This window comes from Eubalaena glacialis, chromosome 6, assembly GCF_028564815.1.
Source record: "Eubalaena glacialis isolate mEubGla1 chromosome 6, mEubGla1.1.hap2.+ XY, whole genome shotgun sequence".
Taxonomy (NCBI): Eukaryota; Metazoa; Chordata; class Mammalia; order Artiodactyla; family Balaenidae; genus Eubalaena; species Eubalaena glacialis.
Genome location: NC_083721.1, coordinates 84,244,096 through 84,522,640, shown reverse-complemented (window position 1 = coordinate 84,522,640; position 278,545 = coordinate 84,244,096). Strand labels below are relative to the sequence as shown.

Genomic DNA, 278,545 nt, shown 5'->3' with positions numbered 1-278,545 from the left:
CTATAGACAATGGGAGCCAGTGAAAGATTTCAAGTATAAGAAGGACATGGTCAGCTCTGCATTTCAAATTACACAGCCTACACACTGGAGGATAAGTTAGAAAAAGCCAGACTAGAAGTGAGACCATTAAGGAGGTGACCAGACGTGAAGCCCGGGGGCTTTGATGGTACTATACAGTCTCCAGAGAGATTCTTTACCATCTAGTGTCTGCATAGGGCTTAAGAATCAGGATGAAGGTGACACCTGCCCTCATCTCGGAGGAGAGGAGGCTCTCAAGGCTACTCACACAGACCCTGCTGACTGGCCTGGGTGCTGGAGCCTCTGAGCCTCGGACACTGTTTCTCACCTGGGCTCCTAAATCCAGTGTCTGTGCCTCTGGCCTTGATATCCAAAGCCATAGGGAATCTAGTGCCCAACCTGCCTATTCCTGATTCCCCAGAGTACAGCCATGGAGACACCAGACACCAATACTAAGAAGCCTGAAAAGGATGTGCAAGTGTCGGCTCACTGTACATGCTGGGAGTTCCATGAAGATAGGCCAGAAATTGCCCAGCCAGTCAGGACAAGGAATGAGACGAGAGGACACAGTGACCATCCTATAATCATTTGGGATTCTTTTTAAAAAAATTGTTGGGAATTCCCTTGCAGTCCAGTGTTTAGGACTCGGTGCTTTCACTGCCAGAGCCCAGGTTTGATCCCTGGTCAGGGAACTAAAAAAAAAGAAAAAGAAAAGTTAAATCTCTAGGAATCCAAGTTGCCAGTGCTCAGGCTGTGGGATATTTTACCCCCAAATGGATCTTTGGCAATGTATGCAGACATTATTAAGGTTACGACTGGGGTGGGGAATGGAACTGGCATCTAGTGGGCCAGAGATGCTGCTAAATATCTTACAGGGCACAGGACAGTCCTCCAAACAAAGGACTATCCAGCGCCAAATGCCAACAGTACTGAGGTTGAGAAACTCTGCTCTAGGCAATCCCAGGTTCACAGGAGTCCTAACTGGCCCCATATTTGCCTAAGGAGGCAGCTAAAGCCCAAATTCAGAGCTGCTGTTTTTTAGGTGTCATGACTGAGTGCCCAAGAATCCTCAAGATATATGAACCCAAGATGGAGGCTCCAAAGATGCCCAGAGAAAGCTGAGAGTGGAGGAAGTCCCTGACCCTCCCACAACGACCCCTGAATCAGCTAAGAGTTTCTGAACCATCTCCTAGTTCTGAGTCACCATGAAAGCCCACAGCTTGGCTTAGGAGAGACATGCATCTGGAGCTAAAATGGGAGTCTTAGAGACTCCCCAGGATATTCCAGAGAATGTTGGGGACAACTATTCCTAATGGGCTCAGAAAATGATAATCCAGCTACTGCAGTTCTGTCTAAATATAGCTAACTTCCCCTATCTGAGAGCCTAGTGGAGAAGAGAAGGAGGAGGCAGGCATACCCAGGAGGGATGTCCAAACCACATTTGTAACAAGGAACTGTATCCTGGCATTAACTCTAAGCGAGAGCTAGCCTAAGCTAGTATGCCCCCTAAACAAGCATTCCAGGTGCTTACTAATTTGTCTGAGATGGAGGACTGGCCAGTGTGAAAACTACCCTGTACACGTAAAGAATTCTGAAGGTAGAAAGAGACACAATGTCCATGCTGAAAAACTATGTGATTCTTATATGGCTTGTTAAGAAGCCATAAGCATTGGAAAACCTGCAACCCTGGTTACTTTAAGTACTATCATTTTTATTGTTTTACTTGAAAATGGTCCCTAATTCATCATTTTAGGTATTTTTATATAAGATGATCAATAGGGGGGACCTTCAAGATGGCGGAGGAGTAAGACGTGGAAATCACCTTCCTCCCCACAGGTACATCAGAAACACATCTACATGTGGAACAACTCCTACAGAACACCTACTGAACGCTGGCAGAAGACCTCAGACTTCCCAGAAGGCAAGAAACTCCCCACGTACCTGGGTAAGGCAAAAGAAAAAACAGACAAAAGAATAGGGACGGCACCTCACCTCTGGGAGGGAGCTGTGAAGGAGGAAAAGTTTCCACCTACTAGGAAGCCCCTTCACTGGCAGACGGGGGGTGGGTGGGGGGGAAGCTTCAGAGCCAAGGAGGAGAGTGCAGGAACAGGGGTGCAGAGGGCAAAGCGAAGAGATTTCCACACAGAGGATCGGTGCCGACCAGCACTCACCAGTCTGAAAGGCTTGTCTGCTCACCCACCGGGGCGGGTGAAGGCTGGGAGCTGAGGCTTGGGCTTTGGAGGTCAGACCCCAGGGAGAGGACTGGGGTTGGCCGTGTGAACACAGCTTGAGGGGGCTAGTGCACCACAGCTAGCCGGGAGGGAGTCCAGGAAAAAGTCTGGACCTGCCTAAGAGGCAAGAGACCATTGTTTGGGGGTATGCGAGGAGAGGGGATTACTTCCCCGTGTGCCCACAGAAGGCAGAGCACCACCTAAGCGAGCTCCAGAGACAGGCGCGAGCCGTGGCCACCAGCTTGCACCCCAGAGACAGGCAAGAAATGCTAAGGCTGCTGCTGCTGCCACCAAGAAGCCTGTGTGCAAGCACAGGTCACTACCTACACCCCACCCCCGGGAGCCTGTGCAGCCCACCACTGCCAGGGTCCCAAGATCCAGGGACAACTTCCCTGGGAGAACACATGGTGCGCCGCAGGCTGTTGCAACTTCATGCCGGCCTCTGCCGCTGCAGGCTCACCCCACATTCCAATTATGACTACTGTACCCCTCCCTCTCCCCGGCCTGAGAGAGCAAGAGAGACCTAATCATCCGCTGCTTTAACCCCCCTCCCCCCGTCTGGGCGGGAAACAGATGCCTGAGGGCGACCTACATGCAGAGGCAGGGCAAAAACCAAAGCTGAACCCCAGGAGCTGTTCGAACAAAGAAGAGAAAGGGAAATTTCTCCCAGCAGCCTCAGGAGCAACGGATTAAATCCCGACAATCAACCTGATGAACCCTGCATCTGTGGAACACCTGAATAGACAACGAATGTTCCCAAAATTGAGGCAGTGGACTTTGGGAGCAACTGTAGACTTGGGGTTTGCTGTCTGCGACCGATTTGTTTCTGATTTGTATGTTTATCTTAGTTTAGTTTTTAGTGCTTGTTATCATTGGAGGATTTGTTTATTGATTTGGTTGCTCTCTTTTTTAAAAATTTTATTATTATTATTATTTTTTAAAATAAATTTATTTATTTATTTTTGGCTCCTTTGGGTCTTCGTTGCTGTGCGTGGGCTCTCTCTAGTTGTGGCGAGCGGGGGCTACTCTTCGTTGCAGTGCGCGGGCTTCTCATTGTGGTGGCTTCTCTTGTTGTGGAGCACAGGCTCTAGGCGCGCGGGCTTCAGTAGTTGTGGCTCGCAGGCTCCAGCGTGCAGGCTCAGGAGTTGTGGCGCCCGGGCTTAGTTGCTCCGTGGCATGTGGGATCTTCCCGGACCAGGGCTCGAACCCACGTCCCCTGCATTGGCAGGCGGATTCTTAACCACTGCGCCACCAGGGAAGCCCTATTATTACTTTTTTAATTTGATTTTTTTTTCCTTTTTTTTCTTCCTTTTCTTCTGAGCTGTGTGGCTGACAGGGTCTTGGTGCTCCGGCCTGGTGTCAAGCCTGAGCCTCCAAGGTGGGAGAGCCGAGTCCAGGACATTGTACCACCAGATACCTCCCGGCCCCACATAATATCAATCAGCGAGAGCTCTCCCAGAGAACTCCGTCTCAACACTAAGACCCAGCTCCACCCAACAGCCAGCAAGCTCCAGTGCTGGACACCCCATGCCAAACAACTAGCAAGACAGGAACACAACCCCACCCATTAGCAGAGAGGCTGCCTAAAATCATACTAAGTTCACAGACACTCCAAAACACACCACCAGACGTGGCCCTGCCCACCAGAAAGACAAGATCCAGTCCCAACCACCAGAACACAGGCACCAGTCCCCTCCACCAGGAAGCCTACACAAGCCACTGAACCAACCTCACCCACTGGGGGCAGACACCAAAAACAACGGGAACTACAAACCTGCAGCCTGCAAAAAGGAGACCCCAAACACAGTAGTTAAACAAAATGAGAAGACAGAGAAATATGCAGCAGATGAAGGAGCAAGGTAAAAACCCACCAGACCAAACAAATGAAGAGGAAATAGACCATTTACCTGAAAAAGCATTCAGAATAATGATAGTAAAGATTATCCAAAATCTTGGAAATAGAATGCAGAAAGTACAAGAAATGTTTAACAAGGACCTAGAAGAACTAAAGAGCAAACAAACAATGATGAGCAACACAATAAATGAAATTAAAAATTCTCTAGAAGGAATCAATAGCAGAATAACTGAGGCAGAAGAATGGATAAGTGACCTGGAAGATAAAATACTGGAAATAACCATCACAGAGCAGAATAAAGAAAAAAAAATGAAAAGAATTGAGGACAGTCTCAGAGACCTCTGGGACAACATTAAACACACCAACATTCGAATTATAGGGGTCCCAGAAGAAGAAGAGAAAAACAAAGGGACTGAGAAAATATTTGAAGAGATTATAGTTGAAAACTTCCCCAATATGGGAAAGGAAATAGTTAATCAAGTCCAGGAAACACAGAGAATCCCATACAGGATAAATCCAAGGAGAAACACGCCAAGACACATATTAATCAAACTATCAAAAATTAAATACAAAGAAAAAATATTAAAAGCAGCAAGGGAAAAGCAACAAATAACATACAAGGGAATCCCTGTAAGGTTAACAGCTGATCTTTCAGCAGAAACTCTGCAAGCCAGAAGGGAATGGCAGGACATATTTAAAGTGTTGAAAGGGAAAAAGCTACAACCAAGATTACTCTACCCAGCAAGGATCTCATTCAGATTTGACAGAGAAATTAAAACCTTTACAGACAAGCAAAAGCTAAGAGAATTCAGCACCACCAAACCAGCTTTACAACAAATGCTAAAGGAACTTCTCTAGGCAGGAAACACAAGAGAAGGAAAGACCTACAAAAACAAACCCAAAATAATTTAAAAAAATGGTAATAGGAACATACATATCAATAATTACCTTAAATGTAAATGGATTAAATGCTCCAACCAAAACACACAGATTGGTTGAATGGATACAAAAACAAGACCCATATATATGCTGTCTACAAGAGACCCATTTCAGATCTAGGGACACATACAGACTGAAAGTGAGGGGATGGAAAAAGATATTCCATGCAAATGGAAATCAAAAGAAAGCTGGAGTAGCAATTCTCATATCAGACAAAATAGGGAATCTAAAAAAAAAAAAAAAAATGGTCATGAAGAACCTAGGGGCAGGACGGGAATAAAGACGCAGACCTACTAGAGAATGGATTTGAGAACACGGGGAGGGGGAAGGGTAAGCTGGGACAAAGTGAGAGAATGGCATGTACATATATACACTACCAAATGTAAAACCGATAGCTAGTGGGAAGCAGCTGCATAGCACAGGGAGATCAGCTCAGTGATTTGTGATCACCTAGAGGGGTGGGATAGGGAGGGTGGGAGGGAGGGAGATGGAAGAGGGAAGAGATATGGGGATATATGTATATGTATAGCTGATTCACTTTGCTATAAAGCAGAAACTAACACACACACACAAATAAATAAATAAAATAAAAAAGTGAAGTATAATAATAAGAACATTCTTATTATTAAAAAGAAAACATTTTTCCTAAAAAAAAAAAAGACTTTAAAATAAAGACTATTACAAGAGACAAAGAAGGACACTACATAATGATCAAGGGATCAATCCAAGAAGAAGATACAACAATTGTAAATATTTATGCACCCAACGTAGGAGCACCTCAAAACATAAGGCAAACACTAACAGCCATAAAAGGGGAAATCGATGGTAACACAATCATAGTAGGGGACTTTAACACCCCACTTTCACCAATGGACAGATCATCCAAAATGAAAATAAATAAGGAAACACAAGTGTTAAATGACACATTAAACAAGACGGACTTAATTGATATTCATAGGACTTTCCATCCAAAAACAACAGAATACACTTTCTTCTCAAGTGCTCATGGAACATTCTCCAGGATAGATCATATCTTGGGTCACAAATCAAGCCTCAGAAAATTTAAGAAAATTAAAATCGTATCAAGTATCTTTTCCAACCACAACGCTATGAGACTAGATATCAATTACAGGGAAAAAAACGGTAAAAACTGCAAACACATGGAGGCTAAACAATACACTACTAAATAACCAAGCGATCACTGAAGAAATCAAAGAGGAAATCACAAAATACCTAGAAACAACTGACAATGAAAACATGACGACCCAAAATGTATGGGATGCAGCAAAAGCAGTTCTAAGAGGGAAGTTTATAGCAATACAATCCTACCTCAAGAAACAAGAAAAATCTCAAATAAACAACCTAAACTTACACCTAAAGCAATTAGAGAAAGAAGAAGAAGAACAACAAAAAAAACCAAACCCAAAGTTAGCAGAAGGAAAAAAGTCATAAAGATCAGATCAGAAATAAATGAAAAAGAAATGAAGGAAACAATAGCAAAGATCAATAAAACTAAAAGCTGGTTCCTTGAGAAGATAAACAAAATTGATAAACCATTAGCCAGACTCGTCAAGAAAAAAAGGGAGAAGACTCAAATCAACAGAATTAGAAATGAAAGAGGAGAAGTAACAACTGACACTGCAGAAATACAGAGGATCATGAGAGACTACTACAAGCAACTATATGTCAATAACATGGACAACCTGGAAGAAAGGGACGAATTCTTAGAATAGCACACCCTTCCAAGACTGAACAAGGAAGAAACAGAAAATATGAACAGACCAATCACAAGCACTGAAACTGAAACTGTGATTAAAAATCTTCCAACAGGGACTTCCCTGGTGGTGCAGTGGTTAGGTCTCTGCCCTCCCAATGCAGGGGGCCCGGGTTCATTCCCTGGTCAGGGAGCTGGATCCCACATGCATGCCACAACTAGGAGTTTGCATGCCACAACTAAGAAGCCTGGAAGCCGCAACTAAGGAGACTACCTGACTCAACTAAGACCCAGCACAACCAAATAAATATTTTAAAAATAAATAACTATTTTTTTAAAAAAAGATAAAATAAAATCTTCCAGCAAACAAAAGCCCAACACCAGATGGCTTCACAGGTGAATTCCATCAAACATTTAGAGAAGAGCTAACACCTATCCTTCTCAAACTCCTCCAAAATATAGCAGAGGGAGGAACACTCCCAAACTCATTCTATGAGGCCACCATCACCCTGATACCAAAACCAGACAAAGATATGACAAAAAAAGAAAACTACAGGCCAATATCACTGATGAACATAGATGCAAAAATCCTCAACAAAATACTAGCAAACAGAATCCAACAGCACATTAAAAGGATCATACACCATGATCAAGTGGGGTTTATCCCAGGAATGCAAGGATTCTTCAATATACGCAAATCAGTCAATGTGATACACCATATTAACCAACTGAAGGATAAAAACCATATGATAATCTCAATAGATGCAGAAAAAGCTTTTGACAAAATTCAACACCCATTTATGATAAAAAACTCTCCAGAAAGTAGGCATAGAGGGAACCTACCTCAACATAATAAAGGCCATGTATGACAAACCCACAGCCAACATTTTTCTCAATGGTGAAAAACTGAAACCATTTCCTCTAAGATCAGGAACAAGACAAGGTTGCCCACTCTCACCACTATTATTCAACATACTTTTGGAAGTTTTAGCCACCGCAATCAGAGAAGAAAAAGAAATAAAAGGAATCCAAATCGGAAAAGAAGTAAAACTGTCACTGTTTGCAGATGACATGATACTATATATAGAGAATCCTAAAGATGCTACCAGAAAACTACTAGAGCTAATCAATGAATGGTAAAATAGCAGGATACAAAATTAATGCACAGAAATCTTTTGCATTCCTATACACTAATGATGAAAAATCTGAAAGAGAAATTAAGGAAACGCTCCCATTTACCATTACAACAAAAAGAATAAAATACCTAGGAATAAACCTACCTAAGGAGACAAAAGACCTGTATGCAGAAAACTATAAGACACTGATGAAAGAAATTAAAGATGATACAAACAGATGGAGAGATATACCATGTTCTCGGATTGGAAGAATCAACGTTGTGAAAATGACTATACTACCCAAAGCAATCTACAGATGCAATGCAATCCCTATCAAACTACCAATGGCATTTTTCACAGAACTAGAACAAAAAATTTCACAATTTGTGTGAAAACACAAAAGACCCTGAATAGCCAAAGCAATCTTGAGGAAGAAAAACAGAGCTGGAGGAATCAGACTCCCTGACTTCAGACTATACTACAAAGCTACAGTAATCAAGACAGTATGGTACTGGCACAAAAACAGAAATATAGATCAATGGAACAGGATAGAAAGCCCAGAGATAAACCCACACACATATGGTCACCTTATCTTTGATAAAGGAGGTAAGAATATACAATGGAGAAAAGACAGCCTCTTCAATAAATGGTGCTGGTAAAACTGGACAGCTAAATGTAAAAGGATGAAACTAGAACACTTCCTAACTCCATACACAAAAATAAACTCAAGATGGATTAAAGACCTAAATGTAAGGCCAGACACTATAAAACTCTTAGAGGAAAACATAGGCAGAACACTCTATGACATAAATCACAGCAAGATCCTTTCTGACCCACCTCTAGAGAAATGGAAATAAAAACAAAAATAAACAAATGGGACCTAATGAAACTTAAAAGCTTTTTCACAGCAAAGGAAACCATAAACAAGACGAAAAGACAACCCTCAGAATGGGAGAAAATATTTGCAAATGAAGCAACTGACAAAGGATTAATCTCCAAAATTTACAAGCAGCTCATGCAGCTCAATATCAAAAAAACAAACAACCCAATCCAAGAATGGGCAGAAGACCTAAATAGACATTTCTCCAAAGAAGATATACAGGTTGCTAACAAACACATGAAAGGATGCTCAACATCACTAATCATTAGAGAAATGCAAATCAAAACCACAATGAGGTATCACCTCACACTGGCCAGAATGGCCATCATCAAAAAATCTACAAAAAATAAATGCTGGAGAGGGTGTGGAGAAAAGGGAACCCTCTTGCACTGTTGGTGGGAATGTAAATTAATACAGCCACTATGGAGAACAGTATGATGGTTCCTTAAAAAACTAAAAATAGAACTACCATATGACCCAGCAATCCCACTGCTGGCCATATGCCCTGAGAAAACCATAATTCAAAAAGAGACATGTACCCCAATGTTCATTGCAGTACTATTTACAATAGCCAGGACATGGAAACAACTTAAGTGTTCATCGACAGATGAATGGATAAAGAAGATGTGGCACATATATACAATGGAATGTTACTCAGCTGTTAAAAGAAACGAAATTGAGTTATTTGTAGTGAGGTGGTTGGACCTAGAGACTGTCATACAGAGTGAAGTAAGTCAGAAAGAGAAAAACAAATACCGTATGCTAACACATATATATGGGATCTAAAAAAAAAAAAAGGTTCTGATGAACCTAGGGGCAGGACAGGAATAAGACGCACATGTAGAGAATGGACTTGAGAACACAGGGAGGGGGAAGGGTAAGCTGGGACGAAATGAGAGATTAGCACTGACATATATACGCTACCAGATGTAAAATAGACAGCTAGTGGGAAGCAGCTGTATAGCACAGGGAGATCAGCTTGATGCTTTGTGACCACCTAGAGGGGTGGGATAGGGTGGATGGGAGGGAGGTGCAAGAGGGAGGGGATATGGGGATATATGTATACATATAGCTGATTCACAGCAGAAACTAATACAACAGAAACTAATACAACTAATACAACATTGTAAAGCAATTATACTCCAATAAAGATGTTTTTTAAAAAAAAATGATCAATAGATTGTGGGTGTTTGATTCTTGCGGTTAATGACAAAATTTATTTTGCCTTAAATTTATTATTTTCTAAATTATGATCAGAAAATACAAGGTCCAGTTGCCATCTCTCTATTTACTTGGCTCCATTTCTTTTTTCTGCATACTCCTATCCAATATCTGCATTGTAGGATTGTTGGGGAACTACATAAAATGAGGTATACAATGCCTGGCATACAGTAAAGTACTCAATATGTTAGTTACCACCTGCAGCAGCAGCAGCAGGAAAAATAGCTCCTGAGATTTCCAGATCCCAGAGTTGAAACTCTGACTCCCCTGGTCGGAAGCAAACCTGTGCCTTACTGCTTTATTTCTCCTGCCTCTATCACCTCCACTTCCTGGCAGCTATATCTACTTCTAAGTCCAATTGGGACTCAGGTCCCGTTTTTCAGCCAACTTTGATAAAAACAAGATACATGTCAACTATCTTCAGCCACTTTCAGCAGGGCTTGAAGTTAACCCTCTTTTCCTAGATCCAAGGTCTGGGAACCTAGCCTACCTGTGTAACTCAAGTGTCCCTTGAAAGCCCTTCACTCTTGGCCAGTCCAAGAGTCCGGTGCCCTACGGGTGTGTCCATGTGGACACGGTAGTACTTTGGTCCTACATGACATGATGGCCCAATCCTTTGGGAAGTTTCCAAAGAAGGGAAGAAATGACTTACAGAGCTGGTGGGGCTGAAGGGCTGCAGACATTTCAAACTTTAAACAAAAGATATTTCAGCCTTCTGTCCTGTACTTTCCCACTTTGGGCCCCTAAGTCATTTCTGCCTGCCTTAGTTTCTATTTTGGGCTGTCATGATCTTCCATTCTAAACAAAGTTTCTTTTGTACTCTAGGTCTTACTCTTCACCCTTTCTGCAAGGAGAAATTTCCAACTTTCTGGAAATGTAGCTAAGATACTTAACATAACAACGCCCCAATTCACTCATTTGGTCCGATTGTGTTTTTCTACAGAGATGTCACATAAGACATAACATTGCCACAGGCCATTAATATTTATGCTAGCTGAGATGAGTAGTTTATGATAATGTATAACACTATTGACAACATAAAGATGTTAAAAACAGATCTGCTACCTGTTTTGTGACGTCTAATTATCATGTAATCAATGCATAGAGTAAAAAATTGTATGGAGAACATTAGTCTGGGGGAGAATGAATTAGGGAGGCAGAAAGACTGGAGAGAGGAAATCTAGCTGGGGAATGTTGGAAAAATATAAGCAGTAGATAATGAAGCTATGAATCAAGATTTATAATTTGGCATTTGCAATTACTCTGAATGAATACATAACCAAATCACTACATATTGTTACCTTTCCAAATCTGCAGATTCCTTGGCCTTAGAAAAATAATAATTCATATTTCCCCAGCCCACGCTCTCTCATTAAAGTGAGTTATTTTGTTATTGATCTCAGCACAGAGCTTCCAAACAGGATGCTTCTCCCTTAATCTTGGCCCAACTTTCTCCCTTCCTGGAGCCCGGAAAGCATACCTGGACAGGGCTAAAGCAGGACACTCTGCTGTGACCTCTCTGGCCACAGCCTCTCACCAGGGTGTGGTCACCTGTCATGAGCAGTATTCAAAACCAGGAACCAAGGTGTGGTCCAAGCTCCTTTAAGCCCCAGGGTTTAGGGGCTCCTGGTGAGTCCCCAGAGAAGAGTCCAGAAGAGGAGGATGGAAGGGCGGTGGCCTGCTAGGAGGGGAATCCTCTTGTGCTTCACTATCAGCCTCCTGCTTCAAGGTAAGATGGGGCAAGAACAGGGAAGACCAGAGTGTGGTTCTGAAGGATATCTAGGAACTTCCTTCTGGTACTTGAAGGACATTAGAATTAACATGTTAAATAGTTCTTCCATAATGTCAGTGTTTTGATTTCCTTTTGGTGACAAATAGAAAGACATTCCACTGCTCAGGACACACAGCCCTCCTCTCTCCCTGACTGCACAGGGATCTACCAAACTGTCCCATTTCACCACCTCTCCAATTCTACGTTTTCATTGTCCTCCAGTGCCTCTTCCACCACACCCTCATCCTACCCTCTTTGTCTCTTTTTCCTTTGATACGGTGTCTATGAAAAGAGTAGCCCTGAAGGAGTAAGTAAAATACTAAGAGAGGGTGGGAATCAATCTGAGGTAGAAGAAAGTGGATACTTTGCCTCCATGAGGGAGTATTTGTTCCCGGTCTGGGTACATACCTTAAATGTTATGGAAAGAGATGGAGATAGACAGGAGCAGGCAGAGAAAAAGATAACACAAAAATGGGAATGGGGCAAAGATTCTGCTCAGGTACTGAGATGGCTCCCTGGCCATGGCCAGGAGAGAACACCCACATAGGGCTCACTATATGACTGGCATATGGTTTATGCTCAGTGATATCGCCTCATGATCCCAGTGCTGGAAATAAATCCTAAGATATCTGAGGTCACTAAATCTGAGAAGGGCAAAATAAGCATAAAGCACCAAGGTAAGCTTTCAGAATACCTACTATATGTTTCCCATATCTACCTAGTAAGTGCAGTTGTTTATCTCTCTTATCTTCTTGATAAATCAGCTCTTGTCTTACATAAACAGAAGTCCCTGAAAATGAAGATGAGAAATCATTAGAGCAGATTTCTAAGTGATCTTGACTACAAGTTCTAGGGCACTGCTGAGTGGTACTACTAGGTGGACCCAAGAGTATTATGATGGGTAAACCATAGGCTTTATTGAAGTGGCTGCCAATACATCAAGGATGAGTTTGTAAACAGATTTGGGCAGGTTTTGCATGAAGATGAACGAGAATGAGAATAGGTACTGACTCAGCTCTCCACATCAATTTCCGCCATTTGCCTACCAGACCAGCCCATCCGCTCCAGCCCTGGCAGGAAGGGCTATGACCTTGGGAAGTCTTGGCCCAGGAAGGAGGGCTCACCTGCTTCTCCCAGTGTGTCCCCTGTTTTCTCTCTCTGCAGAGAGGCTCCAGCCTGGCAACAGAGGCCTTCTCTCACAGGGTCTCTGCTCTCTACAGGAAGAGGTGACACTATCACCATCAATTGCTCAGGACTCAGCCAGCATGGGGTGGATCCTGCTGCCTTTCAAGCAGTGTTTGACAGAAAGGCCTTCCGTCCAGTCACCAGTTTCAGCATCCCCACTCATGTCAACATCTCCTTCATCCTGTCTGCCATCCTTGAAGTGGTGAGACCTGGTCCTCACTTTCCATCGCTTCTAGTGGGGAATAAGGATCCCCTGCCCTGTCAATCCAACATTGTACTGGTCTAGTGGTGAACAATAGGTACTCTGAATGGATTTTGTACCAATTAGAGGGTTTTCCTATGGGATGGGGAGACACAGAGAAGAATGCTGCAGTGACATTTTTTCAGGAAGGATTTATCCTTGAGTCCTGACCTTTCTGGAAGGCTCCAGAAAGAAGTGGTCTATATGGCAATTAAAACCTGAATTGTTCCTAGATACAAGGGGAGACAATAAGGAAAAGACACTTCAGCATCTAGAACTATGCTTGGTCCAATAAATTAGAAAATATTTATAAGAACAAGTGGTGGGCGTGGGCCAAATCTTTTTGCACTAATAATCCTGGATGGGAATTTCTTTACCAAGATGCATAGCTCCAGCTTCTGACATCATTCCTGTGGATTACTATGGTAAGGCAGATCAACTCTCCCCTTCCCACTTCCAATTATAAGTTTAAATTTGAGGAGTGACTTAAGGTTTTCCAGACCTCTACCCAATGTATAAATCTTCCTGGGACCAAATAACTCCATCTAGAACTGGACTGGTCCTGGGGACACAAATCTCCCCGGGGAGCTTAGGAAGATAGAAGTGGTGACCCAAGAAAATGGCCAAGTGGTTGTAGACCAATGTAGTGGTATGTCTCTGGGTCCAAATGGTTTTAGGCTATATTTAAGGTCTGCCTTAAAAACAGGTCATTAAGAGGTACTTTGCCAATAACACTTGGCTAATAAAGTAAGGGAGATAGGCTGCGGTCATTAGGGACCCCAGTGGGAGTAAGAGGATCAGAGTTTAAAGAAGAAAGGAAAGGGCAGGAGGGGCTGACTGGACAAGCTCCACCATCACTCACCTCTGCTTCCACCACCCTGGCTGCAGATGTGGGACAATCCTTTCATCAGCTGGAACCCAGAAGAGTAAGTCAGCAACAATAAACTCACTGCATCAACTGAGAAGCTGTGGCTCCCAGACATCATCATCATGGAATTGTGCATATCTGGGTGGGGGAAAGCTAGCATGAAGCCCATCTGCAAAGAACAGCTGAGGGTCAGTGCAGGGCACGGGGACACCAATAGATTCAGACTGGGGCACAGCCTCAGTTAGGTGACTCCCACAAAACACTATGAGCAGAAGAGCTGAGAGAGTGACCTTAGAGAAAGAGCCCAAAAGGAGCACAGTAGGGGAAGACCTGGGATGGAAGGGAGTCAAAAGCTGATGAAGGCACCCACAGCACCCACCTCTCCCTGACTCTCACAAGCAGCGTGGATGTGGATCGGGGACCTCCAGGTCTCACTGCCTGTGTCAGCAGCGAAGGTCGAATACAGTACAACAGGCCAATGAAGGTGACCAGCACCTGCAATCTGGACATCTTCTACTTTCCTCTTGACCAAAAGAACTGCACGTTCACCTTCAGTTCCCTCCTCTACACAGGTGAGCGAGACACATTTTGGTAACCATTTAAGGTTCAAGGGGAAGATATTTCAATGATGTAGGTACTACTTAGGAAGGTTTTAGATTAGTGTTTCTCGACTCTGGCTACCCACTGAAGCTTTTTAAAAATACCAATAACTATGCATTACCTCAGAAATTCCAACTTAGTTGTTCCAGGTGGGGCTCAGTTACTGTGATTTTTTTATATCTCCCCAGGTGATGCTAATGTGCAGAGAGGGTTAAGAACTACTGTTTTAATTCCTCAATAAAGTAAATAAATTAAATAAATAAATACCACTACTTTAGATCTTAGATGGCCCTTGCACCAAAGAGGCCCACCTGACCCTGAGCTGCTGCACATCTATAAATTTTAGCTCAAACCTTTTAACATTAATAGCTAACACACTTAAACTGGTAATTAACGTAACTGAATGCCACCAGGTATCCTGTGGCAGAACTGGATAAATTAATCATTATAATAGGCATGCGTGTTAATTATAAAAATATTGAGCTGCTCAAGACTGAGTCCACTAAAACAACATCATAGAACTGGGGAATTGAGAAGAAAAACAGGAAAGTTCTTGACTCATGTTTGAGTCATATCTAATCTTCCCATAACTTTGACTTCAACAACAACAAAGAAACTCCCAATGCTGCAGCCCACACATATATGAATTGCTGGTCCTGTGACCCATCTGAGACAACCTGGATGCCCTGCTTTAAAGGACAGAGAAGAGAATTTGTTGAAGAAGCTCAGTGTAGGAGGAATTGAATCTTGTGTACAGGAGACTTGAGGACACTTCTGGACTGAGCGGCCCCGGCCTCTCTTGCACTGGACAGCATGCTCCTGGGCATGGGTAAGGAATTGTGGGTGATAACAGACACGTCTCGTAACGTCATTCTGACCCAGGTGGGAGTGGTAGCTCCTGAACATCGACAAGGCCACCCCACGTTGGTGCACAGCAACCTATATGACCAGATCACGTTCTCTGTAAGTCCAGGGGCCCCTGTTTGACTTCCGAGCCCAGTTGCTCTGTGATTTTCCTCTTGATCTAAGGCCCTTTGGGATGTAAAAATAGTTCCAGGGGGTTAAACACCTGCTCCTCACTCTACCCTCTACCCTAACTGCCCTCAAGAAGGATCCCCAAGGCCTCTGCCCTGCAGAGAGGAAGAGCAGCTGGGCTGTTGTAAGAATGGGCGGTCCTGTCCGATGGTCCAAAGTGCCCCACTTGCCCCTAAAAGTCTACAATTGTTGTGTTCCCAGCAGGTGGAATATAAGGGAAAATTAGACAACAAAATTGGGGGCACTTCGGAAGAGGTCACAATTAAATGCATCTGTTACCCAAAGAGGTCATCCCACGGCCAGCCTAACTGGACATCAGCAAGGATTGGATAATCAAATATAGAGTTGAGGGACTTCTCTGGTGGCCCAGGGGTTAAGAATCCACCTGCCAATGCAGGGGACACGGGTTCGAGCCCTAGTCCGGGAAGATCCCACATGCTGAGGAGCAACTAAGCCCGTGTGCCACTACTACTGAGCCTGTGCTCTAGAGCCCGCGAGCCACAACTACTGAGCCTGCGTGCCACAACTACTGAAGCCTAGAGACCGTGCTCTGCAACAAGAGAAGCCACTGCAATGAGAAGCTCGTGCACCACAACGAAGACCCAACACAGCCAAAAATAAATAAATAAAATAAATTTAAAAATATATATATAGAGAGAGAGAGAGAGAGAGACAGTTGAGCCCTCTGGCATCGGTTATTTGCCACATTCTCCACACTCCTCCCCACCAGGTGACCATCAGGCGCAGGCCCAGCCTCTACGTCATAAACCTCCTGGTGCCCAGTAGCTTTCTGATAGCCATCGACGCCCTCAGCTTCTACCTGCCGGCAGAAAGCGAGAACCGCGCCCCATTCAAGATGACACTCCTGCTGGGCTACAACGTCTTCCTGCTCGTGACGTTGAATGACATACTCCCTGCCAGTGGCACCCCCCCTCATCAGTATGGTCCCTCCCACTTTCCGGGGAAGCAAAGGCAGCAGGGGACATGTTGGGAGGCAGGTAGCAGGAGAACCGCTGCCTCTCCACTTAAGGAGGGAATAGATTCTGAGGAAAGATTGGATTTGGGGAAAAAAAATTGTAGAGAGGAATCTGCCCAGATTTATTTATAGTTTGCTTTGCCTTCAGGTGTCTACTTTGCCCTGTGTCTGTCACTGATGGTGGTCAGCCTGCTGGAGACCATCTTCATCACCAACCTGCTGCACCTGGCCACCACCCAGCCTCCACCCAGGCCTCGCTGGCTCCGTTCCCTGCTTCTACACTGCACCAGCCCAAGGAAATGTCGCCCCGCTGCGCCCCAGAAGGGAAACACGGGCCTGGGCCTCAGCCCTGCCCACCTGCCTGGTGAGGGAAATCAGCACTGCCCTCGCGTCCTCTCCCATCACCTCCCCTTCTCTGCTCCCGCCTCCTTCCTGCCCCCACAACCCCCCAGCTGACCTTGGCAGCCCACAGCTGAGTCTCTGTCTCTCCGTAGGCGTGAAGGAGCCCGTGGAGTTGGTGGGAAGGTGCCAGGTCCCAGAGAGGCAGAGCTAAATGGGTGCCCTGGGTCAGCGAGGGCCCAGCAGGAAGACGAGGCTCAGAAGCAGCACTCGGTCAGCCTGTGGCTGCAGTTCAGCCACATGATGGACACCCTGCTCTTCCGCCTCTACCTGCTCTTCCTGGCCACCTCCATCGTCACGGTCATCATCCTCTGGAACACCTAGGCAGACATCCACACCCACCTCTCCCTGCAAACCACAGCTTGAAGTTTCTCGTGGTCTTAGGGCCAGCCAGACACAGGCCCTTTCCTAATCTTAAACACCTCCAGTGACTACCATGTCCCCTCTATATTCCCAAAACTCCAACAGAGCCCTACCGAGCAGGTTTAGAACAGCCCTAGACAATCTCCTGACTTCTCATATGCACAGTCCTCAATCCTGCACACTTTCAGTGTTCCTTAGCCACACCTAACCTCTGACTCCCTTACCGCTGAAGATCGGGGTCAGTGGAGTCTCGCCCTGACTGATTGTCCCAATAAACGACTTTCCAGGGCTTCCCTGGTGGCGCCGTGGTTAAGAATCTGCCTGCCAACGCAGGGGACACGGGTTCAAGCCCTGGTCCGGGAAGATCCCACATGCCGCGGAGCAAATAAGCCCGTGCACCACAACTATGAGCCTGCACTCTAGAGCCCACGAGCCACAACTACTGAGCCTGCATTCCACAACTACTGAAGCCCGCATGCCTAGAGCCTGTGCTCCACAGCAAGAGAAGCCACCACAATGAGAAGCCCGCACACAGCAACAATGAGTAGCCCCCGCTTGCCCCAAGTAGAGAAAGCCCACGCACAGCAACAAAGACCAAACACAGCCAAAAATAAATAAATTAATTAAATAAATTTTTAAAAACAAAAACAAAAATGACTTTCCAGGAGGCACTGGCTCCTCAGTACATTTATTATAGCTCCACAAACAATGGGGTAAAGAGTTCTCTTGCAGAAGCTTTGATACTTCACCCTAAACAGGTGTAATCTGATTTGATTTTAAGTCTCACTTTCAGAGATTCAAAGGAATGAAAAGGTCAATCTCATTTGCAAGAAATTACTATAAAATATTTACAATTGCAAAATGTCCCTTTCATCAACCATTTCCATTTCATTTTCTTTTGTGTCTTATTTTTACTCTGACAGGTTCTTCTGATTTCACAAAATCAAATAGAGAGGGCCTTCTGAATATACATGCCTGGAGGAGGGCCAGGAAGACTAGTTAAGGGCCTCAATAAAAGGGTTCAGGTTACATAGTTGTACAGCCACACAATGGAATGCCTTGTAGCCATTTAAAGTGAGAATACAGATCTCTGTTAAAACCATGGAAACAGGTTCATGATATATAAAGTGGAGAAAACAAGTAACAAAACACTATGTATACATAATTTCTCTTTTAAAAAATAGAGTGCTAGATAGAAATGCAGAGGAAAAGGTATGGATGGCTAGACACCAAAAAAAAACAAGAGCAAATTTTGTCCTGCATAATGGGATTATGAGTGATTGCTATCTTCTTTTATATCCTTGTCTGTGTTTTCAATGAGCATGTATTATTTTTATAAAAAAAAACCAACAACAACCTATTTTTTAAAAAAGAGTTCCTTATTAACAGTACTACACACCGCCACCAGCAGATATCATCCTGTGGAGGACTCAGCTAGCTGGGAGCAAGGACCTGAGGAGAGAGAGAAATTGAAAGGGGAAGTGAAAGAATATGAAGGATGAATATCTGGATTATGTTTTAGTTATATTCAACTAGATGAATAGATTTCGGGGATTTATTTATATTTCTGCCTCCACTTGGAGAGTGTGCCTTCCTAAAGGTCAGGTACAATGTCTCATCCATTTTTACAGCTCAGTATATGGTACCATGATCATTATGCCTGACACATCATAGGTGCTTAATAGACTTGTTGAACTATTAAATGCATGAATGAACGCCAGCCAACCAAGAATCAGTGTCTATTAGCTCTAGATGTAATCCCTTTATCCCATCTTGGCATATTTTATTTTATTTTTCCATAACTTATGTAGAAAATTAGCAGCCCATTTTTACATGTCGACTATCTTTGCATTCTTAGAGACGTTCCTTATACAATGGCAAAGGCATTTCTGCTTGCAGATTCTCTTATGTTTCCCTCTTTCCATTAGTTGGAACATGTTTCTCACTCAGAAACTCGTTCTTGACTTTTGCCAATAACTTAAAATGAAGAGTGTTTATGACATCATTGAGGAATTTCAAATTCCTTAAGATCACCTTTGCATCATTTCTTTTTCCTTTCCCATCCCCATATTTGTACTTCTCTAGATGTCATCTTGTAATTTTTTTTCCACCTCATGCATATGTGATGTTAGGTTTTCTGTGCCAGGATCATTACAATTGACAATATCCTTTGCAAAACAACATCCTGTTCATACGTTAAGACTGAGGTGAGCCTTGCAATTTAAAACATGACCTGACAATGAAGCAAAATATTTTAAGCTAGTTCTAGCCTAGGTATGTCAGCAGGAATGTTAGGGGTATTTCACAATTTCAGAGGTGGTACATCTGATTCCCAGTGGCCTTCTCCCATTCTCTCTCTCTCTCTCTCTCTCTCTCTCTCTCTCTCTCTCTATATATATATATATATATATATATCCCTTATGATAACTTTATTTCCTTTTCCTCCATTTTCTATTGTAAAGCTCTGTTAAGAGTACACACTAGAAATTTATGAACTCTTTGGTCCTGGATATACTACTCTCTTCAAAAGCTTGATTATGTTTCTAACTTCTTAGGTTGCGATTTCTAAGCTCCCACGCTCTCCTTTTGTTTATTTATTTATTTATTTATTTATTTTGGCTGCACCATGAGGCATGTGGGATCTTAGTTCCCTGACCAGGAAGGAATCGAACCTGTGCCCCCTACAGTGGAAGTACGGAGTCTTAACCACTGGACCACCAGGGAAATCCCTCTCTCCTTTCATTAGCAGCATCCAGGAGTATCCTCACAACCTTCTCACCTCTCAGTGTTTCTTTTCTCAGTCTTTAAACAATTCTGAGAAAAATTTTTCCCTACTTATTCTTTGGGCACCCCATATATATGCCCATTCTTATTGTACATTTTGTCTCAACACTGCCTTTGATTCCTTCCACCTTCTGGAAATCCAGAATATCTACAGACAGTACCATATTTCATACTTATCCCCTCTCTTCTTTCATCTCTCTGCTTCTCTCTCTGAAAACCAAGCTTGTCTGTTTGCTCTTTCAACATCATTTTCTCTCACCTTTCTCTGTTACTACTCTTGTATTTTCTCTTATACCGATACCTTCCTTATACCAACATCTTTCACTATTATTTCTCCTTTATCTTTACTACTTCTTCTGAAAACCTCCCATTCGTATCTGATATTTAGGACAATTAATTTATATCGTCATCCTTAATAATTCAGAGGTGATACCCCTGATATTGATTATTCCACATATATAGCATAGTAGTAGGAATCTACACTAAATAAGTAGCACTTTATAATACACCATGAGGATTTTCTGTAACGTGTGGCTACCTGTCTCAAGGAACCACCAAAAAGCTTTGGAGCTTCTTACTCAGCAAGCACAAGGATTTATAAAGACACAATTTAGCAGACAGAGGATAAAATGCAATTAGGAAATAAGTCATTATTCAAGATTCTTCCCTTCAAGGTAAATTCAGTAATTCTGCCAAGTTACCCAAAGCCAACATTTCCAATGCCCAGGTCTCTCTTACTCTCTTACTGCCTGCTCCAGACTGTTCTAACATGATCTTCATTAGACACCAAAGGAGCAGCAGTTCTGTCTGCTTGCCCAGTTCCTACTTCTGACAAAAGTTAAGATCACAACTCTTGCCTATTTTCTCATACTTTCTGAGGAAAGATCTGCTTAGATTCCTAGTCTCAGGGATCTTGAGCTCACAAACTATTTTCTTTTCACTCTTCTCTGCCTTACACTTGGATTCCATCTTTCACATATTATTTAAGCCAGTCTGAGACATTTAGTCACCCAAAGTAGTTTCTTATTTCAGTATTCAATAATTCTTAAGCAATATCTTGAATCATTAACTCAGCCTTTCAACATATTAAGTGCAACACACAGCTGGCATGCCAAAACCTTACATAATAAAGAAGGTTTTTCTTCCTTCACATAACTTTTTAAATTAAACTTTGTATTGCAATGCAACATACATACAGAAAAGTGTACGAATCTATGTGTACCACTCAATGAATTTTTAAAATTGATCACACCTGCATAACCACCACCCAGGTGAAGAAATAGAACAACTTTAGGAAAAACACTCCTTAGGGCCCCTCCCAATCATTACTCCCATTTATTCTCTCTGAAGATAATCACTAACCTGACTTCTAGACTCATTTAGCGTGTTTTAGGATTTTAGATAAATGGAATTACAGTATGTATTCTTTTATGTCTGGCTTTTTTTCCTCAATATTATGTTTGTGAGATTTAGCCATGTTGTGTGAATAGCGATAGTTTGTTCATATTCATTGTTGTATAGGTTTTCATTTAACTATTTTTAGGTTAGTAATTGTAGTCTTATTTAGGAGTTAAAAGACTCAAACTTACATTAGTTAAAATCACTGCTCACTTATTGATATTAAAAGAACATCGGGGACCTCGCTGGCAGTCCAGTGGTTAAGACTCCGTGCTTCCAGCGCAGGGGTGTGGGTTTGATCTCTTGTCAGGGAACTAAGATCTCACATGCTGCAGGGTATGGCCAAAAAACAAAGTTAAAAAAATAATAAAATAAAAATAAAAGAACATCAGCAGATTGCCTTCAATCATGCATTAAACTAGATAATTTAACAGTACTTGCTTATCTCCCTTTATACCCTCAGTTAAAGGGTATGATATCTTAAATCCTTTTTGTAACAAGGAAGGGGATGAATAAAAGTTGGGATGCTAGATGCATGGTCCAAAGCCTTCACTCTTCAGGAGAGGGTTCACTCAAGAGTTGAGGGTTCCCTCTTGACTATATGATATTGTGCTGGGAGGAGGAACTGGTTTACAGTGAGAGTATGTCTCCATCTTTCCTACCCATTTCCATGTGGGTATTTTCTCATTTGCCTGATATGTAAGAGTCACTCAGCTAGCATAAATATAAAATTATAACTATAAAACTTCTGGAAGAAACTAGAGCAAAACATACTGCAACATCGTGATAAGCAAAGATTTTGTACACTGAACAAGGGACTATAAAAATAACCAGGTGTATTAGAAGAAGCAAATATAATTTCTAAAAACAAAAAATATAATTACTGAAAAAAAAACTTCAGTGGATAAATTAAAGCAAATTAGAGACAGATAAAAAGGAATTGGTGACTTAGAAGACAAGGCTGAAAATATTTCTCTGCCAGAAAGTGGCAGAGAGAGACAAAGGAATGGAGAAGGAAAAATGAAATGAGGAAAGAAAATCCTAAATGAAACCAAAAGTCAAAAAGGAGGAAAAAAGAAACAAAGTGTGAAATAAGATGGCAGAAATAAATCCAAATATTTTAGTAATAAAAATAAATCTAAATGTACTAAACTCAACAATTTAGTTAGTATTTGTTTAGTTGGATTTTTAAAAGACACACCTAAAACCGAAGGACACAGAAAAGCTAAAGGTAAAAGATAGGAAAAGTTATGTAAGGCAAATACTAATTAAAAGCAAGCTGGGAGGCGGAGTCAAGATGGTGGTGTGGGAAGACACAGACTTATCATCTCCCCACAACTAGGACGACTGCCGGCCGCTGGTGGGGGACTCTGTCGCCCAAGGAGATGGGAGGAACCCCAAAGTGAACTGGTAAGAAGTAGAGGGACTGAGGGGGGAGGAGAAGTGGAGGCCAGACAGGATCAGCGCCCCTGAGGCCGGGGAGATCAGGAGAGGCAGGTGGGAGGGACTCTCTGGGAGGAGCGGGAGAGGAGCGGAGGGCGATCACCTGGCCCACTGGGGCTGGGGAGCCTGCTGAGCTCCCAAGCTGGTACCCCCCCCTCCAAAGCCCCCTCCAGGCCACATGGGTCCCTGGGGGCATAGGAGGGAGGCCTGGGGAGATCAGGAGAGGCAGGAGGGAGGAGCCATCTGGGAGGAGCGGGAGAGGAGCAGAGGGCGATTGCCCTGCCCACTCGAGCCCAGGAAGCCTGCTGGGCTCCCAGGTGAGGTCCCCTGCCCTCTGAGACCAGGGGTGGGGGGCACACCTGGGCCCCTTCTGTTCCTTGAGCCTAAGCCTCACCCCCCATAGCCCCCAGGGCCTTTTCCAGCCCTGTGGGTCCTAAGCACAGGCCCCACCCACCACCCAAACCTCACCCTTGCTTAGGCCCTGCCCTCCACAGCCAAGGCCTTCCCCCCCCTTTTTTTTTCCTTTACCTTCCTCTTTTTTACTATTGTGGTACTGATGTACCTTCTGGTTGTTGATTCATCTATATTTTTATACCCTTTCTAACATATATGTTAGTTTCCTAGTCTAATTTTATTTTTTACTTTGTTATTGTTTTGTTTTGTTTTGTTTTGCCACCACACGTGGCTTGCGGGATCTTGGCTCATGAGCCAGGGGTCAGGCCGAAGCTCCTGCAGTGGGAGCTCTGAGTCAGAACCACTGGACTAACACAGAACCTCAGACCCCAGGAATATTCATCAGAGTGAGGTCTCACGGAGTTCGTCATATCAGCACCAAGATCCAGCTCTACCCAATAGCCTACAAACTCCAGTGTTGGAAGCCTCAGGCCAAACAACAAGTATGACAGGAACACAATCCCACTCATAAAAAAAAAAATGAGACGGCAAAAAAATATGTCACAGATGAAGGAGCAAGGTAAAAACCTACAAGACCAAATAAATGAAGAGGAAATAGGCAATCTACCTGAAAAAGAATTCAGAGTAATGATAGTAAAGATGATCCAGAATCTCAGAAATAGAATGGAGGCAGACTGAGAAAATACAAGAACTGTTCAACAGAGATCTAGAAGAACTAAAGAACAAACAGACAGAGATGAACAACACAATATTGAAATGAAAAATACACTAGAAGGAATCAATAACAGAATAACTGAGGCAGAAGAACGAATAAGTGAGCTGGAAGACAAAATGGTGGAAATACCTGCCGAGGAGCAGAATAAAGAAAAAAGAATGACAAGAATTTAAGACAATATCAGAGACCGCTGGGACAACACTAAATGCACCAACATTCAAATTATAGGGGTCCCAGAAGAAGAAGAGAAAAAGAAAGGGTCTGAGAAAATATTTGAAGAGATTATAGTTGAAAACTTCCAAAACATGGGAAAGGAAATAGTCAATAGTCAATCTACCCAGCAAGGATCACATTCAGATTCAATAGAGAAGTCAAAAGCTTTTCAGACAAGCAAAAGCTAAGAGAATTCAGCACCACCAAACCAGCGTTACAACAAATGCTAAAGAAACTTCTCTAGGCGGGAAACACAAGAGAAGAAAAAGACCCACAAAAACAAACCCAAAACAATTAAGAAAATGGTAATAGGAACATACATATCAATAATAACCTTGAATGTAAATGGATTAAATGCCTCAACCAAAAGACACAGACTGGCTGAATGGATACAAAAACAAGACCCATATATATGCTATCTACAAGAGACACACTTCAGGCCTAGGGACACATACAGACGGAAAGTGAAGGGATGGAAACAGGTATTCCATGCAAATGGAAATCAAAAGAAAGCTGGAGTAGCCATACTTGTATCAGATAAAATAGACTTTAAAATAAAGACTGTTACAAGAGATAAGGAGGGACACTACATAATGATCAAAGAATCAATCCAAGAAGAAGATATAACAATTATAAATGTTTATACACCCAACATAAGAGCACCTCAATACATAAGGCAAATGCTAACAACCATGAAAGAAGAAATTGACAGTAACACAATAATAGTAGGGAACTTTAACAACCCACTTACACCAATGGACAGATCATCCAAACAGAAAATAAATAAGGAAACACAAGCTTTAAATGACATAAGAGACCAGATAGATCTAACTGATATTTATAGAACATTCCACCCCAAAGTGGCAGAATACACTTTCTTCTCAAGTGCACATGGAACAGTCTACAGGATAGATCACATCTTGGGTCACAAATCAAGCCTTGGAAAATTTAAGAAAATTGAAATCATATCCAGCATCTTTTCTGACCACAACACTCTGAGATAGCAAGTCAATTACAGGAAAAAAACTGTAAAAAACACAAATACATGGAGGCTAAACAGTGTGCTACTAAATAACCAAGAGATCACCAAAGAAATCAAAGAAGAAATAAAAAAATACATAGAAACAAATGACAACGAAAACATGAGAACCCAACCTATGGGATGCAGCAAAAGCAGTTCTAAGAGGGAAGTTTATAGCAATTCAATCTCACCTCAAGAAACAAGAAAAATCTCAAATAAACAATCTAACCCTAAACTTAAAACAGCTAGAGAAAGAAGAACAAAGAAAACCCAAAGTCAGTAGAAGGAAAGAAATCATAAAGATCAGAGCAGAAATAAATGAAATAGAAACGAAGAAAACAATAGCAAAGATCAATAAAACTAAAAGCTGGTTCTTTGGGAAGATAAAATTGGTAAACCCTTAGCCAGACTCATCAAGAAAAAAAGGGAGAGGACTCAAATCAATTAAAATTAGAAATGGAAAAGGAGAAATCACAACTGACACTGCAGAAATACAAAGGATTATAAGAGACTACTACAAATAACTATATGCCAATAAAATGGACAACCATGAAGAAATGGACAAATTCTTGGAAAGGTACAATTTTCCAAGACTGAACCAGAAGAATTAGAAAATATAAACAGACCTATCACAAGTAATGAAATTGAAACCATAATTTAAAATCTTCCAACAAACAAAAGTCAAGGACCAGATGGCTTCACAGGCAAAATTCTACCAAACATTTAGAGAAGAGCTAACACCTATCCAGCTCAAACTCTTCCAAAATATTGCAGAGGGAGAAACACTCCCAAATTCATTCTACGAAGCCACCATCACCCTGATACCAAAACCAGAAAAAGATATCACAAAAAAAGAAAATTATAGACCAACATCACTGACGAACATAGATGCAAAAATCCTGAGCAAAATATTAGCAAACAGAATCTAACAGCACATTAAAAGGATCATACACCATGAACAAGTGGGGATTTATCCCAGGGATGCAAGGATTCTTCAATATACGCAAATCAATCAATGTGATACACCACATTAACAAATTAAGAAATAAAAACCATATGATCATCTCAGTAGATGCAGAAAAAGCTTTTGATAAAATTCAACACCCATTTATTATAAAAACTCTCCAGAAAAATTGGCATAGAGGGAACCTACCTCAACATAATAAAGGCCATATATGACAAACCCACAGCAAGCATCATACTCAATGGTGAAAAACTGAAAGTTTTTCCACTAAGATCAGGAACAAGACAAGGATGTCTACTCTCACCACTCTTATTCAACATAGTTTTGAAGTCCTAGCCACAGCAATTAGAGAAGAAAAAAATAAAAAAGGAATACAAATTGGAAAAGAAGAAGTAAAACTGTCACTGTTTGCTGATGACATGATACTATATAGAAAATCCTAAACATGCCACCAGAAAACTACTAGATCTAATCAATGAATTTGGTAAGGTTGCAGGATACAAAATTAATGCAAAGAAATCTCTGGCATTTGTATACACCAACAATGAAAAATCAGAAAGAGAAATTAAGGAAACACTCCCATTTATGATTTCAACAAAAAGAATAAAATACCTAGGAATAAACCTGCCTAAGGAGGAGAAAGACTTGTACTCAGAAAACTATAAAACACTGATGAAAGAAATCAAAGATAACATAAACAGATAGAGAAATATACCATGTTCTTGGATTGGAAGAATCAATACTGTGAAAATGACTATACTACCCAAAGCAATCTACAGATTCAATGCAATCCCTATCAAACTACCAATGGCATTCTTCACAGAATTAGAACAAAAAATCTTAAAATTAGTATGGAGACACAAAAGACCCTGAAGAGCTAAAGCAATCTTGAGAAAGAAAAACGGAGTTGGAGGAATCAGGCTCCCCGATTTCAAACTATACCACAAAGCTACAGTAATCAAGACAGTATGGTACTGGCACAAAAACAGAAATATAGATCAATGGTACAGGATAGAATGCCCAGAGATAAACCCACGCATATATGGGCACCTAATTTATGACAAAGGAGGCAAGAATATACAATGGAGAAAAGACAGCCTCTTCAATAAGTGGTGCTGGGAAAACTGGACAGCTACATGTAAAAGAATGAAATTAGAACACTACTTAACACCATACACAAAAATAAACTCCAAATTGATTAAAGACTTAAATGTAAGACCAGACACCATAAAACTCTTAGAGGAAAACATAGTAAAAACACTCTTTGACATAAACCACAGCAAGATCTTTTTTGACCCACTTCCTAGAGTAATGGAAATAAAAACAAAAATAAACAAATGGGACTTAATTAAACTTGAAAGCTTTTGCACAGCAAAGGAAACCATAAACAAGACAAAAAGGCAACTCTCAGAATGGGAGAAAATATTTGCAAATGAAACAACAAAGGATTAATCTCCAAAATATACAAACAGCTCATGGAGCTCAATATCAAAAAAACAAACAATCCAGTTAAAAAAATGTGTGGAAGACCTAAATAGACATTTCACCAAGGAAGACATACAGATGGCCAAGAGGCACATGAAAAGATGCTCAACATCACTAATCATTAGAGAAATGCAAATCAAAACTACAATGAGGTATCACCTCATGCTGGTCAGAATGGCCATTATCAAAAAATCTAGAAACCATAAATGCTGGAAAGGGAACCCTCTTGCACTGTTGGTGGGAATGTAAATTGATACAACCACTGTGGAGAATAGTATGGAGGTTCCTTAAAAAACTAAAAATAGAACTACCATATGACCCAGCAATCCCACTACTGGGCATATACCCTGAGAAAACCATAATTCAAAAAGAGACATGTACCACAATGTTCATTGCAGCACTATTTACAATATCCAAGACATGGAACCAACCTAAATGTCCATCAACAGATGAATGGATAAAGAAGATGTGGCACATATATACAGTGGAATATTACTCAGCCATAAAAGGAAACGAAATTGAGCTATTTGTTGTGAGGTGGATGGACCTAGGGTCTGTCATACAGAGTGAAGTAAGTCAGAAAGAGAAAAACAAATACCGTATGCTAATGCATACATATGGAATCTAAAAAAAAAGGTACTGATGAACCTAGTTGCAGGGCAGGAATAAAGAAGTAGACATAGAGAATGGACTTGAGTACTTGGGGTGGGAGGGGGAAGCTGGGGCGAAGTGAGAGTAGCATCAACGTATATACACTACCGAATGTAAAATAGTTGGCTGGTGGGAAGAAGCGGCATAGCACAGGGAGATCGGGCTTGGTGCTTTGCGATGACCTAGAGGGGTGGGATAGGGAGAATGGGAGGGAGGCTCAAGAGGGAGGGGATATGGGGACATGTGTATGCATATGGCTGATTCGCTTTGTTGTGCAACAGAAACTAACACAGTATTTTGACGCAATTATACTCCAATAAAGATCTATTAAAAAAAAAAAAGCAAGCTGGAATGGTTCTATCAACATCAGACAAAATTGTCATTAAGACAAAAACAATTATTCAGAATAAAGAGAATCTCAACATAACGATAAAATGTTTAATCACCTGGAGGATATAAACATTATAAAGTTGAATGCATCTAATAAAATAGCCTCAAATATATATAAAGCAAAAATAGAAAGAATTAAAAAGATAAAGTGACAGTTCTGTAATTATAATAGATTTCAACACATCTCAAGGTGACAACACATTATTGAAAAAATAATATACTTTAACCACACAGTTAAATTAGATTTAATGAGAATATATAGAACTCTACAGTTAACAATTGGAGAATATATTCTTTGCAAGCACATTTGGAATATTTACAAAAATTAACTATATATAGACTATAAAGCATGTCTCAAAATTTAGTAGCAGTCAGACTGTATTCTCTGAAATTATTATTATTATTAACATTTAAATAGTGCTAATTATGTACCAGCACTGTTTTAAGCATTTTATAATTATGACCTTATTTAATCCTTATAACAACACGATGAGATAAGAGCTATTACTATCATCCATTTTATAGATGAAGAAACTGAGGCAAAGAGGTGAAGTAACTTAAGTAACTTACACCCAAGATCACACAGCTTGTAAATGGTGGACCTGGGATTCACACTGAGGGAGTCCAGCTTTAAAGTTCATGCTCTTAACCACTTTTCTATGCTGCCTCTTTAGTCACAAACTAGAAACAAAAAACAAAACAAACAAAAAACTTTTCCACATTTGTAGACTAAAACGTATGTTTCTAAATAACTCATAGATCAAAAAAATAAATAACTGATTTTTTTTAATCACCTAGAATTGAAACTAGTACATAACAAAACTTGAGGGAGATAAATATTTCAAAGGAAATGTATAACTTTAAATAAATATATAGGGACTTCCCTGGTGGCGAAGTGGTTAAGAATCCGCCTGCCAATGCAGGGGACACAGGTTCGAGCCCTGGTCCGGGAAGATCCCACATGCCGCGGAGCAACTAAGCCCGTGCACCACAACTACTGAGCCTGTGCTCTAGAGCCCGTGAGCCAGAACTACTGAGCCCGTGCACCACAACTACTGAAGCCCGTGTGCCTAGAGCCCGTGCTCCACAGCAAGAGAAGCCACCGAAATGAGAAGTCTGCACACCGCAACGAGGAGTAGCCCCTGCTCGCCGCAACTAGAGAAAGCCTGCACGCAGCAATGAAGACCCAACACAGCCAAAAATAAATAAATAAATTTATAAATAAATATATATGAAAAGAGGAAAGGATGCCACAATTCTCGGAAATGTGAAAGTAATGTGTAGTAACAGATCAGTGGTTCCCTGGGGTCAGAATGGGGTGGGGAAGGGCAGGAGGGAGTGGTTACAAAGGTTATAACCACTCCTTGGTTGTGATGATGGTTCCACAGGTGCATATATATATGTCAAAACTCGTCAAAGTGGAGTCTTTAAACAGTTTATTTTATGCCAATTATACCTCAATAAAACAATTTTATAAATGTGCCCATAGGGAAAAAGACTTAAACGTTATATGAGGGTGTAAAGTGAAAAGTCCTTCTGCATTCCCCACCTGCCACTACTAATGTCTTTGAAGTCTTCCATGAGAACTTTCCCAAGCATATCCATCTCCCTTTCCTCCAAGGAGGTAATAACTCTTCTAAATTTTGTATTTATTATTCTCTTACTTTTAGTTTTACTGCATAAGCATATTTCGAACAATCTGTTGCTTAAATATGTATATTTTGGAATACACATATGTTAGATAATATCATACTGTATATATTTTGCAACTTGTTTTTTTTTTTAATTAATTTATTTATTTATTTATTTATTTATTTTTGGCTGTGTTGGGTCTTCGTTTCTGTGAGGGCTTTCTCTCGTTGCGGCAAGCGGGGGCCACTCTTCATCGCGGTGCACGGGCCTCTCACTATCGTGGCCTCTCTTGTTGCGGAGCACAGGCTCCAGACGCGCAGGCTCAGTAGTTGTGGCTCACGGGCCCAGTTGCTCCGCGGCATGTGGGATCTTCCCAGACCAGGGCTCAAACCCGTGTCCCCTGCATTAGCAGGCAGACTCTCAACCACTGCGCCACCAGGGAAGCCCTGCAACTTGTTTTTTATTATTCAACATTGTACTTTTTTTTTCCAACATTATACTTTTGAGATTTAACCATGTTGATAGATAAAGTGAAGTTAATTCAGCTCTTTGCTGCATAGTATTCCATTACATAATTATCTGCACTAATATTATAGCCGCTAACCACATGTGGCTACTGAGCACTTAAAATGCAGCTGTTATGACTGTGAGACTGAATTTTTAATTTTAGTTAATTTAAATTTTAATAGCCACATGTGACTAGTAGCTACATACTAAACAGTGCGCTGCTAGAGTATGCACTTAGAAGTAGAACTGCTGGTTCTTACAATACACATATCTTCTATTTTAGGAAGTCACAGCATATTGTTTTCCAAAGTGCTTTTACTCGCATCCACAGTGCATAGGAGTTTCTGTGGCTCTACAGCCTCACCAACACTTCTATTATCAGACTCTTAAAATTTTGCCATCTATTGAGTGTGAAATTATATTTTCTTGTGATTTTAAGTTAATTTGCTTTCCATAATTGCAAATGAGATTGAGTATCTTTTTATTGTTTAGTGACTGTGTTTCCCCTTCTGTAAAATGCCAACTCAGTACATGTCTTCAGTACATTTTTATAATACATGGGGGAGGTAGTTGTTGTTATTCATTTATAGGCATGTCATATTTTTCTATTATTATTTTGTCAGTTATATATGTGTTGCAAACATATTTTCCCAGTTTGTGACCTGACTTTTCATATTTAGTGTCCTTTAATGAACAAAAGTTTTAAATTTTCAACTCTGCTGAATTTATGTTTATCACTTTAGGGTCCCATGTTAATAAATCCTCGCTTATCCAAAATCTGAAATTTCTAAAAATGCAGAAAAACTGGATCACTCACCCATCATTGGTGATAATGTAGAATGGTACTGCCACTCTGGGAAAGAGTATCCCAGTTTCTTTAAAAACTGTATATGCAGGGAGTTCCCTGGTGGCCTAGTGGTTAGGATTCCAGGCTTTCACTACCATGGACCACGCGGGGCAGCCAAAAACAAACAAACAAAAAAAAACTGTACATGAAAATACCATACAACCCAGCAATTACACTTCTGGGTATTTATTCCAGAAGACTTATGTGCACACAAAAACCAGAACACAAATGTCTCTAGCAGCTTTATGCATAATAGACAAAAACTATAAACAACTCTGTGAAGAAAAATGTATTTGACCCCTGCTCCCAGTTCCTGGCACAGAGTTCCTAAAACCCTGTAATTTCCTGAGTGATAGGGGTGTTAGGAACATCTTTTGTTCCGATATTTGGTCTCTGATCCTGGTTCCTGACACAGACCTCCTAAATCCCTTGAATTTCCTGGATGATAGGAGCACTTTTTGCTCTCCTGAGGTGACTTTTGGTGGACTCCTGGATAGCTTCAGGATGGAGACTGGTCACTAGAAAGACCAAGCCATGATTAGAAGCTCCAGTCCCCATCCTCTGAAGAGAGGAGAGGAGCTGGAGATTAAGTTAATAATCAATCATGCCCGTGTAATGAAGCTTCCATAAGAAATCCTGAACTATGGAGTTTGGAGAGCTTCTGGATTGACGAATACATCCACGTGCTGGGAGGGTGGCACACCCCAACGCCACAGGGACAGAAGTTCCTGTGCTCAGGACCCTTCCAGACCTTGCCCTGTATGTCTTTTCATCTGGCTATTTATCTGTATCCTTTATTATATACTTTATAATAAACCGGTAAACACAAGTGTTTCCATGAGTTCTATGAGCCACTATAGTAAACTATCAAACCTGAGGATGGGGTTGTGGGAAGCCCCAATTTATAGTCAGTTGTTCAGAAGTATGGGAGGCCTGGGTTTGGGATTGGCATCTGAAGTAGGGGGCAGTCTTGTGGGAATGAGACTTTTACCTGTGGGATCTGCACTAACTCTGGGTAGTTAATGTCAGAATTGCTTGGTATGAGGGGGGAAAAAAACCACACATTTGGTGTCCAAAGTGTTGTGAGTAAAACAGAGGAAAGAAGTGTTTTCCCTTAAAACTCAGAAGTCCTTCACCAGGTGAAAAAACAAACTGTGGTACATCCATACCATGGACTACTACTCAGCAATGTAAAAGGGGTGAGTACTTACACAGGCAGCAATCTGGATGGATCTCCAGAGAATTTTGTTGAATGAAAAAAGCCAATCCCAAAAGGTTACATCTGCATGATTTGATCTATATAACATTCTTGAAGTGACAAAATTATAGACATGGAGAACAAATGAATGGTTGCCAGGTGGTGGAAGAATGGGAAGGGAGGTGGTTGTAGCTATAAAAGGGTGACATGAAAGAATCCTGGTGTTAATGTCCTGTATCGTGAGTGTATCAATAGCAATAGCAATATCCTGATTGTGGTATCTCAATATAGCCCATCCCAAAGGTTTTCAATAATGTGAGTGTGAACCAGAAACATCCGGGGAGCTTTCAGACATACACACACAAACCTCCAAATGGTTTTTCTACTCACACACATTACCTGACGGCGCCAGGGCTGTAGGCCTTTACAGACATTAGATAAGGAAGGGTAAGTGGGAGAGTTCTGTTTTAGGAGAATGGCAAAATAAAGGATTAGGTTGGGGGAAACTAGATAAAGGAAACCTTATGAAGAAGCTATTCCAACAGTACATACAAGGGATGACGCAGTTCTGTACTGTGGTGCTAGCTGCGGGGACAGAGTTCTGATAGGTTTATGTCCCAAAAAAGGAGCTTAGGGCTTCCCTGGTGGCGCAGTGGTTAAGAATCCGCCTGCCAATGCAGGGGACATGGGTTCGAGCCCTGGTCCGGGAAGATCCCACATGCTGCAGAGCAACTAAGCCCGTGTGCCACAGCTACTGAGCCTGCGCTCTACAGCCTGCGAGCCACAACTACTGAGCCTGCGTGCCACAACTACTGAAGCCCACGCACCTAGAGCCTGTGCCCCACAACAAGAGAAGCCACCACAATGAGAGGCCCGCACACCGCAACAAAGAGTAGCCCCCGCTCGCCGCAACTAGAGAAAACCCACAGCAATGAAGACCCAATGCAGCCAAAAATAAATAAAATAAAATAAATTAATTTTAAAAGGAGGAGCTTAACCTCTCAAGCAAGCTTCTTAACTAAGTATTGACAGTAATCCCTAATGTCCACAGTTGGATAGAGGATATACTTCTAGGTCTGCAACAAAATAATTACATGTTCTTGCCTTGTGAAATCAGCAAGTGTCCCCGCCACAAGAGAGTGTACCCATCCCTTCCTGGTGGTCCATGCACTTTCTCTGAGGCACAGTTAGTTCCAGAAGGACCTGAGGAGACCTTTATCAATGGCCTCACCTGCCCCATCTCCCAAGTCCCCCAGTTTTCCTGAAAGGTCCTTGTTACTCAAATTTAAACCACTTATCTAGACAAGGCGGCTAAACAGGTACTTCTCCCCTAGTCTTGGCCTAACTTCCTCCCTGCCTGAAGCCCAGAAGGCATACCTGGACAGGGGCAAAGCAGGACACTCTGCTGTGACTTCTCTGGCCACAGCCTCTCACCAGGGAGTGGCTACCTGTCATGAGCAGTATTCAAAACCAGGAACCAAGGTGTGGTCTGGGCTCCTTTAAGCTCCAGAGTTTGGGGATTCCTGGTGAGTCCCCAGAGGAGAGTCCAGAAGAGGAGGATGGAAGGGGGGTGGCCCACCACAGGGGGATTCCTCCTCTGCCTCCCTGTCAGCCTTCTGCTTCAAGGTAAGACGGGGCAAGAACAGGGAAAGAGGGGAATACTGTTCTGGGAAAATTCCAGAAACCTCCTCATTCCCCAGAACTAGAAAGCATCTAAAATAACTGGGTTATACATTTCTTTTCTCTGTAGTATCTATATTTTGGTTTCCTTTGGGAAACAGATGAAACACCCATTTCACTGATCAGTACGCACAGCGCCCATCTCATTTGCCTGCATAGACATCTACCAAATTGTCTGTCTTTCCATTTTACTACCTCTCTGATTCCACCCCTTTATAATGTTCAACCCTTCCTTTATACCAAGATTAGTAACTATGAACAGGGCCGTTTGGGTCCTGTTAATAATAATATAACTCCTTTCCCACCTCACTTGGGAAGATCTTGTAGAGGAGGTAATGTGGAGGGAAAAGGACAATGTTTGCTTCCCCTCAGATATGTTTCTCCTTAGTCTGGAGATGTACCTTATGAGTTAACTGGTATGGGGAGACAGTAGAAGAGGCATGGGAAAGAACTTGCTGGGCTCAGCTACAGGAATAACCAGAGTCACCTGCCCTTGGGGTGTGGGTGAGGTGGGCAGAAGGGCTTTTACGTTTCGTCACATAGCTCCACCAGTCACATGGTAGATGATCAATGAGATCTTTTCAAGATGGTGATGATGAAAATGGCTCCCACAGACCTTAGAGGAAGTCAATGGGTTTGAGAAGGGCACAGAGCCCAGAACAGTGTAGGTAGTGAGTAAATTTACACTGAATACAACGTTCCTTAAGTTCCCACATGTTTTACATCACACTCCTGTTTACTTCTCTCCAAACTTTTCCTTTCAGGAAATGAGAAAACATGAAAGTGGGAAGGGAACACTGAGAAACAAAATTTTAGGGGAATTTTGTTCAGTGTCTATGAGGAAGAATCACAATAGAGCTAGAGAGAAAAAAGTATGGTCAGACAAAGGCCAAAACTTTAGGGTTATGACTATGGAAGGAATAGGCCTCCCCAGAGAGGCAGTCTGCGTACAGATTTGGGTAGGCTTTATATGGGAGCAAAACCACAGGAAGAAAGGGCTGAGCCCTGACTCAGCTCACCACATCAACTTCCACCATTTGCCTACCAGACCAGACCAGCCCCCCCCCCAGCCCTGGCAGGAAGAACTTGGCATTCGGGAATCTTGGCCCAAGAAGGAGGGGTTCACATGCCCACCCCATGTCCACATTTTCTTTCTCTGCAGAGAGGCTCTACGGTCCCAGCCCTGGCACTCCTCTCACTTAGGAAACACAAAAGCCCTATTCCCATCTCACAGGGTCTCTATTCTCTACAGGAAGGGCAAACACTTTCAGCATCAATTGTTCAGTCTTTGACCAGCGTGGGGTAGACACTGCTGTCTTCCAGGCTATATTTAACCAGAAGGACTTCCGTCCAGTCATCAACTACAGCATCCCCACTCATATCAACATCTCCTTCACCCTGTCTGCCAGCCTCAAAGTGGTGAGTTCTGACTGATAACATTCTTTCCATAGCCTGCTAATAGGAAACAAGAACTCTTTACCCTGTCAATCCAACACTGCACCTGTCCAGTAGTGAGCAAAGAGTCCCCTGAATGAATTCTGTACAACTTAAATGTTCATCCTATGGGGTGGAGAGACATGAAGGGGAACGCTGCTGTGACATTTCTGCAGGTAACGTTTGTCCTTGAGTCCTGCCCTTATAGGAATATTATACTAAGAAAACATTAGCTTTCCAATGGGCCCCCATGCTGTTTTTTCCCCTATATTTTCCATGCAACCGGCATTTTTCTGAACTACTTTCTTTTGAGACTGGTAATTGAAAAGCTGAACTGTCACATGGGACCACTTAGGAAACAAAGGAAGGAGGTAGACTAGGACCTGATTTCATGGCATTAATGATCCTGGATGGGAATTTTTTGGTCAGGATGCACAACTTCAGCTGCTGATGTCATTTCTGTGGTTAAAGTTGGTATGTAAGCTCAGCTTTCTTCTTCTCTCTTTCTCCTTGCCTGATTTTCTGGCTTTGTTTGGAAAAATCACATTTGTTGAAACTGACAGTGCCCAAGGGAATACACAAAGCCAACCAGAATGGGGCCAGTGCTGGTGACAAATAGCTTTTTGGGCTGCCAATCAACTTTGAAATTCAGATGGAAAAAACAGAAAGAAGGAGGGCAGCACAGTTGGAAGCCCCTAAGTAAGCTTCAAGGTCCAAATGTATCCAGAACCCAGCTTACGATTTCCCTTGAGCAGGAAGTGAAAGGCCAGTAAGACTTTGTTAGCTAGAGAAGAGGGACATTATCACCAGAAAGAGAAGAGGAAAAAGAGTTTAAAAAGAAATGTGGTTAAAAAAAAAAAAAAAAAAAAAAAAACCCGCAGGGAATTCCCTGGTGGTCCAGTGGTTAGGACTCCGCACTGCCACTGCAGGGGGCACAGGTTCCATCCCTGGTCGGGGAACTAAGATCCCTCATGCTGCGCGGTGTGGCCAAAAACAAAAGACCAAAACAAAACAAAAAAGCAACATGCATAATAATGTGCACAGTATCATTCTATCTGTGTAAATAAAAATGAATGCTGGAATATATATTTTTTCTAGAATGCTATATAAAAAACTGTTAATAATGGGCCTGAGTTGGGGATATGGAACTGAGTTGGAGTGAATTAAGGAGGGAAAAAATTATTCTTCATATTATACCTTTCTGGAATTGTTGAAGTTTTATCATATGCCCATAGTACATACATTTAGAAAAAAAATACATACATACGTATATATTTTTAAGGGACTGGAAGGGCAGGAGATGCTGACATAAACTAGCTCCAGGTTTCAGCCATAACCATCCCTCTGGGCCCTATGCCCTAGATCTGGAGTCACCCATTCAGCAGCTGGGACCCAGAAGAATGTGGTGATATCAATAAACTCACCCTGACAGCTGAGAATCTGTGGCTCCGAGACATCTTCATCGTGGAATCGTGGGTATCAGGGCTGGGAAAAGCCGGGGGAAGACCCTTCTGCAAGGAGCAGGCTAGGGCACTGCAGGGCACACCCATGCAGCGGGGCCACTGCAAACTTATTTCAGAGAGGAGCACAGTCACAGCGCATCAACTTCTCCGCTAGAAATGAGAAAGCGGTAGGGAGAAAAGATGGCGGAGTGGCAGCATTGGGAAGCCCTGCCTTAAGAGCAGAACGTAAACTGATGTGAAACCCAGAGCATTTGCCCCGCCTCCCCTTCCACCACTTAGCAACGATGTGGATCACACTCTGGATGGCCTCTCCGCCTGTGTGACTAATGAAGGTCGCGTTGTGTACAACAAACCGATGCAGGTGACCAGCATCTGTAGCCTGGACATCTACTTCTCTTTTGACCAGAAGAACTGCACCCTCACTTTTAGCTCTTTCCTCTACACAGGTGAGTTGCAGTGGAGGTTCTGGCACAGGGTAAACTGAGATCAACCATGGGGCAACAAAAAAGCACTCAGAGGCAAAGTCATTTTTTTAAATGCATAAAAAGGGACAGTGGAGTATTTGCTAATTGGGGGTGTGTGGATGGTAGGGTAGGGGAAGTTGAACTTAAGAGAGAACAAGACATCCTGAGAAAGCCCAGAATTGAAAGAAGGCAATTGGGCAGCAAGGAAGTCACATTACAGGACTCTCTGAAAGAGGTAGCTAAAGCAGTTGTTGAATCATCTCTCTGAGCCCCACACAGAGTAGGTGCTGAGCAGATGTGTGCTGAGTGAGTGTCTGTCTCCCCTGCAGTGGAAAACATGTTGCTGGGCATGGACAGGAAGTGTGGGAGATAACAGACACCTCGCGTGACACTGGCCACACACAAGGGGAGTGGGAGCTCCTGGGCATCAACAAGGCCACCCCGAAGATATCTGTGGGCTCCAGCCTTTTTGACCAGATCATGTTCTATGTAAGGCCAGAGATTCTGGCATGGCTGTCCATCTCCCATATCTTTCTCATCGTACACTTCTAAATCTCAGAGCCTCTCACCTCTTGCCCTAAGACCAGAAAGTCCCTGGGCACCATAACCCTCATAGCGTTCCTCTCTCCCAAGTCCCCCACAGAAGTCCCCCTCTCTGAACCTGCCAGCTCTGGCCTAGGTTTTCTTTGGTGGGTATGGGGGAGTCTTATTAGTCATATGAAAGCTGCTCCTCATCCAGCCCCAGAAAGAGCCCCTGCTGGAGTGAGGACATCAAGAAAGGAAGAGTGTGGAATCATCTCTTGGCTTCCCTTCAGTTCTAGCTTCACCTGGTTCTCTGCTCTCTCCTCCCCACCAGGTGGCCATCAGGCGGCCATCAGGCGCAGGCCCAGCCTCTACGTCATAAACCTCCTGGTGCCCAGTAGCTTTCTGATAGCCATCGACGCCCTCAGCTTCTACCTGCCGTAGAAAGTGAGAGCCGCGCGCCATTCAAGATGACACTCCTGCTGGGCTACAACGTCTTCCTGCTCATGATGAATGACTTACTCCCTGCCAGTGGCACCTCCCTCATCAGTATGGCCCCCACCCCACTGTTGAAAAATGAAAAAAGAAAAAAAGAGGAGGCAGGGTAAGCGGGTGAACTGGCTAGATCTGCTGAGGCAGCAGAGGGAGACAGTGGTCATCTTAGAAAGGGCTCGGTGTGTGAGACAGAAAAAAGGGGGGCTTGGTGGTTCCTCTGGACCTGACTCACTCAGGTGTGCTCCTTCCCGCCACCCAGGTGTCTACTTTGCCCTGTGTCTGTCACTGATGGTGGTCAGCCTGCTGGAGACCATCTTCATCACCTACCTGCTGCACCTGGCCACCACCCAGCCCCCACCCACGCCTCGCTGCCTCCATCCCCTGCTTCTATACTGCACCAGCCCAAGGAAATGCTGCCCTGCTGCTCTCCGGAAGGAGGAGGTGGGCCTGGGCCTCACACCCACCCACCTGTCTGGTAAGAGAAGTCTGCACTGCCCACACTCTCTGCACTGGGCCCAACTTCCCATTTCTCTAATCCTGTCTCCTTCCCACTTCACAGCTGAGTCTCTGCCCTCTCCACAGGACAGAAGGAGCCAGGGGAATTGGGAGGGAAGGAGCTGGGACCCAGAGGGGCAGAACTGAATGGTGGCTCAGGATGGACAAGGGCCCGGCTAGCTGACCTGTGGGTGCAGTTCAGCCACATGATGGACACCCTGCTCTTCCGCATCTACCTGCTTTTCTTGGCCACCTCCATCACTACGGTCATCATCCTCTGGAACACCTAGGAGTAGTGTTCTAATGGTGCAAGAACACCTGGTGTTCAGGTTTCCTTGGCTTCAACTAACCATCCCAGGCCCTGTTCCCCTGCTCCAGTCCACATACAACAGTCCCAGAAATGTGCCCGCGATCCCTGCTCCAGCCCTCCCAGGGCTTAAACAGAACCACTGCCAACTCTCTCAGAACTGACATTATATTTCCAAAACACAATGAATTCAGAATATACATGTTTATGTTAGAAATACCATTTTTACTGGAAAAGGAAGGCTTTATAATAAAGACTACAAATATTTACCAAAAAGTAATTCATGTTGCTGGAATAGAGGACAGGGATTAAACCTCTTGAAAAATAGGCTGAAATATTTATTTATTGTTTTAATAAATATTTATTGAGCATCTACTACCTGCTAGGCACTGTTCTGAATTGTGAAGATACAGCAGTGAACCAAACTGGCAAAAATCTCTATCCACACGGAGCTTACATTGGGGGTGGGTGGAGAGTGACAGTAAAGAAGATAAGTGAGAGAAACATAGAGTGTGTGCTAAGTGCCAAGGAGAAAAAGCAAATCAGGGAAGGCAGAATGGGAAATGTGCGGAGGGGCTGCAAGTTTAGGAGGGTGGCCAAGGAAGACCTCATGATAACTTCCTGCCGGGCTGGGTCCTGTGCATTGTTCCACAATAATGCCAGCTGGAGACTGCTGTAACCCAGTCTTTTACCAGAGGCTCAGAGGTTATGTAACTTACCCAAAGTCATGCAGTTCTTGCTATTTTTAGTTCTTTTTTTCAGGGATAGATTTCGGGTGTGTGCTTAATGAATGTTTATTGAGCCCAGGTGAGGGGATAAACAAATGTCCTTGGGTAACCCTGTGGGAGACTTGAGGAATCAAACACAATGTCTGTCCTCAAAGAGCTTGTGGCACAGCTGGAGAACTAAAATACATATGTAAATAATTTCAATGAAATGTAGAACATCTTTTTAAAGCTTTGTTGAGCACCATTAAAGAGAAACTGCAGGAATTCCCTGGTGGTCCAGTGGTTAGGACTTGGTGCTCTCACTGCCGGGGGCCCTAGGTTCGATCCCTGGTCGGGGAACTAAGATCCTGCAAGAGCGTCACATGGCCAAAAAAAAGAGAGAGAGAGAAACTGCTACAGAGTTCAAAGGAGAAAGGATTCCTCTAGTTGGAGCAATGGTTCTCAATCCTGGCTGCACGTTAGAATCATCTGAGGAGATTTTCAAATAATCCTAATACCCAGGCTTTACCCCAGACCAATTAAATCAGAACCTATGGCATGGGCCACGGCTTTGGTGCGTTTGAAAGCTCCCCATGAGATTCTAATGTGCAGCCAGAGTTGAAACTACTGGGCTAGAGGTTAGGAGAGCTTCATGTGGAGAAGGCAGTGAACAGAATGTATGAACAGATGGAGGGACATGAGGCCTGAGAGGACTCACTGGTCACAATACACCTCTGGGGTTACATATAGGTAGAATCATAGCAAATGGGCCTCATGGCATCCAGGAGTTTGTGCAGCAATAGTTAAATAGTGGGATCCAAGCAGAATCCCAACACACTCATTCTCGTGGTACTCAGGGGACTCGAGTATCCAGAACAAACTCATAAAACCATCTGCCAGAAATAGTCCCCAGTAGAATGCAAATGGTGCAGACTTTAGCAAACAGCTTGGCAGTTCCTCAAAGTGTTGAACACAAAATTACTATATGATCTAGCAATTCCATTCCTAGATATATACCCAGGAGAAATGAAAACATATGTTCACACAAAAACTTGTATTCAAATGTTCATAGTGACATTGTTCATAATAGCCAAAAAGTGGAAACAACCCAAATGTCTATCAGCTGATGAATGAATACATAAGATATTATATATCCATACAATGGGATATTATTTGGCCATAAAAAGAAATGAAGCACATGATATAGGCTACAACATAGATGAACCTTAAAAACATGCTATGTAAAAGAAAAACCAGTCACAAAAGACCACATATTATATAATCCCATTTATGTGAAATGTCCAGAATATGCTAATTCATAGAAGCAGAAAGTAAATTAGTGGTTGCCTAGGACTTAGTGGGGAACGGGGTAGGTGAAAGAGGAATGGCTGCTAATGAGTACAGGATTTCTTTGGGGGATGATTTAACAAAATGTTCTAAAATTAGACTGTGGTGATGATTGCATAACTCTGCAAATGTACTAAAAACCATTGAATTGTGTGCTTCAAATGGGTGAATTTTATGGTACGTAAATTATATCTCAATAAAGGAATTAAACAACAACAAAAAATAAATAACCCCCCACAAAATTCTCTCTTTTCACCACTTCCGGGTTATTCTCTCATTCCACTGCTCCCCACTGTCACCTCCCAGACTCTCTCATTCCCGGATCCATATATTCAACTTTCATCAGTGTCTGCCCTGGCCCTCCTCTACCTTCGGATGAATCACCAGGGCTCAAGGACCTCAGCTCCCCACCCACCTATCAGCTCTACATGCTTCCTTGATGTTGACATCACTCACAGCTTCAGCTCGCACACAGCTTCCACCATTTCTAATTATATGAAACCCTCACAGCCAGACCAGCTCATGGCTCCTTGATAGGAGATGGGGATTCAGACAATACACCTAAGATGAGTTTCCAGAGCTTTGGACTATTTCTCATGGGGATGGAGGAGGTTGGGGGATGCAATGAAGAACAGCAGCCCTGCTTCTATTTCTGCAATTGAGGAAGAAAATACAGGGCTGGGGTAGCTGACAACCCCCACTGGTCAGCAGGCAGGTGGACCTCCTGTACATGCAACATGCCATCAGGCTTAAATGAGAGCTTCTGCCTCCATGGACCTTCCAGTCATCTGGTCCCCAGAACAGCAACATGGAATGAATGAATGAGTAAAGCACTCATTCATTGTTTAGCCAATCTTCACTTAGTGCTTACTTATGTTCTAGACATTTTTTTAAGTGCTGGGGATATGGCAATGAATAAGACAGACAGGAGGAGACTGAGGAGGAGACAGGAGGAGAGTGATGATTTCATACAATGATAACTGTTCTAAAAAAAATAAACAGGGTAATAGGACAGAGAATGACACACAGGTTAACAGTATGTTCCAGGATGGCCTCCCTGAGAAAATGATATTTGTGCCAGCTGAGAAATGAATGATAAGATAATGATGAGATGTGTCCTGGGATATCATCCTGATGTATTTATTCATCAGAAGAGGTCAGGATGAAGCATAATAGACAGGCTCTACATTTATGGAAGCAGGTCAAGGTAGCCAGGATCTCTGGATGAACAAGGTGAGAAATTGGAGAGAGACTCCTATGTTGGTTATTTTGTTGCTATTGTGTAATGTTTAAGGATTGTGAGGGTAAGCATCTATAATCCCATCAAAGAATTTAGAAAAGTATCTTTCAAATGGTTTTGATCATGGAATCTATTTTACTCACCCATGCATAATGCCTCACTCAAAAAAGAACCAGTGATAATATAGAATTGAAAAGGAACAAAATTAAAAGTTGCAGCAAACTTGTTGCTATAATTACATGTGAATTTGTTTACTATGTACTATATAAGAGAATGAGTTTACCTGAGTCTTTTTAATCAGAAAACAATGCCCTATAAACTTTAAAATAGGCAATATTTTTATTATACTTGTCTTGATATTATATTACAAGTTATTTAACTAGCTTACATTCTCTGAAAGTACATCACCAATGTAGTGTCACTACACAAGTAGATTTAAAATTTGTATATGTCTACTTTAACAATAAGGTATAGATACCTGAACCAGAAAGCAAAACTACTTTTTTCTTAAAAGCAAAGCTACTTTTGATGCAAATATGCATTGCAACACCCTGAAGGGGGAAATCAAACAATTTACACGACACTGAACAGATGATGATGAAACAAAGCTACCAGTTCATTATCAAAAAGCAGTAATAGCAGCTCAACCACCTCAGGTCAATGCTGCTAATGCACTGATAAAAAAAGCCCTGGACTTGTGCTCCGCAACAAGAGAGGCCGCGATAGTGAGAGGCCCGCGCACCGCGATGAAGAGTGGCCCCCGCTTGCCGCAACTGGAGAAAGCCCTCGCACAAAAACGAAGACCCAACACAGCCATAAATAAATTAATTAATTAAATTAAAAAAAAAAAAAAAAGCCCTGGAAACAGAGAATTCCAACATGGGGGTGTCTGCTTGCAGGCAGGAGACTTTTAACTTTCCCAGAGAATACAGGATCTTAGTAGAATGAATCAGTAGTTGAATCCTGATGACACTTGAGTAGTGTGCAAATTTTAGTTTACAAATGCCTCATTTTAGCAATCCTGAATTAGCAGATCCTTAGTGATATGTAAAGCTGAAAGAAAGACCTGAAGAAAGGACTTGGATTTGTCAGCCCTTCAGGAGTCCCTCACCACCCTCTAGTGGGGACACTACTCAGACCCCTCTGAGATCATTAGTGAACCTAGGATATGTCAGAAGAGCATATTATGCACAGATGCCTACATTACCCATATTTTCCTGACTAGAATTTGGACACATTGTCAGATTTTTTTTCTGATTTGTAAAATCATTTATATGAACAGCCTTATAAATCCTTTCTTACATGAAAAGAAATATAAAAGTTGCAAAGAAAACAAAGAACAGGTATCAACTAACGTGCACCTGTGCTTTTCATCATTGACCTATTGTTGAGGTTGATGATTTGATGAACTATTATTCCATTTGTCCTTGTTGAGAAAGAACTCTGCTTGTTTGAGTATTAATGGGTCTAGAGTAAAATAAAGACATGGTGGCTTCTGCAGTTTTCTATGTCTAAACCAAGGCCTTTCCTTGGTTTAAGCATAGAAAGTTGTTTTAATAATAATAGCTATCATGTACTGAGTACAGTTGACCCTTGAACAACATGGGTTCGAACTGAGCAGGTCCACTTTTACACAGATTCTTTTCAATAGTAAATTCTGCAGTACTACACAATACGAGGTTGGTTGAATCTGGGGTTGGTTGAATCTGCAGATGCAGAATCACAGATATGGAGGAACCATGGATATGGAGGGTCCACTATAAGTTACAAGTAGATTTTCAAGTACGCGGAGGGTGGGCGCCCCTAATTCCTGTGTTGTTCAAAGGTCAACTGTACTTTCTATATGTCAAGCCCATTACAGTCTTTATTTCATTTGATCCTCACAACAATTCTATGAGGCAGATATTAGCATTAGACATCTAGGTAGAGAGAGAATAAGATCCTTCCCCAGGATCATATAGCAAGTAAGTGGTAGAACCATTTTTAATCCAATTTTGTCTAACTCTTAATCCTATTTTTTAACATATCCAGGTCATGGCCAAGGAATGCAGAAATAATAATTCTTGAAAATGAAAAACTAAGTATTAGACTCTGTATCCAGAATGATCCCCACCAAAAGATTTATCCCATTTCGCTCTGATAACTTTTTTTTTTTTAAGGAATTCCTTTATTTTTATTTTTTATTTACTTATTTATTTATTTTTGGCTGTGTTGTGTCTTCGTTTCTGTGCAAGGGCTTTCTCTAGTTGCGGCAAGCGGGGGCCACTCTTCATCACGGTGCGTGGGTCTCTCACTATCGCGGCCTCTCTTGTTGCAGAGCACAAGCTCCAGGCGCGCAGGCTCAGTAGTTGCGGCTCACGGGCCCAGTTGCTCCGCGGCATGTGGGGTCTTCCCAGACCAGGGCTCGAACCCGTGTCCCCTGCATTGGCAGGTAGATTCTCAACCACTGCGCCACCAGGGTAGCCCCTCGCTCTGATAACTCTTAACCTCAGGGTGTCAGTCTTCACTGTGGCCAACATCAGCCTTTGGACTTTCCAAAGTTCTCATGATTTCCTTGCCTCTCACTGGAACCCTCCGAAACTGGCTTGTTCACACACACAAATGAATGTGTGTATAACTGGTGAAATCTGAATAAACTCTAGGGATTATACTGTTTAAAGACAATTTTCAGAAAAAAGGCAAAATCATGACTCTCATACAAATATAAAAAGGAATACGTATTAAAGAATTGACTGGGTGACGTCAGCAACATGGCAGAGTCAAAGCTCCCTTTGCCTCTCCCCTTCAATCTACAACCAGTAAAACATCCAAAATTCAACAAAGGTGCCTCTGCCCAACACACCAGGACACCAGAGAATTCCAAACATCTGTACATCTAAAGGTGGTGGACTGGAACACATACAGGAGGCAGAACTGAGGGAACAGCAGAGTCAGTGGCTGCAGTCCTGACCCTCCGGCCATGGCAGTTGAGTCCACAGCCCCAGAGAACTTGGTAGCAGCAGGGGAGGCAACACACGACTCCAGCAGCCCCAGCAGCCACAGGTAACTGGGCAGCAGCAGCAGTGGGGTCTGGGACCCTGTCCCTCCAGCTGCTGAGGCACCCATGTTCCTGGTCCTTGGCCCCAGACTCACAGTGGCAGAGCCCGTGAACCTTAAAACACCAGCCAGGACAGAGGTGCCTGAGTGATCTGGGCTCCCCCCTCTCCTTGACCTCCCCCGACAGGGCAGATCCTGTGACTCAGGGGAAACTAGTGGCAAGGGAAGAGCCCATCATCCCAGTGCACCAGGAAGCAACGACAGCAGTACTGGCAGAAGCAAAGCAGCAACGAACCCAGAGGCATAAGAAGCTATAATGAAGGCACAGAGCCACACCTATTACAGAGATGGTGGAAAGCACTGACTCCTAAATAAAACCGAAGGCAGCCCAGGTAAGAGAAACCAAAAACTTGTACTATAGCACCACCTACTAGAAAAAGAGAAGGGCCTCTAACTTCTAACCTGTCACTACTTCAAAGGTACAGGCAGAGGAATAGTTCATCAAGTGCTATGAAAAGCCACAGTTCACATTATACCACCAAAAGAAAATGACAATTCTCCAGAAATTAAACTTAAAATCACAGAATACTAATCTAACTGATAGAGAATTCAAAATAGCTGTCATGAAGAAACTCAATGAGCTACAAGAAAACTCAGAAAGGTAGTTTAATGAGCTCCGGAATAAAATTAACAAACAGAAGGAATACTTTACCAAAGAGACTGAATCTCTAAAAAAGAACCAAACAGAAATGCTGGAGGTAAAGAACTCAATAAACAAGATGAGGATGCATAAGAAAGCAATGGAAATAGAGCAGACCATATGAAAGAGATAATTATTGAGCTCAAAGATAGAAACCTAGAAATGAAAAAAGTGGAAGAGGAAAGAGAAATAAGATATGTTTAAAATGAGGGAAATTCTACAAGAGCAATCTGACTCTTTTAGGAAGGGCAACATTAGGGTAATGAGTATCCCAGAAGGAGAAGAGAGGGAAAAGGAAGCAAAGAGTTTATTTAAAGAAATAATAGCTGAGAACTTGCCAAACCTAGGGAAAGAACTGGATATACAAGTCCATGAAGCTAAGAGAACACCTCAATGCCAAGAGACCTTCTCCAAGACACATTGTATTTAAATTGTCAGATGTCAATGACAAAGGATGTTTTTTAAAGACAGACAGGGAAAAAAGAATGGTAACCTACAAAGGAACCCCCATTAGTCTATCAGCATATTTCTCAGCAAAAACTCCACAGGCCAAGAGGGAGTGGAAAGACATTTTTTAAATTCTGAAGGATAAAAACTGTCACCCAAGAATACTCTGTCCAGCAAAGTTATCATTCAGATATGAAGGAGAAATAAATACTTTCCCAGAAAAACAAAAGCTGAGGGAATTCATAAACACTAGACCTGCCTTACAAAAAATTTTGAAAGGAGCTCTTCTACCAGAAACAAAAAGGCAAAAGAACACAAAAGAACACAGAACAGAATTTTGAGCAAGGTGATAAACAGAATTAGAAAATTGCAAATCTTTATCAGAATAGGTTTGTAAACACTTTTTATAGGATAAAGGTTAAAGGGGGGAAAGCATAAAAATAACTCTAGCTATTTCAATTTGGTAACAAACTCACAACATGAAAAGAGATAATTTGAGAAAAAAAAAAAAAAACATAGATGTGGGAGAGGAAAAGGATGGAACCTGTATAGGCAAGTGAAGATAAGATGCTATCTGAAGAAAAAGGACCATTTTATCTATGAGACATTTTATACAAACCTCAAGGTAACCACGAAACATAATATAGAGCAGAGACACAAAACATAAAAAAGAGGAAACTGAGAAAACCACCAAACCAAAATGGCAGACAGAAATACAAGGAAAAAAGAAACAATGGAGATACAGAGCAACCAGAAAACAAAAGAGAAAATGGCATTACTAAGGCCTCATCTATCAATAACCCCCCTAGACGTAAATGGATTGAATTCACCAATCAAAAGACACAGAGTGGGACTTCCCTGGTGGTGCAGTGGTTAAGAATCCGCCTGCCAATCCATGGGACATGGGTTTGAGCTCTGGTCTGGGAAGATCTCACATGTCGCGGAGCAACTAAGCCCGTGCACCACAACTACTGAGCCTGCACTCTAGGACCCGTGAGCCACAACTACTGAGCCCGCGTGCCACACCTACTGAAGCCCCCGCACCTAGAGCCTGTGCTCTGCAACAAGAGAAGCCACCGCAATGAGAAGCCTGTGCACCGCAATGAAGAGTAGCCCCCGCTCGCCACAACTAGAGAAAGCCTGTGCGCAGCAACGAAGACCCAACACAGCCAAAAATAAATAAATAAATTAATTAATTAATTAATTAATTAAAAAAAAAAAAGACACAGAGTGGCTAGATGGATTAAAAAACAAGACCCAACTATATGCTGCATCCAGGAGACTCACCTCAGCACTAAAGACAAACATAGGCTAAAAGGGAAGGGATGGAAGATGATACTCCAAGCAAATGGCAGCCAAAAGAAAATGAGTGTAGCCATACTCATATCAGACAAAATAGATTTCAAGCCAAAAAAGGTAACAAAAGACAAAAATGGACAATATATAATGATAAAGGGGACAATTCATCAAGAAGACATAACAGTGATTAATATATATGCACCTAACATGGGAACATAAAAGTATATAAAACAACTATTAACAGACCTAAAGGAAGAAACTGACAACAACACAATAACAGTAGAGGACTTTAACACCCCACTGACATCAATGGATAGGTCATCCAGACAGAAAGTCAACAAGGAAATAATGACCTTAAGTGAAACATTAGACCAAATGGATTTAATAAGATTTGTATAGAATTCCATCCAAATACAACAGAATACACATTCTTCTCAAGTACACATGGAACCTTCTCAAGGACAGACCATATATTGAGACACAAAACAAGTCTCAATAAATTTAAGAAGGCTGAAATCATATCAAGCATATTTTCCAATCACAAGGGTATGAAACTAGAAATTAACCACAGGATTTTTAAATTTATTTATTTTCTATTTTATTTATTTATTTATTTATTTATTTATTTATTTATTTATGGCTGTGTTGGGTCTTCGTTGCTGCGTGTGGGCTTTCTCTAGTTGCGGAGAGTGGGGGCTACTCTTCGTTGTGGTGCATGGGCTTCTTATCGCGGTGGCTTCTCTTGTTGCGGAGCACAAGCTCTAGGCATGTGGGCTTCAGTAGTTGTGGCATGTGGGCTCAGTAGTTGTGGCTCTCGGGCTCTAGAGCGCAGGCTCAGTAGTTGTGGCGCACGGGCTGAGTTGCTCCGCAGCATATGGGATCTTCCTGGACCAGGGCTCAAACCCATGTTCCCTGCATTGGCAGGCGGATTCTTAACTACTGCACTACCAGGGATTTTTGGGAAAAAATCCCAAATATGTGGAGACTGAACAACATGATACTGAGCAACTATGTCAATGAAGAAATCAAAGGAGAAATAAAAAATTACCAGAAGACCAATAAAAATGAAAATTTGACACACCAAAATCTATGGGATACAGGGGACTTCCCTGGTGGCACAGTGGTTAAGAATCTGCCTGCCAATGCAGGGGACACAGGTTCGAGCCCTGGTCCAGGAAGATCCCACATGCTGCGGAGCAACTAAGCCCGTGCACCACAACTACTGAGCCTGCGCTCTAGAGCCCACGAGACACAACTACTGAGCCCACAGGCTGCAACTACTGAAGCCCATGCACCTAGAGCACATGCTCCGCAACAAGAGTAGCCACCGCAACGAGAAGCCCACGCACAGCAACACAGAGTAGCCCCGCTTGCCACAACTAGAGAAAGCCTGCAAGCAGCAATGAAGACCCAACACAGCCAAAAATAAATAAATTAATTAATTAATTAATTTTTTAAAAATCTATGGGATACAGCAAAAGCAGTACTAAGAGGGAAGTTTATAGCAATACAAGCCTATCTCAAGAAACAAGAAAACTCTCAAATAAGCAATCTAATCTTACACCTAAAGGAACAAGAAAAAGAAGAACAAATGAAGCCCAAAGTCAGTGGAATGAAGAAAATAATAAAGATCAGAGCAGAAATAAATGAAATAGAGATTTAAAACACAACAGAAAAGACCAATAAAACTAAGAGCTGCTGGGGCTTCCCTGGTGGCGCAGTGGTTGAGAATCTGCCTGCCAATGCAGGGGATACGGGTTCAAGCCCTGGTCTGGGAAGATCCCACATGCCACGGAGCAACTGGGCCCGTGAGCCACAACTACTGAGCCTGCGCATCTGGAGCCTGTGCTCCGCAACAAGAGAGGCCGCGGTAGTGAGAGGCCCGCGCAATGCGATGAAGAGTGGCCCCCGCTCGCCGCCACTAGAGAAAGCCCTCGCGCAGAAATGAAGACCCAACCCAGCCAAAAATAAATAAATAAATTTATTAAAAAAAAAACAAAAAACTAAGAGCTGGTTCTTTGAAAAGATAAACACAATTGACAAACCTTTTGCTAGACTCACTAAGATAAAAAGAGACGGTTCTGATAAATAAAACCATAAATGAAAGAGGAGAAATAACAACAGATACCACAGAAATACAAAGGATTATAAGATAATATTATGAATAGCTATATGCCAACAAATTGGACAATCTAGAAGAAACAGACAAATTCTTAGAATTGTACAACCTTCCAAGAATGAATCGTGAAGAAATGGAAAATCTGAAGAGACTGATCACAAGTACAGAGATTGAAACAGTAGTCAAAAAGCTCTCAAAAAACAAAAGACCAGGACCAGACAGCTTCACAGGTGAATTCTACCAAACATTAAAAGATTTAATACCTATCCTTCTCAAACTCTTCCAAAAAAATTTAAGAGGAGGGAATGCTTCCTAAGTCCTTTTACAAGGCCAACATCACCCTGATACCAAAACCAGACAAAGACAACACAAAATGAGAAAATTATAGGCCAATGTATCTTATGAACATAGGTGCAAAAATCTTCAACAAAATATTTGCAAACCAAATACAACAATATATTAAAAGGATCACACACCATGATCAAGTTGGATTTATTCCAGGGACGTAAGGATGGTTTAACATCCACAAAGTGATCAATGTGATACACCACATTAACAAAAGGAAGGATAAAAACCATATGATCATCTCAATAAATGCAGGAAAAGCATTTGACAAGATTGAACACCCATTTATGATTAAAAACTCTCAATAAAATGCATATAGAAGGAATGTACCTCAACATAATAAAGCCCATATATTACAAACTCACAGCTGATATCATACTCAATGGCGAAAAATTGAAAGCTATCCCTCTAACATCAGGAACAAGGCAAGGTTGCCCACTCTTGCCACTCATTCAACATAGTATTGGAAGTCTTAGCCAGAGCAATTAGGCAAGAAAAAGAAATAAAAGGTATCATAATTGGAAAGGAAGAAGTAAAACTGTCACTATTTTCAGATGACATGATTTTATATATAGAAAACCCTAAAGACTCCATCGAAAAAACTATTAGAAATAATAAACAAATACAGTAAAGTTTCAGGATACAAAACCAATATACAAAAATCTATTGCATTTCTGTACACTAACAATGAGCTAGTAGAAAGAGAAGTTAAGAAAACAATCTGATTTACAATTGCAACAAAAAGAATAAAATACCTAGGAATAAGTTTAACCAGAGATGAAAGACCTAAACACTGAACTATAAGACATCGTGTTGAAAGAAATTAAAGGAGACACAAAGAAATGGAAAGATATTCCATGCTCATGGATTGGAAAAACTAACATTGTCAAAATGTTCATATTACCTAAAGCAATCTACAGATTCAATGCAATCTCTATCAAAATCCCAAGGACATTTTTCACAGAAATAAAAGAAAAATTTCTAAAATGTATATGGAGCTACAAAAGACCCTGAATAGGCAAACTAATCCTGAAAAAAAAAGAACAATGCTGGAGATATCACACTCCTTGATTTCAAACTATATTACAAACTATCGTAATGGTATTGGCAACATGGTATTGGCAAAACAGCATGGTATTGGCAAAAAAAAAAGATACGTAGATCAATGGAACAGAATTGAGATCCCAGAAATAAACCCACGCATATGTGGACAATTAATTTGCAACAAAGGAACAAAGAACATACAATTGATAAAGGATAGTCTCTTCAATAACTGGTGCTGGGAAAATTAGACAGTCACATGCAAAAAAAAAGTGAAACTAGACCACTATCACACACTATACCCAAAAAATAACTCAAAATACATTAAAGACTTGAATGAAAGACCTGAAACCATAAAACTCCTAGAAGAAAACCTAGCCACTAAGCTCTTTGACATCAGTGTTAGCAATATCTTTCTATCTAGAAAGATATGTCTCCCTAGGCAAGGGAAACAAAAGCAAAACATAAACAAATGGGACTACATCAAATTAGAAAGCTTCTGCACAGCAAAGGAAACCATCAATAAAACGAAAGACAACCTACTGAATGGAAGAAGATATTTGCAAATGATATATCAAATAAGGACTCATATAACTCAACACAAAAAACCAAACAGCCCAATTTAAAAATGGGCAGAGGAGCTAAATAGACACTTTTTCAAAGAAGACATATGGATGGCCAACAGGCATATGAAAAGATGTTCAACATCACTAATTATTAGGGAACTGCAAATCAAAAACACAATGAGATATCACCTCATGCCTGCTCGATTGGCTCTTATCCAAAAGACAAGAAACAACACGTGTTGGAGAGGATGTGGAGAAGAGGAAAATCTTACACACTGTTGGTGGGAATGTAAATTGGTGCAGCTACTATGGAAGACATTATGGAGATTTCTCAAAAAATTAAGAATAGAACTACAATATGATCCAGCTATCCCACTTCTGGGTATGTGTCCAAGGAATACAAAAATAACAATTTGAAAAGATATATGCTCCTCTATGTTTATCACAGCATTATTTACAATAGCCAAGATATGGAAGCAACCTAAGTGTTCATCAATAGATGAGTGGATAAAGAAGATGTGGTACCTACATATGTCATATACATATAATATGTATACATATATATATATATAATGGAGTATCACTCAGCCATAAAAAAAGATGAAATCTTGCCATTTGTGACAATATGGAGAGACTTTGAGGGTACTATGTTAAGTGAAATAAGTCAGACAGAGAAAGACAAATACGGGATGATTTCACTCATATTTGGAATATAAAAAACTAGTAACCAAAATAAATGAAGAAAGCAAACCAAACAAAAACAAACATGTAGATATAGAGAACGGAGTAGTGGTTACCAGGGGGAAAGGGGTGGGGGGGAAAGGGAGGGCAAAATGGGTAAAGGGGATCAACTTTACAGTGACAGATGGAAGCTAAACTTTTGGTGGTGAGCACATTGTAGAGTATACAGAAGTAGAAATATAATGTTGTATACATGAAACATGTTATAAATCAATGTTACCTCAATAAAAATAAATAAGTAAAAATAAATTTTAAAAAAAGAATTGATTGAACTCATAAGATATGAGAGAACCAGGCAGATGTTATAACTGGTTCAAAAGTCAAGAAGCACAAATCTATATGGAGAAAAGATACTGAATTGCAAATAAGGGCAATTTTTCAACAAGAGGGAGAAAGAAGTCCACTGGAACTCTGTAGGCAGAGACTGAGTTTGCATTTTGACAATATTGAACTTTACCTGAGCCCTGTGCTCCCAGAAAACAACAATGGTTAAGTAGCCCACCTCCCACTCTTTTGCTTTCTGAAATCCCCGCACCCTTTTGTGTTCCGGGAAATGACTGACTGCAAAGAACCACTCTTCCCCCAGGACTTAGATATCTAAGATGCACTGTCCACTCTTTCTCATCTCTCCTTTGTTTACCTGTAACAAGGCCAATCACGAACTTTTCCCCTTTGGCCCAGACCCCAACAACAAGGCCAGGCACACAGTCTCCAACTACCAGCTCTTTGTCACATAAATGATTAACTGAGATTAGCACTGTTTATCCCCTGAAACTAGCTAGACACAAGAGGTAAACATTTCCTGCTCAACTGACTGAGACTTTCCCTGATTACAAAACAATCTCAACTGTAAATCATTCCACCTATAATTTGTCTGCTTCTCTCTATAAAAAAGTCTAAGTAAAACCACCCTGCCGAGGTACTCAGATCCACGGATCTGGGTGATCTCCCTATTGCAATAGCCTGAATAAAGTCAACCTTCTTAATTGTTTGATTTTGTCCTTGACAATATTCCTCAGTTACCTGCAATTTTAAAAGAGCTGCAAAATAATTCAAAGGCCATGAACAGGGCTAGAATCAGACAGCTGGGAACACTTACTCAAGACAATGCATAGTTTCGCATTGAAGTACAATTTTTTTTTTCTATAATCTCCTCCCTTTTAATCAAAAATAATCTCAGCGGAAGATTATTCTTGATCACAAAATAAGGCTGGTCTCGTAACATTTGGCTTCACTGTTTACATTGGTGCAAAAAGAGTGATAATCTGCCATTCAGGCGTTCTTAAGTTTGCTTAAGTTTGCTTTGCTGTAGGTTTTCAAAAAATCTCAAATTTGACTTTTAAAAGCCTCTTGAGGCTAGGTAGCTGCACCAAGAACTCACCATCAGTTTTCACCTGTACTACCCATTGGGTGAATTCCTCTGTTCTTGAAGACCTAAGATTCCTGGGTCTGGCAGAAGGTGGCCTTACCTACCTAGAAGCTGGTAACCCTGTAAGCCAGGTAGCAGCCAGTTTTCCTAGAAGGGTTTCTAAGCATTGGCTCCATAAAGTCAACCTTAGTTCCTTAGAAGTGTCTGACCACATTTGATTGAATGAGCATCATTCTCAAACATAACATTCCAGGCATAGCCTTGGTTGTATAATCAATATTTCCAATTATGTCTTGGTAAAAAGGAAACAGATTCTTACTAAATCTATGCCAGTAACCATATTGTTATGAAAATATGATCATTATATGTCATGAAATTAAGAATATTCAACAAGAGTTTCCAAATTCTGAAGGGGTCAGGCAAGGAGAAAGGTATCATTTACAAATATTTCATTTCAGTTTACAAAAGCAGAGTCAAAAAAAAAAAAAAACAGAGTTATAATTACTAAATTATGAGATATAGCTAGCTTAACAGGAGAGAAAAAGGTCTTCCTCAAATATCCAGAAAATAGAACATTACAAAAAATATCAACAATAGTTCAAACAAAAACTGTAATCATCCTTCATGAGTTCATTCAGTCTTATGTAATTAATTCTTGTTTCACTATATCTCAGGCTAGCAGTCTCATGAACCCATGGGCCTCTGGACTACAGTTCTAGAAATCCTGCTCAGTCCACTAGCATGGCCTCAAAGTAGTTTAAGTGGTGCCATCAGAAGCCTGTACCCCAAAGTATATGGCATAGTCCTTTTCCACAGGACACTGAGACATTCCTTTGTTGAAGACGAAGTACTCTGGCCTGCAGTAGATCATCAAGCTTTCAGGGAAGCATCAAATAAAACACTGTCTGCAGATGACTTTAAATGGCTGTAGTTAGCTTACTAGCTTATTACTAATAATTTTCAAAAGTGAAAGGTCTGATAAGAGTGCATTACTGGGCTTCCCTGGTGGCGCAGTGGTTAAGAATCCGCCTGCCAAGGCAGGGGACACAGGTTCGAGCCCTGGTCTGGGACGATCCCACATGCCGCGGAGCAACTAAGCCCACATGCCACAACTACTGAGCCTGCGCTCTAGAGCCCGGGAGCCACAGCTACTGAGCCCACGTGCTGCAACTACTGAAGCCCGAGCACCTAGAGTCCGTGCTCTGCAACAAGAGAAGCCACCGCAATGAGAAGCCTGTGCACCGTAACGAAGAGTAGCCCCTGCTTGCCCCAACTAGAGAAAGCCCGCGTGCAGCAACGAAGACCCAACGCAGCCAAAAATAAAAATAAAATAAATTTATTAAAAAAAAAAGAATGCATTACTGTACAATTACACAGATGACAAGGAAATTTGGTTGTTTTTGTGGCATGCAAAACAAGATAATAAAGTCAATCCAAAAAGAAGTTTTAGACAAAATAATTGTAAGCATAATGATTAATTCTATTTTCAAAGACAGTGTACATTACACCTAATTTATAAAAATAGACGAATATAATCTTTACAAATAAAAAATATTAAGACACAACATATAATAATCCTTACTTTATATATCATGAATATACAAGCTTACTGTAAGAAAATACCAAGAACATATCAAGAATATCAAGTAAAAATTCACTAAGTCTTGGACTTCCCTGGTGGTGCAGTGGTTAAGAATCCGCCTGCCAATGCAGGGGACACGGGTTCAAGCCCTGATCCAGGAAGATCCCACATGCTGCGGAGCAACTAAGACCGTGCGCCACAACTACTGAGCCCACGTGCCACAACTACTGAAGCCTGTGCGCCTAGAGCCCGTGCTCTGCAACAAAGAGAAGCCACCTCAATGAGAAGTACGTGCACCGCAACAAAGAGTAGCCCCTGCGTGCCGCAACTAGAGGAAACCCGTGCGCAGCAACGAAGATCTAACACAGCCAAAAATAAATTTATTTAAAAAACAAAAAGGTTCACTAAGTCTTAACTCCTAGACATCCGTATATTAATTAAATTATATAGATCAGTGATATGAATCCCCAGCTGAAGCCAAGAAGATGCTAGATTCAAATTAAAGAAGTAAAAATGTGACCATGTTAACATTAAAAAAGAAATAATAACTGAGATTATGACCAAAGGCTACAACCACACCACCACGAGATCTGCTACCCTCTCCTGGAGGCTGATACCCCATGATTCAACTCTGGCTCCAAGGAAAGAGAGGATGCATGCAGAACCTCCAGACTTACTTAGCTTTTTCTTCCTTCCTTCCTATGTTTCTTTTTTCCTATAAAAAATATGATTTAGAATTCACATCTAGTTGCAAAAATAGTACAAAGAGCTCTTGTGTACACTTCACGCAGATTCCCCAACTGTAAATATTTCTAAATCATTGAGAATAAGTTGAAGAATTGATGACCCATTAACCCTGAATACTTCAGGGTGTATTTCATAAAAACAAGGGCACTCTCTGGGAATTCCCTGGCGGTCCAGTGGTTAGGACTCGGCGCTTTCACTGCCGGGGCCCGGGTTCAATCTTTGGTCGGCGAACTACTAAGATCCCACAAGCCACGCAGCGCAGGCAAAAAAAAAAGAAAAAAACCTAGGACACTCTCCTATATAACCACAGTACAACCATCAAAATGAGACAATTAACATCAGTCCAATATTACCATCTAATATATAAGCTCTATTCAAATTTTGCCTCTTGTCCCAATAATGTCTCTTACCAGTACAGGATCCAATCCTGCATTTAGCTGTTACATCTCTTCAGTCTCCTTCAGTTAGGAATAGTTCCTCGGGCTCCTTGTCTTTCTTGAAGAGTACAGGCTACTTATTTGTAAAGTGCCCCTCAATTTGGATTTATCTAATACTTACTCATAGTTTATGCATTTTTTGCAGGAATACCCCAGAAGTGATGCTGGGTTCTTCTCAGCGTATCATAGGAAGTGCACAGTGTCAATTTGTCCCTTTACTGGTGATATTAACTGTTATCACTTGTTAAAATGATGTCTGTCAGGTTTCTCCACTGTAAAGATAATTGGTAAGTATGCCATACTTATTACTTAATAAGTAACTTATAAGTGTTTTGTGGAGAGATACTTTAGACTATGTAATTATACCATTTCTCATCATGAATTATTTCTCAATATGATTTACTTATTATGAATTACTTATTCTATGATCTTTTCAAAATTGTAATTTTCTAATTCCATCATTTCTTCTACACTCATTCACTGGCATTCTAATGTAAAGCAGAGCTTTCCCTCTTTTTTTTTCCCATTAATATTTTCATATTTATTACATGTTGAAATGATATTTTTGGCATCTTGTTCAAATTAATTTCACTTGTTTCTTTTTACTTTAAAATATTATGGCTGCTAGAAAATTTAAGATTATATGTGTGGCTGGCTTATAAAAAATTTACTTTTAATAATTTTCTCCAAAATAACCTCTTAAAAATTAGCATATTTCACAATTAAAGACAATTTTAAAGTTTACATTTTATTTCTATCGGACAGCGCCAGTACAGCTAATGTAGATGCTTCTCTCCCCTGCATCTGTCTTCCCCCATACCTGGCTTTGTCACCTTTGATTTGCTCTCTGCCTTTATCCAATCCCACTTCCATCTCTCAGCCTGAAAACCACCTCCTCCCTCCAAGAAACAGCATTTCTTTCTTCAAGGGGAATTTTTTCCCTCTTGGTTTCTTCCCATGTTCTAGACTACCTAGGAGTCTACCCAAATAAGCACAGATGTTCTTCTCTGTTCAGTATCACAGGTTGGAAGGATGGGCTCTAGTCATGCAAATTGGAGTTTTAGGGTCTTTGGGGTCTTGTTCATGTTCCTCATCAGAAAGGGCCTCAGGCTGGCACCGAGTCCAAGCTCGCTCTGCTCGCCGCACAACAGGCCAATGAACCGGAGACGAGGTGCTGAGGCAAGGAATACAACTTTATTCGGAAGGCCGGCAGACCGAGAAGATGGCAGACTAGTGTCTCCGATAAACCATCTTATCTGGGTCTGCTTTCCCTCTTCTTTTACTCATTGATTCATTTATATCAGTATGGATTCATGAATCCCTGCTGTATTCAAAGAGTTACAATCTATTACTATGAATATTTATTTTGATGCTCAAGTTGCTTGGACTTAGTATAGACCAACAAAGAAGAAAGCAGTAGTTGGTGATACGGCAGTGAGAGGAACTGGGGGAAAGTGACCATTTCATCTGTCAATGCCCTCTGCCAAAGAACACCAGGACTACACATAGAGTTAAACAAGTTGGCTTTACTATTCATTGCAACAAGGGAGGACACACACCATAGGTAACCGTGGGTGTCTCAGTAAGAGTGTATTAGAGAGAACCTGTTATAGGTTTGGGCTTCCGTTGAGTGATTTGGGGAGAGCATAAAGAAGCAGGGATTTGTTCAAGATTGAATACTATCAGAAATCAGGGGTATGAGTGGATAAAGAAGTATAAGTCATTCATTTAGCAAGTGGAGGGCATGTTTGGTATTTCGTGGGTTTGCACAGTTGTCTTGTTTTTGTGTGTGCTTAGACAGACGTATGAAATGGCCCTGTTTTGTCTCCTTCTATCATGTTCCTGGGGTAATCATGTCTGAGGTTGGTATTCCTCAGACTGTTTGAGATTGTTTACCTCCAACAGGAGAACAAAATGACCAGTTCTGGACATCAGGGCATTATTTTTTTCTCACAATGTAGCTTTCAGAACTTCAAAATCGAGATAAAACTGGGCAGAATCAAACATGGACAACGTACATTAGGAGAGAAGATTTCAAAACATTTGGAAAAAAGACAGGCCTCCGATCAGCATGTGCAGGCCCTGTGGGTCCTCTAAATTCTCTTGTCTCCATGGTGATGCCCCTTATCTCTTGGTCACCAGGCACTCTGCTGGCCCCTGCTGTTTAAAGTCTGCCACTGCTGAATCCTTGGTCTGACTCTTGGCTCTGACAGAGCTTTCACTCACTGGCTTGTCCCACCCCAGCAATTGTACCTGCTGCAGACCCCTCTGAGCCTCACCCAGGGCCTCTCTCTGGCCTTGGCAGTCAACCCCACAGGCTCCACTGCAGGGCTGCTTTGTCCATCCCTGACTCCACGTCAGCTCTGTGGGCTCTCGTGCAGCCTTCATCTACCTTCCACGCAGGGCACAGAGGAATTTCTGGTGCCCTTCCACATCTCCTGGGCACAGAGGGTGATGCAGGAGCGCTACCTCAGGCCCTCTCTCTGCCTAAGCATTCTGTACTCCAACAGTTTCCACATGTCCTTTTGGGCCACAAGGAATGGCAGTCCTTTTCCAGGATCCCAGAGGAGTGGTGGGACATAAGCCCCCTCTGCTTCTGTCTTGTCTCTCAACCTACCTAGCACCCTCCCAATACACACACACACACACTCAGATTTCAGCACAGTCAGGGAGAGAGAGAGAGAGAGTGTGTGTGTGTGTGTGTTTGTGTGTGTGTATTGGGAGAGGGCTTCTCTCCCTCTTTCTCTTCTCTCCTTTGTCCTGTATTCAATCAGGCCAGACAGACAGGATTTAGTACCCATCTACTGCAGCAGACATTTTCCGTAAGTCACATTCTTCTGGGAGTAGCATTTGCCCTCCCCTATATCTATAATAGCAGAAGGGCTACAGAGGGAACTGATTTATGGGGCTGCAGGGAGACAGATATATGTGTGTTGGGAGCGAACAGTGAGGACTGAAAATTTCATAAGGACTGTTAATGTTTTTGGACATTTCTCCATTACACATGATAATTGTCTTGAAATATTTGAAAGGCATGATGCTGAAGACAGAAATAACTTATTCTTTATTCTCTATTAGGCAAAAATTACACCAGTGGTGTAAGTTACAAGAATGCAAATTTGGATTTAAAAAAAAAAAACTTTTAAGTAACCAGATATTTTGTTCAAAGATAAAACAGGATAATCTAAGAAGTAATGGGCAGTGTCACTGGAAGCATTAATATTAAACCACATGAGGTTAGATGACCAATGATCAAAGATTCATAGGGAAAAACTACAGTGGCTGAAAGATTGTAACAGATGACCTCAAAATTACTGAAATATATTGTCATTTTTTTTTCAGAATGAGATTTTTATCATACATTTTCTGACATCATTAGCACCCAGACTGCAGACTGATATGTCTCTGAGCTGGCCATCTGTGATGAGAAAACAGTCATTTTGAGTTGCTGCCTAGGCATTTTACAGTATGACAACCCTGCTTACACCCAGAGTCTGGACATTTAGGTAAGGACCCAAGTTTAGGATTCCCACCATGCTTTTCCCCAGGCACCTTTAAAAATGACCACTCGGGGACTTCCCTGGTGGTCCAGTGGTTAAGAATCCGCCTTCCAATGCAGGGGACGCAGGTTCGATCCCTGGTTGGGGAACTAAGATCCCACATGCTGTGGGGCAACTAAGCCGGCACGCCGCAGCTACTGAGCCCCGGTGCCACAACTAGAGAGAAGCCCGCGTGCCACAACGAAGAACCCCCGTGCCGCAAGGAAAGATCCTGCATGCTGTAACTAAGACCCAACATAGCCAAAATTAAATAAATATTTTTTAAAAAAGACCACTCTGAGTTGAACCTGTGGACCTGCTTTCAAAATTAGTGACTTCCGCCCCAACCATCTCATGAGTAATAGGTGCTTGCTACCCTGCTCTTATCTCCTGCTCACTTGTGACCTCGGAGGAAGGACTGCCCTTCCCCAGCTCACTGCACCCTTGTTCTGGGACTTGTAAGTAATAAACCTTGCAGCTTTACTTCCTTTATGTGACTGCATTGAAACCAAGCCTTCAATCAAAATGGCCCCAGGGGTTTTCACTTCCCTAAAGTGGGAGCTCAGATGCAAAGGGAGCAGCTATCTGCTGACCAGTGTGGGTGGTTTGTGCCTCCTTATTCAGCAGGTCATAATCTACATATTCTTAACATACCAGCTCTGGGTTTTCCAACACGCCATCCACTACTCACCCAATCTCAGAATCTAAAATGCAACCAAAGACTTGGGGCCAGAGGTGGCGAGGAAAAGTCATATGCAAAGAATTGAGACACCAAAGCTGTTTCACATATTGGTATGGAGTCTGAATTTACATTAATCATATGATGCAGAATTCTTAAAAATTCACACACACACACACACACACACACACACACACACACACACACATGGCTTAGACCTGGTAAAACCTTCAAGGCCATGACAGAGGCAAATGAAAATTTTCTCTGTAGGGAAGCTTCACAACCCAAGGCACATGAACCACCCACTGAAATAATCCAATGAAGATGAGTTTACAATCAAGAATTACAAATCGCATGAGGAAACAAACCACAATGAGACAAAGTTAGCAAAACTCTTAGCATACCAAGAACTAGTTCTAATAAAACAATCTGAAATTGTAAAATAAATATGTTCTGTCAAAAGAAAATTCAGAGAACTTTACTTGATGTGAATATTTCATTGAGCAAGAAACTAACTGAGAACACGGACACTTCCAACCAAAAGTGGTTAGGAAGCCTGGCCCTCAGCAGTTACAGCTCAGTTTATAAAGCATGAATAGTACATTGTTTTCTATTGTGATTGGTTACTAGAAACTTACATTCTTTGTCACTGCATAAGCTTGCAGTGTTTATAGCTGATTAGCTAGGAAACTGTAAGGTCACATTGACATGAAGAAAGCTTACGTTTCATTTAACATCAAAGTAGGCATCTCAGAGAAATCATAACAGTTTTAAATTTTGATTACGTGACTATGAGTGTTTGGTCTAGGGGTATACTCAAACTGTGGCCTCTGCTTTGGTTTTTCTTTAACAGTTCCAAATAATAAAAGATTAAAAAGGATTGAAAACCAAAATGAAAGAACAGAGCAGTAGAAAGACACAAAAGAAAGGAAGAAAGAAGAAAGAAAGAAGAAATTGATTTTTTAAAGAACCAAATAGAACTTTCAGAAACGAAAACCATAATCATCGAAATTGAAAACTCAGTAGACAAATTAGATGGTAGTTTAACACAGCTGAGAAGAGAATTTGTTACCCAGAAGCTAGCTCTGAGGAAATCAGGAGGGACACAGATATAGAGGTGGAAAATAGGAAAGAGGTGTGGTAGGCAGAATAATGGTCCCCCCAAGATGCCCACATCCTAATCTCTAAAACTTATAAATATGTTAGGTTACATGGAAAGGGGGGAATTAAGTTTGCAGATAGAATTAGGTTGTTAATCAACTGGCCTTGAGATGAGATTAGCCTGGATTATCCAGGTGGACCCAATATAATAACAAGGGTTCTTATGAGTGGAAGAGCATTAGAATGAGAGAAGTGGCCCAATGTTGGTGGCTCTAAAGACAGAGAAATGGGACACTGAACTAAGAATGCAGGTAGGGGGAGGATTAACCAAGATGGCGGAGTAGAAGGACGTGCTCTCACTCCCTCTTGCGAGAGCACCAGAATCACAACTGGCTGCTGGACAATCATCGACAGGAAGACACTGGACTTCACCAAAAAGGATACCCCACGTCCAAGGACAGAGGAGAAGCCACAGTGAGACGGTAGGAGGGGCACAATCAGAGTAAAATCAAATCCCATAACTGCTGGGTGGGTGACTCTCAGACTGGCGAACACTTATACCACAGAAGTCCACTCACTGGAATGAAGGTTCTGAGCCCCACATCAGGCTTCCCAACCTGGGGGTCCGGCAACGGGAGGAGGAATTCATAGAGAATCAGACTTTGAAGCCTAGTGGAAATTGATTGCAGGACTTCGACAGGACTGGGGGAAACAGAGACCCCACTCTTGGAGGGCACACACAAAGTAGTGTGCACATCGGGACCCAGGGGAAGGAGCAGTGACCCTGGGGGAGACTGAACCAGACCTACCTGCTAGTGTTGGAGGGTCTCCTGCAGAGGCGGGAGCTGGCTCTGTTTCACCGTGGGGACAAGGACACTGGCAGCAGAGGTTCTGGGAAGTACTCCTTGGCGTGAGCCCTCCCAGAGTCTGCCATTAGCCCCACCAAAGAGCCCAGGTAGGCTCCAGTGTTGGGTTGCCTCAGGCAAAACAACCAACAGGGAGGGAACCCAGCCCCACCCAGCAACAGTCAAGTGGATTAAAGTTTTACGGAGCTCTGACCACCACAGCAACAGTCAGCTCTACCCACCACCAGAGCCTCCCATCAAGCCTCTTAGATAGCCTCAACCACCAGAGGGCAGACAGCAGAAGCAAGAAAAACTACAATCCTGCAGCCTGTGGAACAAAAAGCACATTTACAGAAAGATAGACAAGATGAAAAGGCAGAGGGCTATATACCAGATGAAGGAACAAGACAAAACCCCAGAAAAACAACTAAATGAAGTGGAGATAGGCAACCTTCCAGAAAAAGAATTCAGAATAATGATAGTGAAGATGATACAGGACATTGGAATAAGAATGGAGGCAAAGATCGAGAAGATGCAAGAAGTGATTAACAAAGACCTAGAAGAATTAAAGAACAAACAAACAGAGATGACCAATACAATAACTGAAATGAAAACTACACTAGAAGGAATCAATAGCAGAATAACTGAGGCAGAAGAACGGATAAGTGACCTAGAAGACAGAATGGTGGAATTCACTGCTGCGGAACAGACTAAAGAGAAAAGAATGAAAAGAAATGAAGACAGCCTAAGAGACCTCTGGGACAACATTAAACGCAACAACATTCGCATTATAGGGGTCCCAGAAGGAGAAGAGAGAGAGAAAGGACCAGAGAAAATATTTGAAGAGATTATAGTCGAAAACTTCCCTAACATGGGAAAGGAAATAGCCACCCAGGTCCAGGAAGCGCAGAGAGTCCCATACAGGATAAACCCAAGGAGAAACATGCCGAGACACATAGTAATCAAAGTGGCAAAAATTAAAGACAAAGAAAAATTATTGAAAGCAGCAAGGGAAAAACGACAAATAACATACAAGGGAACTCCCATAAGGTTAACAGCTGATTTCTCAGTAGAAACTCTACAAGCCAGAAGGGATGGCATGATACACTTAAAGTGATGAAAGGGAAGAACCTACAACCAAGATTACTCTATCCAGCAAGGATCTCATTTAGATTTGATGGAGAAATCAAAAGCTTTACAGACAAGCAAAAGCTAAGAGAATTCAGCACCACCAAACCAGCTCTACAACAAATGCTAAAGGAACTTCTCTAAGTGGGAAACACAAGAGAAGAAAAGGACCTACAAAAACAAACCCAAAACAATTAAGAAAATGGTCATAGGAACATACATATCGATAATTTCCTTAAACGTGAATGGATTAAATGCTCCAACCAAAAGACATAGACTGGCTGAATGGATACAAAAACAAGACCCATATATATGCTGTCTACAAGAGACCCACTTTAGACCTAGGGACACATACAGACTGAAAGTGAGGGGATGGAAAAAGATATTCCATGCAAATGGAAATCAAAAGAAAGCTGGAGTAGCTATACTCATATCAGATAAAATAGACTTTAAAATAAAGAATGTTACAAGAGACAAGGAAGGACACTACATAATGATCAAGGGATCAATCCAAGAAGAAGATATAACAATTATAAATATATATGCACCCAACATAGGAGCACCTCAATACACAAGGCAACTGCTAACAGCTATAAAAGAGGAAATTGACAGTAACACGATAATAGTGGGGAACTTTAACACCTCACTTACACCAATGGACAGATCATCCAAAATGAAAATAAATAAGGAAACAGAAGCTTTAAATGACACAATAGACCAGATAGATTTAATTGATATTTATAGGACATTCCATCCAAAAACAGCAGATTACACGTTCTTCTCAAGTGCGCACGGAACATTTTCCAGGATAGATCACATCTTGGGTCACAAATCAAGCTTCAGTAAATTTAAGAAAATTGAAATCATATCAAGCATCTTTTCTGACCACAACGCTATGAGATTAGAAATGAATTACAGGGAAAAAAATGTAAAAAACACAAACACATGGAGGCTAAACAATACGTTACTAGATAACCAAGAGATCACTGAAGAAATCAAAGAGGAAATCAAAAAATACCTAGAGACAAATGACAATGAAAACACGACGACCCAAAACCTATGGGACGCAGCAAAAGCAGTTCTAAGAGGGAAGTTTATAGCTATACAAGCCTATCTAAAGAAACAAGAAAAATCTCAAGTAAACAATCTAACCTTACACTTAAAGGAACTAGAGAAAGAAGAACAAACAAAACCCAAAGTTAGCAGAAGGAAAGAAATCATAAAGATCAGAGCAGAAATAAATGAAATAGAAACAAAGAAAACAATAGCAAAGATCAATAAAACTAAAAGCTGGTTCTTTGAGAAGATAAACAAAATTGATAAGCCATTAGCCAGACTCATCAAGAAAAAGAGGGAGAGGACTCAAATCAATAAAATCAGAAATGAAAAAGGAGAAGTTACAACGGACACCGCAGAAATACAAAGCATCCTAAGAGACTACTACAAGCAACTTTATGCCAATAAAATGGACAACCTGGAAGAAATGGACAAATTCTTAGAAAGGTATAACCTTCCAAGACTGAACCAGGAAGAAACAGAAAATATGAACAGACCAATCACAAGTAATGAAATTGAAACTGTGATTAAAAATCTTCCAACAAACAAAAGTCCAGGACCAGATGGCTTCACAGGAGAATTCTATCAAACATTTAGAGAAGAGCTAACACCTATCCTTCTCAAACTCTTCCAAAAAATTGCAGAGGAAGGAACACTCCCAAACTCATTCTATGAGGCCACCATCACCCTGATACCAAAACCAGACAAAGACACTACAAAAAAAGAAAATTACAGACCAATATCACTGATGAATATAGATGCAAAAATCCTCAAGAAAATACTAGCAAACAGAATCCAACAACACATTAAAAGGATCGTACACCACGATCAAGTGGGATTTATCCCAGGGATGCAAGGATTCTTCAATATACGCAAATCAATCAATGTGATACACCATATTAACAAATTGAAGAATAAAAACCATATGATCATCTCAATAGATGCAGAAAAAGCTTTTGACAAAATTCAACACCGATTTATGATAAAAACACTCCAGAAAGTGGGCATAGAGGGAACCTACCTCAACATAATAAAGGCCATATATGACAAACCCACAGCAAACATCATTCTCAACGGTGAAAAACTGAAAGCATTTCCTCTAAGATCAGGAACGAGACAAGGATGTCCACTCTCACCACTATTATTCAACATAGTTCTGGAAGTCCTAGCCACGGCAATCAGAGAAGAAAAAGAAATAAAAGGAATACAAATTGGAAAAGAAGAAGTAAAACTGTCACTGTTTGCAGATGACATGATACTATACATAGAGAATCCTAAAACTGCCACCAGAAAACTGCTAGAGCTAATTAATAAATATGGTAAAGTTGCAGGATACAAAATTAATGCACAGAAATCTCTTGCATTCCTATACACTAATGATGAAAAATCTGAAAGAGAAATTAATGAAACACTCCCATTTACCATTGCAACAAAAGGAATAAAATTCCTAGGAATAAACCTACCTAGGGAGACAAAAGACCTGTATGCAGAAAACTATAAGACACTGATGAAAGAGATTAAAGATGGTACCAGCAAATGGAGAGATATACCACGTTCTTGGATTGGAAGAATTAATATTGTGAAAATGACTATACTACCCAAAGCAATCTACAGATTCAATGCAATCCCTATCAAATTACCAATGGCATTCTCTACGGAGCTAGAACAAATCATCTTAAAATTTGTATGGAGACACAAAAGACTCCGAATAGCCAAAGCAGTCTTGAGGGAAAAAAACGGAGCTGGAGGAATCAGACTCCCTGACTTCAGACTATACTACAAAGCTACAGTAATCAAGACAATATGGTACTGGCACAAAAACAGAAACATAGATCAATGGAAAAAGATAGAAAGCCCAGAGATAAACCCACGCACCTATGGTCAACTAATCTATGACAAAGGAGGCAAAGATATACAATGGAGAAAAGACAGTCTCTTCAATAAGTGGTGCTGGGAAAACTGGACAGCTACATGTAAAAGAATGAAATTAGAATACTCCCTAACACTATACACAAAAGTAAACTCAAAATGGATTAGAGACCTAAATGTAAGACTGGACACTATAAAACTCTTAGAGGAAAACATAGGAAGAACACTCTTTGACATAAATCACAGCAAGATCTTTTTTGATCCACCTCCTAGAGTAATGGAAATAAAAACAAAAATAAACAAATGGGACCTAATGAAACTTCAAAGCTTTTGCACAGCAAAGGAAACCATAAACAAGACGAAAAGACAACCCTCAGAATGGGAGAAAATATTTGCAAACGAATCAACGGACAAAGGATTAATCTCCAAAATATATAAACAGCTCATTCAGCTCAATATTAAAGAAACAAACACCTGAATCCAAAAATGGGCAGAAGACCTAAATAGACATTTCTCCAAAGAAGACATACAGACGGCCACGAAGCACATGAAAAGCTGCTCAACATCGCTAATTATTAGAGAAATGCAAATCAAAACTACAATGAGGTATCTATCACCTCACACCAGTTAGAATGGGCATCATCAGAAAATCTACAAACAACAAATGCTGGAGAGGGTGTGGAGAAAAGGGAACCCTCTTGCACTGTTGGTGGGAATGTAAATTGATACAGCCACTATGGAGAACAATATGGAGGTTCCTTAAAAAACTAAAAATAGAATTACCATATGACCCAGCAATCCCACTACTGGGCATATACCCAGAGAAAACCGTAATTCAAAAAGACACATGCACCCCAATGTTCATTGCAGCACTATTTACAAAAGCCAGGTCATGGAAGCAACCTAAATGCCCATCAACAGATGAATGGATAAAGAAGTTGTGGTACATATATACAATGGAATATTACTCAGCCATAAAAAGGAAAGAAATTGAGTCATTTGTTGAGACGTGGATGGATCTAGAGACTGTCATACAGAGTGAAGTAAGTCAGAAAGAGAAAAACAAATATCGTATATTAACGCATGTATGTGGAACCTAGAAAAATGGTACAGATGAGCCGGTTTGCAGGGCAGAAGTTGAGACACAGATGTAGAGAACAGACATATGGACACGAAGGGGGGAAAACTGCGGTGGGGTGGGGATGGTGGTGTGCTGAATTGGGCAATTGGGATTGACATGTATACACTGATGTGTATAAAATTGATGACTAGTAAGAACCTGCAGTATAAATAAACAAACAAACAAAACAACTAATACTAAACTTTCATTGGGTTATTTGTATGGAAATATGTTAATATAAATGTTTCAGACATTACATGAAATTTCTAAAAATCTTATATGTTCTGGTATAATGTTATAAGTCATAATTCTAGTTATTACTTTAAAATGTACATCTCAGAAATAACTAATTTTCTTGTCAACTGCATTATTATGAACTTTCATCAAATCTTTAACCGTGGTCATTTTTAAGTCTTTTGTCATTTACAGACAGTTCTGGGTGTACTCTGATGCTTTTGCAAATATGTTCCTATAAAAGGGTTTCATCTTCAAGAAATTCATGGAAAAGACTGACACGTACAGGTTTCTAGTAACTGACTGTACTGCTGAACTGAATGAATAAGCATTTTCAGAACTCTAATGAAAAACTGATGAACTCATAAAGGTGCTAACAAAAGATCAAGATGAAAAAAAATATTAATTACATGGGACTGAGTGAACTGATGAGGATGAGTATAATTTTTGTGACTTTCTGTTTGAATTTAAAAAAAAAAAAATCCCACAAGGACTCAGAGGCAAAGAATATACAAATCAATTTTCGCTGCAAAGTAAAGGAGCTGTTACAGTGGAGGATTACTGGACTGAATGTCAATATTATGACGTAGTATGAGTGTGTTTCATGTTTGGTAATTGCAATCATTGTTGCTTTTGTTGTGGTCATCCATGTACAATGCTTGGGGTCAGTCTATTTATCTCTTGTAAAAATAAAATACAGTGTGTGTGTGTGTGGAAAAAAAAAAAAAAAAGAATGCAGGTAGCCTCTAAAACCTGGAAAAGACAAGGAAATGGATTTGCTCCTGGAGCCTCCAGAAAGAATACAGCCACACCAAAACACTGATTTTAGCCCCGAGAGACTAATTTCAGACTTCTGGCCTAAAGAACTGTAAAATAATAAATATAGGGTTTTTTCAGCCAGTAAGTTTGTGATTTGTTACAAAAGCAATAGGAAACTAATACGAGAGGTTAAGAGGCATGTTGAGATAGAAGGAATGATCCAATATATGTCTAATTAGAGAAATAATAGAAGAAATACAATGTTTTTTAATAACTGAGAAATTCCCAGAATTAAGGAGATAAATCTTCACACTGAGAGATCACACCAAGATCTGAATATAGTAAATATCAGCTAATCCACAACCATACACATTGTAGTGAAACAGCTGAGAGAGAAAGTCTTAAAAGCAAACTGAACCTCAAGCTCACAGAATGATTCAAGGATTTGCCTGGAGAGCACTGTCACTTTGGGAAAGGATAAGGCTTGATGTCCTTGGCACAGAGATTCATCAACCATCTTTCTCATTCCAGGCTGTTACTCCTGTAATGAATTTCCACCAGTAGAAAATTAGAATCTCTATTAGTCAGAACAAAGGGGAAGGCAACACCTCAAAAGCTCAAACTAGAAAGCTGATATAAGGTTGAGTGGCAAAATAGGGAGAAGGAAGGTTGGGGCAATTAAGGTGAAATTGATGTGTTCTCTTTGGGGCTCCAGGAATGTAATCCTATCTGATGGCTATCGCTGCCCCAGGGCTCAGTTTGCATATAGATTTGGGCATGCTTTGCATGGAGACAGAAACATTAGCAAGGAGGCTGGAGCCCTAACTCAGCTTTCCACGTTAGCTTCCATCATTTGCCTTACCCCCAACCCATTCTCCCTGGCCTTGGTGGGAAATGCCCAGCATCTGGATCACGGTGATCCTCTTCCCCTATTCTCCATCTCATCCCTGGGGGTGTAGGGTACAGCTGCATCAGACAAACCCAAGCTCAAATCAAGTCCAGTTTCTGCCTCTTATTATCTATTTGACCTCAGAAATTTACTTCCTCTTATTGCACCTCAGTTAACTCATTTATTATATGAGGATAAAAATAGTTTCTACCTGATAGAGGCTTGGGGGGATTAAATGAGGTAATCCATTTTAGGGGCTTAGATTATACCTGGCACATTGTCAATGTTCAATAAATATTAGGTATCATTAATATCACAGGCTACCCTCAAGCTCCTGCCCTGGGACCCCTCTCATATAGAGAACACGAGAGTTCTCTCCCAATTCTCATACATTCTGTGTTGACTACAGGAAGGAGCCGTACTTTCATAATCGGTTGCTCAGGGTTTGGCCAGCACGGGGTGTATACCACTGCCCTGGATTCAGTGTTTGACAGGAAGGCCTTCCGTCCAGTCACCAACTTCAGCATCCCCACCCTAGTTAACATCTCCTTCACTATGTCCGCCATCCTAGATGTGGTGAGTACTGACCCCTCTAGCCCTCCTTAGTATCCTTAATCTTTTCCCAGCCCCTGGCAAGGCAGCCCCCAAAGCCCTTAACCACATTGCAGCCTCCTCCATCGTTCCTCTATGGCATTTGCCTCATGGGGATCTCAAAGAAGCTCTGTCCAGTTCAGCAGGATGAGGTATTACAGCACAAGGAAGATAATTTCTTTTCTTCTCACCCAGTGATTCTCTCCCCTGACTGGACACCAGTGTCCAGGCTCCAGTTCCAGAGGTTCTGACTGGATAGAACCCAAGCTCAGGATTTTTTAAGCTCCTCAAGTGATTCTAAGATAGAGCCAGGGTTGAGAAGCACTACTCTAATCCAGTCCTGCCGTGAACTCTCCCGCCCATGGCCTAACACTTCTGTTTTGATCAAGATTTTGTCCTTGACCTATAATGTTGGACTTGATCACAGCACAACTTTTATATACCTTGGGGGCTGATAAACAAAAATGGGTAGTGGGTGGGATGGACAGTCTTTGTACCAGCAACATGCTGGAAACAGGAAATTCTTTTGGCAGGATGAACAGCTACAGCTCTTGTCATTTCTGTGGCTGGAAACACTGTGTATTCTCTGCCTTCATTTACAGTCAGAATGGATTTTAAACAAAGATATAATGATTATGACCCTTTATGTACCCAAGAACATTAACTTTGAAATGCATGAGGGAAAAATTTAAAAATCCACAATCATGGTGAAAGGCATCAATAAACTGCTTTCAGAAATCAAGTAAAAAAGAATAAACATATAGTGATTTTTAAGAAATTTGATTTAATAAACATATCAAACTTTGTACCAGTGAACATGCATTGGTATTTTCTGACACAAATGGAATATTCCCCCAAACTGACCATACTTTTGGCCACAAAGAAGGAAAGGAAGGAAAGCAAAAATTATCTAGATCACAATCTCTTACTATAATACAAGAAAATAGAAACTACAAAAGATAGCCCCCACCCCCCAAAACCTTATTTCTTAGAAATTTAAAATTAAACTTCTAAATATGTTGGACTAAAGAGAAAATAAAACAACTAAGTAGAAATAAGAATGAAGAGCACTACATACAAAGGTCTATGAAATGTAGCCAAAGTATCAATATAACTCAGTGGAAATTTTCTATCTTAGGTTCTTTAATTAGAAAATGAAGGGGGAAATGAAAGTAAATGAATTCAGTTTCCAACTTGAAAAGCCTGGTTGAAAGGAAGGAGAGTGGAGAGGAAGAATAGTCATGATCATCTAACCTTGCTCTCAAAGTGTGGTTCCCAGATGGGCAGCACTGGCTGATTGCACCACCTGGAAGCTTAGAAATGCACTTGATCTTGGGCCCCTCCTAGCGTGACTAACAATCCCAGCGTGCCCAAGACTGCGGAATTCTCAGAACATGGAACTTCGCTAAATCCAAGAAAGTCTTGGGCAAAGCAGGATGAGTTAGTCACCCTACCTAGTGAATCAGAATCTGCATTTCAACACAATGCCCAGGTGTTTTGTATGCACAGTGAGATTTGAGAAGTGCTGATCTAGTACAAATTTTTATTTCATGTGCATAGAGCCCTCTGTTCTGGCTGTGGTTCCACAAACTGCAGCTGCTGACGTTGTAAATGCCCTGAGACTAGACAAGCCCCCCAGCCCACGGAATTGGATAATCCTTGAAAACAGTTTCCAGAGAAGGTTGCCAGCTTTAGAAAGGAGAGCTTGGAAAGGTCATCCCAGAGACAAGAAAGGATGGTGCATGGCACCTGCCAAGGAGAGGACGACCGCTAAGTCTCTTGGCTTCACCCAAGGGCTTGTTCAAGGTGTCCTTTCAGTAGAGACTGGTGAAAGGGGCCTGGTAGACAGTTGACACCACGCTAGAGACTAATACGTAACACCTATAAACAGCATTACAGTCCACAGAATCCTTTCACATGCCTTATTTTATGAAATCCCACTATTACCCTTATTTCACACTAAGGAAATTCTAGCTCAGAGTTGATCTTTCAACTCTGAATCACATTCCTTCTGCATGAATTAGAGGATTTCTCTGATCACCGGTAATTTCCCACAGAAGTGGGAAAGCAGAGGGATCAAAGTTTATGAAGAAATGGACACAAGGAACTTCAAGTCTATCTCTTACAGCATGGATGTCGATAAGACCCCAAAAGGCCTCCAGGCATATATAAATAATGAAGGTCGCATCAGGTATAAGAAACCCACGAAGGTGGTGAGCATCTGTAGCCTGGACATCTTCTACTTCCCCTTTGACCAGCAGAACTGCACCCTCACCTTCAGCTCATTTCTCTGCACAGGTGAGTTGCAGTAGAGTCTCAGGGGTGGGGGTGAATGAGAGCAACCAATAAAGCAACAGAAAATAAAATATAAAGAAATTATGAGGGGCTTCCCTGGTGGCGCAGTGGTTGAGAATCCTCCTGCCAATGCAGGGGACACAGGTTCAAGCCCTGGTCCGGGAAGATCCCACATGCCACGGAGCAACTAAGCCCATGCGCCACAACCACTGAGCCTGTGCTCTAGAGCCTGCGAGCCACAACTACTGAAGCCCGCACGCCTAGAGCCCATGCTCTGCAACAAGAGAAGCCACCGCAATGAGAAGCCCGCGCACTGCAAGGAAGAGTAGCCCCGGCTCGCCGCAACTAGAGAAAGCCCACACACAGCAGTGAAGACCCAACACAGCCAAAAATAAATAAATAAATAAATTTATTTATTTTTTTAAAAAAATTATTAGTATATGGTGACCAACAGCAGCAAAATTTAAGGCTCTTTGGATGCTTAAATATTTTCCGTAAAGGCAGAACCCAAGTCTACCTTGTGCATTTCCATCCCCAGATCCTAGAAAATTTCCTGACATATGGTAGGCACTCAAAAATATTTGTTGAATGAAAGGACGGAAGAAGAGAGTGCAGTTGAGTCAACAGGAGATTTTATCCTTGGAAAATTATTTGGATCTTCCTTTCAGTGGAGAACATGTTGCTGGGCATGGAAAAAGAAGTATGGGAAATAGCAGACACATCCCAGGACATGGTTCAGACCCATGGAGAATGGGAGCTCCTGGGCATCAACAAGGCCACCCCAAAGATGTCTGTGGGCACCAACCTATATGATCAGATCATCTTCTATGTGAGCTCAGAGGCCCTTGTTTTTTCCTTCCTTCCTTGCTTGTAGAGTTGCCTACAATCTCCACCAAATGGTATCTCCCAAGTTTCAGGGTTTCTCAGTCTTACCACTTCTGCCAGAGGCCAGAACCCTCTCTTCTTGCTTGTCACATTGGATTGTCATCAAAGCTTTATCACAGGCAGAGGGATGCACAGATGATATTTTGAAACTATCAGTACTGGATAGTTAACTTTTTACCCTGAAACATGACAAAGAGCCAGAGTTCTCTGCAAAATGATTTATTGGGACAAGTTAAGCAGGCAGAGGAGGTAGGACTGCTATGCAGAAGACATAAAGGGGAGCCTAGAACCACGTGGGAGGGCTGAGGGAAGCAACAGAATGCAGGAACAAGAGGAATTCCTGTCTGAGAAGTTTTAATTCTCTTAGGCATTTTTAAAGATGTACTTCTTACTTGTAGATCCTTTTATTCATCTTTTTCATTATCTTGTACTAATTTCATCTTAATACTCTCCTAATTTATTTTGTTTCATTTTATTCTTTTATTTTCATTTTTTTAAATTTTTTTAGATTAATTTGTTTATTTATTTATTTATTTTTGGCTGCGTTGGGTCTTCACTGCTGTGTGTGGGCTTTCTCTAGTTGCGGGGAGCAGGGGCTACTCTTTGTTGCAGTGCGCGGGCTTCTCATTGCGGTGGCTTCTCTTGTTGCAGAGCATGGGCTCTAGATGTGCGGGCTTCGCAGGCTCTAGAGCGCAGGCTCAGTAGTCGTGGCGCAGGGGCTTAGCTGCTCCGCGGCATGTGGGATCTTCCCAGACTAGGGATCGAACCCATGTCCCCTGCGCTGGCAGGCGGATTCTTAACCACTGCGCCACCAGGGAAGCCCTATTCTTTTATTTTCTAAGTTGAATTCTCAATTAAAATATTCTTAGTCTTTCTATGAATTTTACTCTGACACAGTTTGAGCTGCATTCTATAGGTTTTAGAATGAAGCGTTCTCCTCTTTATTACTTCTTAGACAGTTCATAATTTCAGTTTTTATTTCCTCCTTGATCTAAAAATTATTTAGGAGAGTGTTTCTTTCTTTCTTTTTTTTTAATATTTATTTATTTTGGCTGCGCCGGATCTTTGCCGTGGAACGCGGGATCTTCGTTGTGGAACGTGGGATCTTTAGTTGTGGCATAAGGACTTCCTAGTTGTGGCATGCATTTGGGATCTGGTTCCCCGACCAGGGCTCGAACCCGTGCCCCCTGCATTGGGAGCATGGAATCTAACCCACTGGACCACCAGGGAAGTCCCAGGAGAATGTTTCTTATATCCATGGATAAGTGGGTTTTGTTATTGTTACCTTTTCATTGTTAATTTCCAGTTTCTTGGATTATCATCAGAGAGCATGGTCTTTAAATCAGAAACTTTTTGAATTTATAGTTTCTTTCTGGCCGGATTCATGATTGATTCTGCAACTGTTTCAGGACCGGACACAGCCAAATAAATAATTCTTTTCTTTAAAGAAAGTATATATTCCCTATTTATATGTACATCTATAAATAGAGCTTACTGATTGGATTATTCAAATCCTCTGTGTGTGTGCTAGAAGTATTTTATTCAAGTTCTCTGAGTACTTGTAGTTTTTCTTTTATATACTTGACTGCTACCTCATATGATGCATCAAAGTGTATGGTTATTCCATCTTCTTCATGAATTGTACCTGATTTTATCCTTAAATAACATCTGTTCAATGTGTTCTGTTCAATGTGTTCCAAACTTCATTTCCATTTGTATGACAATAATCTTGCCACTCTTGCTTTGGCCTGGTATCTTTGCATATTTATTTTACTAATTCTTGGTTAATTTTGGAAAGGTATTACACATACAAAGTACAAATATTAAAAGGTACAATAGAGTAAAACATGTCTCCCTTCTATCTTTGTTTCCAGCCACCTAGTTCCCCATTTTCCTGTGCATCTTTCAGGGTACTTATTTCCCATCTTTCCTTGTCACTTTGTTTTCGGTGCATTTTATGTAAACAACATAAAGCTGCATTTTATTTAATTCAATATTGTCTTTTGATAGATGAATTCAGCCTTATTTACATTTAGAAAAAATACAGTTGGTTTTATTCCTTCCATACATTTTATGTTTATGATTTATATTCCTTGGTGTTGTTTTCTCTATTTTCCATTCCCTTACTTTGGCTGGCTTGGTCTAATTTCTATTAATTTTTTTTCCTCCTATAAATTTGAAGTCCTGTAATGCTTTTTAATTATGTTCATGCTGATCTTCCTAACAGTTATAATTAGACCAATATATTTCCATTAATTTCCGAAACTAAATTATTATGCTGATTCCCCCACCAAGATGGGGTTTTTTTAATTCTTTTTTTTTTGTATTTTATTTATCTAGTTTTTGGCTGCGTTGGCTCTTAGTTGTGGCACGCGGGGTCTTCGCTGAGGCTTGCGGGATCTTTCATCGCGGCGCGGGCTCTTCGTTGTGGCACGCCGCCTTCTCTCTCGTTGTGGCGCGTGGGCTTAGGCGCCCCACAGCATGTGGGATCCTAGTTCCCCGACTAGCGATTGAACCCGCGTCCCCTGCATTGGAAAGCAGATTCTTTACCACTGGACCACCAGGGAAGTCCCCACCAAGATGTTTTATTTTAAGCAACACTCCTCTCCATCTAATCTTTTTCTGTTCTGGAGTTTCTCCTATTCACAGGTTAGCACACCTGTCCTCCAAACTCTTTTTCTTCATTCCCTTGTTTCTCTGTAGTTTGGCTTTGTGTTATAACCAATCTTCTAGACAACTAATTCAGTTCTCAGCAGTGACCATTTCTACTCTTAGTTCATCTTTTGAATGTTTTAATTAAAAACACTTTTCTTGGGGCTTCCTCGGTGGCGCAGTGGTTAAGAACCCGCCTGCCAATGCAGGCGACGTGGGTTTGAGCCCTGGCCCAGGAAGATCCAACATGCCGCAGAGCAACTAAGCCCATGTGCCACAACTACTGAGCCTGCGCTCTAGAGCCCACGAGCCACAACTACTGAACCTGCGTGCCACCACTCCTGAAGCCCACGCACCTAGACCCCGTGCTCTGCAACAAGAGAATCCACAGCAATGAGAAGCCCGTGCACCACAACGAAGAGTAGCCCCCGCTAGCCGCAACTAGAGAAAGCCCTCGCACAGCAATGAAGACCCAACACAGCCGAAAATAAATAAATAATTTAAAAAAAACCAACACTTTTCTTACTTTCATAAAGTCTTCCAAATGTTCTGATCGCATACCCTAAACATTACCTTCTCTTTTTTAATCTTTTCTACCTCAGTAGGAGCCTCTGTCCTGAATATCCATCTTGGTCATTGAGATGGTTAATTTTATGTGTCAACTTGCCTAGGCTATGGAACCCAGTTGTCTGGTCAAATAATAGTCTGGATGCTGTTGTGAAGGTATTTTTATATGTGATTAACATTTATAATCAATAGATTTTAAATAAAGCAAATTACCCTCCATAATGTGGGTGGGCCTCATCCAATCAATTGAAGATCTTAAGAGCAAAGACTGACATTTCTGATGAAGGAATTCTGCCTCAAGAGTGCAACATATTTGTCAATTATACCTCAATAAAGCAGAATTTTTTTTTTAAGACTACAACATAGAATCCCTGATTGAGTTTCCAGTCTCCTGGCCTGCCCTGCAGATTTCAAACTCAAGACTTCGACATCAACTCCTTCCCGAATTTTCAACTTCTCAGGCTGTCCTACAGATTTAGCCCCTAGAATCACAAGAGCCAATTTCTTGGGAATTCCCTGGTGGTCCAGTGGTTAGGACTCCACACTTCCACAGCAGGGCGCACGGGTTCGATCCCTGGTCGGGGAACTAAGATCCCGCATACCACGCAGCGTGGCCAAAAAAGAAAGAAAGAAAGAGCCAATTTCTTAAAATTTTAAAATCTCTCTCTGTATATATTTTTTCCTCAGAATATAAATATTCTGTTTCTCTATAATCCCTGACTAATAGAGTCATTCTTCCTGAGACTGAATCCCCTCAAGTAAACTGTCAATTTTCTTTGCCTGTTTATGATTTTGTGTTCCCTCAGCATCTATATAGGTCACATTGTAAGAGTCTTTTGAGCAAGAGCAAACCACCTTAACTGTGGAAGGCCTGGAGTAGACTGCTCTTATGAACCAGTGATGAAACAGTGTTATTCTGCTGAAGCACATGGAGGGTGCTTCTTAATTCCCAGGTCAATCTAGGACCAAGTAGCAATCCCTTTCCATCTGCAGGGACTGGAAATAATTAAACACAGTAGTGTAGCTACCTGTCTCTCTCTCTCTGTCTCTCTCTCTTTGTCTCTCTCTCTCTCTCACACACACACACACACACACACACACACACACACACACACACACATGAATCAGGCAGGTCTGCCAACGACCACAGCAGCAAGCAGTTAGAGGCAGCTCTTCCCCAAGCTTCTACTTCTGGGATCCCCTCAGAGAACGGTGAAGTTCTGATCTTCACAGTCAACCAAAGAGAGGCAAGCTTTCTCCTTGCTACTGGTCCATAGCACTCAACTGGGACCCAGAGAGGGGAAACAAAGGCACACATCTGACCATCTCCCTTCTTGCCACTGTCTCACCTATTTTGACCCTCTTATTTTCCCTACAATCCCCTAGGATCTCAGGGGTTAGGTTTTTCCCTATGTCATATCATCATTCTTTCTAACTCTAGTTTCTTGACTAAATGGCAGCGTTATCTTCTCTAGACGATGAGAAAAACTCCTAAGCTGACCAACTAGGCCTAGTCCTTGATATGCTAAAGAGGGATATAAAAATATATAGAAATTCCTTTCACTCTCAAACTGCCTATTATCTTGCTATAAAATCACTTTCGAATGTGAGCCATTAAATGTTGCTTCATTCAAAACTTTTTTTGCACAAACTGCAAACATATATAAAAAGGGAGAAAAGGAATCTACAAAGTAAAAGAGATTTAAGATGCATAACTTTAATCGTGATAAAATACCAAACAAACCAAACTGATTTTAATAATTTGAAAAAACTTCCCATAGACCCAGATAGCTTCACTGGTGAATTTCGTCAAATATATAAAGAATAATTAATATCAATTCTACACAATCTCTTCTGGAAATTAAAAGCAGAGGGAATATTTCATAACTATTCTATGAGGCCAGTGTTATTACCCAGATACTAAAATCAGACAAAGACAGGGAATTCCCTAGTCATCCAGTGGTTAGGACTCCATGCTTCCACTGCTGGGGGTCCGGTTTCAATCCCTGGTGGGGGAACTAAGATCCCACAAGCTGCACGGCGCAGCCAGAAAAAAAAAAAAAGAAATGAAATGAAATAAAATAAAATAAAATCAGACAAAGATATTATAAAAAAGAAAACTACAGACCAATATCCCTTATGAATCTAAAAGCAAAAATTCTCACACTACTAAAGTACTAACAAATTGAATCCAGCAACATATCAAGAGGATTATACACCATAAACAAGTGGGATTTATCCGAAGAATACAAGGTTGATTTAACATTGAAAGTACATTAATGTAGGGCTTCCCTGGTAGTGCAGTGGTTAAGAATCCGCCTGCCAATGCAGGGGACACGGGTTCCAGCCTTGGTCCGGAAAGATCCCACATGCTGCGGAGCAACAAAGCCCATGCACCACAACTACTGAATCTGTGCTCTAGAGCTCGTGAGCCACATCTACCGCAGCCTGCGTGCCTAGAGCCCGTGCTCCGCAACAAGAGAAGACACCGCAATGAGAAGCCCATGCACCGCAATGAAGAGTAGCGCCTGCTCACTGCAACTAGAGAAAGCCCACGCACAGCAACAGAGACCCAGTGCAGCCAAAAATAAACAAATAAAAATAAATAAATAAATTTATTAAAATAAAAAAGAATAAACGGCAAAACCCACATGATCATTTCAACAGATGCAGACAAAGCATTTGACAAAAATCCAACACCTTTCATTATAAAAAAATCAACAAACTAAAAATAGAAAGGAAATTCCTCAATCAATAGATAAAGGGCATCTATGAAAAACCTGCAGCTTTCATCACACTAAATAGCAAAACACTGAATCTTTCCCCCTTAAAATTGGGAACAAGGTAAGGATGCCCATTCTTTCCACTTCTAGTCAACATTGTACTGAATGTTAGCCAGGACAATTGGCAAGAAAAATAAATAAAAGGCATCCAGATTGGAAAGGAAGAAGTAAAACTGTATTTGCAGATGACAGGATCTTATAAATAGAAAATCTGAAGGAATCCACTAAAACATCTATTAGAGGGGCTTCCCTGGTGGCGCAGTGGTTGGGAGTCTGCCTGCTAATGCAGGGGACACGGGTTCGAGCCCTGGTCTGGGAGGACCCCACATGCCGCGGAGCGACTAGGCCCGTGAGCCACAGCTGCTGAGCCTGCGCGTCTGGAGCCTGTGCTCCGCAACGGGAGGGGCCACAATAGTGGGAGGCCCGCGCACCGCGATGAGGAGTGGCCCACGCTTGCCGCAGCTACGGAGAGCCCTCGCACAGAAACGAAGACCCAACACAGCCAAAAATAAAGAAAGAAAGAAAGAAAGCTCTCCTTAAAAAAAAAAAAAAAATCTATTAGAACTAATAAATAAGTTCAACAGGATTATAAGATGCAAGATCAGTATACAAAAAGCATTCTATTTATATACATTAGCAATAAACCTGAAAATAAAATTAAGAATTATAAAAAATAAGACATTTAGGTAAACTTAACAAAAGAAGTACAAGATTTGTATCTTGAAAACTATAAAACATTGCTAAAAAAAATTAAAGAGGATCTAAATAAATGAAAAGATATACCATGTTCAAGATTTGGAAAAACTTAATACTGTGAAGATGGCAATACTTCCCAGATTGACCTACAGATTCAACATAATCCCTATCAAAATCCTGCATTTTTTGCAGAAATTGAGAAGCTTATTCTAAAATTCATATGGAAATGCAAGAGACTCAAAATAGCCAAAATAATCATAGAAGAGAAGAACCCAGTTGGTAGACTTACACTTTCTGATTTCAAAACTTACTACAGACTACAATAATCAAGATAGTGTCGTACTAACACAAGGATAAACATATAGATCAATGAAACAGAATTGGGAGTTCATAAATAAACCCTAACATTTATGATCAATTAATTTTTACAAATGGACCAAGGCAATTCAACAGGGAAAAGAATCTTTTTTTTTTTTTCAGCAAATGGTGATGGGATAACTAGATATCAACATGCAAAAGAATGAGTTTGGATCCCTATCTCACACCATACACAAAAATTAACTCAAATCAGATCTCTAGACCTAGATGCAAGAGCTAAAACTCTTAGAAGAAAACATAGGAGTAAATCTTCATGATCTTAAGTTGGCAGTGATTTCTTATACACAACACCAAAAGCACAAATGATAAAAAGATAGATAAATTGATTTCATCAAAATTTAAAACTTTTGTACTTTAAAAGAATCATCAAGAAGCAGGGGAAAAAGAGCCCACAGACTGGAAGAAAATATTTGAGGGTCGTACATCTGATAAGGGACTTGTATCCAGAAAACATAAAGAACTCTTATAACCCAACAATAAATAGACAAATAACCAATTTAAAAAGGAGCAAATAATGAATAGCAGAGGGAACTCTGCTCAATACTCTATAATAACCTAAATGGGAAAAGAATTTGAAGAACAGTAGATACATGTATATGTATAACTGAATCACTTTGCTGTACACCTGAAATTAACACATTGTTAATCAACTCTACTCCAGTATAAAATAAAATTTTTTAGAATAAAAAATAGGACTTCCCTGGTGGTGCAGTGGTTGAGAGTCCGCCTGCCAATGCAGGGGACACGGGTTCGATCCCTGGTCTGGGAGGATCCCACTTGCCGTGGAGCAGCTGGGCCCAGGCGCCACAACTACTGAGCCTGCGCTCTAGAGCCCATGTGCCGCAACTACTGAGCCCACGTGCTGCAACTACTGAAGCCTGCGTGCCTAGAGCCTGTGCTCTGCAACAAGAGAACCCACCTCAGTGAGAAGCCCGTGCACCGCAACGAAGAGTAGGCCCTGCTTGCCACAACTAGAGAAAGCCCACGCGCAGCAACGAAGACCCAACACAGCCAAAAAAATAAAATAAAATAAAATATAAAAAGGAGCAAAGAATTTGAATGGATGTTTCACCAAAGAAGACATACAAGTGACCAATAAGCACATGAAAAGATGTTCAACATCTTAGTCATTAGGAGAATGCAAATCAAAACCACAATGCAACGCCACTTCACACTCATGAGAATGGCTCTGATCAAAAAGACAGATAATAACAAGTGTTGGTGAGGACATGAAGAAATTGGAGCCCTCATGTGTTGCTGATTGGAAAGCAAAATGGTGTAGCCTTTTTGGAAAATAGTTTGACAGTTCCTAAATGTGTTAACATAGAGTCACCATATGACCCAACAATTCTACTCCAAGGTAGGTATATGCCCAAGATAAATGAAAACACATACCCCCACAAAACTTTTACACAAATGTTGATAGCAGCATTATTCATAACAGCCAAGAAATGGAAAAAAAACAAATGTCCATCCACTGATAATGGATAAACAAAATGTGGTATATCCATATGATGGACAATTGTTCAGCCGTAAAAAAGGATGAAGTACTGATACACGCCACAACATAGATGAACCTTGAAAATTTTCTGTAAGTGAAAGACATAAAAGGCCACATTGTGTCATATAATTTATATGAAATGTCCAGAATAGGCACATCCATAGAGATAAAAAGTAGATTAGTATCTGCCGAGAGTTGGTGGGGGAGGAGAGAGCGGTGGGTTGGGAGGAATGGGAAGTGACTGCTAATGGATACAAGCTTTCTTTATGGGATGATGAAAATGTATTAAGATTAGATTATGATGATAGAAGCACATCTCTGTAAATATACTAAAAACACTGAATTGCACACTTTAAACGAGTGAACTCTATGGTATGTAAATTATACCTCAATAAAGCTGCTAAATAAAACTAAATTGAGTGACATTCTACAAAATAACTGACCAGTACTTATCAAAAGTGTCAAAGTCATGAAAAGCAAGGAAAGACTGAGGAATCACCACAGATGTGAGGAGACTAAGGAGAAGTGAAAACTAAATGCAATGGGGGATCTTGATCTAATCCTGGAGCAGAAAATGATATTGAAAGGAGAAACTGTTGAAATTCTAGTAAGTCTATAGCTTACTTAGTAATATTGTACCAGTATTAATTTTCTGGATTTCATGTACTATTATCTTATGGTTATATAAATTGTTAACATTAGGGGAAGAATATTAGGAAACTCCCTGTACTATTTTTCAACTTTTCTGTAAATCTAAAATTATTTCAAAATGATTATTTTTTAAAAGAGAGAAACTTAAGAGATATTTCAACCAATTGCAATGTATGAGTTTATTTTGATCTTGAATTAAACAATAAACTGTTGAAAGAAAAAACACTTATTAGCTAAGTGGGAAAATTTGAACAGAGTGGATATTTAATGATATCAAAAAATCACTGTTAATTTTCAGCAGGATAATGACATTGTAGTTATTTTTATTAAATAATTCTTTTCTTCTAGAGATAAATGCTGGAATATTTACAGATGAAATGATAAGATTTTTGGGTTTTGTTTTTGTTTTTACTGGGAAAATAACTTTATTTTGTTTGGGGGAGTGGTAGATGTCCAGTCTCAGAAATTCTGGAATTGCTTCTTGGTGCTGGTGGCCTTGGTGACTTTGAGCACGCTGAAGGGTACGGATGAAATAAGACTATCTATAAGTTGATCACTGTTTCATATGGTGATGGGTATCTAGGATTCATTATACTATTTTCTCTACTTTTGTGTATGTTTAACTTTTTCATTGTAAAAAATTTTTTTCACTGCTTGTTTCTTTCTCTTTGCCTCCTTCCTGTTACAAATCCTAATCTCTTCTCAGGCAGATGCAGGCCTCAAACCAACCAAAATGATGTCATGTATTCAGAAAGATAAAGAAAAAAAGCACATTACTGGCTCTCAAAATATTGTCTACAATTAAACTAGTATTATTGTCACAAAGTTTAAGGCAGTGATTCGCAATTTGGGGGTTGTGGACCCAGGGAACCAACCTGTGGGGTTGACAAATGCACAAGTATACCAAGTAATGCCTGTAGATGGAAAAAACAACATAATATATATAAACAGGCATTTATATATACATATATGTACACATATATAACTATCTTTAGAGGTATGTTCTTAATTTCCAAACACATGGGGTTTTCTAAATTATCTTTGTATTACTGATTTCTAACTTAATTATACTGTGGTCGGAAAATGTGCTTTGTGTCAACGCACGTCAAACTTGAATGTGCACATGAATCCCCTGGGGGTGTTGTCAAAATGCAGATTCTGACGCAGGAGGTCTGAAGTGGGGCCTGAGCTTCCACATTTCTAACAGGCTTTATTGTGCTGCAGCTGCTCTACGGACCATACTTTTCAAAGGGTCTATCTGACACCAATTTCTTGCAGTCTGTTGAGATTTGCTTTATGCATAGTTAATGTTCACAAACATTCCACCTGCATTTGGAAATAATGCATATTATCTTATTACTGAGTGCAGTATTCTACATAAATTCATTAGATCAACATGGTTAATTGTGATATTCAAGACTTCTGTATCCTATTCATTTATCTGCTTGACCTACCAAATACTGAGAGAAATACATTTTAAATCTCTTACTCTGAGAGTGGATTTGTCAAATGTTTCTTATAGTTTTGTAAATTTTTACTTCATATGTTTTAAAGCTGCATTTGTAGGCGCACAGAATTTGAAATATTTTATATTCCTGTGAATTAAAGTTCTATCATTATAACATGACCATTTCAATTTCTAGTACAGCTTACCAACAGATTAGTTTTGGACAACATTTGCCATCTTTTTACTTTCAGCTTTTCTGAGTCCTTATGTCTTAAGTGTGTCGCTTGTAAACAGTATATTGCTGCATTTTATTTCTTGGTCCAGTCTTTACGTGAATAACAAAAAAGATCTTAGAATTTTTTTAACTCTGATCACCTCCTTCCTGACTTATACATATAAGTAATTTAGTACTTTCTTTTTTTGATGCTCCCCAATTTAGACATTAATATTTTTGGTATCAATATTTGTTTCGCTTTACTCACATATTTACAATATCCTTTACTAGATCTTCCACCTTGCAGCTAAGACCTTTGTTCTGGAATTTTCTCCTTCTGCTTGAGGAAGTGCTGTTCAATACACTGTTCAAAATGGTGGAAATTTTCTATATCTGCACTTTACAGTATACTAGCTGCTAGCCACATGTGACTACTAAGTACTTGAAATGTGGCAAATGTGATTACATTACTGGATTTTTTATTTTATATAATTTTAATTTTAATAGCTATATATGGCTAGTGGCTACTGCATTAGACAGTGTAACTTTAGAAGGTCAAAAGTCCTTTAGTCAAGGTCTTTTGATGATCAATTGTCTCAGTTTTTGTTTATCTGAAAATGTCTTTATTTCTTGTTCTTGAAAGATCATTTCTCTGAGAAGACAATTCTAGGTTCACACACTGTTCCTACAATCCTTGCTCATCTGGATTCAAGACCTTGATGTTCAGGCTGGTCTGCTTGGCCACACTTTTTTCTCCTCTTGGCAATGCTGCCTCAGGAACCCTACTGGCTCTCCCATCCAGCCTGAAAGGTCTAACAATTGGTGAGTAGGTTGGTGCACAGCAATTACCTCTAGGGGGTGGTATTGCCAAACTCCACAGGCCACCCTCCAGCATCTCAGGGTCTAGCCAAAGTACTGTATTATGTGTGTCAATCGCTTTCTTTTTTTCCCACACCCTTCTCCTCCCTTAAGCCTTTAAGTGCAGGTTCTTTTGAATAACCTCAACCTGTTTCAACTGAGCTTTTGAGAAAGTTTAAAGAATATTTTTCCTCAACTCTCATCCTGGACAAAGAGGATTGTCATACCTCTGGAGACTAGTTACACCTCTGGAGTTGATAGTGAAGATTCCAGGGGGGAAAAAAAGAGAGCGAGAGAGAGACCAGCAAGCTAGGACATGAAGAGTAAAAACCTCAGCTATCCGATAGGATATTAACAACTCTCAACTTTCAGAACAAATACTCCAGACCTAAAAGTTATTAGAAAAATAAACACTCATGCAGTGAATAATTGGCTCTGATCACTAAGCAGCAAGTAAGCCCAGCTGAGAAGCATGAAAGGCCCTAAGATTTACCCTGAAAGTGCTCTAATACTTCGGTTCGATGCATACAAAAAACAGAGCACTGACTGTTTAGCAATGTCTAGAAAAGTCCAGCTCTTGTACATGTATCAAGGGTGCCCTGAAGGGGACATATCATACCATTATTTTGACATCTTTACATGTAGAACCTGAAAAAAGTGCCATTTAAAAGTTAGAAGAGGGCTTCCCTGGTGGCGCAGTGGTGAAGAATCCGCCTGCCAATGCAGGGGACACGGGTTCAAGCGCTGGTCCGGGAAGATCCCACATGCTGCAGAGCAACTAAGCTTGTGCGCCACAACTACTGAGCCTGTGCTCTAGAGCCCGCGAGCCACAACTACTGAGCCTGCGTGCCACAACTACTGAAGCCCGCGCACCTAGAGCCTGCGCTCCACAACAAGAGAAGCCACCGCAATGAGAAGCCCGTGCACCACAATGAAGAGTAGCCCCCGCTCGCCGCAACTAGAGAAAGCCCATGCGCAGCAATGAAGACCCAACGCAGCCAAAAATAAATAAAATAAAAATAAATAAATCTATAAAAAAAAAAAAAAGTTAGAAGAGGGGCTTCCCTGGTGGCGCAGTGGTTAAGAATCCGCCTGCCAATGCAGGGGACACGGGTTCGAGCCCTGGTCCGGGAAGATCCCACATGCCTCGGAGCAACTAAGTCCGTGTGCCACAACTACTGAGCCTGCGCTCTAGAGCCCACGAGCCACAACTACTGAGTACACGTGCCACAACTACTGAAGCCCTCGCGCCTAGAGCCCCGTGCTCCGCAACAAGAGAAGCCACTGCAATGAGAAGCCTGTGCACCGCAACGAAGAGTAGCCTCCACTCGCCACAACTAGAGAAAGCCTGCGCATAGCAACGAAGACCTAACGCAGCCAAAAATAAATAAATAAAATAAATAAATTTATAAAAGAAGAAAAACAGGGTTGCCAGTGATTTCTTGGATATGGCACCAACAGTACAGGCAACAAAAGAAAAAAATAGATAAGTTGGACTTAATCAAAATTTAAAACATTGGGCTTTCCTGGTGGTGCAGTGGTTAAGAATCTGCCTGCCAATGCAGGGGACACGGGTTCAAGCCCTGGTCCAGGAAGATCTCACATGCTCCAGAGCAACTAAGCCCGTGTGCCACAACTACTGAGTCCGCGTGCCACACCTACTGAAGCCCGCGCACCTAGAGCCTGTGCTCTACAACAAGAGAAGCCACCACAATAAGAAGCCCGTGCACCACAACGAAGAGTAGCCCCCACTCACCGCAACTAGAGAAAGCCCGCGTGCAGCAACGAAGACCCAACGCAGCCAAAAAATAAATAAATAAATAAATAAATCTATTTTTTAAAAAATTTAAAACATTTGTGCATCAAGGGACACCACCAACAGAGTAAAAAGGCAACCTACAGAATTGGAGAAAATATTTGCAAACCATATATCTGATAAGGGATTGATATCCAGAATATATAAAGAACTCCTACAACTCGATGACAACAAAACTGATGTTTTTTTAATATTTATTTATTTATTTGTCTGCGTCGGGTCTTAGTTGCAGCACATGGGATCTTTGTTGCCGCGTGCAGGATCTTTAGTTGCAGCATGCAAACTCTTAGTTGCAGCATGTAGGATCTAGTTCCCTGACCAGAGATCAAACCCAGGCCCCCTGCATTGGGAGCACGGAGTCTTAGCCACTGGACCACCAGCGAAGTTCCAACAAAATTGATTTTAAAAAGGGCAAAGGACTTGAATAGACATTTCTCAAAAGAAGATAGACAAATGGTCAATAAGTACATGCAAAGATGATCAACATCACTAGTCATTAGAGAAATGCAAATCAAAACCGCAGGGAGATACCACTTCACACCTATTAGAATGGACATTATAAAATAAAAGTTTTTTCAAAGAAAATAACAAGCATTGGTGAGGATATGGAGAAATTTGAACCCTTGTGCACTATAGGCCAGAATGTAAAATGGTACAGGTGCTGGAAAACAGTATGGTGGTTTAAGATTAAACTATGCAATCCAGCAATTCTACTTCTGGATATATGACCCAAAAAAGTGAAAGCAGGGACTCAAACAGATATTTATACACTCATGTTCAGAGCAGAATTATTCACAATAGCTAAAACATGGAAGCAACCCAAGTGTCCATTAACAGATGAATGGATAAGTAAAATGTGGTGTATACATACAGTGGAATATGACTCAGCCTTTAAAAGGAAGGAAATTCTGATGTATGCTACGACATGGATGAAACTTGAGGACATTTCATGCTAAGCATTATTTCATTTAGCATTCTTTCATGCTAAGTGAAGTAAACTAGTCACAAAAGAACAAATATTGTTTGATTCTACTTATATGAGGTACTTAGAGTAGTCAAAATCATGTAGACAGTTAGTAGGATGGTGGTTGCCAGGGTTGAGGGGAGAAGAGAATGGGAAATTATTGTTTGATGGATACAGAGCTTCAGTTTTGCAACATGAAAAGAGTTCTGTGGATGGATGGTGGTGATGGTAGCACAACAATGTGAATGTACTTGATAGCACTGAACTGTACACCTAAAAATGGTTAAGATGGTAAATTTTATGTTATGTGTACTTTACCACAATTTAAAAAACAAAACAAAAAACATAAGCCTCAGCTTGGAGGAGCCTGAAATTACTTCCACTTATTTGTCTAAAGTTGATGAGATTCTCACTTACTGACTGGCAACAACCAGTCATTCATTCAGCAAATATTTATTGAGCATGTGCCATGTGCCAGGTATTCTTCTAGACCTGGGATACAGTAGTGACTAAAACAGACAGAAAGCCCCAATTTTCACAGAGCTTACATTCTAGACTGGTTGATATTCAAGACTCATTTTGAAACCTTAATGGCAATATATTAATTTACAAAAAGAACCAGAACTGATGGTTGACCAAATGGTCTTTTAACATATGAAAATATGTTCAACCTCACTCAAACTAAGAGAAATACAGGGCTTCCCTGGTGGCACAGTGGTTAAGAATCCACCTGCCAATGTAGGAGACACGGGTTTGAGCCCTGGTCCGGGAAGATCCCACATGCCGTGGAGCAACTAAGCCCACGCGCCACAACTACTGAGCCTATGCTCTAGAGCCCGCGAACCACAACTACTGAAGCCCACACGCCTAGAGCCCGTGCTCCGCAACAAGAGAAGCCACCGCAATGAGAAGCCTGCGCACCACAACAAAGAGTAGCCCCTGCTCTCTGCAACTAGAGAAAGCCTGCGCGCAACAACAAAGTCCCAGTGCAGCCAAAAATAAATAAATTAATTAATTTTTTTAAAAAAGAGAGAAAAGAATCAAAATAAAATAAAGTAAAAATTTTTTTTAAAAAAGGGAAATACAAATTAAAACTACACTTCGTTCCCCTATAGATTGACAGAAAGTCCACACTGTTTGTGAAGCTGTAGGGGAACAGGCACTCTCATACATTGCCAGTGTCAGGGCAAAATGGCACATTTTCCATGGATAGCCATTAAGCAATATAACACCATAAGCAATTAAGTCTCAGCAGGTTTCCCAGTGAGTTCAACAGCATATCCCCTGCCATGGGAATTGAATTCAATTTGAACCAGTCACTCTCCTTTAAGAACAAATTCTAAGAAATAAATGCAAATGTATAAAGATATCAATAGGAAGATGCTATTTGCAGCATTATTTGTAATAGCAAAAACCGCAAAAAAAATCTGAATGCTTATCAGTTGAGAAACGGTTAGATAAATAATGGTATATGCATACTACAGAATGTTATGGAATCATTGAAAATAGCTAGGTTTGTCTACATTCCACCATATATTAAACAAAAATTAAGTTGCAGACAAAAATGCATCATCATAATATTAGCTAATACTTAAATTGTACTGACAATGTGTCAACAGTGTTCTAAGGGCTTTTCAACCTTATGAGGTAAGTACTGTTATTATCCCATTTCAAACACGAGGAAGTCCAGGCATAGAGTGATTGAGTAACCTGCCCAAGAATAAACAGCTAGTAAATGACTAGAGGCTGGAATGGAACCCAGCTCTGGGGATTATATGCTAGGGTACCACATTTTGCTTACTTATTCATACACTTGGGTTGCTTCCATGTTTTAACTATCATGAATAATGTTGCTATGAGCATGGATGTATACATATCTGAGTCCCCGCTTTCACTTTTTGGGGGTATATATCCAGATGTAGAATTGCTGGATCACATAGTAATTCTGTTTCATTTTTTGAAGAACCACCATACCGTTTCCCACAGTGCCTGTACCATTTTACATTCCCACCAGCAGTGCACAAGGATTCCAGTTTCTCCACATCCTCACTAATGCCTCTTACTTTCTGGATTTGGGTTTTGGTTTTGGTTTGTTTGTTTTGATAACAGTCATCCTAACGAGCATGAGGTGATATTTCACTGTAGTCTTGATTTGCACTTACCTAATGATTAGTCATGTTAAGCACCTTTCACGTGCTTGTTGGCCATTTGTATATCTTCTTTCAAGAAATGTCCATTCAAGTCCTTTGCCCATTTTTGTTTCGTTGTTGTTGTTAAGTTTTGAAGCAAAAAAAAAAAAAAAAAAAAAATTGACAATAGGTCGAGAAAGAGTCTCCTTAAGACCCATCCATTAAAACCTTATCCATCCAGCTACCTGTCTACAGAATTACAAGGCCTGGATTTACCACTCACATTTTCAGAGGTGTCAGGAGTCATTTAAAATTTTCTACAATTGGACCTATTTCCCATACCCTCAACACACCCCCACGCAACCCCCTCGTGTGTATGCTCGCACAAATTACTAGTCCTGTTTGTTTACTCACCTATCTTTTCTCTTTCTTCCTGTGGATTTGTAGGACAGTGGAACACCTTCTTCTACAATGTACACTCATTTTAATTGAAAACTTTTACTGAGTTGCCTTCTGCCTTTCCTTCTCCAGGCTAAATTTTCCAAAATCCTGGAGAAACAGTTTTCGCTCAGCGCTCTCATTAACTGGTAGAGGGAAGAAACGACAGACTCCTCGGACCCACGGTGCCTGAGTAACGCGGGCCAAGCCACAGCCACCAGGCGGAAACAAACCTCAGCCCTTGGAGCTCCGAATCCAGACATGCAACGCGGCCATGGGTGGTAACGACGCTTGCAGAAACTTTGAGGAATCGACGGTGGAACTCCGACAGTTCTCGTGCTAAAAGAGCATGGTGCCTTGCTGGCAAGTTCCTTGTCCACCAAAGGACACCCAAGCTGCCTCACCTCGCTTCCACCACGTCCCCAAGGTCCCGCACTTCCGCAGGCCTGGCTTACCCGCTGCAGCCACTGCCTCTTTCCCCATCTGGTGCCGCGCCTCTCAAGACTCGGGCCTTGCGGCTTTCATCCTCCAGGCCTACTCAACTTTAGAGTGTTCGTGGTTCCACCTTTATTTCCAATCTGATTAAGGCACAGAGTAGAGTTTCAGTAAATGCTGATAGGCTGAATGAATGAATAAATGAAGACATCATAAAATAATAATTTTTTATCCACACATGGCAGAAAGATTGTGGAGCTATGCCATCATACGGATCGGGTTCCAACACCAGTTCTTCCACTTAGTAGCTGGGTGAACTTCACCCCACTGAGACTTGAAGAAACGTTTTTTGGGGCTTCCCTGGTGGCGCAGAATCCGCCTGCCAATGCGGGGGACACAGGTTCGAGCCCTGGCCCGGGAAGATCTCACATGTCGCAGATCAGCTGGGCCTGTGCACCACAACTACTGAGCCTGCGCTCTAGAGCCCGCCAGCCACAACTACTGAGCCCACGTGCCACAACTACTGGAGCCCGTGTGCCTAGAGTCCGTGCTCCGCAACAAAAGAAGCCCCCACTCTCCACAACTACAGAAAGCCGGCGCGCAGTAACGAAGGCCCACAGCAGCCAAAAATACATAAATAAAATAAATTTTTTAAAAAAAAGAAATGTTTGTTGAACGAATGAATAAAATGTTCTCTCAGATATGTGTGACGAACTAAGTGCGATAATGCTTGTACCATTCCCCGCCAGGATCAGCGCTTAATACAATTACTACTCTCCCTTCTATTCCACGTTCTGTATTTATGTAGACTGTAAGTGCCCTGAGGGAAAGGAATGTCTGACTCGGTTCTGAGCTCCCCAGGGTGCCGGGTCACATTAGGTGATGAGAATGAAAACGGAGGACCACAATTTTTAACGTGCTAGGGGCGGAGAAGATTACACATCCAGAAAGGATCTGGCCGCTTCGCAAAGACCACGAGTCTCATTATCCCCCAAGAATCTCAGCCTGCTCACGAACAAATGACGGCCGATGATACTTGCAGATGGAGTCTGCAGTCCACAGGACCCCAACCCCGGGCGCCTCAACATGCGGCCACCAGCGCCGCGGGGCCCCACGCCGTGCTCCTCGCTGCTCAGCCTTCAGGCAGGGCTAGGGGAGACGCATGCGCATTCCTCTCTCCTCAGCTCGTCCCGCCCTCCCTTCGCTAGTGCTTCGCATTTCGAGTGCTGGACCTTTTTGTCCCCTACTGCGTGCCGTGTCAGTTTCCGAGCGGAAGTGGTGACTGTGAGAGAAGAAGATGGCGGCCACTGTGGTGGCGCCGCCTGGTGTGGTGGCCGGTCGGGCCAACAAGCGCAGCGGCGGCGGGCCGGCAGGCGGTGGCAGCGGCGGCGGCGGCGGTGGGGCAGCCAGAGGGGCGGAGGAGGAACCGCCGCCGCCCCTACAAGCAGTTCTGGTGGCCGACAGCTTCAACCGCCGCTTCTTCCCCATCTCCAAGGACCAGCCTCGGGTGAGCGCCGCGCGCGAGAGCTGCCAGAGGGCCCGGAGGTGGCGGAGCTAGAGCAAGTTATCTTTTCGGCTGCCTAGTGAGGCGCGGAAGGACTTGTGTCCACTGTCTTTCCCAGAAATCGGGTTTCTCTGGTTAGGAGGAAGGCGGAGAGACCGTCTAAAGCCCTGACGACTGCCTGACCAAGTGAGTGGCTGGCAGATTTGGGCACTCGTAATGCTGTCCACCTCATTTGGGAGGCCTGCAGGGGCTAATGTAGAAGCAGTGCTTGTGAGAAGCCTTCACACGGGGATTCAGTGCCTCAAGAGGAGGCTGCGCCGCCCTTATGTAGAGGAAAGAGAAATTCTTAGGTGAAAGGGACTGTCACCTCCTTTTGCCTCCAAAAGGAAGGTCATGTGCCTAAAAAAAGAGCAGGCTGGTCTGAGCCCATAGTAACAGCTGTTTTGGATCTCTTACAGTGTGCCTTTTTTCTTTTCAGGTTTTGGTGACAGCTAGTGCTGTCAAAAGGAGAACAAAACGGGTTCAGTGGCTGGTTGCCCGCATCCCCAGTATTGTCTAGACACTGGGGAACTGGACTGAGCTAGTCCTAGGGATTGCTGGGTCACTCAGCAGTCCCCAGTTCAAAGAAAAGGACTTGCATTCGGTTCAGGAAAAACCCTCTTTGACTCCCCACTCCCTCTAAATAGTCTAATGGCTGTTTATTTTGTACAGTTGATTGGGGTGGCTAGCCCCTGACTCTTAGAAAGGGATCAAGGAAGGAAATTTTGTAGGAAAAAAAGCATTAGTGGTGCTTAAGCTTCTGGAGATGTAATTGATTTCTATATTATCCTTTGTCAGGGGTAGTCTGCTGTTCTATACCAGCTCTGTGTCTGATGCTAAGCAAGTAGATTCCATGCTTACATCCAAATTGCAACCCATTAGACTCTGATGTTTAGAGTATGCCATGAACATCAAAGGCAGCAGCCTGATTAGTTTGAAATAGGAAAGATAAAGTAAAACTAGTGTTTGAAAATACTGATAGAGGAGTGAAAATTGTGGTTGAAATGGGGGAAAGAATGATACTCAGAGGACCCTCATGACTTTTTTTCGTCTCCTACCCTCAGGTCCTCTTGCCCCTGGCCAATGTGGCGCTAATTGACTACACTCTGGAATTTCTGACTGCCACAGGTGTACAGGAAACCTTTGTCTTTTGTTGCTGGAAGGCTGCTCAAATCAAGGAACATTTATTGTAAGGCTCTGCAACTTTTCTTTCCATGTTTCACCATTTTTTCCCAGTTTCCTTAGGATGTATATAACTAAATAAGAGGACATTATGAGGGAGAAAAATGTGTCTGTTTGGATCCCATCATAAGGTCTAAGGGCATTCTCTTCACTTAGGAGGTGAGCAGCTGAAGCTGTGACAAAGATTAAAGAATAGCATTTGAATTTTTTCTGAATCTCACTTACAAAGTTTGGACCCAATGGGTTTTGCTTTTTATTTAGTGGCTCCAATATGCAAGTTACAAGAGTAATATCTTTGTTTTTCCACTGAGCTTCTAAATATTGAGCTCTTCCTCATCTTTGTATTCCTGGTGCCTAGCTTAGTACCACACACATAGTAAACACTTAACAAATGTTTAGCGAAGTGTTTTTGAAAAAGAGTGAATCTCAGGATTTATGGAAGCTTAGGAAATAAAGACTAGGATATTAGCATGGTCTCCATCAAACAGCTCCTAAATTTGATATGAGCTTTAGAAGGAGAAAAGTGGCATGAAATGTGTGTTCCCAGGATACTTTGTATAACCTAAGTCTCAGCGGGATTTTTAGTTCAAATCCATGTTTAGGGACAGGGGTCAGGGTATGGAGAGGAAATAGCCATGTTTCTCTAACCCATAAAACAAGACTAGTGACAGACTATGCTGAAACCATTAATTATAGTTCATAAACCTCTTTGGAGTCGAGGACGCTGGCAGGAACCCCAAAAAAGCCATAACAAAGGAGTGTGAATGTTGAATGGGGGGAAAAAATAGGGAAGCTCTGCATGATCTTTATGCTTGGCTTACTCATCCCCCTCACCTCCCTTCCTTTAGGAAATCCAAGTGGTGCCGGCCTACATCCCTCAATGTGGTTCGAATAATTACATCAGAGCTATATAGATCACTGGGGGATATTCTCCGTGATGTTGATGCTAAGGCCTTGGTGCGCTCTGACTTCCTTCTGGTGTATGGGGATGTCATCTCAAACATCAATATTACCAGAGCCCTGGAAGAACACAGGTCAGGATGGGAAAACGGTAGAGATGAGGTTTGGGACCAGCAGAGCCCTAAGACTGCTTTTTTGCAACTCTCTCCCTCCTATCCTTTACAGGTTAAGGCGGAAGCTGGAAAAAAATGTATCTGTGATGACGATGATCTTCAAGGAGTCATCCCCCAGCCACCCAACTCGTTGCCATGATGACAATGTGGTAGTGGCTGTGGATAGTGCCACAAACCAGGTGCTCCATTTCCAGAAGACCCAAGGCCTCCGACGTTTTTCTTTTCCTCTGGTGTGTGGGTATCTGGGGTCCTTGAGGTGGGAAAGTGACAGGCTTCAGCAGGAGAGATGAGTTAAAGTCCTTGTAGGGGCTTCCCTGGTGGCACAGTGGTTAAGAATCCACCTGCCAATGCAGGGGACACGGGTTTGATCCCTGGTCCAGGAAGATCCCACATGTCACGGAGCAACTAAGCCCGTGTGCCACAACTACTGAGCCTGCGCTCTAGAGCCCGTGAGCCACAACTACTGAGCCCACGTGCTGCAACTACGGAAGCCCGCACGCCTAGAGCCCGTGCTCCACAACAAGAGAAGCCACCACAGTGAGAAACCCGCGCACCTCAGCAAAGAGTAGCCCCTGCTCGCCACAACTAGAGAAAGCCCGCACGCAGCAATGAAGACCCAGCGCAGCCAAAAATAAAATAAATTAATTTATTTAAAAAAATAATAAAGTCCTTGTAACTTCTCCCCACAGAGCTTGTTCCAGGGCAGTGGAGATGGAGTGGAGATTCGCTATGATTTACTTGATTGTCATATCAGCATCTGCTCTCCTCAGGTGGGCTCCTCAGGGCCAAGGCTGCACATCCAAAGAGTAGAACTTTGAGGGTGTATTATCACCCCCTTAAAAGGCCAGGGTATATTTCTTCTCCTTCTTTCTCTTATCTACAGCAAATAGGTGCTATCATCTTGACCCCAGTATCTCATTGGCAGACTTTTTTGGGATTCTGGCCCATATCCTGCTGTCATGGTGTTTGATAGGTCTCTGGGGGGCTTGTGTTTGCTTCCAGAGAATAGTGCTTAACCTTGGCCCCCTCTGACTTCCCCACACAGGTGGCTCAACTCTTTACAGACAACTTCGACTACCAAACTCGAGATGACTTTGTGCGAGGCCTGTTAGTAAATGAGGAGGTAAGAAAAGGCTCCCAATGCCTCTTTAGAAGAAGGCTGTGATTTTATCTCAACGCTGATAAATTTGGTCCCCCTTTTTTTCTCTCTACATTTGCTTTTTTATTCTACCCATTTTTAGGGCACAATAGACCCTACTGACACACAAAAGCAAAAGATTCATCTGTGGTTTTTGGCAGATCCCCAATACCATCTGACCACCAGTGACATGCTAAAAACATCTCAAGATCAACAGATTAATTACTAAAAACATGAGCATCCACCATTACACATAACGTGAAAGTTTGTTTTCCCTTGGGCAGGGTTGGGGGAGTTTTGGTCCCCTTTTATGTTTTATTAAACCTTAGGAGGACGGAAAAGAGCTGGAGAGGAGAGGGAAGCAGTATATAGAGAAAAGTCTCAGGCCACTTGGCTGTGACATTGAGAGGCAGTAGGAAACTTAAGAAAGTTAGAATATAATTATACCTGGGATGTTCTTTCTCGCTTGCTTGCTTGGGTGACCTCTCTTTTTTTCTCCTCATTCAGATCTTAGGAAACCAGATCCACATGCATGTGACAACTAAGGAATATGGTGCCCGGGTCTCCAACCTACACATGTATGCTGCTGTCTGCGCTGATGTCATCCGCCGATGGGTCTACCCTCTCACCCCAGAGGCGAACTTCACTGATAGCACAACCCAAAGCTGCACTCACTCCCGACACAACATCTACCGAGGGCCTGAGGTCAGCCTGGGTCATGGCAGCATACTGGAGGAAAATGTGCTCCTGGGCTCTGGCACTGTCATTGGCAGCAATTGCTCCATCACCAACAGTGTCATTGGCCCTGGCTGTCACATTGGTGAGTACAGGTGGGGAGGTCAAGCTGGCCATCCTAGGAGCAGGAAGCTGGGGGAACCTCCTGTCTCCAGAAAAGGATACAGAGGGATAGCCTCAGAGAATAAGGAACTAGAGTGGCTGCCTTAATAAAGGAAGAAATAGGGATGTAAAAACAGTGATACTTTAATTTGTGGCCTGTGAGCCTGTTATTGGGTGACTCTTCACATTCCAGGGTACCCTATATTCACATTCAGGACCAACTGAAAAATTAACATGCAATAATAACATCTGTTTAGTGCATTGCAGTTTACAAAGGGCTTCTGCATACATTATTAAAAACCTTGTGAGGTAGGTATTATTTATAGATAAGTTTATAGATAAACGAAAAAGCTGTAAGGTTGTCTCACCCAAGGTCATAGCTAATAAGAGGCAGTGCTAGGACTGGAATCTGAGTGTTCTGATTTTAAGTCCAGTGTTCTTTCTACTCTTAGTAACTCACTTTGGTTATAAGAAAGTGATGCTTCTAATGGAACCACCCCTTTAAAAGAACAACAATAAGATTCTAATTCTAAAATGTACAAGAAGAGGTGGAATAATTTGGTTCTACTTTTAGGCATGGATTTAATTCTAGTAAGGTTCTTGAGCTCAAGGGGTCCCCAGAAATCTTAAGGGTTCTCAGGTTCTTAAGTCCAGTATATAGTCTGTAATTGTTGTGAACCTGGTGGAGGGTAGTCAGGCGTCTCTGGCCCAAGCTTAGAGAGGGAGAGGGTATTCCTGGTGAATTGGGGATGGAGTAGTAGAGCTGGGTGGGAGCTGTGCTGATGTCAGTCAGCCCCATTCTCCACAAACGGCCCTGGTCTGGAATTGGAGCCCTGGGTGACCAGGAATCCTTCCTGTCCTGAGCCAGGTGATAATGTGGTGCTGGACGAGGCCTTCCTATGGCAGGGCGTCCGAGTGGCTGCTGGAGCACAGATCCGTCAGTCTGTGCTCTGTGACAATGCTGAGGTCAAGGAAAAAGTTATCCTGAAGCCACGCTGTGTCCTCACTTCCCAGGTAAGACCTGTTCCACACTGCACATAGCCCCCAAGTTGAGTGGTGGTTATGCTGAGCCAGAAAGGGGCCTTATGTCCACCCAGTCCAGCCTGAATTGAGAGTCCCAATCCAGTGGTTTCATTTGCCTTCTACTTGGCTTGGTAAAAAAAAGTCACTCTGACTTTCAGGATGTACTTTTCCCCAACACACTAATCAGTCTGTACCACCCACTCCTTTTTTCTCCTCCAGGTGGTGGTAGGCCCAGATATCACGCTGCCTGAGGGCTCGGTGATCTCTTTGCACCCTCCAGATGCAGAGGATGATGAGGATGATGGTCAGTTCAGTGATGATTCTGGGGCTGACCAAGAAAAGGAGAAAGTGAAGCTGAAAGGTGTGAGGCTCAGCAGGTGTGGGGCATCTATTTGTGTGTCTCTCTGCCCCATAGAAAAACCAATGTTTCCCCCTAAGGGGTTGGTGCTTCTACTGGGCCTTTGCTAAAGATCCGTGCCTTTTCCAGGTTACAATCGAGCAGAAGTTGGAGTTGCAGGCCAGGGCTACCTCTGGAAAACAGCAGACATGAACATGGAGGAAGAGGAGGAACTACGGCAGAATCTGTGGGGTGAGCTAAGCCTTATTCCTGCCACCCACCTTCTAAATCAGATTATTTTGGGGGAGATTGAACACTTCAGAATCAGACTACTTGTTCATTACTTTATTTATGCAGACAGAGCAGATATATTGCTCTTTGTCAATGGCTCTTTCAATATTTTTCTCTTTTCTCACCCTTTATGGATTCTCAGGACTCAAAATCAACATGGAAGAAGAGAGTGAAACTGAAAGTGAGCGAAGTATGGATTCTGAAGAGCTAGATAGCCGGGCAGGCTCCCCACAGATGGATGACATCAAAGGTAAGTGGCCAGGGGAGCAGTGTCTGGGACAGAAGAGGAAAACCTCCAGTTTGGTTGGTCATAAAGTCAGAACTGGATGACTTAAAGCATCCTGGAGTGATATCAACCCATGAACTTACTCTTGCTTTGATTTTAGTGTTCCAGAATGAAGTCCTGGGAACTCTACAGCGGGGCAAGGAGGAGAACATTTCTTGTGACAATCTAGTCCTAGAGATCAACTCTCTCAAGTAAGAGCAGCTCCTCCTTATTCTCGTCTCCTCGGGGTGATCCCAGGCAGGTGTAGGTTCTCTCCTACTTCTTCCCCAAATAGGAACCTGTTCCCTCGACATCCCAACTGGACAAGGCCGGTAGCATTTGGAGCAAGGAGAACATTATGTTTTTGCCTCAGCATAGACTTCCTCCTTCCAAAGCCCTCTCTTTCCATGATGTTCCATCTTACTTTCTCTCCCCCAGTGTCCTGCCAAAGTCATAGTCCTACAGTATGCTGAAAGGGCCAATGAAGGCCCTGGTGTCACCCCAGTCTCCCCACAGGTACGCCTACAACATAAGCCTGAAGGAGGTGATGCAGGTGCTGAGCCATGTGGTCCTGGAGTTCCCCCTGCAACACACGGATTCCCCACTCGACCCAAACCACTACTGTGCCCTGCTGATTCCCGTAAGCAAAGACTGGGGCTGGGTACAAGGGGTTGGGTGGAGACAGGTATACATCCTTACTGGGCTTGACTTTAAAGGAAATCAGGAGTAGAAGGTCTTGTGAGATAATATGTTACTTGTGGTTCCTTTCTCCTTGCCTCTGGACACAGATTAGGTTCTAGAGCAGGTTTGGCTGGTCCAGGGGAGTCAAGTTAGGTTCAATACTGAGTGGCCTTTGAGATTCCAGTATTCAGACGGTACTAGACCCCAAAGGTATACCCAGAATAGACCTGGACTGTCATATTGTCTGACTGAAAATGATTTGACCCAGAATGAGGTGAACCTTTAGGCTGGAAACAGGTATTCTGAGGGAGCCTGCAGCATCTGACCCCCTTCACCTTCCCTAGGAAATTTCTTTTTCCCCAGTCCTGACTGCCAGCACTCCCAAGTCCCTCTGACATAATTCCACAGGGCCTGTATCATCTCCCTCTTGTCTTTTTTTTTTTTTTTTTAATTTTTTAATTTTTGACCTTGCCATGTGACTTGCAGGATCTCAGTTCCCCAGCCAGGGATTGAACCTGGGCCATGGCAGCGGAAGTGCCGAAATCTAACCACTAGACTACCAGGGAACTCCCCGTCTTGTCTTGAAAGACCCATGTTATCAATATTGATTTTCTTTGCTGTCCAGGTGTAGGTGCATGCTCAGGAATATATTGCAGCTTCTCCTTTCTTCCACAGTTGCTCAAGACCTGGAGCCCTGTTTTTAGGAACTACATAAAGCGTGCAGCTGATCATTTGGAAGCATTGGCAGCCATTGAGGACTTCTTCCTGGAGCATGAAGCTCTTAGTACTTCCATGGCCAAGGTGAATACCACCTCAAGCCCCACAGTCCTGCATTTACTTTGAAACAGGCCTTGGTGACCTCCATGGAGACACAAAATAGACTGACATGAATCCGTATGGAGTTTGGTTAACAGCTTCATCCACCCCTAGTGTTGTGCTTATTGCTGGGATAGTACAGCTTGGAGCGAAACTAGTAAGGCAACCATTTGGAGGTTGCCCTGGGAATGTTCAAAGCACTACCCAGCAATAGTTCCAGAAGTCAGACCTGTCCCAGTATCACAGTGAACAGCTCATTCTTACCTGTTTTGGAGGAGGCTGCTCCTTGTGTAGAAGGAGGCTGAGGGCCTGGTAGAGAGGCACTAGATCTTGCCTCCTCTTCCTCCGTTATCGGTTATGTCTCGCTGAACCCTGCAAGGCCCCTGAGATCTCATCTCCTCTGCTGGCCTTCTGCAGGTACTGATGGCTTTCTACCAGCTGGAGATCCTGGCCGAGGAAACAATCCTGAGCTGGTTCAGCCAAAGGGATACAACTGACAAGGGCCGGCAGTTGCGCAAGAACCAGCAGGTAAGTCAGGCTGCCTTCCTGTCACTGCAGTGGTTGCCTGGTTCCCTGGCTCCTGGCCTTAGACTCCAGGTGGTTAGTCCCTGGGACTCTGGTTGTTAGAGCTGTTTATCTGCTAAGGAGAAAAGGAGGGTTATGTGCCCCTCCCTCAGTAGCTCTCCGCTCTGCTTCCTTACAGCTGCAGAGGTTCATCCAGTGGCTAAAAGAGGCAGAAGAGGAGTCATCTGAAGATGACTGAAGTCGCACTACCTGCTCCTGTGGGTGTGGTTGATTGCCCTCCTGGTTTCTGGGCCAGGGCAAGTGAGAGGCTAGTTGCAGAAGGATGAGTGACCACCATCTGAGCTGAGACTTAAAGGAGCAGAGGCTGGAGCTACAGTATTCTTCCCACCGCCAGCAGCCATGTGCCTCCCATCCTGATTGGGGAGTTGAGATGAGGGAAGTTGGGCTGGATAACAACTCTGCCTAAGGAGGAGCTAGGCAGGCCCTGCAGTTAGAGGAAGGCCAGAGGAACAGCTTTGTGCTCTGGTTTCCCCTCAGGGAACAGCAGAGAGCAGTTGGCCCTCTGTTGCTTGTATTTGTTAATATTAAAAAACAGAGAGGGGTATATTTGGTTTCTGTCCAACTCTGATGATCAGCAGTTGAAGTAGGTCAACAAAGAGTTCTCAACCTCTGATGTGGTAGCCTTTCTTAACACCTGGTGGAGAGGGAGAAGAGGGGTGTTAATGGCCACTAGGTGGGACTGTGGTGCCTCGCTAGTTGACCATTGCCATGGCCACGGAGGTAGAGGGCCTAGATTCTTTTCCAGACTTTGTGGGCCAATTTGTGGTCCTGGATTGGTGTGCCTGAACCTAGTTCTGTAGAGAGTCCTAGTCCGAACACTTTTCTGTCAGAGGGTGATGATGCCAAGCATATGTAAAGTCCATTAACCACTGCCAGTCTGTCACATGCTTTGTCCATTTGATCCAGTACTACTGTCAGGGAAGCTGGGCTACTTTTCATCTTATAGATAAGGGAATTTGCTCAAGGTCTCATGACTCTTGAGGGGTAAAGCTAAGGACTTGAGCCTCATAATCCAGAATTCTTTTTCCTTCAGCGTATTCAGTGTCTCAGTGAAGGGAAATTGCCCCCAGAGGCAAACACAACCCCAAGCCAGCAATGGTATCTTAAGAACAGAGGAAGAACCTGTGAAATGGGCTGTCCCCTAATATTGAGAGAGTATCTACTGCATGACAGACATTTTTTTAATATACATTTATTTATTTATTTTTGGCTGCATCGGGTCTTAGTTGCAGCATGCAGGATCTTTCGTTGCAGCGTGCGGGCTTCTCTCTAGTTGTGGCATGCGGGTTTCTTCTCTCTCTAGTTGTGGTGCGGGCTCCAGAGCACGTGGGCTCTCTAGTTGAGGAGCACGGGCTCAGTAGTTGTGGCACACGGGCTTAGTTGCCCCGAGGCATGTGGGATCTTAGTTCCCCCACCAGGGATCGAACCTGCGTCCCCTGCATCGGAAGGCAGATTCTTTACCACTGGACCACCAGGGAAAGTCCCCAGGCATTTTGCTAAATACTTTTCATGTGTTATTTTAGTTAACCTTCACATCAGCCCTATGAAGTAGGTCTTATCCCCATTTTCAGATGAAGAGCCTGAAGTTCATAGAGGTCCCGTAACTGGTAATTGATAGAGCAAGGATTTGTTATTGGACTCTAGAGCTGGAATTTGTCACCTATATTGTCTCCTTTAACCTCAAACATGAGACAGGCCCTTCTGTCTCATCTTTTTGAGCTCTTTGTTGCTTTCCTATAAACCTTACTCTGTTAACACTTAAACTGTGGCAGATGTCTTTGGTAACAAGTGGCCCTCCTGGACATCACAGGTAAAATGGTTGCCTTTCTTCATTTCAGTTGGGTGGAGAGGAGTAAGATGAGGAAGGGGATACTGAACTGTACTCAGGGGTATGAAGGGGCATTACTCAGTATTTCTAAAGAGGGAAAAACAGGCTGGCCAGGGTTTGGCTTAATTTACTTTTCTTATTCAGTAAATTTCAGTTTCTCCTTTGTCAAATACAGGACCTAGTGACTAGAGAGCATATGAAGGTTATGGCATGGACCTAATAGGGGCAGTTAAATACAAGCAACTGTAGGGTACCTCTGATTTATACCTGATGGGTGGCAGAGATCAGAAGTGGCCTATAGAACTTTTTAGGAGGAAAATATTCCTTCTGGTTGCAGTGATTAGGGAAGGCTTACAGGATTGTGACACTTGAGTGGCCTAAAAAATAGAAAGGGTAGAGGGAACATTATGAGCAAAGCAAAGGGTTTCCATTTAAATATGGCAGATTAAACACATGGGCTTTGGGGACTTCTCTGGCGGTCCAGTGGTTAAGACACCGTGCTTCCACTGCAGGGGGCACAAGTTCGATCCCTGGTCCTGGTTGGGGAACTAAGATCCCTTGTGCTGCGGAGCAGCCAAAAAAAAAAGAAAAAGGAAAAAACTCATGAGCTTTTTACTCCAAAACCACTTTCAAATGGTAACAAAGGAATTCTTCAAAAAAGGCACGTGACTCAATGATAAGGAAAACAGAAGGTGACAACAATGAATGAGAGACATCAACATTTTGGGGAAAAAAATAAATGGAAGGGTAAAAGTTGACCTAGCAGAGCAGAATGAGATGGGCTCTACCTGCTGAGGTGGTTATTAACAAGAAGCAAACCAGTGTGCCCTTCTGAACCCAGAAAAGGCTCAGCAGAGGGGGTAAGGATTGGGGCTGAGAACTGGGGGTGGAATGGAGGCGAATCAGACAAAGATCTGTATGAGAAAAAGCTCCCCCAGGTCCCCACTTTATCTGATCCAACCAAGTGATTACCCCTACTTCTCCTCTGCAAGAAATGGGAGATTTAGTCTGGAGAAATGGTGGGGAGGAAATTTTCAGAGAAATATTTATGAAGCTTTCCTAAACCCAAAGGTCATGAGTTTCTACACTGACAAGAGCCCATGAGTGCCCAGCATAATGAACAAAGTAACACCACGAAATTTCAGAACCTCAGGGAAAATAAATCTTTAGAACCTCTGGATTCGATAGGAGATGTGGGGATGGGATTGAGGGGCTAGATTGAAAATGAGGGATTAAATGAAAGTATATGAGTGGTAGGGCTCTGCATGTCAGCACACACTGGCTTATACCCCCAGGCCAAAACTAAACAATTGCAGACAAAAGGCCTACAAATACTTACAATTTTGTTTCAAAAAAAAAAAAAAAAGCCATCTTTCTTCCACTCACCATACACTGAAGCCTGTTAGTTAATAAGCCTGTGTACATGGACAGAACTTCCAATCAGATTTTTAGTATCTCACTCTTACATGTGAATAGACTGTTAAAGGCCACCAAACATTTGAAGAAACTTCCAACATATGAAAGGCAGAGACCAAAACAGAAAATTGAAACCAAGGAAACTGACAAAGTAGGGAGCTTTTTGAAAACTTTAGGGGGGGAAAAGGCTATAATTCTCAAAACTCAGGGAAAATATTGTGTCTATGAATCAAGTGCTATGAAAAGGAAGAATTGGAGAACAAAAGAGCTCTTAGAAATTAAAAAACTATGTGAAGTTTCTTTTCCTACTGAGAACTGGAGGCCTACAGAACCAAATAGAGAAATTATATGTCTATCCTTATATACTTACTGAATTTTTAATTGTGAATATTTTACCTATACAGTTGGATAGGGGAAAGTTTGGAAATAATGTTATGAAAATCTTACAAAAAGGTGAAATCATTTGAAAATAAAATGAAATGGATGGTAAAGGAGAAAAAGATAAAAGGATCAATCCAGAAGATCCAACATCTAACAGGAGTTGCAGAAAGGAAGGAAGAATGGTAGTGATGTTATTAAATACTTAAAGAAAATATTGTTGAATTTCTAGATGGGTAGGGCTCGCCCAATGCCTAGCACAGTGAATGAGCACCAAGGCACATCACCAAGAAATTTGAGAACCCCAGGGATAAAGAGAACTTCCTAAAGACTTACAAAGAGTTAAAAACAAGTGCCTAGGAAAGAGATCAAACTGATCACTAAATAGCAACACTGGAAGCTAGAAGACAATGGAGTGATGCTTTCAGGATTCTGAAGGAAAATTACTTTCAACTCAGAATCATACTTTTCATCTTTTCAAGTTTCTCCCCAAATTTAAATTTTTTTTCAAAACAAACAACTTTTTATTGAAGTATAGTTGATTTACAATGCTGTGTTAGTTTCAGGTGTACAGCAAAGTGATTGTTTTATATCAATATATACTTTTTTCAGATTCTTTTCCATTATAGTTCCCCCCGCCACAAGTTTTTATTTCCCATGCTTTGAAGGGGAACTACCGAAGGATGTGCTTTACTAAACAAGGAGTAAAGTATCCCAGAAACTGGGATCCAACACAGAGGAGAGGTAAAGGGATTTCTGAGAATGATGCAGAGAAGTCCCAGGATGACAGCTGTTCACAGGCTGAGACAGCCAGCAGTGCAGACCAGAGCAATGGAATGGAAGCCCCCAGGAAAGAAAACGGATTATCTAATACATTTGACCAAATGAGTAAAATATGAATTGAGAACTATTAAATTATGTGGAAAGATTTAGTGATAGGTACACTATAGAAAAAAAAATGAAAAAGCAAGGCAACGATTAATGCCCGGACTTCCTGGTGGCGCAGCGGTTAAGAATCCACCTGCCAGTGCAGGGACACGGGTTTCAGCCCTGGTCCAGGAAGATCCCACATGCTGCGGAGCAACTAAGCCCGTGCACCACAACTACTGAGCCTACGCTCTAGAGCCCATGAGCCACAACTACTGAGCCCACGTGCCACAGCTACTGAAGCCCACGCGCCTAGAGCCCGTGCTCTGCAACAAGACAAGCCACCGCGATGAGAAGCCTGCACACTGCAACGAAGAGTAGCCCCAGCTCGCAGCAACTAGAGAAAGCCCGCGCACAGCAATGAAGACCCAGCGGAGCCAAAAATTAATTTTTTTTAAAAATGATTATGCCAGGAGGAAAAGTTGTAAAGGAAGCATTTATTCATAGTCAAAATGTCAATACTATATTATAAGTAATATAAGTACTATATTATCTTAACCAAAAAATGTGATCTTATAATTTTAAGAGGTTAGGAGGAGGTGGAAGAAAGGTAAATCCATCAATCAAAATTGGAAATCAATAATGTCTAGAATGCATATATCAAGAAATAATATGAGCTAAAAAAAAAGTACACTGGGGTGGGGGGTGGGGAGGGAAATGAGACAGAGGACTGCTGTAAGTTTTCTTAATATTTGTCTATGCACACATTACTTTGATGAAATTTTAAAGTAGAGGGAAAGGTATGAAATAAAAATATACAAGGTGTGTGCAGGGGCTGGCAAGTAGGTTGAATTGCTTAAGTCAAAACTTTAGTCAGGATATAATGAAAAAAAGGCTGTAAAGGTAGGTAGAGGTTAGATTATGGAGAGCTTTGAATATCATGCTAAGGATATTTGGAAGGCATTGCGGAATGTGGAGAGGTTTCTGAGTTGAAGAGGTGTCTGAAAGAGGTCCTTCATCTTGAAATGCTAATTTGGCAACAGTATACAAAATGGAGTGGGAGAAGCCCATATTTGTTACTGTGGCCTAAAAGGACCTATGTGGTCTGGTCCCAGTCTACCTTTACAGCCTCATCTACCACTATCATTGTAGTCACAATGGCCTTCTTTTTGTTCCTCAAATTTGGCAAGTTTATTCTTGCCTTGGGCCTTTATACTTCGCTGTGCCCTCTGCCTAGAATGCTCTTCCCCCAGACCAGACCTTATAGCTGCTTCCTCATTAGTTCTAGGTCTTAACTGAAATGGAAGAGGCCTTCTCTGACGACCCATATTACTCTTTCCCCTGTTATAGTTCTGGCTTGAGACTTCATGTCCCAGTCTCACACGCATCTTCATTCCTGTACTCATTCTGCATTCAACCCATTTATTAAACCACTGCTTTACACCTAGGTACTGAAGTTATAAGAAGGAATCAACTCGATCTTGTTCTGTCCTTAAGGAGTTGTTTGGTAGACTCAGTGATAGCAGCTAAGCTTCTCAACAGACCCTAAAAGGCCATGTCGAGGTCCCTTTTCTCCAGCGATACATAGTGAAAACCGTGCCCCCCCCGTCCCTTCTCAGAAAGCAAAGCGACCCCTACATTACATCCCTCCCCAGCTGCAGAGAAGCAGCCGATCCCCCTTGGGTCCAGAGCCAGGGCCTTGAAGACTCCGGGAACGCGGGCTGGAGAGATCTGCCCTTCCATCCTTGGGGGCGTAGGCGACCGCCGTCACGCTCCCCTTTGGGCCTGGGACCACAGCGCAGGAGCTGAGCACCGCCCGGTGGCTGGGCGGGGTGTCTGCGGGGTACGGCCGAGGGCCAGGCCATCTGCCGCGAGGCCAGCGCGGCTCGGCGGCAGCCGGGGGTGGGGCCGCGCCTGGGTCGGGGGCGGGGAGTGGACCGGGCTGCAGCCAAGAGCCGGGAGGGCCGCGGCCACCGGAAGAGTCGCCGTCGCCAGCAGAGCCGGGAGAGTAGGGAGCGGAAGCGGCGGCCGCGACGGCGGCAGGCGGCGCTGGGACCCGGGAGCGGCCGGAGAACAAGGGAGCTGGCGCCGCGGCCGGCCGCGGAGCTGGGCTGAGCCGCTGGGCCGCGCCGACCGCCGCCGCTGCCGCCGGAGAGGCCCGGCCCCGCCGCCCGAGCAGGCAGCGCGCGGGCCGCCGGGCCCGAGGCCGGAGCCATGGGCGAGACCAAGATCATCTACCACCTGGACGGGCAGGAGACGCCGTACCTGGTGAAGCTGCCCCTGCCCGCCGAGCGCGTCACCTTGGCGGACTTTAAGGGCGTTCTGCAGCGACCCAGCTATAAGTTCTTCTTCAAGTCTATGGACGACGATTTCGGGTGAGGATGGCCCCGCCTCGCCTCCGGGGGACCCCGGCCCCTCCGGCTTCCAGGGGCCCACTCGGCCAGTTCGGACTCCCCTTGCTACACTGGCTTCTACCCCTACTCTGGATTCTAGGGGCGACTCGGCCACTTGGTCCCCATTGGCTTTTTCAGAGGCTGGAGTTCCAGCCCCTCTAGGGACTCTCCTTTCCCCTCTTGTGGGGGACCTTGGTCCTCTCGTTTAAGGGGACCTCCAACTCCCTAAGAGCAGTCAGTTCCAGCGCAGTCAAGCCCCCTCACCTCCTCAGAGACCAGCGGCCCACACAGACACACCTTCCCCCCCCCTCCACCCGTTCCAGAGCACAGCTCCCAACCCTCCTCCTGCCAACAGAGCCACCTTTCTAGCAGAGACTTGGGGTGTTTGGCACTCGGCCTTCGCCTTCTCCATCTTTTCAGCTCCACAACTCAGAGCCATATTTGGAATATGGAGCATCTAAGGGCTATGCTGTGGGACTTTGCACTGGCTGGGGGGTGCTCAGGCTGTAAGCTAAGGCCTCCATCTCTGATGTTTACTTAGCTGTCTCCCCTGTCCCTTGTGGGCTGTTCGGGATGTTGTCAGGGAGCAGAGCGCCTCACCCCTGAGGAGGATTCCCCACTAGCCCAGGTGCAGATTCCCTCACAGAACTGGGGCCTCTTAATGGGAGGGCCAGAAAGGGTCTCTTGGTGTTCATCCTCCCCTCCCTGGAGGGGTCTTCTCCACCCAGCTGCAGGGCTTTGGACGGGCGGAGTTTGGAAGCAGTGACTTCCCCTTTAAGAGGGGATGGAATGTTGGAGCCGGAAGGTTCTGTAGCAGCTGGCCTGGGAGGGGGAGCCTGGTGGATCCCCTCACCGCCCCCCCCCCAACTCCCAGGGGACTGGGGGAGGGGGAGGCCCCCCACACTAGCCTGCCCCTCACTAACTGGGCACTGGGCCTGGAGGCCTGCAGGGAAGGCCTTCCCGGGCCCTCCCGGCTTAAAGGCCGCCTCTCCAGCCGTAGCCTGAGGCCTACACTGCTCTTCAGAAGTGAGGCCCAGAGCTGAGTGAGGGGAGAAATTCTTCTCCCCCGTGTTCATCAGCCTGGCTTCTCTCCAAGGACCCCGGCCCTCCTGGCTCTGGGACGCTAGCACCTTTTCTGTCTTCTGCATGTTTTGCTGTCACCTTTCCCCTTGGACCTCAGGGTTTGTTGAGCCCAAGAGCTCATATGTGTGAAAGTGCTTTGTACAGTGGGAAGTGCTATGCAGCTTCTATTCTTGTTTCTGTTGTTGTTCCTGCCTTGGGGTTGGGTACTCCTAGTGTAGTAATGATTGTCTGGCTTCAGTCCAGAGACAGAGACCCCTGATTGGAAGATGCTGAAGAGGGATCCATCTGCAAGGGGTGGGAGTGAGGTGGGCAGATGCCTTGGTCTGATAAAGGAAGAATGGAGTTAGAAGAGACCAAGATACTGCCTCAGCGTATGGGATAGGGGAAAATCAGCTGCATTTCAGTACGCTGGGGCCACCCTGGGGTCAGGTGCCTTGAGGGACTGGGTTAGACCTGTGTCTCCACCCCCCACTCATCCCAGAGTCCACTGGGCCTAGCCCCCACCTCCTAAACCTAGACCTCTGTGGGCTCCCTCCCACTCTCCCCAGGCTGCTGTCAAGCCAGGCCTAACCCCCATTATATCCGCTCACTGTTGACTTAATATTGTTCTTTAAATCCACTGTCAGCCCACTCACGCTTTCTTAGTTTGACCTAATCAATAATATGAAACCACAGGTCTGATATTCTATTTATATTTCTTTCTGAAATATGTTAAAAATAAATATTTAACTCTCGAATTAAACATTCATTCAGATACACCTGAAGCCATCTTGCATTCATCAGTGGTACTTGAACTTGAAGCATCTTTTGCAAAATATTAGAGTGGGCCATTTTAGCAGGGTTGCGAACAATGGTAAAAATGAAGTGGAGGAGATTGATTTTGTTTTTATTCCTAGAAGGATTAATGATCAGGAGACCTGGTAGGGCTGTCTTGTCACAGAGGACTAACAGCTGAGGAATATATATTTATATACGTATTTCATTTATTTATCAAACTCTTTTTATGGTGCTTACAGTGTGCAGACACTGATCTAAATGACTTTCAAATCTTTACTCATTCAATGCTCTTAACAGTCCTGTGGAATAGGTAGTAATATCTCCAGTTTATAGATGAGGAAACTAGAGCACAGAAAACTTAAGTAACTTACTTACCCAAGGTCACACAGCTAATAAGTGGCAGAGCTTATTAGGAACCTGGTTCCAAAGTGTAAGGCATTAATCACACAATTGTAGGTATTATCATCATCATTTAACAGGTACATCCTCTCTGAGGGAGATGCTGAGCCTTGGCAAACTGTATAGGTGATAGGGCTGCCACTTATCCCAGCCCCATGAGAGGGAGGTCGGGCAGGGGCCAGCAACCTCTGCTGACAGATGGGAAAGTGGGTCAGAGGAGGAAGACTGCCATCTCCTCCAGCTCTCCAGGCTCTCCCTCTGGGGTTCTGGTGTGTAAGACTTGGGGATTCCCAACTCCCATCTGGTCTCCAGAAGTATTTGTCAAGCTCAGGGCAGGTCCAACCCTCTTAAATTATTTGGGATATGGAAGAAGAATTAAACATTTTCAGCACTGAGGAGATGGTGGATGGAAGAACAAGGTACCACCACTTGAGGGGCCTTGAGCCATGGGAGGAATAACATGGGAAGTCAGGCCTCTAACTGTTTTGCTCCCCGCTCCATGTCACACACTAGCCTGTCTCTGGGCCTTCTACCTGGAGTACTTCTCTTCCCTTGTCTTCTCCAGGTCCAAATTCTCCTTTCCTCTGGGTTGCACTTCTAAAGTTATGGCACTTATTCCTATTTATCCTTATACCTACCCAGCTCCTAGCCAGGACCTGACACTAAATAATACTCAGCAGATGTCTGTCCAGTGAACACATCTGCTGCTCTTACAGCTCTGATCACTTCCCACTTGCAATATACTCACGTGAACTATGCATTGGACAGTAACCTCCAAGGACAAGGCAGGCTCCAGGTCTGATGCTTCTTGAGGTCCATGCAATGGCAAGCACAAAACTTAAAGCCCACTGGGCTCTCGGCAAAGGCTTTTTAATTGAATGAACAATGAGTGATAAGCAGATTTATTTGGTCCCTGCCCTTCGAAACTTACACCTAGTTAGAGAGAGAGTATGGATCCCGCAAAAAATTGACAAAGTTAGTAACTAGTTTTTAGTGTATGCCTTGGACCATGCCAGGCACTTACAAATCTCACTTACCAGGATGAGACAAAGGCTTGGAAAAGTCAAGAAACTTCTCTAAGATAGGAGGGCTAATAAGTGGCAGAATTGGAATTTGAACCCAGATTTGTCCAACTCCACTTGGGATGTGTGTGTGTATGTGAGTGCATAAACGCTGCAGAACCCTGAGCCATTCAGCTCCACAGCGGGAGGGGGAGGCCTGTCTGAGGTCCCCCAAGGCTCCCGAAGATCAGCTGATCATTGTGAGTCAGCAGAGCCTTGGTGACCTGTCGGTGACCCCCAGAAAGAGAGGAAACATCTGTAGTGCTGAGCTGTGTGGTGGGGCCTCAGCAGCAGTTTCCCACCACAGGGCTGCTGAGACCCTCTCCAAAGCAGAGCACAGTCCCTGCCACGTGACCCACATACCTCCTTTTAATTTGAGCCCCAGTTCCCATGGGGGCTGCAAGCTTGGGGTGCCCTGTGGTCAGACTGGCTAGTGGGTCTGAGCTATCTCTGTGTCCCTGTTTTCTAGCTTGTTCTGTCTCCAGGCTTTCTGCCATGGTGGGCCTGAGCAGGATGATTTGAGCTGCTTTCTTGGGGTTGCTGTGGGGCTGGAAACAGTGGAGAAGCCAAAGCTGAACGGGAGGGAGGAGGGCAGGCTCAGCCTTCGAACTTGGCTGTGAGTCCAAGAATGTGAGCATCACAAGAAGCCAAGCACGTCCCAAGCTCTGGGCAGGAGCTGCTTTAAGAAAAAGGGAGGACTGGGCTTCCCAGCCTCCATCCTTGCTGTCTTCCCTCTCTGCTCATAACTCCAGGCATGTGTCTTCCTCTTGCCCCTGATCACAGCTTTCTAGCTCTGTGCTCCTGGGGTATTTGATCAGTCTGGGGGTGCGGGCCTCAAGCTTTTCTATTGCCTTTCCTGGCCCCATACTGTAGTTGTGGTCTGACTTCTTGCCTCACTGCATGCCCCAGGCCAAACTACATGCCTGAGACTACATCCTACCCTCCCCCCATCCACCCCCCCGCCATGTCCCACATCACTGTCTCCCACACCGTCACCCTCCACACAGACCCACATCACCTCTCTCACTGTACGGGAAAGAATGTGAAATACCATGGAAAGAATATGGGGTTTGGAGTCAGATGAGCTTGGGGTGGAATTCCAGCTCTGACATCTAGCTCTGTGACCTTGAACAAGTTACTGATTGTTTCTCAGTTTCCTTATTCATAAAATCAGGATCATATGGTCTATACAATGAGGCTGATGTGAAGATTATACATTCTAACTATAGGGAGATAAGATGGTATAATAGGTAAGAATAAAGGCTTTGGAATCAGGCTGACCAGGATTCAAATTCCAGCTCTTCACTTATTAATCGTGTGACTGTAGGTGAATTTCTGAACCTACTGAGCCTTGGTTTCCCCATCTGTATCTATTTTATAACATTGCTATGAATGTTAAACGAAGTGATACAGGTAAAGTACTTAGCTTTGTGCTTGGCCCGTAATATTGGGTTGGCCAAAAAGTTCCTTGGGGTTTTTCCATAAGATGTTACGGAAAAATCCGACCGCACTTTTTGGCCAACCCAATACGTGCTCAATATATGAGAGCAGTTGTTACTAATGTCATAGTGGCAGTAGAGGATATTTGGTAAATGCCTTCTGCCCTTCTTTTTCCTAATTTCCTTAAATTCCTCATCCACATCTCCCAGAAGAATATTAGGATTCCCAAATGAGAAGGGAAGAACAGTGATATGGGTGTGCTTTTTCCTAGTTTAGGGTCAGAGGGAAAGATAAAGTCCAGCCCAGAGAGCCATTGTTGGGGATGGGTACAGCTCTCGAGATTCTAGGGGGTGACTGCACTCACTGGGGACAGTGATTTGTCAGGTGTAATTTGCAGTCACCTGATGACCAAGAGGATGCCCCAGGAAGGCAGCTGTCCTGGGCATGGCTGGTGTCTTCCTGGTGGTGACAAAGAGCTGTCCCTGGTCACCCCATCCCTGCTCCCATTTGAACAGGCTTATGCTGGTGGTTTGATTCCCAGTTTAGGGTAGAGGAGCCCCTGAGAGTTGGGGTTGTGAGGATGCCTCCATTTCCACCCCAGAAAGCTCACTCTGACACCCACCTTTCCCTGCAGAGTGGTGAAGGAGGAGATCTCGGACGACAATGCCAAGTTGCCCTGCTTCAATGGCCGGGTGGTGTCCTGGGTAAGGAGCCCCCCTCAGCCCTCTCTCCACCTGCATTCCTGCAGTGGGCTGGATGGAGGAAAGGCATTGCTGAGACTGTGGTTTTATGCTTCAGTATCTGAATCTTCCTTGAGTTTTCTAACTGAACTGTCTCTCACCCCAGATTCTATAGCTTTGGTGAAAAGTGAGGGAGTGGTGAGAAGGGGGAAAAGAGAGAGACAGAAATACACGTTGGAGACAAAAACGTCTCCTATGTCCTCTGAGGTACTTTGCCTCAGGTTCCCTTCTGTCACTTGCCGACCTCTACCTTGGACCTCTGACTCTTGTTCTCTGCCCCCATCCCACTTCACCAACCCATGCCTCCCAGCTTCCTCATCAACCCAGCAGTGGGTCCATTCCTCATCTCAGCTGACCTAACACAGTCCTGTCTCTTCTCCCTGCATGTCCCCTGCTTCATTCTCCCCAAGTCTCATGCCCTGCCAGAAGCCAACTATCCCCTTTTCCCTGGGTCCCCTGCGCCCTACTACCCATGCATTTTCTCCCCATCAGCTGGTGTCAGCTGAGGGCTCACACCCAGAGCCAGCTCCCTTCTGTGCGGACAACCCATCGGAACTGCCACCACCCATGGAGCGCACAGGAGGCATTGGGGACTCCCGGCCCCCATCCTTCCAGTGAGTGTGACCTGAGGGTGGGGAGGGCCCATGGGGGAGGGCTGTGTCAGCTCAGCTCAGGGCTGGGGGAGGGAGCCCCCAGCCTGCCCCCTCCCCCACGAAGTCCTCTCTTCCCTGCAGCCCTCATGCTGGTGGGGGCAGCCAGGAGAACCTGGACAATGACACAGAGACTGACTCCTTGGTGTCTGCCCAGCGAGAGCGGCCACGACGGAGGGATGGCCCAGAGCACAGTGCGTCTTCCCTGAACAGACACCTTACCCCCCCACCCCCCCACCCCCGCAGCTTCCACTCAGCTACCCACCTCTCTGCCCTGCTTCCTGAGTTCTGGATACGCCTGGCCCCAGTGCAGCCCCTGCTCCTTCCTCTCTCCTCCTTCTCTCCTGCATCTGTGAACCCAGCTGCCTCCATCCCCTGCAGCAACCCGGCTGAATGGAACTGCAAAGGGGGAGCGGCGGCGAGAGCCAGGGGGGTATGACAGCTCATCCACACTTATGAGCAGCGAGTTGGAGACCACCAGCTTCTTTGATTCAGATGAGGATGACTCCACCAGCAGGTGGGGCTTTGGTTTCATGGGTACTGTGGGACAGGTGACCCCGGAGGAGCCCTGAACCCTGAGGATGCTGGGCCCCTGGGTGGGACCTGGGCTTGGTGGGGGGTACCTGGGCCCTGCGGTGCCTCTCATGGGGCAGGGCTGGGCCGGCTCGGTGGGGAATGACTGTGGGCCCCACAGGTTCAGCAGCTCCACAGAGCAGAGCAGCGCCTCACGCCTGATGAGAAGACACAAGCGGCGGCGGCGGAAGCAGAAGGTTTCGCGGATTGAGAGGGTATGGAGCTGAGACGTTAGGGTGGGTGGGAGCAGACCGAGCCCTCCTGCCCAGGCAGGGCCAGAGTTTGTGCTTCCTTAGACCCCTCCCCTTGGGTCAGGGTTTAGAACCTGAGAGGGGAGGTGGTGCTGAGGACTCACCTTGAGGCGGAGCTAGGTGGGAGCAGTGAGTTCCTGCCAGCACTGCCTGCTGCTCAGGGCCTCTGTCTGTTCCAGTCCTCGTCCTTCAGCAGCATCACGGACTCCACCATGTCACTCAACATCATCACGGTCACTCTCAACATGGGTGAGTCTGGTGAAACAACACTCGTGAGCACCTGCTACGTGCCAGACGCTGGGCAGACTCGAGGAGTTCAGAGAGGCACAGGCTACGTTCCCTGCCCTCAAGAAGTTCTCTTTCATAAGCATAAATTGGTACATACACTGATCACTTCAGTATCTCATGATCAGGGCTATGACAGAGATAAGCACAGAGAACTATGGACGCAGAGAATGGCATCCGGGAAGACTTCCTAGAGGAAGTGATTTCTGATTCCTCCCCCCCTTCCCATTTTTCAGGCACTGCATTCTTGCTCTCTGATTTCTACCCTAGGTGCTCTTCTTTAGGAGATAGCTGGATGTAGTGAAAAGAGCCCCAACTTTGGAATTTAAATCTGAGTTTGAATCCTGACTCTGCCACTTCATGGCTTAGAAAAGTCACTTAAATTCTCTGAACCTCAGTTGTCTGCTCTGTAAAACAGGATTGAGTCCCTACCTCATAGCCAACAAGGATCAAGTGAAAGCATGTTTGAGCATGTGGAATACAGTGCCTGACTCAGGTCCAATAAGTGTTAGTTCTTGTCCCTTTCTACCCTCTTCTAATATGGGGCTTGGAATTTGGGTAGGAACTTTGTTCCTCTCTCAAGGTCTTGTTACTCCCTGTAGAAAAGTATAACTTCTTGGGTATCTCCATTGTGGGCCAAAGCAACGAGCGTGGTGACGGAGGCATCTACATTGGCTCTATCATGAAGGGGGGGGCCGTGGCTGCTGATGGACGCATCGAGCCAGGAGATATGCTGTTACAGGTACCATTGCCCACCGTGGGTGGTGGTATGGATAGGGATGGGGAGATGTCCATGCCATCTGTACCCTGCTGCTTGGTAAGGGGAAGACCCCCTAGCCCACCAAACTCAGCTTCCCTACCCACCTCCCCAGCACAGCTGCTTATCCCACTCCTGGTCCTCTTTCCCAGGTAAACGAGATCAACTTTGAGAACATGAGTAATGACGACGCGGTCCGGGTACTGCGGGAGATTGTGCACAAACCAGGGTATGGATGGCATTGGGGAGGAGGGGGCAGTTATTTCTGGCTATCAGGCAAGGGACTTGGTTTGGCCTCCACACATCCTGCCCTTACTAGGGACACCCTTGCTTTCAGGCCCATCACCTTGACTGTAGCCAAGTGCTGGGACCCAAGTCCACGTGGGTGCTTCACACTGCCCAGGAGTAAGTGGATGGGGCAGTTGGCCCTAAAGCTGGTGCTTGACCTATGTGAGCCCTATCTCTCCTTCCTTCCGTGTTACCCTGAACCCTCATACCTACCCTGTTGGGCCAGGCAGTAGGCAGGGCAGGCAGCCCCTGACTCCTCATCCTCCCCACAGGCGAACCCATCCGGCCCATTGACCCCGCGGCCTGGGTCTCCCACACTGCAGCCATGACCGGCACCTTCCCTGCCTACGGCATGAGCCCCTCCCTGAGCACCATCACCTCCACCAGCTCCTCCATCACCAGCTCCATCCCTGACACAGAGCGTGAGTGTCCAACCCTGACCCCTGAGCCCAGCAGACAGGGCCAGCTGGGAGGGACTGCTGAAGGCCCACCTGGAGCCTCTTGCTTAAGCGTCAGAGGGGGCTGGAGAGGAGGAGACTCAGTTCATTCCAGCTACCTTACTCTGCAGTTTTCCTCAGTGGATGCTGAGCCTCACCAAACAGAGTTTGCTTCTGAACCTCTACTGAGCACTCAGTAAGCCTCAGTTTCCTCTTGTAAAATGGGACTAATGATATGCACTTTACCAGGTTCCTGGGGGTTTAATGAGAGGATACAAGTAAAGCATCAATCACAGTGTGTGGCATAAAGTAAGCACTCAATAAAAATGACTGCCTTTTTATTATCATAGCACGCATTATACACTGGGCTAAGCCCCTTCATTTACACTATTTAATTCTCTCTTTAAATATCCTATGAAATAGATACTAAAGTCCCTATTTTTATGGAAGAGGAAACTGAGTGTCCAACAAGTCGGTAATTTGCTTGACATTGGTCCATGCTATTAGGTGGTAGAGCTGGAATGCAAACTTCTGTGTACTTAACTCCATAGCCCCTTTCTGCCTCACCATTCTGCCTCCTACCCCCAGGCCTAGACGACTTCCACCTGTCCATCCACAGTGACATGGCCGCCATCGTAAAAGCCATGGCCTCCCCTGAATCCGGGCTGGAGGTCCGTGACAGGATGTGGCTCAAGATTACCATCCCCAATGCTTTCATCGGTGAGAGGGCCCCATGGTGGGATGAAGGACAGGGTGGAGAGCGGTGGGGCAGGGCAGGCCGGGGGGGTGGGCCAAGAACTCCCTCGGGCCACTCCTTTGAGCTGGAATCAGCACCAGCCTCATGGCTCCTGTGAGGCCAGAAGAGCCCAGGTCAGGTGGGCCTCCCAGTCAAGTGGCAGCCTTGCCCTCAGGCTCGGATGTGGTGGACTGGCTGTACCACAACGTGGAAGGCTTCACTGACCGGCGAGAGGCCCGCAAATATGCCAGCAACCTGCTGAAGGCCGGCTTCATCCGCCACACTGTCAACAAGATCACCTTCTCTGAGCAGTGCTACTACATCTTCGGCGACCTCTGTGGCAGTACGTGCCTCCCCCACCTCCTTGCCCTATCTCCTGCTTGGAAGTGGGGAGTTGCCCGGGGATGCAGCAGCAGACTCTAGGGAACCCAGATGAGGGGGTAGCAGAGCTGGGGGAACCTCGAGACCTGACAGTTCTGTGGTAGAGGCAGAGCCCAGTCCAGCCTCTTCACCTGCCCTACATCCCCCTCTGGGGGCTGGCATTTTCTAAGTGCCTGCTCTGTGCCTGGCACCGTGCTGATTGTTTCTAAAGCATCATCTCACTCTCTTTCAAGCCTCACAACCTCCCCACAACCCTTGGGGAGATGGATTACTATCCCTGTTTTCAGATGAGGAAACTGAGACTTATAGAAGTTAAGCAGTCCACCCCACGTTTCACAGCTAGAAGCAGAGGAGCTAGGCCTTGGATCTAGGTCCTTCTGGCTCCAGAACCTTTGTTCTTCCCACCATCAGGGTTGTCCTAGGTGTGTGGTGCTGCAGAAACATTGTCCCAGCAAGGCCAAACAGTTCCTAGCCTTGGCCCCTGCTCACCCTCACAGCACCAAGCAGCTTCCACTAAGGCAGGACCTCCTGGAGCTGGCCTGAGGCCTCAAGTCCACAGCCTCCTCAGACCCCTCAGGGTGGGGCTGTGCCTCTCAGTGAAGCTGGAAAAGCTGTCAGGGCCAGGCTGCAGAGGACTCTGTAAGCTGTACCAAGGAATTTGGACTTGATCCTGAGAGAGTACAAAGCCAATGAGGGTTATTAAGCAGGAGAAGTCTGCAGGGAACCCCCATTCTCCGGAGCCTGTGGACAGCTCTTGGGAAGGGGAGTCCTCAAAACAGGACAGCAGTGCTCAGGATTGGGAGCTGAAGCACGGCCCCAGCAGCCACCCCTGCCTGAGGGAGCCTTCTCTCAGCCCAATGGTGCTGGCTGGAGTCCAAAAGCCAGCCCTTAAAATGCTTCAGATTAGGTTCTAGGGGCTAGAAAGGTTGTTCTTGTGGAGCACAAGTCCCTGGTGGAGGCTGGGTGGGGTCCCTGTCCCTCAGCAGCTCTGGCATGGCCCCATGGAGTAGTAATAGATGCATAAGGTTTTGGAGTTAGTTCTGAGTTCAGATTTTAGCTCCACCCTTACTGTGTGAACGTGAGTAAGTGACACAGCATCTCAGTGCCTCGATTTCTTGATCTGTAAGATGGAGATTACAGTAAAACTTATAGGTCTGTTTTGAGAATGATATAAGATAATATATGTAATGCTTTTAGCACCATGTTTGGCCCACAGTAATTGCTCTAAAAAAGTTGTCCATTTATCATACATTTAATTCTAAGATGAACATTTTTTTCACATTTCAGTATCTCTGAAATTGGGGTGCATCTTATAATCAATGGCTTCTTAGACTCATTCAAATACGGCTATTATTATCATCATTAGTAGAAGTGAGCCCTGGCCCTAAACCTTCATGGGTACATAAAGCTTCTCAGGATAGCTGTGGCTTTTGCTCAGAGAGACATTGTTCCATCCCAGGGGCATTCTGGGTCTCCTACCCATGGACCAAGTCCAGCAGAAGCCAAGCTCAGGGAGATGCTGACAGGACAGGTCTTTTCCTTCTCACTGGTGAGGTCTCCTCAGCTGGGAGTACGGCAGGCTCAAAGGGAATAGCTGGGGACCTGGGTAACCCCTGGAGCACACAGTCACTCCCCATGGGATGACAACCTGGCGGCTGAAGTGGTCACCGAGGCATGCCCCTGCTTCCCACCGCCACCACCTCTCATGCTAGCTGCCAGCCTTGACTGGTTGATGGTTTGGCTGGTAGACTCTGTAGGCTGCCTCAGCCCCCTCTCCTGACCTCTTCTCCCCTGTAAGGTTGGCTCAGCTCCCTTAAGGGCTTGCAACAAAGGGCTCAGTCTGTATCCAGCAGCTGGCTCCTGGGCAATTGCAGCTCTCTCAGAGCTCTGGGACCTGGTACGGGTGGGTCCCAGAGAACCAGGGACCTGTTCACCCTGAACAAGTTCACCCCAGGGACCTGTGAACAAGGGGTGTCCCAGGCAGGCAGGTCTAGTGGCCCCTTATACTCCCTTCCAGATAGTTCCAGCATTGGTGGGAGCAGCCTTGCCTGTGTACAGTTTACTGGGGAGTCAGAGTCATGAAAGAAGGAATGTTAGTGCAGTGGCTCAAGTGCTGTGAAGAACTAGGTCTGGCTGGGAATGGGGTGGAGAGCACAGAGGAGGCATCTAAGTTGTTCTGTTTCTGGACCCTTCCACCCCACTCCCACCCTCCCCAGAAGCACCAGAAGATTGATCTGGGCCAAGGGCCTTCTGTGTGGGGAGGCTCTGAAAGGCCCTGTGTTCATTCTGGCTTTTAATGGGTGTTTTTTTAGTCCTAAGTGAGTGAGGAGGGCAAAATTTCACCTAAATTTCCCCAAACTGCTCCCTCCTCCTTACTAATGCCCTCATCTGGAAAGGTAAAGAGAAAGTAAGCAACTCTTAGCTTCTTCTCTGGCTGCAGTGTGGGTTGTCCTCAGGCTGGTCGTTTAACCTCTCTGGACTTCACTTTCCTCATCTGGAAAAAGTGTGACTAATACCTTCCTCATGGGGTGGTAACGTTTGCGTGAGATGAAGTGCTTGCACTGTACCTGAGGAAGTGCAGGTATGCAGTAGCTGGCGGCTCTCTGGTATTTCGGCCTCCCATGTTCCCCACCCTACCTTTCCCGTAAGGGAACAGAGGGGACAATTGCCAAACAAGAGTTTTACCCCTTCTTCCAGCCCACGGAGGAAGGAGGAGAAACTGGGATTTGGCACTGAGCATCTGAAGTGGTGACTCCGGGCCTTCCTGGGGACGGTTTTCTCGGGGGCTGGCTCTGCAGGGTCTCCCTCCCCACCACCTCTGGAGGGTGACAGAGGGGCTCTGAACGAGTGAGAGATCTCTGGCCTGTCCCTCGTCCCGTTCTGGTGGGACACTGCCACTGCTGTCGCTGTCTTCCCAAACGCACCCACCGGGCCGAGGCTGGGCATCTCTCTGCTGACTGCGGGTGCGGAGGCATGGGATAGACCCAGCTCAGATGCCCTCCCCTCCCCTCCACAGACATGGCCAACCTCTCCCTCCACGATCATGATGGCTCCAGCGGCGCCTCCGACCAGGACACGCTGGCCCCTCTGCCGCACCCAGGGGCTGCCCCTTGGCCCATGGCTTTCCCTTACCAGTACCCGCCGCCCCCACACCCCTACAACCCGCACCCAGGCTTCCCCGAGCTGGGGTACAGCTATGGTGGGGGCAGCGCCAGCAGTCAGCACAGTGAAGGTAAGGCGGCGGGGGTCGTGGAGGGAGCCCCAGGCGAGCCCCAGGCTTCCTCTGCAAGCTCTGAGTGTCCCCCACCCCGTCCCTGCCTGTCCCCTGCAGGCAGCCGGAGCAGTGGCTCCAACCGTAGCGGCAGCGACCGGCGGAAGGAGAAGGACCCGAAGACCGGGGACTCGAAGTCGGGCGGCAGCGGCAGCGAGTCGGACCACACGACCCGCAGCAGCCTGCGGGGGGCGCGGGAGCGGGCGCCGAGCGAGCGCTCGGGTCCTGCCGCCAGCGAGCACAGCCACCGCAGCCACCACTCGCTGGCCAGCAGCCTGCGGAGCCATCACACGCACCCGAGCTACGGCCCCCCCGGGGTGCCCCCTCTCTACGGCCCCCCCATGCTGATGATGCCCCCACCGCCTGCGGCCATGGGGCCCCCGGGAGCCCCTCCGGGCCGCGACCTGGCCTCCGTGCCCCCTGAACTGACCGCCAGCAGACAGTCCTTCCGCATGGCCATGGGAAACCCCAGTGAGTTCTTTGTGGATGTGATGTGAGCAGGGCCCCTTCCCCACTTGCATCCCACCCCGCCCGGGGCAGGCCGCGTCCCTCTCTCCGTCCGTCTTTTTTACTTTGGTACCTGAAAGGGAAATAAATGGAACTAAATCCAGGCCCGCTAACCGCTCGCTGGGTGCAGCGAGGGCAGGGTGCACCTGATCGCCACTGCAGCCCCTAACCTGCCACCAGCCCCGGCTTGTTCCTCTGCCCACTAACCGCTGCACAGGACTTCCCGGGATCCTTCGTGTCCCTGGGACCCAAACTGCTGGTGCTGCTCCTTACCACCCCGCCATCACCGCCACCACACACACTTCAGGAGCTGACCCAGCGGTGCCCTTGAGGGCCTGCATACCCCTCATCCCCACTTTCCCTCCCTCAGTTCTTTTTCACCATTCATTAAGCTGCATCATCCCTCTATTAACCCATCCCCTCAAGCATGCGTGCCGATTTCTTGGTTTTTCCCCTTAATACTGATACCAAAAAAAAGAAAGACTTGCTTCCTCTGCCCCTCCTCCTAGCTGCCCTTGCTACTGCCTCAGCCCTGCACCCTAGAGCTGTAGTCACCTCCAGTAACCATCCACACTAACTCCACCTGAGCTCAACCTTAGCAGAAGCCCAGAGGGCCCCCTCAGTTGCCTGAGCTGCTAGTGGATTCCAGGGAGCGTCTGTGCTCTATACCCAGCCCCACCGCTGCCCCATGCCTGGCTGGTGTGCTGGTTCCTTCCGACCCTAACCCTACTAACCAGCAGGCTCATCTCACCTCGGGGCCTGAAACATTTCTTTTCTTTCTTTTTTTCCTCCCCCAATTTTTCCTGGGCCTGGAGCAGCCAAGAATTTCGGGCTGTTTGACTTTCTGTGAGCCCCCAGCGAGGGGAGGCCCAGCCTCCGAGGAGACCAGGAACCCTGCTTCAGCAGCCCCTCAGGGCTTCCCAAGGATATTTCAGCCCCCATACCCACACTTTACCCCGTTGAGTCACTAGGCTTCTGAGGAGCACCCAGCCTCTTGCCCATGTGTGACAGACTCTCTCTTTCCCTCTCTCCCTCTTTCTCACACACACCTCCCCCACCCCCTGCCCCAACACACACGTGCCTATGCAAGTTCACTTAAGCCTCAGGGCTGGTCCCTGACCAGAGGGCTGGACCCTCTCTCCCAGTCCGCTCCTAGGTCTTGGGGCTGGTCCCCTAATTTCTCTCTCCCTTTCTTCATAGCCCTCAAACCTCCCACACATGTCCCCATAATATTTCTATCTGGTTAAAGCCCATAATCTGGGTCTCAGGTTGGGCTCAGCGCAGGACCCCCCGGGCAACTGACAGGCTGTTCTCACCCTGCCCCGTGCCCCACACACCCTCCTGTGTTTTCACCATCACCATGATAACCCAGAGCAAGGTTGGGCAGGGGGACTTCTGGGACTTCCAGACAGAGTGCCAAGTTTTAGTTTTTATCTTATTCTTCCATTTAAGCAAATCACGACTTTCTCTGTGAGCCTCTTCTATAAATTCTGGCTCACCTAGGCTTCCATATTTTTAGGTCTGGGATGTCAAGCGTAAGATGAAGTCCTAAGCTCCAGGTCTTGGAGCAATCCAGGGTAGGGGTATTTTGGCATTCATTCATTTAACAAAGATTCCCTGGGATTTGGGGTGCATGAGGGCTGTGTTAGAAGTGTAACTCAGTCTTGCCTTCCTTCTGGGAGCTCTAGGTTTGCTCCCAACCCAGACCATGGTTTCCTCTAGCCACCACTATAGGGCTGCCTCCTGTACTTCTCTTCCTCCTCTGATTCTTCTGTCTCTTGACTCTCTTGAGGATTCCTCCACTTATGGCTTCAGGGTCCCTGTATTTTATCTCTGGTCCACTTCTCTTTCCTCTGTATTTACTCCCGAAACGGTATCATCCATCCTGACGTCCTCAACTGCCACTAATATGCTGGTGATTCCCAAATATATATCTCCAGCCCTAACTTCCCTCTATCTTTAGATCTGTATTTTTATCACCCACTGGACCTCTCCATGGACATGTCCACATGGACTCAACTCATTTCCTTCCCCCCCCCCGCCCCCGCCGAAGTGTGTTCCTTCTGAATTCCAATCCTGGTTACCTTCATCACACTCTTCATAGGCTCACCAGCTAGAAACATTTATGGGCTTAAATTCCTTCCCATATTTTACTAGTCAGAATATCATATCCATTCCACTCCAACAATCTTTCTTGAATTTGGCCCTTCCTCTCCCCTCTGCCTCTACTCTAGTTCACAGGAGCATGGGATTTGGAGTCAGGTTATTCTGGGTTTGAATCCCAGCTCTACTACTTTTTGGTTGCGTGATAAGAGAGTTATTCAGTCTCTCTGAGCCTCAGTTTCCTCATATGTAAAATGACGATAATAATACCTACCTCACAGGGTTGTTGTGAGGATTTAAGTTAGATATTGTACGAAAAGTGCCTAGCACAGTGCCTGGCACACAGTAGAATAGGTGCTCAATAAATGGTAGCTATTGTTATTATTACTATTATTATTATTATTTATTCTAAATTGGTAGGGGTTTAAGATATGTACTGAGGATGAAGCTTTTGGAAAGGTAGGAGTAAACCTTGAGTGCTGGTTCAAGAATTAGAAGTGCCTGTATTCAGTCATTTAATGGCTTCAGGCTGTGACCCCTATTTGCAGGAAGTCAGATCATCCTGCCATATTCTGGCTTCTAGCAGGAGGATGCTAGGAACAGTAAGGTTTGCGACTAGGTTTACCGTTTGGTGCCCTTCGTTCCTCTCATGATGGGCTCAGCCCTGCCTAGGGAAGGCAGCAGGGTATCTTTTCCTACAGAAAGAGAAGAGCCAACAGATGTTCTTCAGGTCCTGCAAGAGCCAGGAAGGCCTTTCATGTGCCAGGATTGGCTCTGTCTCTTCTTCTCAGCTTGGATGTGAAGATTAACTGTCCATCAGAGAAGGGATTTCAAATCCCATGTCCAATTAAATTCAACTTGTCAACGGTTTTTTAAGCAACATATATGCCTGTCACTAGAAGGCGCACAGGTCCTCCTGGCCTTGAGGAGCTCACAGTCACATAGGTATAGCTGAGGTAGAACACAGACATATTTTTGAAAAGCTTTAGCTAGTTTCTTCCAAATATTTGCCGCCTCACTCCCTGCCCCCTACCTTGGGTCTTGATCCCTGGGAAAAGGCTCATGTCTAGAACAAATATATCATGCAAAAAAGCTTGGGAAAATCAGAGGTGGTGTCATAAAGCAGTAAACTCAGCACAAACGCTTCTACTGCCAAGTCGTGTGTGTGTGTAAAGTGAGGACAACCAGTCCTCGGACTCTGGAGACTGAAAAGGCCTACAGCAATCCAAGGCTTAACAGCCGGGCTTCAACAAATAGCACTAATCCTCTGAAGTTCTCGGAAACACTGAAATAGGAACAGGAGGGATTGCAGAGACTACAATTCCCAGAATGCTCAATGGGGAAAATGAAGTGAGTGTAGCAGTGTATTCTGGATTGTGTATTTCGGGTAGGGCTGAATAAGGCCACTCCTACCCCTCCCCCAAGGCACGCCTACCCCCTCCTTCTAAGGTTCTCAAAGGCCGTCGGTAGTTGTAGTTTTGCCAAACTGAGGGGGCTTATAATTGTAAGCGAGAAGGCCGAGAGGCCTGACGGGATTTGTAGTCTGCGGCCTCGGCGGACGCGCACGCGCAGCAGAGGCCGGGGCGGGGCCGCGGCACTGCAGTGAAAGCCGAGGCAGCGGGCTGGCGAGCAGGGGGAGGGCGGACATCTTGGGATCCGGAGAGTGGCCAGGCTGGCTGAGCAGGGGCCTGCGGACACCAGGTGAGTTCGGGATCTAGGTGTACGGGGTGAAGGAGGACGCCTGCCTGGCTGCCCAGCTTTGCTCTTCCCTGCACTGCGCTACGCGGAAAGCAGTCCTCACCCGGGAGTGGCCTCAGCCTTCAGATCCGAGAGGGAGCTGACGGCGGGGCGGGGGCGCCCGGGGCGCGGTTGCAGGACGGGCGCTGAGCGGTGCCCTCCACCTGACCCGCCCGGAGCTTCCCGTGAGAAGGGGACCCTACTGGAATCCTCCCAGAGCAGGGATGCCCCGCGGCGGCCCCCTCCCTAGGATCGTGACAACCCCCTACCCCGCGGCGCCTCCTCTGGGCGCAAGGACAAGCTTCCCACCCTGCGGCACCCCCTCCTCGCAGTTGAGTGACAGCCCCCGCACTCCCTGGAACCATCTTTACCCGCGACGTCCTCTTCCCCAGGGCGAAAAGCCCACCACCCTCGCCTGCTTCTACACCTGCACGCCACAGCAAGCTACGTCTCCCCAGCTTTCTCTTATTCACCAATACTAGTCTCTCCCTGCCTTTTTTTCCTCTTTAAAGCCTTGACTTTTGACATACTGGAAACTCTCTCCGGGTGCCCCCACCATACCTGTTGCCGCTGTGGGCTCACCTGAGTATACTGCCTGGCTGTTGCTGCCAGTCTGTCCCTTAACTAAATATGCCATTCCTGTCCTGGGCCCCACCTCTGCTTCTCTGATGCCCTGAGCTCCCTACCACTTGATACCTGTGAACTTGGTTCTTTGCCCAGGGCTCTACCTCCATTTTGCGCTTCCTCTCCCAGTCTCTTTGGGACTGAGGAATGGGATGTGTCCACCACCTTGAGAGACTTCTCACGCAGTCTGGGAGACCATAGTAATAGGCTTTATTTTCCAGTTTAGCAAAGTGTGCTAAACTGCCCCCTGTGAAATTAACACCAGGGCTAATCCAGGAAATCTAGAACTAAACTAACCCTTTTTCTCGTTGCAAACAGTCTAATTTAGTTTGACCCAAATAATTTGGATAATTCAGGGATTCTGCCCCTCGTTTATAGGCACTCGGGTCAGAAGTGAATTATGCTGTGGGTCTGGAATCACAGAATTTCAGCTGGAAGGATCTCTTGATTTTTATGAACCTGCACCCACCCCGTTCCCCCACACCCCTGTATTTTCATTGCACTTGGAGCTGAGAGGGAGCCTCTCTTTTTAAAAGAGAGGTGGTCAAAAATAATTAATAAGCAGCTTGTGTCATTGAAGTGTAGTCTGTCAGGACTGGGGCCTTTCTACTCTGCTCTTTTGCCTGTTTATCTGACTGCTTGGGAGAGGCTGGAGCCACACTCCTGGGTCCGTGTCAGGGCCTAAGGCCTCCCTTCTCTTCCTCCCCACACCCTACACACCCTTTCCTGGAATGTTTAGACTTCTGTGAATTAGAGAGCTGGAGGTTCGGGTCCTGCTGCTTTCTCTGAAGGGTAGTGGAGCCTGAGGAACTGGGCGCTCCTGAAGCTTTGCCTGGGGGCTCCAGGCCTGAACCAGCTGGAGTAATTCCTACCACCATTCCTGCAACCACAGGCAGGCCTTCACAGTGACTCACCCGCTAGAGCGAGTGTGAGTCTGCACAGGAAGGGGCCTTGCTGAGCTCAGCACTGTGAAAGGGGGGAGGGGGCTACTCTGGGCTCAGCCCCAGAAAAGGGGCGGGGGGGGGGTCAAAATGGCCTTAGAATCCTGGGCCTAAGTCCCTCTCCCTTTTCTCCCTTCCAGTATGGGATAAACAGGAACGGGAGCCTGGCTAAGGGGAGGGGCATGCCTGGGAGGGCTGCAGGGTCACTTGCTGGAGGATCAAGTCAGAAAAAAAGCCCAGCCAGTGACCTGCACAGCCCCACAGGGGACATTGGCAGGGGTTCTGAGACCTTCCCTTACCCTGCCCCCCCCCATCCTAGGTCTGTTCTCAGAGCGATGGGCCGCGGAGACTGAGCTGCCGCCATGATTGGAGGCTTATTCATCTATAATCACAAGGGGGAGGTGCTCATCTCCCGAGTCTACCGAGATGACATCGGGTGAGTCCCCTGGCTGAGCCAGCTGCGCCCCCACCCCCACCCTCCTCCCCAGCATGCAGGACCAGGTCTCTTTCTCCCAGAGGCTTGATTGGGACCGCCCCCACCCCTTGCTCCATCCTGGAAGCTCAGCTAATACAGCCTGGTTCCCATTAGGTCTGGTGGTATTGGCCAGGCAGCCAGTTGCTGGCTGCTTGGTGGGACCTGTGAAAAGGCAGGCCCCCCAGAGTCTTAGGAACTCCTGCCCTTCCTGCCTCCTGTTTGCTGTAGTGACAGACCTGGTTGCTGGAGCTGAGTGCTTTTGGCCGGGCAGATTGATCCCTCCTTTGAGGAGAAGGGAGATCTGTCTCTAGCTGGTGGAGTCAGTGGTCAGGCTGGTGGTACTAATCCACCTAAGTCTTGCTCTCACAAGCCCTTCTCATGGTGAGAGTCTTCACTGGACTCTTGAAAGCCTCTCCCTTTCTGAGGAGTCAGGCTGCTGACTCAGCTGTTTTCAGTTCCTCTGGGCCACTACTGGAGGAGAGGTGGTGAGCAAGCCTGAGGCACTCTCCAGGTCACTGAGGGATGAGCAGGGAGGCTGTTCTGCCTTTCTGGCCTATCAGAGTAGCCTGGGAACAGCCCCTTGTCCTGTGTGCCTCAGACCTCTGTAAGGAGGCACAGCCTCACTTCTCATTCTGCCCCACCCTGCATGCCACTGCTGTTCCCTGACAGAGGGGACTTATCCCAGCCTCAGCGGCTCTAACGAGATTAGGCTCCTTTGGTTCATGCTTTCCTGTTTTTCATCCTGGAATTGCTTAGAATAGACAGTCAGAGATGGGCCTGCTACAGCAGCTCCCAGTTTCTTGGCTAATGGGCTGGCCTGGCCTTTGTGGCTGTTTGTCCGTTGGCTGGTGGTGGGGCATGGGCTAGAGTTGTGGCAGTGCCTGGCTTGCATATACCCACCCACACCCCACTCCCACCCTGATGGGCCTGGTTAAGCCAAGGCCAGGGCATACACCATCTTGCATGCCTTGCTGTGCTCTCCACCCCTTGCCTGTTGCCCGTCTGCTTCCACCTCATGGTGGGTGCTGCCTACCCCAGTGTGTTGTGTGTCTAATCCTCTCTCTCGTTGCTGTCACTCTCCTCTTCTTGCTGGCGTCATTTCTCTCATCCCATCTCATTGGCTGCCATAGCAATAGGTAAGCGGCGTGTTAAGCTGCTGCCCAGGCACAGGTGGGTGGGGGATCCTGCCCCCCCCCCCCGGCCCCCGCATCGTTGTTCTGTTCATCCTTTTTCATCCCTGAACTTGTCCTGGAATTGGATCCTGGACAAGAATGGGGTGGCCCAGCTCCATGGCCCCTCGGCTTTTCCCTCAGTAGATTAGAGCCTTCTCTGAAGTCATGCTGGCTTTGTCTAACTTCTGGAGGAGCCAGCCTTCCCCACTGGTGGGATCACTAGTGGAAAGACTGGAGAAGCAGCAGCGTCTCTTTCTCATCTGGGCCTGGAGCTTACTGAGAAGCTATAGAGGTGGGAGCAGGAAAACTGGAGCCAGGCCTGGAAGTCAGGAACATACTTCTCTAAACCTGATGGACCTCACTTTATTGTGGTTATGTCTGCCGTCCTGTCATTGCCACCTGACTTCCCTGTCTCTCGTGGCCTTCAGATATCAGCCTAGCTCTGGCCCTCCCCCACCCCGTGCCCCCACTGGGAGGAGTCCTAGGGAACCGCCCCAACGGTTTAGGCATTGGCTTTAGAGTGCGTGTCAGACTTCAGCAGAGAGGGGGGTGGCTGTTTGTTAGCTGTGGTTGATCCCTGCGGAGTGAGGTTTGCCCATGTACTGAGCAGCCTCTGTGCACCCTTTTCTCTCAGGAGGAACGCAGTGGACGCTTTTCGGGTCAATGTTATCCATGCCCGGCAGCAGGTGCGCAGCCCCGTCACCAACATTGCTCGCACCAGTTTCTTCCATGTTAAGCGGTCCAACATCTGGCTGGCAGCTGTCACCAAGCAGAATGTCAATGCTGCCATGGTCTTCGAATTCCTTTATAAGATGTGTGACGTGATGGCTGCCTACTTTGGCAAGATCAGCGAAGAGAACATCAAGAACAATTTTGTGCTCATATATGAGCTGCTGGATGGTGAGGCTGGCGGGACAGTGGGTCTAGGGTGGGGATGCACCTGCTGGGGCCTGGCCTGGAGGTGGGAGCAGGTCTGAGGCTCCAGTGCCCTCTGAACTTCCTTTCCTGACTACCTGGTATTTTGAGCTCTGAGGAAGACAGTCCAAATCCAGAACTAAAGGCTGATCTGAAGTGAATACAAAAATAGGCTAGCGAGTGGAGGTAGGGGAAGACCAAAAGGTCTTTTGGTGGCTGGTCTTCCTGCAGTTCGGTTAAGCACGTTTCATCCTCTTATCTTTGTGGTTTGGGCCTTACTACACTGACTCTCCTCCCAGCTTTCCATCTCAACAGCTGCCTCAGAGCCTGGACAAGGGTGAGATATTATAGGCCCCTCCGGGTGCATTGTTACTTCTCTTCCTCTGTAGCGTATGATTTAAGTGAACAGAGTCCTTTCATCTTCCCAACATCTCTGTCTTTTAAGGGCTAAGGGCTTCTTGACCTCTCACTCACTGGCCGTGCAACTCCTCTGCTGCTTTTTCTATTTGAAAAAAACGTGATATTTTCATTGTTTTCTTATAAAGCACAAATCCTAGAGTAAATGCTAAAACTTTGCTGCAGATGATGCCTAAATGTCTTTTGGAGCTATGCTGGCCAGATATATCCAGGCCAGGGGAGGGATTGGCGCAAAGGAGCCTTCTGCTTTTTCTAGGAGCTGACGGCTCCCTTCCTTTTGCAGAGATCCTAGACTTTGGCTACCCACAGAACTCAGAGACAGGCGCACTGAAAACCTTCATCACCCAGCAGGGCATCAAGAGCCAGGTACTCAAATTGTACAGGCTGTAGTCAGGGTGGAGCCCAACCTCCCTTCATCCCCGCTGGCCCCCAAGCCTTGTCTGAGCTGACTCATGAGCCTGCCCCTGACAGGAAGTGCTGGCCTGAGCCTTCTGCCATGACCGCAGGCCTCTTTTGCTCTGTGTGGCCCTCTCCCACCCCTGGAGCTTGCCAACTCAGCATCTCTGTTACTGGGGATACAGCTCAAGCAGTTTCCTTCTACACTGGGGGAAGGGGGGGTGTGGACTGCTCTGGAGGCTTGGTATTCCTCAGGAGGAGAGAGCTTGGGCCCTCTTCTAGGATCCAGGCCTCATAGCCTTCTCCTTCTTTTCTGCCTGCCTCTTCCCATCTGCGCCCCTCTGCTGCTTCCTGTGGGCACCATGTTGGCCCTGTGTTCTCCAGCATCAGGTAAGCTGTTCCCTCAGCTTCCACCCTTGCAGCTTTGCTCAGTTTTCTCCAGGCCCTGCCCCATGGGGGAAAATGGGTCACAGGGTGGGGACTAGAAGGGAGAGGGGATGAGGGTGGAGTGGGGATGGAGACAAGTGGATTGAAGGGGGAGAGGAGTGAGGCCTTGCTGTTTGTCTCTATCCCCCATGTAGACAAAAGAAGAGCAGTCTCAGATCACCAGCCAGGTGACCGGGCAGATTGGCTGGCGGCGGGAGGGCATCAAGTATCGCCGGAACGAGCTCTTCCTGGATGTGCTGGAGAGTGTGAACCTCCTCATGTCCCCACAGGGTGAGGGCCCTCTCGTGATGAAGCAGGATGGGGGCCAGGGCAGGATATTGGTCCTGACTCAGCTGCTCCTGTTTATCTGTCCATCACCAGGACAGGTGCTGAGCGCCCATGTGTCAGGCCGGGTGGTGATGAAGAGCTACCTGAGTGGCATGCCCGAGTGCAAGTTTGGGATGAATGACAAGATTGTCATTGAGAAGCAGGGCAAAGGCACAGCTGATGAAACAAGCAAGAGGTGCCTGAGGCAGGGGAGCTGGTGGGAGAGGGTGGACCTTGGAGGGCTGAGCAGAGCCTGGTGAATCACAAGTTCCTTCTGGATTTCATTTTTGCAGTAATGCAAACTCCCTCTTCCTAAGGGTGTGCTTGGCTTGGTTGCTCTTGGTATCTGTGTTAAGAGAGATGAGGGGATTGTCCTCATCCTACTCAGAGTAAGCCCCTTTGTTTGATCCCAAGGACCAAGATTCTTCTGTACATACTGATGGCCCCTGCCCAGTGTGCCTGAAACTTTTGGGTTCCAAGCAGCACAGCTCTCAAAAGATGAGTTTGCAAAGCTCCCACTCATCCATAACTCTGGGACAGGGACCCGCAAGTCAGAAAGCTGCATTCTGACAGCTTTCCATAGATTACAGTGCACGCCTGTCCAGGCTCTGGCAGCCTTTGGGGGTGGGCTAATCTCCCAGCCCGACTCTCTCATGTCAGTCTCTTGTACCAATGAGGAGACCTTCTGTCCCTGCTTGCAGCGGGAAGCAATCAATTGCCATTGATGACTGTACCTTCCACCAGTGTGTGCGACTCAGCAAGTTTGACTCGGAGCGCAGCATCAGCTTCATCCCACCAGACGGAGAATTTGAGCTCATGAGGTGCCATTGGGGTGTGAGGAGCAGGGGTTGCTGTCGGCAGAGATGGGGGGAGAGGGAGGAGAACAGGCTCTGCTGTGCCAACCTGAAGGTCTCACACCCCTAAAGGTATCGCACCACCAAGGACATCATCCTTCCTTTCCGAGTGATCCCGCTAGTTCGGGAAGTGGGACGCACCAAGCTGGAGGTCAAGGTGGTCATTAAGTCCAACTTCAAGCCCTCGCTACTGGCTCAGAAGATTGAGGTGAGGATAAGGGACTTGGGGAGGAGGAAGCACTTGTCTCCAGGAATAAAGGGAGCTGATGTCAGGGTTTGACAGAGCTCCCTGACAGGTGTGTCACTTCTAGGTGAGGATCCCAACCCCACTGAACACCAGTGGGGTGCAGGTGATCTGCATGAAGGGGAAGGCCAAGTACAAGGCCAGCGAGAACGCCATCGTGTGGAAGTGAGTCTTTCCTTCATGAGGCCACAGCAGGGCTCAAGATGCCTTGGTGTACCCTCTTGTTAAGTTTCACCTTTCGTCCTGTGAGAGTGTGTGTGTGTGTGTATGTGTGTATGTATGGAACGGGGGTGACTGCTTCTCCAGGAGCCTTTGCTTGTGTTCTCACCCCTTATACCTCTGTGTAAGTGTGCAGATGTCTGCACTGGGGTGCATGCATGCATGCATTTATCAAGATTCTTTAACATTTCCCTATTTGCCCTTGTAATACCTCTGTGAAGTAGAGAGCAAGGGATAGCATGGCCATGTATCTAAGCAGAAACTGTGTGCAGCCCACAGTGCTAAAGGAATAACAGACCCAAGGTTTCATAGCAAGAGGTTATCAGAGTCCTCACCACATTTCCCTGCCCTAGCACCTCCCACAAGCTCCTGGGTTCTCTTCCCTGCCACCCCCCAACCTCCCCAAAGGGGCAACCCCCCTTGAAGCTCCTCCAGGCTACCAGGGCCCCTGTGTTCCCAGGATCAAGCGCATGGCAGGCATGAAGGAATCGCAGATCAGCGCTGAGATTGAGCTTCTGCCCACCAACGACAAGAAGAAATGGGCTCGACCCCCCATTTCAATGAACTTTGAGGTATGGCAGAGAAGGGGCCTACAGCCATGGCAGGGTGTGCTAGGAAAGACTTTAGCGATCATTCAGATCAACCTCTGCACCTACCACCTTGCAGACGAGGAAACTGAGGCCCAGAGAGAAGTGATTTCAATTCACAGACCCATTCCTTCCCGCCTTAGGCCTCCTACTAGAAATTGCTATTCACACCGACAAAAATCTTTGACTTCCTTTGGCTTCTCATAAAACAATTCTTAGGGAAAACTGAAATAGCTTGCATGCCAGGTAAGACACAGTTTACAGACAGGAAAATGAGCTGACTTTGCTTTGTGCATGTTAGACATGTAATTTTTTCCACCGTATTGTTTAAGTCCATAATATTGAGCAGGATAAGTATGTTCTAAGGCAGGTCTTTGGTTGCTGCCACCTGCTGATTAAAGGAATTGATTCAAGTCCTCACAGGCAGGGCCTGACTTCAAACCCAAATGATTGCTAGTTACTCCTGGATATGCTTTCTTCCTTAGTAACCTCTTAGAGGACCCCTCACCACCCCAGCTTCCTTCAGCTTCTTTCAGGGTCCCAATCATTCAGACACCTGTAGTAGAGAGATGAGGTAGGGCAAGGCTATGGAACTTCCCGGAGGAGAGCGGCAGTGAAAGGAAGACCACATTCCTAACTGGAGCTGTCCCTTGCCCAGGTGCCATTCGCGCCTTCTGGCCTCAAGGTGCGCTACTTGAAGGTGTTTGAACCGAAGCTGAACTACAGCGACCACGACGTCATCAAATGGGTGCGCTACATCGGCCGCAGCGGCATTTATGAGACCCGCTGCTAGCTGCCTAGTGGCAGGTAGCCCGCCTCCCCACCCACCCTCTTCCACGGGTCTGGGTGCGCTTGGCCACCACACGTCAGTGTCTCCTCCCTCCTGCTTTGCTGCCTTCCCTTTGCACCAGCCCCTGCGTCTAGGTCTGGACCAACCACGTTGTGAGCGGGACTGTTGGAGCAGTCCCTGGGCTCCCTGGGCAGGGTGGTTTCTGAGGCTCCTGCTCCTCCGTCCATCTGCCTGCCCCAGCCCCATGCCAGGCTCTGAGTTCTGCGACCAAAGCCAGGTGGGCCCCATCCCCTCCCCTCCCCTGTGGCCACATCTCTCTGGAGTGGGAGGGTCGGCTGCCCCTCACCTCGGAGCTCCCCCAAAGGCCAGTAACGGATCCCCAGCCCTCAATTCCTACTCTGCTTTGGGATAGTGTGAGCTTCATTTTGTACACGTGTGACTTCGTCCAGTTATAAACCTAATAAACTCCGTAGAATGGAGTTGCTGGCTAAATGTTGAAGTGGAAGGTACATGGGGAGGGGGTCTGGTGGGACTGCTGCTCCCCTGTCTTACTTGGCCTGCCAGGAGTAGAATTTTCTATTCCAAACTCTCTTTTGTCTCAATTGTTACGTCCCTCAGGGCCATCTAAGCCCCTGACAGGTGTTAGCCCCAGGTCTCCCATCTCCTCGGAGAAAATAGCCTCAAGGACAAGAAGCCCCACCTGGCCCCGGTTCCCTGAGGGTAGAGATGCTTTCCTTAAAATCATTCTCAGCTTTAGGCAGGTATTTTTCTAATTAGCAGAGATTAAGCAAGGTTTACATTTGGTCTTTCCAGCCTTCCTTAGAAACTGACCTCTTAATTCCATCCTCTTCGCAGTTACTCAGGCTTCACAGACCTCGGGTGGGTTGCAACAAAGGAAAAATGACTCTTCCCAGGCCTCTTAGAGAATTCCGCCCTCCGTGCCTCTCCCTCTCCATAGAATTGTATGGTGAGCGAGTCCCTGAGGGGAGTGCTTCATATTCTGCTGATGTGTTGGAGCAGATAAAGATTTGCCGTCACTGGTTTTCCCTTGCTTGGTCTCAACCTTTTTTTTTTTTTTTTTAAAGAGGGCTTGAGTTTTAGCTCAGTTTTGTTTTTTAAATTTATTTATTTATTTCTGGCTGTGCTGGGTCTTCGTTTCTGTGCGAGGACCTTCTCTAGTTGCAGGGAGCGGAGGCCACTCTTCATCGCGGTGCGCGGGCCTCTCACTATCGCGGCCTCTCTTGTTGCGGAGCACAGGCTCCAGACGGGCAGGCTCAGTAGTTGTGGCTCACGGGCCCAGCTGCTCCGTGGCATGTGGGATCTTCCCAGATCAGGGCTCGAACCCGTGTCCCCTGCACTAGCAGGCAGATTCTCAACCACTGCGCCACCAGGGAAGCCTGGTCTCAACCTTTTTAAACCAAAAACATCTATTAAGAGAAAATATATAATGAACTCCCATGTCGCATCCTGGTGGTTCAACTTGTCATCTCCTTAATATCACATCCAGTCTGTGTTCGTGCTTAATCCAAGTGTCCTACAAAAATTTTCACAATTTACATCTGGATCCAAACAAGGTCCATTGTGATTGGTGAATGCTTCTTAAATCTTAAAAATCACAGGTTCTCTCTTAGCTCTTGCAGTGTTGAAGAAACCAAATAGTTCTGTAGTTTCCCCATCAGAATTACTTTCCCTGTGTTTCATATGAAATGGAAATAACAGGATTGACTCCTCACCATGTCAAAAGGATGGATAACGTTGTGACTTTAGGTGACAATTTTAGAGCCCAGGTGGAAGAATATTCACATTAAATGTGAAGCAGTAGCATCATCAGGGTACGAAGAAGTCTGCTTTGGGTGTAGGTAGGGAATAAATAGTAGTGAATTTACACAGACCTTGTCGATCTGGTTTTCTTGCCCTGTGGCGGTCAGTGAGGCAGTGCCCGGGGGTGGTGGGAGGACGTAATTCGCTGAAGTCAGCTGAGCTGTCAAGTGTGACAGGACTGAGTGCAGGTCGCGGGCGGGCTGGCTACCTGACCAAGACAAGCAGCCCGTAGGGCCAGAGAACCGGAACAAAACCCGCGGCTGCACAGAACAGCGCCAGGGGCTTCTAAGAGCTCAGGGACCAGCGTGAGTCAGCAAAGCTCCCGGCGGGCTCCAAAATGGACCCGGACAGGCGCGCAGCGGCTGACGCGCCCCAAGGGAGCGTACAGAATCTAGCAAGGCCGAAGTGCTTTATCAACCGCCCTTCTCGGGAGGTTCCCAGATAAACCGCGAGCTTCCCTGCACCCAGCCCCCGCCGCCGGCAGGATCTCCACCTCCCAGAAGGCAGCGAGAACCGCACGTGTGGCTAATTTTTTAGTGGAAAGGGTTGCGCAAGCGCAGAGAGTGTGGCTCAGCGTAGACTCTGAGCGGCGCTTGCGCACCGTTCCTCCAGCTCCGTTCACCCTGCCCACCGGGCTCTGCGAACTCCGCGCCTTTCTTACGTCACCGTTTCGCATGCGCTTTGGAAGGAAGGGCGCGATTTCGGGGACGGGCAGGGGGCGGGCCTTGGCCGAGGTCTCACGGCGACTGCGCGGACGGGAGCCCGACTGGAACATGGCGACTTGCGCTGAAATCCTGCGGAGCGAGTTCCCAGAAATTGACGGACAGGTCTTCGACTACGTGACGGGTGAGCCGAACCGAATCAACGCGCTGGGGATGCCGAAGTGGTAGTCAGGGGGTGCGTACTAAGGGAGGGCAGTGCCGGGGACCGCTGCTAGGCCTCTCCTCTGCGTGACCTCTTGTCCCGAGGGCCAGTTGGGTCTGGAGCCCGGACTGGGGCCGCGGTACGGGAATTAAAACTGCTTGTATGTCCACCCTACCTGGTATTTTCCTCGTCTTGCCACGCCCGCCCTAGGCGTCTTGCACAGTGGCAGTGCGGACTTCGAGTCTGTGGATGACCTGGTGGAAGCTGTGGGGGAACTGTTGCAAGAGGTGTCCGGGGACAGCAAGGATGACGCGGGCATCAGGGCCGTGTGCCAGCGCATGTACAACACTCTGCGCCTGTACGTGCCAGGGCAGGGGGATTCGTGGGGGAGGTGGGAGGGCGGACGGTCAGGAGACGAGACGTGAGGGAGGAAGGTCTGATGGCCACAGAGCTTTCTCCTCCACTTCTGACTCTTTGCTTTCTATCCCTACCCTCAAGGACTGAGCCACAGACCCAGGGAAACAGCCAGGTGCTACTAGACGCCCCCATCCAGTTGTCAAAGATAACAGAGAACTACGGTGAGAGTGAGGGAAGATTGAACTAGCTGCCCTGTGTCCTTTTCTTGGCCTCCACCCCCTAGCCACCTGCCCCCTGGAGCTCAGAACTCTTGGTACCTCTGTTCCACAGAACAAGGTTTTAGGAGCTAGTCGATGTCTTTACTGAGGGCAGATGAGCCCATTAATAAAGGGATTAGAACTGGAGAGTTCTCTAAGCTCTTGGGTGTGGTAGGAAGCATATGGGCCTTGCAGCTGGATAGTCTTGGGTTCACTCCCCAATTTTGCGACTTACTAACCAACTACATGATCTTGTAAGAGTTGCCTGTCTGCTCCCAGTCTCTGTATCTTTAATCTGTGAATTGAGTTTTTGTTTTGTTTTTAAGTGTTGGGAGGATGATATTTATCTCCAGGATTTGTAAGGCTTTCCTTTAAATGTATGTGTCTGTGTTTAGTTTGTGTTAGTTACTCAAAATGTTAGTTTCCCTTCCCTTAGGGAGAAGGTGACAGCTTTTCTTATCGCTTACAGACTGTGGCACCAAACTTCCAGGCCTGCTAAAGAGGGAACAGTCCTCGGTGAGGAGGGGGAGGAGGAAGAAAAGGAGAGGGCTATATCTATGGTGGGAGTGGGAGTTGATTGTCTCTAAATATTGGAGTATCTTTCTGGGGGATTTCTGATTGTCTTTTCCTGAGTCTCCGTGCCTACACCCTAGGATGAAATGGTTGTGTTTGGACCCTTAGACAGTGAATGCAAAGAAGCTAGAGAAAGCTGAGGCTCGACTGAAGGCAAAGCAGGAGAAGCGCTCAGAGAAGGACACACTCAAGACCAGCAGCCCTCTGTGAGTTTAGTGAGAAAGGCTGAGAAGAGAGCAGAGCAGTCTCTATTGGGATGGAAGGGGGCTTGGGAGTGCTAAAAGCCATCCATTTCTCCCTTTAAAAGAGTTTTGGAAGAGGCATCAGCCAGCCAGGCAGGCAGCAGAAAGGAGAGTCGGTTGGAATCATCTGGCAAGAACAAATCCTACGATGTGCGAATTGAGAACTTTGATGTATCTTTTGGCGATAGGTGAGGGAGTGGCAGTGGGGGAGTGGGGGTGACATTTTTCTTTTTCCAGTTAAAGGAGAATTAGGAGAGGTGAAATGGGGCTAAAAATAGTTAGGTTTCTGTTGTTAAACTTGCTGTGCAACTACCTCTAGAGTACCCTTTGTCTCCTTCCTACTACCTCTGCAGGGTACTGCTGGCTGGAGCAGATGTGAACCTGGCATGGGGCCGCCGCTATGGGCTGGTGGGTCGGAATGGACTAGGGAAAACGACGCTGCTGAAGATGCTGGCCACCCGGAGCCTGCGGGTTCCAGCCCACATTTCCCTGCTGCACGTGGAGCAGGAGGTTGCTGGAGATGACACCCCTGCCCTGCAGAGTGTGCTGGAGAGTGATACTGTGCGAGAAGATCTCCTGCGTCGGGAGCGGGAGCTCAGTGCCCAGATTGCTGCTGGCAGGTGAGGGCTCCTGGCGAGGGATTGACCAGCAGCAGCTGTGCTTCACAGAGTGCCTGCCGTGCTGGCACAGTCCACAATTCGTGTGCCCATCCTAGTAGGCAGCAGAGCTTAGAACTTGGCACTGTGGGGCTGTAAATCCCTTGTTCCTGGCACAGTGCCCATTGCCCTCACCGCCGTGAGCAAGTCCTTCCTGTGCTCTGTTCCTGTCCCAGCAACAAGGCAGCCAGTGGCCTGCTTTGCAACTGTCCTGGGGTGCAGGATATACTAGTAGACTGCGCCCACTCAGGCTGATTGCTCTTCCCCCATTCCTAGGGCCGAGGGCTCAGAAGCTGCACAGCTGGCAGAAATCTATGCCAAGTTGGAGGAGATTGAGGCTGACAAAGCACCTGCCAGGTATTTAAAATTCCCTTCCTTTCTTCAGATTTCATCTTTCCCTTCTGTTACCTATTCCAACCAAGTTCTTTAATTTCTTCATTTCTAGAGCATCAGTCATTCTTGCTGGGCTTGGCTTTACCCCCAAAATGCAGCAGCAGCCCACCCGGTGAGTGGCCCTTACCATTCTTGGCTCTGAACACTGTTGGCTCTGCCTCTGCCTGTTCTCGTGAACACTCGCCCTTGTGATGCAGCTCTGTCTCTCTTTAGGGAGTTCTCAGGTGGCTGGAGGATGAGACTGGCCCTCGCCCGGGCTCTGTTTGCTAGGTGAGTCTCCTGGGCCTGTGTATGGATACTGTGGAGAATGGGCTTGGCTCTTGCAGGGTGGCAACAAGTCGCTGACCTAAAACCTCAAGCCTTGCATTCTTCTTTTCCACAGGCCAGATCTGCTGCTGTTAGATGGTGAGTTTGAAATGGGGCACCCTGACATTGGGGTGCAAAAGCGTGCCATCATCCAAGTTCCCAGTTCTCTAGCCCTTCTATCCCAAACGTGTCCTCCTCCGCTTTTCCAGAACCCACAAACATGCTGGATGTAAGGGCCATCCTGTGGCTGGAGAATTACCTGCAGGTGAGTGCCTACAGGTGCTGGAGTAAGTCTGGGAAAGGTCTGCCTCCAAGACCATTGGGGTCTGGGAGCTGACTGCCCTCCCAAACTGGGCCTGCCATCCTGTGACCCCCCCTCAGACGTGGCCCTCCACAATCCTGGTCGTCTCCCACGACCGCAACTTCCTGAATGCCATAGCCACAGACATCATCCACCTGCACAGCCAACGGCTGGATGGTTACCGGGGAGACTTTGAGACCTTCATCAAGAGCAAGCAGGAGCGGCTGCTCAATCAGCAGCGTGAATATGAGGCCCAGCAGCAGTATCGCCAGCATATCCAGGTGTGGGAGCAGGCGGGGCTGGGGACCTGCCCCATCCCATGGGTATTAGAGTTGCGGGGAGTGAGGGAGCTGAACAGTACCTGAACTCATCCACCTGCAGGTTTTCATTGACCGGTTTCGCTACAACGCCAACAGAGCCTCTCAAGTGCAGAGTAAACTCAAGATGCTGGAGAAGCTGTGAGTACTGTGTCTCTGACCAGGCTTTGACTCATGTCTCTTATTTGCTTCCCTCATTTTGTAGGCCACCCCTTGCCCTCCCATTCTAGGTCTCCCCTTTTCTACAAACCAACTTTAATTTCCTCCCCTGCAGGAAGGCAGGGTATTCTGTTACTGCTCTTGGAGAGTTAATCTTTCCCCCAGGCCTAGGCAACTATTAGTCTACTTTTTGTCTGTATATATTTGCTAATTCTGGACATTTCGTATAAATGGAATTGTACATGTGACCTTTTCTGTCTGGCTTTTTTCGCTTAACATAATGTTTTCGAGGTTCATTGTGTCGGAGCATGGATTAGTGCTTCACTCCTCTTTATGACCAGGTAATATTCTGTTGTAGGGATAGTCCACATTTTGTTTGTTGACTCATCAGGTGGTAGACATTTGGATTATTTCCCCTTTTTGGCTCTTATGAATAATGCTACTATGAACATTTGTGTACAAGTTTTTGTGTGGACATGTGTTTTCTATTCTCTTGGGTACATACCTAGGAATGGAATTGCTGGGTTACATGGTAATTCTATGTTTAAATTTTTGAGGAACTGCCAAACTCTTTTTATTTTATTTTATTATTATTATTATTTATTTATTTATTTTTGGCTCCATTGGGTCTTCGTTGCTGCATGTGGGCTTTCTCTAGCTGTGGCGAGCAGGGGCTACTCTTCGTTGCGGTGTGCGGGCTTCTCATTGTGGTGGCTTCTCTTGTTGCAGAGCACGGGCTCTAGGTGCGCGGGCTTCAGTAGTGTGGCACGTGGGCTCAGTAGTTGTGGCTCGCGGGCTCTAGAGCACAGGCTCAGTAGTTGTGGCGCACAGGCTTAGTTGCTCCGCAGCATGTGGGATCTTCCCGGACCAGGGCTCAAACCTGTGTCCCCTGCATTGGCAGGCGGATTCTTAACCACTGTGCCACCAGGGAAGCCCTCCAAACTGTTTTTAAAAGCAGCTGCACCATTTTACATTCCTACCAGCAATGTATGAGGGTTCCAATTTCTCTGCCTTCTTGCCAACACTTATTATGTCTTTCGAATTTTAGCCATCTTAGTGGGTGTGAAGTGATATCTCATTGTGATCTTGATTTGTATTTCCTTAATGACTAATGGTGTTGAGCATTGGAGGTTTTTTTAATTGAGGTACAGCTGATATGCAGTATTATATAAGTTTCACGTGTACAGCATAGTGATTCACAATATTTAAAGGTTACATTTCATTTATGGGTATTGTAAAATATCGGCGGTATTCTCTGTGTTGTGTCATATATTCTTGTAGCTTATTTATTTTATACATAGTAGTTTGTATCTCTTAATCCTCTACCCAATCTTGCCCCTTCACCCCTTTCCTCTCCCCACTGTTAACCACTAGTTTGTTCTCTATATCTGTGAGTCTGTTTCTTTTTTGTTATATTCACTAGCTTTATTTTTTAGATTCCACCTATAAGTGATATCATACAGTATTTTTTTTTCTCTGCCTTATTTCACTTAGCATAATATTCTTCAAGTCCATCCATGTTGTTACAGATGGCAAAATTTTATTCTTTTTTTGTGGCTGAGTCGTTTTCCATTATGTGTGTGTGTGTGTGTGTGTGTGTGTGTGTGTGTATCCATTCATCTGTGGATGTGCAGACACTTAGGTTGCTTCTGTATCTTGGCTGTTGTAAACAATACTGCTGTGAACATTGGGGTGCATGTATCTTTTCGAATTAGTGTTTTCATTTTTTTCGGATACATACCCAGGAGAGCATTGGAGGTTTGATCTTGAAGCAACATTTCTGGATGTGCTGGTGGTAGGGGAGCTTAAAATCATAAGGCTTAGGATTTTGTGACCTTGTAACATACGTCACAGTATATTAACAGGGAGGACAAAAAAACTACCAAAAAAAGAATCCTATTTTTCCGGCATGTATATTACTTGTGTGATAAAAACAAATTTATTTTTTAAAGTCGTAAATCTAGTCTGTCTCCTCTCTCCTCAGACCGGAGCTGAAACCCGTGGACAAGGAGTTGGAGGTAGTGATGAAGTGAGTGCTGGGCCAGAGGGGCAGGTGGGGAAGCTCTTGTTTCTGGCTGCCCTCGTGCTCCTCACCCCCACCTCCTGCAGGTTCCCCGATGGGTTTGAGAAATTCTCACCACCAATTCTGCAGCTAGATGAGGTGGATTTCTACTACGACCCAAAGCATGTCATCTTCAGCCGTCTCTCCGTCTCTGCTGACCTTGAATCCCGCATCTGTGTGGTATCGTTGCTGTTTCTCTGTTTCGTGAGCTGGGACTGGGCTCTCCCACCCCTTATGTGGTGTGGATTGGCCACATGGCGGAGAAGGCCCCCCGGAGTAGGAGTCAGCGCCTGGGCTGAGGACTTTGCTATACTTGTGCCGGCCCCTCCTCCAGCCTCACAGGGCCGCTCTGCGGCATAGATGGAGAGCCTGGCATGTGGTATTTTATAAATACTTAGAGCAGTACTTTGTCTTACTGGTCTCAGCTCTGAGTTTCCTCAAACTGTGGAACATAGAGGAGAGAGCATGGGCTTCAGGGTCAGACTTCGGATCCTAACTCTGCCATTTCCTAGCTTGGTTACTAAGCAGTCTCCTCATCCTTAAAATGGAGATAATGTCTAACTCACTTGGTTATTGGGAGAATTAATTCCCTTGCACTTAGTGGGTACTTGGGTATTGGTCCCTTTTACATCTTCCTTCATTTTTTTCTATAGTTCCTTAAAAATATTTTTTTAGTTGTTGGAGTCCCTGGGACTAGCTGAGACCCATTCTCATCTCCTCCCCTTCTGTATCCCGCACAAGGATGCTCGTTACATTCTCATGTTACTTTTTACAGGTTGGGGAGAATGGGGCTGGGAAGTCTACCATGTTGAAGCTCCTTATGGGGGATCTGGCACCTGTTCGGGGCATCAGACATGCTCACAGGTAGGGCCCACATCGCCGCTCTCCAAACCCGCCTATGCTGTAGCCACACTCTTTTATGGCCATTGCCCTCCATCCCCTCTCCACCTTTCCGTCTGCCTGCAGGAATCTGAAGATTGGCTATTTCAGCCAGCACCATGTGGAGCAGCTGGACCTGAATGTCAGTGCTGTGGAACTGCTGGCACGCAAGTTCCCCGGTGCGTCAGGGACTTGAGTTGGGGAAGGAGGGCCGGGCCTGACGCCTACAGCTAGGCCTACCTGGGGTTGCTGAGCAGCCCCCCGACTCTGGGTGTGAGGACATGTGCATTGGGGGTGGGGCTGGGGGGAACGTGAAGGGAGGGAGTTGGGCCGAGAACCCACACGGTGGGGTGGGGCCTGTTCCAGGACGGCCTGAGGAGGAATACCGTCACCAGCTGGGCCGGTATGGCATCTCTGGAGAACTGGCCGTGCGCCCTGTTGCCAGCTTGTCTGGGGGCCAGAAGAGCCGGGTGGCCTTTGCTCAGATGACCATGCCCTGGTGAGGCCTCCTTTTCAAGAGCTTTGCCCTCCCCTTTCCCATTCTTTCCTAATGGAAAATGATTGTCTTGCCTTCGTATCAGAGTTCCTTTTCTCCCAGCCCCCGCAACTGCCCACCTTCCTTTGTTCTGCCTTCCAGCCCCAACTTCTACATTCTGGATGAACCCACAAACCACCTGGATATGGAGACCATTGAGGCTCTGGGCCGCGCTCTCAACAGTTTCAGGGTGAGTGTGCCTTCACACTGCCCACTCCTTCCCAGGCCTCAGCACCCCTTAGGGGCCCCCTGAGTGCCCCCTGGTCTCCTGTCTTTCAGGGTGGTGTGATTCTGGTGTCCCACGATGAACGCTTCATCCGACTGGTGTGCCGAGAGCTGTGGGTGTGTGAAGCAGGCGGCGTCACCCGGGTCGAGGGGGGATTTGACCAGTACCGAGCTCTTCTCCAGGAACAGTTCCGCCGTGAGGGCTTCCTCTAGGGCCACCAAGCTGAGGACTGTGCCCAGGACATGGACTGGTCTCTCAGACCCCTGGGCCACCACGTAGGCAACCGTCTCCGGCCATGGACTTCCCCCGACTTTGGGGACAGCCTTATTCCTAAATCTCTCCTTTTGATTGGAGCATCCTCTTGTGCAACCCAGGGAGCCCCACCTAAGGGTCTTTGAGGACTGGTCTTCCAAGAGGAAGGGAGTCGGGGGTGCCCTCTGGGATTTTAGATTCTCCCCCACTGCCCCAGCTGCGACTGAGCTCTGAGTGGCCGCATGTAAATTAAATCTCCCTGCATCTTCCTCGCCTCGCCTCTGCTGCTCCCTGGCACGGGGCTACAGTGTTTGCCCACGGTTAAGGAGTGTAGGCTCTCTGATTTGGCATTTTCCTGTGGCATTTGTGTCGGTCATGTGGAGGAGACCATGGCAGTATCATTGTTGCCCCTGGGCAGAGATGTCATTAAAGCCACTGGGGGTCGGCCTTGCAGTGGACCAAGCTAGTGATGAAGGGCGGCGTATTACATCACTGTGGTGCTGTTCTCTCTGGCCCGGGCTCAGCCTCACCTGAAGGGGTCTGGGTTCTGCTGTCTCAGCCCCACTGCTTGAGAGAGTAAACTGATTCTGTAACCTGGCCTCAAACATGGTTTGCCAATTGCTTTCTCCAGTGGTCTCTGGCCCAGGCTCACCCTTCTTCTCTGATCTGGACCCTTCAGGGCCAAAGAGAAACTGAGCAACTGTCTTTGTCCCCATTTTGCTTGGGTGGTTTCATGTTCTTTATTTTTCCCCTAACCACGTAGGAGGGGCCTGGGAAGTAGGGAATTGAGAATGGGGTCTGAGGTGAAGAAAGAGAACCCTTTGGTTTCAAATTAACCAGTATTTAAACGGGGAGGGGAGTTGTTTAACAGAAGTAGTATGATTTATAAATACTGTTTCCCGGGTACGCAGCTGCTATATGTAACTGTGCAGAAGACACTAAAATAGAGACATTGCTTTGCTCCTAAAGACAGTGGAGAAGCCAGCGTCAACAGAAGGAACTTGTTGGCTTCATGGAGAATTGTCATAAAGCTCAACCAAGGAATCTTAGCCCAGCTGCTGAGGGTATGGTGGTACAGGTAGCCAGGGAGGAGACACCTGTTCAGGGGGAAAGGAGAATAAAGCCAGGAAGGCTCTGCACTGATGGACTGTGAAGCCAGCAGAAGGGTCACTGATCTTCCTGCCTCCTCAGCTTTCCTCTCAGGAGTCCTCAGGAGGTGTTCTTCCAGGCGCGTCTGTGGCCACGTGCATCCTGACAGTTCTGATAGCCTTCTCACAGGCCCCATCACTCTCTTCCACCCTCAGATTTGCAGATGGGCCAGTTGGGGCTAGCTGGTGTAGGGTCTGTGCCTGCCTATTTGCCAGACTCTCAGCCCTTTCACCCCTTACAGGCTTGTGGTCCCTGTCTGAGTTCTCCCAATTCTTTTAGAGTCCCTGGAAGTGCTGCTGAAGGTTCTGTGGCAGAATCTGCTTCTTTGGAGGTGGCTTTGTGTATGAAGAGCACTGGAGTTGAATCTATGATCGAATCCCAACTCTATTACTGGTAGTAGAAGGGGTCACCTATATTAGCTGGGTAGCCACAACAAGTTGGCCTTTTTGAACACCTTCTCCTCGGCACTTACAGAGGCACTCAGATGGATTCCTCTGTGACCAGTCAATGATTTGGAGGACCATCATATGAAAAAGTAGTACATTTTTTCTGAATGACTCCAGAGGTAGGCAAGTTTGGGATCAAAAGAAGGAAAAACTTTCTTAATAGTTGATGCTGCCTTCTGATAGTTCCTGGCCTCCGGGACTGTTAGCCCCACCGCTCTCTAGAGAAGGGCTCTTATGACCTCTAAGCTGGCTCCCAATTTTATGATTCCATTATATAAGAGCCTGTATATATGACAACACAGGCCTACTGCAGGCCTTCAGAAAGTTGGGATGAATGAATTGCAGCAGTTGAGAAAGACCCTACAGTAAGTGTGTAAGGTGAATTTTGGGGGGTTAGAGGTGGGGAGTTGGGAGAAGTTGGTTGTCCTGATGGGTAGAAAATGAAGGCAGTGTCAGCCATGTCCACTCCAGAAAACACAGGGCAGAGACAATGGAGGAATCTGACACACAGTGGGGGGAAGCTACCCTTTCCACACTGTGGAGAGCCTGTCCAACCCCAGCCATTGGGAAGCTGTTTCTTCTACTGGAGCCTTAAAGCCAGTCAGGAGCTGGCCAGGTTAAAAGTCCTGTCTGCAGGGTCTTCATTGAAATCCTGCCATCCCTGCTTCTGCTGGCCTTACCACACTCACCAGCACCTTCTCAGGCAACCTGGCTGGTCCCCTGTGGGAGGCAGAGTGCAGGGGTGCAGAAGGGTCATGGGTTCCTCCATACAAGTCTACAAGGCACTTGAAGGTGCCAGTCAGAGAACTGTTTATTTCAATGTGGAATTGCTATCTTGAGATTCATAAGATGTAGACAACATTTAGGTAAGTTCTCACTGGTTTCCAGGCAAATTTTAGCCGAGTAGAGAAAGGGCTATTTACCCTCACTGGCCATGCCCCAGTCTAGTTTGTCATTTAGAACATAACATCCTACTAAGAGCCACTCCCCAGGCCTGGGCCTGGCTCACCCACAGATGCAAACCAAACAATGTCAACATCAGCGCACCACAGCTCGGCACCAGCCTGGGTGTGCAGCCTGGATGTCGGAGTGTGGGAAATCCCACAGGGTCCACCTGGAGTGGTGGACTCCCCTCAACCCCACCCCCCTCCAGGTGGGCTTCAGTGTACTTTGTGTGTCCCTCACTGTAAGCTGCTTGCCATTATTAGGGTTGTAGTTCTCACTTTGCCTTGATATCCTTGAAGGCCAGACCATGGCTTGCTCGTCTTTTCATCTTCTGTCCCTGTCACGGGTTGGGTTTCCTGGGAAGCAGCTTGAAAAGGAGATTGGTATGTTTACTGGGGGGAGGTGCTCCCGATGGAGCAGAGGGAGAAGTTGAGTATTGATGCAGGCCCAATGAAGGCCTCAGCCAACCCCACATTCTGGAGCTGGCAGGGATCTTCTGAGTTGAGGCAATGGGGCCGGCCTTATTCCACTGAGTTGAACAGTCTCTGGATGCTGGCTGCCACCAGAAGGAGCTGTGAGGACATTGGGAGAGGAAGTTTCCTTCAGCTGAGGCAGTTACCCCCAAGTGGTGACAGCTGAGGACTTGCTGCCATCAGTCAGTGCTCAGCAGCTAGTGTGGCAAGTCCTTCATTCCCGAACGCTCATTGCAGCAACCACTACTGTGCCTAGCACATAAAGAGGTGCTCAATAAAAATGCTTGAGAAGTGAATATTTGGGGGAAATTATTTGAGAAAAAGTAGGGAATGACATTGGAGAAGGAAAGCACAGAGGCCAGGAGACAAGAAGGCCATAACCGAAACCCAGCCCTAAGGATATAGGGTCAGAGCAGCGGAGGTGGAGGTGCAAAGCTTTGGGACATAAGAGACAGATTAAAGGGACCAGGTTTTTTTTTTTTCAAACGTCTCCTTGTTTTCTTTTATGACAATGTTAAGGAAATAACGACAGTTAATAGTTATTGGGCTCTTGTTATGTAGTAGGCATCGTAGTAAGTGCTTTACCTGCACTAAGTCAACCCTCACAGCCCTACGAACTGGCACAGTTATTATCCCCATTTTATAGATGAGGAAACGGAGTCGACATAGTGGGAGGGGTTCAGGACAGTCTGGCTCTAGAGCACAGCTCTGAGTAGCCACACTGCCCTATCACTCAGCTCCTAGCACCATTTGCTGAATAATGAGAGTTTGTTAATTCCGTCACTTAAAACTCATCATTAATTGCATGGGGTGGGGGGTGGGAGGTGGGGGACTTGAAGAAGCTTCTCTCGGGAGAGCAAGCTGATGAGTAGGTCCTGGCACAGTGGCTGACACACGCTAGGTGCTCAGTGAATAGTTCATTAAATGATTTGATACCTGTGGTATAGTGGAAAAGTCATGCACTGGGATTAGCCAGCTCTACCACTGATGGCATCTTAGTCAAATCAACCTCTCCTGAGTAAATTATCATTATCCATAAAATGGGCATAATGCAGTTTGCCTTGCCCACTTCTTGGGTAGGGGGAAGGATTGAATGAGACAAGGTCCTGTGTAAACTGAATAAAGTTTTTTGTACACTGTAAAGTGCCATGGATCCAAAGGGTGTCATTTCATGGGAGGAGTGATAGGAGAGCAGCCTGGCTGGAGGCTCCTGTGGAGACACGCAGACTCGCACATACACACACAAGCACTCCAGGCCCTCATCAAGATGATGGCCCCAGGAGGGCCACCCCATAGTCGTCCTCATCTGCTGACCCAAGCATCAGAAAGCAGGAATGCAGGAATGCAGCGTGAGACTCTACCTGGCACCCGCTGAGGTAGAAATCACTGTGCAATTAAAGCCCATTCTAATAACATGTGTAGGCCATGCACTGCTGGTAATTCTAGGTTTCTCTTTATGTTAAATAAATGGATGGTTTGGAAGGGATTTCTGCTGTACTGTATATAGAGAGACCTTTGAAATCCTAAATTAGAATAAATATTTATCAACCCATGCTATAGCATTTTTAACATTGAGAAATGCTTTCACAAATGTTCTCTTTCAGTCTTGTCTCCTCAATAATCTCGTGTTACGTGGCTCCTGCTGAGTTATCCTCATTTTATAGAAGCTTGAAGCAGAAAGATGTTAAGTGTCTTCTATAAAACTCTTGGAGGAAAACATAGGAAGAACACTCTGACATAAATCACAGCAAGATCTTTTTTGACCCACCTCCTAGAGTAATGGAAATAAAAACAAAAATAAACAAATGGGACCTAATGAAACTTCAAAGCTTTTGCACGGCAAAGGAAACTATAAACAAGACGAAAAGACAACCCACAGAATGGGAGAAAATATTTGCAAATGAATCAACGGACAAAGGATTAACCTCCAAAATATATAAACAGCTCAGGCAGCTCAATATTAAAAAAACAAACAACCCAATCAAAAAATGGGCAGAAGACCTAAATAGACATTTCTCCAAAGAAGACATACAGATGGCCAAGAGGCACATGAAAATCTCAATATCACTAATTATTAGAGAAATGCAAATCAAAACTACAATGAGGTATCACCTCACACTGGTTAGAATGGGCATCGTCAGAAAATCTACAAACAACAAATGCTGGAGAGGGTGTGAGAAAAGGGAACCCTCTTGCACTGTTGGTGGGAATGTAAATTGATACAGCCACTATGGAGAACAGTATGGAGGTTCCTTAAAAAACTAAAAATAGAATTACCATATGACCCAGCAATCCCACTACTGGGCATATACCCAGAGAAAACCATAATTCAAAAAGACATATGCACCCCAATGTTCATTGCAGCACTATTTAGAATAGCCAGGTCATGAAAGCAACCTAAATGCCCATCGACAGACAAATGGATAAAGAAGATGTGGTACATATATACAATGGAATATTAGCCATAAAAAGGAACAAAATTGGGTCATTTGTAGAGACGTGGACAGACCTAGAGACTGTCGTACCGAGTGAAGCAAGTCAGAAAGAGAAAAACAAATATCGTATATTAATGCATATATGTGGAATCTAGGAAAATGGTACAGATGAACCGGTTTGCAAGGCAGAAATAGAGACACAGGACTTCCCTGGTGGTGCAGTGGTTAAGAATCTGCCTGCCAATGCAGGGGACGCGGGTTTGAGCCCTGGCCCAGGAAGATCCCACATGCCGCGGAGCAACTAAGCCTGTGCGCCACAACTACTGAGCCTGAGCTCTAGAGCCCACAAGCCACAACTACTGAGCCCATATACCACAACTACAGAAGCATGCACGCCTAGAGCCCGTGCTCTGCAACAAGAGAAGCCACAACAATGAGAAGCCCGCGCACCACAACGAAGAGTAGCCCCCGCTCGCCGCAACTAGAGAAAGCCCACTCACAGCAACAAAGACCCAACACAGCCAAAAATAAATAAATAAATACATAAATTTATGAAAAAAAAAGAACCTGCTGTATAAAAAATAAATTAAAAAAAGAATGGAATTTTTTTAAAAAAAGATGTTAAGTGTCTTGCTTAGGTTCAGATACCTCTGTGCATGCAGAGATGGGGCAATAACCAAAGTATCTGGGTCCCCAGCCTTCTCACCTCTTTCCAGATCAGCTACTCTCAACTTTGTTCCACAGCTATTCATACAATGGGTGACATTCTCATATCACACATGCCAGTGAGTATGCCCAGGGTCATGTGCCCTTCTGTCCTTGTAGGGAAATATTTTGAACCCAGAATGAGGGGGACTATGAACCTATTTTAATTTGTTTTAAACTTGTAAATTAGGGAGCCAGCTCTGGAGTCAGAACTGCATTTGACTCCGGATTCTGTTATCTAATAACTGTATGACCTCGGCAAATTAGCTTCTCAGTGCCTCTGTTTCCTTATCTATAAAATGAGAATAATAATGGTCCTTACACTGTAGGGTTAGGGTGAATATTAAATCAGATAATATAAGCAAAACTCTCATGTGGTTCCTAGTAGTTCCATAATTGTTAGCCATTATGATGATGATTAGTATTTGTTGCGACCTTCACTGCTTTATTGATTTTTAGTGAGATATTGCTTACAATGCCCTGTGGCTGAAATTCCCTGTGTTTAGTCATGGTGCCTCAAGCAAAAAGACAGGTACCCACACCTCCTATTTTGTGTCCTTGGGCCTAGAAGGGACCCTTTCTTGGATTCTTCTCCCACTGCACAGACTTTTTCTTTTGATTTTTCTACACACACACACACACACATGCCTCTCTAGTTCTTTCTGAATGTTCTATACTCAGTTTGTTCCATCACTCAATACTTTGTTCTAGGTTGGTGACTCTCCATCATTGTAGAAGTCTAGGTTTTTCTTGACTGCTAGAGACCTTTGAGCATAGTCATTCTGAACCTTCTCACCACCAAAGGTTTCTTACTGTACCTCCTGCATGAACTCTACAGTCAGAACACACCCAGGTATGGCACACCCAGATGTTGGGAGCAGAGTTATCTTAGAGTAAAACTAGTAAGAATCCTCAAACAATGGTTGAGATGTAGAAGTCATTCAAGAGTTTGTAAATTGTAGTTTGCTGGTGTATGTGTGTTTCACGGTTGGGAGGGGACATTTAACAACCATCAGGTTGATGAGTGTATATTATTTAGCCAAAGAAGAACACAAGTGACGTGAAGAGCACATGAAATGTGTTTCAAATCAAGAATGCCAGAATCCTGCAATGGACGGACCAAGAATTGGTCAGTGGGTCCCCAGACCTGCCTGAGAGGAAGCAGACTCTATTTTGTGGCTTGTCCCTTTAGCAGGTCTTGCCCTTCAGAGGCACTGGATGCCTTAGTCCATCAGAGCTTGACACCACAGGCCCCTGAGCTCCATCCACTAACTCCCCCACTCCATTCCACCCTCATCTGATTTCTTTGGCTTGTGTCTTGGTTTGTGTGACCGTTCTCATCTAGAGTGGATGTACTAACCAGTAAAAATGGATTTTCAGGCCCCCTGTTGGCTGTGTTTCTAATGATAATAAACTGACATCTGGTTTATACATCAGTCTCTTCTAAGTTTCAACAGTGTGAGATAAAAACACTTGGCTTGATCCAACAATGATAATAATTTACTGGGCACTATGTTCCAAGCATTATTCTAATCATTTTATATGAGTTAACTTATTTTATCCTCACAACAAAATAATGAGGTATGGATTATATACATATATACAATGGAATATTACTCAGCCACAAAAAGGAACGAAATTGGGTCATTTGTAGAGATGTGGGTGGATCTAGAGACTGTCATACAGAGTGAAGTAAGTCAGAAAGAGAAAAACGAATATCGTATGTTAACGCATATATGTGGAACCAGGAAAATGGTACAGATGAACCGGTTTGCAGGGCAGAAATAGAGACACAGATGTAGAGAACAAATGTATGGACACCAAGGGGGGAAAGCGGCGGGAGTGGTGGTGGTGGGATGCATTGGGAGATTGGGATTGACATATATAAACTAATATGTATAGAATGGATAACTAATAAGAACCTGCTGTATAAAAAAATAAATAAAATTCAAAAAAAATAAAGCAGATGGACGGTACCAACCATGATGACCACACATTCATCTAATATCCCTTGTGTGGGGGGCAGGTAGGGATATACTGGAAGATTGGGATTGACATATACACACTACTATATATAAAACAAATAACTAATAAGGACCTACTGTATAGCACAGGGAACTCTACTCATTACATAGGTAATGGCCTATGTGGGAAAAGAATTTAAAAAAGAGTGGATATATGTGTATGTATAACTGATTCACTTTGCTGTACACCTGAAACTAACACAACATTGTAAATCAACTCTACTCCAAAAAATTTTTTTTTAAATTGACACTTTATTAGTAAATGGAAACTCAGAAATGTTTTTAAAAACTAAACTAAACTAATCTTGCCTAGGTCTACCCAATTCATGAGTCTCTGCGCTGGGGTTTGCCCTGAGGTCAGGATGGGCCCAAAGCTTCAGCTTGCCCAGTCTAGCACAGCAAGACACCCGACCACGCTGACGTTTGGGATCTAAGCTGATGAGGAGCACCTCTGTGCTGGGGTGACCTCAGCGGGTACTGGGGCCCAGGGGGGCCGTGTCTGAGCAGCCTACCAGCCCACCTGGAGCATACCATTGTGTTTTGAAAGATTTTATCTACGAAACAAACCTAATTCATTAAATAATTGTTTTCCCATTAAAATATAATCAAAGACGTAATATAGGGGACTTCCCTGGTGGCGCAGTGGTTAAGAATCGCCTGCCAATGCAGGGGACACGGGTTCGAGCCCTGGTCCAGGAAGATCCCACATGCCGCGGAGCAACTAAGCCTGTGCGCCACAACTACTGAGCCTGCGCTCTAGAGCCCACGTGCCACAACTACTGAAGCCCGCGTGCCTAGAGCCCATGCTCAGCAACAAGAGAAGCCACCGCTATGAGAAGCCCACGCACCGCAATGAAGAGTAGCCCCTGCTCGCCGCAACTAGAGAAAGCCCACGAGCAGCAACAAAGACCCAACACAGCCAAAATAAATAAATAAATTTATTTTTAAAAAAAGAAAGACGCAATATGGTACTAATCACAGTTTCTGATCAGCCTTAAATAATCACACTTGCCAACCCAAATTATTTCATTCCAGCCCCAAGAAAAAAAACACTGTGTTTCATTTAGCTTGGACACCCTTCAGTGACAAATCAAGGTAGACAGTGTCAGGAAAGTAAACAGAAATTAGGGCAATTCCTGATAAAGGAAGAAGGGAAGAAGCATAGTTTGTCTCGACGTAACTTCCTTCCTTCCTTCCTCCCTCCCTCCCTTCCTCCCTCCTTTCTTTCTCTCTCTTTCTCTTTCTCTCTCCCTTCCTTCCTTCCTTTCTTCCTTCCTTCCTTCCTCCCTCCCTCCCCCCTCCCTCCCTCCTTCCCTCCTTTCTTTCTTTCTTTCTTTTCTTTTTCTTTCTTTCTTTCTTTCTTTCTTAGAACCCTCTCCTTCTGAAATCATCTCCCCTTTCTCCTTCTGGGTTCCCACAGCACTTTACTTCCAACCCCTTGGAGTGCTGGCCTCATTCCACCTTGCATCCGTTGTATCCAAGTTGCAGGAAAAGGGATTTATCTTGGAATCCTTCAAGGCGCCAGCAATGAGCCAGGTAAACAATAGTGAAACTCAAAGTTTTGTGAAAAGTAATATTCTTGTCTCCATAGCTACACTCCATTGGCCTATGGGCCTGTATCCCAGTAAGTCCACAGGAATATTTGTACAATTTGATGATACGTGTTGGTCTTTTGGTTGGAACAGCTGGTGCAGCTCCTTTGGGAGAAAGAATATGGTGGGGCACTTGTTTGGACATCCCTGTCACCAGGTTGCTGGTGAAGATATTAGTTGTAAATTTCTACTGCTACTGTAAAGCTTTGATCTCGAATTTTTTAAATGATGATATATATTCTCTTTTATATTGCATATATATTTTAAACTATTTATTATGGAAATTTGCAAACGTACAAGAGTAGAGAAACAGAATAATGAACCCCTATGAATGCGTTACCCAGCTTCAGCAATTATCCTTCATGGTTCGTGTTGGTTTACCTTATTTCCTCTAAACCCCCATATTCTGCCTGCGCTGTGAATCCTGCTCCCTCACCCTGAACTCGCCACCCCCCATCCCCAACCCAGGATACTACTTATAAGTGTTACATACCAATATAATGGAATTATATGGAATATAATGTTTGATTGCTTTTTGTGATCGTTTTAATATTTATGACAGGATAAGGTTCAGCTTTTGGTTTCCCTTCATTTTGTTTCAGTTTATAAAAGGTTTTCTTATAGAATTAGTAGTGTAAAATGTCAGGTTACTCATACAGTCATTTTTCAGTAATCATGATTATACTACATAAATCAACACATCATAGAGATGCAATTTTCTTGCAAGAAGTATAAATCTTATCTCATTTTAAAAGAGACTGTATTTTTTAGAGCAGTTTTAGGTTCACAGCAAAACTGAGGGGAAGGTACACAGATTTCCCACATTCCCCTGCCCCACACTTGCATAGCCTCCCCTATTGTCAGTATCCCCCGCTAGAGTGGGAGCTTACAATTGATGAACCTATACTGACACATCATTATCACCCAAAGTCCACAGTTTACATTAGGTGTTGTACATTCTGTACAATGTATAATGACATGTATTCATCATTATAGTATCATACAGAGTAGTTTCATTGCCATAAAAGTGCTCTTAAACTTTTAAAACTTAAAAGTCTTCTTCTTTCCTTCCCTTCCCTCCTTGAACAATTCAGTCCTGAAGCCATTAGATGGGGTAGAGCAAGGTACTTGTCCACAATAAGGTGGGATCCCCCTCAGAGACCCAGAGCAGGATTTCAGAACCTGATCAGGGTGAGGAGGGCATCTGCGTAGGAAGGTTGCCCAGCGTGAGGTGTCAGAGCCCAAGTGAAGTGAGGACATCCATGCATGGGAATGGCCTGCTGCAGGTACCAGAGACCCAACAGAGTGACGATGGTGTACCTGCAACAATGGGGATAGGAGTGCAGCCTGGTGTGGAGACTCAGAGCCCAAGCAGCGGGAGAGGGGCATTCCCGAGGAAGGGACGACCAGGACAGGGTGTTGGGCAAGGTTGGGGTGAGGAGGGCACTCACTGAGGGGGAAGGGGGAAGCAACCCAACGCAGTGTGCTGGAGACAAAGTAGAGTGAGAAGGGCATCTGAATGTGTAAGAGGGCAGTGGCAATGGGGGACTGATCATGTGAATAACTATATTCGGGTAAATGGGAGCCAGGTTTCTCACAGCTGGAGAAGGAAATTACAAATACAGGAAGGAAGGGACTTCCCTGGTGGTCCAGTGGTAAAGAATCCACCTTACAATGCAGGGGACGCGGGTTCGATCCCTAGTCAGGGAACTAAGATCCCACATGCCACAGGGCAACTAAGCCCACGCGCCACAACTACTGAGCTCAAGCGCCTCAGCTAGAGCCCGTGTGCCGCAAAGTACAGAGCCTACGTGCTCTGGAGCTCTCACGCCACAACTAGAGAAGAGAAAACCCGCACTCCACAACTGGTGAGAAGCCCACATGCCACAACCAAGAGCCCGTGCGACGAAAGATCTCACATGCCTCAGTAAGATCCCGCGTGCCGCAACTAAGACCTGACGCAGCCAAAATAAATAAATAAATAAATAAATCCTTTAAAAAAATATAGGAAGGGAGAAAACAAATGAACATTGCAATGCTGGATTAAAACTGGAGATATTAGTGTGAACTCATGGTTTTCAATACAAAGAGATGGACAACAGAAATAAGTACAGAATTAAGTGTGTATGTAGCTCTGTCCCAGCTCTGGCTATATATTTTTTTAAGATTATTTATTTATATATTTTTATTTATTTTTGGCTGCGTGGGGTCTTAGTTGCGGCACGCGGGATCTTCACTGAGGCACACAGGATATTTCGTTGCAGTGCGCGGGCTTCTGTCTAGTTGTGGCACGCCGGCTTCAGGGCGCATGGGCTCTGTAGTTGTGGCATGCAGGTTCCAGAGCGCGTGGGCTCTGTGGTTTGCAGCATGTGGGCTCTAGTTGAGACGTGCGAGCTCAGTAGTTGTGGCACGCGGACTTAGTTGCCCTGCGGCATGTCGGATCTTAGTTCCCCGACCAGGGATCAAATCTGTGTCCCCTGCATTGCAAGGCGGATTCTTTACCACTGGACCACCAGAGAAGTCCCTATTTTTTTTAAACTAAGAATAGTTTGTCTTTATTTTTTATTTTCTTTCTTTCTTTATTTTTTGGCTGTGCCACGCAGCATGCTGGATCTTAGTTCCCTGACCGGGGATTGAACCCATGCCCCCTGCATTGGGAGCATGGAGTCTTAACCACTGGACAGCCAGGGAAGTCCCTCTGGCTATTGATAGGGCCCTGGGGAAGTGACACTTCTACCCCAATGGCAATAAGCACACCCAGGGCCCAAATTCTAGCATCTAAATATCATTCTTCACTATAAGGTACAAGGGCTCCCTAGTGAAATAGCTGATTCTAGGACTGCAGGGGAAAAGATGCAAGATGAGCCTGGAAATCTTGTACTTGAAAGCAAAGAAGTACTGAAAGAATGATTGGGACACGGGAAAAAGACACAAAAGTCAGCTTGAAGTGCTCCCACTGGATGAATTAGGGAGAGTTTGAGCATCAATATAAATAATGATAGGTACAGACTGTAACCCTTGAATAAAATAGAAAACCATGAATCCATACTGGTATACATAAATACATGAATAAATTAAAAGTTGGATGAGGAATGAGATACATATTTTCAAAATGTTTCCACTCAAAACATTTATTCATTATAAAGGGAAAAGGAGTGACTTTACAGTAGAAAAGCCTAACAGACACCACTTTTAATCAAGTAATCAGAGGAAACATCATCAGTAATATAAAATCAAAATCTTGTGCCACCCAATAGGATGCAATCAGAAGAACACAGCGCCAGAAATCTGTTGCATTTCTATACACTAACAACAAAATATCAGAAAGAGAAATTAAGGAAACAATCCCATTTACGGTCACATCAAAAAGAATAAAATACCTAGGAATAAACCTACCTAAGGAGGCAAAAGACCTGTACTCTGAAAACTACAAGATGCTGATGAAAGAAATTGAGGAGGACACAAACAGATGGAAAGATACATTGTGTCCTTGGATTGGAAGAATCAATATTGTTAAAATGACCATACTACCCAAGGCAATCTACAAATTAAATGCAATTCCTACCAAACTACCAAAGGCAATTTTCACAGAACTAGAACAAAAAAATTTTTTTAATTTGTATGGAAACACAAAAGACCCCAAATAGCAAAAACAATCTTGAGAAAGAAGAACAGAGCTGGAGGAATCATGCTCCCTGACTTCAGACTATACTACAAAGCTACAGTAATCAAAATAGTATGATACTGGCACAAAAAACAGACACGAGATCAATGGAACAGGATAGAAAACCCAGATATAAACCCACCCACTTAATGATCAATTAATCTACAACAAAGGAAGCAAGAATATACAATAGGGAAAAGACTATTTTCCCTATACAATAGGGATAGAATATCCAATAAGGATAGAATATCCAATAGGGAAAAGTCTCTTCAATAAGTGGTACTGGGAAAACTGGACAGCTACATGCAAAAGAATGAAATTAGAACATTCCCTAACACCATATACAAAAATAAACTCAAAATGGATTAAAGACTTAAATGTAAGACCAAATACTATAAAATTCCTAGAGGAAAACAGGCAGAACACTCCTTGACATAAATCACAGCAATAATTTTTTGGTTCTGTCTCCTAGAGTAATGGAAATAGAAACAAAAATTAACAAGTGAGACAAACTTAAAAGCTTTTTTACAATAAAGGAAACCACAAACAAAACAAAAACAACATGTGATCCTACAGACTGGGAGAAAATATTTGCAAACAATGCTACCAACAAGGGATTAATTTCCAAAATATGCAAACAGCTCATAGAGCTTACTATTAAAAAAAAAAAAAAGCAAAAAAACAAATAACCTAATTTGAAAAATGGGCAAAAAAAAAAAAAAAGGGCAGAAGACCTAAATAGACATTTCTCCAAAGAAGACATACAAATGTCCAACAGGCACATGAAAAGATGCTCAATATCACTAATTATTAGAGAAATGCAAACCAAAACTACAATGAGGTATTGCCTCACACCAGTCAGAATGGCCATCATTAAACTGTCTACAAATAATAAATGCTGGGAAGGGTGTGGAGAAAAAGGAACTCTCCTACACTCTTGGTGGGAATATAAATTGGTGCAGCCACTACAGAAAACAGTCTGGAGGTTTCTTAAAAAAAGAAAAATAGAGTTGCCATATGGTCCTGCAATCCCACTCCTGGGCATATATCCGGAGAAAACTCTAATTCAAAAAGATACATGCACCCCAATGTTCATAGCAGCACTATTTACAATAGCCAAGACATGGAAGCAACCTAAATGTCCATCAACAGATGAATGGATAAAGAAAGTGTGGTATATATATGCAGTGGAATATCACTCTGCCATAAAAATGACTGAAATAATGCCATTTGCAGCAACATGGATGGACCTAGAGATTATCATATCAAGTGAAGTAAGTCCAACAAAGACAAATATATGATATCAATTATATGTGGAATCTTAAAAAATGATACAAATGAACTTATTTACAAAACAGAAATAGACTCACAGACATAGAAAACAAACTTACGGTTACCAAAGGGGGACCTACTGTATAGCACAGAGACCTATATTCAATATCTTGTAATAACCTATAAAGGAAAAGAATCTGAAAAAGAATATATATAGAGATATATATATATTCGGATTACTTTGCTGTACACTTGAAACTAACACATTGTAAAATAACTATACTTCAATTAAAAATGGTTTAAAATTTTTTTAATATTTATTTATTTTCCTTTTTTTTTTTTTTTTTTGGCTGCGTGGGGTCTTAGTTGTGGCACACTGGATCTTTGTTGAGGCACGCGGGATCTTTCGTTGGCAGCGCGCGGGCTTCTCTCTAGTTGTGGCGTGTGCAGGCTCCAGGGCGCGTGGGCTCTGTAGTTTGCAGCACGTGGGCTCTCTCTTTGAGGCATGTGGGCTTAGTTGCCCCGCAGCATGTGGGATCTTAGTTCCCCAACCAGGGATCGAACCCGTGTCCCCTGCATTGGAAGGCGGATTCTTGACCATTGGACCACCAGGGAAGTCCCTAAAATTTTTTTAAAAAAGAACACAGCATAGTTTCTGTGATTTTCCCTCCAAAGATGTGTAACCTGAATCTAATCATAAGAAAGTATCAGACAAACCCAAATTAAAGGACATTCTGCAAAATAAATATCCTGTACTCTTTCAAAATATCAAGGTCATGAAAGTCAAGAAAAGACTGAGGAACTGTTCCAGAGTGAAGAAGAGACTCCAGAGAGATGACAAAATGCAACACGTGATCTGAAATGGATTTTTAAAATTATTATCATAAAGGACATTATTAGGACACTAGACAAAACTGAAGCGGGGTTTGAGGATTAGATGGTAGAGATGTATCAATGTTAATTCCCTGATTTTGACAGTTGTGCCATAGTTATTTAGGAGAATGTCCTTGTTTGTAGAAACTACACACTATATCAAGAGTGATGGGACATAAATTGGCTACTTACTTGTAAATGGTTCATGGTGGGAAGTTCTTTGTTCTGTACTTAAAATTTTCTGTATGCTTGAGATTGTTTCAAATTTTAAAAAAATATATTTTTAAAATATAAAAATAGTATATGAGTTGTAACAAATTGAAGAATGCAGTGGTATATTCAAATAGTTAATATACTCCTCTCCCTCCTAATTCTAGTTCCCTCTTCCCTAAAGAAACTATTGTTACCAGTTTCATAGATATCTTTCCAAACTTTATACTCATATGAACACAAACCTATAAATTTATATGTAGGGAAACACCTTCTCTCACCATGGCAGCCATTAACTCTCTCCTTAGTATCTTTCATTAATCAGAAATCCTTAATTTTTGTAACATTTTATTTTAGAATAACTTCAGACTTGGAGAAATATTGCAAAATATTACAAAGAATTCTGCTCTTTCCTTCAGCCAGATTCCTAAATGTTAACATTTTGCCACATTTGCTTTATCCTTCTCTGTGTTGTGTGTATGTGTGTGTGTATATTTTTTCCTAAACCATTTGAGAGTAAGTTGCAGACATAATGTTTCTTTATTTCTAAATACCCAATATGCTGTTTTCTAAAAACAAGGACTTTACTTATGTAGTCACAGTACAATTATCAAAATTGGGAAATAAACATTGATACAGTAATATTATCTAATCTATAGAGTTTATCCAAATTTTGCCAATTGTATCAGCAATTTCCTTTATATAAAAAGAAAAAAAAATATGTTTGATTCAGGATCACACATTGCATTTAGCTGTCCTGTCTCTTTAGTCTTCTTTAATCTGGAGCAGTTCTTCAACCTTTCTTTATCTTTCATGACCTTAGCATTTTGGAAGGGTACAGGACATTCATTTCGAGAATGTCCCTCAATTTGGGTTAGTCTGGTGTTTCCTCATGATTAGATTCAGGCTGTGCATTTTGGGCAGGAATATCACAGAAGTGAGACTGTACCTTCTCAGTACGTCTTATCAGGAGGCATGTGATGTCAATTTGTCCCATTACTGGTGATGTTAACTTTGATTACTTGGTTAAGGTGGTGTCTGCCAGGTTTCTATGCTTTAAATTGCTATTTTTCCCTTTGTGATTAATAAGAATCTTGTGAAGAAGAAATACTTAATTTTTATAATATCAAAGTCATCAGTGTTTTGCAGCAGTGATTTGTTCTTTTGAAATGTTTGAGTCCTTCCCCATTACCCTTAGGTGACAGAGATTTTCTGCAACATTGTTTTCTCTATTCATTGTATAGTTTTGTTTTTCTTATTTAGGTTGAATCCTCTAGAATTCACTATGTATGTGTTGTATAGGAATATGTTTTTTCACCTTTCTCTACGTAATGAACCAGTTTTTCTAACATTATCTACCAAATAACCTATCCTTTTTTCAGTGATGGTGGTGCCACATTTGTTGCATATTATGTTCTCATTTATATCATGTCATACATGAGTCAGGTTCTCTATTGCTCTACTTGTTCTTTTTGCTTGTTTGTTTGTTTGTTTTGTTTTGTTTTGGCCATGCTGCGAGGCTTGCGGGATCTTAGTTCCCCAACGAGGGATGGAACCCATGCCGAGGTCCTAACCACTGGACCACCAGGGAATTCCCAACTTGTTCTTGTAACATTACCATACTCTTTTTTTTTTTTTAAACAATTTTATTTTTTAAAATTTTTATTTATTTATTTATTTATTTTTGGCTGTGTTGGGTCTTCGTTTCTGTGCGAGGGCTTTCTCTAGTTGCGGCAAGCGGGGGCCACTCTTCATCGCGGTGCGCGGGCCTCTCACTGTCGTGGCCTCTCTTGTTGCGGAGCACAGGCTCCAGACGCGCAGGCTCAGTAGTTGTGGCTCACGGGCCTAGTTGCTCCAGGGCATGTGGGATCTTCCCAGACCAGGGCTCGAACCCGTGGTCCCCTGCATTGGCAGGCAGATTCTCAACCAGTGTGCCACCAGGGAAGCCCCATACTCTTTTGATTACTGTAGTCTTGTAGCATGTCTTGATATCTGATAAGGTAAGCCCCACTCTTCCTTCTTTTTATATATTTTGCTAATTTTGAAACTTTGAATTTTGACTTTGCTAATTTTGAAACTGTCTCTGTATATATAGTGGAGTAAGTTTATTACACTTTAGAAAATCCTCATGGATTTTAATTGGGCTTGTATTGAATGTACAGATTAACTGTGAAAAACTGACATTGTTAGTTTTTTAGCCATTCCATCTACGACAATGGAGTATCTTTCTAGTTATTTGGATCGTTTTCTGTGTCCTTTGAGCTTTAAAGTTTTCTTCATAGAGGTCTCATATGATCTTGATTAAGTAGATTCTTAGATACTTTATAGTTTTTGTCATCATTGTGAAATCATCTTTTTTATTGCATTTTCTACTTGGTTACAGCTGGTGTAGAGATATGCTATTGACTTTTGAAGATTGATCTTATATCTGGCTGCCTTGCTGAATTCTTTCACTAGTCGCAATGGTAAATTTTATGTATGCATATTTTACCACAATAAAAATGGTAATGTAAATTATACCTCAATAAAACTGACATAAAATATTAACTGGGACATTAATGGAGGCTAAAACTTGTAGGTAAGATTTTGATGAAGATCAGGATAGTTACACAGAATCAAACAATCTCTACAAAAGTACTTACTTATTTAATTACAAAAAGAAAAATAATAGCATTACAATGAACAAATCTGGCAACATTATCTGTGATAGTTCAGGCAATATCTGAATGCAGTCTGTTAGAGAATCCCCTCTTGCTGGAGAGGCCAGTCTTTTTATTCTATTCAGGCCTTCAACTGATTGGATGAGGCCCGCCCACATTATGGAGAGCAGTCTGCTTACTAACAGTTAACTAACTTAAATGTTAATCTCATCCAAACCTACCCTTCAAGTTGACACATGATATGAACTATCAACTAAATGCAGTGTGTGATCCTGGATTGGATGGGGGAGGGGGAGTATTTATGAAGAACATTTTTGCAACAGTTAGTAAAATTGGAATACTGACTGTGGTTTAGATAATGGAATTGTTTCAATGTTAAGTTTCCAGAATTTGTCAACTATGCTGTGTTTATGTAAGAGTGTGTCATTGTTCTTTTTTTTGTTTGTTTTTTAAAAAAATATTTATTTATTTATTTGGTTGCACCAGGTCTTACTTGGTGCAGGCGGGCTCCTGAGTTGCAGCACGTGGGCTCCTTAGTTGCGGCAGGCAGGTTCCTTAGTTGCAGCACACCAGCTCCTTAGTTGTGGCATGCGAACTCTTAGTTGCGGCATGCATGTGGGATCTAGTTCCCTGACCAGGGATCAAACCCAGGCCCCCTGCACTGGGAGCGTGGAGTCTTATCCACTGTGCCCCCAGGGAAGTCCCATGTCCCTGTTCTTAAGAAACATACATTGAAGTATTTATGGGTAAAGAGGCACGATGTGAACAATCCATGGTTCAGAACAACAAATTAGTTTTAAAAAATGCTAATCTTCCAATTTTTGTACACACTTTGAAATTATTTCTGAATCATATGTTTACAAATTAATTGTATGTTAATGTATGTTTGATGTCTTTCATGAGGGGAAGGATCTGCCACTGTCTTATTTCCTGCTGTGGCTTCCACCCAGCACATACAACAAGAAATATTTATTGACTGAATACTAATGAACTAAGCCATCTTCCAATTTGGGCTTCACATGGGGCTGGGAATTTGGGATACTGAGCTTGAGACAGGCAGGAGGTAAAACTCTTTCTCTAGGCCTAATTCTCCTGGAGCTCAAATATGAGCGTGTAGATGCTTCTGAGGCTTGGGAAAACACAACCACTGGTCCCGAAGGCAGGGAGGCAGCCCACAAGCAGAAGACAACTGAGTTGTGTTTTGCAACAAGTGACACGGCTGAATGTCATTTTCTGAGGCCCTTTCCCTTTAGATTTACCCTGTCCCCACCCCTATACCACCACCCTTGATAAAGGTTGTTGACATTTTTGGCCCTGACCTGGACAGTGTTCTCCTGACCTGGCGGGGACAAGTTCAATCCTCCCTCCTGGGCCAGATCAGAGGAGAAGCAACCTACAGGCTAGGTTGGTGGTGGCCAAGGTGAGAGGTATCCTGGACAGGGACCTCAGTGGCCCAGCAGCCTGCTCCACACAGAGATTAGAAAATAGGGTCAATTCCACTAACAGAGCCAGTGAGTTTTCTCACATCATCCTTGTAACTGAGTCAGCCAACATTTATTGGGCACCTACTGTGTGCCAGGGCCTGTGATAGAAAGAGAGAGTCACTCCCAGGGGCTCTCACTGGCTCAAGAGGTAAATGTGGGCTCTAGACTCAACCACCCGTCCTGTCCCATTCCCTGCCTGGGCCCCACCAGCTCCCAACTTTGCCCGCTGGCTTGGCACTAGGTCTCCCATTCTACACCTGTTTCTCCACCTGTCCCTTTTTTTTGAGGTCAGCCAAGACTGATGGGAATTTTCAAAAGGAGGTATATTAAGAGATTTAGGAAATTTAATTGGATATTAGCTAAACTTACTGTGGTAATCATTTCACAATATATACATATATCAAATCATTATGTTGTACACCTAAAACTAATGTATTGGTATATGTCAATTATATCTCTATTTATTTATTTATTTTTAAATTTTCTTTTATGGTCGTGCTGTGCAGCTTGCAGAATCTAAATTCCCCAACCAGGGATCGAACCTGTGCCCCCTGCAGTGGAAGCGTGGAGTCTTAACCACTGGACCACCAGGAAAGTCTCTCAATTTTTAAAAAAATTCAGAAAAAAAAAGAGATTTAGGGAAAATCAAAGAGAAATAAACCAGGAAATAAACATTAAGGAAGTTTTATTGTCTATGGTAGTAGTTTAAAAACAAAGGTTCAAGGGTTCTGAGGGTAGATCATCTGAGTTCAACATCCTGGCTCTACCACTTTACTAGCTTATCATGAGCAAGTTACTTACCTTGTCTGGGCTTTGGTTTCCTCACCTGTAAGATAATAATAGTACTTGTCTCTTGGGCTATTTTAATCATTAAAGTAGGTGATGCATGCTTAGTGCAGTGCCTGGCCAATAGTAAGTTCTTGACAAATATTAACTAAGAGAAAAAAACAAATGCACACCTACTTAGCCTTTCCTTAGTCCCTCTAGCTCTTCATTTTTTGACAAGCTGATCCCTCTGCTTGAAACATCTTCCTCTTCACTGCTTAACTCCCATTTAGGACTCCACTTAAATGGCACCACCCTTCAACCACCAGGTTAGGTGCCCCTCCTAAAAGGTCTCAGTTAAAAGCTTTTATAATATCCATGATATCCCTGTAATGCAGCCGTCATCCTAGCCTACTGTAACTGTGTGTTTGCCTTCTTCATCAGAGCGTGAGCCTTTCAGGACAGAGGCTATGCCTTTGTAGCTCTGTATTCCCCATGCCCTCCCCTACGCCTGGCACATAGCAGAGCACTCAGCCTCCAGGCCATTCCTTAGCCCTGCCTAGGATCTCCTCTACCTCCTGAAATCTGGTTCTGGGACCCTCTGGGTCTGTGCTGCCCCTTCCAGCCCTCAGCTGCCTGCCATGCTGCAGCCCCACCACCAAAGTGCCTCCCAGCTGGGCCTCAGAGCCCCTCCACAGAACCCCCCTCCTCCCCAGAGCCAGGCAGCCTGCACTGCCCTGCCCCATCCTGCAGAATGCTTTACACCTCCGGCCAAGCTGCTGACCTGTCTTAGACAGCCTTCCCAGCAGGTCCAGCTTCCCAGGAAAGCTTGGCTTCTACCAATGTGTTGTCTAGTTTCTGACCAAGAAACCATCTTCCTGGGACACTGTTTTACAACCAAGCTCTCCTCAGGACCCAAGACAAGGACCTCTTTTTCCATTTCCGTGTGTTTGAGGCCCTTTAATGACTGCTCCTTGCAGCTTCGTATTTGTACATGTAGCTCTTGGCTCATTTGCAGAAGGGGCTGAGCACAGAACACCCATGGGGAGGTGGTGCCTGGACTTTCGTGGGCCAGGGCTGGTCCTGTCCGGAGACCTGGAGCACCTGGAGGGCCCATCCACCCACCCACCATCTACTCTTTCTCCCCAAGCCTGTTAGAGGAATGTTCACTCTGAACAAGGCTGGGGGAGGGCTCAGCAGAGAAGGGAGGAGAGGGGGGTCAATGTAACCAGGGCTCAGATAGTGTGAAAAGAACAGGGCTGGGGACTTCCCTGGTGGCGCAGTGGTTAAGAATCTGCCTGCCAGTGCAGGGAACACGGGTTTGATCCCTGCTCCGGGAAGATCCCACATGCCGCAGAGCAACTAAGCCCATGAGCCACAACTACTGAAGCCCGTGAGCCTAGAGCCTGAGCTCCGCAACAAGAGGAGCCATCGCAATGAGAAGCCGGCACACTATAACGGAGTAGACACTGGTCTCCACAACTAGAGAAAGCCCGCGTGCAGCAACGAAGACCCAACGCAGCCAAAAAAATTAAAAATAAATTTAAAAAAAATTTTTTTAATTAGAAAAAAAAAAGAACAGGCTGGGACTCAGCTGGAGCTCCCCGTGAGCTGGATCACTGTGATGGTGGCTATGCCTCCTGTATCATCCCTGTGCATTTCCACCCATGAAGTTCCCTGGGAAAAGGCCAAGCTATCTCCTCCACGCTAAGTGGTTTGAGCAGGGAAAGGGCTGGAGTGGAGGGTTCAGGTGCTCAAGGAGGCAGGGGATCCTGCCTGGGACCAGCATGGAGATAGTGACTGGAATCAGGATACAGTAAATGGGGAGGGGTGAGAACCCTGAGCCTGACTTGAAGCCCACTCCCTACTGGCTGCCCCCCACTCCCAGCTCTCCTCAAGCTCTCTTGGCAGAATCTGAGTGTGGCCTCTCCAAGAAAGATTGCATGGGTGACCCCCAACATGGTCACTTTCCCAGGGCTCCCAGACTCTCCCTCAGGGATCCTGGGGAAGATTTTACAGACTTCCCTAATCTTTTGCAGCATAACACTGTCAAGTGCACGAAATTTCAGCCAGTAACAAAGGAACCTGATAACAGGCAGGGATGTTTTCTCCTACAGGTGCTTCAGTGATGGGGTGAGGGGTCACTGCTACGATGGGGGCAGTCTGCAGCCACAAGAAGCCTCTGCAGGCCGAAAGGCTTCACTCCAAGGTGGTGGGCAACTGAAGGTACCCAGAAGTTACAGCCTGAGAGGGCGATCCTGCCTACCCTCCCCACCCCCAGAAAAAGTGGGGAGATGGCACAGCAGTGGTGGGACGGCTGGCTGTTGGAGGGGGGAGAACTCCTTCAGTGATGGGGATCCCTGCTTGGAGTGAGTGGTCACGGAACTGATCACACTAGCTGAAGACACCTGCAGGGATGGGGGAGGGGGAGGTTTCTGCAGTGAAGTAGCGCTTTGCACAGGAAAGGGTCGGGCTTCTTGGGGGCTGGGGGTTCCTACGGTGATGGGGCCCTGGGGTTCGCTGCAGTGATGAGGGTCACTGCAGTGATGAAAAGCTGAGCCATTGTGGGGGTGAGGGGTGAGGGGGCAGGGGTGGGGTAATATCGGGATAGCTGGGGTTACTGCAGTGCTGGGGTGGGGGGACTGAAAATTTAGCCCCTCTGCTGCACTTGCAGAGCCCCTCACTTCCTGAAGGACGGAAAGGGTGGGGCCTCGAAGGCCTCCGCCCCGCACTGATGGGGGGCTGCGCGGGGCGAGGACGCGGTTCCTGCACTGCGGCGCCTTGCCTGGCTGGAGCGGCCGGCGCTGGCGCGGAGGCGGTACCGCGCCCGAAGGGGGCGGGGAGCAGCAGCCCCGCCGCAGCGACAGGCGGGGCCGAGGCCAGCTGGAGGGGCCGCCTTCCGAGCGGGGGTGGGACCGGCACCCACCGGGCCGACGCCCCTGGGTGGACTCAGAGCGGTCGCGGCGGGCGCCCGGCAGGTGTCCAGACTGAATGTGGCCCGGGTCGCAGAGGCGGCACCACCTATCCTGGTCCCGTCGTGGCGCCCAGAACTCCGCAGAGGACGCGACGGTGAGGCTGGGGCTGCCTGAGGGGAGGGGGACGATCCCCAGACCCAGCCCGCAGCATCCCTAGACAGTTCGGCTGTGCGGGCGCCGGCGACTGCAGCCCCCCTTCCCAATCCCAGATCACTTCTGCCAGGATGGGGAGAGGTGCTCTGGACGGATCCCAACTAATCCCTCTGCCCCAACACCTCTCCGGGTCTTGCCTCCGTAAGACCCCCTCCTTTCGCTTCCCATCTCGTTCTTCCCAACCCAATCCCCTCCACTCCGGCCTGCAGCCCGTCTCAGCACCCCTGTCAGTTGAGGAGCCCGAGAGAGAGAGAGGGACTGCGGCCCTTCGGCTCCCCGTCCCACCCCGCCCCTGCTATCCCTTGCTGGGCTGGGGGCACCCAGAAGGATGCTGGCCCTTTAAACCCTTGCTCCCCACCCCGAGCATCTTCCATCTCTCCACCCGCGCCACTTCCAACAGCTGGCAGCCTCGGGGAGCCCCGGGGGGCCGGCAGGTACTGGGGTGGCGGTGAGGCCCGGGAGGGTGTGATGGAACAGCTGCGACATTACCCACCCCCCACCCCTCCGCCCCTAGAGGAGCCGACGGCGGGACTGCTGGGCGCCCGTAGCGCCAGTTAAACATTAACCCTCCGCTCCCCGGGTCCCCGTGCTGCCTGGAGCTGCGCTCCGCCCCGGCTTCCCAGGTAACCGGCGAGGATGCCCATCCCGCCACCCCCGCTGCCTCCCTCCCCTCGCCACCTGTCCGCCGGGCCGGGCTCAGCCTCGCGCCCCCTGCAGGTCCGCGTCCCAGCGCCGGAGTTAGAGCCTCCCCGCCTGCTTTCAGGAGGGTGGGGCGGAGCGCCCTGAACTCACACTGCGCACCCCTCATCGAGCACCCCCTCCACCAGAGGCACCATGCCCGGCCTGTACTGCCCCTCCAGCTGGACGCCGCTGCCCCTCACGGACTCCTGGGTTCGGGCCTGCGCCAATGGACCCTGCCTCAGCCTGCGGGCCCGGCTCACCTACCACAACCCACAGCCGCAGCCTGTGGACGGTGAGGCCCGGGCGGGGGCGCAGGGTGGTGGCCAGCGCAAGCCTAGCAAGGTCCGACATCGCCTGTGCCCCCATCCCGCCCCAGGCGTGTTTGTGTACCCGCTGGCCGAGGCCGAAGTGGTTTCGGGCTTCGAGGCGGAGGCCGCCGGACGGCGCGTCTCCTTCCAGCTGCAGAACCGGCGCCGCTCGCAGGCCGCCTGCTGCCGCGCGGTGGGCCCCGCGCTGGGGGCCTCAACACCCCGCCGCTGTGCGCAGGGTGAGTCCAGGGCGCTCCCCGCCCCATCTCCCCGAAAGCAACCACACTTTAGTTCCTGCCCCCGCTCTGCATCCCGCCCCTCTCTGTCCCCCCTCCAGCCACTGGTTTTTTCATTCATTGACTCATCCCTTTATTCCACAGTAGAGGACTGGGCCCCTGACGTGGGCCAGGTGCTGGGGAAATGTGAACCAGGCCTGACCCGAGGTTTGCAGCCAGGTAGATAGACAAGGCAGGCAGTCTACACATCCCTCTCCCTCTGGAGCTTTAGCTCCTGAGCCTAGGACAGGGTTTTGGTCATCTCGGAGTCCCAGAATCCCAGCATCTGGCACAAAATGTGGCACAAAGAGGATCAGTGAGTGCTGGGTGAGGGGATGGAAGCCCACCCCTCTGCTAGGTTTTCTGGCTTGCACTTCATTCCTTTATTTATTTGTACATTCACTTGATTCCTGCACATGGGATTTACCATCTGGGTGAGAAGAGGGACAGAATTCAGTGGTGTTGAGAGTTGGCACAAGCCCAGCAGGTAGTTAGAGGCCAGAGTGAGCTCTGGGCTGAGGCCTCAGGAAAATTCTAGAAGGAAGTGGAGCTAGCATTTGACTGAAAGGAAGGGTGGGATGTAGTGATATGGAGAGGAGAGGAAAGGCACTCCAGGCAGGGGCAATCGTGTAAGCAAAGGTTTCGAAGTAAGTTATACTGGGTGATGGTAATAAAATACCTCATGTTTATAGTGATTCACAGTTGACAAAGCCCAGTCACTGATGCCACCTCTTTTGAATCCAGAGAGGTATGTAATGCAAGTGTTGTTCTCCTTCCCTCTTTTATAGGTGACAAAAGTAACAGCAATAGTCTCTTAAATGTTGGATGCTTCGCGTATATCATCTCATTCATTCCTCACCACAGTCCTTGACATATAATTATGACCCCCATTTTATAAATGAGGAAACCAAGCCTCCTCTAAACCAGAGAGTTACCAAAGGATAGAATTAGAAATCACAGAGTGGAGACTCAAAACCTGACACTCTGCTCTTTTCACTGTATCAGACTGTCCCAAGCCTCAGCTGCCTGGGATGGAAGCCCCTTTCTTCCTTCTTACCTTCCTTCTTTTCCTTCCATTTTTTTCTTCCCTTCATTTATTCAGCAAGTATTTTTCAAAAGAGTGGGTAAATGATTATTGTGGGGAAATGAGGTGAAGTAGGGCTGTAAAGGTAGGCTGGGGCCAGACCATGTAGGGCCTTGACCATCACTGTATACACCTGGCCATTTTCCCTTTAGCAGCAGTGGTGATGCCCATGACTCCACCCGTCCCCAAACAAACCGGGATCTAAGTAAAATGATGTGCTTGGTATGTAAATGTCCTCTAGCTAGCTTCCAAATAGATTACAGTTCCTGAATTCCTCTTGGGTAGAAAATTCTGGAGCCACACCTAGTGGGCAGTGGGGAGTCCCTGACCGTTCATGAGCAGGGAATTTGTGAGCAGGTGGGTACCAGGCTATGGGAGATGTCAGCGAGGGTTCTTTAGGAAGATGAGGCCCAAGGGTTGAACAGGCTAGAGCAGGTAAAGAAAGAGAGGCGGAGGGTATGGGTCCCCCAGGACCTTGGGGGTGGTGTGGACATGCCCCCTTCTCCTCCTCAGCCCTCTGTTAGCAGTGATGTCACTGCTGCCTTTCCTAATGACAGCCAGCTCCTTCTACCATCAACCTGCTTCTCCTTCAACCATCGTTCATCTCATGCCTCCATCCTGCATCACCAGTGCATTAGCCCAGCATCCCTCCAACCTCACAAAATCCCCCTTGCCCAAGCTCCCCTGACTCAGTGCCTGCTCCCACCCCCAGATTCCCCCATCTTGTCTGCTTCCAGCCCCCTCTGACCCCTTTCCTCACTCATCATAGGTCATCTTGTCTTGGATCTGGCCCAGGCCCGGTCCACACTGGTGCTGCCCACAGGCCTCATCGCCGCAGCCGGCACCATGACAGTGACCCTGCGCAGCAGCCGGGAGCTGCCCTCCAGGCCTGACGGGGTGCTGCGCGTGGCCCTGCCCTCCGTGCTCACCCCTCTGGCCCCGCCAGGCCCGCTGGGGCCCCCCAGGCCTCCGGGGCTCTGTGACGACAGGTTGGGCCTATGGTGATTCTCTTCGTCCCTCCCTCGGCTTCTCTGGGTCTAGTGCGGGTGAGGGGGCTTTGGCAGGGCGCCCCGGGGGATGGGCAGGGTGGGGAGGGGCTGAGGCCAGTCAGCCAGAGGGACTAGGGTCCCTGGTAATGGCCCAGTGACCCTCCTTGTGTTCCTTTCCAGCCCCACCAGCTGCTTCGGAATGGGCAGCCCTGAGGGGGATGGGCCGGCCTGGGAGGAGCCAGCTGCCCCTCGGGACGTGTTCTCAGGCCCTGCCCGTTGCCCGGCCCCGTACACCTTCTCCTTCGAGATGCTGGTGACTGGGCCATGCCTGCTGGCAGGTGGGTGCCCCTCCCAGCATAGCTGACTGGGAAATAACTGAAGGCTCAGGGATGGGAGGAACACAGGACAAAAAGAAGACAGGGACCTAAGCCTTAGGAACCTCTAGTCTCACAGTGGGATCACCCCCTGGCCACTTCCACACAACAAACACACCCCTAGGTTTGTCAGTGTCATTTGTGTATATCGCACTCCACTCGCCAATGAGAAGAGAGATACTTACAATGAGACCAGTCCAAGTGATGAAGTTGAGTTTTCTTGTGCACGAGGTGGAGGAGGATGTTAAAGCAGCAGCTGGCTGCTATATAACTGCTTAACCAGGCAGGAATACACCTGGGAATTCTCCTCCCGTCCATGAAAGCAGGTGAATCCCCCCTTGTCCACTCCATAGCTTGAACTCTGAGAGCTGAGCTGAATCAGTCATGATCCTGGCCCCCACCACTATTGCCTGGGAAGCTGATAGTTGTGCTCTCAGTACTGGCTTGGGGTGGGGCAATCATCACCTCTCCCTGCCTCTACATCCCTCAGGCCTGGAGAGCCCCTCTCATGCTCTGCGGGCAGATGCCCCCCCTCATGCCAGCTCTGCAGCCACCATCTGTGTCACACTGGCAGAGGGCCACCACTGCGACCGGGCCTTGGAGATCCTGCTGCACCCCAGTGGTGAGAGACTGGGACACACAGTAGGCCAGCTCTGACCTGCTTCAGGACCACCTGGGTAGCATTTTTCAAGTGTAGATTTCTGGACCCTAAGCCAGATGACTGAGTCATTTGTGAGGGTGGGCCTGGTGGTACAGGGAGGCCGGACCGGCAAAGTTCTCCCAGGACAGTGGGCCTGAGCAGTTGGGGTCTAGAGACAGGGACTTCCCTGACAGAGCTGTGTCCCCTTCTCCCCAGAGCCCCACCAGCCACACCTGATGCTGGAGGCCGGCAGCCTGAGCTCAGCAGAATACGAGGCCCAGGTGAGGGCCCGCCGGGATTTCCAGAGGCTGCAGCGAAGGGACAGTGAGGGGGACCGGCAGGTATGGCTGCCTGGGGTCCTGGCCTGGCCCCTGGTCCCACTTCTGGCTGTGTTAGTGCAGGAGGAGCAGGCGAGCAGGCTTACGTTGGGATGGGCCGGGGGCTTCTGCTCTCAGCAGGAGCTCTCAGTAGCTGCCACCAGCCTCCCAGAGGACTGATGAGTATTTTCACAGGAGGGCCCGCTCAAGTGTCCCTGGAATGTGTCTCGGAGGATTGGGGGTAGGACTGACCCAGGCAGAGGACAGCCACTCGTCTCTGCCCCTGCTTTTATTCAGATGACTACAAAAGGGTGCCCCCTCTGGGTGGACTGGATTGAGAAAGTCTCCGGGGCTAGGTCCTGCTGCCAGCCTAGGTCGGAGTTGCACTCAGCCTGGCCCAGGATGACTCGGGGCTCCCATGCTCAGGTGTGGTTCCTGCAGCGACGCTTCCACAAGGACATCCTGCTGAACCCCGTGCTGGTGCTGAGCTTCTGCCCGGACCTGAGCTCCAAGCCTGGACACCTGGGCACAGCTACTCGGGAGCTCCTCTTCCTATTGGATGGCAGCAGCATGGCACACAAGGCCTGTGGGAGCACGGTGTGGGCAGGCCTGGGGTTGGGTGCAGCAGTGGGTCTGAGGTGGGCTGGGGGGCAGCCTCCCGAAGACACACATACACACACACACCTCTCTCTCCTTCTCATGCTCATACATACATGCATTTCTCCCAGATTCCAAGAGCCTCTTTCATATGTAAAGTTACATTCAGTCACACCGAATCTCAAACCCAAGGATTCACATACACCTCCAGGGTCACATACACAATCATCTCTCACACAGAGTCTCCCTCACATGCCAGGGTCTCACTTACAGTCTCACACACACAGGGCCTCACCCAGATTACCCCTCATTTTACACATGGACTGGAGAAAGCAAGCAATCTGGCATCCCTTGTTCTCTACCGGTGCCAATGGGGCCTGCCTCACCCTGCCCTCCCTGGCTCTCCCCAGGATGCCATCGTTTTGGCTGTGAAGTCGCTCCCGCCCCAGACACTCATCAACCTGGCCACGTTTGGCACATTGGTGCAGCCCCTCTTCCCAGAGAGCCGGCCTTGCAGTGATGTGAGTGTGGCCCGGGGCTTTGGGGGCCTAGCCAGAGGCGTCTCAGCCAGTGTGGCCCAGCCCATGTCCTTCTCCTCCAGGAAGCTGTGCAGCTGATCTGCGAGAGCATTGAGATGCTGCAGGCTGCGGGCGGCCCCCCGGACGTGAAGTCTGCGCTGGACTGGGCCCTGGGGCAGCCCCAGCACAGGGCCCACCCTCGGCAGCTGTTCCTGCTCACCGCTGCCTCGCCCATGGCTGCTGCGACCCACCAAACCCTGGAGCTCATGAGGTGGCACAGGGCAGCAGCCAGGTAGGATGGAGTGGGCAGGGCCAGGTTCCTGAGATTGGCCTCCTAAGGAGGCTCCGGGAGGTCACAGCTGCTCCCCTTCTCTTGTCAGGTGCTTCTCCTTTGGGCTGGGGCCTGCCTGCCGCCAGCTGCTGCAGGGTCTGTCTGCCCTCAGCAGGGGCCAGGCCTACTTCCTGAGGCCTGGGGAAAGGCTGCAGCCCATGGTGAGCTTGAGCCTGGGCCCTGTTCCCTATTCGTCTAAGTCCTCCTCCCAAGTTGCACTGAGTCTGAAACAGAACCTGGTCAGGTCGTGGGGTCTCTAGGCACCCTGCTGTGGGGTGCTGCAGGAGGCCAGAGGTGTGGGAGATATGGCCTCTGACTGCTCCCCAAATCTTGCTCTCAGTTTTGTCCGGGTACTAAGCCATATCTTTGAAAAGCCTTGCCTTATCCACGTGCCACAGTTCAGGCCAGGAGAAGCACCGAGCCCTGAGCACTGAACACTCAGTCCCCTTGCTTGTTCCTACCCCCATTCCTTCCCCCAACCCCAGCCAGACCCTGCTCCCCTCAGCCAGGGGCTGGGTAGATGGCATCAGCAGAAGGGCAGCCTTCCCACTCTGTTGGCTGTGTGGCACCTCTTTCTCTCCCATGGCCTCCCTCTGGTCACTCCTCACAGCTGGTGCAGGCCCTGCGGAAGGCACTGGAGCCCGCGTTGAGCGACATCTCTGTGGACTGGTTTGTGCCCGATGCGGTGGAGGCGCTGCTGACGCCCCGGGAGATCCCAGCGCTCTATCCCGGGGACCAGCTGCTCGGTTACTGCTCGCTCTTCAGGGTGGACGGCTTCCGGTCCCGCCCCCAAGGGGTAAGCCTGGGCTGGGGTGTGGGAGGTGGGCCTGGGATGGCTGAAGCCCCTGCATCTCTGCAAAACCCATTTCCTATTCCCTGTGCCTCTCTCTGCCAAACGCTCCTACTGCTACCCACTAGACCTCCTTAGAGACCATACTGGGTCCCTCAAGGTGACTGCGGCCTGCCTCCCTCATAAGGTCTTCCACTGAGCTGTCCTGTAAAATGCTACCCTTGGTCACTAAAGCACACAGTTACAGAGAACAGCGCCAGCATTAGTTTCAAGGTTTTTGTCGAAACTTGCTCATTACTTCACACAGTGCCCTGCAAAAAGCACCATCTGGATTATTTCCTGTAACATTCAGGGACAGACAGAGCATTGTCTAGATTAAATCTCAGATCCCAACTCTGCCATGTACTAACCATTTGATTTTGGACACGTCACTTAACTTCTCTGAGCCCATTTCCTTGTACTGATTTTTTTCATAAGGTTGTAATTAGAAGTCATAACATGTGTGCTCTTGGTAGGATACTTGACACATAGAAGGAGTTGGATAAATGATTGTTATTTTTATTATGAAAAGCTTTATCTCTCTAGAAGAACCAAGCATGCTTCCTCCTTTTTGGTCAGGAGAGCTGTATAATGGACTGTTTGTCTTTTTCCCTGGCTGCCAGGAAGCTCAGGGCCAAACCTGAAGCTCAGCCACAGCAGCTCTAGTAACCTTATGGTCAGCATGTATGCTTCCTCTTTCCTTAGTACTGGGCTCTCACTTCTGGTTTATTATCTTTATTGCCTCTTGCAGTGAGCCATCTTAAATCCTGTTTGGAAAGAGGTAGTGTATAACTATAATCAGTTGTTGTTTCCCCCCCCCCGCCCCCAACGTCTATCCCTCTCCAGGGCCAGGAGCCTGGCTGGCAGAGCTTGGGCAGCTCCGTGTTCCCATCCCCAGAGGAAGCACCATCTGCCACCAGCCCTGGCACCGAGCCCACTGGCACCTCAGAGCCACTGGGAACAGGCACTGTGTCAGCAGAGCTGTCCAGCCCATGGGCTGCTGGGGACTCAGATCGGAGTGAGTGCCTGAGTGTATGTGTGCTGGAGGAGGAGTGGGCAGTGGGAGGGGCCAGGGCTGGGATCTATTCTCCTGCCTCCCAGTAGGTGCTGATGCTCTGACAGACCCAGTCACGGACCCTGGACCTAACCCCTCTTCAGACGCAGCCATATGGCGCCGCATCTTCCAGTCCTCGTACATCCGGGAGCAGTATGTGCTTACCCACTGCTCTGCCAGCCCAGAGCCAGGCCCAGGCTCCACAGGCAGCAGCGAGTCCCCCGTCTCCCAGGGCCCTGGGTCCCCCGAAGGCAGTGCTCCCCTGGATCCCCCTTCTCAGCAGGGCTGCCGCAGCCTGGCCTGGGGAGAATCTGCTGGCTCCCACTCCTGCCCCCTGCCTCCACCCCCACCGGCTCCAGTCAAGGTGAGATTCAATCCACATCCATCTACCATGTATCCAGCAAATATTTACTTACCATTGGCTGTATGCCATAAACTGTGCAGTGGTTACTATTAAGTCTACCTGAAGAAATAGATGGGTAGTGATGGTATAATGTATAATGATGATACCATGCAACATACATTGATGAGCACAGGGATGTGGCTTTATGGGGGTTCAGAGTCAAGGTGATTAACCCTGTCTGAGGGAGTCAGGAGAGCAAGAGCCACCTCTGGAAGAATAAGAAGTTAGCTAGGCAAAACGGGAGAAGACATGAATAAAAACAGACAAGCAACAACCTCAATTGAGACCTAGGCATGGAGTGAGACGACGCTGGGAAGGGGGTCAGGGGCCAGAAGGAGTCTGGCCTCACCCCTAAGGGTGGTGAGCAGCCATCCAGGGTTTCAGACAAAGGGGCATGTGGCCAGCTGTGTATGTATGTCTGATGGCCAGGAGCTCTGCATTCCTTGACCATTGGACCCCCCCCCCCCTCACATGCAGACTGGGGCCTTGAGTGCTGAGGTGTTGGGCCGTCGACGCAGAGCGGCTCTAACTGGCCGAAGCCTCTCATCCCCCCCAGGCCGGGTGAACTCAGTCCCTGGCCATCTCCGGCACCCCTCTCTGGGGGTAGCACCAGATGGGCCAGGCCCTGAGCCAGGGCAGCTGCTGGGACAGGGCCTGGATGACTCAGGTAAGGGTTATGGGGAGCTGGGTTCTGACACCAAGTAGACCTTGGGGAGGTGGAGCCAAGGGCACCCCACTGCCCCTGCTCCTACCATCGTCTCTCCTCAGGAAGCCTGCTCTCCCCAGCCCCCATGGACTGGGACATGTTGATGGAACCACCCTTCTTGTTCACGGCTGTTCCCCCCAGTGGGGAGTTGGCCCCTCCAGCAATACCACTGCCTCCCCAGCCTCCACGCTGCCATGTGGTGATCCGGGCCCTGTGCGGGGAGCAGCCTATGAGCTGGGAGGTGGGCGTTGGGCTGGAGATGCTGTGGGGGCCTAGGGACGCTGGCTCACTGCCTCCGTCACCCCCTGAAAGAGAAAATGCTTGGGACCAAGCACTCCATCGACTGACAGCGGCTTCCGTGGTCCGGGACAACGAGCAGCTGGCTCTCCGAGGACGGGGCGAGACCAGGGCTGACCGGGGTGAGTTGCTGGTGGCCCCAGTCAGGGCTCAAGGAGTGAGCAGAGGCACAGGTCCGTGGGATCACTCGCTATACCTCACCTTGCTCACAAGTGATTTGAGGAGGCTCACCCACATTGTCAAGAAAAAAAAATTAAGCAGGGCAATGGGGAAAAAAGGGATAATAAAAGGAAGCAGAGAATGAGATTATATCAAAGATGCACACCATGAGGTTTTGTGCCCTTGCAAGCATGGGACCCCAAACTGGCAAGCTTCCTAGCAGCCAACAGAGAGGGAATTTCATCTTGTAATGATTCACAGTGCCCATAGCATAAAAACAAATCTGTCATTTAGGAAGATTATTAAAATTAAATAAAGTTAAAATGTCAGTTCTTCAGTTGCACTAGCCACACTTCAAGTGCTTAATAGTCACATGGGACTAGTGGCTACTATACTGGATCATGCAGATGTAGAACATTTCCATCATTGCAGAAAGTTCTGTTGGGCAGTGCTGAAATGAGTGGATGGAAAAGGTACCACAGTCAATGCCTCCTCTGGGCTGTATCCAGAATGTTGAATTTGTGGGTGGCCAGGGGCCTAGTCTTGCTACACGTGGTTGAGTGTTCAGCCTAACCACTTCTTGTCAAAGCTGAGGAGTCTGAGCTGACCCTGAGAAGGAACTCCACTCTGTTCAAAAGTGGACAGAAGGCTAGGAATTCCCTGGCGGTCCAGTGGTTAGGACTTGGTGCTTTCACTGCCGGGGCCCGGGTTCAATCCTTGGTCGGGGAACTACTAAGATCCCGCAAGCCTGGAGGCACAGCCAAAACAAAACAAAACAAAACAAAACGTGTACACAGGGAGAAGCTATGGGAGCACTGAGATTTTTTTCTGTGAAGCCCTTTGTAGAGAGTGGGTGCTGGGAGCGCACCCCCCTCCCAGTCAACATGTGGCTCCTTGGCTTTGCAGGTCATGCCCGGAGGTCCTGGCTCCGAGCCCTTCAGACAAGCAAGGTCAGCTCTGCCCCTTCCTGCTTTACTTGCCCTGTAGCTGTGGATGCTACCACCAGAGAGGTCCTACCTTCAGCCCTGCAGGTGCAGAGCTCAGGTAGGTAAGGTCCCTTCCAGGTGACCTCCCAGGTGCCGGTTCCCATCTCACTGGCCACCCTCCGAGACATACCTCACCCGTCTTCTGTGCCCCTGCAGAGCCAGCCGAACCCCCGGGCACCCCTCCTGCCTCTCAAGGTCATCTAGATGCAGCTCCTCTGCCCACAGTCGTCCACTCTAAAGGTAACACTCAAATTTGGGTAAATGGTAGGGACCAACCAGGCTTAGGGACCACCACTGAATGGCTCCAGTTCAGGATCTAAGGGAGGCTCTCTGGCAGGCGGCTGGGAGCCGGACCAAATTGGCAACTCCAGTTCTGCTTTGGGGGACCACGCAGCCCCCATCAGAGGTCCTCATCGTCTGCCCCCCGAGCCTCCCTCTCGGCTCAGCCTGGGCCATCGGAAGGCCAGAGGCCCAGACAGCCATAGACTCTGCAGCCCCAACACGGGCCACGCCAGTGACAGCAACAGTGAAGGCAGCAACCACGACTACCTGCCCTTGGTGAGGACTCGGGAGGTGGAGGGTGGCGCTGCCAGGGCCAGGGCGCTGTCTCAGCTCAATTCTCCCCCCACCTCCTCTCTCCTCAGGTGCGCTTGCAGGAGGCGCCCGGCTCCTTCCGCCTAGACGCGCCCTTCTGCGCAGCGGTGCACATCTCTCGGGAGCGCCTGTGCCGCGCCTCGCCCTTCGCTGCGCATCGCGCCAGCCTCAGCCCCACCTCGGCCTCCTCTCCCTGGGCACTGCTAGGCCATGGTGCTGGCCAGGGTGACAGTGCCACGGCCTCTTGCAGCCCATCCCCCAGCTCGGGCTCCGAGGGTCTAGGCCAGGTGGACAGTGGCCGGGGCTCAGACACCGAGGCCTCGGAGGGGGCGGAAGGGCCTGGTGGTGCCGACCTGCGGGGCCGGACTTGGGCCACTGCTGTGGCGCTTGCGTGGCTGGAGCACCGCTGTGCCGCGGCCTTCGGCGAGTGGGAACTGGCGGCAGCTAAGGCTGACTGTTGGCTGCGGGCCCAGCACCTGCCCGACGGCCTCGACCTGGCCAACCTCAAGGCCGCAGCCCGGGGTCTCTTCCTGCTGCTGCGCCACTGGGACCAGAACCTGCAGCTGCACCTGCTGTGCTACAGCCCAGCAAACATGTGAGGGTCACCGGTTGCTCTGGCTGGCACCCCCCCAACAAACTCAAGTCACTGCCACCCAGAGCCGGCCTCTTGGTGCTGGGAAGGGGTGGGTGACAGTCCGCCCCTACTGCTTCTCATTCCCTTCACAAAATCCTCTTGCCCCACAGAAAGTGCCTGCCTGTGCTCTCTCCTGCTCCTCCCACCCCATGCCCCTTCCCCTCTGAGCTCTGTGCAGTGCAGTAGAAGGGGAGAGAGCCACAGTCCCTAAATCCTATGCAATAAAGTGCCTCTTAGGACTGTCTGAATGAGTTCTTTATCTGCCGCGTGCCCGTCCCTCACAGCTTGGTCCAGGCACCTCCACGTAGGCTGCACAGAAGTGGACTTCGCAAAGTTTATTGGGAAGGGCACACAGTCCATCCCCATCCAGGGTCCTGAGAATAGACTGGAGGGGAAGAGATGGATCTCAGTGGGCTTTCTTGCTGTGCTGGATGGTCTTGGGGAAAGGCTGGGGGCCCAGCCAGAGCTGCAGCAGGATGACAGCATGGCACACGTGCAGGGCACCAGAGCTGCAGGACGTGGATGGGTATGTGTTCCAGGAGAGCTCAATGAGCCCCAGCACCAGCAACCTGGAGATGAGAAATAAGCTCCAGGTCTGTCCAGGTTCTAGGCCTGCAGCACTTCAGCTCACCCCCTGCCCCTCCGTGGTCATAGTCTTGGGATGAGGAGCTCCCTACCCCTTCCCACGCCCCCAGGTTGTCCCAGCTGGTACCTGAGCAGGTGTGTGAGCCAGCGTGCAGGCGTGGCCCACAGGAGGTAGGGCAATGTGTGGAAATACCAGACGTAGAACTGGTAGTGAAGGGAGCGGCTGAAGCAGATGCCAATGAAGTTGGAGGTGAAGAGGGCAGAAACAATCTGTATGCGGTGGTCAAGGCCAAGGGCAGGAGCAGAAGGGGTAGGGAGGTTTCAAAGCAGAGGGACAAAAGTTTTGGGGTCAGATAGCTCCTTGGCTCTGCTGTTCCTAGATGCATACCTTTGGGCAAGTTTCTTAACCTCTCTGGACCTATTCCTCAGTCTGATGTGGAGGCAGTAATATCTAGAGCCGTAACGCCTAACGAGTCGTCACTTACTAGCTATGTGACCTTGGCAAATTACTTAACTTCTTAAAGCCCTAATTTTCCATCTTTAAAATCTGTAAAATGAGGATAAAACAGAGTCTCTTGTGAGCTTTAAATGTTAGAATGTATGTAAATCTCTTAGGACAGCACCAGGCAGAGAGTGAGCACTCATAATGGTAACTCAATAATATTTAGAATAAAGAATAAAAAATGCTTAAATATGTAAAGTGCTCAGCACAGTATTGGTAAGAGCTCTATGAATGGGCCCTGTAGCTATTACTGCTACCTCCTTTTCCCTCTCCCAGGTCACCAGCCATGCAGGGCTAGTTGACCAGGACCCCAACTTCAGCTGGAGAGGGCAAGACTTACCTTCCCATGATTTAAAGGATATGGTTGGGGGTGAGGGGCTGGGGTGGAACCTTCCTTTTGGAGGGATCCTTCAGCAGTGACAGGATACTTTCTCCTGTCCTGGGGAGAAGCCATTGAGATACTTATCAAGCCCTCAATGTGGGCCAAGCGGAGCTCAACATCTCCCCATGCAGCCCCTAAGGCCTAGGCCCTTCACTCATTCCCCCATGTCTGCTCATGAAATTGCTCCCCTTTCTCACCTGTGCCACCTGCAGAGGGCAAAGAGCAAGAGCAGGGTGAGGTGGGCAGTCAGAAGTGCCAGGTGGAAGGCACGATGCAGGAAGAGGGCCTCGGGGAGGAAGCGCCAGTTCACGGTCCAGCGGAAGAGAAACTGGCGGCCAAGGTCAAAGGAGCGGGATACATAGCCGACGGGGTTCTCCAGCAGGAAGGGTAGCCCCAGCACCACCTGAGGATGGGTGTGATGTCAACAGAGCTGCCCAGGCTCACCCTCAGCCTCATGCTAATCACTGAGAGGAGGGGGAACAGGGTATAGGTCTCAGAGGTTCCCTAATTCCCACTAGGAATAGCAAGAAAGCCAGCCCACCCACCCAGACAAGAGCCTTGGGCCAAAGAAGCAGGTAATAACAGTGCTTTAAGTTTGGATTCACCAAGTCATAAATGCGCAGAGTTAGAAAGGCTCTCAGAGACCATGTAGTTCAACACCCTTGTTTGACAGCTAAAGAAACCAAAGCCTAGAGGTGGTGGCTGCCCAGATCAGAATCAACTCCAAAACTCTGTCTCTTGGCTTTGAGGAAGTCTCAAGGATGAAAGGAGGCCAGACAGAGTGGCCTCTGCTTCATTAGAAAGGGGAAAGGCTAAGGAGGGAATACCTGAAGGACAGCACAGATGCCCAGCTTGGGGAGGGCCCCACGGAGGCCAAATTGCGTGAGGAGAAGGAATAGTAACCCAGGGGCGAAGAGCAGCACGTTCATCTTCACAGAGACTGCCAGGCTGCAGTGGATAGGGGAGAGGAGGGTGGAGATCAGCTCCAGGGCCATGCACCCCACCCAAAGATGTACAGCCCACCATCACCACAGCAACTCCTCCCCTCCCCTGCCAGCAAGCTCCAGGCAGAGGGTGAGCACTCGTACTCAGAACTGCTGGAGGGAGGATAAGGCAGCCTGGGAGGAGGCTGGGAGTAGGGTGCTGATACCCTGTCTCTACACTCAGACTGAGTGAGCAAATATATATTGAGTATTTAGAAAGTGCAATGACCAACTCCAACAGCAGATGCTGTCTGGAGGGAACAGAGGATGGGAAGAGGGTGTGTGTGTAGGGGACCTGGGGGTGAAGACTTTCTACACATCCTGGACTCACCTAGTACGGCCCTAACTGACCTACACTGTCTGGCCACTCCCTTACTTCCTCTGCTGCAGAAAATTGGGGAGAAAGTGATGGAATACAGAAAATGAAAGAGGGGGCCAGAAGGGAGGGGTGTTGACCTGAAACAGCAGCAGCCCCAGCTCCAGCGCTGGGCCAGCAGGAGGTTGATACTGAGGAAGAGCAGCACCATGGCCACTGGGTCATTGAAGAGCCGCAGCACAAAGATGGAGTGGACACGGTAAGAGGCACAGCACATGAAGAAAAAGACGAAGGGAGGTACCTGAGAGGTGGGCACAGTGGGGAAAAAGGTCAGCTCACCAACCCTGAACCATCCCCACTCCCCAGCCCTCCCAGTTTGGGGCCCCCTGTTCCTGGTAGTGAGGACTCACCTTGCAGGTCTGGTGGTAAATCAAGAAGACAAGCAGCAAAGTGGCCAGGTAGAGCACAGCGAAGATGTGCTGGGCCATGCGGATGTCAGTGCCCCGGCCAGTGGCATAGTATAGCCCCATGAAGATGTACACAAAGCCAGCTGGGTACCTGGAAGAGGAGAAAGAACGTGAGTCTGGGTCAAGCTATCCGGCCTGGCATCCAGTCAGCTCCTCCCATCCTCACTGAACCGCCTATCCCCACTCACACAAGAGGTCCAGTGTCACCCCGCAGTTGAGTATAGTCATAGGTGCCGTTGATGACGCCCTCCACCTCAGCCATGTAGGCTTTCCAATCAATCTCTGTATCTGGAAAAGGACAGGACGATGTAGTTACTTCCAGGTTCAGAATTTCTCTGCCTCAGCCCATCAAAGCACAGAGTTCCAGCTCATCCTCGGGACTTCTATCATAACCCCTTCTCTAAAGGTCTATCTGACATTCTCTGGGTGAACCCAGGTATCTCATACTCAAACATGTCTGTAATGGAACTCATAACCTTCCACTCCAAATCTGCTCCCCTTCCTGGGTTCCATGAATGGTACCATTAACCTCTCAGCTGCTCAAGTCACAAACCTGGGAAACACCTTTGATACTTCCTTCTCTTTCATTTCCAACCCCCAGTCACCAAGTCCTGCCTATTCTTTATCCTAAATATCTCTACTATCTCATCCTTCTCTGCTATCATGCACTCAAATTTGGGCCTAACATAATCTCTAGCCACAATGGTGCAAGAGCTCCCTAACTAGGCTCCCAGCTTCCACTTTCACCCCACTACAATATATTTTCCACCCTGCAACCAGAGAGCTCATCCTATAATAGAAATCATATCACATTTCTCTGCTTAAAACTCTTCAATGATTCCCCAAGGCTCTTAAGATAAAGACCAAATTCTATTCTTCCCATTTTTAGAAGGTGCAATTATGAATTAATAAGGTTAAGTGACTAGCTCAAGAACAGTGAGCTAGGAAGGGTAGAGTTGAGATTGGAACACATGGAGCTCTAAATTCTTAACCACCATGCTAACTATCTCCTTAACACAGCTTACAGATTCCTTCATGATCTTGTCTCGACTTCTGCAATCTCATCTCTTAGTACTACCCTCACTTGATTTCTGTGTTCCAGCTCTAAAAAAATTCTTTCAGTTCCTCAAAGGAAATAGACTTTCTCTTTTGATAGGAGCTCTTTGATACAGGATTCTCTCTGCCTAGAGTACTCTTCCCCCCCACCCCTTTTGTCTCTTTCCTCAAGGAACTAGCTCTTACCTTTCGAGGAGGACTCTTGGAAGCCCTCTCTGACTCCTCAAGTCTGCATTAAGTGCCCTCCTATGTCCTTTATAGCACCCTGTCTACTACCAACATGATGAATATGATGTGTTGTAATTTTCTGTTATCTTTGTCCAGGCCCACACACGCAAGTAGGAAATGTGTCTATCTTTTTCACCACTATACCCTTGGTACCTAGCATAGTGTAAGCCATATAATAAGCACTCAATAAATATGTATTGAATTAATGGTCTTTAGCAAGTAAGCCTTAAGTCCAGTGTTTTCAGCCTGGAGAGGAGTCACCAATAATGCCAAACGGACTCAAACGGTCACAAAATGCCATCACTGAGAAGAGACTTCCAGACCTCAGAATTGAACAGATGAGAAGATTGAGACCCAGCAAGGGAAGTGACGTGTCCAAAGCCACAGAGACAAGCAGCAGCAGCAGCCATTAACTTGGACCCAGGTTTTCTGGGAGGGATTAAGATCGGGTTTGGCTCTCCACGGAGCAGGCTTGGGATTTGGGTAAAAGATACGGGTCTGCAACTGATGACTGAGTGGATCAGGGGTCTAAGTCTGAGCTCCGAAATGTGGGTCCCAGTTTTGGTCGGGGGTTCGGTCCCCCTTCCCACCCTCCCCTCCCCCTCGGCGCACTCACATGCCACCCTGTGAATGACCCAGAAGGTGATGCCCACCTCCGCCAGGCAGAGGCAGGCGGCCACCAGCAGCGTGTAGCGCGGTTCCAGCAGCAGTAGGCGCCGCTCTTGCCAGGCGCGCCGCAGCCACTGCCCGCACAGTCCCACCGCCCGAGCTGCGGGACCTGCCCGGCCGCGCTTCCTCAGGCCTGCCGCCATCTTGAAGGTGCGCCACACTTGCGGGCCCGCTACCCCGGAAGCCCGAACCTTTGGTACTTAGGTTCCGCTTCCCGCGCCGCGTGCCCCAACGGACCGAAGGCTGACTGGAGTTGCCGGAGTCCTTATTTACTCCACTAAAATCTAGTTCTTCCACATCTGTCTCCCCTGATGGACTGCATGCTCCATACGAGCAGGAATAGTCTTACTCCTCAGTACATACTTAGCCCTGGGCACACAGGAGCTAATGTGGATCGAACGTTTGCCCAGAAAAGTAACATTCCTGCCCACGCCATGTCTCTCCCCCCCTCCTCCGTACCTCCCCCGCCTAGCATAACACTTCGCCTATGTTGGTAATAGCTGCGTTCATGCCAGTCTTTCCTGGAGAGCACGACCTCTGTCCGCGCTACTCCCGCCACCCCCCAGAGCCTTCCGGGTGCTCAAAACTAGGAAGAAATGAATGTTTCATTAATTTTCAGACTTCTTAATGGAAGGAGCCAAACTGAAAATATGAGAGGGGCAATGACGAGCCGGAGTGAGCCTGACACCATGAGTGTGGCTCTCAGAAGTTAGTGATCAGCGGATCCAGAGGATTCAGGGTCTGGACGATATTATTTCCCCACCCGGAGGATTCTTCCAAGCGCGCTTAGCAGAGGACGGAAGTTCCACGTGTTTATATTGAGCAACTGCTGGTGCTGGGCGGAGACACAAAGGCCGCGCCTCCTATATGCAGCCATTCCAATTGGCTACATAAGGGGTCAAGCCCCACCCAGAGGTAGGGGCCAGTTGCCTTCAAGGCCCGGCAGCCGCAAGCATGGCCTGTCCAGGGGCCTGGGCGCCGCTGCCGGAGTTACCAGAGAAGAACTACGGGTACCGCGAGGTCCAGTACTGGGACCAGCGCTACCGGGGTGCTGCCGACTCTCCTCCCTACGAGTGGTTCGGGGACTTCTCTTCCTTCCGTGACCTCCTAGAGCCGGAGCTGAGGCCGGAGGACAGTATCCTCGTGCTAGGTGGGTAGTCCCGGGGCTGCCCAGCCCAGGTGGAGCTGGTTGGACTGGCCCCGCCCCTCGCTCCTGCCTGCTCCTCTCAGAGGACTCCCCAGTCAGAAGTCAGGATCCAGTACCTTTAGAATCTCGGCAGTATTTAGCCAGGGCAAACAGGAGCCAAGAGATTCTTAGTCCGGGGACCCCCAGGAGAAAGACAGTCTCTCTGAGTCTGAGTGTGGTAGGTGACCCATGACCCCTTTCCGGACCCTGGGGAGGCAGCCTCGAGCACTGGAGAGTTCACAGTAACTAGTTCAGGTCCCAGCGCTAGTTGACTGTAGGACTTAGGACAAATCATGAACCTGTTCTGAGCCCCGGATTCACTTCTAGAAATGGGACTGCGAAATCAAGTCGGATAAGGCACGTGCAGGCACCTCGAACGCAATGCCTAGCGCTTTTCTGTGTGCACTACTGGGCACCATGAGCCATTGTCACCTAGAGAGTTATCTCTTGACTCTCCAAGCTCTAACTGAAACTTGGTCCTATGTCGTCGTCGTCCCCACCACCCCACCCCACCCCCATCCCACCGTGTGCAGTGAGGATGAGGACAGCTCCCTCTGAGGGGAGATTGCAGCCGAGATTGGTGTGATTCCCCAAAAGGAACACGTACTGGGGTTTCAGGTGGGGCTCTGAGAGGTCCACCTGCCCCCCTTGGGGTTCTCTTCCACTGCCAGCCTTGGGGGCTCCAGTGAAGTTTGATTAAACAGCGGATTTCCTTCCAATTATAGTTTTTATTTTGCTATTTTTAAAACCATGTATTAAGTGAAATATTTCACATATATGAGACATTTATAATACAGTATATATGTAAGATATAAATAATAACTTGAATGTGTGTGTATACCCTACTCGGTTTGAGAAATACAGCATTCCTAGGACTAGAAAGTGCTTAAGAACTTGAACCCTGGAGGCAGCTAATTATGTAGGGATCTCAGCACATGCCATCTTAGCTGTGGAATCATGGGCAAAATACTTAAATTTCTGTGCCTCCATTTTCTCAGCCTTAAAAAAAAAAAGTAAGAGTACATACTTATTTATCAGGTTTTTAAGATGATTGAGTGAGTATGAAAGATAACTAGAAAAAAGCCTGACAAAATAAAAAGCCTTGTATATCCAAGGTTTTCTGCGTGGTCCCCCAAACCTCTTCCCCCCAGAGGTAAAACCGCTCTTGAATTTTGTGGCTTTAAACCATTGCATTTATTTATAGATTTACCATAGATCTATGTTTTTCAAGCTTTAGTGTAATAACCTGGAAAACTGGACCCCACCCTGAGTATCTAATTCCAGGGATGGTCTAAGGCAGGTCCCGGGGTCTGTATTTTCAACAAGCCCACAGGCTGATTCTCATGCTGGTAATTGGCAGAGTAACACTGCCTTAAATTCTGCCGGACTGGGAGATATCCTTTTCTGGATAGAGGAGGGAAAAGTCTAAAAATCAAAAAGAAAAACTTTCCAGACAGGATTCCCAAGATCTAAGAACAGGACCCACAGCTTGGGGGGGTACCCTATGTTACACTCCACCTAAACAAACAAATTGAACACCTACCTGGTAGGTGCTAGGGAATGTGGTGAGCACTTTCTAACTTATTTAATCCTCATGGCAACCCCTAGAGGTTAGTGATAAATATTATGAGAACTACTGTAGGTTAGGGTTCAGTAAACTTTTTCTGAAAAATGGCCAAATAGTAAATATTTTAGGCCTTTCAGGCTATACAGTTGGTGTCACAACTAGAAAATGGTGATGGTTGTTATAATAGAATCTTCAGTATGGAGCTACTGGGAAAATAAATGAGATAATCCTTATAAAGTACTTAGCATGGGACCCAGTGTTCAAAAACTGTTAGCTATCATTATTATTATTGAAAATGGGAGTCAGAGAGGCACTGTCTCCAGGACTGCTTGGAGAAAGAGTACCTTGCCTGAAGACTTGTGTCTGGTCCCTATGGCTAGATTCCTCATTACATAGATGAGTGCATGTGGCTGTCCCAGTTTTGCTGTCATTATACTTCTCTGATTCTCTCTTCTTGCTTGACTCCATGCTCTGTAGAATCTTCTGATTATAATTTGGCTTCAATTTGTATTTCCTATAGAGACACAAGGGACTGACCAGAGGATTGACTGTCCAGACCCCATGATGGCTATTTTTTCCTATTATAAATTAGCGAATTAGTATTCTGGTTTACACTTGAGTCTCTTGGTGTTGGGATAGCATCCACATAGCTCTGGGCTCCCATATGATGGGTTCTTGGATCTGGCTCAATTCTCCAGAGCTCTGCTTCCCTAAGGCCCCACCTAGGGAAGCAGTGGCGGTTCCAAACCTCATCTTAGTTGTTAGCCCCAAATCACTGCTTTGTAGGCATAACTGGCCCGGTGGTCAAGTTTTATTTTCCCTTCATCTTTAATAAAGTTGTTTTGGGACATACCATTCCTCTACCAAAGGGAACGAAGGAAGGAAATTTGGGTTTGTCCACAGTTAGGCAGAGCTCTGCAGGCATATGAGGTCAGGTGTTGGGTGATGAAGGCATTGTGGTCAGAGAACCCAGTGGGATTTCAGGCTGAACTGGGTTAGAGTCTCCTATTCAGCCACCCTCACCTCCCGTCCCAGAGCCTGTTGTGGTTCCAGTGTTGGGACGCACACATTGGGTTTTCCCAGGTAAGATTGTACTCTTCCTGAGCCCCAGAGCCTGAGGAGGAACACAAGAAGGGGCAGCTGAGGACCAGCCAGCAGTCTCTGGCACCTGTCCAGGTGCCAAGCTCTGCCTGCTAGATTAGGGCTATCCCAACAGCTGATTCTGTGATCCTCTTAGGGAGGCAAATGGGGATTAAAGGCAATCTAATCCCAAGAGCTGGGGATCCCCATGTGAGGCCACCAAGAACTGTCATCCAGGCCTGTTCTTGGGCTGATACTGACCACAAGAGGGCCTGGAAGAGGCCAACAGATCTTTGAAGGAAGCCATGCCCACTGGGCAGTAGGTCCACATCCACTCCTCTAACCTCCACCCTCCACCACTTTGGGACTGCTTTCCGGGCACTTCCCACCAGAGTGTTATGATTCTTCAAGACTCTGACTGGTTGTCAGTTCCCCCGATCCTGTTGGCCCACCCATCTAAGGTGGGGACAGGGACTCTCCTATGTGCTCCTGCAGCCTGTCCCTATTGAAACACTCATTGCATTATGTGGCAGTTGCCTGACTACACATCTGTTCCTCTCACCAGAGCATCAGCTCCTTGAGGGCAGAGGCTCTTTATTCATCAGCAGAACCCAATATGTGGCGCTCAATCATACATGAAGAGATTACAAGGAATCATCTCCACTGTGTGTCCCCACTTAGTTTCCCCTTCACTTGTTAATTCTGCCTTGGAAAGCAAAGTAAGATAAAAACCCCTAACATGAAGTCTTCCCAGGGCTGATATCATCAGAGGATCTCTGAGAGGTTAGGAATTAGGATAATACTAGCATTATCCTATTAATAATATTATGATGCCAATATTATCCCCATTCTGAGTCTGAGGAAACTGAGGCTGAGTTGAATGACTTGCCATGGCTGTATGACTAGAGATATCAGAACCCAAATCTTTGAACTCCTAAGTTCAAAGCTCCTACTCTTCAGCTGTTTAGTTTTTAAATTTAGAACATCACATCCTACATGTAGGCTAGGTATTGTTATCTTCATTTTTCTGACTAGGAAATCCAAGTTCCTAGTATGTAAACGACTTGCTTTAGTCCACACAGCCAGGAATGATAGAGCCAGGATATGTGCCCAGATCTGTATGACTCTAAGGCTCATGCTCTTGTACCATGCTGCTTCTCCCTCAGTACGGGAGGGTTTGAGCTGAGAGAAAACAGGCCAAGAGTGGATGGATAATTGGGGAGGTGAGAACCAAAGCTAACCTAGACCTTTTGTCACCCACCCCTTCTCACCCCAGGCTGTGGAAACAGTGCCCTGAGCTACGAACTATTCCTTGGGGGCTTCCCTGATGTGACCAGTGTGGACTACTCATCAGTAGTGGTGGCTGCCATGCGGGATCGATATGCCCACGTGCCCAAGCTGCGCTGGGAGACCATGGACGTGCGGGCACTGGGCTTCCCCAGTGGCTCCTTTGACGTGGTGCTCGAGAAGGGCACGCTGGATGCCCTGTTGACTGGAGAACAGGATCCCTGGAACGTGTCCTCTGAAGGTATCCACACTGTGGACCAGGTGCTGAGTGAGGTGAGGGAGCACCAAGGGAAAGACGGCTGATCAAGAGGTGGGGATGAGGGGTTAAGGTTTTAGGAGACCAGAAGAACTCAGAAGCCAGAAGGAGGCATGGTTTGGAACAAGTAGTGCGTCCCTTCAGGACTATGGTTACCTGAAGGAAGGGGGTGTTAAGCTGGATCAAGATTGTAGGGCGCTGGAGTGGCCAGGCTCACAGAGGCTGAGGATTGATTACTGTGTTGCCATAGAGATGAGGTAGCGGCCAGGTTCCAGGTAGGGAAGGTAAGCAGCTGACAGGAAGGCAATGCCCCCTGCACCTGACATCACTCCCATGCTCCTACCTGTTTAAAATATAGCCCTACCCCCACGGAACAACCAGGGGCAGAGAGGAAGCCTCACTCTTCTGCCATGGAAAGCCCTGAGCCCTGAGCTACTGGATGGAGGGTAGTACCTGAGATTTCGCTGGGAGGGCATCTGGGGCCATACTGACCTTTGAGAACCTGGAGATGGGCTTCTCACCAATGGCTTCTCTATCTGCCTTTCAGGTGAGCCGAGTACTGGTCCCTGGGGGCCAGTTCATCTCAATGACCTCTGCTGCCCCCCACTTTCGGACAAGACACTACGCCCAAGCTCGTTACGGCTGGTCCTTGAGGCATGCAACCTATGGCAATGGTTTCCACTTCCATTTCTACCTCATGCAGAAGGGCAAAGAGCTCAGTGTGGCCCAGCTGGCCCTTGGGGCCCAGATCCTCTCACCTCCTAGACCTCCCACCCCACCCTGCTTCCTCCAGGACTCAGATCATGAGGACTTCCTCAGTGCCATTCAGCTGTGAGGCCAGAAGCATGGTCCTCCTGCCTTTCTGCCCCAGGCTCAAGTATTCAGAATTCCTGACTCAGGGCTTAAGGTCAGGTCCAAAGTGCCCACATCCTAGGGGCCTCATGCCTAACTAAGACAGAGCTGATGGGAGCAACCCCACATGAAAAAAAATACAGGCTAGGTCAAACTAGATCCCAAATCTCAGGTTTCTGACTTCCTTCTTAGGCTCCTCAGATCTCTCCTGGATTCCCCAACTTCCTCCCCCACCATACTGAACCGTCAGTGATTCATCCCCAGGGGCAAATCTCAGCACAACCCCTGTGCATGCCAGCCCGACTTGGAGACTTGCATCCTTGGGGCCTGTTACTGACCCCCATTCAACCTGGATTTATTCATAGGAGGCTGCAGACTTTGAATCTAGATTGCTTCTGACCCCAGCTCCAGCCCCAACTCTGGTGACCTATCCTGCTCAGGTTGTAGTATTTACCCAAGGAGGCCACGCTGTAATGATGTTCTCAGGCCAGGCTGACCTGCCTGTGTTTACTTGGCAACGCTTCTCTGTCAGTTACATGCACCTGAGATTCCCAAATATCTGCTCCCCTCCCCAAAAAGAATTGGAGCCATTTTGGGCTGGCTCCTATAGCAAACCAAAGCAGCAGCTACACACACACGCACACACAGGGGGGTCTGTGTTTATTCACACACTCCTGGTACAGTGAGGATGGAGGAACATTTACAAAGGACCTCCCTGGGGTTGAGAATATCTCCAGGGCTAGGGCTACAGGTGTCATCCAAAGATGCAATGCAGCCCCCATTTGGATTCCCAGGGGCAGGACGCAGGGGTCCAAGGTAAAATCAGACCTGGGCCCTTGGAAGGTGACACCTTGAGGGGAGGGGTCTGCCAGAGAGCCACCTGGGGTCAGGCATGGGCAGACTGGTCATATGGTTGGTTACCATGTTGGGGGCTTGTCCCACCCAGCCTCAACACCCATCCTATCTGCCAGGCGCAGAAGAGCGTGGCCGAGACCGTGGGGGGAGGGCATGAACCACGAGGGGAATCAGTAAACAAAGAGTCGGATATAAAAATACAAATGTGCTGAGGAAGTCCCTTAGAAAGAGGCTGAGGCTGGGGTCACGCCAGACAGGGGTGGAGGGTGAGGAGCGGCCTGGAGGGCTGGGCTCAGGTGGGTGGGAAGCTCATGCAAATATGCAGCCAAACATCACTGGCCGCGTGCGAGGTCCGACACCGGCAGGCAGCCGGTCTGCGGACCAGACCTGCCTGAGAGGGGCGGGGCAGGGGAGCCGTGCGGGAGGGGACGGGCCGGGGCTGAGGGCCGCGGGTCTCTGTCCGTTCCGGTGTGCGGGGTGGGGCTGCGGCCCGAGGTTCTAAAGTGCATGAGCGCGGCGGCGGGCTCCGGGCCGGTCCGCGCCGCCGCTACCGCCGCCGCCGTGGTGCTGAAGCGGACAGCTCCGGAGTGCCTGGCGGCGGCGGCAGCGACTATGACCCGAAAGCGGCGCGGCCCTGCAGCCCCCGCCCGCGGGCGCCTGGGCCGGGGCGGGGGGCGCCGGCAGCCGCATCGCCGGCCCGCGGTCCTGGCCGCCGCGGGGCTGGGCCCGGAGCCCGCCGCCTGAGCCGGCGCGTCTACACTCCGGACGGCGGCTTCTCCCCCATCCCTTTCAGCACGTCGTCTATCCGGTCATCCTCGATCACCACTGCGCAGGGAGAAAGCGCGTCAGCCGCGCGGCCTCGGGGAGCGGCGGCGAGAATGGGCCCCTGGTCCTCGCGCCCCGCTCAGCTACTGCCCGTGGCCCAGAGACGCCCCTCGGACCTCCGTGCTACAGTGACCTCCCCATCTGAACTCTCCTGCCGACTCAACCCACTGCTGACCCCAGCTCCCACAGCCCCACTCCTCTCCTTGTGGAGGAACGCCCCTCTTCCAAAGACTCCAGCCGTTCAACCTTCCAGTCCAAACCCTCCCGCCGCCTGAGCTCTCCTCCATCCGAGCTGATCGGAAAGCTTTTGCTCATGGGATCCCCCTCGTCCACCCTCACTTCAACAGAATTCCCTCCTCAAACCGAATCTCCATCTCTTCCAGCCCTCTCCCCAACCTAACCTTCTTGCGGTTAGAACCCCTCTTCCGATCCTGGCACCGACAGAGCCCCTTCCCCATGCAAACAACCAGGACAAGCGAACCCCCGGCCCCCTGCCCATTCTCCAGTCAGACATCACTCCCCACCCGAAGGTTCTTCCGTAGCATACACCGACTCAGCGTTTGATCCCGAAGAAGCGGCCCGTCGCCCCATGTTCCCACTTCAGGCAGCCCCAAATGCCCCGGCCGGCCCCTCCCCTTCGCCCGGGTGCCAAGGCTCTACTTCCAGAGGTGGCGAGCATCGAATCCGGGGCACTGCTCTCCCAGGAGAGGGGAAGACGGGGACACAACACTGCAGCAGGGACCCCCCCCCTCAAACCCCGGCCGGCGAGCGGCTGGCTGCGCTGGTCTGCGGCAAGAGCTGCTGGCGCTTGGCGGGGAACTGCAGCCGGGGGGCGCCCGGCGGAGGGTTTCTGGGTCAAGCGACGACTCCGGGCCCCGGCCGCGTACCTCTCTTGGCTCGGCCGATCTGGCCCAGCTTGGGGGGTCGCTTGGCTTGGTTGCCCGCGAAGAAGGAGTTGGTGTCCTGCAGGCGGCAGCTGAAGGAGAGGTCAGAGCCCTCGGGGTCGGCGCCGAAGCGGCCCATCTTGTCCTCACTGTAGGGCAGGATCTCGGACATGGCGGGTGCGGGGTGGGCGCGGGACTGCGGCGGGGCGCGGGCGGCGGGCTAGCTGCCGGACCGGCCCTAGCTCAGCAGGGGAGCCGGCGGAAAGATGAAGTCATGCAGCATCCGGGGCTGCGGAGCCAAGCGGGGCCTCCTCCCCCGCGCCTCCGCCTCCCGGGCCGCTGGGCAGGCGGCGGCGGCGGCGGCGGCGGCGGGGACCGGGCGGGGGCGGTGCGCCGGGGGGCGGGGGGGGCGGCGGGGGCGGCCGCGGCGAGAGCGGAATGACGATGAGCGCCCGACTGCCGCAGAGCGCGGCGGGCGGGGCGCAGTGGAGGTGGGACGGACACCGGCCAGGGGAGGGAGGGAGGCCGGCCGCGGGGGTGGGGTGGTGTGCGGACAGGAGCGCGCCCAGCTCTCTGCGGAGGAAAAGGAGCGAAAATGGGAGGGTCCTGCCATTGGCGGCACTGGAGGCTGGGCGAATGGTACCGGCCAACGGGTGCAGGAGGCGGACACCGGAAGCGCTGCGGGGGTGGGGGGGAGGTCGGATACGGCGGAGATGTGCGGGAACCCGCAGGACGCGGGAATGGCTCAGGCCAATAGGTGGTGCCCCCGCCGTTGGCGCGCTCTTGTATAGGGTTGCTCTTCTGGTCTGGCGCGCTCTTGTACAGGGTTGCTCTTCGGGTCTTAAACTGTTCATCTGGAGCCTGTGTTTCTCTGACTGTCCTCTGTTTCTGTCTGTGCCTATTTATATGTCAGTCTATCTCCATGTGTCTGTCTGTGTCTCTGTCTCAGTGCCCCATATCTCTTTGTGTCATGGTCTCTGTCTACGTCTATCTCTTAAGTGTCTCTGCTCTTCTGTATCTGTCTCCATGCCTGGCCTCTATGTGCTGTAGTGACACATGGGGGCCTCAGGGTCTGGGAGAACCGCAGGGCGCGGCGGGCGCTTTGAGCCCGAGTTTCGGCGCCAGCAACAGGGCTGGGGGTCTCGGTCTCTTCTTGGAGGAGTCTCGGTAACTGGGCCGACACGCGCTCACCAGGGCAGCCCTCAACCCCCAGCGCTGTTGCAGCCGCCGAAACTCGGGCTCAAAGCGCCCGCCGCGCCCTGCGGTTCTCCCAGCCCCCGAGGCCCGCGCTGCGCTTGCAGTGTAGGAGGAATGAATGACGGCGTCGCGCGGGGCGCCCTGGCTGCAGGTGACGCGGGGAAGCCCGGAGCGCCTGAGGACGCGTCGCGCGAGCGAGTTTGTGTCCGGAGGTAGAGGGGGAGGGATAGAGGACGCCTCCGCCCTGGGTGCGGTGCATCGCGTAACAGCTCTCGCCTCCAGGACTGTAACGCACCCTCTTCTCTCCCCCACTCCCCCTCTGGCCGTCAGCGGCTTCGTCACCTGCTCGCTAGCGCGCTGGGGCTCTGGCGCAATCTCTGGCCTTGGGGGAGGGGGGCGTCTCACATTCGGTGACAGTGACGACAGCACTGATAAGGGTAATTATCATCCGGACGTTCAGTCCATGCTCGAGGCGGAGAGTTTTCCACCGTCCCTGAAGCGCTTTTTCTCCTTCCCTCTAAATCACTTAGCTCCTGGCGCTGGGTCTCCTTCCTCCAGCAACTCCTCACCACGTGTTAGTCCTGGGGACACAAAGGCGAATGCCATGGTGACTGCCCTCAGGACGAGGTTGGGAAGCGCCAGAGTTGCCTCTGTACAGGCCTCACTCAAGACCACAGTCCTATCCCTATCAGACCCTACTCTGCTGTGTCCTAGTCTCTGGGATGAGGGCTGAAGCTGGAGGTGGAGGCCCAGCTGGAGTGAGAGGAGCCTCCAGACCTAGAAGGACAGGAGAAGCTGGAGCTCAGGGTCACTAGGAGAGAGTCCAGAAAATTCCACCCCCGCAGGGGGTTGTCCAGCAATGGGTTCCAATCCAGCCTCTGCCGCTTTCTGTGTGGCGTTGAGCAGATGGCCCCAAAATTAGTTTTAAAACATTAGTTAAAAAAAAAAAATTAGTTCATTTGTACTTGTAACCTTTTAGGGAAATATGGAAAATCACACAAAACCTTTCGTACATATCCTTCCCATCTTTTTCTCATTCATTTGCATAATATGCATACCTCTCTGAGCCTCCATGTTCTAGTGTGAAGCCTAGAGATGATAGAGCCTACATAATGACAGTTTTGTAGATGAACTTGTCATGAGGTGAAGTGGTTTGTCTCAGGAGGTAATGAGCTGCCCCTACCAAAAGTGCTAAAGGGGCCATCCAGATTCTTGCCAAGAATAGGATGAGAGCACTGGGTGGGGAACTGAAACATTTCTCGTTTCTCCCCTCAGAATGAGGGAGACTGAAGGAACAACAATTTAACTTGGAGATCCTTCTTAAATAATCTTAGTCCTGTAAGGTACATGCTGGATTGTGATTAAAGCAAAAGACATAAGTGCATAATTGTAAAGATATAGTAATATATGTTTCAGCTATGTTGTGAAAATTTGGAGGGAGGTTTTTTTTTAATAAATTTACTTATTTTTATTTATTTATTATTTTTGGCTGCGTTGGGTCTTCGTTGCTGTGTGCAGGCTTTCTCTAGTTGCGGCAAGCCGGGGCTACTCTTCGTTGCGGTGTGCGGGCTTCTCGTTGCGGAGCACAGGCTCTAGAGCGCGGGCTTCAGTAGATGTGGCGCGTGGGCTCAGTAGGTGTGGCTCGTGGGCTCAGTAGGTGTGGCTCGTGGGCTCTAGAGCACAGGCTCAGTAGTTGTGGAACACGGGCTTAGTTGCTCCGCAGCATGTGGGATCTTCCCGGAGCAGGGCTCGAACCTGTGTCCCCTGCATTGGCAGGCAGATTCTTAACCACTGCACCACCGGGGAAGCCCTGGAGGGAGTTCTTTAAATTATGCTCCTTTACTTAAATTCTGATGTTCTGCATCCCTGCCCATGAGATGAAAATTCATTTTCACAGCTAAAATGAAGTAAAGTTTGCTTGGATTTTTGTGAAAATGCATTGAATTTATTTTGAAAGCCCTTCAAAACCTAGTGGGATTAATCCATACGTTCTCAGCAGAATAATATGCCTTTTGACAATTGAATATTAATGACACTTTTATTCAAGTGGAAACTGTAAGCCTGTGTAGTGGGTTGAACAGGGTCCCCCCTAAAATTCATGTCTACCTGGAACCTCAGAATAGACCTTATTTGGAAACAGGGTCTTTGCAGATGTTAATTAGTCAAATTAAGCTAAGGTCATACTGGATTAGGGTGGGCCCTATATTCAATCACTGGTGTCTTTGTAAGAAGAGGACAAGTGAACAAGACGTATACACACATGAGAAGGCCTCGTGAAGAAGCAGAGATAGGAGTGATGTGGCTGCGAGCCAAGGAACACATAGTGTTGCTGGGAGCCACAAGAAGATGGAAGAGGCAAGGAAGGATTCTTCCCTAGGGCCTTCTGAGAGAGCATGGCCCTGCCTAGATTTTGGAATTCTCACTTCTGGAACTGTAAGAGAATACATTTCTGGGTTTGTTTTTTTTTTTTTTTTTGGCTGCACCACGAGGCATTAGTTCCCCAACCAGGGATCAAACCCACGCCCCCTGCAGTGGAAGCCCATCATCCTAACCACTGGACCGCCGGGGAATTCATTATAAGTTTCTGTTTCAAGCCACCCAGTTCATGGTACTGTGTTACAGCAGTCCTAGGAAACAAATACAATCAGTTACAAGTATTTTGGGGTCATCTTTTCACATCTCTCATGATCATGTTTCTCCTTCCTTAAGCTCTCCCCGGACCCTTTGCTCCCACCCTGTCCACTCAAGGGAAGCCTACACCATGAGGGTATTTCTGGACTCTTCTATTTAGCAGAGGCTGATAAATCACAAAAAAGAACGAAGCACATCTGTGTGGATTGACATAGTAAGATCTCCAAGGCCTGCCAAAATATCACCAAATAACAAGTGTAGAGTATGATTTCATATGTGTGTATACATACGTATGCACACTTACACACACACACACAACAGTGTATTTAGGTATGTAAATGCATATAAAATAAAGAGCAGGAAGGATACATACCCAACTGCTAATAATGTTTATCTCTGAGGATGGTACTGGGATTCTGGCAGAATGAAGTTCATCTTTTATTCTATATACCTCTGGAGTATATTACATTTGCAATAAAAAGGTTTTAGTGATTTTTTTTTTTTAAAAAGATTTAAAACCGATGATATAGTCCATTTATCAAACATCACACTCTGACCCTAGACAAATCAGTTGACTTAGAAAGGAGATTAGTAGTTAACAGCATGGAGTTTAGATTCAAATCAAGGATCTGCCTTCTCCCTGATGTGTGACTTTTAGGTATGTTATTAAGCTTCCCTGTGTTGTAGGTTCCTCATCTGGACAGTGATATTGGTAGACTCTATTTCATTGGGTCATTGTGAGGATTAAATAAGTTAACATACATAAAGTGCTTAGGTAAGTGCTAGACAATAGAATTGTTAGCTATCATACAGAAAAGCATAAAGAAGAAGTTAAAAGTAACCTCATCATTAGATATATTCAGATTCACATTTTGTTGCATGTCCTTCCAATCTCTTTTTTGTAACCTATGCTTTTTTACTTTTTTGCTTCAATAAAATGAGATTTTGTAATTCTTTTTCTCTTCCACTTAACTCTATATGGAGAACATTTCCCGATAGTATTAACTCTTCTTTTCTATCATTTGTAAATGTTGCATTGTATCCCATTGTATGGATGTTTGATTTATTTAACAAGCCCTCTACTCTCAGACATTGAATCCCCTCCCATTTTTTTTTGTTATTATAGACAGTGCTGAGATGAACATTTGTTGTAGGAGAAAAATGGCCAAAATATTTAATAGCATTTCCAATCAAGAAGTAGAATCTGGGACTTCCCTGGTGGTCCAGTGGTTAAGACTCCGCACTCCCAACGTAGGGGGCCCGGGTTCGATCCCTGGTCAGGGAACTAGATTCCTCATGCCACAGTGAAGATCCCATGTGCCGCAACTAAGACCCTGCAAGCCAAATAAATAAATATTAAAAAAAAAAAAAGTAGAATCTATTTCTCCATCATTGAATCTGGGCTTGACCACCTGACTTGCTTTGCTCAATAGGGACATTAGCAAATGTGATGCAAGCAGAGGCTTGAAAAGTGTTTATATACTAGGGCTTGCCCTGTTTTTTGTTGCTGGGAATCCTGAGACCACCATATGAAGAAGCCTGGGCTAGCCTCCTGGGGAAGGAGAGACCACATAGAGACTGGGCCCAGCCATCCCAGCTGAGGCCCAAGCATGTAAATGAGGTCATTCAGCTATACCATTCAGCTCATGGTGAGCTAACCCAGACCTGAAGAACCACCCAATCAATCTACTGAACATGAAAAGTAATAAATGTTTGCTATTTTAATCCATGAAGTTTGGGGAGGTTTGTTATACAGCCAAAGCTAATTGATACAAGCATGCTGTAGATAATGATTATTTCCTAGAACAATTTCCTAGAATTCAACTTTCTGGGTCGGAAAATATGTACACATACCTTTTGATTCATATTGTTAAAAAGACTATCAGTTTTTTTTTGTTTTTTGTGTTTTTTTAAAATTTATTTATTTATGGCTGTGTTGGGTCTTCATTTCTGTGCGAGAGCTTTCTCCAGTTGCGGCAAGCGGGGGCCACTCCTCATCGCGGCGCGCGGGCCCCTCACCGTCGCGGCCTCTCCCGCTGCGGAGCACAGGCTCCAGATGCGCAGGCCCAGCAGCCATGGCTCACGGGCCCAGTCGCTCCGCGGCATGCGGGATCCTCCCAGACCAGGGCTCGAACCCGTGTCCCCTGCATTGGCAGGCAGATTCTCAACCACTGCGCCACCAGGGAAGCCCCACTGTATCAGTTTTTAAGCCACCAGCAGTATATGACAGTGCCCACATTCCCCATCTTTGTCAACACTGGACATTAATGTGTGTTGTTATCTTCATGACTATACTGTTCTTGTAAGTTAACACATAAACATTTTCCATTCCCTCTCAATTCACAGTCAATTTAGAGAAAAATAGACCCCCAAAACTTACTCTTATAGGAAAAGAAGAGCAGAAAAGAGAGAGAAAATAATAGTGAGAGAATAAAACAGAGTCAAAGGTTATAAACACAGAGGGAAAAAAATAGAAATATAGAATACAGCAGGGACTTTCCTGGTGGTCCAATGGTTAAGAATCTGCCTTCCAATGCAGGGGACATGGGTTTGATCCCTGGTCGGGGGAATTAAGATCCTACATGCCTCGGGGCAACTAAGCCCACGTGCCGCCGCAATAAAGACCCAGCACAGCCAAAAGAAAAAAAAAGAATAGAGCAACCTCCAAGCCTTTTTATACATAGGGTACTTAACATGCATTCAGGAATAGCTGTGAACCTAATAAATGATTTGGGTCATCAAAGAGGCATGGAAAGTAAATGTCCATTTAGGCCAAACCTAGTGAAACTGGGAACACTGTAAAAGCAGGTACCAACCTCTTTCTTATGTGTTTGCATTTAATTCTCACAACAATACTCTGAGATAGGGATGATTGTTCCCACCTTACAGATGAAGAAAAGTGAAAGGTCAGAGCTTTCAAATAAATTAATATAGATTATACACCTGATAAAGAGTTGAGCCCAGATTTGAGTCCAGGTCTGTCTGGCTTGAAAACTATGTGCTTCCCCTTACTCTTCCAGAGATGTGGCAGAAGACTAGCAACTAATGCTGGGAGGAAGTATATCCTCCTTTTGATTCATATTGCCAACCTGCTCTTCAGAGGGCTGTCAGATTGCCTGGGTTTGAATTCCAGCTCTACTGCTTACTAGCTGTGTGACTCAGCCTCTCTATGCCTCAGTTTCCTCATCTGTAAAATGGCTTCATAAGTGCCATGAGGATAAATGAGTACATCGAGGTAAAGCACCTAGAGCAGTGGCTGGCCATGGTACAGTGCTGTATAAGCTGGCTACTTACAGCACATCATTGCAGCAGCCATGGGATTATTCTAATGAACCTGTTGCCAGAAAGTCCTTACAAAGTGGCTTTGCTTATACTCACATGGCCATGTCATGGTGGAATCTTCCATGTGGCAGGACTGACCCTGCTGCCATGTTTCGCTTCATCCAGACTTGGGGGAGAGGGGAAAGAGGTGAGTGATATGATGCCACACTGTCATCATACTGAACATGAACAACTCCAGAGACTTGTCCTATGTGGATATCCCAAGGTCGTGCTGCTGCAGACCACAGTGTGGCTGGATGTGAAAGTTCCTTGCTCAGGGAACCCCTGACTAACCTAGAACCCATGTGCCTATTCTACCATCTGGGAAACAGAACAGGCTTCCTCCAGCCGTGCAATTCTCATTTCTACCTATAGGATTTTAATAATAATAACAACAACAATAATAATAGCAGTTAGAGTACTCATTACGTGCCACACATTGTCCTAAGCATTTTACAAGTATTGTTTCATTTAATTCTCACAACCATCCTTTGAAATAGGTACTATTCTTATTTCCATTTTACAAGAGAGGAAATTGAGTCTGAATCCAGAATCTTTCATCCTAACTATGACACTGTACTGTCTCTTGTTTGAGAACATGCAATTTTGGGGTGGAAAATGCCAAAAGACAGCAATCCAACATTTCTCAGCCTGATCCATTCATCACCTACCCTCTCTCAGCCACAAGAGCATTCCATGTTAGAACTGCTCACAGCAAGAGGTTTGAGAACTGAGGTGAGAGTCAAGAAATGGGTGGTGGATTTGCTACCATTCCAAGCCTTCTCAGGTCAAATCCATATACTCGTTTGCAAAAGAGAGGCGGGATGAGGATGAGGCACTTTTTAAAAATTTGTGGTAAAAAAACAAACAAAACAAAAAACTAGGCACTCTTCAGTGAAGCAGACTGCAACACCACCAGGCTTGATTAAGGAATGACAATATGGAAGGCAGATGGCAGATGCATAGATGCCACACTATTGCCTTTCAGTTAAATATTGCTTGGTGTGTGGGTTTCTTTTTTTTTTTCTTGTAAACCTCCCAAATAAAGTGATTTGCTTTCCTCAAGTTAGAAGTGTTAGCTCGTCTTTCCTTTAAATATCTGTGCATAGCTGTTTTTTTCCCTGCCGATTTGTTACCATCTGTAACCCTTCCTTTGTGAGATGATCTGATGACAACAATTATCTTGGAGAGTAAAAGTGCAGTCTTGAAGCAACATGTAAGGGTGGACTCAGAGTGTGGGCTGTGTGTAACATGATGTCCAAGCAGTTTGTGTGTGTTGTATGTGTGTTGTGTGTGTGTGTCCAGAACCTCAGTATAGAATATATGTTGGCTCTGGGTGCCTGGTGCGTGTATACATTTTGTGTGAATATGCAGTGTGTGCATTCTGTGAGTGGTGAGTGTGTGTGTGTGTGTGTGGACCGTGTGTCGGGCTGAGTGCCTGCCTGTGTACTTCGGGTCTGTGTGCTCCCTGTATAGATATCGTGCTGACATCCTGAATGTGGGTCACCTCCTCCGTGCTGCTCTGTATGTGCTGGCTGAAGAGGGGCAGTGCGGACAGCTGAGGGAAGACGTTCTCCATGAAAGCATAATTCCTCAAAGGTGTTTAAAGGGAATGGGGAGGGCCTGCAATCTGGGGAGTTGGGCCAAAAAATAACAGCAGGGTTTGGGCCTGGGTCAAAGGAATGTAAATGACGGGAGACTTGCAAGAGGGTGTTGCTGGGATGGGTGCTGACCACGAAGCTGAGAGGGAGTCTCCGGCGTTTCTGCAGGGCGGCTCGCTCCGGCTGGGGCGGCAGGCTGGGTGCAGCTCTGCGGGGCTGGCCGCGGGCACCCGGAGCGAGGACCGGGCGCCGGGCGGACGGCGGGGCGCGGCAGGCGCGCTCCTCCCCCTCCCCCACGTCTCCCCCACCCCTGGCGCCGCGCCGCGGGGGGAGGGGGGCGCAGGCAGGCGGGGGCGGCGGCGGCAGCGGAGCAAGAGGCTACGGCGACTGCTGCGATGAAGGGCGGTGGCGCGGCCGGGCCGGGGGCCGAGGCCACGGCCCGGGCGAGGGCCAGCCGCCGGGAGCCCTAAGGTGCCGCCGGCCCCGACTCCACCATGAGCGTCGCGCTGCAGGAGATGGGCGGCGGCGGCAACGTGAGTGGGGGCCCCGGGGGAAAGGACCGGGGTTGGGGGGAGGCAGAGGGGCAGGCGGCGTCGGGAAGGGGCGCCGGCTCGCGGAGAAGGGGCTGTGAACTTGACGGGCGGGGTCGGAGGGACCCAGGCCGGAGAGCCCGGCGGGCCAGAGGGAAGGAGCCCGCACTTCACGCAGGAGGGGCCAGGCCGGGCGAGGGGCGCCGGGGCAGGGCCGTGGGCGCGCAGCTCTCTCTGCCTGACCTGGGTTGGCGCCCCGACTGTCTGGCAGATGGTGGATTACAAACGCGCCACGCTGCGGGATGAAGACGCACCCGAGACCCCCGTAGAGGGCGGGGCCTCCCCGGACGCCGTGGAGGTGGGCAAGGGGGTCATCCCTGTCTCACCAGGCCCCCGCCCTGGCATGACGGCCGGCACACCCGGGAGCTCTGGGTTGCCCTGGAGGGTCACCTGCCCCCACCTCCGCTCCATCTCTGGCCTCTGCGCTAGGACTATGGTGAGGCGATTCGAAGTCATGACGTTGCACAAAACAGGCTGAGGGATCAACTCAGCTTGCTTCATTGCCCCTGTGCCCCAAGTTAACCCTGTTAGCGTCTTTGCTTCATGGCTCTGGAAACTGCCTGTGCCTTCACCCTCTGGGAGGACTTCTGTGATTGGGTCGCCCACCTGCAGCTTGCTAGCTCCAGGTCCCCCTCTGTTCCCCAGGTGGGATTCCGGAAGAGGACAAGACACCTCTTGGGCTCGCACACCCAGCTGGAGCTGGTCTTGGCTGGTGTCTCTCTACTGCTGGCTGCACTGCTTCTGGGTTGCTTGGTGGCCCTGTGGGTCCAGTACCACAGAGGTAGGTGGGCCCACTCCTGTCATCAGCCCTCTTAGCTTGCGGGCTCTGGAGGCAGAAGGGGCTGCTAAGGTTCTCCCTGGGTGGGGCCAGCTTTCCCCCAGCTGTTCTCCCTCCTCCCAACCTTCCTGCTGTCACGGCCCCTCCCAAAGCATTTGCCTCTCCTAGACTGACTGACAGTCCCCCACCCCCCTACCCCCCATGTCCCCTGCCACAGACCCATCCCACAGCACTTGCCTCACGGAGGCCTGCATTCGAGTGGCCGGAAAAATCCTGGAGTCCCTGGACCGTGGGGTGAGCCCCTGTGAGGACTTTTACCAGTTCTCCTGCGGAGGCTGGATTCGAAGAAACCCTCTGCCTGATGGGCGTTCTCGCTGGAACACCTTCAACAGCCTCTGGGACCAGAACCAGGCCATACTGAAGCACCTGCTTGGTAAATGGGCCTGTCCGGGAGGCACTGAGCCAAGTACATGCCTCATTCCCAGCACAGGGCTCGGCACTTAGTAGGTACTCAAGAAATGTCCATGAATGAATGAATAAGTGGATGACTGCCACCACTCCTGGCATAGGGGATGCAGAGAGCAGGGGGCTCCTGAGGGGTGGAGATGAGTTTGAGGGGGCAGACCTCTGAGGTTAATGAAGGGACTCCTCTCTGCACTCTGGAACACTGCTGAGGTGTGGTAGGCACCAGGGAGTCTGTAGTGCTTAGAGATCTTTGAGAGTCTCCCTGGACAGGGGAGAGGAAGCTACACTTTGCTGTGGCAGACAGTCTTCCTGGGTCTACATTAGGAGGACTACCCCCTTGAGAAGGCAAGGAGAGGGATCAAGTAAGGGTCCAGGACCCCTCTTAGCAGTTAGCATGGTTGCCACCCGGACCTGTGTTCTATTCAACAGAAAACACCACCTTCAACTCCAGCAGTGAAGCTGAGCGGAAGACACAGCGCTTCTACCTCTCCTGCCTACAAGTGGAGCGCATTGAAGAGCTGGGAGCCCAGCCGCTGCGAGACCTCATTGACAAGGTAGGCCCCCGGGATGGGCTGCAGGTGGGGGAGCAGCACAGGCCTTGGGAGAGGATGTGGCCCCAGAAAGCTTTAGGGGCCCCTGTTCCAGAGGTGCCACCATGGTCTCTACTCAGATTGGTGGTTGGAACGTTACGGGGCCCTGGGACCAGGACAACTTCATGGAGGTGCTGAAGGCAGTAGCAGGGACCTACAGGGCCACCCCCTTCTTCACTGTCTACATCAGTGCCGACTCTAAGAGTTCCAACAGCAATGTTATCCAGGTACTAGGCTGGGGAAGGGTGGGGAGGGACTTATGGACTATTTGCTGAGACCAGACTCCCCTCCCCTGTGATGGGCTGGCTGGGGTGGCTCCCCTGCACAAGAGTCCAGATTTCAGGGTGGGGAGGACTCACTCTTTACCTTGCTATTGCAGGTGGACCAGTCTGGGCTCTTTCTACCCTCTCGAGATTACTACCTAAACAGGACTGCCAATGAGAAAGTAAGGAGCGTCCTCAGAATATCCACCCCGACCCCCCTGAGCTGGGCTGATCCCTGTTTACTTTTCCCTTTGCCCAGGGTCAGAGTGGCGAAGGTGAGCCTATCCTGTCACCTAGTGAGCCGACTACCATTCCTTCTTCTTTCTCTCTTCATTCTCCCCTCCCTGCATTCTTCCCTCCCTGCATTCTTCCCTCCCTCCTTTCTTCCCTTCCCTTTCCTTTCTCCCTTCCTCTTCCCTTCTTTCCTTCCTTCCTTTCTCTTACTCTTCCAGGAAAACATTTTACAGGCACCTACTGTGAGACGTACATTTCAGAGCCACTGTCATAGGAAGCTTTCAGTGTAGATGGGTTCACAGACCTAGATAGCTGAGAACACGGCTCAAAAGAGGGCCTCTGGGACTCAGGAGAGACCCGGCAGCCAGAGAAGTTTTCCTAAGGAGGTTGCATTTGAGCCAGGCCCTGTAGAATATCTAGGACTGGGTGAGGGCATGCTCAGATTTTAAACAAAAGTGTTGAAGAAGGAATAGCTAAGGCGTGTTTGGACCACAGGAAGGGGTCCAGTTTGGCAAAGTGTAGAGCTCAAAGCAGATGAGAGAGTGGAAAGGTGGGTAGGAACTAGTTTGGGAAGGCAGTATGGCTGGGTGTGAAAAGTAGATGCAAGAGAGGGAGCCTGGAGATCAGTTAAGAATGTCTGCAGTACTCCAGGCTCTGAGTCTGTGAGGACCCAAATGGGGGAAGTGGCAGAAGGAAAGTCGGGAAGGGGAGGATGCAAGAGACATAATCAAGTCCAAATCATGAATTGTTGATGCCTGGATGTTAGAAGAGAGGAGTAGAAGGAGGAACAGGTAAAGGTAGTTGAGGCTGTGCACCTGAATGATGGTGGAATGGAGGGGTCCTTAGAGAATTTGGGGTCCCTACAGGGAGAACCAGCTTCAAGCACATTGGGGAGGTGGTGATATCACAGGAAAAAGGCAGACTTTGAAGTCAGACCTTGATTTTAATCCCAGCTTGGCAGCTTGGTGCAAGTTGATTAAGCTCTCTGAGGCTGTTTCTTCATCTGAAAAATGGGGATCACAGCATCTACCTCATATAGTGCTTGGAGGCAGGAGGAGGATGCAAGTTTATGCTTCTGCATGTGGCAGACCCTTAGGGAGTGGGAGCTGCTCATTTCAGACATGTGAGTGTGAGAGACCTGGGTATCATCTCTGTACAGAGGTCAGCAGACAGCTGTGAAAGCTGGGTGGGGTCCTGGAGAGAGCACGGGCCTGGAGGGAGCCGAAGGCTTGAGGGGCATCTCCTTAAAAGCCTAGACAAAGGCTTAGGAGACGTGAGAGAAAGGGTAAGACTAGAGAAGGAAAAGAAGGAGATCCTTGGGACTTCCCTGGTGGCCCAGTGGATAAGACTTTGTGCTCCCAATGCAGGGGGCCCGGGTTTGATCCCTGGTCCGGCAACTGGATCCCATATGCATGCCGCACCTAAGAGTTTGCATGCCACAACTAAGGGGCCCGCGTGCCGCAAGTAAGACCCAGTGCAACCAAATAAATAAATAAATATTTTTTTTAAAAAAAGAAGAAGGAGGAGGAGATCCTTGTATTTCAAGGGCAGTGGGAGAAAGAGAGACTTCTGTGGGGAAGGACAACCAGGAGGAGGGGTTTGTCCTTCTCCCATTCGCTCCCAAACACTTACCAAGCATCCCTCAGCCAGACCCTCCGCTAGCATGTGGTGAACAAGACACTGCCACTCAGTGGGGGAGAAGGCATGAAATGGCCAAGTGCAGTTATCCTGTGTACAGTTGCTGGGACTGTTGTAAGAGGAGGAGCATGGCATTCCGAGAGTGCAGTAACAGGGAGCCAGCCTGGTCCTAGGGTGAGGGTAGGCTGTGGGAAGGGAGAGGGTTCTAGGCAAAGGGAACAGCTGATGCAAAGGCTCTGAGGTGGGAAGGGGTGTGACTTGTTGACAGATCAGAGAGGGGAGTGGTAGGGGAGAGTGGGCCAAGTCCTTCTGGACAGGTAGGTGGAGTCATGTTATACATAAACACTATGGGTCAAGTTTAGCATTTATCCCAAAAGAAATGGAATAGGAAACTCAAAAGTGGAGAGTGTTATGAACAGATGTGTGGTTTTGATATCACCTGAGTCAGGGGAGGAATTTTGAGAATTCAGGAGAGAACCACATGGTCTGACCCCCAGGAAAGGGCAGGAGAAGCCTCGATTCAGCTCTCAGTGTGTCACCAGTTGTCTTGGGTAGGAAGTCTCCTGTGCCAGCATCTAGGGGAAGCTGTAGTGCCAAAGGAAGTCTTGGGAATTCTCTTTGGCGGTCCAGTGGTTAGCACTCCACACCTCCAGTGCCAGGGGCCCGGGTTTGATCCCTGGTCAGGGAACTAAGATCCCGCAAGCCGAGTGTCACGGCCAAAAAAAAAAAAACACATTAAAAAAAAAAGGCAAGTCTTAAGCTGAAAGTAAGGAAGTAGGGAGAGAGGGGTAAGTGAGTTGGGGGTCGGGGCAAGATCACTGGTTGAACCAACCATCCACTTTAGGAGCTGGGATAACTGGAATTGGTATGCAAGCCTCTTCTTCTGACAGCAGCAGCAAGAAAGAGGGGAGGTGGGAAAAAGGAGATATTTTGAAGTGCAGAGAATGGATATTAAGGGATCTAAAACTTCTCAGTAAAGTGGAAGAGGAGATGGCCTTTGGCAATTAAAGGAGCCCTGGGTGTGGCTTCAGGGCAAGAGTGAGAGTGGTCCCTGGGATGAGGACCACAGGAAGTCAGTGCTGAGCAGGGCTGAGGGTCTGTGCATGGGTTTTCATCCATCAGTCAACAAATATTTATTGAGCACCTACTATGTGCCAGATGCTGTGCTAGAGCCTGTGACTACAGTGCAGAACAGAACAAACAGCCCCTGCCCCCATGCAGCTCAAGTGCCAGCAGGCGCTGAGGCGACATGGGTTTGTTCTGAGCCCAGGCAGTGCTGGGACTGTGGCCCTGGAGTCATCAGGCCTGGGCCACATTTCAACTCTGCCATCTGCCAGTTTGGGATATGAGTCAAATCATGTAATCTTGCCAAGCTTCATCTGTAAAATGGAACTAATACTTTATGGAGTTGCCGTGGTGGGCGCGGGGTCAGGGGGCAGATATATTACATGTAAAACGCCAGCAGAGAATTTGATACATGTATATACATGTAGTCACTAAATATTTCTTTTCTGTGCTTTTCTCCCCCTTGGAGACCAGAGGGGAAGGCAGCAAGTTTGAGGCCTGGCAGGATGGGAGGTAGAAGGAAATTGAAGCCACTGTGGACCAAATTCCCCACTGGGGTCCACTCAGCTGTTAAGTGAAGGCACATGGTCACTGATGGGCTAGGAAAAGTAGAAGGGCTTTAGGAAATGAGAAGGCAGAGCAGTATGGGAAGCGGATCCATCCACTGGACGAATATTTACAGGGCTCCTATTCTGTGCTAGGCCCTATTCCAGACCCTTGGGATACAGTGGTGAATAAGCCGCTGTAACTTGGAACAGTGCTCTCCTGGAACTTACCTTCTCCTTGGGGAAACAGATGATGAACACTTGCACAAATAAATAAAAAAGATCCTAGCAGATGGTGATAAGCAGTATGACAGAAATGATAAGGGTCATCCAGGAAAGCTTCTACGAGGAGGGTCTGCAGACGAGACAGTGAGGAGGGTCTGCAGAAGAGATGGTGAGCAGGGGTAGCAGCCAGAATAGTCATCTTAGCCTTGGGCAGGACTTGTTGCTGGGCTCTGAGGATGACTTGGGGCCTTGACAGGTGCTTACCGCCTACCTGGACTACATGGAGGAGCTGGGAATGCTGCTGGGAGGACATCCAGCCTCCACGCGGGAGCAGATGCAGCAGGTGCTGGAGCTGGAGATACAACTGGCCAACATCACGGTGCCCCAGGACCAGCGGCGGGATGAGGAGAAGATCTACCACAAGATGAGCATCGCAGAGCTGCAGGTGGGGCAGGCAGGGAATAGAGACAGCTGGGGGAGGCCAGCCCCGGCACAGGCCACCCAGCTTCCCTTCATGTCATCTGTCTGAGGCAGCCAAGCCTCTCCTCATTTCCTTGCTTTCTCTGAGCTTCCCAGCTGAACTGTTGCTATCCTGGAAGGAGAAGTGGTGTCCATTTTAGGGCACCCCCACTGGGCCATCCCTTGGTCACTTTCGTATTGCCTGGGGATGCATAGAGGGATTATGTTAAAAATCTATGACAACTTGTACAAGATGTCCACAAAACAATCAGAAGAGAAATGGAAGCATCTCCTGGAGGGCCCTTACTGTGCCAGGCATCAGCCTCTTAGTCGTTGGATTATGGAAAAGTTGGGTAAGGGGGGGTTCTGGAGGAGAGGCAGGTATGTAGGGAACCTGGGTGGTATCTGGGGAGTTTGTTAACTGTCTGAAAGATATTTGAATATCTGCAGCCCAACTAAATATCACACATGGTGGTTTTCCTTGTATGATATGTGATTGGGTTTCCTGATTGAAGAGCACTTAGGCCTGAAAACGGGTTTATTATAGGAAGGGGCCTCCAAGCAGCTAGTAGCTGTTGCTATGACAATGGAAAGGGCTCCCAGCTCCACTGTATCAATGGGGGAGTGGTCTGCTGAAAGCCAAGGGGGCAGGGACGCTTGAGATTTTTTGCTCACAGGCCCTGGCGCCCTCCATGGACTGGCTGGAGTTCCTGTCCTTCTTGCTGTCACCACTGGAGCTGGGTGATTCTGAGCCTGTGGTGGTGTATGGGATGGATTATTTGCAGCAGGTGTCAGAGCTCATCAACCGCACAGAGCCAAGGTGGGGGGTGGAGCCCAAGGTGTCAGGGGTGGGGCTCCGGGCTCTATGCAGGCTCTTCCCCTAGGCTGGGGCTTCAGGGGACCGACTTGTGGTCTCTGTTTCCACACCTAGCTCCAACCTGACTTTTACAGGCAGGTGTGTGGTCCCAGGGTAAGAGAGAGGGATTATGGGACAGCTCCCACATGTGCCTCTCGGGACTCCTGCTGTCTGCATGCTGGTAGAGCTGGTTTGGGGTGGAAATGTTACCTGCCTTTACCATATGTTCTGGCTACCTGAATGCCAGTGTCCTGAACAATTACCTGATCTGGAACCTGGTACAGAAGACAACATCAAGCCTGGATCGCCGCTTTGAGTCTGCACAAGAGAAGCTGCTGGAGACCCTCTATGGCACCAAGAAGGTGGGCTTTCTGACTCTGCTCCCACCTTCCAATCCAGTCAAGCTGACACTTCACACCCACTGTGTGTCAGGCACCATTTGCACATGGAGCACAGGATTAGGAATCAGGCTGACTTGGGTTCCATTCCTAACTCCTCCATTTCTTGGCCTATGGGACCTTGAGCATATCCCCCCACCTCTCTGACTCTCCATTTCTTAGTCTGTAAAACAGGAATTTCTTGTGGGGTTGTTATGAGGACTGAGTTCACGTAAGTGAAGCACCTACCCAGTGCATGCTATGTGTAGGCACTCAACTTTGATGATGAGGGTGAAGGAGAAAATGAATAAGTGCAGTTCTTAGTTTCAAGAAGCCCTGTTAAGTGGGGGAAGGAGACGTGTAAACAAACATTATATTTTGGGGTGATAAGTGCTCACACTGAGTGACAAACCTTCTTTGTGTTGTAGGACAGAGGTGGATACAGCACATTTTACCTGGGGGATGGGGGGCATTAGGAAAGGCTTCTCTGAAGAGGTGACATTTGAAGAATGAGTTCATCAAGAAAGCCAGGGAAAAGGGATTCCAGGCTGAAAGAATACCATGTGTAAATTCCCAGAGGCCAGAAGGAGCATGGTAGTTTTGCATGTGTTCTGGCATGACTTTGAGGACAGGGAACCGGAGAGGCCGAGGGTGGTAAGGCAGGCCTGGGGCAATCCTTGGAGGGACCTGAACGCTGTGCCTAGGAAGCCTGGCCTTGTTTCAGGGATGGAGAACCTGGGATGGTTTTAAGCAGATGTGTAACCTGGTTGGATTTATGTATTAGATCATCTTTCTGCAGCTAAATGGAAGATGGATGGAGGGGGTGACGGGAGGGGGATGAGAATGGAGTCGAGTGTCTAGTTAGGAGGCTACTGCAATCTTCAGGCAAGAGATGACAGTGTTATAGGACAGGGAAGTGGCAACGGCATGGACGGAGGAGATGATTAAGAAGCAGAGTTAGTATTAGAATCTGGTGATAGATTGAACGTGAGGGTAGGGAGATGGAGGAAGCTGGTGACTCCCAGGTTTCTGGTATGGGGGACTGACTGGATATAAGACTGAGAATTGCAGCTGAGCAAAGAAACGTCTGGACCCCAGTGGGCCTCTGAGAAACGTAAGAGGAGGAGAGTGCTGCAAATAGAGTGGGCAGCACACATGTCCCTCCTGAGGTTTCGCTGCTGGGGTTGGCATGCTTTGCGATATTGCCCTTCATTTTTCCTGGAGTCTGAGGGAGAGATGGCACCCCAAACCCAGGCCTCCTATGTGCAGAGCTGAGAGGGGTTGGCCCTAGAGACAGAGAAAGGCCCTCAGACTGGAGGGCAGAGCCATCTCCAGGAGGCCTGGCTCTTTACCCCTTCCAGTCCTGCACGCCAAGGTGGCAGACCTGCATCTCCAACACGGACGACGCCCTTGGCTTCGCTCTGGGCTCCCTCTTTGTGAAGGCCACATTTGACCGGCAGAGTAAGGAAATTGTGAGTCTTCAAGGTCCTTCCAACACTGCCCCTTGTTTTAGTTAAAATTCACCATTCATATTTGTATGTACCTACAGGGAAAAAATTGGGAGGAAATTCATCGACAAATTAATGGTGATTACTTTGGGTGGTTGGGATCATGAGGGATCTTTTTTTTTTTTTTTGTCTTTTAAAGTTTTCTGTGTTTTCCAAGTTTTCTACAATGAGTTTATGTTACTTATATAATTAGAAAAATAATGTTTATTTTTTAGGAAATGATGTTTGTGCTTAAAATATTACCTATAAGGATGTAAATGGCAGTGTTGTTTATAATAGGCAAAAATGACAACAGCTTAAATGTCCAGCATAGGGGACTGGAAAAACAAATTGTGATTAGCCTGGATTATGAGGCAGCCTTAAAACTGATGATTGTTAAGTGAAAAGAAAGTAAGTTATGAAATATATATATGTTGCACAACATAATTCCGTATTATATGTATATGTGTGTGTGTGTGTGTATGTGTATATATATATATATATATATATATGAATATCCCAGCAGGGGAAGACACTAGACATAGGTAATCAAAATGTTGAAAGGAGTTATCTGTGAGGGATAAGATTTTAAATGGTCTATTTTCTTCTTCAACTCTTCTCAATTTTCCACATTTTCTGCTATTAATGCCTTCTTTTCATAATCGGATAAAAATCAATGCACTACATTAAATTATAATGTTAATTCAGTTAACTTATTGTCAGTTTTTTTTTTTTTAATTTTATTTATTTATTTATTTATTTTATTTATGGCTGTGTTGGATCTTCGTTTCTGTGCGAGGGCTTTCTCTAGTTGTGGCAAGTGGGGGCCACTCCTCATCGCAGTGCGTGGGCCTCTCACTGTCGCGGCCTCTCTTGTTGTGGAGCACAGGCTCCAGACGCGCAGGCTCAGTAATTGTGGCTCACGGGCCTAGCTGCTCTGCGGCATGTGGGATCTTCCCAGACCAGGGCTCGAACCCGTGTCCCCTGCACTGGCAGGCAGACTCTCAACCACTGTGCCACCAGGGAAGCCCCTATTGTCAGTTTTTTGATTAATTAGAAAAAAAGCCACCACAGTCCCAGTACCTTCACAAATCATGTTTCCTTCTCATCCTGCCCAGATGCTCAGCCTTATTTCAAGAGTCTGGGTACTCCCATGTGCTCCCCTGGAAGGACAGGGATGGGGCACTAGGGGGGATGGGGCACTAGGGTAGACGGGGAGAAAGGATGCTTTAATGCGAGTGGGAGGCAGACTTGTGCACCCTCCTTCCCAGGCAGAGGGGATGATCAGCGAGATCCGGACTGCCTTTGAGGAGGCCCTGGGACAGCTGGTTTGGATGGATGAGAAGACCCGCCAGGCAGCCAAGGAGAAAGTGAGCAGTGGCCAGGGTTGGGGTGCCATCTTGAGGTGAGGATGGAGAATACAGTTTTGGCGGGGTGGGGGAGCCTGGGGAGGAAAACCCTTAACCTCGTCTCTTTAGGCAGATGCCATCTATGATATGATTGGTTTCCCAGACTTCATCCTGGAGCCCAAAGAGCTGGATGATGTTTATGATGGGGTGAGTACCCTGCCCATCAGTACTGAACCTTAGCCCTGTGGGGGGCACAGGGCTCAGGAATGGGAGCTCAAGCGCTGAGAGGGAAGGAGATACTTGTTGCTGCCTTTCAGAGGCAAGTGCAGGCAGCCAGCATTGCTCAAGTGCTGGCTGTGTGCCAGGCTGCAGGCCGGACAGCAGTAGAATGCAGTGTTCACAAGCAGGGATTTGTAGTCAAACCTGTTTTTACCTAACTGTAACCTTGGACAATTTATATAACCTCTCTGAGCCTCAGTTTCTTCATCTGTAAAAGGGAGTCCTATTAGCACTTACCTGATAGGATTGTTGTGAGAATAAAAGAAGATAGTATTAAAAAAAAATAAAGCAGCTGCAACATAATATTGGCAATTATTATTTATTAGATATTTTACACCCATTTTACAGTTGAAGAAACTGAGGCTCAGAAGGGTGCTAATTAGTAGCCAAACTGGGACTATTATCTTCTCCAACGTGTTCTCTCACTGGCTTTCTACTTCCTACCATTCCCACAGTATGAAGTGTCTGAAGATTCCTTCTTCCAGAACATGTTGAATTTGTACAACTTCTCTGCTAAGGTGATGGCTGACCAGCTCCGCAAGCCTCCCAGCCGGGACCAGTAAGAATGGGGGCTGCAGACACTTGGGGCAGCAGGAGACGTAGGGGAGGTTTCCAGGGCTGAGGGAAGGGGGTGGCAAGATGGATCCCAAATGAGGCACGAGGTTCTTCTAGAATGTAGGTCAGGGCTGCTGGGCATCGAGAATCAGGCTCCGCCTCAGCTTCTCCCTTCCCCAGGTGGAGCATGACCCCCCAGACAGTGAATGCCTACTACCTTCCAACCAAGAATGAAATCGTCTTCCCCGCCGGCATCCTGCAGGCCCCCTTCTACGCCCGCAACCACCCCAAGTGTGTCTGAGGCAGGAGGGGCTGGGTGCTGGGGCCTGGGCCTGTGGGTGAGCTGGGAGCAGGGCTGGAGGTGGGATCTAGAAGTCCCCCCACCATGTCCTCACTCAACATTCCTCACCTACCAGGGCCCTGAACTTTGGTGGCATCGGCGTGGTGATGGGCCACGAGTTGACACATGCCTTTGATGACCAAGGTAGAGGTCCATGCAGTTGTCTCCTCCAGCCTAGAATTCCTAGTGGCTCCTGCAAAACCTTGGGATGTTGGAAGCAGGCCCTGTGGACCCTGGGGTCTGTGGACTAGGGCTGGTGGGGGCACTTGTGCCCCCAAGGGTTGAGTTCTGGTCTCGGTGGGGTGCAAAGGTTAGTTCTCCTCAGGGCGCGAGTATGACAAGGAAGGGAACCTGCGGCCATGGTGGCAGAATGAGTCGCTGGCAGCCTTCCGGAATCACACGGCCTGCATGGAGGAGCAGTATAGCCAGTACCAGGTCAACGGGGAGAAGCTCAACGGCCGCCAGACGCTGGGGGAGAACATCGCTGACAACGGAGGGCTTAAGGCTGCCTACAACGTGAGTGGCTCCCTGGTGGCTGAGGCTCACCTGCCCTGGGGGGGCAGGGCACTGGGTGTAGCTGGTGGGCAGGCCCCAACAAACTTGCCATCCGTTCCCAACCCCAGGCTTACAAAGCATGGCTAAGAAAGCATGGGGAGGAGCAGCAGCTACCAGCCATGGGGCTCACCAACCACCAGCTCTTCTTTGTGGGATTTGCCCAGGTATTGCCCTCCTGGGAGGCCGGGGGTCTGCTCTTCTACAACCTCCTGGGCATGTCCTTAGAAGTCTGGGGCATGCAGAAGGGACTGGGAAATGGGGCCGAAGTTGGAGTGTGGAAAGTGGTTTGGGAAGGCCTCGTGAAGCCTTTTGGCGGGGTCCACAAAAGCACGTGAGGAGGGCTGAGGAGGGAGAAGGCTTCAGGAGGCTTTTGCAGATCTCGAAGGGCAGGGCTGCCCTGCCTGATGGGGCAAGGGGTGGGAAGCGGGATTGATCTTCACGATGCTCCTGTGAGGTGGCTGTGGAGGAGGAAGCGCGGGGCAAAGTGGCTCATCCAGGGCTACCCAGGAATAAAGTAAGTGGCAGACTCAGCAGGGTCTCCTCCAGGTACTTTGCACTACAGCAGGCAGCCTCTGGCGGCTGGGTTTCTTCCCCTGGGACACATCCATCTGGGCAACCCTGGGCAATTGTCCAGGCAGCTTTGAAAGGCCCTTAAGAGGGAGGGCGCTTTCTCCTCCCTCGGTGCCGATGGCAAGGGGTCGGGGCTGAGACTCCGTCTAAGCCCTCTCCTACATCCCTGAGGCCCCCGGAGCCCAGGGCCTGGGGCGGTGGTGCCATGTGTCCCTGGGATGGCTCTGCTGCAGCTGGGGCAGTGGCCTTGCCCACACTAGACACCCTGTGTCCCCGTGTCTGTCCTGGCCTGCAGGTGTGGTGCTCGGTCCGCACACCCGAGAGCTCTCACGAGGGGCTGGTGACGGACCCCCACAGCCCTGCCCGCTTCCGCGTGCTGGGCACGCTCGCCAACTCCCGTGACTTCCTGCGGCACTTCGGCTGCCCTGTCGGCTCCCCCATGAACTCAGGGCAGCTTTGTGAGGTGTGGTAGACCTGGGTCGGGGAGAAATGGCCAGCTGTTGCCAGGGCCTGGGGCAGCTTGCCCAGCGAGGCTGTCTGCTCTGCGGTTTGGAGAAGGCAAATGCCAGCTGGGCTGGCTCCGGCCCCTCCACACCACAGATGACATGAGTCCTAGTCCCTCCTCGACCACCACATCGTGCCTCTGCTTTGGGGGTGTCCCTGCCTCCAGCAGAGCCCCCACCATTCACTGTGACATTCTTCCGCATCACCCTGCCTGGAGGAGGCCTGGGCAGGGGGCACCCGCTCCCACAGGAAGGAGTCCACCTCTTCTGGTCCCAAGCTCCCTGGGCTTGGTGGCCACGGGGCCTGCGGTGACTGCCACACGCTGACCACGCAGGGCCCGGCTGGTGTGCCTCCCACACTTCTCCCCAAGGCTCACTCAGTGCTCCCTCGGGAGTAGACGGAGCTCCTTTCAGCCCCACCCTTGGGGTGGCCCCCACCCCGTGTTGCTCCTGCTGCTGCTCCTAATACTGCTGCCAGCCCTCGCTGACAATCCACCTGTGCTCAGTTCCTAATGGAAGCCTTCACGAACCTTCCTGCTGCCTCCCAGGTTCCCTGGGCTCAGAGGGGAAGAGTGTACCTGGGGGGGATGCTAGTCCCTGTGTCTCGGCGTACAAGTCTTAGGGGATGACTGATTCTCCCTGGACCAAGCAGGAAAGCAGATAGAGCAGGGAGAGGGAAGGATAGAGTTTATTTTTACAGGAAAGAGGGTGGGGAAGGAGTGGTCTTGGCCCTGTAGGACCCTGTGCCAATAAACAGACACGCATCAGTCAGCCTGTCTCTTCCTTCAGTCCTGTTTTCATTTACTCATTCCACCAGTATTTATTGAGTACCTGCTGTATGCCAGGTACTCTTATAGGTACTCATTTACTCACTCACCAGACACAGGGGACTGAAATTTGAAGTCCCAAGAAGACAAAGAAAGAGGCAGGATGGAGGAATGGCATGAAATTGAGTCTGGCAAGTGGAGTACATCCTCCGCTCACTGGTGGCCATGTTCCATCACTGGCTGTTCTATAGCTGGAAGCATTTGCCACGGCCCTCCACTGGTGCATGCAGCTGGGTCTGACACTGAGACTGGGTAACTACTTGGCCAGGGTCGGCTTGGAAGATGGGTGGCCCTTGCCCTGCAGTGGAGGGCAGCCCTGGCCAAGGTAGCATTTCACTCCCTGGAGCTTGGAGCACCAGCCTCTGCTTGTGGCTGAGAAGACGTGCATTTCTCCATGTTCTCAAAGGCTCAGCGCTCCTGAGAGCCGCTCATCCCACCTACACACGCTCATCGAGGCCTACCAAGTTCCAGGCACAGAGACTGCAGGTTTGGCTGCCACCCTCCAGAACAAGTGAGGGAAACGGAGCATTTATTGAATACCTCTGTGTTCCAGGCACTTCTGCTAGGTGGCTCATTTCTTCCTTCCTTCATTTATTTATAAATTTATATATTCATAGATTTATTTTTATAAGTATATTGATTACCAATAATGTGCCAGGCACTGGTGACAGAAAGAGGAATAAGATGATTCCCTCCCTCAGGTGACTCTTCTTCTGTTGGCACTTTTACCTTCATAAGCTCACCCGATCCTCGCAGCAACATATTTTATAAGTGCTCCAGTTTCCATTTTACAGGTCTAACTGTAAACACTTCACTGCAGTCAGAGACCTGGATTGAAATTGAAGCTCTGACAGCTGTGTGAGCTTGAGCCGGTTCCCTAACCTCTATGAGCCTCAGTTTCTTTATCTGTAAAATGAGAACCAGAGCAAAGCAGTGGAAAGAGTCCAGTCTCAGTTCTCTTTAAAATACAGTGTTCCCCAAGGTGTAAGTAGGTGTGGGTTTATTAAGTTTGGGGGGTAAGAGTGAAGCTTTGTCAGTGATGCTGCTGGGGTCAGTGGTTCCTGGGTGATGGCACCAGCACATGTCCCACAGTCTGTATCCTGTCCCAGCATCAGGCTGTCCCCATAAAGAGCTGTATGTGGGTCTCTGTCAAGTTACTTGGAACTGTAGCTGCTCACCAAGGGAAGGAAATTGCTGGCTACTAAGAAAAAGGAAAAGTGGCCTTGGGAACTCTAAGACCAAGGGAAAGCATGGCTTGAGTCTCTGCTCTGAGAGCAAAACTCTAGGAGGGGTGGCAAAGTGTATTGGAAAGAGGAGGGCCATCACGTCTGGAAATCTGGTTCTGGCTCCAGTTCTGCCAACCCCAAGCTGTGACACCAGGCATGGCTTATCCCCTCATCAGATCTCAGTAACCTTAGCAGTCTGTAAAATAAGTGGGTTGGATGAGATGATCTCTGAGGACTAGATCAGCTTTAATGTTTTAAGAAGTGAATTCATGGGCTTAGCAAGTTCCAGAACCCAAAGAAATATTAAGAAATGGCTTGTGAAGTTTGGGTGTTGCACAGAGTGTGAGATTTATAATGTCACTGTAATGATAGAGGAGATAGGCTTGGTATCACAAAGCCTTGCCCTTCCCTTGACACCTGATTTCAGAGGCCAGCTTGGGATACTGACCAGCTGGCCACTGTGGCATTAAAACTCCATATTTGCAAGGGTCCAAGTGTCAAATAATGATGATGATGATGATGATAATGATAATGAGCAGCCCTCATTTACCAAGTCCCTTTTTTTTTTTTTTGCTTAAGCCTGTGCTAAGCACTTTAAAAACATCAGCTCATTAAATTCCCACAACAACTTATAAGGAGGTCCTATCATTGTCTCTATCTTACAAGTGGCAAAACTAAGGAAAAAGATGACATAACTTCCAGTGTCAGCTAAGACAGATTGCATTAAAGTCAAATTTGGAACTCAGATCCTCAGATTTGGAATTCAGATGTTCTTAATCATCACCATTTAGTCTGCTAAGTCATGGCAGAATTTAGACTCAAGCATATACATCTGCCTTCTGGGCAATTTTATCATGCTTCCAAGTGAGGCCATTACCAGCAGGTGCACTTTCATAGCCCCCATCTCACCCGGGCCAGGTACATGTGACAACCATGCAGCTGCAGGAAACCTAAGCACATGCTGACCTGAAATTAAGCCAGGTGGCACTGTTTGTTGAGCACTCTGCAGGTGCTTGGTTCCACGGGCAAGGCAAGGTGAACACCAAGTGACAGATGTAACCTTCACCCTTAGTAGCCTGCCAAGCTGATAAATATGCATCTGCAACATGCTCTGATGTGTTAAAGCAGAAGGGGGAATAATGGATGGTGCTCCTGGGTGGACACATGAGAGCAGTTATTAGTAAGGTGCTGGGCCATACCCTACACTATCCCATTGGAAGTTTGACTAATTCCCATGCACAATACAGTAACATATGCCAAACAATATGATTTCACACTTGGAAGTGCTCTCGAAATGTCAAGTTGGAAGAGAATCTCCATAAAATACGCACAGTTTCAGTAGACCTATCACGAGTCACAAATGGAGACTCCTGACAGTTTCCCAGTGCTGAGCTCTGGGCTCCAAAGAGAGCTCCCAATGGGCCATTATTATAAACAAAGATGACCTGAAGTTGAATGCAAAGCCATTCATTCATTCATTTATTCAACAAATATTTGTCAAGGCCTACCACAAGCCAGCTATTAGATTGGGTGCTAGGGGCATAAAGCTGAATAAGACACAGTTCCTGTCCTCTAAGAGCTCAGAGTGGAGGGAGGGAGAGGTATGTATCAAGCATTGTAGGAGCACAGGGAAGAAATTAATAACTTGAAAGAACAGGAAAGGCTTCCTACACAGGTGATACTGAGCTGGAGTACAGAGGATGGGAGAATTTGCTAGCCGAAAACAGTGAAGGGCATTCCATACAGAAAGAACAGCAACAAGAAAAGACTGATCCAGCTTGAAGGGGCAGGGCATGTTCAGAAATGGTGACATGTTTAGGGTGATCAGAAGGAGGTAGATGAAAGGGGCATAATGAGAGGTGAGAGCCTGGAGAAGGGAAGTTGTAACAGTAGTTATAAAAAAGGAGATTGTAACAACTGCTTTCAGTCCTGGGAATTAACAGTAAAAGGGCCACAATGCAATCTGATTTTGAAAAATATCACAAAGAAAGTAGCAACCCAGTGGAAACAGTGCAATGCTGTGTCCGGCCTGAAGCATTTCTGGTATTACATAAGTGACGCTTTGGGTCGAATGATTCTCAGATGAGTAGAGCCATCCATAAAATGTGTAGCTCTATAGCTCAGGCCATACGTTTGGGGGAAGCATGGCTGGCCAGTGGGTGCAATTTGAAGGAAGGTGGTAGGATGGGCTGTCCCCTGATTGGAGAGCAATTTGGTCACAAGGCTGGGAGTCTGGCCAAATGGTAGGAAGGAGTGCTTCTGGGAGAGCAATTTGACTGAAATGAAGCTTGAGGCAGGATATCAATGTTATCGTAAGGCCTTGGAATAATTGCCAGACATCTGCATTTGGCCAGAGAGGTTTGGGGCTTGAGTGTTTGGAGGTGGGGAGCAAGGGGCAGCCCTGCAAATTTGAGGAAGCTGGAAAATGATAACTGCCTCCTCTCCAGTTGCCAAGCACCTAGCTAAGCACTTTATATACACTGTCTTACTTTATTCTCATAAAAACTTCTGAGGGAGATACTTTATTACTCTCATTTCATAGAAGAAGAAACCAAGCTGAGAGAGGTTAGGAAGCTTGCCCAAATATCACAGCTGGTGAAGGGCAGAATTTGGTTTTAAATACCAGGTCTGTCCTCTCTAAAGCTTATGTTCTCCCACCCACCCCCAACTTTTTATTTTGAAATGTTTTAAACCTACAAAAAGGTTGAAACATAGTACACAGACATTCATTTACTCTTCATCTGGAGTCACCAGCTGTTAATAGCCTGTGCTTTATGCCACAACATCACCCCGTCTCCTCTAAGGTACTGGTGGGGATGTGACTGGTATAAAAGACAAAATCTGAGATCTGATAGAAAGAAGTCATGGAAATAGGAGAGATTTAGGAGAAATACCTCTACAGATGACTGAAGAAAGCATGACAAAGTATGGAATCTTGAAGCCAGAAAACAGAGTAGGCAGACCAGCTATCCAATTTCTGTCAGTAGACTAGGGCTGGGGCCATCACCGGTGATGGAAGTGGAAGGTCATCCCCAGAATCCAAACACTGAGTGGAAAAGAGCAACAAGTTTTAAAATGGGCATCAGACCCTTACATCAATATCTATACAAATGTTTAGCCAACATTCATTCAATGCTAACTGTGCTGTGACAGGTGGTTTGTTTGTTTTTTTAAACAAACATTTTCTGCATTCTTTAATGCCTCAGGACCCATAAAATAAGACTCCAGGCCAAATGGTGAGTGTTCCCATCAGATGAAGGGGAGAAGAGTTACTTCCTCTTTTCTCACCTTCTAGATATATACACATAGCCCGATCAGAAGAACTTTGAGGTTTGCCTGAAATACTCAAGAACTTGGGAGACTCAAAGATCGAGATTCATATCCTGATTCTACTACTTACTATATGATTTCCGCTGTAAAATGGACACAATCCTACCAAACTCAGAAAGTTGTGCGAACAATATATATCATTTAAAATAAGTCCTGACATAAACAGTGTCGGTCACATCCCGTCTAAGTCATAAGAGGGAGAGGAAGACCAAAAGACAGACTGAGGACAAAGACCTTATCTTGTTCCGTTTTTAGCTCCAGAACTTCGCATTAGGGCATAGGGCTTGATCTATTCATTTCTACTCCATCTGGCTCCGCAGGTGGATTTAAGATGGTATCCACATCCTTACGGTAATAGTAGAGCACTATTCTTCAGCTGGGGAGGTGAATATGCCACAGTAGTGTGGGGCTAAGCATAGATTACACAGACTTCACAAAGACGGCAATCAAGTGTCCAGGATTTCAAGAATCTCTTCCGTTTGTCCCACCACGCGGCTAACGGGGGTGTCACTAGGGTGTACTATTCACACTGCTTTGGGGGAACCGAGGGGCGGTCTCGGCTCGCAGCCAGCTCAACTCCTACCGTAGCTGTCGCCCCCCGAGCCCCAGACGGCGTTCAGGAAACTCCAGGTCCGAGCCGGGGAGGTGCCTATGGCGCGCGGGAAGCTGGGAATTGGAGTTTTCGTGCGGTTTCGGAGGGCGAGGTCCGAGGGCTGGAACTCCCAGGCCGCGGGGGTGGGTGGGTTGCCGCGGCGTTTCCGGTCGCAGGCGGGCTCTGGAGAAGGAGGGGCGCCGTGGGCCACGCGCGCGAGGACATCTGGGAAACGGGGCGGTGCGCGCGCAGCGGGCCGGCAGTGGCGGCGGCGATGGAGGAGGGTGGCCGGGAGAAGGCACCGCTGCAGCCCCAGCAGCCCCCAGCGACGTCTCCCGGCGGCGGGGATGAGAAGCCGAGCGGCAAGGAGCGGCGGGATGCCGGAGACAAGGACAAAGAGCAAGAGCTGGTGAGGCGCGGCCCCGGGAGCCGGCGGAGGAGGCCGCGGGCTGAGTCACGGCGGCTCCGCAGGCCTCGGGCCCGACTCCCAACGGCCCCGCCGCGCCCGGGAGAGGGCGGATGGGGCGACCCTCGGGGCTCCCGGCACCCGCCTCTCTGCCCCTCATCCTCCATTTCGCGCTGTCACCGCCGCCGCCCCTACCAGTCCTCACCACCGACTCGTGAGGTGGGCCCGGGCGGGTCATTGTCACCCTCGTTTTTCAGAACGGCATTCAAGCAGAGCCTGGCCCAGAAGCCAGGCTGCCTTCCCACCAGGGCTTCCCATTCCCTCTCTTTCCTTGTCTCACCTGGTCCTTCCTAAGGAGGCAGGCTCACTCTCCACCTGCCCCAGGGTGAATGGGAGGAGGATGTGTTTGAGATTCCTTGTCTTGATGAGCTTCTTCCCCCAACCCTCCAGTCTGAGGAGGACAAACAACTTCAGGATGAACTGGAGATGCTCGTGGAACGACTGGGGGTGAGTCACGATGTTAACAAGAGCCGGTGTACATATGGATCTTTCCCACTTGTTTGCTTTATTCCACTTGGGGCAACAACTCCTATACGAGGTATAAGGAAAGAGAGACTGTATTTTGGAGTCATATTACAACCATGTTGTGAGGGAGGGGAGTAAAAAAAGATAATTGAAAGATTTTGTAGCTTTGTTTCGTGGGAGAAGCAGTTCTTGAACTCTTAACCTGGGACATTTGTTTTTGTGTCAGGCAGTGTGTATGCAGGGAGTTGGGCAATCACAGATGGATAAGACACAGTTACTTTCCTAGGGGATTGTTGAACACTTCTGTGTTATGACTTAAGGTATGAGACTCCTTTTGTCTGAGCCCTAACATCTCCTGATCAGGAGAAGGACACGTCCCTGTACCGACCAGCCCTGGAGGAACTGCGGAGGCAGATTCGTTCTTCTACAACTTCCATGACTTCAGTGCCCAAGCCTCTCAAATTTCTGCGTCCACACTATGGCAAACTGAAGGAGATCTATGAGAACATGGCCCCTGGGGAGAATAAGGTAAAACTATTGCAGAAGCTGGTGGAGGCCTAGTTTACGAATTCCTTTTCGTCTAGACCATGGGGCTCATGGTGAATCTCAGAAAGCCTGATAGACCTAAGATCTGAGCTAGTTGAACAGTGCCCGGGACTTCCCTGGTGGTGCAGTGGTTAAGAATCCGCCTGCCAATGCAGGGGACAGGGGTTCGAGCCCTGGTCCGGGAAGATCTCACATGCCACGGAGCAACTAAGCCCGCGCGCCACAACTACTGAAGCCCGCACGCCTAGAGCCCGTGCTCTGCAACAAGAGAAGCCACCACAATGAGAAACCCACGCACCACAACAAAGAGTAGCCCCCGCTCGCCACAACTAGAGAAAGCCCATGCGCAGCAACGAAGACCCAATGCAACCAAAAATAAATAAATAAAAATAAAATAAAATTTAAAAAGAAAAAAAACAGTACTCATCGTAATCGAAATGGTCACATAAGAGCTGACAGGAAGATTGTCTTCAGAAAGGACAGTGTTTCTGTCATTTATGTTGAACCTTGGGATTTTATTATCATGATTTATTATTAACTTACTTTTAACCTTAATTTTTTTTTTTCTCTACATTACATGCACTTTCATTTGTTTTACCTCTAAAATATATTCCCAGTTCAGTAACTTTCCTGCCTATTGGCACAACCCTAATCCAAGAAGTTTTCAGTTCTCACCGGAACTACTGCAGCAGCCTCCTAACTGACCCTCTTCCTTTTGTCTGTGACCTCCTACACAGTTCGTCTTTCATACAGCAGCCATAGTGATCTTTTCTAGAGTGTGAATCTTTTCTGCTTAAAACCTTCTAATAGTTTATTACGATTGGAATAAAATTCAGAGTCTCCATTTTTCTCCACTCTCCACTTGTTATCACCCTTCAGTCATGTTGGTTCAAAAGGAAGATTGCAACACTAACCTTAGGATTATTATGAGGCTTAGCTGATATAACATGTTTTAAGTTTTTAGTATGGAAGCTGGTGATATAATTAACATTTAATTTTGGGGATAGTGACAGTGATCTTGATTCCATAATGTAACATTCTCCTAACCCTAAATTTGACTTCAAAAGACTGGTTTCTTTATAGCGTTTTGCTGCTGACATCATCTCTGTTTTGGCCATGACCATGAGCGGGGATCGTGAGTGCCTCAAATATCGTCTAGTGGGCTCCCAGGAGGAATTGGCATCATGGGGTCATGAGTACGTCAGGTAAGACCTTTTCTTCTTGGGAATCTGAAGGGGTTCTGAGATACAGTTCTGAGTTCTGTCTTGGAGTACCAGTGTGTTGAGTTTCCCAGATAGTGAATTCCTTGACCCACAGGGAAGTGCTTCCCATGAAGCTCTGCTTCTCTAATAGTCTGGGCCTATCCGTAGGCATCTGGCAGGAGAAGTGGCTAAGGAGTGGCAGGAGCTGGATGATGCAGAGAAGACGCAGCGGGAACCACTGCTGACCCTGGTGAAGGAGATTGTCCCCTACAACATGGCCCACAATGCAGAGCATGAGGCCTGTGACCTGCTTATGGAAATTGAGCAGGTGGATATGCTGGAGAAAGACATTGATGAGAATGCATATGCAAAGGTCTGCCTCTATCTCACCAGGTGAGTGAGCAGGGTGGGGAATGGTGGCAGGCCTGCCCTCCCCAGCACTTCTTCTCAACTGTGACTCCTTTATTCTCCAAGAGTATCTGCTTCAAAGGTAGCAATCAAGCTATAGTGAATTTGTTAACATCTGTGAACTTCTTGAGGTCAGAGACGGCATGTCTCCTTAGTAGTCCCAATAACTAGCGTATTGCCTGGTATGTAGTAGGCATTCAGTATTGGGTCAGTGAATTAAACGGGGTAAATGAATGCCTGATACCTTTATTATTTTTACCTTTGTAGTTGTGTGAATTACGTACCTGAGCCTGAGAACTCCGCCCTACTGCGTTGTGCCCTGGGTGTGTTCCGAAAGTTCAGTCGCTTCCCTGAAGCACTGAGATTGGCATTGATGCTCAATGACATGGAGCTGGTAGAAGATATTTTCACCTCCTGCAAGGATGTGTATGTAAAGGAAAAAGTTGGCAAAGTGATAAGCTCATGGGTGGGACATTTGCATGAAGTGCTGGGACATGTAGTTTCTGGTTAGGGCTTGAAGGGCTTTTCTGTGCCCGTAGTGGATGGGGGCTGAGCAGATGTGATGGCTCTCTCCCACAGGGTTGTACAGAAGCAAATGGCATTCATGCTAGGCCGACATGGGGTGTTTTTGGAGCTGAGTGAAGATGTGGAGGAGTATGAGGACCTGACAGAGATCATGTCCAACGTGCAGCTCAACAGCAACTTCTTGGCTTTAGCTCGGGAGGTGAGATTCTTTGCCCTTTTCCAACAAGGTTTTTTGTTTGTGATTATACCTGGCATTTCACCTCCCTGATTATGCCTCTGACTAGACTCTCCTTGGTTAGAATTGCCATTCAGTGGGGTAACAGAAGGGACAGCTAGGGGAGGACTGGGGGAGCAGTTGTGATCCTCTGACTTCTCTTCAGCTGGACATCATGGAACCCAAGGTGCCTGATGACATCTATAAAACCCACCTAGAGAACAACAGTGAGTAAACATCTCCATGTGTGGGGATTGGAGGATTGTTAATTATGCCCCTTGTATTGAGAGTGATGGCTTGGCCCAACATACTTATCCTATAGAGCTCAGAATTCCCACATACTTTTTCCCTAGGTCACTATTGGGGTTATAGATAGAGGATTCCAAGGGGCCAGCTCAGAATCAGAGACCAGCTGCCATACTGTGTTCCTTTCTTGTCCTACTCTATACCTTCATTTCCTCCTTCCCTCCTTTGCAGGGTTTGGGGGCAGTGGCTCTCAGGTGGACTCTGCCCGTATGAACCTGGCCTCCTCTTTTGTGAACGGCTTTGTGAATGCAGCCTTTGGCCAGGACAAGCTGCTGACTGATGATGGCAACAAATGGCTTTACAAGAACAAGGATCATGGTATATTTCTGTTCCTACTCTATCTTTGTGTAATTTTGGTCAATTTTGTTGTCCTCCTGGGTTCATGTGTTATAACGGCAGATCCCTAGGGCAGTTCTTTGGAGAGCTCTTTATAACAGTTTTCTCAGGGCAGGGCCATTTTAAGACTGATAGATTTTTCCTTGGTATAGGAATGTTGAGTGCAGCTGCATCCCTTGGCATGATTCTGCTGTGGGATGTGGATGGTGGCCTTACCCAGATTGACAAGTACCTGTACTCTTCTGAGGACTATATCAAGGTTGGTCTGGGTACAACCCACTAATGCAGACATCCCCTTCCATGTTCTAGGGCCCTCTCAGGACCTCCCTTTCACTGGTAAGGTCTACCCTGTTTTTAACTCCAGTTAAGGCGGGTGCTATAATAAGGCCCATGTTGCATCCTTTGTGGTGAGGAAGGTAGAGTAGCCCAAGTGAAGAATCTATTTGCATTTTGCAGTCAGGAGCCCTCCTGGCCTGTGGCATCGTGAACTCTGGTGTCCGAAATGAGTGTGACCCTGCTCTGGCACTCCTCTCAGACTATGTCCTCCACAACAGTAACACAATGAGACTTGGTTCCATCTTTGGGTAAGGCTTCTTGCTTCTCCTTTTGGTAGTGCTTAGCCTGTAAGCTCTGTGAAAACAGAATCAGGCCCTTTCACCTTTGTATTGCCAAAGAGTACCACTGTGCCGGTTGAGTATTTGGCTCTTGGTGACTATTTGTTGAAATGACCAATCCTCTTTTTGTTTCTTCCTTGTCCTATCCTCGGGTGTGTGTCGGGGACTGCCTCTCCCTGGCTTTTGCAGGCTTGGCTTGGCCTATGCTGGCTCCAATCGCGAAGATGTTCTAACACTGCTGCTACCTGTGATGGGAGATTCCAAGTCCAGTATGGAGGTGAGTAGAGTTTGTTGATCACTTAGGGGAGATAGTAGGGAAGGTGCTCTGAGTCTTGCCGGTCTCTGATAAATGGTGAAAAAGTGTGTGTGTGTGTGAGAGAGAGAGAGGGAGGTGTATCATTTCAGTGAAACTGCTTGGAATTGGGCTTCTAAGTCTCAGGAGATATTGAGGCTAAGAGTTAACATTTTAGTATTGAGTTCCAGCCCTTGGGATCCATGAGGAAGTACCAGACTAGAGTGGGGAGTAACTTACCCAGCTTGGGGTGGGTACACTGTTTTAGTCATGAGCCAACTTTAAATTTTCTTATTTGTGCAGAATCATTTTAGTGATGGATAAATATAGTATGGTGGCTAAAAGCATAGGTTTTAGTCAGATAGGCCTGAGTTCAAATCCTGCCACCTCTGCTTACAAACAGTGTGATCTTGGACATGTAACTCAGTCTCCTTAGGCATCATTTTTCTCATCAATAAAAGAGGAATAACAGTAGGACCTGTTTCATGGGGTTGTGAGGATTAAATGTTAATAGTATGCAAACCAGTTGGCATAGTGGCTGACCTGTAGTAAGTATTCAGTGAATGGTTGATGCTACTGTTATTTTGACCTACCATCAGAAAGGGGTTATTACCTCATGTGGTTTCAGTGGACTGTAGGAATTGGCTATCTTGAATCAATATAGGTAAACAACTATCTTAATACCTTATTTTAATAACTTGATGTCGATATTCCTATTGCTAGGTGGCAGGTGTGACAGCTCTAGCCTGTGGAATGATAGCAGTGGGATCTTGCAATGGCGATGTCACTTCCACTATCCTTCAGACCATCATGGAGAAGTCAGAGACTGAGCTCAAGGACACTTATGCCCGTTGGCTTCCTCTTGGACTGGGCCTCAACCACCTGGGTGAGGGGATGTCTCTCTATTTGGGCAAAAGGCTGGTAGTAACTGGATACAACAGGGAGAGTTTATGAGTCAGGCTGTGCTGGAAGGGAGTACATGTCCTCTGACCCCTCGAATCTCTCCTTTAGGAAAGGGAGAGGCCATTGAGGCCATCCTGGCCGCACTGGAGGTTGTGTCAGAGCCATTCCGCAGTTTTGCCAACACACTGGTGGATGTGTGTGCCTATGCAGGTCTGTGTCTTTGTTCTTCCTCAGTGACTCTTCACTTCTCTCTTGGACCTCCTTTCTTTTTTTTTTTTTTTTTTTAAACATCTTTATTGAAGTATAATTGCTTTACAATGGTGTGCTAGCTTCTGCTTTACAACAAAGTGAATCAGTTACACATATACATATGTTGCCATATTTCTTCCCTCTTGCATCTCCCTCCCTCCCACCCTCCCTATCCCACCCCTCTAGGTGGTCACAAAGCACCGAGCTGATCTCCCTGTGCTATGCGGCTGCTTCCCACTAGTTATCTATTTTACATTTGGACCTCCTTTCTTAAGTCCTTCTGAATTGCCTTAGATTCTTTAGCTTCTGTTCCTAGAGCAAGCTTTTCCTTGGTGCCTTCTCATTTCTACCCTTTCTCTCCCTTACCACCCTGCCCCAGGCTCTGGGAATGTACTGAAGGTGCAGCAGCTGCTCCACATTTGCAGTGAACACTTTGACTCCAAGGAAAAGGAGGAAGACAAAGACAAAAAGGAAAAGAAGGACAAGGACAAGAAGGAAGCCCCTGCCGACATGGGAGCACATCAGGTTCTGTGGGCAGCTGGGCATACTCCTAGGGAAGCTCTGAGAAAAGATAACTGTGGGTTTGTTTGTTTTAGAGCCTCTCTGGGTATCATTGTGTATTGAAATAGCATGAGACTGGGTTCCATACATGAGGGGTCAGGGTGTGCCCCACAGGATGGCTTTTTCTTCTTACATGGGACTTGAGTCAGGGGTGAGTTTTTTGTTCCCTGAGCTTATTGGGCTCTGCTGCCTCTTCAATTGCAGGGAGTAGCTGTGCTGGGGATTGCCCTTATTGCTATGGGGGAGGAGATTGGTGCAGAGATGGCACTACGAACCTTTGGCCACCTGGTGAGTATCCCATGGAGAAGATTGAAGTATATTAGTTTTGATGCCTGGGGTTTCCCCAGGAGATTTCCCTGATGGGTTTTCTCGGTGGAGAAGTGGTCTTTTTGCTGTACCTTTTCTACAAAAATTAAGACCCCCATCTACGTATCTGTTCCTGTAACCGAGCTTATTCTTTCTGCTTTCTGTGATACCCTTGTTATTTTCTTTTATCACCAGCTGAGATATGGGGAGCCTACACTCCGGAGGGCTGTGCCTTTAGCCCTGGCCTTAATCTCCGTTTCAAATCCACGACTAAACATCTTGGATACCCTAAGCAAATTCTCTCATGATGCTGACCCAGAAGTTTCCTATAACTCCATCTTTGCCATGGGCATGGTGGGCAGTGGTGAGTATTGGTCAGAAAGAGATCATAAGCATCTTGGGGGAAGGGTTGTTGAGGCCCTTTTTTCAAGCCTTTGTAATGCTTAACATTTCCAGGTACCAATAATGCCCGTCTGGCTGCGATGCTGCGCCAGTTAGCCCAGTATCATGCCAAGGACCCCAACAACCTCTTCATGGTGCGCTTGGCACAGGTAGAGAATAGAACTCTTCTGCTTAGAGTGAGTGTGCCAAAGGAAGTGTCTGTGTGATGGAAGGGAGATGTGACGCTTCACGAAGGGGACCTTGAGTTCAGCCTGGAAAGGAGGGTGTGAACGAGCTGTGAGGTTTCTGTGTGGCGGGGTTAGGTGATTTCTCCTTAGATGTGACTTGTGACTCCCCACGTCCACTTCTCTCCATTTTGTTTTGTTTTCTTTTCGCCAGGGCCTGACCCATTTAGGGAAGGGCACACTCACCCTCTGCCCCTACCACAGTGACCGGCAGCTTATGAGTCAAGTGGCCGTGGCTGGGCTGCTCACCGTGCTTGTCTCTTTCCTGGATGTCCGCAACAGTGAGTCCCTGTCAGGAATCTTACATGGTGGCACATGGTGCCCTCTCTGCACCCCTACCAGGGCCTCCTTGGTAATTTAAGAGCAAGACTCTGAGTTAACTCTGCTGCTCTGGGTTCCTGAGGTTCTTTGGGCCTCATGAGACTTTCATCTCCCACACTTTTGATCTGACCCAAAAAGATTTTCTTTTGAAGATGAAGAACTGAGCCCAGTTTTTGCCTCTGAGTGACTGGGGGAAAGTGATGATCAAGTACGCAAACTGTAGGCAGAGTATGTGGGTGGCATCTCCAGCTTGTAGTAGGGTGTATGAGGGGAGGGTTGTGGGTTCAGCTATATAACTGAGGGGTTAAAGAGTCAGGGCTGGAGTGGGGTCCCAACGTTCAGGTATGCCTCTAACTATATTTGTCCTGTGCTCTTCCCTCAGTCATCTTAGGCAAGTCGCACTATGTATTATATGGGCTGGTGGCTGCCATGCAGCCCCGAATGCTGGTCACATTCGATGAGGAGCTGCGGCCATTGCCAGTGTCTGTCCGTGTGGGCCAGGTGAGGGGCTGAGCAGAGGGGAGGGCTCAGGCTGTATTCTAGAGCTTGTAGAATGCAGAGGTACCATTTCTCTGAAACTTGAATGGGCACTGGGTTGCTGCTGTACCCCTATCCAGAGTCCCTTCATCTCAGTCTTCTCACCCCACAGGCAGTGGATGTGGTGGGCCAGGCCGGCAAGCCCAAGACCATCACAGGGTTCCAGACACACACAACCCCAGTATTGCTGGCTCACGGGGAGCGGGCAGAATTGGCCACTGAGGAGTTCCTTCCCGTCACCCCTATTCTAGAAGGTTTTGTTATCCTTCGGAAGAACCCGAACTATGATCTCTAAGTGGCCACCAGAGGCTCTGAGCTGCAGCTGATATGTCAGCGGGTCATGCTTCCTTCCGTCGGGTGGACACTGCTCCAAACCTTTGGGGGAATTGTTACCTCCTGTTCTTTTGTTACTGAGTGAGATAACTTTGTTGAATAAAGACCTTTATCCCCGAGGTCCCTCTGTGTCTGTTTTCTGGGGTATTGTGGCTGGAGGCCAGACTGGGGTGGGGAGTGGATGTGAGAGGGTATCGTTTGTAGCAACTCTGAGCCTGGGCTAGCAGGGAGGCTGCCAAGAATGGAAAAAACTAAGCCCCTTTTCCTTCTCCCCTCCTTCCTAATCACCTTAGAACAGTGGTTCATCTTTAGAGGCATGAACCGTTGAGAAGCCGATACATGTAATGGATCTTCTTTCTAAGAGATGTATGTACACAAATTTTTACTTAAACTTTTACAAATAACTTTCCAAGGGGCCTGTAGATCCCAAACATCCTCCCTATTCCCACCTGCCAACGCACACCCGCCTCAAGCCCATCATTCCCTGGCTTTGGACTAAGGATCCCTTCTCTTAAGAGGCAGCAGAGTTAGCTCCACTCTTCCTAACTTGACTTCTGTGCTACTGAATGAAATGGACATCTTTACCTCGTATGACCCGCTTGTCCTTTTGGGGAGGCTGCTATTTGAGAGATATGATCATGTTAACATCTACCCCTAGGCTGTCCTTGCAGGAACAGTGCAAGAAAGCTTGATCCTGACCTTCCTCTTAGTAGAGCAATGGGAAAGAAATGGCCTCCTTCCTGGAATGTAATCACTCCTCATCTGTAGTGCTCCTTCTTGGTGGGACTGGTATGAGTATAGCTACACGGCTGGTGGGGGCCTAGACCCCTGTGGGTGCAGTGGAGGAGAACATGTGGCCCTGTCAGATAATTGCTAGCATTTATCCAACACTTACTGTGAAAACACTTGCTGTGGGTTTAACCTCTGAATAGTGACCAGCACCTAATAGGTCATCAATAAATGTTGAAAGAATAATTGCTCTACATACCTCACAACAACTTTGAGAGGTAGGTATTATCCCTGTGTTTTGGTGAGGAATGTAAAGTTCAGAGAGGTTCAGTAACTTGTTCAAGATCACATAGTAAGTAGTAGAGCTAGGATTGGAATCTAAGTCCATCTGACTCCAAGGCCCATGCCCTTTTCACTGTTAATCAGTCTCTGTAGCCTTGGAGACTTGTGGACCCCATAGTAGTCCAAGTTCTTGGCTAGGCTGGAGAAGCAGCAGCTTTGGATGGAGTATCTCCATAGTCTTCTCTCTAGTCTCACTTAGCAGCCTGTGTAAAACCTGTATAAAAGGTGGAAATGCTGGACTTGGGAGTCAGCAGACCTGTAAAGCCCCTTTAATGGGAACTGTCTTAAGCAAATCAGTGTGATAAGCCTCTATTATCTCTACATTGGGGATATAGTAATTGTCTTACCTGATTTCTAATGGTGGTGATGTTAAGAAACTAGAAAGTGATTTCCATCCAGTGGAACATTCCTCAACAATAAAAAGTGACACAAGGGAAATTCCCTAGCGGTCCAGTGGTTAGGACTCTGTGCTCTCACTGCCGAAGGCCCAGGTTCAATCCCTGGTCGGGGGAACTAAAATCCCACAAGCCGCACAGGGCAGCCAAAAAAAAAAGTGACACAAGTAACAACATGAATGAATGTCAAATTTATTATTTTGCATGAAAGAATCCAGATTTTTAAAAAGTACAAAAAGAAAAAAAAGAAAAAGTACATACTCTATCAGTTCATTTATATACAATTCTAGTGACAGAAAGCAGATCAGTGGTTATCTGTGGATTGGAGTGAAGAGAAAGATGATTCCAAAGGAAGAAAACTTTTGAGAGTGATGGAATTGGTCAGTATCTTGATTGTGGTAGTGGTGGTGGTGGTGGTGGTGATGATATTCAATATATCTGTCAAAACTCATCAACTTGTACTTTTTCTTTTTTTTTTTGGCTGCGTGGCTTGTGGGATCTTAGTTCCCTAACCAGGGATTGAACCCAGGCCCTCAGCAGTGAGAGCACAGAGTCCTAACCACTGGACTGCCAGGGAATTCCCTGTACATTTTATTTTATTTTTTAAAAATTATTTATTTATTTATTTATTTATTTATTTATTTATGGCTGTGTTGGGTCTTCGTTTCTGTGCGAGGGCTCTCTCTAGTTGCGGCAAGTGGGGGCCACTCTTCATCGCGGTGCACGGGCCTCTCACTATCGCGGCCTCTCTTGTTGCGGAGCACAGGCTCCAGACGCGCAGGCTCAGCAATTGTGGCTCACGGGCCTAGTCGCTCCGCGGCATGTGGGATCTTCCCGGATCAGGGCTCGAACCCGTGTCCCCTGCATTGGCAGGCAGATTCTCAACCACTGCGCCACCAGGGAAGCCCCCCTGTACATTTTAAACATGTGCAGTTTATAACATACCTAAATAAAGTTTTAAAACATGAAACAAAATTAGAAAGTGATTGCAAACTGAAAAACATAAATAAAAGGATAATTCTCTATCCAAGTCAGTGATTGTACTTTAGAGTAAGAAATTTTCACAGTGGCTCTTAACCTTTCACATTTAATGTCATTCAGCAATAAATATCAATGGAGACTTACTTATTCTGCACTGGACATTAGTTTGTGGATATGCAAATATAGAAAAACAAATCCTCACAAAGCTTATATAATGAAAAAGAAAACAATTGTGTTGTACTGGAGTGTGAACAAGTTATTCTAGGATCACTGAAATAGGGCCTAAGTGCCCGGGTAAGTGAGGGGAGATTTTTGAGGTAACTGATTCTTGGAGAAAGATGAGTTTATCCAGAGGAAAAGAAGGCAGGATATAGCTAAAGGAGTAGGAAAAGCAAGAGGCAGACAAGCTATTTGTTTTCAGAAACCATGGATAGTTTGGTTTGGCTGTGTATAGAGCTAGGGGAAACGGTGGTAGGAGATAGAGACACAGGCTCAGATGAGGTTTAGAAGAGCTTTGTTGTGCTAAGAAATTGACAGTGTCTCTCAATGGGGACCAATGAATGAGAGCAGGAAAGTGACATGGTCAGCTAGCTATCTGGGTGAGAAAGCTCACAATGGAGGCCTGGAGACCAGGCAAGGGAAATGAACTGAATTAGGGCAGTAGAAATGGGGAGGGGGGGAAGGGCAGAAGTGCTTTTAAAGACAAAATCAACAGGACTTGATTTTGATTCAAACACCAATAGGACCTGATGTCTGATGAGACATGTGGGTGGGAAGGAATGTAGGATGAATCCAAATTTTCTGGTTAGGCACTTATTCATAAAAAAGAATACATGAGCAAAACATGTTTGGGGGCAAAAGGAGGACTCTATCCAGTGGGGAGAGATGACACATTTCTATCTGGGCATACACAATTTAAGATGCCTGTGGGGTGACTAAGTGAAGATGTCTTTTAGATAGTACCTTGTTCTGACTGGAATTCGAGAGTGATTTCTGAGCTAGGAACGAATTGGCATGCAGGCAGTGATTTTTATTTATTAGTTTGCTTAGGGAGAAAGAGAAATGAGAAGAGTAGAGAAGGGAGCCAGCCATACATGATAAAGTCACAGAAGTCAAGTGAAGAGTGTAACAGAGAACACTCTAGATCTGCATTTTCATTCTCCTTATGGTTCCTCCTCTGTGTGTCTATTTTGCTCTCTTTTCTTTGGAGTTTCAGTTACTCAGATACAATGGGAATAATAATACAATCCATTTTGTAGGAAATTGTGAGGATTAAGTGAGATCACAAAGGTCATATATTGAGTGACCAGTTCATCATTGGTGCAAAGAAAATGTTTTCTTTTGAGATTATATGTGTTTGTATACAGAGAGGGGGGTGGGGAGGAGAGAGAGAAAACAGAGCTAGATACCTAGGCACAGTTTTAAGCACTTTCACAAAAATTTATTCCTTTAATCCTCACAATCCAATAGCGTGAAAGCATGGTGGGTAAAAGCCCAGAACTGAGCCAGACTGCCTCGTTTCAAATATCCCCATTTTACAACAGGTATTAAGTAGGTAGATAGATAGTAGGTACATCGCCAGGGGAGTAAGTGGCAGAGTTTGGATTAAAATCCAGGCTGCCTCTGAGTAACTAGATGTGGCTCTAGTGTGTCCCTTCAGGCGGTTCAAAATCTTGGCTATCGGGCAGCGAGAGGTCTTGGGATTACTTCTTCCATCACTGTTTGAACTTTCCGTGATTGGTTTTAGCCCCTCCCCGGGAGTGGCCGTTCTCTATAAAAGACAAATCTACTAATTCCTTACTTAGAATGTTTCAATCCTTTTAGCGTAACATTCAGTTTAATAGGTCTTTCAATGATCTAATTTACATTATTTCAAAGCTGCCTAATTCGTATTTCTTTCCGTATTTGTCCATGATTTACTTCCGCAGGACTGAGTCTTTAATTTCAGTGTTCTCAGCCCTCAGCCAGCACTTCGCCTAGCACACAGTATGCAGTCAATAAATGCTTACTCGAAGTATGAATGAACTAAAGAACCGCGGAACACAGACGCAGAGGGGGCTCGGTCTGGGGAGTTCCAAAGTTCGGGAGGGGACACGGGGCGGGCAGTGGCTGTCACATGACGAGGCGGGGCAAATCCCATGTGCTCCGCGGCGCCGGGCGAAGCTCCGCCCTCTGCGCCGGTCACGTGGGGGCGCCGGCTGCGCCTGCGGAGAAGCGGTGGCCGCCGAGCGGGATCCGTGCGGGGAGCCGGAAATGGTTGTGGACTACGTCTGTGCGGCTGCGTGGGGCTCGGCCGCGCGGACTGAAGGAGACTGAAGGTAAAGCCGCCATGTCCGGGCCCGACCCGGCCCCCCCACCCCCTCCCCCCGCATCCGCCGCCATCCGGGCCCGGACCGGCTACCCTGCGCCGCCGCCCCGGCGCCCTGGCCCCGTGGCCCAAGCCCGGGCCCCGGCCCGCCAGGGCCTGATCCCCGGCCCACGTGTGCCCGGCCTGGCCCGGCCTGGCTGCTGGGTGGGGGTGGGGGAGCGCGGGGCCGGAATATGTGGTCCCCGCGGGCTGGGAGGGCGCCGGGTTCCCCGGCCGCTAAGTGCCACCTCGGTCCGACCCGAGGAGGCCCCGCGGGCGCAGGCACCGCGGCTCCCGGCCCGCCGCCCCCTCCCCCCTTTGCGGCCCGGCAGCCGGGAAGTGACACGTTGTTCTTTGGCACTGGCCGGCGCTGCGCAGGGAGGGCGCAGGGGAAGGAGGCGGCGGCGGCGGGCAGGGAGGAGCCCCCGGCCCCGCCCGCCCTCCGGGCCGACCCTCACTTGCTTCAAACCGGCTCCTCTTCGGCCGCCGCCCGCCTGGCCTTGTACGGCCCGACTGCCGCCCTTCCTGGCCTCCACTCCTGGGCAGCGGCAGGCCTCGTCTCTGGCCCCGCGCGGGTGCCCCCGCGGTCACCCGCGGCAGGCGTGCCTCGTGTGCCCCCGGGCCAGGCCCCGAACCCGGTGTCCCCGGGTGGGGGGTGGGGACACCACGGCCGAAGCTGCTAGCTCCGTTTGTGATCCGGGAGCCTGGTGCCAGCGAGACCTGGAATTTCCGGTCTGGTTGGTCTTGGGCCCCGCGGAGCCAGGTTGATACCCCTCACCTCCCAACCCCAGGCCCTCGGATGCCCAGAACCTGTAGGCCGCACCGTGGATTTATTCTTAACCGAGGGGGTGAGTGAGGGGCTGTTTCAGCAGGTCAGGGGGGTGGTTGGAGGCGGTGTGGGTTTGACAGGGTGTTGGTGGGGACATAAGCTGGGTCTTTAATGCTCCTTCACCCGCTTGGCGCCTCTGGGGCTCGCTGTGGGCCCCAGCCCTTGCTTCAGCCCTTCCCCCACTCCATTTGCCTTCAGCTTGGGTCCCTTCCCCTTTCTGAGCTCCTCTCTCTCCCAACAGGTGCTGGGGGGACCCTGATGTGGCACCAAATGAAATGAACAAAGCTCCACAGCCCACAGGCCCCCCACCTGCCCCATCCCCTGGACTCCCACAGGTAATTAGGGAGGAATTAGCAGTGACTGGGGTGCAGGTTGGGGAGACCAGGCAGCCGGGTCAGGAACAGGTTCCAGCCTCTGGATTTTCCCACCCCTTTCTGTGTCAGGGCAAAGTGCAGCTTCCTGCTGCCAAATTGAGACAGGGCCCCTGGGCTGTTCCCAGGGGCTGTCATGGGGAGGGTATATGTGGACTGTTGAGGCTCTTGCCACAGATCTGATCCCTTCACCAGCTTGAGTTTCTGCCCCACCTGGGTTTCCCCTCTTGCTGAAATCTGGTCTCCCCCCTTCAGCCAGCGTTTCCCCCGGGGCAGACAGCACCGGTGGTGTTCAGTACGCCTCAAGCGACACAAATGAACACGCCTTCTCAGCCCCGCCAGGTGAGGGGCTGTGGGGAGGGGAGTAGGGGGCATGGGTGGGAGCCACGTAAAGCTTAGGCCAGTTTGGGCCTAGGGTGGAAACTACGGAGGCCCTGTACCTGCCCCAGTTTCCTGACAGTTGCTATGTGTTCTTTCATGGGGCTCTGCACTTCGCACTGTTGATTACTTACGGTGGCTGGCCCCTTGGTTAGTATGTAGTCGGTGGGGATGGCATTACCAGGGGTCCTGGTGCCTTAAGAATTGGGGGCAGTGTTGGGCCCTGCTGCCAACTCTTTGGGCCCTGCTTTCCTATTTCCTCCTTTTACTGGGAGGTTGCCATTGCTCCATTCCCCATCCCTTCCTTCTCTTTGGACTGTGGGAAGATAAACACTCCAGCTGGTTCTTGCCTTTCTCTATTCCATAAATTCTTCCTCACTAAGTGGGAGAGGATTCTTGTCCTGCATCCTTTATTTTTTCCTTCATCTTTTCCCCTCATCACCTTGGGGATAATTCTCTTCTTTCCTGTCCCCATGTGCTCTCAGGGAGGATTCAGGTCTCTGCAGGTAATACCCCTTTGCTAATCCTGGACTCTCTCCTGGTCTCACCGTTACCCTCCACTCTAGTCAGGGGCTAGAGACAGGGGCTGGGGTTCCTCAGGGTGGGGACTTGTTTGCTGTCCAGGTCCTCATTCTGAGGCTGACCAATGCATGTTAGGGGCTAAATCTTGCATAGCGCGTATCTGGGAACTGGGAGACTTGCATGTTAGCGGTTAGCTCCTCAGTACCTTAGGGTGGAGCAGTGCATGCTGGGGAGTATGTTGCTGAAAAAGGCTTTACTTAGGCATGATGCATCTGGGTGTTAGGAAGCCTCTGCTGAAGGATAGACTGGAGGAGGTGACATGAGTATGCATGGCAGGGAGGGAGTAAATATGCAGAGTGCAAAGTGTATATCTGAGTTTGGAGGGCACATTGTGAGTACAAGAGGCCACTTAAACATCGGTTGGTTAGGTGAATCTTGGAAGTGTTGGTCCCCATGCTCCAAAGCCCCTGGCACTTCTCTCCAGACTAGAGACATAGCAGAATGGCCATTTTGCTGTCCACTTCCTCCCCTTCCCAGTGCCAACTGCCTTCCTCCCTCCTGACAGCACTTCTACCCTAGCCGGGCCCAGCCCCCGAGCAGTGCAGCCTCCCGAGTGCAGAGTGCAGCCCCCGCCCGCCCTGGCCCAGCTGCCCATGTCTACCCTGCTGGATCCCAAGTAATGATGATCCCTTCCCAGATCTCCTACCCAGCCTCCCAGGGGGCCTACTACATCCCTGGACAGGTGAGGCTGGAGGCTTGGGGGCTGGAGGCCACACAACCTTGTACCCCAACTCCCACCTTCCTAACCTTGACCCTCCAGTCCCATCTCTTCTCCAGAGGTGGGACTTTCTTCTGGTCATTGCCTAGAGTTGGCTTGTTCTGTCTTGCCGTATATTCTCTTTGTAGTCTGATGCGGTATTCGTAGCTCCGTCAACTCCTCTCCCCTCCTTCTCCCCCTTCCCCTCCACCAGGGGCGTTCCACATATGTTGTCCCGACACAGCAGTATCCTGTGCAGCCGGGAGCCCCAAGCTTCTATCCGGGTGCAAGCCCTACAGAGTTTGGGACCTACGGTAAGCAGGGGAGGGAGTCAGGTGAGAGTGAGTCCCAGGGAGCATCTAAACTCATCTACTAATTGCTAAGACCCTTTGCAGGCTTGTTTCTTGGCCTAGAAATGACAGGGGTAGCAGGGATTGGTGCTTAATATGTAACTGGTGTTGGGGGGTGGTGTGGAGAGGATTTTATACTGTTGCTGAGAGTTGGAGTCCTCCCCACGTCAAGGAATACAGTTCAAGCACACTAGTTTGAAGGCCTGTTAGTAAATATTCCCTGTGACACTCGTTCCATGGTTGGGGGGAGCCCATGTAACGTGGATCTGAGAGGTTTCTGTAGCTGTTTTTCATTTATATTCTAGGAAAGGATTAGTCTGTTCTTTACGGCAGTGGTTTCCAAAATATTTTGACTGTCAGGAAAAATTTTGAGTATGTACTTTTAATGTATGTTTTTGTTTGTTATACGTATGCATAATTTAGACAAATAGCACTTAATGTTGCTTGTCAAAAACAAACAAGTGGAGGTTTTGGATGATATTAAAGAATGTATCCTATTTTGGAGACCATTGCTTTAAGGAATTTTTCTCATCCTGGGCCTGGTTCATAATGTTACTTTTTGTTTCCTTGCCCCTTAGCAAAGGGCTGGAGACTGGAATTGGACTCAGGTTGAATGGAACAGGGTTGGCAAATCTTGTTTTTATCATTCCCAGCCAAAGACCTGATTCTGTTTCAGGTTAAGTAGTTGCTGCTCTCTCAGAGTATATGTGTGTGTTTTGCTGGGGGTGGGGTGCATACGTGTTACCTTACGGGGTAGAAGAGGAGCAGACATAGTCCTGGTAGCTGGTGTGTGGTGGGGAAGAAGTGCCTGCCTACAAGGGGTGTGTGTGTCAGTGTTAGGAATTCTTGTAAACGCAGTTCAGACTGGTTCCCCAGCTTTGATAGACACCTCATTCCCTTGGGGAGGAGGGTGGGGCAGGGCGAGGGGCCGGCTGTGGGTGATGAGAGGTTCTCCAGGGGGTGGGAGGTGTTCAAGCAGGCATTTGTATGTGGTTGGGCTCTGACCCTGCCACTGTTCTTCCTTTCCGTGTCCCTCCCGCCCCCCAAGCTGGCGCCTACTACCCAGCCCAGGGTGTGCAGCAATTTCCCACTGGTGTGGCTCCCCCGCCGGTTTTGATGAACCAGCCACCCCAGATTGCTCCCAAGAGGGAGCGGAAGACGGTGAGTAGCTGCAGCGGGCTCTAGGATATCTGGGAAAGGGAGAATCAAGGTCAGGCACGTTGTGGGTCAGGGAGCAGGAAGTTGAGGGAGATCTTCAGCTGAGAGTAGGCAGAGAATGGGGATCTGTGAAGTGCTTAGGTTCTTTGTAAGGTGCTAAGATTTCCATGTAGAAGAAGCTTACTGGAAGATTGGAGTGTCTGGTGGGGAAATGCCTTAGAGACCTGGGTTCTGGGTCTGTAATATCTAAGTTTGGTTTTGGGTTTCTGGTGGCTTGCCTTGGAAATGGTTTGCTTTCTGTGGCCCCACCCCCCAGTCCTGGAAGCTCTTGAGGCCTCCGCCTCTGCTCAGTCCTCAAGCCCTGGGCGTGGTGCCCAGAATAGGGTGCCAGGGCTGGGGAAGCCGCTGAGTCACCCTGGCTCCACCCACTGGATCTGGTCCCTGCCCCCAGAGATCAAGCAGACTAGCCACAAGTGAGCCGGATGGGTGCTAGATGGGGGTCCTGGGCCCCAGGGCATGCAGCCACTTCTTGGGGACTTCTGGTTGGGCAGGCATGAGGGAGGGAGGGGCATTGTGATGTACGTGGCTGCTTTGTGAGGTCAAGAGTGTCTTAGGGGTGGGGGCCAAGACGAGACTATAAGAGCAGCCGGATGGGTTGACAGCAGAACTCATGGGGTTTCTGGCACCCACCTACCTGCTTCCCAGTGAGGGGTGGGGGGTTGGCCTGGAGTCCTAGGAGTGGGGCAGGGTGGAGAGGTGGGTTCCTCCTGCTTCCCACTCATCCTGTAGCTTTTTTTTCCCCAGATCCGAATTCGAGACCCAAACCAAGGAGGGAAGGATATCACGGAGGAGATCATGTCTGGGGCCCGCACTGCCTCCACACCCACCCCTCCCCAGGTACTGTTCTTTGAGTGATGCCCTGGCTGGGATGGCTGTTCTGCCCTGGACTCCTAGGTCCCTGGATCTTTTTCTTCAACTAAGGGATTCATTTCCCTGCTTTCCTGGATTTCTAGGCGGCTAAAGTAGAAATGGCTCTAGTAAAGAAGGGTTGTGGGACTCTTCAGGGCAAACTTGGTAACCCTTTGTGTCCTGCAGACGGGAGGTGGTCTGGAGCCTCAGGCTAATGGGGAGACACCCCAGGTTGCTGTTGTTGTCCGGCCAGGTAAGTAAGCAGGTGGGGCAGAGCCTTTATGGGGAAAAGGAGTGTGATCATTTAAAATGCCAAGGAAGTGGAGTGACTTGAACTGGGTGCCAGAGAAGAATGACTTAGGTGTCAGGTAGTCGGATTTTAGGGTAGATTGGATTTTGAGTGAGAATGGAAAAGACCTAGGTGGGAGAAGACTGGTGTGTGTGTGTAGGGGGCTGTTAGGTTGGGAATGCTTGGCTGGGAGGACGAAGAGCAATAGCAGTGAAGGACTTGCCTCTAACTACTCGTTCTTCCTATGGTGCAGATGACCGGTCGCAGGGAGCAGTCATTGGGGAGCGGCCAGGGCTGCCTGGCCCAGAGCACAGCCCTTCAGAATCCCAGCCTTCATCACCTTCTCCGACCCCGTCACCACCCCCAGTCTTGGAACCGGGGTCTGAGCCTAATCTCACAGTCCTCCCTATTCCTGGGGACACTATGACAACGGGGATGATACAAACATCTGTAGAAGAATCAACCCCCATGCCCTCTGAAACTGGGGAGCCATATTGCCTCTCTCCAGAACCCACTCCCCTCGCTGAACCCATACTGGAAGTAGAAGTGACACTCAGCAAACCAGTTCCAGAATCTGAGTTCTCTTCCAGTCCTCTCCAGGTTCCCACCCCCCTGGCGTCTCACAAGGTGGAAATTCTTCCTGAGCCTAATGGCATGGTCCTATCTGAGAATTTGGAACCAGAGTTGGAGTCGAGCCCGGAGCTTGCCCCTCTGCCTCCCCCGGCTTGTCCCTCTGAATCCCCCATGCCCATTGCTCCAACTGCCCAACCTGAGGAACTGCTCAACGGAGCCCCCTCGCCACCAGCTGTGGACTTAAGCCCAGTCAGTGAACCAGAGGAGCAGGCCAAGGAGGCTACAGCATCGGTGGCTCCCCCCACCATCCTTTATGCCACTCCAGCTGTGGCTCCTCCAGCTGCTTCCCCTGCTCAGGAGGAGGACATGGAGGAAGAGGAAGAAGAGGAAGAGGAAGGAGAAGCTGAGGGTGAGAAGGGAGGAGAGGAACCGCTCCCCCTAGAGAGCACCCCTGTCCCAGCCCACCTGTCCCAGAATTTGGAGGTGGCATCAGTCACCCAAGGTAAGGTGTGGCTGGATGGTAGAGGTGGGGCACGCTGGGTGTGGTTCTTTTTCTTCATTGATGACCTCTTGTGCCATTGTGTCTGGGTCATAGAAGCCCTGTAATGGAACTCTTAAGGGTTAGATTAAGGAATTCTAAGTCAAGAGAGGGTGTGATGAAAAAAGGGAATATTGTACAGTGGCTGCTTTTTATTTTTCCCAGGGGTTGGGGGTACTCCTTAAGTTATTCTCACTCCTCCCCCCCACCCCCAAATAGTGGCAGTATCTGTGCCAAAGAGGAGACGGAAAATTAAGGAGCTCAATAAGAAGGAGGCTGTAGGAGACCTTCTAGATGCCTTCAAGGAGGTAAGGGAGCAGAAAGCGGAGGGAGAAGGGCAAAGTTTGGGTATGGAACAGTGGTCACACTGCAACCAAAACGGAATGTCCAATGGTTACAGGTGAACCCAGGAGTATCAGAGGTAGAAAATCAGCCTCCTGTAGGCAACAATCCCAGCCCAGAGCCTGAGGGCAGCAGTGTGCCCCCGCGACCTGAGGAAGCAGACGAGACCTGGGACTCAAAGGAAGACAAGATTCAAAATGCTGAGAACATCCAGCCGGGGGAACAGAAGTATGAATATAAGTCAGGTATGCAGAAGGAAGGGTTGAGAAGGGTTGAGTATGCTTATCAGGGCCCCAGGAGAAAGCAGTGTGATTGGTTCATCCTGTTTTCCTTGCAGATCAGTGGAAGCCTCTAAACCTTGAGGAGAAAAAGCGTTATGACCGTGAGTTCCTGCTTGGCTTTCAGTTCATCTTTGCCAGTATGCAGAAGCCGGAGGGATTGCCCCATATCAGTGATGTGGTGTTGGATAAGGTTGGTGGGCTTAAGGGAGAGGGTAAGTTTGGGCAGGCTGGCTGGCTGGGGAGGAGCCAGAGGTCTTGAAAGAGTGGTCAGTAGCTAGCCCTAGCCTGTTTCTCATACCTTCCCTGTCCTTTTCGCAGGCCAATAAAACACCATTGCGGCCACTGGATCCCAGTAGACTTCAAGGCATAAATTGTGGCCCAGACTTCACTCCGTCCTTTGCCAACCTTGGCCGACCAGCCCTTAGCAGCCGTGGGCCCCCGAGGGGTGGGCCAGGTGGGGAGCTGCCCCGAGGGCCGGTGAGTGGGACTGGCAAGGGGAGTTGGGGGTGTTGGCTTCCTGTATCTCATTGTGGGGGTGGGGAGAAGTCTGCCCTGGAGATGTGTGGTAGTGGTAGTAGGTTGTGCTGACTAGTTCCGTGGCTTCTCTTGTCCCTACTCCTTGCTTAGCAGGCTGGTCTGGGACCCCGGCGATCTCAGCAGGGCCCCCGAAAGGAACCACGCAAGATCATTGCCACGGTGTCAATGACCGAAGATATAAAGCTGAACAAGGCAGAGAAGGCCTGGAAACCCAGTAGCAAGCGGACAGTGACTGAGAAGGACCGAGGGGAGGAGGACGCTGATGGCAGCAAAACCCAGGTACCTGCGAGTCGTGGTTTGGTCTCCGTTCCTTCTTTGCAAGGTCTGCCCTCTGAGCCAGCCTTGCCCTCTTTGCCTCTGTCTATTCTCATCACTAGTATCTACTTTCTCCATCCCTCCTAGCAGCCCCTGTTCTTCTGAAAACTTCACTGGATTCTTTGTCTTCTCTGTTCCCTCTCCCCTCCAGGACCTGTTCCGCAGGGTGCGCTCCATCCTGAATAAGCTGACACCCCAGATGTTCCAGCAGCTGATGAAGCAGGTGACGCAGCTAGCCATCGACACCGAGGAACGCCTCAAAGGGGTCATTGACCTCATCTTCGAGAAGGCCATTTCAGAACCCAACTTCTCCGTGGCCTATGCCAACATGTGCCGCTGCCTCATGGCGGTTAGTTTCCACTGTTTTCTAAACCTTGTGGTTTAGCTTCCCACTTCTCTTCCTAAGACTCTGAGTCCAGCTTCTTGGTTCTCCTCTATCCTGTGCTGTTGGTGGCAGAGCCAGGGCCAGAGGTCTTCTTGGGTCAGGTAGTTGAAGACTTTTGGAGGGTTTTCCCTGCCCTGGACTGGTCTGAATGTGGCATTCTCTTTGACATACAGCTGAAAGTGCCCACTACAGAAAAGCCAACAGTGACTGTGAACTTCCGAAAACTGTTGTTAAATCGATGTCAGAAGGAGTTTGAAAAAGACAAAGATGATGATGAGGTTTTTGAGAAGAAGCAAAAGGAGATGGATGAAGCTGCTACGGTGAGAGAGACTCCATTCCCAGTTCCCCTGCTCACCCGGGTGCTGCTCACTGCAGAAGTGGGGGTGGGGATATTGGTGTTTTGGGGGTTTCTCTGCCTTAGGACGTGAGTGCTTGCTGCTAGGTTTAGGAATCTAGATAGTGGAAGAGAGAACGGTTTTAGCTGAGTGGCTGGCTGTCTTTCTGATGTGATCCCTGTCCCATGACTGGCAGGCAGAGGAACGGGGACGCCTGAAGGAAGAGCTGGAAGAGGCTCGAGACATAGCCCGGCGGCGCTCTTTAGGGAATATCAAGTTTATCGGGGAGTTGTTCAAGCTGAAGATGTTAACAGAGGCAATCATGCACGACTGTGTGGTTAAACTTCTTAAGAACCATGATGAAGAGTCCCTCGAATGCCTTTGCCGTCTGCTCACCACCATTGGCAAAGACCTGGACTTTGAAAAGGCCAAGGTAGGGGGTCCTGGGGTATGGGAGAGGACAGGCTGAAGCGCGTGGGGTCTGCGGTCCACTGACAGACACCCTTCCCAGCTGTTGTGTCTGAGTGGCACTGTGTGCCACTGAGTACAGTGGCGGAGCTGAAGGCCTGAGGAGGGGCATGGCCTGTAGTTGGAGGTGAAGTTTTAGAAGTTCCTGACCTTGATCCCTTTGCTTCTTGTTAGCCCCGAATGGATCAGTATTTCAACCAGATGGAAAAAATCATTAAGGAGAAGAAGACTTCATCCCGAATCCGCTTTATGCTGCAAGACGTGCTGGATCTGCGACGGGTGTGTGTCCCCTCTTTCCCACTGTTTGCTGCCTCTGACCCCACAGTCCCAGTTCCTGACACTTTTGTCTGGCCCTGTCTGATGTAATTACCTTGTGACCGGCCTGTCCCCACAGAGCAATTGGGTGCCGCGTCGAGGGGACCAGGGTCCCAAGACGATTGACCAAATCCACAAGGAAGCTGAGCTGGAGGAGCATCGGGAGCACATAAAAGTGCAGCAGTTAATGGCCAAGGGCAGCGACAAGCGTCGGGGTGGCCCTCCAGGCCCACCCATCAGTGAGTTTGAGGCTGGGACTGAGGATGGACAATGTGAGGGGTTGTGCTTTCCACTGATGACTTCTTGTTAGTGCCACGTGTCTGGGCCACTGAGACCCCATGATGGAACTGAGGATCTGAGGAAGGGAGGCTGGGGGCAGCCCTCGGGAACAGGGTTCTTGGGACTTACTCACCGTTCCAGTATGCTTTCCTTTTTGTCCCAGGCCGTGGCCTTCCACTTGTGGATGATGGTGGCTGGAACACAGTGCCCATCAGCAAGGGCAGCCGCCCTATTGACACCTCACGACTCACTAAGATCACGAAGGTAGGGGTGTGTGTGTTGGAAGGGCTGATGTCAGTGATGGGAGAATAAAGAGGGGTCAGATGGGCCTTAAGCACAGGTTTGGATCTTAATCCCGTCACTTGTCTGAGGTTGGGAAAGTGACAGCTCAATTTTCCCCCTTAGACTAGCTGGTTAGATTGCTAGAGATGGGACTGCCAACTCTAGGGGATGTATTCACATTGGTCTGGACCAGTGGTCAGCACCCTGACATGCACACCAAATCCAGCCATTCCCTCCTTCTATACAGCCCACAAGCTAAGAATGAGAGTTTTCTACATTGTATAGTGGTTGAAAAGAATCAAAAAGTGAATGGTACTTTGTGATAAGGAATTATATAAAGTTTAAATTTCAATGTGCATAGTTTTATTGGAACATAACCACACTCTTCCCTTTTAAGTATTGTCTGTGACTGCTCTTGTGGTACAGCGGCAGAGTTGAGTAGTTCAAACTGCCTGGTCTGTAGTGAATATTTACTGTCTGGCTCTTTACAGGGAAAGTTTGCATGGCCCCTGGTCTGGGCCCCTTACGGCTGTGTGTGGTGAGGGCTGGCGTGGGCTTTGGCTGGATCAGACCCGTGACTCTCACTCCCTTTCCTTCCTCAGCCTGGCTCCATTGATTCTAACAACCAGCTGTTTGCACCTGGAGGGCGATTGAGCTGGGGCAAGGGAAGCAGTGGAGGCTCAGGAGCCAAGCCCTCTGATGCAGGTATGGAGGCCACTGTAAAGAGCTGGGTGGTTAGGAATCAGCTCTCCTGAGGGCAGCGTCTTCTCTGTACCGGGGGCTTTCATTACAGAGTGGTTAGTTAGGTAATACAGGCAGTGTGTACTTGGCACTAGGGGCTGAACTACTCTAGTGTCAGGACTAGGACCAAGCGTCCTAAACTGGCGAGTAGGAGATAGGATGTACGGAAATAGGTTTTTTTTTTTTTTTTTTTAAAAAGGCATACTCTTTTTTTTTTTTTTTAATTAATTAATTAATTTAATTTAGTTTTGGCTGTGTTGGGTCTTCGTTTCTGTGCGAGGGCTCTCTCTAGTTGCGGCAAGTGGCGGCCACTCTTCATCGCGGTGCGCGGGCCTCTCACTATCGCGACCTCTCTTGCTGCGGAGCACAGGCTCCAGACGCGCAGGCTCAGTAGTTGTGGCTCACGGGCCCAGTTGCTCCGCGGCATGTGGAATCTTCCCAGACCAGGGCTCGAACCCGTGTCCCCTGCATTGGCAGGCAGATTCTCAACCACTGCGCCACCAGGGAAGCCCCGGAAATAGGTTTTAATCTGGGTTTTCTTCTTCCCCAGCATCAGAAGCTGCTCGTCCAGCTACTAGTACCTTGAATCGCTTCTCAGCCCTTCAACAAGCAGTACCTACAGAAAGCACAGATAACAGACGTGTGATACAGAGGTGAGGTTTCCTCGGTGTCTTTGTTTTCACACACGGAGTACTGATTGGGTTTTGACTGCTGCCATAGGAATCCTTACACCTGTAATGCTCAGAGCTCCTGGCTGAGATTGGGGCATATACCTGATGCCAAGAACAAGGCCTGACAGTTGCTCAGCATGTTGGATAGTTAAACAAGAGTGCATGTGGGCAGTACAGGTGAGAGTCGATGTGCCTGTCTTTCTTCCAGGAGTAGCTTGAGCCGGGAACGAGGTGAGAAAGCTGGGGACCGGGGAGACCGCCTAGAGCGGAGTGAACGGGGAGGTGACCGTGGTGACCGGCTTGATCGCGCACGGACACCCGCCACCAAGCGGAGCTTCAGCAAGGAAGTGGAGGAGCGGAGTAGAGAGCGGCCCTCTCAGCCTGAGGGACTGCGCAAGGCAGCTAGCCTCACGGAGGATCGGGACCGCGGGCGGGATGCTGGTAAGGGTCTGGGAGGTGGGGAAGGGAAGGGTGTGGGCTGGTTTGGGACTAGCTAGTGCCCAGACAGTGTCTTCAGGGCTCCAGACCCTGTTTGCTAGGAAGACTGGAACTGAAGAATCTCTGATCTGTTTTTCTTCGCTCAGTGAAGCGAGAAGCTGCCCTGCCCCCTGTGAGTCCCCCGAGGGCTGCGCTCTCTGAAGAGGAGCTGGAGAAGAAATCCAGGGCCATCATTGAGGAATACCTCCATCTCAATGACATGAAGGTAAGCAGTGGGAGCGGAGCAGTCTGAGTGACGGCAGGGTGGTCGGGAAGGGGCCTGTGCCGACAGGCATGGGTGTAGGGTCTGGGCCAGACAGTGACTGGTTTCTCTTCTGTGTGCTGCTCCCCTGCAGGAGGCGGTTCAGTGCGTGCAGGAGCTGGCCTCGCCCTCGCTGCTCTTCATCTTTGTGCGGCACGGCATCGAGTCCACACTGGAGCGCAGCGCCATTGCCCGTGAGCACATGGGGCGACTGCTGCACCAGCTGCTCTGTGCTGGGCACCTCTCCACTGCCCAGTACTACCAAGGGTATGACTGACTTGGTGGGCCTCCCACTTTTACATACCCACAAATTTCCCTCCTTTGTAGGACCCGTGGAACCTTAGATAAGAATGTAGGCTCCTCAGCCATCCTGGTCAACATAACTTTTGGCAGGGTTGGGGGTGAGCCATCTAAGGAGAAGAAGATGGCCTTAGCTTGAGATAATTGCCCCATGTTTAGGAAATGTTCCTGAAGGGCTCCACATTTGATCCTTTAGCCGTGCCTTTGTTGCCCCAGCAGGAGGGTAGGAGTGCAGCTTGTCTCTCCTACATGACTTTGAATTCTCTTTGCAGGCTATATGAAATCCTGGAATTGGCTGAAGACATGGAAATTGACATCCCTCATGTGTGGCTCTACCTAGCAGAACTGGTAACGCCCATTCTGCATGAAGGTGGGGTGCCCATGGGGGAGCTGTTCAGGTTAGTCCCCTTTGGTGGGATTCAGGGGAGGTAAAAACAGGAAGAAGAGGGAAGAGGGAGGAGAGGTGTGGCAACTTAGACCCCCGGATTTAGGGAGGGATGGGATAGTGTGTTGAGAGGGTGTGGAAGGCTATCAACACTGGATTTTTCTCTTGTAGGGAGATTACAAAACCTCTGAGACCCCTGGGCAAAGCTGCTTCCCTGTTGCTGGAGATCCTGGGGCTCCTGTGCAAAAGCATGGTGAGTGAGAGAGCCTTTCAGAGGTAGTGTATTGAGAACTGCTCTTCCCACCATGTGGTTTTGCGTGCTGGCAGTGACCCTGAAGCCTCATGGTCCTTTGGTGGGATGGTAGTGCTGTGTGGGTACCTGGGAGAGGAAATGTCGAGGCTGGCACTCTCCCTCAGACCAGTGCCTGTTGTAGGTTCTGGCCAAGGCTGGAGGAGAATGAGAATCTGAGGCCCTAGGCCCTTGATTGATTCACTCATTCATTCAACTAGCATCTTTTAGAACATTTACCGTATACTAGGCACTGGGAACACAGCAGTGAGTAAAAACACAGGAAACAAGTTGGAAAAGAAAGAAGAAACGACAGCTTAATGAAGACAACAGTGTGGAGTAAAGTGTGAAATAAAATAGCTGAAATGGAGTGCTTTAAGTACTGTGAAGTTGCAAAGGGGTGTCTATTTGGTAACGTTCACGATGGAAACTGCTTTGTTAAAATTAATTTTGATTAGCAAGGTGAAATGATAAAGGCAAGTTGGGTGTGGTACTTAGTGGTGGTGAGATGTTGGGAAGTGTAGTTTTTTAAGAGTTCAGGTATCTGGAACTTAGAGGAGTAAGTCTTTGAATCGAGAGGAATTGTTCTTTCAGCATCATATTACTTGTTTTAGGTAGAAATGTGTACCAGGATAGTTTCTGAGAAATTTAAAATAATAATTTAAAAGAAAAAGCATATGGAACTATATATGTATTTCATTGACTCTAAGGTGCCATAGATTCTACAACATCTTATCTATGCACTGCTGAGAAAGAAAAGACATGGTCATATTTTTAAAATGTGGTAATATGCCAACTGTGAGACACCTCAGTTTTAGTGGTGTTAAAATGGGCGTTTTTAAAATCCATGAAGTACAGTAATTTTGTCAAGGGTTGATGGCGTCATCGTGAATATCTGTTATTGTAAAACAGTGATGGCTTCAGAATCTCTTGCCCCTCACAGAAAATGAACTCAAACTGCCGTTTACGTGAAGATTTCTGATTTGTGTTGGATTAGGGGTGGGGACTTAACGTCTGCTTCTAAAATTTTCTGGATTTGGGAACCAAATAAGCATACTTGTTAGAAGTTTTTCTCTCCCATAAGCATTTGTTACTTGCAATAATGAAAAACTAAGCTATCTTTTAAAAAATGTAGATGAGTGTAGAAGGCTAGGATGAGATATTTACATTTGGTTGTTTACCTTTTGTGGTCCAGTAATTCTTTGAGAATCCTGTGACAGCTAATTGACATTTTCCTAGAAGTCTCAGGCCATCCCCCAGATCTCATAGCATGGTGGTGGGTGAGTTCTTGTGACTTAGGGTGGTTATTTGACTGATGCTTGTGCCCGTTACTAGACCGTAGGTGTGGAAGCACTGTTCCCATTCAGTACCTCTGTAGCATCCTGAGCTGCTAGCAGGCACCTAGTGGGCTTTTAGTATGCATTTGTTGGATGACATTTGTGGAGCTGTTAGCTTCTTGGAGAGAAGGAGAGTTGCTAAGTTGGTCTTATGTTTTCCAGGGTCCCAAGAAGGTCGGGACGCTGTGGCGAGAGGCTGGACTCAGCTGGAAGGAATTTTTACCTGAAGGCCAGGATGTCAGTGCCTTTGTCACTGCGCAGGTTTGCAGCTGGACTTAAGTTAACTCTAGCAGTTGGGGTCAGCCAGTCCTTTCCTCTTCCCTCATCTCACGTGACACGTTTACCTCCCAACTGTGGGCCTTTTTGCTTGCAGAAGGTGGAGTATACCTTGGGAGAGGAGTCAGAAGCCCCTGGCCAGAGGTTGCTGTCCTCCGAGGAGCTGAGCAAGCAGCTGGAGAAGCTGCTGAAGGAGGGCAGCAGTAACCAGCGGGTGTTTGACTGGATAGAGGTATATTTCTCCTGGATATTGGGGGAGAGAGAGAAAGGAGAAGGTAGTGCAGGTGAGGGCAGCAAGAATGGAGCCTTCCAGGCATAATTCAGAACTTATGGGCCATTTGTCTTTCTTCTGCACAGGCCAACGTGAATGAGCAGCAGGTAGCATCCAACACATTAGTTCGAGCTCTCATGACAACGGTCTGCTATTCTGCAATTATCTGTAAGAGGAGCCAGGGAGTTGGTGGGGCAAGGGTGGGCACAACAGATATGGAGGGAGGGAGGTTTTGGTCTTGGTCTCCAGTTCTGAACCAGGCTGAGGGTGCATTATTCCACTTATCCCTGTCTTCCTCCCTGTAGTTGAGACTCCTCTCCGAGTGGATGTTGCGGTGCTGAAAGCGCGAGCGAAACTGCTACAGAAGTACCTGTGTGACGAGCAGAAGGAGCTGCAGGCACTCTATGCCCTCCAGGCCCTTGTAGTGACCTTAGAACAGCCCCCCAGTAAGAGCCAGGCCACAGGGATGGGGTGGGCTGGAGGAACTACCAGGTAGTAGGGGCAGTTGTGGAAAGGGTCTCAATCCAGGAGAAGTGGGTGGTCCCTGGAGAGCAAAATATCCTGATGGTTTGAGTCCTTTCCCCTGCAACAAACATTTGTTTGTTTCCTTACCTACAAGTGCAAGACTCGGCCTTGAAGGTTAATTGACTACCTGTTTTGTGCCTAGCCAACTGTTAGATGCCAGGAGTGCAGAGGTGATAAATGGTAACGTTTTCCAAGTATCCTGTGCTCCCTCTGCCTGGTACAGGGCTGAGCTGCTTTTCTTTGCCTCAGTTAATCCTCACAACTATTGTTTAGGGTAGATGGTGTTCCCCCCTTTTCCATATTGGGAGACTGAGGCTTAGGTTAACATGCTTGAGGTTAATGCATTTAGCAAACAGGTATGTGCCAGAACATTGGGATATTAGAATTGATTAAGTCAAGCATAGTTCCCATGTTGGCATGGAGTCAAGATGAATGTTGGAAAATGGGTCCTGCAAGGGTACTCTCTGGGAGAATTTACCTAGTCAGAGAATGAGTGGGAATTGACACACGGGAGCTAAATGACAAATGGGAGGGGGAGACTTGACAAGAAGGAACTGTGTGTTAAGGGAAGCCCTGAGGTAGAAAACATGACGCAAGGTAAAAACTGTTGAAGGAATACCAGTGTGGGAGAGCACAGCAACCAGTTGTATGTGAGGCAAGTTGGGTGGAGAGATGGATGTGGCCAGGTCATGCAGGGCTGTGTAAGCCATGGGATGAGTTTTGGGCTTTAATCTTAAGGACAGGAAAAGGCCTTTATGGGATTTTAAGCAAGGATTTTAAACATTTTTTTTTAGTTTTTAGATCATCCTGGCCATTAGTGGGAAGAGTGGTTTGGAGTGGGGTGAATGTGAATGTGGCCGGATCAGTAGATCAGGGGTGTGTTGGTAGTGACTCAGCCTCACTGGTGGCAGTGGGGATGGGAGAGGAGTGGGCAGATTCAAGACACACACTGGCCTGGGGGGCGGGTGATGAGAGATTGGAAGTCATATATGACTCCCAGGATAGTTTCAGCAGGTGAGGTGATAGTGGGGGGTGCCATTCACTGGGCGGTAGGGAACACTGGGTCAAGTTGAGTTTGGTCATGTTGAGTTTGTGGTCCTGGTGGGGGCGATCAGAGATGTCAGTCAGGTAGACAGCTGGGTATCTGATTTCATTTGGAGAGGAAGAGGTGAGGGCTGGAGGCCCATCTCTTGAACTGCTGGCACAGGGCAACACATGTGCAAGTCACAAGAGGGTATAAGATTGCCCAAGGGATACAGCCTTGAGGAGGTAGAGGTCCCACAGGTAGGGACCAAAGGAGGATAAGACCCTATGAACAAAGGACAGAGTGATTTTAGGAGAGGAAAGCGGTCAGTAATGCTAGATGTGCCCGGATTCCATAGGAGCAGATCTGAAAATTAGGGCCTCTGGAGTGTGAAAACATGGAGGCCACCCTGGCAGAAACAGTATTTGGTACAGCAGGGGGCAGGATCTGGATTGGAAAGGACAGAGTAATACCTGAATCAGGAGGAAAAGAAAACAGCAAGCGTAGACAAAAATCTTTGAATTCAACTAATCTCTTGTCAAAAGACAGATCTTTTTGGCTGTAAAGAGATAGCAGTTGTAAAGGAGGCCTTTTGTGTTTAGATGGGAGAAACTTGGGCTTGAAAATACAGGGCAGAGTGGGTAATTGATTGTATAGGGTACCCGGGATGGGTGTGCATGGGATTTGGAGAACAAGCTTGGGATAAATGATCTGTTGCTGCCATTGCTGTGGGATGGGGGTGGGAGGCTGTCCGTAGGCAGCGGTTGTGGATCTGAGGGTGTGCATGCCCTGAGGAACATCCTGGTTTGCAGCTTCTCTTAGATGGCTCAGTCAGTGTTTCACTCAAGCCTGGACTCTAGATCCTATGCTTTATTCAGAAGAAATGTATTTACTACTCAGCCTCCCTTTTCTTTAAGAATGTATTGTTTTCTTTGGACAGACTGGCAGTGCAGTGTGGGGAATGGAAAGGATTATGTTCAGGGATTGTACAAGTGCTTTGGAAGGCTGACGGGTAGCTAGGGGTGAGGGAGAAGGAAGATCAAAACAGAGGGTGCTTGAGTTGAGCCTAAAGGAATTCACTAGGTAGGTAATAAAAGGTTACAAGAAAGAATGTTCTTGGCAAAGGTTACATCACACGTAAAAGTGACAAGGCCACAGAGGGGGTGTATATGTTCAGGAGGTGTGTGGAAAGTAAGAGAAAATTGGGGTTAAGGGTTTGTCAGAATCTGTAATGGGGGCCAGTGAATGTTCCAGGTTATACCCTTGACTTCTGTGGGAGATACTGTGATTCCTCAAATTCAGGAATACCAATTCTGCAGTGTTCCCCATTAAATTATATCATGAATGGAGAAGTTTGAAGCTGCTGAGGTGAGGCTGGGCAGGTTTCTAAGTTTTGGCCAAGTGACTCACTCTTGCGCATCAGTCTCTTAGATCATGAGATAAGCATCCCGTCAGAGACCTAGTCACTCTGGAATGGCCAGACACACAAATGTCAGCACGGTGGGTCAGGGCCTTGTCTCAGCAGTGGAGCTTAGGGGAGGGATCCCTGGGAGGGGGGATGGAGTGATTGTGGGCAGCGTGCCTGTAACTGCTGTCCTGCCTGCTTGCAGACCTGCTTCGGATGTTCTTTGATGCGCTGTACGATGAGGACGTGGTGAAGGAGGACGCCTTCTATAGTTGGGAGAGTAGCAAGGACCCCGCTGAACAGCAGGGCAAGGGTGTGGCCCTTAAATCTGTCACAGCTTTCTTCAAGTGGCTTCGTGAGGCGGAGGAGGAGGAGTCTGACCACAACTGAGGGCGGGTGGGGCCGGGGACTTGGAGCCCCATGGACACTCGGATGGCCAACCCAGCCGCCCGGACTGCAGGGGGTGGGCGGCAGCAGCGGCGGCGGCAGTGGGTGCCTGTAGTGCGATGTTGTCTGAGCTAATAAAGTGGCTGAAGAGGCAGGATGGCTTGGGGCTGCGTGGGGCCCCCCTCCAGGATGCTGCCAGGTGTCCCTCTCCTCCCCCTGGGGCACAGAGATATATTATATATAAAGTCTTGAAATTTGGTGTGTCTTGGGGGGGGCACAACTGCCTGCCCCTGGTCCTTTTTTATTTTCTGAAAAATCACTCTTGGGACTGCCGTCCTCGCTGCTGGGGGCATACGCCCCAGCCCCTGCACCACCCCTGCTGCTGCCTGGGCAGGGGGAAGGGGGGGCACGGTGCCTGTAATTATTAAACATGAATTCAATTAAGCTCACTGCCTCTCTGCTTTATGGCCTGCTCACTCTGGAGAAGGGGTCTGGGTAGGTGGGCAGCCTCCTTTCCAGAGCTGGCACTGTAGCACTGTTCCCTGTAACTTGGCACCCCTCTCGCCTCTTCCCCTGTCCATGATCGGGAGGGCTAGGGAGTCTCTTTCCTGGAGGGTTGGCCCTCAAAGTGGACATGGTAAGGCTCACTGTTGATTAGGAGGGGAGAAGGGGGACACAGCTGTGGGGTACTTCATAGAACACACTTGCCTGTCTCGGCTCCTACCAGAATGTGATGTGGACTCCTGTGTGTGCAGGCCCTGGGTTTCAGGCCGTCTATAGCTGAAACCTATGGCTTCAAGGTCTCATCTTGAAAAGATGAGAACCCTGGACACAATGAGGTTTTCTTTCCCCATGCAGTATGACCGGTAGCATGGGCCCAGTGAGTCTTCATCCGTGCCCCGTCCCTTCGGTCCCCACCCCTCCTGCCTTCAGGTCACTCCGCAGTCGGGTCTGTGAGCAGAAGACGAGCTTTTCTCGCCGGACTCGGCCCCAGACCCCCTCTGTGTGGCTGTGACGTCCGCTTCGCCCCGCCCGCTTTGGGTGGTGACGCGGGGGTGGCCACGCCCCCGAGCTTACGTCACCAGCCCGGTTCCCTCTCCCGGGAGCGTTGGCGGACGCGCGGCTCCCACCCCTCCCCTCTCACGGGCTCTCCCCTCCCCGGTGGCGGCCGCGGCCCGACCCTCTGCAAGGCGATGGCCCGGGCGCCGAGCGCGGGCTAGCGTGCCTGGGTGCCCGGCCATGGGCTGTATCGGCTCTCGGAGCCCGGCGGGTCAGGGTAAGAGGCGGAGGCCGGGCCGGTGTTGGGGAGTCGGGCTGCGGCTGCCCGGTGCGCGGGCCGCGGGGGGGTGGGGGCCTTGAGGAGGGGGCTGGTGTTGGGAGAGGGAGGAGCCTGCACTGGGGAGGCGGGCCCGGCAAGAGGAGGGAGCGGGCCGAGCCGGGAGGGGGCTAAGCCGACTCGGGCTCGCTCCTAAAGGCCTGCTGCCTGCCTCTGGGCTTTGCTGGGTGGACTCGTGATCTTTCCGCCTGCCTCCCCACCGCTGAGGGTGGCAGGAGGCGCACAGCCTAGAGAGGGGCTGGTCAACCCTCTCCAGCCCGTGGCGACTGGCCTTGCACGCCCACTCACGATCACCCCCCTCAGCCTACATCTCTCCTCTCACTGTCCTGGGAGTGGCCCTGTGCTGGGAACCTGCCTCTCCGAGCTGTGTCCCAACCCCCTTCAGGGGGTAGTCTGGAAACGCTGGCCATGCTCCCTACCACGGAGTTTTTGACTAAACTTATTACCCGCTTTAGAGTCTGCAGGTTGATGAAGCGGACCGCGGCCCCATTTGGGGGCACCTGTGAGCACCTGATCACCTCCCACCTCTTAAAACTGTTTTAGTTCCCTTACCCCACTCCCAACGAAAACAAAAATCACCCTAGCCTGTGGAGGGAAACAGGAGCCCAAGGGAGGCTATCAGGGCATCCTTCCCACAACTGCTGATCCGTGCTTGGGCCTTGGTTCCCACAGATGGTGGTGCACACTGGGGCCTGGCCTTAGTTCTAGTGTCTGAGGTGGGCCAGCCTACTTAACTCCAGTGTCATGGATTTCCCCACGCCTAAGGCCAGGCAGGAACTTGTGACATTGAGGGCTGGGTTTAGAATGGGTCCTGGGCTTTCAGGGCAGGCGGTCAGTCACACAGGCCTTAGTATGTGTGGTACTTGAGGTTCTTTGGAGCTAAGACTCTAGCTGAGATTTGTACTTTACTTGGGTTCCCATGAGGAATTCTGGGATTTGTAGTCCTAAATTAATCTCATGACTTTTGAAGCTGAGAAGCAGCAGGCTGCTCTGATTCCTCTGGCCCTGCTAAGGCTTGGAGTTCAGGAAGTCATCCCTCCTTTAGTCAGGAGAGTTTGGCTGACCTCATGACTAGCCTCAAGAGCCCTGATTAGGTACCAGCTGGCGGCCAGGGATGGCCTGTAACCTTGTGTCTTCCTTCTGGTTGGTAGCATTTCTGGGGACCACCAGCTGGCTGAGGCTCAGGGACAGAGACGGCTGCTCCAGTTAAAGGTCAGTTGTTATGTACATTGCCTGTTGGCACTGTCTAGGGGATGAGCCTCATCTCCCTGAGCTCCAGAGAGCTCAGCTGGGCCCTGGCACTCCCACCTCCTCAAAGCCATGAGGCAGAAGTGTTCTCCTTATGTGACTAGGCACAGGTTCCAAGTGGGGAGGGGACTGGCTCAGCATCCGGAGCCAAAATAAGAATAGAACTGGGAGCTGAGCCTGGAGCAGTTCTGGGCTTTTGGTTCTCTGCATCAACACAGCCAGCATGCCTATGATTTCTGTGCTGGGCAAAATGTTTCTATGGCAGCGTGAAGGGCCTGGAGGACGATGGACTTGTCAGACAAGTCGCAGAGGTGAGATCAGGGACGCAGATGTGATTTGGGAGGTGATGGAAAGCTCTGGAGTAGGATGCTTATGTGGCAAGAGGAAAATTACTCTGGCTTAGATTTTGGGAACCAGGCTGAAATAGGAGCAACCAAGTCGGGGCCAGACAGGGCATTAGGAAAAAGCCTTAGGGGACTGGGGCGAAAGTCAGAAAAAATCACGGGTTTGTCAGAAAAGAAGAGTAAAGGGCTGCGCACAAGCGGTGGCTGGCGAGAGGAAGGAACCAGAGCAAGCCTGTAAAGGGTCCAAGTTGGTGGTGGTGGTGGTGGTGATGGTGGTGGAAGACTGTGGTGTGCTTTCCAAGAGGAATGGGTAGGCTGAGAAACCTGAGAAGATTCCGAATTTATCAAAGTTTAGGTTTCATACCTAGGGCTTTGATGGCACGATATATCTTGAGGAGGATGGTGGGGAGCGGCTGCCACAAAACAGCCCCGGAGGCCTGAAGTTCAGGGCTGTGGGATGGGGGCTTTCAGACTTGCGGAGCGCTCCAGGTGGATGCTTATATTCTGGGAGGTGGGGGAGGTGGTATGGAGAAATGGAACGGCAGCCCCGGATGAAAATGGGCATCTCGGCAGAAGTGGGAGCCCCGCTGAAAAGCCTTCCCCCCCACCCCTCAGTGGCCTCGGATCCGGCGTGGGCTGTGGAGTGGATCGAACTGCCTCGGGGCCTCTCTCTATCTTCCTTGGGATCTGCTCGGACCCTCCGAGGCTGGAGCCGGTCCTCCCGCCCTTCCTCAGTGGACAGCCAGGACTTGCCAGAGGTGCTGGGCCCCTGGTGTTGGTAGTGGGGAGGGGGCCCGCATCCACGTGAAGGGGATCTGTGTGCCCCACCCCCGCTTCGCCAGCCTACTCCTGGCTCCCTTTTCCTGCGAGCGAGCGGAGGCGCTATCCGGCCGGCGGGGCCCCAAGGCCGCCCCCGTGCCGGTCTGCTCTGCTTGGCGCTGTGCCAGCGGGCGGGCTTGCTTGCGCCTTGGGCCCTGACGTCAGCGCATCCCGGGCCGTATCCCTGGAGACCCTGTTGCATGGTGATGGGTTGCCAGGGAGACATACACCTTTTCTCTGGGCCTGGGCCGCAGCTGCGCGAGCGCAGGCAAGGATGGCGGTGGCTGGGGGGGAGTGATGGGAGGGAGGGGGGCGAGCCAGGAAACACCCACCAGGTGCTCCTCCCCCCAGGCCCGGCCAGAAGCTGCCGGCACCACCCTGGGGGCCCTGTCAGCCAGGTACTGAAGGGGAGGGACAGGGTGGGCCTGAGGTCAAGGGGCAGGTGGAGTCCCTCTTCTGAGGGGTGGGAACGAAACGGAGGAGAGCTAGGCAATGCCGAGGAGGGGGCGTGTGCCTCTGACTTCATTCATTCATTGAGGGAAACGTTTTCCCGGGCTGCCAAGGAGTGCTGAGCCAGGGGTAGGGTGGAGGTAGGAACCCAGGTGAATCAGACTCAGGCTTTGCCATCCCAAGATCCCTCAGGAGAGATGCAAGGGCATCGCTGAGGTGGGGCTGCAGGCATCCAAGAGGACAGAGAGAGAAACTGGACTGAAAACATAATGGGAGGTGGCACTTGAGGGTCAGGCCTTAAATGGTAGGGAGCATTTTGTCAGGCAAGGACGGCATTCTTCGCCCAGGGGAAAGCTGCGTTCCTTTGCCTGGAGGGAAGGTGGGGAAGTGGACTTCTACTGGGCAGAGGAGATCAGTGGTGGATTCCAAGCAGGCCTGGAAGGAGGCCAGGGCCTCACGGAGTGGGTTCCTTCAGTGCCTGACTGTGAAGCTTGCACTTCACTGGGCCTTGGAGGAGTCCAGGAAAGATTTTAAATAGGGACATATTGTGACCAGTTGCACTCCAGGAAAATTATGTTTACATTTATACTTTGCCTCATTCATTCAGCCTATGTATTTTGAGAGATTACTGTGTACCAGGCGCTGTGTTAAACACAAGGGTGCAGCAGTGACCAAGAGAGACCAAATTCCTCAAAGAGCTAAAGATCAGCAAGAAATAAGGAAACACAGGAAATAGACCATAATGACACACACGGGGTATGTTGATTGAGGATGGTGACTTGTTACAGACTACAGAGGGAGGATGGACTACTGGTAGGGTGGCCAGGAAGGCTCTCTGAGGGAGTAATATTTCAGCCAAGACCCCAAAGATGAGAAAGAGCCAGACAGTCATGGGAAGGGGGGAGGGGAACACTTACATACACAACATTCTGGGCTGAGAAAACAGCGTGTTCCAAGTCTCAGCGTGAGTCGGAACTTAGGGGACCACCACTTGTGCTAATCTGGGCAAGGGGCACTGAGGGCTTGCCCTTGAGGAAGGGCAGTGGCAGTGGGAGTGGAAAGGTTGAGGGTAGTATAAGAGACAGTTTGGCGATGGAATCGTTAGGTCTTAACAACAGATACGGGTAAGCAAAGCTTAGGGGAGAGCTGAGGTTTGGAGCCAGGCTGAATGGGCGAATGGTGGGGTGATGCAAAGTCAGGAAGTCTGGAAGCAGGGCCAGATATGGGGAGAAGGTGTTGGGCTTGGTTTTGGTCATGCTGAGTTTGTGGCCCTTGTAGGCTCTAGAAACAGCTAGAGTGGGGGTCAGAAGACTGAGAGGAGGAGAGGGGCAAGGGGGGAGAGGACCTGAAGGAAGTCCCTCTTCCCATACCCTTGTCCCCTCCTCTTTGCTCTTCTCAAAGGCCCCACTCCGTTTACTTGCCAACCTGCTTCCCTCCCCTCTCTCTGCAAGCTGGGACGGTGGAGGGTTAGCGGCAGTTCTGCTTCTTTGGGCCTGCCGGAGTCTCTGTTGCTCCCTGGGAGGACACAGTTTGCTGATCCTGGCTTCTTACCCTCTTACATATCCCAGCAGCCACTGGGACATCTGAGATGCTCTGGCATCTCTTCTCGGCTCCCACATCCGCTTGATGCCTTGGGTGGAGTATGGGCATCTGGGGGACACTGCTGTCAGAGGGGGACTCACCCTCTGATGCTGTCACCCAAGGTGAATGTTGGAGACACAGTCGCGATGCTGCCCAAGTCCCGAAGAGCCCTAACTATCCAGGAGATCGCTGCGCTGGCCAGATCCTCCCTGCATGGTATGCACCCCTTCCCGTGCCTCTGGCCATTTGGTCCTTTCTTTGCCCTTTTGCACATGCCCTTGGGGACTGTATCCTGTGAGCTCTTGCTGGGATCTCCCTTTTCCTCTCTTTCTCAGATGAATCCCAGCCCCCTTCTCCCACCCAAGGGCACATGTGGACCCTACCACTTCCCTCCCAGATGCTCCCTGATCTTTCCCCTTACCAGCTTTCCTCACTCTGCCCCACCTTCAGGTATTTCCCAGGTAGTGAAGGACCACGTGACCAAGCCCACTGCCATGGCCCAGGGCCGAGTGGCTCACCTCATTGAGTGGAAGGGCTGGAGCAAGCCAAGTGACTCGCCCGCTGCCCTAGAATCAGCCTTTTCCTCCTACTCAGACCTCAGTGAGGGTGAACAAGAGGCTCGCTTTGCAGCAGGTGGGTTTATCGTAGGGATGCTCGTGTGCCTCTCCTTGGGCCTGATGTGGGGATTGGAGTCTTTCTACACCCCTGTGTCTACCCTCTCCTGTGTCCAAGCTGAGTCCTAGTCTTAGTTCATCCTCTCTGCTAAACGATTTCTATGTCCTTCCTCTCAGGAGTGGCCGAGCAATTCGCCATTGCAGAAGCCAAGCTCCGGGCATGGTCATCAGTGGATGGTGAGGACTCCACCGATGAATCCTATGATGAGGACTTTGCTGGGGGAACTGACTCAGGTGAGGGGACATCCCATTGCTAGTGCTGCCAGCTGGGGTGGAACTGCCTGATGGGCCTTGTGATTCAGAGCTCGGCCTTTGTTTTGGAAGGGGAGATCCGGAATGTCCTCAAGCTGTGGAAGGGGAGAGGAGAGGGACAGACTCTGTCCAGGCAGTCCTTGACATTTAAGGGGTAGGAGGGCTATCTACGTTTGTGGGTGGGCAGTCAGCAGTTGGAAATGGAGTGGTTCCTTTTCCACAGGTGCTGAGCCTTCTCTGCCTGTCTGTGCAGTTGGGCTTTGCAGTCCTGGAAAAAAAAAAAAAGGCCCAGAGACCTCACTGATACGTTCTCTGCAGCTGCTCTCTGAGAGGGTCCGCTTCCGGCTGGCTGTGGCAGCGCGGAGGAGCCGCAGTGCAGCAGCGCGGCTCCTCACAGGGCCGGGGGCCCCAGGCAAACAGGAAGGCTTGCTGGGCCTGGACTGCCCCCAGGGCCGCTGGCTCCAGCTCAGCATCCTTGCCTTCCAGCCAAGGCCTGCCTGTGGACCTTTCTCTGGGCCAGGGCGTGCAGAGGGGGCCCTGCGGGGGGCCGTGCAGCTGTGCAGAGGCCCTCCTTTCATCTTCCATTCTCTGAACCACATGGCTGACTTTCTCTGTAGCTTCTGGGCTCAAACCTCACAGGCCACCTTCCCCCCCCCACCTCTTTGCCTTTGAAGATTGCCTCCACCCGCCCCGACCCCTCCAGCTAATTAACAAGTTCTCCAAGGTGGGCAATACATTAGAGCAGATTGGAGACTGCTGCTGTGGTCTAGAGGGGACTGATTTGGATGCCTGAACCACAAGCGTTTTTGTTTAATTGAGTTCCAGGCCTGCTTTGACTCCTGGTATAATGATAATAACTAACATTTATCCAAGGCCACTGCTAGCCTATGTGGAATCTTTGTGCAAATTAGAAAAAGGCATGTCTTTATCTGGTGGGCACAGACCCATGCTAGGGCATGTTGCTTGGTGGGTAGAGTGAGGGCTGAATTTCAGCCCTCACTCACTGCCTTGGACAGGCTCCCCTTGTGCAGTGAACAACGTGCACCATGTATGGTATCCCTGTATATTTTGTTTCATACGGTGTACCAGAGTCTGTTGTTCTCTCAAGAACCCTGTAAATGTATAACCCCCAATTCACCATTAAGGGAATCGAGGCACTGAGAGGTTAAGTGACTTGCTCCAAGTTACTCAGCTCCTGTGAGGGTGGAGCTGGGAGGATGTGGCTTCCATTCCAGGTTGGCCAATTGAAGTGGGGCTAACAGGGCTGTCTTCTTTCTCTCCCCCTGCAGACACGGCTGGGCAGCTGCCCCTGGGGCCCCACCTCCAGGACCTCTTCACCGGCCACCGATTCTCCCGGCCTATGCGCCAGGGCTCCGTGGAACCCGAGAGCGACTGCTCGCAGACCGTGTCCCCAGAGACCCTGTGCTCTAGTCTGTGCAGCCTGGAGGACGGGTTGTTGGGCTCCCCGGCCCGCCTGGCTTCCCAGCTGCTGGGCGACGAGCTGCTCCTCGCCAAACTGCCCCACAGCCGGGAAAGTGCCTTCCGCAGCCTGGGCCCATTGGAGGTCCAGGACTCGCTCTACAGCTCGCCCCTCACAGAGTCCTGCCTTTCTCCCGCTGAGGAGGAGCCAGCCCCCTGCAAGGACTGCCAGCCGCTCTGCCTGCCGCCAGCGAGCAGCTGGGAACGGCAGCGGCAAGCCTCTGACGTAGCTTCTTCTGGGGTGGTGTCCTTAGACGAGGATGAGGTGGAGCCAGAGGAACAGTGACCCACATCATGCCCGATGGTGGCATGTGTCCCCTGGCCGCTGCTGGGGGCAGAGCCTCTGTGCCCAAGCACGGGCGAGGCTTCCAGCAGAGCTCCAAAGCCTGGAGGGCTCCTGGGAGCACTCACTCCTCCATTGTGTGTTTGCATGAAAGTGTTCAGAGGAGGCAGGGGCCGGGCTGGGGGCGCATGTCCTGCCCCCACTCCTGGGGTTTGCCGGGGGTTGCCCGGGGCCCCTGGGGCATGGCTACAGCTGTGGCAGACAGTGATGTTCATGTTCTTAAATCAAAACCACCACGTGCACATTTCCCCCTCGGGTGATGTGAACCCCTATGGGGGCAGCTGTGACTGGGCTGTGTGGGGTGGAGCGGGAGGGAGCCCTGCCTCCCCGCCCCCTCCCCCTGCCTCTCCTCTGCTTCTCTCCTCACCTCCGAGTCCATGTGTAGTGCTTGACAGAACTGCCCCCGCCCGGGGTGGGGGGCTGGCTCTGACCCTCCTGGAGCCTCTGGATTGAGCTGTCCCCCCAAGGGCCCCTCGCCCAGCTGGGCTCGTGCTGTGCTTCACCTGTCCATCGTCTCTAAATCTTCTTTTTCCTAAAGAGGGGTCTTGGTCTGTTCTTTCAGTCGGATCTTCTCTGGGAGGCACTGGAATGATGAAAGCCTGTACTCTCGGCCCTTTCCCTGGTCCCCCTGGCGGGGTCTGGGCCCTTTCCCAGCGACTTGTAGGACATGTGGTCAGGGTCCTGGTGGCTCTCAGCCCCGGGGCTGCCCCATTCACTCGAGAGTTCTCTTTAGGGTGGAGCTGGAAGAAGGGATGGCTCTGGTTGCCACGGAGCTGTGATTTGGATGTCCTTCCAGAGAGGGCCACAAGGGGGCCACACGGGTGGCCGGGCAGCTGTCAGCAGGAATGGTGCCAACGAGTGACAGTCATGAGGGAGCGTCTCTCCTTGGGGAGGAAAGAGGGTAGTGCCTTTCTTGGCTGAACAAAAGGCCAAAGCTACCTTACTGGGGGACTGCGCCCCAACCGGGTTGTTGATGAGAGAGCGGTGGTGGCCTCTGCAGACCCTGCATTCCACGGACAGCAGGCTCTGGAGTTTTACGGCTGTCGGGGGGGTGGGTGGCTGCTGAATCTGGAGCCTCGTAGGCTTTGGCAGGTGAGAGGGCCCAAGGTAAGAACAAGAGCCGGTGGGCACAGGCATTCTACATAGAAGTGGCTCATTAGGTGTTTATTTTGTTCTATTTAAGAATTTGTTTTATTAAATTAATATAAAAATCTTTGTAAATCTCTATATACATCTGGTCACAGGAGGTTCCAGTATAAACCCATATTAGTTCTACCCCTTCCCTCAAAGGGGGAGCAGGGGTCAAGTGAACCCACCCCCATCCTGTCAGGGCAGTGCCAACCTTCCTGCCCTTGGGACACTTGCTGCAGGTGGGCACTGGGTCAGATTTCAGGTAGGATGAGCCAGGAGAAGCTAGCACCCCAGGTCTGGAAGCGGGGCTGGAGCTCCTGTTTTCTCAAGGCAGAAGGAACAGGAGAGCTGCAGGATCTGGGCCGACAGCCATGGCCACTGCCATCCCAGGCCACCCCTTGAGGGGATCACTGGCACTTGTCGTCGCTGTCAGAAGGGCTGCCCTCCCGGGGGAGGCCGTGGCGGGAGCGGGGCCCCCAGAGTGCATGCACCTCGGTGGTCTCTGTGTCACTGCTGCTGGTGGCACTGTCTCGGAAGCTGGCAAGGGGCGGCCGGACTTTCACACCCTGTGCTGTGACAGAGCCCTCGATAGCCTTCCGGAGCTGGAAAGGTGAGAGGATCAGATGTGTGGACTCGGAGCTCCCTGCTCAGACTCCTCCCCAGCACTTCCCCAGGTGGCTGGACATAAGTCTCTGAGCCTTTTTGGAAGTGGAAGTGGTCACTATCATCTCACCTCCTTTAGGGTGACAATTCCAATGAGTCTGCCAATACTGGTGACATAAGCATGGTCCACTCCCAGCAGTGAGAAGATGGTGTGAGTCTGCGGGGTGGGGAGACAACACATTGGACTTGATGTGTGAGGGGACAGCTCTAGATTATAGGCCAGAGGGACCCAGAACAAGGTGGTGCGGGGCAGCAGAAGGGGTGAGGATGGATGGTGAGGAAGGGGACAGAACCACTGGAGGAAAAAGAACAATAGAATGTTTCTGTAACCAAGCCTCAGAAACTTGATAGTGGGAATCTTTATGTTGCTTACATTGATGGAGCAAGGGACAGAGGAAGGCTCCTTTGTCCCACGTTAGAAAGGAGGACAGAGGAGAGAACAACTGTTGAAATACGACATCAGATGATTGGCCAGGCACCGGGCTAGGTCTTTCCTACATTAACATTTAATTTCAGTAGTGTCCTGAGAAGTAAGTATGATACCCATTCTACAGGAGAGGCAACATGAGGGTCAGAGCTGAAGTGATTTCGCTCAAGGTCATCAGGAAGAAGTGGCCTTGCAGCCCCAGCTCACTTTTCATCACATTATAGAAGGAGGAAGCACAGCCCCAGTCGTCCCATGCAGCTGTCCAATTAGTCATGGACCGAAGTTCCACACGCACCCCACTCCCCCTTAGGGGTATTGGCCGTGAATCCTCTGCCTCTAACTCACCTCTGTGGCTGATACACGCTTCCCATTGGCTCTCAGTTGGCTGGCCAGTTTTGGTACCCCTCCAATCTTGGCCTGCAGCACTCTACATCTCTCAAACAGTTTGCCTTTTCTGGGGCCCAAGTCGCATCCCGGGTCCTTTTGAGACGTAGCTTGCAGTCCAGGGGGACAACAGTCACGCCCATCCTCCCATGTTTTTCTTGCTTCGGACCCTCCCCCCAGGCTTTCGAATGTAATCACCAAGGGTTCAGAAATTGTCTGGCAGTTCCCCTTGTGCTCTAAGTGGATTTTCTTGGGCCAGATGTCTTGAAAAACACTCTACTGACTCAGCAGTTCCTGGAATTTTTGGCCCATCATTTATCGCACTGTTTTGAGTTTACTTGTAAGCCTTTTGGCTTAATATTTGAATCAAAATGGGCATTAATAACCCAGCTTCCTGAGTACCACTTACTCAGAACTCACTGTTATCATCTTAACACTTTAAAAATGTTTTATTATACAGTGCTAAATTCTCCATCTAAGACATGACAGTAATTATAAAAGGAGATAAACAGAAGTTCAGTTTTAGAATACACTTTTCTGTGCTCCTTCCATGCCTATGTCATAACTGTCATGTGGTTAGCAAGTTCCTCCTCATCTCTAACTTGAATCCTATGTGCTACAAGTTATCTTTAATTTCTTCATAAGACTTCGGAGGGAAACATATCGTTATAAGGTTTCCTGTTTCAATAATCCCTTAGCCTTGCCTTCTTATCATTTAATAATCCTTCTCATCTTCTCCCGAGGATCCTATTAAATAGTTCCCCTTGATTTTCTGTTCTCCACCATCCTAATCAGAGTGAGCTTCTGGCAGACTATATGCTTTTTAGATTTGCAAACCACTTGTCCCACTAAGCCTTACTGATTGACTTTCTGAACATCCTGGCCATTCCCCCCAACCTCCTCACCATCCTCACCAGACAGGGCTGCAACATCCTAATGGGTTCTGCTTTCTGCCTCCCTTCCCTCCAGCTTGGCTCTGCCATCCTAAGAGCTTTCCCAAACTTGAGTTAGACCCCAGACTCCCCAGAATGGCCCATTAAGACCCTTCCCAAACTCGCCTCAGCCTGTCTTTCCAGCCTCAGATGCCGCCAGGCACCCCAGCTTCCAGCCTCAGATAATCACTCATCCTTTTCTGAGAACATCCATTTCTTCCACGCTTCAGCCCTTCCCTCACGACACCATCTTTTAAAGTCTCCTGTTGTTCACCTCTCAGTATAAGTAGTAGCAGTAATTCCTAACATATATCGAATACCTACTATGTGCTGGGCACTGTTCTAAGTGCTTCACATGTTATCAACTTTAATCCTCAGAAAAACCTATGTTGGCACAACGATCCCATTTTACAGAGAAGGAAAGTGAGGCACAGAGGCTAAGAAATGTGACAGGGTTTCGGGTTCAGCCCGCTGGCACTCTAGCTTCCCCCCTCCACCCACTGCTGCTCTGCAGGCGGCCCTGAATGAATGAGGCACTCTGATGGTACGGGGACGTCCAGTTGCACAGGTTCCTAAATAGTCTCCAGTGTATTCCTCTCCCCTCTGCATGTTCCTTTCCTGGACTTCACTGGGCTACTACTTACTGACTCCTCAGGCCTACAAGGACATTTTGAATTCTCATCTTGTATGTTCTTATCACTTTCAGTTCTTTGTACTTTTGTTAGTTGGTTCCTCAAAGGCTTCATTTCGTCCTCTGATTTTTAAGTTTGCAACAAACACCTACTTTGTTCTTTTTCATTTTCATTTAATTAGACACCAGGGAGCCCATTGGAGGGCCCATACTTCTTGGGCTTGGGAACAGTGAATTGACAGGGAGAGGGTCAGTTTCGCCTTCCAAAAGAATCCTGGGATTGGGGCCAGGAAATCTGGCCTCTGGGCCTGACTCTGCTATATTGACTCGGGCAAGTAACCTCCTCACTGCCTCAGCCTCCCTGTTTATTAAAATGGTTAAATCCACAGGCTTTTGGGTCAGACCATCTTGTATTCCAGGCCTAGTTCTGCTACTTACTAGCTGTGTGACCTTCGGCAACCTGCTTAACCTCTCTGAATCTCAATGTCCTCATAACAACTAGAATAGAAAAACCAGAATATCACAATACCCATCTTACAGGGTGGTTGTGAGGATTAAATTAAACATGTGAAGAGCTTAGCCCACTGCCTGGCATGTAGCAGGCACTAAAAAAAACACGTCACCATTATCATCATCATCGTGTGATGTCTGAGGATTAAGTAAGGTGATGGAAACGCTTTAGAGGTCTTAGGAAGAAAGGCTTTAAATAAAAGCCAAATGTATTATTCACAGGCCTATCTTCTTTTTTTTTGCAATTGCACTGCAGTTCCCCACTCATTTTGATCCGAGGTCTTTACCCAAAGGCTTATACGTTCTTTTATTACCTTTTGCTTTTTTGTTTTTGTCCCCTGTTCTTCCTGCCCTGCTTGTCTGCACTAGGCTGGCTCTTGGGCACAGTTTGTGTCTAAGCTAGCTGCCCAAGCTGCAGACCTTGGGAAAATTTCTCCCCTTCCCCCGTCTAATGTGCTCACAGGCTTGCACGCTAAATCTGTCAACAATTTAGCTAAACCCCCCTGGTTTTTGCCCAAGCGGCCTGCTGGGTGTGCCTGTACTCCCTGCCTTCGCTTAGAGGCCTGAAGGTGCCCAATGATGCCAGCTGCGCCATTCTGGGGGGGCCCGAGGCAGTCCTGCAAAGAGAGCCCCCGCCCTCCATTAGCGTCAGCCTCACCCACTGCCAACCTGTCTGCACTCCAGTTTTCTCTGCATTTATGCAGGCCATTGTGCCCTTCTGCTGAGCTATCTTCCTGTGTCTCTACCAGTTTTCCTTTGGCCTACACTGAGTCAGACTTTCTGGGGTCTGACATTCCAAGCCCCCCACTAGGCACTTCTCATCTTTGTTTATCTCTTCTCTGCAGTGTCCCCAATCCTACTTGGATGTTTGTTCGCTTGTTTATTAGATTTTCTTATCCTGCCTATTTCTCACCCATTTTTTTCAGTGTGGGTGTATCAGCCTTGTCAGGCGCTGGCAGCCTCCTGCCTAGCTCTGACTCTAGAGGGTCAGAGGCCTTCTGGCTTCCACCCAGCTCCAGCCCTGTCTTTGTTGCCGCTTTGGTCCAGAGTTCCCTGGGGGCACGGCTGAGCAGAAGAAAAATGATGCTTGGCTTCACCATAGGCAGGAAGAGGCTAAGGGGCCCTGCTCCTGGCCTCCCATCGTTTGAAGCAATGTGTTTGAAAAACATCTCAGCACAGAGCCCACTCTCTGCTGTCTCTTTTTTCCCCACTGGCTTGAGTCCAAACCTGTGGGAGGACTTAGCTCCCCACCCTGTGCTCCTGAGAGCCCAGGCGGTCCCGGGCCTCTGGCCCTACCTTGTGCAAAGAGGTCCGCTCCACCAGCTGGAAGGGGGCAGGGTCAATTTTGCAGTCACTGAAGTTGACAGGTTCATCTAGTTGCTGCTCCTCCCACTCCAGAATCTGAGGGGACAAGACTAGGAGGGTTAGGGAGAAAGTGCCAACAGCTGCTCTCACCTCCTTGAAAGTTGGCCTGCCCTTTTTCCTACCCCATGGTCCCTCCCATGGGGACAGCAGCCAATATGATGACTGAACACACTCAGGAAGAAGAGTCCAGAGTCCAGTCACACCTTACCTCCTCAGGGGTCATCTCGCCTTCCAGGTCCGAGTCACTCTAGGAGAGAGGAAGGAAGATTGGCAGCTAGGGGCTTGGGGGAGGTGGTGTATCTCACCAGCTCAGGGGAAGCTTACCCTGCCTAGACCCCGGCCCTCCCTGTCTAGTGCTCCTGAGCTGCAGGAAGAAAGGGAGCACTTACCGCCAAGGAAATTCGGACCCGCTTCGGCTTGCGCTTGTCACATGTTTCCGACTTCTCCAACTTTGTTAGCGCCAAACCAGAGAGAAGAGGAGTGGATGTTATAGGCAGGAGGGAGGTGAGGGAAAGTGGTGGGGCTGGGAGGAAGGGCACAATGCAGGGACAGCTGATATCCAGGAGGGCAGAAGGGCAGAGAGAGTGGAGGCAGGCACTGCAGGGTTAACGGACAGGTGGTCTCAGCGTCAGAGAGCTGGAGAGAAAGAGCCAGATGGAGAGGCTCTAACCACTCACCTCTGAAGCAGGCTCGGGGGGCGGACTGCCACAGAAGAGGCTTCTGAGGGCGATGCCTGCCTGCTCCATGTTCCCTGTGTTCCCAAACACAAGGCCCTGAGGGCAATGTCATCCTTGCTGGAGAGGACCAGGAGAGGTGAGGAGGGCAAGGGGAGAGGCGTCCTGGTTCTACTCCTGGCCCATCTGGGCAGCCTCTTAGCTGGGATGTGCTCCAGTAAAAAGGTTGGGCAGGGACCCTAGTGCGTCTCCGGGGCTGGTCTCTGGCTCCGTCGTGCTAGCAGATGGGCTCACCTGTGGGACTCTCCTTGAGGTTCATGGTGTTGCTGGGCCCCCTCTTGAGAGCAGGCTTCAGGGGCTTGTGAGTCTCCCCCCGTGCTGCAGGGAAGCCCGAGTCTTCTGTGTTCACCTGCACAGGCAGGAAGGGGTTGGGGACCCCATGGCCTCGGACCACCTCTAAGTCGCCCTCCCAAACAGTCTACACAATGACATTTAGGAAATCTGGGTGCCCCTGCCATGGGGCTTTTCCCCTCACCTGGAAGAGGAGGGAGGTCTCAGGGCTGGGGGGACTCTCCTGATCGGAGGGTGAAGAGGTCCGGGCAGCTCGATGCTCCTGCATGTACTGCCGCCGGCGGGCTGGGCTCAGCTGAGCCCCCAGCAATGCCACCACCTGTGAGCACTCGATGGAGCCCAGGAGGATCATGGACTCTGGATAGAGCAGGTGGGAGGACGCAGGAGCTGGGGGTGAGGCCCTCCTACCCCCCTGACCTTCTCTCACACCCAGTGTGGGGCCTTGGACACAGACCACACTCCCTAGGGAAACCCTGGCTGGGTTTGCTAGCTTACTGCCTTTGGAACCAAGGAGACTGGTCCTGAGCTCCTGCCCCTCCCCCTTCCTGAGCAGCGACCCGGGCAGATGACCCTAGCACCTGGGCCCCCTCCTGGTCTCACCAGGGGACTCTACTAGGGCCAGCACGCGGCCCTTGGTCCTGTGCAGTGCCAACCGCAGGTCCCGGAAGGTGCAGCTGAGGGCCACGTGGGGAACATCCCGCACCATGATGTCCTCCACTCGCACCCGGTACTGCCTGAGGGCAGAGAGAGGCACGTGGTTTGCCGTCAGCATGGGGAGGGTAGCCCGGGCTGTGAGGGTATCCTAGGGCTGTGAGGAAGGCCCCAGAGCCTATGGGGACAAGGGCTAAGGGCCGAGGTGTACCTACTGCCTTCGTTCTGATCGGGTGGGTCAGCCACAGCTCCCCCAGGGAGTGGACAAGGGCAGCTCTGGCCAGGAGGGAGCAGGGTGGCTGGTCTCCCAGCCTCACTGGCTGAAGACCTTGCTGGAGGTGGGTGGGAGGGAGTCCTAGGGTGCCTTCTGCCCCTCAACCGCTCCCCCCTCGTCACCCAGTCCTCCATACTGGTGGCGGCCCCAGCCCAGCTCAGGCAGATAGGGCAGTTTCTTGATTCGGATGATGCTGTCATAGAGTGAGGGCTGTAGGCTCTGGGCAACGGCGTTGGCCAGGATGACGGCGATCATAACAGGCAGGATGTGGGCGATCTGGCCTGTGAGCTCGAACACGATCACGGCCGTGGACACTGTGTGTGTCACTGCTCCTGCCAGCGCAGCTGCCCCTGGGGACAGCCACCCTCAGTCTCCTCAGGGTGCCCAGGCCCCAGATGACCCCATCCCCCAGTCCTGTAGGGACCCTCTGGGCTGCCCAGTACAATCCTGGGGAGTGGGCTTCTGCAGCCGAGAGAAGCCTGGTTTCTGCCAGCAGGGGGCGCCAGAGCCTCTGGCCCTGTGGCCCAGCCAGGGGTTTTCCAAGACAGACAGGGACCTGGAGCACTCACCCACCACTGCATAGCCTCCCGGCACGATCCGGTAAGTGCTGCCATCTGTGTGAATCCCGTCTGGGAACCAGGCAGCCATGCTTTCGCCCACCAGACGCCCAAATGCTGCTCCTTCAGGGAGGGGGGTGGGAATTGAAACAGGTAGTGGAGGGGGTGGGCAGGGACACTAGGAAGAGAGAGGGTCAGAGGGTAGGGGAGGGGGCCGGTGGGTCATTCAGTGCAGGGGACTGCCCTGCGGGGGTGGGGGCGGGGGCTGGACCAAAACCCGCTCCCAGGCAGAAGGGGGACAGCCACGGGGCGGCCAGAGGGTGCAGGCTGGGAGAACCGCAGCTGAGGACTCACCAATGACAAAGACAGGCATGAAGGCCCCGCAGGGCACTGGGATGGTGGTGGCCAGTGCAGACATCCAGAACTGCAGGGAGGAGGTCATTCAAACAGGTAGAGGCGCCTCCTGGCCCCAGGCAGCTCCCAGCTCCACCCCAGAAGCCTACCTTGCTTATCAGTCAGGCACAAACTTCCCAGCTATCTTGGAATCCCCCAGAGGTGAAGGAAAGGAGGACTCAGGAACCAGGTGGCTTGGGTTCAAATCCTCACCCTGCCATCTAGCTGTGTGACTTTGGGCCAGTTACTTAACCTCTTTGCGCCTCGACTTTCCATCTTTAAAACAGGGGTATTAATAGTACCTTTCTCACAGCATTGTTGTGAGGCTTAAAGGAGTTAACATACGGAAAGCGCTTAGAACAGTGCCCCCCACACCTAGTAAGTCTATGTTGGCTATACATATGTAAGGAGCCCCACCTTCATGAGAATGAAGATGACCAGGGTGAGGAAGACATTGGCGCGTGGTGGGTTCCAGGCCTGTGAGGTTCCAGGTGGCTCAAGCTCCTCCATCAGGCCCTGGCGGACCCACGTCCGGTTGTCAAACAGGGTGACCAGTGTCTCTTTCTGTGAGAGCTGTAGGTGAACAGGGTGCCTCAGGCTGGGGGACAGACAGGATGAAGGGAAGGGGCCCACAGGAGAGCAGGGACTGTTGGCTTTAGAAGGGATGCATCCCAAGGGAAAGTACAAGTTCCTGTTCTGCCTGGGGTTACCTGTCCAGCCATGAACTGTCCAAAGCCAGGGGGGAAGGTCAGAGTAGAGATGAGCAGGGTCACCAGAGCCGGGAAGAGCAGGCGTCTAGAGATGTAGATTTCATAGCATCAAATACTTACTACAGACTGGTGATAGGCTTGGGTGCCCTCACATACCTCAGGGCTGCGGTCACAGCAGGGCCTTGGCTCTTACATAAAAGCACACAGTTCTGAAAGAAGGCGCCCTTTGCCGTTCATGATACGATGTCTCTGAGGGTGATGGCCATCCAGGGTTATAATGAACCCAAATGCCTTTCTGTTGGCTCCTGACTCCCTAAGTGGGTAGCACCAGCAGAAAATTCATCCCCCCAGCCCTCTCTGGACACCCCTAAGCCGTGACGCCTCCCCTTACCCTCAAGTTTCTTCTGCCTCTGTCTGTTTCTCTGAGGTGACTTAACAGTGAAGGTCACACAACATATACTCCAATAAAGAGGTTAAACAAAAAAAGTGAAGGTCAGTGTTGGGGGAAGCCGGGGTCACTCATGAAGTTGACCGAAGGTGCCAAAGGGAGCAGGTTCAGTTGGTTGCCCCTTCCCTGAATGATGTCAGTCCCAACAGAAGTCATGTCTCAGGCCTCCCCACTCCCAATCCTCAGGGTCACAACTGAGAGAGCTGTGCGCCATGAAGGAAGAACTAAGACTCAAACATTCTCCAGGGAGCACTGCTATCTGGGCCAGGCCAAGGGCCTACAGGAAGCCTTAGCCTTTGATCCAAAATGCTCTCTGCCACTGACTAAAACTCCAAAAGTGCCAATTTTCAGGCAATTCAAATAAAAGTCAAAATGTTCAATCAGTCTGGAAAACACCATTGAGTGCCTATTTTTGACTGGGCCACTATCTGCCATCTCACCTGTCACCCCCCTTCCCCCAGGCCATGACCCTCACACAACCCAAAGTGCCCCAGAATCAACTCACTTCTTCATGAGGAAACGGTTGATGGTCTTCTGCTTCCTCATCACCTGGACAATCTTGCGGTTCAGGTAGACAAAGAGCGCTCCCCCGAAGCCACTTGCAATACTGGAGAGGGAACAAGCACCTGGGTGAAAGGAGGTCTCCCCTCTCTTACCTCCTCCTCCCTGACCCACCTCAGCTCCCTCAGCTCCTCACCCAATGACAGCAAAGGCCGGCAGCTCCTGGAGGTCGAAGGGGAAGTCAAGCCGGAACCGGGTTTTGAAGAGAGCCGTAATGGTCTCTGAAGGGAAGCAGAGTAGCAGAGGGAGGTGGCTGTAGCTTCGGAGGTCCCCACCTGAGCCATTTCAGGGCTCCTCTCATGCCCCAGGTCCCCCACCTTCATCACGGTTCCAGACTGCCAAGACCCGGAAGATGAAGGCACTGAAGGTGGCAGCAAAGAAGCCCCGCCAGTAGTTCCGCACAGCGAAGAAGGTAGAGGTGACCTCAATGCTGAAAAGCACACCTGCGGGGGCGGGGTGTAGGCAAGGAGAGCGCCCCTTGAGGCCTGGGCCTGGCCTATCGTCTCAGACCCAAGGGCAGGGCTGGGGCTGACCTGACTGCCCACCTCCAATGGGTGCCGCAAAGCAGCAGCCCACTCCCACGGCACAGGCGGCGGCCAGCATCTCTGTGTTCCGGGATTCGTTCTGGCGAGAGCGGTGGAAAGGGGAGTCGGCGTCAGTGTGGGCTCAGCAGCCCATCCCTCCCCTCTGCCTTCCCCCAAGGTCCCCCTTACCTCATAGATGCCCCCGAACAGGGAGAGGAACTTGCTGAGGAGAGCAGCACACATGCTTGCGATATGCACAAAAGGGCCCTGGGAGGTGGGGGCAGGTGGTGAGTGGGGAAGGGGCACACCCTGACCTTGGCCTGGCTTCTTCCTCCACTTGATGGACTCCTTTATTCCCCAACCTGCACTTACCTCTTTGCCAAGGGGCATCCCACTGCCGAGGGCACAGGTCAGCCCGATAACCTTAGCTACGAAGGTCTTGAGGGTGAGGTATTCCTTGAGCACCACTCCCCGCAAGATGGTCTTCATCTCGGGGATGCCGGACCCTGGAGAGGCACAATCCCAGGAGAGTCATTTGATGTGCCTGTTTCAGGAGGTCCCATCTCCTCCCTCTCTTTCTCTTCTATTGTACCGACAGCCTGAGGAGCCAGGATCTGTGTGAATCCGGCAGAGAAAGTGATGAGGACGACGGGGTAGGTGACCCAGGCCAGATACTGGAGTAAGAGGTTAGTGTTCAAGCCCCGGGACATCCACTGCTGAGCTGTGGGGAGAGGATGTGCCATTGGAGCTCCGAAGCACACACCCAGTCCCCGCCTGGCCACTGCACATACTGGTGTGACAAGCTGTCCCAGGGAATATCACACAGAGCCCAGGCACAAGGGGTAGGGAGGGGGCTAGAGGGCATGCACGGAGACAAAGATCACTATAGGTAAGAGGGTCAGTTGGACAGGGGTGGCAAGAAGTTGTGGCCTATGTGAGTGGCAGTGATTATGCCTGAAGATGGGGCAGTCAGGCTGGCTGGGGGAAGTGGTCAATGGACAAGTGCAGCATAGAGGAGGCAGGTTGGTTCTCCCTAGCCCTTCCCCACCAGCCCTTGTCCTCACCCTGCAGACAGGCAGCGATGGCATAGTCCATGGCCCAGCTGACCAGTGCCATGAGGAGCCCCAGCAGGACCAGGAAGATCCAGTCTTCACCAACCCTGGACACTAGGAACTTATGGCAGTGTACAGTACAGACTGGGAGCAGGGAAGGGAAGGAGGGGAGGCTGGCACCAAAGTGCTCCTACCCCTGTCCCCCCTCCCCCACAGGCAGCGCTAATGGTCTTGGACCCCCTCAGCACAGCACAGCCAAGTCCCCTGCCCCAACCCAGGTCTCACTACGGCATCGGGTGCAACGGCTCTGTCCGTATTCCAGAAGCTCTGGGGCAGCCCGAGGGGAAGGTGGACCCCTCCAGGGCTCGGGCCCTCCTAGACGGATCCGAGCAGCTTCCTCTTTGGCAAAGGCCCCAAGGTCCTGAGTATACCGGCCATACATCTGAGCAATAGGGAAGATGGGGGTCAGCAGACATGGGCCGAGTGGGGATGCAGGGAGGGCTCCTGGGGCCTCAACTCCCCTTTTCCCAGTCCCCACATTATATACCCCTTCTTGAACCCACACTTCCCACTTGGGCTTAGGGTGTGGGAACAATGCACACTGCAGATCGTGGGGGCTGTCCTGGCTGGAGTGATGGGGACAGCCAAGGTACAGGGACACAGCTCTGGGGGTGGCTGAATAATCGGTCCCCTTCTCACAAGCCTGGGGAGGCGCGGAGCACTGAGGAGGAGTGGGAGGGAAGGCCCCAGAGGAGGAAAAGATGGAAAAACCTAGGCAGTCTGCAAGTGGGAGGAGGGAAGGTCAGAGAATAGGGGATGGTCAAGGGCATATGGGTAACAATAAGGGCCTCATGGAACCGGGGGCAGCTGAGTTGGGCCTAGGAACAGGCGGGGCCCCAATCCTTATCACGTTCCTGCTGGGCCTCTGGCCTGGAACCGACTCAGCTGCGCCCTCGCACCCACCCTAATCCCCTTGTCCCCATTCTCCCCCCCCACCCCCCACCAGCCTGCCGGCCCAGCTGGGAGTGGAAAGCCTCTCTGGGTGGGGAGAGAGTGCTTGGTGGCCTCAGCCCCATTCTGGAGCTTCCCTGAGACCAGTGGTGGGTTGGGGGACGGCAGAAGCTGATGGCTGCACTGTGACCGTGAACGCTGGGGTGATGGGATGGAGAGTGGCCGAGCAGCGGCTAGACCTGCCAAGCTGGGTGTGTGTTAGGGGGTGGGGAGGAGTAGATTCCGGCTGCCACCCGCAGAGCTTCGGGACACAAAGGGCTCCTGTTGGGGCTGGGGTGGGGGGGTGGAGGGAGGGAAAGAGAGAGAGAGGGAGAGAGAGAGGGAGAGAGAGAGCGCGAGCGCAGGAAAGGGACGAGAGGGAACCAGAGAGAGGAGAAAGTGGGGGGAAAGAGAGTCCAGGGGAAAGGGCAGAGAAGAGAGAGAAGGAAACCAGAGGGGAAGAAGGGAGGAGGAAAAGAGAGAGAGTAGAGTATAAAGAGGCAGACAGCGCAGGAGGGGGAGGTGAGTGAGTGAGAGAAAGACAAAGGGATCAGGGATCGGAAGGACGAGAGGGAGAGGCTGGAGCAGAGAGTGCCAGGGAGAGAGCTTGACCCTGAGAACTCATTCCAGAGATAGAGACCGGGCGAAGGAGATGGAGAGGTAGCTGGTGCCTGGCTTGCCAGACCAGTGCCCCACGCAGACTGACAGACACATCCCACCCTGTGCAGAGGCTTACCCCTCTACCCTGGCTCCACCCTCACCTTTGCCACCTCTCCCTGTCATCCTGTTTCATCCAGTCACTCTTTCTTGTAACTGGGCACCTCCCAGCCTCAGATACAGCCCGGGCCCCCTTCTCCTGGAGAAGTTCCTTCCCTGCCTCCTTCCTGGGCAAATTCCGGCCCACGCTGATAAAAAAGAGTTACAAGGCCCACTCCCTTCCCTAGAGTTTGGGTCCCCCACCCCAGTGACACAAGCAGAGGCAAAAGGTTTCTCAAACACAAAGTTGCAGTGGTGACTGTGAGTCGGCGCAGATCCCCAGGACCCCCGCTTCTAATGACGCTGAGGGACAGCCCTGGGGTGAGGGTGGGGCTGGACACCCAGAGTCAGATGAGCAAAGGTCCCAACTCCTGCTTGACCCATCCTCCCGTAAGGCTCCTGTGCCCAGGGTGGCAGGCCACATTTTTCCAGAGAATCCACTGAGGGGTTCCTGCCAGTGCTGGATTGCCAGCTCCCAGGGGTAAGGGCCGGGGCTGGGTTTGGGTCTGATCATCTTCCTAGCAGTGCCCTGCACATAGTGGAGACAG

The 278,545-nt window shown here is 47.9% G+C and overlaps 14 protein-coding genes, 2 non-coding genes and 1 pseudogene across 42 annotated transcripts in view; 14 read left to right on the top strand and 3 right to left on the bottom strand.

Annotated features, from left to right (window-relative positions):
• Positions 1–11,635: 11,635 nt before the first annotated feature.
• On the top strand, positions 11,636–17,372 carry LOC133093477 (5-hydroxytryptamine receptor 3C-like; annotated as a pseudogene).
• Positions 17,373–34,632: 17,260 nt separating this feature from the next.
• Positions 34,633–39,916, top strand: LOC133093476 (5-hydroxytryptamine receptor 3C-like). The gene is given in 11 exon segments (XM_061193350.1): positions 34,633–34,699; positions 36,006–36,172; positions 36,617–36,661; positions 37,550–37,659; positions 37,930–38,096; positions 38,444–38,467; positions 38,470–38,603; positions 38,982–39,075; positions 39,078–39,185; positions 39,391–39,606; positions 39,714–39,916. Coding segments are annotated over 11 exon segments (1,335 nt in total).
• Positions 39,917–93,453: 53,537 nt separating this feature from the next.
• Positions 93,454–102,557, top strand: EIF2B5 (eukaryotic translation initiation factor 2B subunit epsilon). 3 transcript variants are annotated; one of them, XM_061194427.1, is made up of 16 exons: positions 93,454–93,682; positions 94,783–94,907; positions 95,749–95,934; positions 96,026–96,152; positions 96,663–96,743; positions 97,019–97,096; positions 97,619–97,931; positions 98,817–98,962; positions 99,191–99,350; positions 99,459–99,560; positions 99,742–99,849; positions 99,986–100,076; positions 100,381–100,504; positions 101,221–101,346; positions 101,779–101,889; positions 102,065–102,557. In XM_061194427.1, the coding sequence occupies exons 1-16, from the start codon at positions 93,473–93,475 to the stop codon at positions 102,122–102,124; spliced, it is 2,148 nt and encodes a 715-aa protein (XP_061050410.1). In that variant the 5' UTR covers positions 93,454–93,472; the 3' UTR covers positions 102,125–102,557. The 3 variants fall into 3 exon arrangements, with proteins under 3 accessions (XP_061050410.1, XP_061050409.1, XP_061050408.1); XM_061194426.1 differs by having other exon boundaries at positions 96,026–96,203; positions 99,191–99,332; XM_061194425.1 differs by having other exon boundaries at positions 96,026–96,203.
• A 5,849-nt stretch (positions 102,558–108,406) lies between these two features.
• DVL3 (dishevelled segment polarity protein 3) lies at positions 108,407–124,951 on the top strand. Its single transcript, XM_061194424.1, has 15 exons — positions 108,407–108,810; positions 114,223–114,292; positions 114,821–114,942; positions 115,063–115,172; positions 115,360–115,495; positions 115,673–115,766; positions 115,982–116,051; positions 116,690–116,829; positions 116,997–117,073; positions 117,182–117,249; positions 117,405–117,554; positions 118,158–118,289; positions 118,481–118,648; positions 121,703–121,918; positions 122,018–124,951. Exons 1-15 carry the CDS (start codon positions 108,650–108,652, stop codon positions 122,452–122,454), a joined length of 2,151 nt encoding a protein of 716 aa, XP_061050407.1. The 5' UTR covers positions 108,407–108,649; the 3' UTR covers positions 122,455–124,951.
• A 1,210-nt stretch (positions 124,952–126,161) lies between these two features.
• Positions 126,162–135,170, top strand: AP2M1 (adaptor related protein complex 2 subunit mu 1). 2 transcript variants are annotated; one of them, XM_061194422.1, is made up of 12 exons: positions 126,162–126,268; positions 128,189–128,305; positions 130,151–130,416; positions 131,132–131,214; positions 131,826–131,961; positions 132,052–132,193; positions 132,699–132,818; positions 132,924–133,059; positions 133,163–133,260; positions 133,775–133,886; positions 134,560–134,708; positions 134,813–135,170. In XM_061194422.1, the coding sequence occupies exons 2-11, from the start codon at positions 128,232–128,234 to the stop codon at positions 134,692–134,694; spliced, it is 1,302 nt and encodes a 433-aa protein (XP_061050405.1). In that variant the 5' UTR covers positions 126,162–126,268; positions 128,189–128,231; the 3' UTR covers positions 134,695–134,708; positions 134,813–135,170. The 2 variants fall into 2 exon arrangements, with proteins under 2 accessions (XP_061050405.1, XP_061050404.1); XM_061194421.1 differs by having other exon boundaries at positions 134,560–135,170.
• A 2,076-nt stretch (positions 135,171–137,246) lies between these two features.
• Positions 137,247–145,160, top strand: ABCF3 (ATP binding cassette subfamily F member 3). 2 transcript variants are annotated; one of them, XM_061194419.1, is made up of 21 exons: positions 137,247–137,358; positions 137,587–137,734; positions 137,875–137,954; positions 138,460–138,506; positions 138,672–138,769; positions 138,871–138,993; positions 139,159–139,425; positions 139,738–139,818; positions 139,907–139,966; positions 140,068–140,124; positions 140,237–140,259; positions 140,370–140,425; positions 140,542–140,742; positions 140,843–140,919; positions 142,922–142,966; positions 143,047–143,179; positions 143,775–143,863; positions 143,966–144,057; positions 144,245–144,377; positions 144,516–144,603; positions 144,693–145,160. In XM_061194419.1, exons 1-21 carry the CDS (start codon positions 137,286–137,288, stop codon positions 144,849–144,851), a joined length of 2,130 nt encoding a protein of 709 aa, XP_061050402.1. In that variant the 5' UTR covers positions 137,247–137,285; the 3' UTR covers positions 144,852–145,160. The 2 variants fall into 2 exon arrangements, with proteins under 2 accessions (XP_061050402.1, XP_061050403.1); XM_061194420.1 differs by lacking the exons at positions 137,247–137,358; positions 137,587–137,734; positions 137,875–137,954; ... (1 more) ...; positions 138,672–138,769; positions 138,871–138,993 and adding an exon at positions 139,638–139,644 and having other exon boundaries at positions 139,326–139,425.
• Positions 145,161–169,550: 24,390 nt separating this feature from the next.
• Positions 169,551–180,457, top strand: VWA5B2 (von Willebrand factor A domain containing 5B2). Of its 5 annotated transcripts, none has more exons than XM_061193347.1 (19): positions 169,551–169,689; positions 169,774–169,944; positions 171,834–172,053; positions 172,234–172,391; positions 172,918–173,049; positions 173,284–173,408; positions 173,811–173,966; positions 174,392–174,502; positions 174,583–174,791; positions 174,880–174,991; positions 175,441–175,626; positions 176,506–176,677; positions 176,764–177,077; positions 177,594–177,783; positions 177,885–178,241; positions 179,185–179,322; positions 179,421–179,504; positions 179,578–179,822; positions 179,909–180,457. In XM_061193347.1, exons 1-19 carry the CDS (start codon positions 169,551–169,553, stop codon positions 180,455–180,457), a joined length of 3,768 nt encoding a protein of 1,255 aa, XP_061049330.1. The 5 variants fall into 5 exon arrangements, with proteins under 5 accessions (XP_061049330.1, XP_061049328.1, XP_061049327.1 ...); XM_061193345.1 differs by having other exon boundaries at positions 176,761–177,077; XM_061193344.1 differs by having other exon boundaries at positions 172,189–172,391.
• A 229-nt stretch (positions 180,458–180,686) lies between these two features.
• On the bottom strand, positions 180,687–185,841 carry ALG3 (ALG3 alpha-1,3- mannosyltransferase). 5 transcript variants are annotated; one of them, XM_061193341.1, is made up of 9 exons: positions 185,628–185,841; positions 183,916–184,015; positions 183,671–183,818; positions 183,401–183,561; positions 182,789–182,909; positions 182,159–182,364; positions 181,943–182,018; positions 181,205–181,350; positions 180,813–181,061 (listed from the first exon to the last, which is right to left on the bottom strand). In XM_061193341.1, exons 1-9 carry the CDS (start codon positions 185,821–185,823, stop codon positions 180,899–180,901), a joined length of 1,317 nt encoding a protein of 438 aa, XP_061049324.1. In that variant the 5' UTR covers positions 185,824–185,841; the 3' UTR covers positions 180,813–180,898. The 5 variants fall into 5 exon arrangements, with proteins under 5 accessions (XP_061049321.1, XP_061049324.1, XP_061049323.1 ...); XM_061193340.1 differs by having other exon boundaries at positions 181,205–181,347; positions 181,920–182,013; XM_061193342.1 differs by having other exon boundaries at positions 180,944–181,061; positions 181,943–182,013.
• A 770-nt stretch (positions 185,842–186,611) lies between these two features.
• EEF1AKMT4 (EEF1A lysine methyltransferase 4) lies at positions 186,612–192,065 on the top strand. Its single transcript, XM_061193337.1, has 3 exons — positions 186,612–186,830; positions 190,790–191,073; positions 191,604–192,065. The coding sequence occupies exons 1-3, from the start codon at positions 186,635–186,637 to the stop codon at positions 191,889–191,891; spliced, it is 768 nt and encodes a 255-aa protein (XP_061049320.1). The 5' UTR covers positions 186,612–186,634; the 3' UTR covers positions 191,892–192,065.
• Positions 192,066–193,517: 1,452 nt separating this feature from the next.
• CAMK2N2 (calcium/calmodulin dependent protein kinase II inhibitor 2) lies at positions 193,518–194,644 on the bottom strand. Its single transcript, XM_061193333.1, has 2 exons — positions 194,476–194,644; positions 193,518–193,588 (listed from the first exon to the last, which is right to left on the bottom strand). The coding sequence occupies exons 1-2, from the start codon at positions 194,642–194,644 to the stop codon at positions 193,518–193,520; spliced, it is 240 nt and encodes a 79-aa protein (XP_061049316.1).
• Positions 194,645–203,716: 9,072 nt separating this feature from the next.
• ECE2 (endothelin converting enzyme 2) lies at positions 203,717–216,914 on the top strand. 3 transcript variants are annotated; one of them, XM_061193335.1, is made up of 19 exons: positions 203,717–203,755; positions 204,024–204,110; positions 204,458–204,593; positions 204,808–205,023; positions 205,485–205,609; positions 205,726–205,872; positions 206,025–206,090; positions 209,872–210,060; positions 210,752–210,894; positions 211,178–211,292; positions 212,669–212,779; positions 214,066–214,164; positions 214,273–214,350; positions 214,878–214,981; positions 215,158–215,268; positions 215,394–215,461; positions 215,643–215,833; positions 215,941–216,036; positions 216,738–216,914. In XM_061193335.1, exons 1-19 carry the CDS (start codon positions 203,717–203,719, stop codon positions 216,912–216,914), a joined length of 2,298 nt encoding a protein of 765 aa, XP_061049318.1. The 3 variants fall into 3 exon arrangements, with proteins under 3 accessions (XP_061049318.1, XP_061049317.1, XP_061049319.1); XM_061193334.1 differs by having other exon boundaries at positions 204,024–204,248; XM_061193336.1 differs by lacking the exon at positions 204,024–204,110.
• A 6,226-nt stretch (positions 216,915–223,140) lies between these two features.
• PSMD2 (proteasome 26S subunit ubiquitin receptor, non-ATPase 2) lies at positions 223,141–232,249 on the top strand. The gene is made up of 21 exons (XM_061194418.1): positions 223,141–223,329; positions 223,777–223,833; positions 224,215–224,379; positions 225,481–225,602; positions 225,768–225,992; positions 226,275–226,433; positions 226,587–226,731; positions 226,913–226,973; positions 227,224–227,370; positions 227,541–227,647; positions 227,845–227,972; positions 228,192–228,279; positions 229,018–229,180; positions 229,306–229,407; positions 229,826–229,971; positions 230,212–230,295; positions 230,509–230,677; positions 230,770–230,864; positions 231,094–231,220; positions 231,643–231,761; positions 231,910–232,249. The coding sequence occupies exons 1-21, from the start codon at positions 223,195–223,197 to the stop codon at positions 232,090–232,092; spliced, it is 2,727 nt and encodes a 908-aa protein (XP_061050401.1). The 5' UTR covers positions 223,141–223,194; the 3' UTR covers positions 232,093–232,249.
• A 4,510-nt stretch (positions 232,250–236,759) lies between these two features.
• On the top strand, positions 236,760–255,931 carry EIF4G1 (eukaryotic translation initiation factor 4 gamma 1). Of its 5 annotated transcripts, none has more exons than XM_061194414.1 (33): positions 236,760–236,895; positions 237,716–237,772; positions 237,995–238,088; positions 238,380–238,466; positions 239,590–239,766; positions 239,996–240,095; positions 241,180–241,292; positions 242,094–242,186; positions 242,385–242,451; positions 242,741–243,562; positions 243,818–243,906; positions 243,999–244,185; positions 244,278–244,411; positions 244,540–244,698; positions 244,852–245,037; positions 245,225–245,422; positions 245,632–245,778; positions 245,990–246,226; positions 246,436–246,540; positions 246,656–246,815; positions 247,019–247,119; positions 247,740–247,842; positions 248,429–248,531; positions 248,758–248,990; positions 249,134–249,252; positions 249,383–249,555; positions 249,861–249,986; positions 250,145–250,226; positions 251,762–251,860; positions 251,973–252,107; positions 252,233–252,314; positions 252,452–252,592; positions 255,306–255,931. In XM_061194414.1, exons 3-33 carry the CDS (start codon positions 238,029–238,031, stop codon positions 255,488–255,490), a joined length of 4,803 nt encoding a protein of 1,600 aa, XP_061050397.1. In that variant the 5' UTR covers positions 236,760–236,895; positions 237,716–237,772; positions 237,995–238,028; the 3' UTR covers positions 255,491–255,931. The 5 variants fall into 5 exon arrangements, with proteins under 5 accessions (XP_061050397.1, XP_061050396.1, XP_061050398.1 ...); XM_061194413.1 differs by having other exon boundaries at positions 244,849–245,037; XM_061194415.1 differs by lacking the exon at positions 238,380–238,466 and having other exon boundaries at positions 244,849–245,037.
• LOC133094177 (small nucleolar RNA SNORD66) lies at positions 243,615–243,694 on the top strand. The gene has a single exon (XR_009701394.1). It is a non-coding gene; the product is annotated as a small nucleolar RNA SNORD66 (small nucleolar RNA).
• On the top strand, positions 246,864–246,939 carry LOC133094176 (small nucleolar RNA SNORD66). Its single transcript, XR_009701393.1, has one exon. It is a non-coding gene; the product is annotated as a small nucleolar RNA SNORD66 (small nucleolar RNA).
• A 614-nt stretch (positions 255,932–256,545) lies between the features above and the next one.
• FAM131A (family with sequence similarity 131 member A) lies at positions 256,546–264,550 on the top strand. 4 transcript variants are annotated; one of them, XM_061194410.1, is made up of 7 exons: positions 256,546–256,763; positions 257,975–258,035; positions 259,031–259,173; positions 261,388–261,481; positions 261,716–261,898; positions 262,057–262,173; positions 263,481–264,550. In XM_061194410.1, exons 4-7 carry the CDS (start codon positions 261,412–261,414, stop codon positions 263,954–263,956), a joined length of 846 nt encoding a protein of 281 aa, XP_061050393.1. In that variant the 5' UTR covers positions 256,546–256,763; positions 257,975–258,035; positions 259,031–259,173; positions 261,388–261,411; the 3' UTR covers positions 263,957–264,550. The 4 variants fall into 4 exon arrangements, with proteins under 4 accessions (XP_061050393.1, XP_061050391.1, XP_061050394.1 ...); XM_061194408.1 differs by lacking the exon at positions 257,975–258,035; XM_061194412.1 differs by lacking the exons at positions 256,546–256,763; positions 257,975–258,035 and adding an exon at positions 258,280–258,382.
• A 618-nt stretch (positions 264,551–265,168) lies between these two features.
• Positions 265,169–278,545, bottom strand: part of CLCN2 (chloride voltage-gated channel 2) — a 13,864-nt gene continuing 487 nt past the window's right edge. The window contains exons 2-24 of one of the 6 annotated variants that reach the window (XM_061194407.1): positions 276,537–276,693; positions 276,264–276,395; positions 275,792–275,920; positions 275,572–275,705; positions 275,389–275,466; positions 275,221–275,299; positions 274,993–275,118; positions 274,812–274,896; positions 274,620–274,721; positions 273,667–273,751; positions 273,374–273,529; positions 272,918–272,987; positions 272,576–272,686; positions 272,143–272,356; positions 271,682–271,815; positions 271,266–271,438; positions 271,025–271,139; positions 270,734–270,807; positions 270,446–270,505; positions 270,265–270,303; positions 269,988–270,092; positions 265,878–265,964; positions 265,169–265,746 (exon numbers count right to left, since the gene is read on the bottom strand). In XM_061194407.1, coding sequence (XP_061050390.1) covers positions 265,552–265,746; positions 265,878–265,964; positions 269,988–270,092; positions 270,265–270,303; positions 270,446–270,505; positions 270,734–270,807; positions 271,025–271,139; positions 271,266–271,438; positions 271,682–271,815; positions 272,143–272,356; positions 272,576–272,686; positions 272,918–272,987; positions 273,374–273,529; positions 273,667–273,751; positions 274,620–274,721; positions 274,812–274,896; positions 274,993–275,118; positions 275,221–275,299; positions 275,389–275,466; positions 275,572–275,705; positions 275,792–275,920; positions 276,264–276,395; positions 276,537–276,693 — 2,640 coding nt within the window. In that variant the 3' untranslated portion in view covers positions 265,169–265,551. Of the gene's footprint in view, positions 265,747–265,877; positions 265,965–269,987; positions 270,093–270,264; positions 270,304–270,445; positions 270,506–270,733; positions 270,830–271,024; positions 271,140–271,265; positions 271,439–271,681; positions 271,816–272,142; positions 272,357–272,575; positions 272,687–272,917; positions 272,988–273,373; positions 273,530–273,666; positions 273,752–274,619; positions 274,722–274,811; positions 274,897–274,992; positions 275,119–275,220; positions 275,300–275,388; positions 275,467–275,571; positions 275,706–275,791; positions 275,921–276,263; positions 276,396–276,536; positions 276,694–278,545 lie in introns of those variants that run through there. The other 5 variants (XM_061194402.1, XM_061194403.1, XM_061194406.1 and 2 more) reach the window with 5 other exon arrangements.

Bases quoted from the DNA above. Each gene is read 5' to 3' on its own strand.
- AP2M1 (XM_061194422.1), top strand. From the start codon at position 128,232: ATGATTGGAGGCTTATTCATCTATAATCACAAGGGGGAGGTGCTCATC. The intron at 128,306-130,150 runs GTGAGTCCCCTG...CTTTTCTCTCAG, and splicing joins GTCTACCGAGATGACATCGG to GAGGAACGCAGTGGACGCTT. The intron at 132,194-132,698 runs GTGCCTGAGGCA...CCCTGCTTGCAG, and splicing joins GCTGATGAAACAAGCAAGAG to CGGGAAGCAATCAATTGCCA.
- EIF4G1 (XM_061194413.1), top strand. From the start codon at position 238,029: ATGAACAAAGCTCCACAGCCCACAGGCCCCCCACCTGCCCCATCCCCT. The intron at 246,816-247,018 runs GTGAGTTTGAGG...TTTTTGTCCCAG, and splicing joins CCCTCCAGGCCCACCCATCA to GCCGTGGCCTTCCACTTGTG. The intron at 248,532-248,757 runs GTGAGGTTTCCT...TCTTTCTTCCAG, and splicing joins AACAGACGTGTGATACAGAG to GAGTAGCTTGAGCCGGGAAC.
- DVL3 (XM_061194424.1), top strand. From the start codon at position 108,650: ATGGGCGAGACCAAGATCATCTACCACCTGGACGGGCAGGAGACGCCG. The intron at 114,943-115,062 runs GTGAGTGTGACC...TCTTCCCTGCAG, and splicing joins TCCCGGCCCCCATCCTTCCA to CCCTCATGCTGGTGGGGGCA. The intron at 116,830-116,996 runs GTACCATTGCCC...CCTCTTTCCCAG, and splicing joins CAGGAGATATGCTGTTACAG to GTAAACGAGATCAACTTTGA.
- PSMD2 (XM_061194418.1), top strand. From the start codon at position 223,195: ATGGAGGAGGGTGGCCGGGAGAAGGCACCGCTGCAGCCCCAGCAGCCC. The intron at 226,732-226,912 runs GTGAGATTCTTT...ACTTCTCTTCAG, and splicing joins TCTTGGCTTTAGCTCGGGAG to CTGGACATCATGGAACCCAA. The intron at 226,974-227,223 runs GTGAGTAAACAT...CCTCCTTTGCAG, and splicing joins AACCCACCTAGAGAACAACA to GGTTTGGGGGCAGTGGCTCT.
- FAM131A (XM_061194412.1), top strand. From the start codon at position 258,295: ATGCCTATGATTTCTGTGCTGGGCAAAATGTTTCTATGGCAGCGTGAA. The intron at 259,174-261,387 runs GTGCTGGGCCCC...CTGTCACCCAAG, and splicing joins ACAGCCAGGACTTGCCAGAG to GTGAATGTTGGAGACACAGT. The intron at 262,174-263,480 runs GTGAGGGGACAT...CTCCCCCTGCAG, and splicing joins TGCTGGGGGAACTGACTCAG to ACACGGCTGGGCAGCTGCCC.
- ABCF3 (XM_061194419.1), top strand. From the start codon at position 137,286: ATGGCGACTTGCGCTGAAATCCTGCGGAGCGAGTTCCCAGAAATTGAC. The intron at 140,426-140,541 runs GTGAGTGCCTAC...ACCCCCCCTCAG, and splicing joins GGCTGGAGAATTACCTGCAG to ACGTGGCCCTCCACAATCCT. The intron at 144,378-144,515 runs GTGAGGCCTCCT...TCTGCCTTCCAG, and splicing joins GCTCAGATGACCATGCCCTG to CCCCAACTTCTACATTCTGG.
- EEF1AKMT4 (XM_061193337.1), top strand. From the start codon at position 186,635: ATGGCCTGTCCAGGGGCCTGGGCGCCGCTGCCGGAGTTACCAGAGAAG. The intron at 186,831-190,789 runs GTGGGTAGTCCC...TTCTCACCCCAG, and splicing joins GGACAGTATCCTCGTGCTAG to GCTGTGGAAACAGTGCCCTG. The intron at 191,074-191,603 runs GTGAGGGAGCAC...TCTGCCTTTCAG, and splicing joins TGGACCAGGTGCTGAGTGAG to GTGAGCCGAGTACTGGTCCC.
- CAMK2N2 (XM_061193333.1), bottom strand. From the start codon at position 194,644: ATGTCCGAGATCCTGCCCTACAGTGAGGACAAGATGGGCCGCTTCGGC. The intron at 193,589-194,475 runs GTACGCGGCCGG...CTCCCTGCGCAG, and splicing joins GATCGGCCGAGCCAAGAGAG to TGGTGATCGAGGATGACCGG.
- EIF2B5 (XM_061194425.1), top strand. From the start codon at position 93,473: ATGGCGGCCACTGTGGTGGCGCCGCCTGGTGTGGTGGCCGGTCGGGCC. The intron at 94,908-95,748 runs GTAAGGCTCTGC...CCCTTCCTTTAG, and splicing joins CAAATCAAGGAACATTTATT to GAAATCCAAGTGGTGCCGGC. The intron at 101,890-102,064 runs GTAAGTCAGGCT...GCTTCCTTACAG, and splicing joins AGTTGCGCAAGAACCAGCAG to CTGCAGAGGTTCATCCAGTG.
- ECE2 (XM_061193334.1), top strand. From the start codon at position 203,717: ATGAGCGTCGCGCTGCAGGAGATGGGCGGCGGCGGCAAC. The intron at 203,756-204,023 runs GTGAGTGGGGGC...ACTGTCTGGCAG, and splicing joins AGATGGGCGGCGGCGGCAAC to ATGGTGGATTACAAACGCGC. The intron at 204,249-204,457 runs GTGAGGCGATTC...TCTGTTCCCCAG, and splicing joins GCCTCTGCGCTAGGACTATG to GTGGGATTCCGGAAGAGGAC.
- VWA5B2 (XM_061193344.1), top strand. From the start codon at position 169,551: ATGCCCGGCCTGTACTGCCCCTCCAGCTGGACGCCGCTGCCCCTCACG. The intron at 169,690-169,773 runs GTGAGGCCCGGG...ATCCCGCCCCAG, and splicing joins ACAGCCGCAGCCTGTGGACG to GCGTGTTTGTGTACCCGCTG. The intron at 178,242-179,184 runs GTGAGTTGCTGG...TTGGCTTTGCAG, and splicing joins CGAGACCAGGGCTGACCGGG to GTCATGCCCGGAGGTCCTGG.
- ALG3 (XM_061193338.1), bottom strand. From the start codon at position 185,823: ATGGCGGCAGGCCTGAGGAAGCGCGGCCGGGCAGGTCCCGCAGCTCGG. The intron at 182,365-182,788 runs GTATTCCCTCCT...ACCCATCCTCAG, and splicing joins GCATCTGTGCTGTCCTTCAG to GTGGTGCTGGGGCTACCCTT. The intron at 181,348-182,158 runs GTGAGAAAGGGG...CACCGCATACAG, and splicing joins GCCCTCTGCAGGTGGCACAG to ATTGTTTCTGCCCTCTTCAC.